The 267,500-nt window shown below is 42.5% G+C and overlaps 3 protein-coding genes and 1 long non-coding RNA gene across 8 annotated transcripts in view; 2 read left to right on the forward strand and 2 right to left on the reverse strand.

Moving 5' to 3' along the window:
• The window catches only part of LOC148130801 (uncharacterized), a 14,291-nt gene extending 13,531 nt beyond the window's left edge, over positions 1 to 760 (forward strand). The window contains exon 3 of the long non-coding RNA XR_015749323.1: positions 440 to 760. This is a non-coding gene — a long non-coding RNA (uncharacterized LOC148130801). The remainder of the gene's footprint in view (positions 1 to 439) is intronic.
• Positions 761 to 10,075: 9,315 nt separating this feature from the next.
• Positions 10,076 to 130,653, reverse strand: DLG5 (discs large MAGUK scaffold protein 5). Of its 4 annotated transcripts, XM_087963903.1 has the most exons (34): positions 130,017 to 130,653; positions 92,750 to 92,818; positions 89,828 to 89,996; positions 88,607 to 88,750; positions 87,445 to 87,628; positions 77,130 to 77,389; positions 74,266 to 74,578; positions 69,791 to 70,021; positions 68,348 to 68,532; positions 67,192 to 67,317; positions 64,819 to 64,951; positions 64,532 to 64,659; positions 63,329 to 63,504; positions 61,677 to 61,780; positions 59,844 to 59,936; positions 57,994 to 59,019; positions 54,131 to 54,269; positions 52,757 to 52,901; positions 50,820 to 50,941; positions 49,589 to 49,681; positions 48,645 to 48,813; positions 42,240 to 42,317; positions 40,709 to 40,871; positions 38,253 to 38,386; positions 35,587 to 35,751; positions 34,340 to 34,523; positions 32,068 to 32,216; positions 28,069 to 28,239; positions 26,939 to 27,135; positions 23,778 to 23,921; positions 20,870 to 20,997; positions 19,782 to 19,891; positions 17,387 to 17,496; positions 10,076 to 11,852 (listed from the first exon to the last, which is right to left on the reverse strand). In XM_087963903.1, the coding sequence occupies exons 1-34, from the start codon at positions 130,390 to 130,392 to the stop codon at positions 11,749 to 11,751; spliced, it is 6,222 nt and encodes a 2,073-aa protein (XP_087820029.1). In that variant the 5' UTR covers positions 130,393 to 130,653; the 3' UTR covers positions 10,076 to 11,748. The 4 variants fall into 4 exon arrangements, with proteins under 4 accessions (XP_087820029.1, XP_087820032.1, XP_087820031.1 ...); XM_087963906.1 differs by lacking the exon at positions 42,240 to 42,317 and having other exon boundaries at positions 49,589 to 49,678; XM_087963905.1 differs by lacking the exon at positions 42,240 to 42,317.
• A 12,458-nt stretch (positions 130,654 to 143,111) lies between these two features.
• POLR3A (RNA polymerase III subunit A) lies at positions 143,112 to 191,440 on the reverse strand. Of its 2 annotated transcripts, XM_087963907.1 has the most exons (33): positions 191,228 to 191,366; positions 188,957 to 189,089; positions 186,953 to 187,090; positions 185,560 to 185,731; positions 183,763 to 183,917; positions 182,695 to 182,934; positions 180,203 to 180,365; positions 179,858 to 179,994; positions 178,301 to 178,404; positions 176,464 to 176,605; positions 174,781 to 174,921; positions 172,813 to 172,882; positions 171,992 to 172,119; positions 171,349 to 171,487; positions 169,076 to 169,240; positions 168,196 to 168,368; positions 166,112 to 166,223; positions 164,610 to 164,728; positions 162,462 to 162,599; positions 159,215 to 159,385; positions 158,548 to 158,661; positions 157,844 to 157,879; positions 156,764 to 156,850; positions 154,580 to 154,662; positions 152,579 to 152,749; positions 150,330 to 150,423; positions 149,763 to 149,855; positions 148,940 to 149,104; positions 147,019 to 147,183; positions 145,779 to 145,910; positions 144,013 to 144,145; positions 143,505 to 143,748; positions 143,112 to 143,384 (listed from the first exon to the last, which is right to left on the reverse strand). In XM_087963907.1, the coding sequence occupies exons 1-32, from the start codon at positions 191,269 to 191,271 to the stop codon at positions 143,600 to 143,602; spliced, it is 4,206 nt and encodes a 1,401-aa protein (XP_087820033.1). In that variant the 5' UTR covers positions 191,272 to 191,366; the 3' UTR covers positions 143,112 to 143,384; positions 143,505 to 143,599. The 2 variants fall into 2 exon arrangements, with proteins under 2 accessions (XP_087820033.1, XP_087820035.1); XM_087963909.1 differs by lacking the exon at positions 157,844 to 157,879 and having other exon boundaries at positions 191,228 to 191,440.
• A 1,994-nt stretch (positions 191,441 to 193,434) lies between these two features.
• On the forward strand, positions 193,435 to 202,742 carry RPS24 (ribosomal protein S24). Its single transcript, XM_026678376.2, has 6 exons — positions 193,435 to 193,546; positions 194,727 to 194,792; positions 197,587 to 197,796; positions 199,311 to 199,421; positions 202,044 to 202,067; positions 202,667 to 202,742. Exons 1-5 carry the CDS (start codon positions 193,544 to 193,546, stop codon positions 202,044 to 202,046), a joined length of 393 nt encoding a protein of 130 aa, XP_026534161.1. The 5' UTR covers positions 193,435 to 193,543; the 3' UTR covers positions 202,047 to 202,067; positions 202,667 to 202,742.
• The last annotated feature ends 64,758 nt before the right edge of the window (positions 202,743 to 267,500 follow it).

A 267,500-nucleotide genomic window follows, 5' to 3' on the forward strand; every position in this document is an offset into this window, starting at 1 on the left:
AAAGTTGGATGTTTTTATGTTTTGTTTGTTTTTATTTGTCTTTAAAAAATCAATAAAACTTGTTTTAAAAAATAAATAAATAAAGGATAAAGAGGACACAGACTATTATTTAACGTGGAATAGGTTTTATGAGTGGTTAGAGATAAGAGGTGGAATTTAAGTGAATAAAGATTACTGCTATGTATGAATTAAATATAATTATAGGCTAACATAATCACAAATAAGCTAATACAAAGAGAAACCTAGTCAAAACTATTCTGTTATACTAATAGTATTGTTATCAATATATTAATATTTCTCTATGTCTTTTCTTTGTTTTTCTGTAAATGATATGCCCTGACAATACACTATTCAAAATATTTATGAATAAAAATAAATAAATAAAAAACAAATATTTGAAAGCCGACTTAAGGCCACAATTTTGTGTTTCCTACTCTAGGTAATCTGGCTCTAGCTCCATGTTTTGTGGCCTTCCCTGGGTTACAAGCAATTTCAGTGTGACAACGTAATGTAGGTTAGCTCGCTCCTTCGTGTTCCTTGGTTGTGAAAGTTGGACCTTAAGAAAGCGAGACAGGAGAAAATCTACTTGTTTGAGCTGTGGGGCTGGAGAAGTCTCCTACGTAGCCCTTGGACAACATAGGTGAGTAACAAGCAAGTAGTGGAATGCATAACATGAAGCTGCATCTCAAAACTGGCCATGTTGCGTGGAGGAATTCACTGGAGAAAGAAATTATTTTGGGAAGAGTTGGCGGTAAAAGGAAACCAGGCTGTCAAAACCATGGGGGCTGGACACACTCAAAGATAACACCATAATAACAGAATAACAGAGTTGGAAGGGACCTTGAAGGTCTTCTAGTCCAACCCCCTGCTCAAGCAGGAGACCCTATACCATTTCAGACAAATGGTTGTCCAGTCTCTTCTTAAAAACCTCAAGTAACGGAGCACCCACAACTTTTGAAGGCAACTTCCATTCCACTGGTTAATTGTCCTCACTGTTACAAAATTTCTCCTTAATTCCAGGTTGCTTCTCTCCTTGGTTAATTTCCACCCATTTTGCTTCTTGTCTTGCCTTTCTGGTGCTTTGGAGAATAGTTTGACTCTTCTTTGTGGCAGCCTCTTAGAAACTGATAGATTGCAATCATGTCCTCCTTTTTGTTAAACCAGACATGCCCAGTTCCTGCAACTGTTCTTCATATGTTTTAGCCTCCAGCCTCCTAATCTGCTTTGTTGCTCTTCTCTGCACTCTTTCTAGAGTCTCAACCTCTTTTTTTTTTAAATAAATATTTTGGCAACCCAAACTGGATGCAATTCTAATTGTGATCTTACCAAGGCATTATAAAGTGGTATTAATGCTTCACATGATCTCAGTTCGATCCCACACCAGCCAGAGCATAGAGAAACTCAAAGAAGCAGTGTGAGATTGGAAGATGTGGAGAGATCTGGCCCATAGAATCGCCAAGGGTGGACAGGACTGAGTGAATAACATCATCATGATAGCAGTCTTCCCATATCTCAGGGGTTGCCACAAAGAAGGAGGGAGTCATGCTATTCTCCAAAGTACCAAGAAGGCAGGACAAGAAGCAATGGATGGAGACTAATCAGGGAGAGAAGCAACTTAGAACTAAGGAGGAATTTCCTCACAGTGAGAACAATTAATCAGGGAAACAACTTGCCCCCAGAAGCTATAAATGCTGCAACACTGGAAGTTTTTAAAAAGATGTTGGATAACCATTTATCTGAAGTGGTGTAGGGTTTCCTGCCTAGGCGGGGGGTTGGACTAGAAGACCTCCAAGGTCCCTTCCAACTCTAAGCATTCTATTCTATTCTATTCTATTCTATTCTATTCTATTCTATTCTATTCTATTCTATTCTATTCTAATTCTTATTCTTATTCTATGTTCTGTTCTATTCCTTATTCTTCTATTCTATTTCCACTCCATATTCTATTCTATTCTATTCTATTCTATTCTATTCTATTCTATTCTATTCTATTCTATTCTATTCTATTCCATTCCATTCCATTCCTATTCCTATTCCTATTCCTATTCTTATTCTTATTCCAGGTTCTGTTCTGTTTCCACTCCATATTCTATTGTATTCTATTCTACCATCATCCTCCTCTCAAGCCTTCAAATCCCAATTCTTGCATTTTTGCTCAAGTTTTTAACATCAGCCTCAGGACAAGGATACTCATAGCATTAATGTGCTCACTCAAGGCTATGAAATCACCAATGGGTGTAATTTTTTCTGGCTACCACTTGAGCTATTCATGCTGGGCCTTAGAAAGCACCTCTACATTTCTTATCCACCTTGCCCAGGCTTCTAATTAAAGATGTAAGCATGGCCCAAAACTCAGTCGAAGCTGCTCCTCTCTTTATATTTCATCTCAGTTCTTCCCCACTCCCTCTCCCTCATTAATTTTCTGCCCAAATGTGATGGCTGCACTTCCTGCACACGTTTAGGGATGCTTTACAGCCTTGGAACCTAATTGCTATCATTAAGAAAAGCTTTCCGCAACGCAATGTAGTTTGGTCACTGCAATTTCCTTTCGGTTCCAGGCTGCTAGCTAAATCCTGGGATTTCCCCTTCCTTTCCTTTCCTTGGCACTTTCTTGTTTCTCAAAACTTCCTGGGTATCCAATCGCAATTAAGCCATTTGGTGCATTAAAAGGCCAAGGGAGGGTCTCTTTCCATTCACAAGAAAATGAGATAAGGCTTAGGTCAGGGGTCGCCAACCTTTTGGACCTCAGGGACCACCAAATTCATACTTTTAAATCCCGCGGACCACTAATATGAATTTTGACTGACGGCTGCAGGAAAATTCCCCATCCCGTTTTCCTACCGATCGATCATTCTTTATTTGGGATCGCAGGATACTGTCTCCAGCTCTGTTCTCAGGGGGGAGAGAGAGAGAGAGACTTTTGGCTTCATGCAAGGAAAGCAGCAGAAGTCTTTCTTTCTCTGCCCCAAATTCCACCAGAAATGAGTCTTCGCCGGTGCAGCCTCTTGGAGCAGGAGGCCTTGCAGGGTCCCAAAGACTAATTTCTGGTGGAGTTTGGGGGAGAGAAAGAAAGCAGAAGAAGAAAGAAGTGGAAAGAAGCAGCCCAGTGGCCAGGTAAGGTGCATGGGGCAAGTTCCTCCTCTCCACCCTTTCCCCCCTCCCCTCACTACGTGTTGTTTGCAATGCAAGCGATGCAAGCCTTGTGTTCCCGCGGCACTTGTGGGCAGCACAGCCTTGCGTTCCCGCACAGCCTGGATTAACTGCTTTGTGGGGGTGCTTTGGGGGGGTGGCATTTCTCTGTTGACCACCAAAATTTTCTCATGGACCACCAGTGGTCCCCGGCCCACTGGTTGGTGGACAGTGGCTTAAGTGAGCTTCCCTTGTGCTCCCCCCCAAGCAAATTTCTCTGTCCAATTCTCATTGGCATTCATGCTGGGAAAACCCATTCCATTCAAATGCCCTTCTCTGTAGAATCTTCATGGTACGATCATTGTCTTTGTCGTTGTTGTTGGCCATGGCATGCATTCCTTCTGCTGAGGCATCATGTTGTCAATTTGCCCATTGGGTGCAATTTCTTTTGTTTGGGCTTGAGTTGATGAAGTTTGCTTGGTCCTCTCCCTCCCTGATGCTGTCTGCACAATCATACCCAATCTTTGTATTTTTAAGCAGGTATTGGAGTCCAGTCTAAAGTGAACCTTCTAAGAGGATGAGAAATGATGGATAGAAAGGATTTAAAACAAAAAACAAAAAAACCAAGATTGACTGTACTAATAATTAGAATAGATTACAAAATTAGGAATGGGGGGACATTGTTATACTTATTTTTGCATAACACTTTTAAAGTGAATGGTAGATGCTAAGATCAGATTTTCAAAAAGGGTGTTATCAGGTATGCTCAAGAATATTATTAATAGAAGGATGTAGCAAATATTGAATAATTGAAGAATGAAGGTCTATGTGCTAACATAAATATGTATAATAACATTAGAACCATGTAAGTTTGATTAATGTAGTAATTTTCATCTGTATTAATATTATTTTGTATCAAAATGAATGATATTCAGATGCCACACTGTCCATGCAATGATGTTGATGTATATTTAAAAATAAAAAAAAACTTTATGCAAAAAAAAAGGAAATTTGGGATTCTTGGAATTTGGGAAAGTGAACTAAGCAAGCCTTTTGGGGAATGATGGCCCTTTTATGACTTGTGGACTTCAATTCCAAGAATTCCTAAGCCAGCCATTCTCAACCCTAACTCTAACCCTAACCTTAACCCATGCTAGCTCAGGAATTCTGGGACGTAGGTGTCCACAAGTCATAAAGGGGCCATAATTCCCTATCCCTGCTTCAGACATTCCAGATTTGAAGCTAGGTATCCAAATAATGGATCTACCACATTAACATGTAATCTTGAGGGATGCATATATGCATTCAGACCTGTGCACATCCTCACAGCCCAGACATACAAGAAATCCCCAGTTTTCTCCCTTTTTCTCATGATTGCTGCTGCAAACTTTAAGGGACCTACAATCAAAAATTATATTAAAAGATTTGCACCGGTTTATTTATTTTATGACCTTGGTTAATGTTGAAAAGCTATCAAGGTTGGATTTGATCGAGATGAGTTGTGCTTATCTTGAAAGAGACTTTCTCTTGGTCTCTGGTCCTCATTCTGTGGATGTCCAGTCTCTACTTAAAAACCTCCAGTGGAGCATCCACGACTTCTGGAGGCCAGCTGTTCCACTGGTTAATCATCCTCATTGTTAGGAAGTTTCTCCTTAATTCCAGGTTGCTTCTCTCCTTGATTAGCTTCCATCTGTTGTTTCTTGACGAATGTATCTTTTCTTTTGTGTACACTGAGAGCATTTGCACCAAGACAAATTCCTTGTGTGTCTAATCACACTTTGCCAATAAAGAATTCATCCATTCATTCATTCTTGTATTGCTTTCTGGTGCTTTGGAGAATAATTTGACCCCCTCTTCTTTGTGGCTGCTCCTCAAATTCTGGAAGACTGCTATCACGTCATCCCTAGTCTTTCTTCTCAGTAGACTGGCCATACCCCAATCCTTTCCTTTATAGAATAGAATAGAATATTCTTTATTGGCCAAGTGTGATTGGACACACAAGGAATTTGTCTTGGTGCAAATGCTCTCAGTGTACATAAGAGAAAAGATACATTGGTCAAGAGTCAAAAATCATAAGGTACATCACGTAATAATAGTCAGGGGGTACAATAACAATTAATAGAATAGAATAGAATAGAATAGAATAGAATAGAATAGAATAGAATAGAATAGAATAGAATAGAATAGAATAGAATAGAATAGAATATTCTTTATTGGCCAAGTGTGATTGGACACACAAGGAATTTGTCTTGGTGCAAATGCTTTTAGTGTACATAAAAGAAAAGATACATTCGTCAAGAATTATCAGGTCCAACACTTAATAATAGTCATAGGGTACAATAACCTCTTTATCCATCTAATTTTGTTTTCCCATTCTGTCTTTCTTTTTCCATCCCTCCCTTCCCCTCCCTCTGAGCCCTATCTCCCATTTCATGTTTATTTTTTTGGCTCTCCCCCTCCCCCAGAAAGATGACAATGGATATAAATGTGTGTACTTGTGTGTTAAAACCTCCTGGGCCTTGTGTTCTGTGCTGTCTAATGAGATTTGCAAATACAATAAACGTCTACAAGCAACGTGACACCAGCTTGTACACTCCGCGTAGCATATTTGTGCTCTTTCATGAAGCTGAGACTCTGGCATTCACAGGAGGGTGCCAAAGCACAAGAACTATTAACAACTGCTTCAAGATTAGTAATTAGGGATGGAGTCATGCCTGAAACGAGTATGGCTTCCGAGAAAAAAAATTGTCAGCGCTGAATCACAAAAGCGAAGTCAAAATAGGTCCATCCCTTAATGGTGACCTTCTCTTGAACCATCTGATGAAATTGGAGGCATGGCAAGCCTAGTCTAACCAGGATCTGAGGAGAACATCTTAGGCAACCTGTCTACAACTTTTTTTTTTAAAGATGAAAGACACAACTGAACACATTCTGTTGGGTCCATGAAGGCCAACAAACAGCAGAAGTCCCAGAATTTCCTTTGTTTTTGGTATCTGGGGTGTACAAAAAAGTTGCAGATGGCCCTTTTTCTGAAGGAAGGAACTTGAACAGGAGGCGGAAGGATTTTCCATAAAGAAGTCCAAGTTTATTGAACATCGCCTACTCTAACCAAGATCTCAGGAGAACATCTCTGGCCATTTTTTTAAAGATGAAAGACATGACTGAACCCACCATGCTTGGTCCATGAAAAGAAACAACAGCACAAGACCCAGAATTGCCTTTAACTTTATTTTTGGGGTCTGTGGCGCATAGCAGAGTTGCACATGGACTTTTTCCTGGAAGAGACTTGAAGGTGACACAGAAAGATTTCTGCCAAGTTTTCCCATAAAGAAGTCGAAGTTTATTCAACATCACCTATTTTAACGAGGATCTGAGGAGAACATCTTTGGCCATTTTTTAAAAAAATGAACGACATGACTGAAGCCATTTTGTTGGGTCCATGAAGGCCAACAAACAACAGAAGTCCCAGAATTTCCTTTGTTTTTGGTATCTGTGGCACACAACAAAGTTGCAGATGGACCTTTTTCTGGAGGAAGGAACTTGAAGTGGAGGCAGAAGGATTTCTGCTGATTTTTCTCCCTAGGAAGTCCCCTGAGGCAAGATTAGGAGCTCTTCAGCCTCAGGGTAATCTGAGAGGACAAACTGTTACTGTTGTACAACTGCTGTTTCAGGTAGTCCTCAACTTATGACCACGATCGAGCCCAATATTTCTGTTGTTGAGTGAGACAGTGGTTAAGCCAATTCTGCCCCGTTTCACGGCCTTTCTTGCCACCATTGTTAAGTGAATTGCCCCAGTTGTTAAACGTTAGTAGCCCAATTGTTGAGCAAATCTGGCTTCCCCGTTGACTCTGCTTATCGGACGGTCACAAAAGGGGAATCGCGTGATGCCCCGGACATTGCAACCATCGTAAATATGAGTCAGTTGCCGAGTGGTTGAATTTTGATCACATGACCATGGGAATACTGCAACAGTCGTGTGAAAAACGGTTGTCTCTTTTTTTCTGTGCCACTGTAATTTTGAACGGTGAACTGTTCAAAATAAAGTTCACTAAATGAACTGTTGTAAGTTGAGGACTACCTGTAATCAGGTTGCTTTGCTTTTTTAAACAAACGTTGATGTAAAAAAACAGTCAAATCTTGCCTTTCCACATTCTAGTTTTCTATGTTTTGAAGAAGTGCAGCTCCTATGGCCATAATGATTCCTTTTTCTTGGATAATCTTTTTATTTAATCCCCCTCTTCTTCCAGCCACATTAATTTTCTTTATCTGTAAAGCTCCTCCAGTGCCTTCTCTCCCTTCAGTCCAATCCAATCGGGATTCTTATGTGCTGTGACTTTGGACTTCCTCCAATTGAATGGTCAAGCTGCCCTTCTTCATTTATTCCCTAATCACCATTGTAAGAAGCCATCATTTTTTTCCTCATCATTTTTTTTTCCTTCTCCAGCAGAGTGAAAAAGGAGAGAGTGGGTGTACTTGAGAGTTTGCCATGCTAATTAAAACTATTATACTGAATTAATGGTAATCCCATAAAACCTTCTGTCCCTTAAGTCTTAACCCAAATTTTCAACTCATTTCTGCTTGAAGATCTTTCCCAAGAAAACTCAACCATCAACTTCAGTGAACACTTCCGACAGCTCACAATTGAGTTCATTCAAAAACTGCTGTGTGTGTGTGTATCTCTCTCTCTCTCTGTGTGTGTGTGTGTGTGTTTGCATGCTACCAGTAGATGGCCATAAAGTTTTCTCTATCCATTCACTGCCATCTACTGGTAATCTAGATTTTTCTAACCCAAATATGCTGGGCCTAAACATATTAGGATTTTTATTGTGTTTGTATATTGTCTTGGATCACTAGATGGAAAACAGTTAGAGACAGACGGACAGACAGACAGACAGACAGATATAGATGACAGAGATTAGATAGATGATAGATTAAATATATAGATTAGATGAGAGATGATTAGATAGATGATATAGATGATGGATTAGATATAGATGAGATATAGATGAGATAGATAAATATATAGATTGGATAGATATAGATCAAGGGTCCCCAAACTTGGCAACCTTAAGACTTGTGGACTTCAATTCCCAGAATTCTGGCTGGAGAATTCTGGAAGTTGAAGTCCACAAGTCTTAAAGTTGCCAAGTTTGGAGACCCCTCATATAGATAGATAGAGATAAATGTGTGTGTTATATGTATATGTGTATGCAAATATTGTCTTGACAAAGGGAAAGATTAACAAGTTGGAAGCAAACCTTGATTTTGTGCATTAACTTTTTGTTCAAGAGTCCATTGTGTGCAACAATATGCTTCTACAGATATTGAAAATTTTGCCATCTAATGGGTCAAAGCAATGAGGCTCTCACTGGGATTGCAAGTTTCTAGAAATGAAGAGCAGCAGCTCTATTGTTTTGTTAGTTTGTGCAGACTCTCACAGAAATGTGCCTAGAGGCAAAATCTTCCAAAATGATTTGGATGATGGATGGATAGTGTGTGTGTGTGTGTGTGTGTGTGTGTGTGTGTGTGTGTGTGTGTGTGTATTCCTCTAAGGTCTTCCTAAGGAGCACAATCACTTGCAAGTGTCGTGCCTTGTTTTCCAGTCCTGCCCAGGATGCCTCATTAAACAAAAAACCAGAAACGGTACCAAACTTTAGGATTCTCCAGCACAGATCAAACAACACTCCTAAAGAACTATTACAGGCAAGCAGTTCTGCTAGATTTGCAAGTTCTCAGCAGTAGCACACAGGATCGGATTAAAAAAAAAAAGTAGACTGACAACCAAGTCAACTTGCATCAAATTTCTTGCTGTTGTTAGTTGTGAAGTAGTGTCCGACCCATCACGACCCCATGGACAACATTCCTGCAGGCCTTCCTGTCCTCTACCATCCCCCGGAGTCCATTTAAGCTCATGCCAACTGCCTCAGTGACTTCCTCCAGTCTTCTCCTTCTCTGCTGTCCCCTTCTTCTTTTGCCCTCAATTGTTCCTAGCATTCAGGTCTTCTCCAGGGAGTCCTTCCTTCTCATTAGGTGGGCAAAGTATTTTGGGTTTCATCTTCAGGATCTGGCCTTCTAAAGAGCAGTCAGGGTTGATCTCTTCTAGGACAGACCGGTTGGATCGCCTTGCAGTCCAAGGGACTCGCAGGAGTCTTCTCCAGCACCAGAGTTCAAGGGCCTCCATTCTTCAGCGCTCAGCCTTCCTTATGGTCCAACTTTCACAACCGTACATGGCAACCAGGCATCAAACTTACCCATTTGTATTAAAGAGAAAAGGAATTGCAGCCCAAATGTAGGACAAGGAAAAGCAGAACCTGGGGGTGGAGTCAAGGGAGCAATCAGCCTGGAATTATTGAGTTCCCACAAGTGATCCAACTTCTCTTGAATTCTGTTGACTCTCATCTAGGGTCAAATTGGAGCTGATTATTAGTTGAGTAAAGTCTTGTGTATAAACAAGAGTAATAAATCAGCTTACCTGGAGCTTAAGCTGTATGGTCCCGATTCTTCTCTCCCGACATCAACTTATCTGGTCCTTTTTTTCAACTCTGTTTTGTTGTTCTAAGATGCCTTAAAATTTAGGAAAATATTTCCCCTACCTGAGCCAAGTTAAGTATGAAGAAAAATACACCTGCACCAACTTTGTTTTCTAATGGTACCTCCTAACCTAAAACAGATTCCATAACTTAATATATTTTGTTTCCTATAAAACAAATGGGTTTTCTGCTTATTGCTGATATTGTGTTTTGTTTGTCATCTGTACTGTGTCACTTTATTCGCAGATATGTGACTACATAAATCATAAGCTAAATCATAAATTGTTTAAATAAGCCTCCCAGAGTCGCTGGGATAGCAAGATGTGAGAGGCATATAAATTTAATAAATAAATCGAAATAGAATTTAAAAAATACACTCAACTGTAAGCGAGCAACAAATATTCGTACCCTTCGAATTATAGAAATTGACCTTTATTTAACACAATATTTAACACAAGTTTCTTTTATTTTTGTTTTGATATAAAGTGACATTTTTAGTACAGAAAAATTACTGTTTGAACAGTATTGGTTTCTTTCAGTCGTACCATAGTCCATCTCAAGCCTCTCTCCTTTTAAAAAGAAAATGGAACTGCTGTTCCTCAACTTATAAACAATATTTCCACTCTGCGTGTATTATATAACCTTTCTACATTTTTTATTTCCTTTCTCTCTGGTATTCAGAACTAGAAACAGTATCTGTAAAACAGAAGGTATAATTTCCAACCAAGTGCTGCTTTTGAGTCATTGTGCAAGAAAAATCCCTTTTTTTAATTAATGCAAATAAAAAAAGGAAAAAAAAACCCTCAAAACTGGAAGGCAAGCCCACAGAACAAACAGAACAAAAAAAAAAATCTACCTAATGAAATGTTAGGAACGGTAGCCGCAAATGCGGCTCTAAACAAAACTTTAGCAATCAAGGTACGGTACCTACAAAAACACGACATGCAATTTATTTCATGAAGGAAAAATATAATAAAACGATGGTTTGGGGGGAGGAAGTCCTAATTTAAAAAAAAAGAAAAAGAAGAGGAAAAGGCAGTAGAGATCGATACAGGCAGGAAATACGAATTCTAATCAATTAAAAAAACAAAAGCATACACATGTTGTTGTTGATATTGTTGTTTTTCTCAACAGTGGTAAAACTAAACAGTTATAGACCAAACTAGAAGCTGTCAGGTCCCCTAAAACTCAACTGTGCTTCTAATTAAATTTAAATCCCTATGGCTATTTTACTTCAAGGACCAACTTTCTACCAACGTCAGCCTCCCTCCCGTTGTGTAAACTATCTCTACACGTAGTAACATAAAACAGTCTAGGGCCTAAATTATAACCCCTTTTTTTATGTATGATTTGAACGCAAGGTCCGAACTCAATTCTTAAAAAGAGACAAGGAGCACACTGGGTACATCATGATATTTAAATACCAAAAATCCATGCATAAAATAAAACGGTAACTTTGGACAAAGAACACTGGACCCACACACACACACACAGAGAGAGAGACAGACAGACACAGTGGCCTGACCCATGGAGGAAATTTTTTCGCCTCCCACCCCACCCCGTCAAGTACCTGTAGGGAAGAGCCCACTCCACAAAATCCATGCATGTCATCCTGACAGAAAATGGCTGCCCTTGAAGAACCCCCCACTTCTCACGCCGTTGTCGTGGGGGTGCCTGGGAGGGAGGGAGGGCCATGGAGGAGAACCTCAAAAAACAGTTGTTGTTTTTTTAAACAAAAATTCAAGTAAACACAAACCCAAAAATCTTGGGGAGCAGGGCAAAAGGGTTTTGTAAACGTTAACCTAAAGGATTTCTTTCTGTTTTTTTCTCGCTTAGCGTCACAAAGTCTTCGTTATTTTTTCTCCCTGGGGGGGAAAAAAAGGACTCTTGGATTTGATCATCCATGCCAAGACAAAAAAATGAGAAGAATTCTGCATCGCTGCTTTCCAAACGCACTTCGCAGATGACGTGACCTGTGATGCTTTTGAACCTACTGCATAGGTAAACTATAACAAATTGGACACACACACCCGTCAGCTGCTTAGCTACAATCTGTTGCAAGTGAGCAGTATTTTTCACCGCATCGATCTTAGGGGCCCCCGGCAGGAATCCACAGGACTTTGTTCTGCTCCTGATCCACCGTGGTCATGATCTGAGTGCAAATGGTGGAAAGGGGTCCTCCTTGGACAACACCTGAGGAAACAAGAAGACAAGCCATCCATCTTTATTGGCCAACCAGGAGAAGCGCACAAATGAAGCATAGATAGGCCTTGACTCATGGTGGAGCCCAAAATGTCTGTTCTGTAGCAAAGGAGTTCCTACGGAGCTATCTCCAAGCATTTTGCACTGGATTTCCAATAAAAGCACCTCTTTCTCTCTCTCTCTCTCTCTCTCATCTCTCTCATTCTCTCTCTTTGTGTATCTTTTTTCTCTCTCTCATCTCTCATTCTCTCTCTTTTTCTCTGTCATTTCTCTCTCATCTCTTTCATTCTCTCTGTGTGTGTATCTCTTTCTCTCTCTCTCATCTCTCTCACTCCCTCAATCTCTCATTCTCTCTGTGTATCTTTCTCTCTCTTTCATTTCTCTCTCTCATCTTTCATTCTCTCTATATATCTCTTTCTTTCTCTCTTTCATTTCTCTCTCTCATCTCTCTCATCTTTCATTCTCTCTCTCTCTGTATCTCTTTTCTCTCCTTCCCTCCCTCTCTCATTTCTCTCTCTCTCTTGTCTCTCTCATCTCTTTCATTTTCTCTGTGTGTAAATATTTCTCTCTCTCATTTCTCTCTCTCTCATCTCTTTCATTCTCTCTCTTTGTGTGTATCCTTTTTCTCTCTCTCATCTCTCTCTCTCCCTCCCTCTCTCTCAACCTCTCTCTCCAACTCTTGCTTGTTTTCTTGCAGACATTTCATGACCCCAACTAGGTAACATCATCAGGGCTTGTCAGTAACACTGATAATGTTACCTACTTTGGGTCAGGAAATGTCTGCAGGAAAACAAGCAAGCTCACCAAGGAGCCTTTGTGTCAACTCTGAACTACAAATATTCTCCGTTGTTAGGAACTAGGTATGTTCAGCCTAATAAAGAGGAGGCTTGAAGAGGTGATAGCATCTTCCAACACTTGATGGGCTATTACAGAAAAGTGGACCCTGATCTATTGTCTATAAAACTTGAGGTCAAGACAAGAAGCAATGAGTGGAAGATCACAAAAGAGAGACCCAGCCTTTAAAAGATTAATAGAGTTGAAAGGTACCTTGTAGGTCATCTAGTCCAACCCTCTGCCCAAGCGGGAGACCCTACACCATTTCTGACAGATGGCAGTCCAATCTCTTCTTGAAAGCCTCCAGGGATGAAGCTCCCACAACTTCTGAAGGCAACTTCTGTTCCATGGGTTGATTGTTCTCACTATCAGAAAATTTTTCCCTATTTCTAGATTGAATCTATCCTTGTTCAGTTTCCATCCATTATTCCTTGACTGGCCTTCAGGTGCCTTGGAGAATAGCTTGACCCCTTCCTCCTCTCTGTGGCAGCCCCTCAAATATTGGAAGACCACTATCATGTCTCCCCTGGTCCTTCTCTTCTGTAGATCAGCCATGCCCAGTTCCTGCAACCGTTCGTTGTATGTTTTAGCCTCCAGTCCCCTCATCATCCTGGTTGCTCTTCTCTGCACTCTTTCTAGAGTGTCAACTTCTTTTTTATAGTGTGAACAAAATCTGGAAATAAGAAGGAATTTTCCTGACAATGTGAACAATCAAGCTTGCCTCCCAGAGTTGTGGCTGCTCCGTCACAGGAGGTCTTCCAAGAAAAAAATGGACAATCATTTGTGTGGGAGTGTATGAAGAATCCTACCTTGTGCCACGGGGTTGCACTAAAAGGCCTCCAAGGTCCTTTTTCAGCCCAGTTATTCTATGTATTTTATCACTGTATTTTCTTTTTTATCTGTCTAACCTTGGACTTATATCTCCTATTTTATTTTTCTTTTATAGTTTTCCTATGATCGGTGAATATCCACACCTAAGTGGCATTCAAAGTGCAGATTTGCTGTCCACTCCCTGAAAAGAATGAATCAGCTAAAATTGGATCGAGAAAGAACGTCTTATGCAACATTTTAATCCCGTGTAACTGAGAGTTTAGCATCATATTCTGAGCACCTCATCAGCACCTTCCTACATCAGCCACTCTGACTCCTGGGTTTTTAATAGAACATTTCCTGAGCAACCCTCTGTGACCTTATTTTTAAAGTTATTCCAATGGCTTAATTAACTCTCCCAGAGATCAAAATGCAGCATGAGAAAAAAGAAAGAAAGAAAAAAAGGAAGGAAGGAAGGAAGGAAGGAAGGAAGGAAGGAAGGAAGGAAGGAAGGAAGGAAGGAAGGCAGATAAAAAGGAAATAAAAGATAAATGATGGTCAGCTATGCACCCGGCCAAATTTAAATAAATAAAAAGCACAAGGAAAAAAATAATAACAATTATTTCCACAATGAAGACTCCCTAAGACACCCCCCCACCCACCCACTGAGCTTCATGGAAGCTATGTTTAGCAACAGCAAGTGATAAAATTTGCACATTAAATTTAAATAGGGTTTGAAAGGATGCAGTTACAGGACAGCAAACTCTCAATTTAGCAAGGGAGGAAAAGGTTCAATAAACAAGAGAGGAAGGTTGTAAGCAACAAAACACCATTAACTGACATACATAAAAATATATAGATAAGGTAAAATTATATATAATAAAATACATAAAAGGTTTCAAGAGTTTCTTTAATGAAGTATGTTCTATCTGATGGCATTTTCAACAGACATGTATTGCACAAGGAGGAAAAGTTCAAGAAATCTTTTAGATATGCTATTTCCAAAGGCCCATTTAAAAAAATATGTCCACATACGGTTTCCACAAAAATACGACCTACCCTGAAAGTAAGTCCTAACTTGATTTTTACATGTGCGTTCAATATAACCCCTACCTCCCAAAATAAGCCCTAATTAAGATCCCACCTACTCCGGAGTGCACAGGTAAAAATTAAGCTAAGGTGGGGATGGGGTGTGTGTGGAGCTGCTCTCCTACTTATCTTTGGACAGTTATAGCCAGGACTCACACACCCTGACACCTGCCTTGCCGGCCCATTTCTTCTGCAGCTGGCAAGGCTGGCAAGGCTTTCCTGAAGGCGTCTATAACTGATAACAAAGCTCAGGATCGATCCAGAGCTCTGTTAATGGCTGCAGAGGCCTTCAGAAAAGACTTGCTGTCCGCAGAAGAAACAGAAGTTCCTGAAGGCCTCCGACAGTGAAACGGAGGCCAGGGGTGACACACACAAGTGAAGTTAGTCAGTGGATGACATCCCCCGAAAATAAGACCTGGTGCCTTTTTTGGTGGCCAAAATAAATATAAGACAGGCTCTTATTTTCGGGGAAACACGGTAGTTGATACACTATGCAGGGTGTGGCTGAAAGCTAATATTGGGTCATCCTCGACTTAGACCACAACTGAGTCCAAAATTTATGTTGCTAAGTGCTTCACATTCGTTCAGTGAGTTCTGTTCCATATTGTGAACTTTTCCCGCCAAATTTGCTAAGCGAATCATTGCAGTTTTTACATTAATCACACGGTTTTTAAGTGAATCTGATTTCCCCCTTGATTTTGCTCATTGGAAGTTTGGCCAAAGTGACACCCCTCCCGGGGGGGCACCGCAAATGTCATAAATGTGAGTCAGTTGTCAAGCATTCTGAATGAGGATGCTGTCACAGTCGTAAGCGTGAAAAAAAAATGAAAGTCACTTTTTTCAGTGCCGTCGTAACTTTGAACAGTCATTAGGTAAACTGTTGTAAGTCGAGGGCTACCTGTGCTTTTCTTGCATTTGCGTTCTGCTCTGCTGTTATGACTTGCAATGTTCTGGGTGAACTTTAGGAGGAAAAAAAAAAAGATATTTTGGCAGATTGCTCTTCGGAAGAAGTGAGAGACCTGCAAATTCCAGGTATAAAACCTGGAAGGAGCAATACGTTAACTTGCAGCAATGAAATGAGACTGCAAACTAGAAATAGTGCTTTACCCTTCAGTCTTAGGTTAAATGTCTTTGTGAATGGTGAGTGATGATATATTTTGGTTCTGACAACACAGTAAAATGCTATTTAACTTGTAGGCTTTCCCACAGTCCAGAATGTTCTTAATAAATATTTTTTTGCTGTCTCGTATCGGCATTTTTCTACAAGCAATAAAACAATACGTTAACTTATTGTTATATAAGTAAGTTATACTTTTGGCCTGGATATGATTGACTTATTTGCATGACTTCTTTACATGACTTCTGCTGATATGACGCTGTTCACCTGAGGTCCAGCATCTCCTCCACTCAAAAGCTCTGTCTGACCATTTCCTTGGAGGTTATGACCTTCGTTTCAAACTAGAAAACATTAACTGAAATGTCTGCTATAAAAACATTCCTGAATATATATCATTCCCTTATACAACAAGTTTCCCCTCATGAACCCTGAATTCTTCTTCATTCATAGAGAGACATATTGTTGAACAAACTCTGTCAGGGGGTGAAGATGGTACAATGGCCATTGAATATCCAAAGTCTCAAAGGTGCTTTGAAAAAAAGGCAACTGATTTTGAGGAAGAGGAAGAAGGAGGGGAGGGGAGGGAGAAGAAGAAAGAGTATGAGGAGGGGAAGGGGAAAAGGAGGAGGAGGAGGAGGAGGAGGAGGAGGAGGAGGAGAGAAGAAGAGAAGAGAAGGAAGAAGAGAAGAGGAGGAGAAGAAAGAAGAAGAAGAAGAAGAAGAAGAAGAAGAAGAAGAAGAAGAAGAGGAGGAAGAAGAAGAAGGAAGAAGGAAGAAGAAGAAGAAGAAGAAGAAGAAGAAGAAGAAGAAGAAGAAGAAGGAGGAAGGGAAAGGAGGAGGAGGGAGGAGGAGGAGGAGGAGGAGGAGAAGGAGAAGGAGGAGGAGGAGGAGAGAGAAAGAAGGAGGAGGAGGAGATGGAAGAAGATGAAGAAGAAGAAGAGGAGGAGGAGAGAAGAAGAAGAAGAGAAGAAGAAGAAGAAGAAGAAGAAGAAGAAGGAAGGAGGAGGAGGAGGAGGAGGAGGAGGAGGAGGAGGAGGAGGAAAGAATGAAGAAGAGGAGGAGGAGAAGAAGAAAGATGAAGGGAAGGGAAAAGGAGGAGGAGGGAGGAGGAGGAGGAGGAGGAAGAAGAGGGAGGAGAAGAGAAGAAAAGGAGGAGGAGGAGGAGAAGGAGGAGGAGGAGGAGATGGAGATGGAGAAGAAGAGAAGAAGAAGAAGAAGAAGAAGAAGAAGAAGAAGAAGAAGAAGAAGAAGAAGAAGAAGAAGAAGAAGAAGAAGAAGAAGAAGAAGAGGAGAAGAGAAGAGGAAGAGGAGGAGGAGGAGGAGGAGGAGGAGGAGGAGGAGGAGGAGGAGGAGGAGGAGGAGGAGGAGGAGGAGGGAGGGGAGTAGTAGTAGTAGTAGTAGTAGTAGTAGATGTTGTTGTTTCACTTCATCTTTGAGACAACTATGACCTGGGTGACTGAGAATCTCCGTAGACCTGAGCACCCAAAGCCACTCTGTGGGAACAGAAGTGGTTGGTCTCTCCTGCCGATTTCATTGTAATTTTTCAAAGGGAACCCACGAAGTGAAGGGCAGCTCCCTGAAAAGCCCCTAGTTCCTACCCTAACTTTTTGGCCGAGGGAGCAACGGAAAATTAATTCTGCTTTGATCCTCCGCGTCTCTTTTCTTAAAATACCAACCTGTGAAATACTTGCTATATTCCTGTTCTATCTTCTGAGCCGTCTCAAACTGCTCTTTGGAATGTTTCTGGGTCACCTTGTCCTTTAAGAAGACGGGATCCTTTTGCTCTCTGGAAAACACAAATACGTACACATACCCGTCTCTATCTTGTTAAATGAGATAATTAAATCCGGCAAAGACCATAGGGATGTGAGGACAACGCCCTCTAGTGCCCACAGAAGGAACAGCAAGGACTTTCCAACCCGTCACGATGTCTTGTCCCAAGCAACCTGCCCTCATGGGCAGCCATGGGTAGTCCTTCGACTTATGACTGCAACGGAGCCCCAAAATTTCTGTTTCTATGCAAGACGGTTGTTAAGTGAGTTCGGCCCCATTTTACAAACTTTCTTGCCCCGGTCGTTGCGGAAATTGCTACAGTCGTTGAGATAGGAAGCCGATTGTTAAGTGAATCTGGCATCCCCATTGACTTTGTTCATGGAAGGTCACAAAATGCGATCATGTGACCACAGGGGCATTGCAATCATCATATGTACATCCCAGTAGCCAAGCGTCTGAATTTTGATCAGGTGACTGTGGGGATGCTGCAATGGTCAACAAGCCCATCCGGCCAGAAGATGAATAGTTGTCTGCCACACCTATTCATCTCAACCCCCTGCCTTTTATCTCCAGAGCTAGGGTGGGGCCTCACTAGCAGTGGTGGCTCTTCCGTCCGAAGGACCGGCCCACGGATTTCCACTGCTCTCCTCTCCTCTGCCTTCTGCGCATCCTGTGTGTCAGGCACTGTGACCCAGCTGTTCCTCCTCTTCCTCATCAGCCACCTCCAGACCTGGGGGCTGTTGACTCTCCATCTGAGGGCTGATGGATGGCCCAGGCTCCACCTCCCTCTCTCTCTCTCTCTGTCTCTTTCTCTCTGTCTCCCTCCCTCCCTCCCTCCCTCCCTCCCTCCTCTCTCTCTTTCTCTCTCTCTCTGTCTCCCCTCCCTCCCTCTCTCTCTCTCTCTCTCTCTGCCAGCTCCATTCCCTCTTCCCCCTTGGAGCCCCCAGGTTGCCTTGATGCTGAGCCTGATTCCCACGCCTCCTCCTCCGATTCGGCTGCTGGAGGGGCTGGCGGTCAACGGGCCACAACACCTGTATCCACCCCTAGTTCATGAACAATATATGATGTCTACCATTCTTACCCTCTATTTTTTTTTAACAAGTGTCATTAGAAAACATACACTTTATTTTGCAAGCTTCTGGGCCTTAGCAATATGGCAAAGCATGGAAAAGGCCAGTCTGCTAGAACTTAATTCATCCTGGTTTGCCGTTCCTGGGCTGAAGCCAGTTTCTCCCCTTGGATGTATACACAACATGAATCAATACACGGGCACCAGAGACAAAGCACTGATGGGGAGTGATCTTTGTATTCCCCTGATGGACCCCTGGAATTGACCAACTTATGACCTTCTAAGCATTTTGAGGTTGATGGGAAAGAGGATGGCCATGGATCAGCTTGGAGGTTTTTCTGAAGGACTAAGAAGTGGAAATAGTTGCCATTGGAAACACAGAATAACAAAGTTGGAAGGGACTTTAAAGATCTTCTAATCCAACCCCCAGCTTAGACAGGAAACCCTACACCACTTCAGACAAATGGTTGTCCAATCTCTTCTTAAAAACTTCCAGTGTTGGAGCATTCACAACTTCTGGAGGCAAGTTGTTCCACTGATTAATTGTTCTGACTGTCAGGAAATTCCTCCTTAGTTCTAGGTTGCTTCTCTTCTTGATTAGTTTCCACCATTCCATTTTCCATTCCAAAAATGTTCACTTTTACTACCATGTGATATGGCCATATTTTTTTTCGTCTACCTCTTATAAATGCTAAAACAATGGAGCCTTTGGCTTGATTTCTCCTTTCTCCTTCTGAAACTCTTCTCTTGGGTCCTTGGATGGGAGATGACCAAGAATTCCCATGACTGTAATCTTGATTGGGAATTTGCAAAAATATATCCCCAAAGACAATAGCAATGTGCCCAAAACTCTAACATGGATATACCCATACAGTTGGACAAAGTCAAAATCAACACTAGAAAAACCCTCACTCTTCTTGATGACCAATATTTTATATCTCAACTAGGTTCATGTCAATAACTACCTGTCCTCATGAGCACCTGAATTGCCTCTCATTCTGGCAAAGGTTTGTGACTGATTAGGCATGTTTCTTATTATGTGTTATATACCATGAACATGAATGCCCAGTTTAATTCAGTTGGCTTCAAGTCCAGCTTGCCAGAAGGAATTGTTAGGAGCAATCCTACACACTGCACAGGAATGCAAATGAGAATCGTTGTTTTGAAAACTGAGGATTGGTGAGGAGAAGGAGAAAGATAAACTCTACAATGCCGCACTTCACACTTACTTGATCTGCTTGGCATTTTTGTAGCGAACAAAGATGACTATTGGGTAGATATGAATGCTGTGCAGCCTCTCAATGGCGTGAGGTGCGATGTCCAAGAGACAGTGACAATCCTAAGAAAGGAACAAGAGAGGCCTTCTGGTTGGTTATTCAAGACCCTACGATGAGGTTCATTCAGCAGTCTTAACAAAGGATTCTACAAGGCTAATCAATATTATTAGTCCCATATTGTAGGGGAGAGTTGGACTCAACGGGAGCTTGTCTATTGCTCTCCACTAAATCCAAAACCAACCTACCTATCTCTCCTCTCTTCCCTCCTCTCTCCCCTCGCCTCTGTTCCTTTCTCCCCTCTCCTTCCCTCCCCTCCCTCTCCTCTCTCCTCTTCTCCCTTCCCTCTCCTTTCCCCTCCCCTCCATTCCTCCCTCCCCTCCCTCTCCCCTTCTCTCCCTCTCCCTTCCCCTCCACTCTGTTCCTCTCTCCCCTATTCTCCCCCTCCCCTTCTCTCCCTCTGCCTTCCCTCTCCTTTCCCCTCCATTCCCCCCCCCTTCTTCTTTGGTTAGGGCTGTTTCTAGTTGAACATGTAGTGCAAGCAAAGTCATTGACCAAATCAATGGTTTGTTTTCACAATCCAAAGCCACAATTCTCCTGTGGTTCACACAATTAGAGAAGGAAAATGTGGTTTCCTGCCTCGTCTGTGCTGTGCCTTTCCCAAGCCTGTAACTATTTTTTTTTATAGATGGAGTCAACAAGTTCTAAAATAAGGAAGGAGAACAAGCCAAGAAGGGGTCAAATAGAATTGTTCCTTGGCTCAACCTGCAAGATGGGTTGATTCTGGCTTGTTCAAGAAACCATGATGAAAACCAGCCCATTGTGTCTGTACCATTTTTAAACACCAGCGTTTTGAGATAGCTGAGAATGAATTGCTTTTGTTGGGTTTCCAGATGGCTCCGATCCTATCCTATTTCAAAATGTTTGGGGCAATTTCCCAGTTTCTTATTCAGGAAGCCTACAGAGTTAAACTTGAATTTTTACAATTGTGTTCTTTTTTTTTTCTATCAAGAGGATGAGACTTGAGACGAAAGAAAAAGCACCTTCTCGGTTATCTCCTTTATGGAAGCAACAGTTGTCACGTCAAAATGCCCGCTCCTACGTTTATAATCTATGAATAGGCAGTCTTTCACACCCCGTTCGATAGCTTGCTGAGAAGCTTTCATCACCTCTGTTTGGAAAACAAAAACAAACCACGGTTTATTAGGTTTTAGCCAAAATACACTGATTTAACAGAAACATTTTTTTTCCTGATCCAGGTTTCACTGGTGCAATTATCGGTGGCATGGATCTGGGAGAAAGGCTGTTTGGGATCATTAAGGAATACATCCGCCATCTGCAAAATTTTTATAGCAAAAACAGGTTTTTTTTCCCTCCTTTAAATGGCTCTTTAATTCCCTTGTATCAGAGTGGAGTTGGGAAGACTGAATGGAGCTGAGCGTTTGCTGGCTGGATGCCCTTCCTAACGCCTATGTGGAGTTCACAGCAGATATTTTCTCTTTGTGCCCAAAGAGAGAGAAATATCTGCTGCTACTTAGGGTTGAACTCTGCAACCTCCTGATTGTGAAGCGAGAGCACCATCTCTAGGCTACCACGTGCCTCTCTTTCATAGCAAAACAGTTATCAGCGCGAAATATATAACGTGGCAAAGAAAGGAGAATACTGTGTGTGGTGTATATAAAAAACGAGAACAGAAAGAGACCTGTTATTATCTTAATCTTTTCAATGCTGGATCTGTTGATTGTGGGTGGCAAACAGACCACTGTATGAAGTTAACCAGACAACTACAAAGAATGGCAAAGCACATGACATACTAGAAACATTTTAAAAATACATCTTGTTGAAACACTTCAGGGCTGGCACTAAACCTTTGGAAAAGCAACCTGTCACAAGCAATTAAGCTGAGAATTAATTGTAACTGCTTTTTTTTCTTCTTTAAAGCATACAAAGAAACTGTAATATGCATTGATAATACACAGCATCTGTTTTAGGAAATTAGATCAAAGGTTAGAATCTGAAGAAAGCAAGAAGGTTTTCCATGATATGTGCGTGTGTGTGTGTGTGTGTGTGTGTGTGTGTTGCACAATCAGGTTGATATATGCAGCAAAATTAAATAGGAATATGTTATTTATTTGCATCCCACCTTTATTGTTTTTACAAAAAAATGCAAGATTGGCAAACATATCCAATACATCTTCCTCCTCCTAATTTCTTCCCAACAATAACCATGTGAGCAGAGTTGGGTTGAGAGGGAGAGAGTCAATGGCCTAAAGTCACCCAGCTGGCTTTCATAGCGAAGGCTGGACTAGAACTCACAATCATCTAGTTCCTAGTCTGGTGCCTTAACCACTAGGCCAAACTGTCTCTCTCCTCTCTCTCTCTCTCTCTTTGTCCCACCATGAATATGGTGGCAGGTCACTGAGTCATGAAGGTGGGAAGAGTCCCCCTTTTAAAATATTCTCTAACCATGATGAACTGCCGGCTGCCTGCAATTTGGCATGTCAAATCTCACCAGGCTCAAGGTTGACTCAGCCTTCCATCCTTCCGAGGTGGGTAAAATAAGGACCCAGATTGTTGGGGGCAATGTGCTGACTCTGTAAACTGCTTAGAGAGGGCTATAAAGCACTGTAAAGCAGTATATAAATCTAAGTACTATTGCTATAAGTCTCTGCAAATATAAATTAAGAATAGGCTCTTGCTGTATGGACAGACTAAGTTTCCAATACCTGAATACAGGAGGAGGCTGGATTCTCACCTAGTTTCCTTTGTGCCCTGTCCAAATTGGTAACTATTTTGATAGATGAAGTCAACAACTTCAGATGGATAAAAATTTAAGAGTTGCCTAAGGCAACAAAAGGCACAATGAAAAAGTGAATGGAGAAAACATTTCATGCTGAAGAATCTTTTTTTAAAAAAATAATAATCCAAGAAGTCTCTTGGATGATCAAGTCAACCTTTGAAGAAGGACTACTTGGTAAGATGGTTTGTCTACTCGTTTTTTACTTCCTAGTCTGAAGGTTCAGAGAATGGGATGTCCAACACACCATAAATAAAAAGCAGCTGGCATCCAAGTCACATAAATAGACATTAATTGCATTAACGAAAATACTTTTCGAATATTTTCAGGAAGCTCCTTCTATAAACAGATGTTATGTGTAGGTAAAAAGGAAACCTGGATCATATGTTACGTTACAGAAGAGAGAGAGACACACACAAAGAAAGAAACAAAGAAAGAAACAAAGAAAGAAACAAAGAAAGAACAAAGAATTGGCCAAGTGTGATTGGACACACAAGGAATTTGTTTCGGTGCATATGCTGTCAGTGTACATAAAAGAAAAGATATATTCATTGAGAGTCAAGAATCATCAGGTACAACACTTAATAATAGTCATAAGGTACAATAAGCAATCAAATCATACTAGGAAACAGTCAATAAACATCGTTAGGATACAAGTTACAGTCATAAGTGGGAGGAGATGGGTGAAACGGATGATGGGAGGATTAATAATAATGGTAATGCAGACTTAGTAAATAGTTCGACAGTGTTGAGGGAATTATTTGTTTAGCAGAGTGATGGCATTCGGGGGAAAACTGTCCTTGTGTTTAGTTGTTCTGGTCATGGTGCTCTATAATGCCTGTCTGTCTGTCTGTCTGTCTGTCTGTCTGTCTGTCTGTCTGTCTGTCTGTCTGTCTGTCTATCTATCTATCTATCTATCTATCTATCTATCTATCTATCTATCTATCTATCTATCTATTCAAGCCTATGCACAAGAATCCAATCAACTAAAAGTGCAGCATTAAATTGCCACCAGATAAGGGTCAATGGAATTCAATAGGAGCTGAATTTGAATTGTTTGTGGCAATGTAAGGATTCTAAGCTAATGACACGTTTCTGCCTGCTCTTCTCCTACATTGTCTTTCTTAGGAAACCCTTCCATACAATGGACTTACCAAGAGGACACCTGCAAAATTTCCCTGGTGATTCTTTGACCAACATATCTTTCACTGCATCCGGTAACGGTCCAAGGATAAGCACTGGTCTAGGAGATGTGCAATCTACCTTTTGGACTCGTTGATATGCCAGGCTTACTGCATCTGCAATGAAAGAAGACACAGATTGCATTCTGCCCTATGTTCCTCCTGCTCGTGTTGCACTCAACTGCGCTTACTAGAAAGTACGGTTGAAAACCTGGCCTGATGGGAAAAGTGCCAAGCTACATTTCCATAACAACCCAAAATCAATCAATAGGAGCTGCCCCACCTCCACCCAAACTCAATAGCTGAACTGAAACCCCCCCAAATAGGAAGCGTGAAAACAAACTTGAAGTGCACCAGGTCTTATTTTCAGGGGATGTCATCCACTGACTAACCTCACTTGCGCGCGTCCCCCCTGGCCTCCTTTTTGCTCTCAGAGGCCTTCAGGAACTTCTGTGGTTGGCAAGGCTTTCCTGAGGGCTTCTGCAGCCGATAACAGAGTTCTGGATCGATCTGGAGCTTCGTTCTCAGCTCCAGAGGCCTTCAAGAAAGCCTTGCCAGCCTTGCTGGCTGCAGAAGAAATGGACCGGCAAGGCAGGTGTTGGGGTGTGCGAGGCCTGGCTACAACTGTCCAAAGGTAAGTAGTAGGGCAGCTCCACCCCCACATCCCCACCTTGCACTCTGGAGTGGGTGGGAATCTTAATTAGGGCTTATTTTGGGGGGTAGGACTTATATTGGGCTCACGTGTAAAAATCAAGGTAGGATTTACTTTCAGGGTAGGTCATATTTTTGGGGAAACAGGGTAGTACATGAAGGCAATTATAATATCGTTGCCATTACCAAAACAGGGTGGGAAGAAGGATCTTCTCTCTTGAAGTATGTGCTTTACACCCTTCTGATATGCCAGGTGCACAAGGGAAGCAGACCAGAGGTTGTGTTTTTATGTGTTTACTGATCTGAAGAACATTTTGGAACCACCAAGAGTGAAGACTTAACATTCGTCTTACTGGCAGCATTGCTATAAATACAGGGATTAGAAAGTCCGAACATCAATCACTTGGTTGCAAAACATTAAGAAGATTTAAGACCGGCATGGAGACTCAAGCTATTGCCCTATTTTGAATCAACAACAAGCGCTTGGTGTCATCTTTCTACTACAGCTCTACTTGGTTGGGAAGGAGAGCAAAGCATCCCTTTCAAACCATTTCACCAGTTTCGTGCAGCCTCAGTACAAAACAAAGCAGCCGTATCGCCTGACTTCCTCTGATTTCCCCTCTCCATTCTCCTTCTGCCTATGCCATACCAGGTAGTCCTCAACGTATGGTCACAATTGAGCCCAAGATATTTGTGGCTAAGCAAGACATTGGCTAAGTGGGTTTGGCCCTGTGGTTTGGCCCCATTTTGCAAGCTTTTTTGCCACTGTTGTTAAGTGAATCACTGCAGTTGTTAAGTGAATCTGATCTCCCCCACTGACTTGGCTTGTCAGAATGTTGCAGAAGGGGATCGTGTGACTCGGGGATGCTGCAAACCATCATAAATGTGAGTCGGTTGTCAAGCATCCGAATTTAAATCACATGACCATGGGGATGCTACGATGGTCGTAAAATGTGAAAATGGTCATCAGTCCCTTTTTTTTAGTGCCGCTGTAACTTCAAACGGTCATTAAGTGAACCGTTGTAAGTCGAGGACTATCTCCACACAGAATTTGAGCAAGAAATGTCTCTTTCGGCCTTTGCAAGTGCCAGGGATTCAAAGCAACCCATCAGGCAAAGGCCAAATGCTTTGGGGGAAGTGAAACGAATCCTGTTATTTCTAAGACACCAAATTTGGTAAGGCAAATTGAACCTGTTTCTTAGAGACCAGGGCATATAGAAGGAACTGAAGGGTTATGAAAGGGCCAGCTGCGAAAAGAAAGATTGCTTGTCGGAAAGTCGCTAGAATAAAGGGCTTATGGCCAACACAAATCTCTTATTTAAAAGCTGACGAAAGGAAGGCCGGCGTCCGTCATCAAGCCATTAACTCAGAGGTCTCCAAACTTAACAACATAGCTCTCTGGAGAATTCTGGGAGTTGAAGTTCACAAGTCTTAAAGTTCCCAAGTTTGGGGACCCCTGCATTAACTTCTTGCAGCTTTTACTACCGTGTTTCCTGAAAATAAGACCCTGTTCTTATTTTATTTTATTGCCACCAAAAAGGCACCAGGTCTTATTTTCAGGGGATGTCATCCACTGACTCGCCTCACTTGGGCATGTTGCCCCTGGCCTCCTTTTCGCTGTCAGGGCCTTCGGGAACTTCTTCTTCTGCAGCCAGCAAGGCTTTCTGAAAGCCTCTGCAGCCAATAACAGAGCTCTGGATCGATCCAGAGCTGTTATCAGCTCCAGAGGCCTTCAGGAAAGCCTTGCCAGCCTTGTTGGCTGAAGAAGAAATGGGCTGGCAAGGCAAGTGTCAGGATGTGCCAGGCCTGGCTACAACTGTCCAAAGGTAAGATTTAATTAGGGTGAAGATTTGTTTCTGACTCCTTGAAGATTTGTTTCTGACTCCTCTGCTCCAGCATTGCACTTGGAAGCTATCGGCCTGGCAGCTCTCCAAGCTTGATAAGGTCTGTGGTTGCAATTCACCCTTGAAAGACTGTTTGACGGATGTGAATGAGAGGAAATCACATTAGACTAATAAAAAGGGGTTTTGTCAAGATGAGGAGTCTGCCTCGTGATTTTGGGAAGCCTAGATCAGAACAAGAGGAGTGATGTCACCAGACCAGCAGACGCTACCTTGATTGGGCCATGTGGCTGATTGTTTGGGATTGAGGGGAAAAACTTTTAATTAGGTGAAAACTGAGGGGCTCTTCAGTGTCGGTTTTCACCAGATCTGTGCCAATATGATGTTCCCAATAAAGCGATTCTTTGAGGAATTCACCTGCCTCAGAGTTCTTGCTTGCAATGGATCTATTAGCTGGAACCCTGACAACATGTTAAAAAGACACACACACACACCCCACAAACACACATATCCCCCCAGAACTGTAGCTCTGCCTTATCCATTCCGCAGCCTCCTCCTGCATTTGCAATGCACAAAGCTTGCGGAGGAAAATTCCCCCAGTTGGTTCTGCCCGGTTGTTAAGAGAATGCGATCGGCACTTGCCGTCCAAGAAAGGAATGGAGTCCGTGCTAATGGTGTCCAGGGCCAGCAAATCTTTCCCATCTTTGGACCCGCTTCGCTTGTGTTTGTGTTTCCTTCGGAAGAAGGATCGGCGGGCCGCAGCCGAGGTTGCCTTCGAGGAGCTGTTCTCATCTTTGGCTTCGGACATGCTGTGTCTCCTGTAGAATTCCTGCTCCATTCTAGAAAGGAAAGGTTGGGAGAGTCAGGCAGGAAGAGGTGAAAGGATTGGGACAGAAAAAAAAATCCTAGAAAAAAAACAACAGAGCCAGTTGTAAGAGGCATGTCCCAAAGGTGTTTTTTTTCAAGAGGCAACTGAATTTTCTGGTTTTTCTTTGAAGACGTTTAGCTTCTCATCCAAAAAGCTTCCTCAGCTCTGACAGGTTGGTGGGGAATGGAAAGATTTATACTCCTTGCAGACAGCTGGTCATTTGCATCCTTTTAAAGGGCCATTGAAAGCACTTGGACATTTATTTGTGTCTTTAGGGTCGTAGACTTTTAGCCATGCACTTTGGGATGAACACCCTTCGAATGGTGTGGTAGTAGAAATGGATTTCCTCCTTGCAGATGATAAGAACCAGGAGCAACTACTCAGGTGACCCTGGGGAGACAGACAAACCTCCAAGAGGCCTCAATGACCCTCTAAAAGGATGCAAATGACCAGCTGTCTGCAGGGAAGAGAAACCCTTCCATTCCCCATCATCCAGTCAGAGCTGAAGAAGTTTCTTGGATGAAAAGTGAAATGTCTTCAAAGAAAAATCCAAGAAAGTCCAGTTGCCTCATGAAAAAACAAGCACCTTTGGGACAACCATGACCTGGATGAGTGAGAATCTCCACAGAATTTGTAAGAGACATCCTTCTGAATACGGGTCGCCCTTGACGAATGAGCACAATTGAGCCCAACATTTTATTTTCCCAAGTGAGACAGCTGTTAAGTGAATTTTGTCCCATTTTAGCACTTTCCTTGCCTCTTTCGTTTTCACCTCTTTCTCTAGAGTTGGCTTCTTCCAACCCAGTCATGAAGGGTAGAAGGCTTGCATTTATGTTTACTTCTTTCAAGTAGCTTTATTCGAGAAATTCCCCAAATCCCATTGAAATCTCTAGGGTGGAATTACATGTATTTGCTGGGGATCTGTCCTCTTTCCAGCTTCTGAGCGTTCTCATCCAGCTGCCAGGCCATCCAACAGCCAAAGTTCCCCTGGGGCAGAGTGTCATCGACATACAAAATATCATCTTTTTTAAAACTCAAGTCCTGCTCGACTTCTGCTAGCCGGTCATAGAGTGCCCTGCAAGGAGAAAGAGAGAGAGAGAGACAGATGACTATCTATCATTTTCAGACTGTTCCAGATGTTACAGGACAAAAACTAAGGACCTCCTGTACTGCAGATATCCCAACAGCCATCACTACCAACATGGAGAAAAAAAAGTGACCTTCGACATACAAAAATGCGTGATTTAGACAAAGATTTACTTTGGGCCACTTGAGGGGTAAGGTGAGGAAGTATCATAGTTAAATTTGGTATGTTATGACACAAGACTTTATTGATTTGTATTTGTAAATCCTACAATATTTTAACCTGCCCATTTTCAATTACTTTTTCAATTCAGTATTTCTACCAATGTTTCATAACTGGCACATAATAATGTTTACAGATGGAATAGAATTTGAGTAGGGTAGGGTAGAGTAGAATAGAACAGAACAGAACATGGAATAAGAATAGACTAGAGTATGGTAGGGTAGGATAGAGTAGAACAGAACAAAACAGAATATGGAATAATAATAGAATATGGAATAATAATAGAATAGGGAATGGAATGGAATAAGAGTAGAATAGAATAGAATAGAATAGAATAGAATAGAATAGAATAGAATAGAATAGAATAGAATAGAATAGAATAGAATAGAATAGAATAGAATAGAATAGAATAGAATAGATATTGGAATGAAGAATAGCATAGAGTAGAGTAGAGTAGAGTAGAGTAGAATAGAATAGAATAGAATAGAATAGAATAGAATAGAATAGAATAGAATAGAATAGAATAGATATTGGAATGAAGAATAGAACAGAGCAGAGTAGAGTAGAATAGAATAGAATATAGAAGTGGAGTGGAGTGGGGTAGGGTAGGGTAGGGTAGAGTAGAGTAGAGTAGAGTAGAGTAGAGTAGAGTAGAGTAGAGTAGAGTAGAGTAGAGTAGTTAGAAAGGACTTCGGTGGTCTTCTAGTCCAGGAAACCCTCTACCATTTCAGACAAACGGTTGTCCAATCTCTTCTTAAAAACTTCCAGTGCTGGGAGCATTCACAACTTCTGGAGGCAAGTTGTTCCACATATGGTCCAGTGAATCATTTTGGTGACCACTATGATGTTGCTTTTAATCCATTTGTGTCATCTCTACTTGTGTGAGCTGAATATTATTGTTATTGTGGTTGGTTGCACACTCAGCCAGATTGTGTTTTTTTTTAAAAAAAAAAAACTGGCAGTTTCTGTGTCTTGAAAAGTTCCCAAGCTCCTTTCTAGGGAGGTTCTTAATCATACAGGTTATCCCAAAGGTGCTTTTATTGTTATTTTTTTTCAAGAGGCAACCGGACTTTCTGATTTTTCTTTTTGCTTCTCATCCAAGATGCTACCGAAGAAGCTTTCTGGATGTGAAACAAAGGAAGAAAAATCAGAAAGTCCAGCTGTCTTTAAAACAAAAGCACCCTTGGGATTTCCAAGCTCCTGTTTTAAGCAAAATTTTGGATCCCACTCTCTTCCCCATCAGTTTTTGGGGACTGGATCCCTTAATCTTTTCTTTTTTTTTTTTAAAACAAGTTTTATTAAAAGTTTCAACAACAAACAAATCATTACATATTAAATCTTTCCCTGTCTTTCTACAATAATTTCCCCAATATTCTCATAAAACACAAACAAAGACAAACAAACATAAAAAATCTTTTAGTAAAGTACCTTGGCCCCAGTTACCTCTCTTTGCATGGGCTAAAATAATAGCGCATATCACTCTTCACAATTCTATCTTATTTAATCCATCTTAATAAATCATTAAATTTGTATCTTTTGCCCATTCATTATCCCTCTATCTCTTCTTATAGTAAAAAGAATTTCTCCTGAAATCACTAATCAGAGTATGATGCCTTTCTATCCTCCCCTAAGTTAGTAAAATTAACATTCAACATAACAAATACCCAATTTGGTTCTGCTTGGTACATTCTATCCACCAAAATATTTAAATACATTGTATCCTCCTTTCCTTCGATATTTTATTACATTTTAAAAATCAATCATTATTAAAAACTTCAACATTTTAATTTCTTATTAAATCTTAAACCATTCTAATTTACTATTTCAAATATAAATGTTACAATACCATCTTCTGTACCTTAGCAGAATCTTTCTTACAAAAATTTATATTTCATCCTTTGTCTCTAAAAATCCCTCTTCTCCCATCCAATTTTAAAGCTTTGAGGCTTTTCTCCGCCTTTCCCCTTTCTTTCTTCCCCACCAAATCTTCCTACCCCTTCTTCTTCTAACCTCTGCCTTGCTGGGATCCCTTCTCTGTTGTGTTCCCTTTTTCTCTTGTTTGCTATCATTATATTTGCTTTGCATCATATTTTTCTCTTTCTCAAATGTTTTTTTTGATCTTAAGTCCTTCATTTTCCTTGCTCTCTTCCTTCCTTCTTCCTTAGATAAGTTTTGGGATTCAATGAAGATGGCGTCTTCGTCTCTTCCTTGTTGTTCTTCTTCCGTTTCCATCTGTTCCATTGTCTGTTGGTAATTGACCAGCGCCATTTCTAGAAATAGAAAAGCTTTTTCCATGCCATCTTTGCAGGCTGCTTTTATTTGCTCATATTCATCCTCAGGTCTTCAAAAAGGAAAGCCATTATAAATAAATCTTTTCTTTCTTTATTCCTCTTTCTTCTTACACCAACCAAATATTCCGAGAGAAAGGCAAGACAATCCCAAAATCCACAATCCTCAATAAATCCAAGCAAGCCAAAATTCCCCCTTCCTCTTCCAGGGGTGGTATCAAACAAATAAAAAAAAAAGTCCAAATCTATATTTTAAAGCCTTATTAAAATTATATTTCTGTCCTCAAATCTTCAAGGCATCTCCTCCAACAAAATCCAAGTTTATATATTTTCTTTATCTTCTCCCTTCCGGCTTAATTCCGTCGGGAGGGAGAGTAAACTTTCCTTTCAGCACCTCAAAATAGCCGCTTTTTTTCTCTTGTGGAAAAAATCATCAAAAAAACATCTTTTCCAGGAATTAAATTAGATAAATCTCAAAGCCCTGGGTCGACCAAGAAGAACTTTCACTTTCAATAACTTTCTCTTCTTCCTCCTGCGCATACTTGCCCGGCTGTCGACTTCTTTGTGGCGGCCATTGCGGACCGCCGCTGCACCGCTCCTGGTAAAAGGGGGTTCTGCCGGCCAGGGAGGGGTCTGCAACACCCCAGACCCTTCCTCCGGATCCCCTTACCTTCAGCTACCCCTGCAGGGCAGCCTTGCTCCGCACCCGTCCGGGTCGGAGCTCCCAAACGGCTAGCGCGGCAGGATCGCGCAGCCGCGAATCCCTACCGCCGCGGCCGACAAACCGGAAACTCTGGATCCCTTAATCTTTTCAATTCCAGGCTGGCGGGGGCATTCCCCCCCCTCTGAAATAAGTGGGAGACTAAACAATGACTCAGAACTGCTGGAAGAAAAAAAGAAGGGAGAACTTGAAAAAGGAAGCGAAACAAAATCTTGAAAAAATTCTAGAAGGCTGGGATTCCTAAGGACATTGTAAAAAAATACCCATTTCAAAAAATCTTTATTCCTAGGTTCTGCACTTTGCAAGTAACTCAGAAAACAGACATAAGAATGGACAATGAAATATGAAAGTGCAGTTTGATTTAATCATCTCAAATATTTAATATTATTTAAGTTGGTCATTGAGCTGTGGTTTAAGTGGCATCACCTCCCTATTCTAGCACCAAGTTCTTTACATATGCAAATATTCCAATGAAGTTGTAGCAATTTGGCTAAGTTTTCTGCACTAAACCAGGAAGAAAAGTTTGTGTCCATAAGCAGCCCATGACAGTTGATGAAAAAAAGGGTTGAGATTTTTTTTTTTAAGTACCTGACATAGAAACCATCTCCAGGTAAATCTTTGATCCTGTTGAATTCTTCGAATCTGTACTGAGCTTTTATTCTAATCGTGTCACCTGGTTTGAGCATTTCAAGGTAAGCTTCCTCCGCTGTTTTATTTCGCATGTCAACAGACCCATACTGTAAATAATAATAATAACAATAACAATAATAATAACAACAACAATTACAATAATAATAATAATAATAATAATAATAATAACAACAACAATAACAGCAACAAAATACAAAGACCTACAAATAGAAATAGAATGACTATGGCAAAGGCAAGCAAGGGTAGTACCAATAGTAATAGGCGCCTTGGGAGCAGTCCCAAAACAACTCGTTTCCCCCCTCCTCCCAGGGTGTGTCATAAATCACATTTCCCAATGAGCACTTTCACTGGCTGGTACAATCTGGAGAAAGGTATGCATGGAATGTGCTTCTGGTCATAGTAACTGAGCTGCTCCATCTGTTCTCCTCCTCCTGCCTATGGCAACTCGAGAGTAGGCCCGGAATGCTTTATGAGTTGACTGCTGGCATGTTTCCTCTTCCCACTGGGTAGAGCGGGCTGAAGCCATGCTGGCCGGCCCCTTACATTTTCCAGGATGGCCCCATGGGCTGGATTCAAGCACATTGTGGACCTGATGCGCCCTGCGGGCCTTGTGTTTGACACCCCTGGGTTAGCTCAAGCTGTGTAATCCAACACCATACAACCTGAAATTAATCTTCCTCACCGTAGGATGAAATAAGCAAATGGCTCGAAACTTGTATGAAATCCCAGATAGAAGTGTACATTTCCACACAGATAATGAGACCCACCATCATGGATTTTGCAATGGTCTAAAAATGACCTATTCTTTTATTTTATTTCATATCAGAGTACGGGCTGTATGGAGATGACGGGCTACGAGTGATATTGCACAAGTGGTAATGTCATCAGGCAACAGTTCTGTCAGGACTGAGGGAAGATAGGCAATTTGGGGTTATCTGCGGGATGACACCTTGTGGCTTCTGAGATAGGACATCATCACTTGTGCTCTAAAGTAGTCCCTCAAATCCTTCAAAACCCAGAAAACAAGCTCAGAAACAGTAAATGGAGATTCAATTCTGTGAAGAAGGCACAGAAGAGGATAAATCTATCTCAGCATCTACGTCTGTCCTACTAATGCAGCACCATTGAGAGTGTCCTGACATACGGAATCCTTGCACGGTATGGGAGCAGCTCTGTAGCAGACAAAAAAGCTCTACAGAGAATCATTAAAACTGCCCAGAATATCATCGGGCTCCAGCTACCAGCCCTGAATGACTTCTTCGCATTTCGCTGTTTGAGAAAGTTGCACAACAAGACTCTTCCTGTTGTGAACTAAAGAAATGTAATTAATAAAGATTCATTTGCATAGCAGGATCGTAATCCTGCACTTCCTATTGGCCCATATAGTGGCAAGTTATGATTGGTTCATTCCGAGCAATCTGATTGGCTGTTGGCGGGCCGTGCCAAGATTCAAACGCTATAACACTATCCATTGGTTATCCGGATAGCATAAAAGAGTGACTGCTAGCCGGGCTTTTTTGTCTCTGTTCTGCTTGTTGAATAAAGAGCTGAAGTTCACGGTTTACAGTCTGGTCTCCATTCATTAAACCCATGCCTCAAACTTAACACTTCCCATCCTGCTTACAATCTTTATGAACTGTTGCCTTCTGGCAGAAGATAGAGAACAATTAAAACTCGGACCACACGTTCTTCTGTGAGCTGTTGGACAGTATTACTTGGTCTGTTGTGTGGATGCTTAGAGGGTGGGGAATTTTGGTGGCTGGGGTGTGTTTGAGGATTGTCATGTGTATGTGTGTGTTGGGTCTGGTCTCTGGGTGTTATGTGAGTTTTGTTGTATGTATACTGTGTATATATGTACAATGACAATAAAGAATTCAAATTCAATCACCCAGGCAAAAAATATCTCAAAAGGTGAAATGGCAACTGAGCCAACATTGACTCTCTGCCTACCCAAAATTTCATTCAGACTGAAGAAGTTACCTGGATGAGTAACAAAACGCCTCAGTTTTAATAAACTTTGGTCCAGCTGCCACGATTTCACCTTTTAAAATACCCCAGAAAATGTCCAAAGCTCTGGTTAAAAACACAACAGCCCCAAAATTTGTTTTATGTGACTGTTTTATGTCACACCATCACTCTCCTTTTCTGGCATCTAGAACTCTTTTGTCTCTCTTGGTTCCTTCTTTCTTTTACTTATCAACAGCATTACCTCCAGTATTAGATCTCCTGGCATTAGACCTTCAGATCCTTTGGCTGGGCTCTCCTCTTCTAGGTCAGAGACAAATATTCCATGCATGTTCCCACCACCAATTTGGATTCCGAGCTCCGCTTGAAATTTCCTGATGTTAACCGTTCTAGGTTCAGGTGTCCTCTTAATCGTGTCAACAGAACTCCTATGAACAAGGACAAAGAAGAGAGAAGACCATCAGTCAAACTAATCCTCCATGGCTCCCCTTAATCCTTCTGGGGGGGACGGGGAGAAGGATAAAGATAAAAGGATGTTCCAGCAGGTGGTTGGGTTTGAGAGTCTCAGGACAGCAATGAACTGTTCTCCACTCAACATTTGGATGTCAGAATAGAATAGAATAGAATAGAATAGAATAGAATAGAATAGAATAGAATAGAATAGAATAGAATAGAACATGGAATGGAATGGAATTGAAGAGAACAGAACAGAATTCTTTATTGGCCAAGTGTGATTGGACACACAACAAATTTGTATCCATGTGAAAACTCAACTCATTTTCGTGCTCTTGTTCCTTGCGCAGAGTATTTATAAGAATGTGTTGTTTTTATTTAAAAAAAATTCAACACCTATTTCTATCACATCATCCTTTAAAAGAGAGAGAAAGAGAGAAAGAGAGAGAGACAGTGACAGAGAGGAGAGAGAGAGAGAGAGAGAGATAGACAGACAGACAGACAGACAGACAGACAGACAGACACTGCAGATATGAAACAAAGTGGGGGAGGAAGGGACAGAGAAAGAGTGACAGAGACAGAGAAGAGAGATAGATACCATAGATAGATAGATAGATAGATAGATAGATAGATAGATAGATAGATAGATAGATAGATAGATAGATAGATAGATAGATAGATAGATAGATAGATAGATAGATAGATAGATAGATAGATAGATAGATAGATAGATAGAGACAGACAAACACCATAGATATGACGGGGGGATGGAGGGAGGGAGGGAGAGATCAGGCTCTGGAATATGGGACCAACTTTCCCACCAACGTCAGCAAACCACCGTCAGTCAAAATTCATATTAGTAGTCCCCGGGATTTAAAATTATGCGTTTGGTGGTCCCTGAGGTCCAAAAGGTTGGCAACCCCTGATCTAGTGCAACCCCTTGCCCAAGCACTCTTACACCATTTCTGACCGATGGCAGTCCAACTCTTCTTGAAAGCTTGATGATGGTACCTAGTTTAGGTAATGAAAGTAGCTTACCTAACTGAATTGCGGGGACTGGTGGTTGGCGTGGTCTCCTTGGACGGAGGAGTCATGGTCCCTTCATCCTGTTCGCTCACAGTGTCAATTATGGAATGGCTGTCAGGAGTTGGAGCTCCACTGCTTTGTGGAGTGGAATGACTACTCACTGGTTCCAGGCGGGAGCTTAAAGGAAAGAAGGGAGCCATAAAAGACGTGAATTGAAAGGCGATTAAAATGTGATAACTTTCAAGAACTTCTGGGGTCTAGAATGATCCTCAAGACCTCAGCGCCAGAAGGTAGAAGAAGCAATGGATGAAAACTAACCAAGGAGAGAAGCAACCTGGAATTAAGGAGAAACTTCCTAACAGTGAGGACAATCAACCAGTGGAACAGAAGTTGCCTTCAGAAGTTGTGGGTGCTCCATCACTGGGGGTTCTTAAGAAGAGACTGGACAACCATTTGTCTGAAATGATATAGGGTCTCCTGCTTTAGCAGTGGGCTGGACTAGAAGACCTCCAAGGCCCCTTCCAGCTCCTATTCTGTTTGACTGATTGGTTGCCTTTGAATTTTACTTGAACCTGTAGTTTAGTCCAGCACGGGTTCCTTGCAAGTAGACTAAGGAAGCTAAATTCTTTCCACTTCAAGCCAGACTTCTTCGAAGAAAAAAACAAACCTCACTCACAAGGTGAGAATTAAGCACACTTTTGCACACTTTTAACTCTGCCTCTGGCTCCCTACAGCTGCAACTGATCAGCAGAAATAAATTTAATGCACCTCATCCTCTCCACCCATTATAACTGGTAAGGAGAAGACATGGCAGAAGCTGTGGGCGGAATTAAAGAGGGATCAGCCTAGAATCCCTACATAGTCACAAACAGTCTAAGTCCAAACCCCCTTGAATTCCCTCGTTATCACTCCAAGCAGTGCTAACCCTTAGCTGAAAAGATTCTGGTGCCTAGGCCTTTTAGCAATAAATCAGTTTAATTTGTCCCTCCTGTGTGGATCTGATCTTTCGGGCTTGACATTACCCATTGTTGTGGTTAGCCGGCAGCAGGTGTGGATGGCTGAATAGAGCGAGGACTCAGATGAGGGGCCAGGACCATCAGGGAGTGGACTGCTGATTTCAGAGATTGTGGGGGTTGGCAGCAGCGATGAGGAGGTTCCTGAGGAGCCTGTGCCAAGTGCGCGTGCGTGCAGCATTGCTCGGAGGAAAGAGCAGCTACAATAGCACGGGCGACTTGGGGGTAAGGCTGCAAGGTAATGGCCCCTCTCCTTCAAGAAGATAAAATCCGGCTGTGAAACTAACCTTCTTTGCAGAAGGCAAAGACGTTTTGAAATGCCAGCCTTGTGGACATTCCAGTATCCTGAGTTTGTATTAGAAGATTCTTGTATTGCAGATTATTTCTTGTCTGTTATCTTTTGGCAAGTCTCGCACAGTTTGGCAAGGCTTGTGCTTATCACAGCTAATTATTTTGTAAAAGCATTACAAGGTTACTGTTCTTTTTGAGTTGTATTTGATTTGTCGGAAAAGGGCCTGGGTCAGAACACCCATTCAAAATGTATGTCAATGAATCCAATCAGTAAGGTTCATTTAATCTGTCACATGGAAGACTGTATTTCTTTGGCTCTCTGCTATCTATTTTGTGAGCCAATAAAAACCAAAAGGACCTTTCACAGAGATCTATCAAGAGGGCTCGTGACTCCATTTCTCTTTCAGGCTTTCTCATCCTGCCTCTGTTACTATAATCAAGGGGTCCTCAACCCCTAGGGGCTGTGGAAGTGGCAGGCAAGCACATATGCATTGCCATTTGTGCGAGCAGCGGGCGAACACCAGTACCTCTTTTGCGAGAGCGGTGTGTGTGTGTGCCCGCCACTCGCGCAAATGGAGCTGCGTGCATGCGTAGACTTGCCTGCCACTCACGCGAAACCACAGCCACACACACACCCCCAGCTGGGCCATAAAGCCAGAAAGGTTGGGGAGCCCTGCTGTTCTCACCCAGCTCCCCAAACACAACAAACCCTCTGGCGTGAACTCAAAAGATTCCTTTATTAGGAACACCGGCAGCCCCAGCAAAAAGTTTATCTCGCAGGCTAACAAGACTGTCTGGCAGGGAGATGAATAGTGGTCTGCCACATCTATTCATCTCTGCCCCCTGCCTTTTATCCCCAGATAAAAGGGTGGGGCCTTGCTAGCAGCGGTGGCTCTTCCATCCCAAGGACTGGCCCACAGATTTCCACTGCTCTCCTCTCCTCTGCCTTCTGTGCATCTGTGTGTTAGGCACTGGACCCAGCTGTTCCTCCTCTTCCTCATCAGCCACCACTAGACCTGGGGGCTGTTTACTGTCCATCTGAGGGCTGATGGATGGCCCAGGCTCTCTCTCTCTCTCTCTCTCTCTCTCTCTCTCTCTCTCTCTGCCAGCTCCATTCGCTCTTCCCCTTCAGAGCTCTCAGATTGCCTTGATGCTGACCCTGACTCCCATGCCTGCCCTCCTCCTACTCTTCCTCCTCTAATTCGGCTGTTGGAGAGACCAGCGGCCAACAGGACACAACACTTGCTATAATCTGTCAATAAACCAACTGGTGCTTCATGGTAAGAGTGTCTTGGTCTCTGCTTCAAACCTACCTCCAGTAAGAAGATCTTCACATGATACAGATTGTCACGGAGAAGGTCTAAAAAAGCTTACCTTGATCGTGAATGATTGCCCAGCTGGAACATGTGGGGGTTGTACTGTGCCAGAATAGTTATGGTGTCGCACTGCTGCCCAATGATCAGCCGAGCTTGTTGTTCCGTAGCATTCCGCAAGTTGATGCCATTAAACTGGGAGAAGATAAGAGAACCAGGCGAGGATTCATTCAGACAGAATTCTGTGTTTAATGTTGCTAATCTTGCTTACTGAAATTGGATTTCCCCAGCTGATCGAATATGTTGCACTGATTTTTCCAACCGATTGCTTCTCTTGCATTAAGACATGAGTGTGTGTGTGTGTGTGTGTGTGTGTGCATTCATGCAAGTTTTGTAGTACTTAATTACCCCTTTGGGAGAAAAAATGCTTTTTGAGTTTCGGGGAAAATGCCATGCCTATGTAGGTAGTTCTCGACTTACAACCACAACCAAGCCCAAAATTGCTGTGGCTAAGCAAGACCGCTGTTAAGGGGGATTCTGCTCCATTTTATGCCCTTCCTTGCCACAATTGTGAAGTGGATCGTAGCAGTTTTTAAGTTAGTCACGTGGTTGTTTAAGTGAATCTGGCTTTCCCCGGGGACCTTGTCTCTCAGAAGCCAGCTGGGAAGGTTACAAAAAGGGGACCACATGATCCTGGGACAGTGAAACCATCATAGATACATGCCAGTTGCCAAGCATCTGAATTTTGACCACGTGACCGTGGAGATGGTGCAACGGTTATAAAGGTGAAAGTCATAAGTCATTTTTTTCAGTGTTGTTGTAACTTCGAAAAAGTCACGAAATGAACTGTTGCAATTTCAGGACTACCTATGCCAACGTAATAGTTGTCAGGATGATGTTGTGGTCAGCAGAGCTGGTGGCAGACTCAGACAGTGAGGAGGTTGGGGAGATCATGGGCCAGTCCTGGTGTCTGAGGAAGGCTCTGATGAGGGCTCTGCGTTGGAGGCAGAGATGGGGCCAGGGCCACCTGACAATTATCAGCTGCCTTCAGAGTAGGAGATCAGTGAGGCAGAAGAACAGCTGGAGCCTGTTCCCAGTGTGCACATGCAAAGAGCTGCCAATGTTAAGGAACAAGGGTCGATTCAGGAGTAAGGGCACAGGTGGACAGTGAATGGCCCCTCCCACAGGGAATAAAGAGGAGCGAAAGGGGAGTGGGGTTTGCAGGAGACAATTAGTTCAATTCATTAGCATGAAGATCTGTTCCTGACTCCTTGCCAAGTAATTGCTGCTCCAGCGTGGCGTTTGGAAGCTATCACCCTGGCAACTCTTCAAGCCTGATCAAGGTCTGTAGATGTGCAATCTCTTGAAAGACTGTTTGCCGGGACTTTTCTGGAGAGGAATTCTCCTTAACCTAAATAAAAGGGGTTTTATCAGAACAAGGAGTCTGCTTCATGATCTTGGGAAACCTGGATCAGAACAGATGAAGGCATTAAACCAGGTGGGGAAACAAAACTCCTGAAGGGACATTGGTAAAAATGGCCAGCGCCACAACTTCTCTGTTATGAGATCCCTCAATTTTCTGTTCAGTACATTTGGACGATAGGCAAATTTCCAAACAAAGCCCTGGAATGTAGCTTTTTGCCATTTTTATTCTCTACAAATGCTTGCTGGGTGGGGTGGGGGATGTCAAAGCATTCTTGGAAATAAAAAGAATCCTGGCGTGTGGTATTTTTTCTTGGGAAAAATATAGGAAGGTGACACTCTGCAAAAACTTGTGCAGGTAAGACACACATACAGGACAAAGGACATGTGTTTGGACCCATCTATGTCTACCAACAGCATGTTAAACAACCCATCCTTAGAGACAAGGGTAAGCAGTAGAAATAGCGTCAATGAAAACTAGTTAAAATGCCAATAAATCTGGATATTTGAAGGTGTTAGCTTTATCTACAGGTAGTCCTCGACTTACAACAATGGAGCCTGTTTGATTTTTTTTTTCCCCCTTTCTTTCTGAAAACAACATTTGGGAACAACATATTTTAACAACTCCAGAGGGAGCCATATTTTTAACAAAAGCTGTCCCAATATTAGTGGGGCCACACCAATGCAGGTAGGCCTTGAATTATGACTGCATCGAGCCCAGAATTTCTGTTGTTAACTGAGGTGTTTATTGCATTTCCCCCCATATTTTACAACCTTTCTGGCCACTGAGGCTGGTAAGTTAGCAACTTGGTTGTTAAGCGAATCCAGCTTCCCCACTGACTTTGCTTGTCAGAAGGTTGTGTTGGACATAAATATGAACCGGTAGGCCAAGCATCTGAATTTCAATCATGTGATCATGGGGAGGCTACAAAGGTTATAAGTTTGGGGGGGAAAACCAGTCCTCGGTCATATTTTTCAGTGATGTCACTTGGAAGGGTCACTAAACAGATTGTTGTAAGTTGAGAACCACCACCACCCCCCGTACCGCACAGCCGACTGGAAAACAGCATCCTCAGGATGGACTCAAAGCTTTACCTCTAACAACTGATCACCATATTCAAGGCCGGCCTGATGGGCAATGCTGCCACCGGTGACTTTCGAGACGAATATGCCGCCATTTTCTCCGCACACAATGGAGATCCCTAGGGGTTCGGCCCCCTTCTGCACTTTGACCTGGCGCGGCTCTTCCATGTAGGGTCTTTGGGAGAAAAAGAGTACAGGGACACCTCTTGAGCACCGGAAGATGGGGGAGGGGGAGAGAGAAACAAAATATCAAACACGGAGGGCATGCACCCATGCCCGCCGTCCCCTCTGGAAGTGGAACAGGGACCCCTTTAAAATGTGGACTTAAAATGGCGGCATTCCTTTCACATGCAAAGGGACGGGAGCTGGATCAGACCATCTTCGACGACGGAATAGCATCAATGCGGTTGCTATCTGACACGAAGGGCGTGGAATGGCAAACTAAAATTATAAATGGAATTACGGTGGAAATTGCCGGAAAGAAAACATATCCTGGCCCATATTATATATGGGTCAATAAGCATATATAATATTCCATTTTGGAATGCATTCTAAGGTGGGTGGGAGAAAAAAGGCTGACATTAATGTATTGACATTTTTGGACCCTTTAGAGCAGTGGTCCCCAAACTTGACGGCTTGGCGGCCCGGCTGGGTGAGGGGCGGGACAGAGGGGAACTGGGCCCGGGAATGGGACAACTCACCACAGCCAAATTGTAGCTGGAGAATTTGTCCTGGCCAGCTTACCGCAAGACAATTCACTGCAGGACAATTTAACAATTCTATTTAATTGCTTAAAATAAATAAAAATGATGTTAATGTTGGCCATTGGCGTTTTATTTTGTCCCTTCCTTTTGCATCCTTTCTTTAAAGATTCTATTCCACCACATATCTTTGATAGTTGTGTAACTCTTGTCTCGTAGCCACTTGTCCTGTGGCAAGATGTCCTGCAGTGAGTTGACCGTGGCGGGTTGGTCGTGGCGAGCTGGCTGTGGTGAATTGTCAAAGACCCACTGGGCCATGAAAGGGGTGAGCTGGCACGCATGTGTTTGCAGACACACTGCTCAGCTGAAAGATGAGACGCGCGCGCATACACCGGCCCAGCGCTTGTACGAGTTGAGCTGTGCATCGTCTCTCCTCTCACACGGCTCAGTTCCGAATCAGCCACGGCCTCGTATTGGGCTGTGGCCCAGGAGTTGGGGACCCCTGCTTTAGAGTGTTATTTCTATAGCAATATAGAAATATCGTTATAGTTCATGGGGACGGGAGGGTGAATCACAAGACGAGGAAGGGAAAACGCGATGCCGAATCGTTTCTATTTCCACACGAGCCAAATGCAGGGTTAGTCGATGGAAATTAAGCAGCTCCAAAAGCAAAACTCAAGTCGTTAATTCATGATGGCGCCTTGCATGGTAGCGATGCAATTACCATGCAGGGTTTTTTTCCCCCCTTTTTGGGTGGGGTGGTGGGGGAGGGGGAAAGGAATCCAAACATTTAAATAGCACACGAATAAACTTCTCAACGACAACCTGTATGTCAAGCCAACCTCAAACTCCTGAGGGAACAGAACCTTGGCGTAGGAGCCACAGGAATTCTCAGAAAAGACCTATTATGGAACAAATATCTGAAAGGTGAAGAGGGATGAAGAAAGGAAGGAAGGAAGGAAGGAAGGAAGGAAGGAAGGAAAGAAGAAAGAAAGAAAGAAAAAATGCCTTAGAGGAAGAGGTAGTAGCCAGAGCCATGCTAGACATTGACGTGTGGAAATAGGTCCTTGGTGTCAGTCTACATCCACTAGAGGCTGTTTACTGATTTATTTTAACAACTCGGCTTACAGCAACAATTGAGCCCCAAAATGTCTGTTCTTAAGTGAGAGCTTTGCCCTGTTTTGCCCCATTTTACAACCTTGCTTGCCACGGTCGTTATGCCAGGGCTCCAACAAATTCACCCCCATTCAAATCATACATCTCTAGCTGCATCTCTCAGAATAAAAAAAAAATGATTTATTAGGAGTGGCCATGTTGGTGTTTGCTGGGTGCAGCCAACACTGAGACACATCATTCATTTCCCCCTTGACCCTGGTCTTCCTCCCACCCCCTGGATGTATATTCTCCAATGGGACACATCCGTAGCCAAGAGTCATCAATCATGCTTTCCAGTAATTTTCTTGCACTCTGACAACTTTGGGCTGCCAGGGTGATTATCTAGGCACTTAAGGAATGCACTGCTTTCCCCCACTCCCTTTCTGCTGGCAGCTAAAAAGACCAAAGGAGTATCTTGTTAGTTGACACATTAATTGAATCGCCACAGTTGTTAAGTTGGTAACATGGTTGTTAAGTGAATCTGGCTTCCCTGATGGCTTTACTCGCTGGAAGGTCGCAAAAGGAGATTGCGTGACCTTGGGACACAGCAACCGTCATAAATACAAGTCATCTGAATTGTGATCATGTGATCACAGGGACGCTACAAAGGCCGTAAGCGTGAAAAATGGTCATAAGTCACACTTAAGTTTCCCAATGCCATTGTAACATTCAGCGGCCACTAAATGAACTGTTGTAAGTTGAGGACTACCTGTATTGTAAAACATGTCAAACACAGGCCTTAGTCACCTTGGGTACAGAGCACTGTGGGGTCCGTGGTGCTCTCTGAGCTGGGTTGTTTCTTGCTGACATTTCATGACCCAGCTCGGTAACATCATCAGTGCTCGAAGGGAGAGGGGTTTGCTCTCTCCATATGGTTTGTACTGTCAGTGCTGGTGGGAGCATTCTTGGTGGCTCCTTAATTAGGCTGTTGACTAGACTGATCATGTCAGAGTGTGCACAGCTTTAATATGTGAGATAACCCAGGAGCAATAACAGCAAACAGAGGTTTGTAATAAACAGTGGTTTTACCTACAAAAGAATATATACTATACATACACGTACTATAGGCAGAGGCCAAGCAAGCAGCAATTATAGCAGGGAAGAACATACAGTGCACGCGAGAGAGATGCTTTAACAGGACCTCTTATTATTATAGGTAAAGTTTCCCCTCACACATACGTGCTAGTTGTTTCCAGCTCTAGGGGGCGGTGCTCATCTCCGTTACAAAGACAAAGAAGAGCCACCGCTGTCCAAAGACGTCTCCGTGGTCCTGTGGCCATAACAACTAAATGCCAAAGGCACACTGAACGCTGTTCCCTTCCCACCAAAGGGGTCCCTATTTTTCTAGTTGCATTTTTTTTACGTGCTTTCAAACTACTAGGTTGGCAGAAGCTGGGAGAAGGAACGGGAGTCGCTCCGTTACGCGGCGCTAGGGATTTGAACGGCCGAACTGCCGACCTTTCTGATCAACAAGCTCAGTGTCTTAGCCACTGAGCCACCGCGTCCCCTTATTATACAGGCTCTTAAAGGGATAACAGCCCAAAACCCTTGCTGACTCATTCCCATCATTACGTCATTGCATCAGCTGGTCAGCTCTTAAATCACTATCCTAACAGACCATGTTAATTAGGCATGACTGATCCATGCTAGTTGTTGGGCATGATTGATTATGCTAATTGTACTGATTACTCTCTTAATCCAGCAATCACCAGGAACACTCCCCACCAAAACTGACAGGGAGAGCCATTTGTATGTAAACTCAGAGCAAACCCCACTCCCTTCTAGGGACTCATGATGTTACCTAGTTGGGTCATGACATGTTTGCAAGGACACAGCCAAGCTCAGAGACCTCACAGCTGCACCCTCAGCTACAAATCTTCTCTTCTATTGGTATAGTGTGATGTAGACTCTTTAAGTAAGCATGGAAAATTTTGGACAGAGCTACCACCTTCCATGCCTTCCATGCCAAGCATCCTTTAGTTCAGCGGTCCCCAGCCTTTATGGCTTGGTAGCCTGGCAGGGGTGTGAGAGGGAAGCCTGGCCCACTGCTCATGCAAGTTGAGCTACATGCATGTTGAGCTACATGCGCAGCCCAGTTCAAACTGGGTAGTAGGCCACAGCCTACCTTAGCATAAGTAAAGGTAAAGGTTCTCCTCGCACATATGTGCTAGTCGTTTCCAGCTCTAGGTGATGGTGCTCCTCTCCGTTACAAAGCTGAAGAGCCAGCGCTCTCCAAAGATGTCTCCATGGTCATGTGGCCAGCATGACTAAACGCCGAAGGCACACGGAATGCTGTGACCTTCCCACCAAAGGGGTCCCTATTTTTCTACTTGCATTTTTTTTTACATGCTTTTGAACTGCTAGGTTGGCAGAAGCTGGGACAAGTAACAGGAGCTCACTCCATTACGCAGCACTGGTGTTTCAAACCGCCAAATTGTCAATGTTTCTGATCGACAAGCTCAGCGTCTTAGCCACTGGGCCACTGCATCCCTTATCATAGTGCTCTGCTATTTATAAGAACCTTTCTTGCTAAGTAACACGCAATAGGTCTCTGTGCTCTCCTTAACAATACATTGCTAAAACGGAAGATGCCAAATTCACAATCATCTACTCATTCCTTGTTTGGTTTTCTGGCCAAATTGCAATAAAAGCCATGAAACCACGATGCTAACCACGATAGCTTTACTTCTGCTGATAAACCAGGGTTGGTTAAGGCACAGGGGATCACATGACACTGATAAAATAAAGCAACTATGGGAATGGCATGAAGTAGAAGGAAGACACAACCAACAGATTGGACAGCTAGAGTCGAGAGTAAACCCAGTACTGTAGGGTTACTATCCCCTGGTCTCACAGGGAGCATGTTTGGGGCCATGGGGTAGCTTCCAGAATCACGAGAGATGTCATGCCCCCAGTGGAGACTGACTCTGAGGGAGACGAGGAACAGCCGACAGGGAGTGGAAGTGTGGCCTCCAAAGGTTGTGGAGAAGGCTGGGAAAGGGCAGAGGCTGGCTGGGCAGTCAGAGGACCCAAGCCCATCTCCTCTCCATCCTAGGGCATGCAGGGAGAAAAGGATAAGGGAGAGATGTGGTCTACTGGGGAGGAGAGGGCCTTGATCCTCTTCATGGGCTGCAGCTGTGACAACAGGACAGACATGAGTACGGGTGAGTGCTGGAAGCAAAGCGTGGAAATATCTCTAGTTTATTGTTCCTCCCTGAGTTTGGCATCCTTCCCAATGGGTGTTCTGATATCTGTGGACGTCTTCAAGCCCTTATCTTGCCTGGTTTGTGTTGTTTTTTACTCTTTATAATTTAAACTGCATTTCCTCCTTCTTGCAACTGCTTGTGGGGGAGTTTTTTGTCTCCAGTCAAGGATATTTGGAGCTTGGAAGCAAAGTGAAGGAATAAAAGGGGCTTCACCTATTTTTTGTGACTGTGTTTATTTTGTATCCCACTCTTGGAGTTGCAGGAATTTTCCAATCTGGTGGATTTTCCTGTTGGGTGGGCACACCGCAAATCACAGCCTTCTGAACTAGCAGGTTACAGGTAGTCCTTGACTTATGAATGCAACTGAGCCCCAAATTTGTGTTGCCAAGTGAGACATGTGTTACGTGAGTTTCCCCCCATGTTACGACCATTCTTGCCACAGCTGTTAAGCGAGACACTTGCGGTTGATAAGTCAGTCACCCGGTTGTTAAGTGATTCTGGCTTCCCCATTGTCAAAAAGTCGCCAAAGGGGATCTACGATTGTAAGTATGAACCAGGTTGCCAAATGTCTGAATTTTGATCACACAATCGCTTGCAAAGTTCATATGTGTGACAAATGGTCATGTGGAGTCCCTTTTTTGCAGTGGCCCCGTGACTTTGAACAGTCACTAAATGAACTGCTGTAAGTCGAGGATTACCTGTATTAAATCTGGAAGGTATTTATTTTTAATGTGCTTCGGAAGTGGGGAGAAAGCTTCAGGACTTCCCATCTTCCCACCCACCTTATCTTACCCACTCAATCCCCACCTTCACCTCCGTGAAGTTGGACGAAAGATCATGTGAGATCAAACGGTAAGATTCTGCCAAAAAATACAGTGGAGCCTCGGATCGCAGCCGTAATCTGCTCCCAGACTGCAGTTGCAACCCTATTTGGTCATGTCTGGAAACACGATCGGCTGCGCAAGCGCGCAGTCAAAAAAAAATTGGTGCCTAAGAAGAAATCGGCACAGAAAGGGAATTTTTCCACACTGATTTTGTTTGCCCCCTGATTTTTGAATCATGACCCGATTTCAAAAATCGGATGGGTTTTTTGTTCGTTGAACGATTTGATCGTGAACAGGAGCATTCGCGACCCGAGGTTCCACTGTACTTAAATAAAATGGGTCCCACACCGAAGTATGGATTCTCTTGTTCAGATTTGGAAAGGAAGGCTTCCGGAAAAGCTCTTGGTGAAGGAAGAGATCACGAACCTTTGGATTCCCCAGGTAATCATAAAGGATTCAATCAATCAATGAGAATAGAGCTAAGGGACCTTGGAGGTCTTCTAGTCCCAAGGGTTGGACTAGAAGAGGGGTCTCCAACCTTGGGAACTTGAAGACGTGTGGACTTCAACTCCCAGAGTTCCTCACCCAGCAAAGCTGAAGTCCACATGTCTTCAAGTTCCCAAGGTTGGAGACCCTGGACTAGAAGACAAACAGCTGTCCTATCTGTTTTTAAAAACCATCAGTGATGGAGCACCCACAACTTCTGGTGGCAAGTTGTTCCACTGATTAATGGTTCTGTTAAGAGGCTTCTCCTTACTTCTACATTGCTTTTCTCCTTGATTAGTTTCCATTCACTGTTTCGTGTCCTGCCTTCTGGTGCCGATTCTTGTCCTAGGAATGGTCTCAAGGCAAAGTAGCAGTTTGGCCGAAAAGCACAGCTTGCCTTTAGTGTTTTTTTTTTAAAAAAAAATTAATATAGTTTTAATTTAATTTTTAATTTTAATTTGATTTTAATTGAGAAATGTGATTACACGAACACATTTGGGGAGCAATATCGGTGTTTCTAAGAATGGTGAACTTGTTAGTTGATAAACTATTTGGGATGTGGGGGGGATATTCTATATTAGTGTTATATTCTGCCCAAATTCTGGCTTTATTTAGGATGCAAAACTGAGAAATGATAAATACACAGTGTTCCATACAATTCCTGCAGATTAAGTTGCTTAATCACTTCTGTTTGGATTTTCTTTGTCTCTAAAGGTGCATAATTAAATTAAGCCCTTTTGCCAATTAGGGGAGTGAGGCTGGGAAAATCTGCTGGCTCGAGTTTGATTTGAGAGTTTGATCCTAGGCAGAGGTTTCCCTATCAGGACGCAAAAAGAAAATATCTGCCGTAAACTCCACCCAGGTGTCAGGAAGGGCATCCGGCCAGTAAATGCTCAGCTCCATTCAATCGCCCTGATTCCACCCTGACAAAAGGGATTACAAGGATCGTAAAAAGAAAACCACACACACAAATACACACATACACTACAAGATATGCGAAGGTGGTTAGAGATAGCTGAACCTGCTGGGTTCTAAAGTTAAACCAGATTGGTAATCGGTTAGTATTGGTTGTATGAGATGCCACCTGGGAATGGATGGGAGAAAACCAGAGGTTCTGACCAGTTCTGGAGAACCAGTAGCGGAAATTTTGAGTAGTTCGGAGAACCGGCAAACACCACCTCTGACTGGCCCCACCCCCATCTATTCTCTGCCTCCCATTGAGTCCCAGCTGATCGGCTGGGTCTTCTTTGGTTGCCCTGCACAGGAGAATGGAGCTGAAAAGCAGGTTAGTGGGGTGTGGAGGGAATGGGTATTTTGCAGTATCCTTCCCCTGCCACGCCCACAGAACTGGTAGTAAAAAAATTTTTGAATCCCACCACTGGTGGGAGGGTGGACAACATAAGACAAGACTGGGAAGCTGAAATAAACATCCCCAAAGAAGGCAATGGAAGAGCATTTCCACACGGTTGTCAAGAAAACTGCATGGATTTGAGGCCACCACGAACGGAGCTCAACCAAGGTGAGGTTCTTTCCCTCGTTGAGATGAAGCATTGGCTTAAACTCGACTGTGACTTACTTGTCTTTTCGACACTGCCCCATCGAGACCGGACTCACTGAAATCCTGGGCAAGGTGGAAAGAGAATTTTGCGATTGGCTACTGGCAAAAGAGGAGGTCTCCAAGTTAAGGGGTGACTGGGGAGGAGTTACCAAGCTGGGACTGCTGCATTCGGACTGAGACAAGGAACCTGCATAAACGACAGGTGGGAGATGCACGTTGAACCAGGTGCAAACTTACATTTCATGAAGGTAGCAAGTAGTTTCCACGTTCCTACGGCATTACCTCTAAACATTTTGGACTGGATTTCCACCAAAAGCATCTCTCTCCCTCCCTCCCTTACTCTCCCCCACTCTCCCTCTTTCCCTCCCTCCCCCTCTCCCTTTCCATCATCCTCTCCCTCCCTCTCCCCTCCCTCTCTCTCCCTCCCCCTCTCCCTTTCCCTTTCCCTTATCCTCTCCCTCCCTCCCTGACTCTCCCTCCCTCCCCTCCCCCCCTCCCCCCTCCCCTCCTCTCCCTCCCTCCCTCCCTCCGTCTCCTCCTGTTTCTCTCCTTCTTTCCCTCCCTCTTTCCCTCCCTCTCCCTCCCCTTCCCCCTTCCTCTCTGTCTCTCTTTCTCTCTCTCAGTGAAATGAGCTTGCAACCATGATATATGATGGGTGAAAGGAAACTGTCCTTCCATAAGATGTAAAGAGGGGACCGTTGCCATCAACATTTTTTGAGATGAGTTTTCATATTATTTAATAGCTGAAAGAAATTAAGACGCACTTATAAAAAAAAGTGTGATGCAATGATTGGGTTTTCTTGGGGATTCCACACAATCCTACTGAAGAGCCGCAATGTGGGATGAAAGGAAAAGAGACTGTAAGATGTAGAAACAAATATCTGCTGTTCTTACAGATGAAGATTCTTCATTAAAAAAAAAAAGAAGAATATGGAAAAGAAGAAAGTATGAAAATTACTCACCTCTGTCAGAACCAATGATGGACCTTAGGTACCTTGGGGTCAAAGGTATTTTTATTCGTTCTGTTCTATACTGTAAATTGCTGGAGGAACCTACTTGGAAATGGAAAATGGGGGGGGGGGAGAAATAAATTCATTTAAGTTCCAAGAAACCAGCTAGGTTGGTAACAAGACTCTTTGAAGCAAGTTTTACTTTGTAAGAATTCTCGTTTGGATTTGGCTGAACTTGAGTTTATGAAGTTTTATGGAGAGTTTATGAAGAGTGACTTCAACCAAATACAGGATGGGAGATCACCTTTTTAAAAGAAAATAAATGGATTTCGGAGTAGAGGGCAACCTCTCCCCATATCTCTGAAGCCCCTCTCTCCAAAAATTGCTGATCTCATCATCCACTTTATGGGATCTTTGTTGCACAGTCAAGAGTGGAAAAAATATTATATTTTGCCCTTACGGATGGACTTCAAGGTAAGATGGAAGTCTCTTATATACAACTCTTCTATCCTTTTTAAAGTTTCTCATCTAGAAATCTCCATGTGTTGCAATTAAAATAGAATCTTTGTTCCAACATGTTGTGTGTGTGCGGCAAAGCTGAAAACCTATGTTTTATGCTTAGCTACACACCCAACAGTTCTGCATGTTAACTACGCATAAAACACACAGGTTAATGAACTGTATACCAGTACATGGATGTCAGTGTATTATCACAATGATATAATGCTAACCAGTCTATAGATTCAATGCAAATCAATCAAAATCAATCAGATATAATGCCAATCAATCGAATCAATACATAACATTTGTGGGTCCTACTGAGGTATGTGTGAGAGGGGCATGGTGGCCTAGAGGTGAAGATGCTCACCTCCCACTCGGAAGGTTGAGAGTTCAATCCTAGGTAGCAGCAAACATTTCTCTCTTACGGTGCAAAGAAAAAGATATCTGCTGTGAACTTCATATAGGCACCAGGAAGGGCATTTGGCCAGTAAACTCTCGGCTCTATCCAGTCACCCCAACTCTACCCCGAATTAAGGGACTACAGGGTCATAAAAAGGAAGTTTTATTGAGGTTTGGGAGAGGATAGAAGGTGGAAGAGTGTGGTGGCCTTGAAAGACCTTCTCTAGGACATTCTCAAGAGCTCTCCTGTCCAACAATGTCCCTCTTCCAAGGGAAGCCCATATCCATGATGCACCAAGACTACAAAAACAAAGCACGCCATTTCTTCTTTCAGACATCTTACCCAGTCTTGCACTAGAAGGCAGTGAATTTGAACCGTGGGATGATCTTGAGCGTGTATTTTCAGGGCACTCACTGGTGTGCTTGTGACTCAGATCCAAACTGAGATGTCCTTGGTGTTGAGTACTGAAATACAGAAAATCGGATTGTTGCTTGCATGAGCTCAGCAACATCAGGGGGAACAAATGGACATAGGACGCCTCCTCCGTTCCATAAATATGATCTGAAATATATTTTACAAATGGTAGAATGGAGGGATTCACCAGTCCATCTCTGAGTAATCAATTTCTGGCTGGGAAAATATATATTAAATAAAAAAGACAATACAATATTAAACCATTGGTGGTGGACTCCAGTCAAAGCCTGCCTAATTTTGCAGACAGTAGAACAAAATTTAGCTACATTCAAAGAAATAACAATTGTACATTAAAAAAAAAAAAAGATTGGTGTTTCCCAGATATTTTATCAGGTGAGGTGTTATGAGATGGATCCGTGAGTCCTTATAGAAAGTACAATATATTAGGACATGAGCTGTCATTTTGATAGCCCCTTGTCCATCATCTTAAATCAATATATATGTGTAGGGCAGCTGTGGAGGGCAACTATATAACTCAAGGAAAGGATCCAGTTGCTTTAAAAAGTTCTTGACCTAAGCTGCATCCTCCCTGATCTTCATTCTGGATCTAAATTTCTATACAGCCCTAATGATTTGGCTTGATTGCAATGACTCCTCCAGACGCTTCCCCAGAAACCTCTCCAGATGTCAGCTCAGAGGTGGATGAACCAGTCCAAGGCACTCCAGGAGAATTGGTCAATGGCTCCAAGTTGCCGTCTGAGATGAATTTGGCTGCAGCAGGACAGCCCTGAGGCTTCAGCTGGGGAAAGCACACAGCTGCAGTGATGAGGAAGAAGAACTGCCTGCTGCATTGATGCAAGAACATGCAGGGCACAGAAAGGGCAGGTGTCAACTCGAAAAGAATTCCTATGCCTGTTTTCAAGTTGCCATAAGCAAGGGGGAAAACAAACCAGAAGTACATTCCACACATATCTTACAAAGATTGTAGCTAGGCTACTGGAACTTCTGCCCGTGAAAATCCTTCATTGGAGAATGTGATTGATGACACCCAGCCTGTGAACGTGCTTCATTGGAGAATCTGATTGATGACACACTCAGGGGGGGAGGGGGAAACAGGGTCACAGGTGACCGTAAATCACGTGTCAGAGTTGGCTTCAACTGGGATAATGCCGACATGTCACTCCTCATAAATCTTTTGGATTCTTTTGAAGCTTGGCTCGAGGGTCATGATTTAATTAGGGCAATCGCCAGAACCCTGACAGCAAGCCAAATCCGCATTTGTACTGGGGCATGCGGGAGAGGGCGTCAGCAGCAAAGGGCAGCCTGATTACTTCTGAGGAGAAAGCCTCGTCCCTCTTGATGGGCTGCACCAGAAGCTGGCTTTTTAGCACAGCAGACAGAGGGAGGCGATGCTGGGAACAATGTGTTCATTTCCTAGCCGTGTGATTCCTGGTCGTTGTGATTCCAGACTTGGATTGACCCTGTGCCATGACTTTGAATCGTGCCTTGGACTTTCCTTGTCTCATGCACCCTCTTGTAGCGTGGACTTAATTTTGCCTAGTGGATTTATCTTGTTTGAGAAACTTCCAAGTGCCTTGTGGATCACTGGCCATTAATCTGTGGACTAGCATTGGCCCGTTTGTGGCTGAACTTAATTGGAACAGTTCTGGGTGAAGGGAATTGCTGAGCAATATTAATACACCCCTAACCCACCATTACACGTGTGTGAGTAAGTGGGACAGCACCCTTGCTTGATGCCTCCTTGAAAGCTTCTCTCAACCTTTCAGCTGACTATAATTGGAAGGAGAATGCTACAACCCAAGAAATGATACTTTGGTTCAAGATTCTCCTTATCTTCCAAGTACCTGGGATGCAAGTGTTGGTGGCAATATTGATTGGCTGCCAATGAGCAATTGGTGGTGGCAATTCTATGACTCCAGGCCGTGTAAACAGGATTTCTCATCACAGCTGTCACAGCAGAGCATGGCGCAATGTTTCTCGGGATGGTACCTGTAGAGCAAAAGAGAAGTTAGAAGAGTTAACCTCTGCAGTATCATAGCTCAGCCGTAATGTACAACTGATTGCTGCAGGAAAAACTTTCCCAAAGATACAAGTATCCCTGGACTCCCAGGTGCACTTCAAGCCCTCATGGCACGGGGCCAGGTTACTTGAGGGACCGCCTTGCCCCACTGGCCCGTACCAGCAGAGGAGGCATGCTGTGGGTCCCGTCCGTCCGATTATCCCAGCTGACGGGGTCCGGAAGGAGGAGTTTCTCTGCTGTGGCCCCTGTCCTCTGGAACATAGGTGAGGTTGGCCCCCAATCCTCCTATCTAAGGGCCTAAAGTTGTGGCTCTGCCCATCGGCTTGGAGTCCCAGTGGGGGATCAGCGCAACAGAGGGGGCTGACTGAGTGATAACAGATGCCATCTCCCTCGCCACTCCGCCCCCGTCCTCTCCATGTGGTCCTTGGGTTTCAACGTTTGATTTTAACTTTTTTACGTTTTAACTTAGATGTAACTGTAAGCTGTCCAGTTATCCTACTGTAAAATGGGCAGCCAATACGTTTTTAAAATAAAATAATAAAATAAATAAAATAAAAACAATGAAATGAATTAAATAAAATATAAATGAAATAATGAAATGAAATAATTAAAATAAAATAATTAAAATACTAAATGAAATAAAATAAAAATAAAATTAATAAAAGAAAATAATTGAAATAAAGTAAAATAAATAATAAATGAAATAAATTAATAAAATAAAATAATAAAAATAAAATTAATAGTAATAAAATAAAGCCCTTAATTTCCATTGCTTAAAAGAGACAGCTGCTAAGTGATTCCCCCCACCCCACCCCCCATTTCACCACTCTTCGTTCCACGGTTAAGTGAATCCCTGCCATTGATAAATTAGTAATTTGGTTGTTAACTGAGTCGGGGTTCCCTATGGAGTTTTGCTCCACAAGGGGAATCCCCTGACACCACCACCCCTGGGGGGGGCTCTGCAACCGTCATAAATACACGCCAGTTGCCAAACGTCCAAATGTTGATCCTGTGACTGTGGGGATACGGCAACGATCATTAATGCTGAAAAATGGTTGTAAGTCACTTCTTTTTTTCAGTGCCCAATGGCCTCTCCGTGAACGGGTTGTAAGCCTGTGTATCTGCGGTTGGGTTGGGGCAGGGAGGTTATGCAACAGAAGGAAGTGTGAAATGAACGTGGGTAATCGTGGGTACTAACCTCCCGACAAGCTTCCGGCGTATAAAGAGGCTGACACAAAACCGTCACTATGCCGACTGGCCCGTTTGGGTGAATATGTCGGCCATTCTTGTACCTCTGGAGACAGGAGCTCTTCACTCGCTGGAATGTATTTCTGTACCTGGGGAGGAAAATCCAAAGCATCTTTCTATATTTATGGGCAATATGCGCCAACTCAGGAAACTCAAACTGCCCAAGGAGCTGCCGATCCAGTTCTACAGAGGAATGATGGAGTCTGTCATCTGCACCTCTATAACTGCCTGGTTTGGTTCAGCAACCCAACAGGACAGACACAGACTTCAGAGAGTAATTAGGACTGCAGAAAAAACAATTACTACCAACCTGCCTTCCACTGAGGACCTGTACACTGCACGAGTCAAAAAGAGGGCTGTGAAAACATCTACAGACTCCTCACATCCCGGACATAAACTGTTTCAACTCCTTCCCTCAGAACGATGCTATAGAGCACTGCACACCAGAACAACTAGACACAAGGACAGTTTTTTCCTGAATGCCATCACTCTGCTAAACAAATAATTCCCTCAACACTGTTCAACTATTTACAAAGTCTGCATTACTATTACTATTAATCTTCTCATCATTCCTTATCACCCATCCCCTCCCACTTGTGACTGTATGACTGTAACTTTGTCGCTTGTATCCTTACAATTTATATTGACTGTTTCTTAGTATGATTTGATTGCTTATTGTACCCTGTAACTATCATTAAGTGTTGGATCTGATGATTCTTGACTCTTGATGAGTGTATCTTTTCTTTTATGTACACTGAGAGCATCTGCACCAAAGACAAATTCCTTGTGCCCAATCACACTTCATCAATAAAGAATTCTATTCTATTCTAATATTTCAACAGAAGCTTTTCCCCATTATAAGAGCGACTGCCACAATCATGGTTTATAAATGGATGTTGCATTTCACTACAAATTAGGTTTTCAACCACAAATTCGCCTTTCCAAACGAAATGATTTCCGGGGATCCCCTATAACCCTCTTGGACCTATTCTGAGAACAAACGATCCTGGTCAGATTTAATACTTAAAATACACACAGGGTACAATTTCTATTTGCCTACAACTCATATGGGTAGTTCTCGACTTATGACCACAACTCAGCCCACAATTTCTGTTGGTAAGCGAGATGTTTGGTTCGGTGGGTTTTGGCTCCACCCACCCGCACCCGCCCTATCCTGTCGTATCTTTCCATCTTTTGGACTCAACTAATTCATGTGGCACAGCTGATTTCTATGTCTCAGCTGTTCTACTTACCGGGGCTGCCCTAGAAAGTGAGCAGTTGAGCTTTAAATCACTGTATTTTGAACTCTGCTGTCATGCCCCTGGTGGAGACTGACTCTGAGGGAAAGGAGGAACAGCTGACAGGGGGTGGAAGTGTGGCTCCAGAGGTTGTGGAGAAGGCTGGGAAAGGGCAGAGGCTGGCTGGGCAGTCAAAGCTGGACCCAGGCCCATCCCCTCTCCATCCTAGGGCATGCAGGGAGGGGAGAGGATAAGGGAGAGATATGGTCTCCTTGGGAAGAGAGGGCCTTGATCCTCTTCATGGGCTGCAGCTGTGACAACTGGATAAGAGGACAGAGTACGGGTGAGTGCTGGAAACAAAGCGTGGAAATATCTCTAGTTTATTGTTCCTCCCTGAATTTGGCATCCTTCCCAGTGGGTGTTCTGATATCTGTGGATGTCTTCAAGCCCTTATCCTTGCCTGGTTTGTGTTGTTTTTTACTCTTTATAATTTAAACAGCATTTCCTCCTTCTTGTAACTGCTTGTGTGGGAGTTTTTTGTCTCCAGACAAGGATATTTGGAGCTTGGAAGCAAAGTGAAGGAATAAAAGGGGCTTCAACTGTTTTTTTGACTGTGTTTATTTTGTATCCCACCCTGGGTCATCACAGCTGCGTGCGCACACTTTTGCAGCCCACCACTGCCTTGCAGCCTCCCCACAGTCCTGTCTTCAAAATTCAGATGCTTGGCAACTGACTCACATTTATGACGGTTGCAGTGTCCCAGGGTCACGTGATCCCCTTTTGTGACCTTTTGACAAGCAAAGCCAATGGGGAAGCCAGATTCACTTAAAAGCCGGGTTACTAATTTAACCACTGCCACGATTCACTTAAAGACTGTGTCAAGAAAGGTCATAAAATAGGGGCAAAACTCATTTATCAACTGTCTCACTTAGAAACAGACATTTTGGGCTCAATTGCGATCGTAAGTCGAGGCCTACCTGTACAGAGAAACACCTGTGAACACTTAACAATCATGTCAAGCTCAACTGTTTTTTTTTTCCTGAGGTAAAGATTCCTTTAATCAATTAATTTTTATTATGGTCACCGACCAGCCAATGGTACAGATTCCTTTGCTCCTATTCAAAAAGCAGAAAGACTTCGTCTAAATGAGCTGAAAAAAGAACTAGTTTTCTGTGGCCAACTCACCATGGCCAACTCACCACACCCAACTTGCTGTAGGAGAACTCCACCGTGGCCAACTCACTATGGGACACGGTGAGACAATTCAACAATTCAACTTATTTACTTAAAATAATTTTAAAAAACATTTTAATTTTTGTCTTTCACACTTCATTTTGCCCTTAACTTTGGCGTCTTTTATCTAATGATTTCGTTCCACCAATTTTTTTATATTGGTGTAACTCTTGTTCCGGGGTGAGTTGGCTGCAGTGTGTGGTCCTAGATCCTGTTCAAAAAACGTTGTGGCACACTTTGAACAAGAAGTTAACTTTTGTGCGATGCAATTACACTTCAATGTCAGAAAAGATCATTTAAACCAGGGCTGTCAAACTCGCAGGCTGGATGCATCATGTGCCCATTTAAAGTGGGGGACAAAGTGTTTTTGTCAACTAAATATCTTAAGTTGAAACTTCCTAGTAGAAAGTTGGACCCTAAATTCTTGGGTCCATTCCCTATATCTAAAATAGTCAATCCAGTGACGGTCCTTGGCTGTTGGGAAAAATACACCCAGTATTCCATAGTAGCTTGTTAAAGCCTGCTGTAGGTTCTAATCTAAGGCCAAAACCAGCAGCTCCCCCCAAACCTCTGGTTGTACAGGGTGAGACACATTATGAAATAAAGAAAATCCTCAATTCTAGATTACACCAAGGATTACAATCTTTGGTGCTATGGAAAGGCTACTCTTTGTCAGACACTACTTGGGTAAAAAGTTGGGAATAAATGCAGATAGATTGGATAAACAATTCCATTAAGAATTCCCTGACAAGCTAAAGGGTCCCCTTGGAGGGGGGAGAAGGGGTTAAGGGCATTGCATTAACTCCTGGTTGTGTTTTGTTTACTGTATTTCCCAGGACGTGATTTTTTTCAAGGGGGACACCTGTCAGCTTTGGAAGCCATATTGAGTTCCAATGCTCCCACACTGACACAATTGAGCCTGGGAAAGTGGGAGGGGGGAAATTCATTGGAGTATATCTAGTTAGACATAACAACATTCTTTTTCTGATTCAAGGTCAGGTCGTGTTGCGCGTAGTGAAAAGGAAGTCTTACTTTGGGATGGATGGTGATTGGGGCGTGTGATGTGGTGATGGGTGTCGGGGATGGATTTGTACTTTTTACTTATTGCAAGGAAGCCCAGAACTTTCAGATTCGGGATTCCACAGTTGTGTCAGTTACTATCCAAATAAAAGGAACTGTTAGAGATCTCTGTCTCAGAGTTATTGGTTGGAATGGAGGTTTGCTGGAATGCTGACACCCGGTTTAGCGCCATGACAACGCAAGTTTGACACCCCTGATTTAAACCCTGAAATCACCGGGGAAAGGAATGGCCAGGATCCTTTGTTCAAGATCCCATATCTACCTGTTGAGATGGATTGGGAATGGGCACGGGGTTTAGTTTATGCCTGAAGGCGGGAGCAGATTTGGGCCTCGGTCTTTTACTTTCAGGCTCTTCCACTCTTTGAAAGCCAAGGTCCTCTTCACAGGATTTTCTCGAGGGCAAATGTCCAGGGTCTATCCCCTCTTCCCTGTAGTAATGTCCTGAGGGTCTACCTCTCCCCTTGATAAGACAAGAGTCTGGCTTCAATTCGAAGGAAAGCGGGGGCTGGACTGCAGCTGGACTAGGAGGGGGTGAGCCCATTGTCACGGTAGACTCCGAGGCAGAACTGGCCTGCTGTTTGTGTTTAAATTTAATGGAATCGCTTCTGGTTGGAGGCGTCGGAGGGGTGGAGATGGCTTCTGGTTTTGAAGTTTGGGCTGACAGTCCCAACATGGGACTGGGAGACAGATAATCCATTTTGGGAGGGGTCAGAGGTCTTTTGAAAGTGTCTGGGTCAAAGATGGATTTTCTTTGTTTGGGCTTTTTGTAGACTGAGAATTTTTCCGTTTCTGCCGGAGCGAGGTTGACTACGACTTTGGGCCATGTGCCACCGCTGTGCTTCCCACCCGCTCCTTTGTCCAACGCACTCCCCAGAACAATGCAGTCTGCCACGGTGGGATCGAAGGAAAGCCGCTGGTTGTCCAGGCTCACTATCCCATAACTTGGGTCTCCATAGCCATCTGGACCAAAGGATTCAAGGCTATGTTCCGAATTGCTGTGGCACTCGTGGACCGAGTTCCGGTGGGAGTCGCTGTGTAAAACGCTACCAGAGAATGGTTTCAAGCTGCAGTACAAACCGTTCTCTTGATCACTCTGATCCTTCTTGACATCCATTATGTCCGGGTTGAAAATATCCGTTTGGGTTGAGCTGTTGTGCTTTAAGTTTCTTTTATTTTGAGCCTGTACTTCAGATGCATGGACTCGGCCATTAGAAATCTTCTCCGAATCCTTAAGGTTTTCAAATATGTTCTGACCACTCCAAGAGGAACTTGAACTTTGAGGATAAACCTAGGTTGAGAAGAAACAACAGGAGTATGTATGTACTGTATGTATACGCATGCCTGCCGGTTCTTTAAGTAACACTAAATAATATTCCACCGATTGTAAAATATGATGGGGCTGGATTTGAAAATATTAGAAGGAATGATATATCAATCCCCACTCACACACAGCAAAGAGAAGCAGAGATGGTTAAACTGATTCTTTTATCCAAATAAGACATTTGGATAACTATAAATCCTTTTGAAGTTTTGGAAATTTGGCTCGAGACTCATGATTTAATTGGGGTAACTGCTGGAATCCTGACAATTACATGTAATTTTGTCTCTAATTTGAAATTGCTTCCAGATTTTGTGTTTGCAGAGGTGGGGAGGGGAAATGAAACTTTGATTCTGTTTTTGTAAAAGCATTCTTCTTCTAAGTCAAGGTCATGTTATTTCTGCACCTGGTTGAGAGTACGTCTCAAGCTGGGATGGATGGTGATTGGGGAATGTGATGCCATGAGGAGTGCAGGGGGTAGATTTGTAAATTTTTACTTATTGCAAGGAAACCCGGAACTTTCAGATTCAGGATTTCCCAGATGTGTCAGTTTACTACTCTAATAGAAGGAACTTTTGAGAACATGTCTGTCTCGGAGTTATTGCTTGGAGTTGTGGTTTTCTGGAACGCTGACAATGTCATTATCGTCTTCCGAGGAAGAAATGGGGATTGTGTATGGTGGAATATAAGAAGAAGACCACTGCAAAGGTGGTTGATACAATGGTTGGAAACCTCTCCTATTAAATAAATATTATTCACCAACAAAAGGCTACACACTCTTTATTCCCACTCACCTTCATCAATGAAAGTGTAAGGGACTCCCTGCAGTTTCGCAGAAGAGCTTCACATTCGGTCAGTGATTTATTATCTAGTGCAATGCCGTTTATCTGCAAGAGAAAGGAGAGTATCAAGCATGCAACGGTCAAGAAAACACTAGGATATTCACTGTGTTCAATATTGGCCCTCCAGGTTCACTTTCCACACCCAGTTCTTCAAAAGAAGATTTTCTTGTCTGTTCCTTTATTAGCGCTTGGATAGGTAATTCTGCTTTGGGTAATAAACGAGAACCATAACATACAACGACCGCAATGGCTTGCACCAAATTTCAGTATTAGAATAATAAGGCAAGCAAGAGTAATTTTCTGAGCCAGAATGTCAGACGTGAAAGACCAGGTCCACACAGGAAGGTACACTTAAAACTGATTTGTTGCTTAACAGATTATGCACAGGGATCTTTTCAACTGTTAGCACCTGCTTGGAGTTAGATAAGAGTCAATGGAATTCACATTGTGGCTACATAGAGATTCTAGGCTGATTCCTCTTTTAACTCCGCCTCCAGGTTCTGTCACTCCTTTCCCCTACACACACATGTTTTGGAAGGAGAGGAACAAAGTGGGCAAGGAGACCTCCAAACAGGTTCTGTCATGCATCCGTCGGAGTCTGAATACGAGGAGGAAGATGAACAGCCGTCAGGGAGTGGGAGAGTGGCTCCACTGGCTGTGGAGGAAACTGGGGAAGGGCAAAGTCAAGCTGGGCAGAGCAGGGAAGAGGTAGAACAAGGAAGAGGGGGTTCAGATGAAGACCAAGACCCATCCCCTCTTCATCCTAGGGCACGCACAGAAGAACGGAGAAGAGAACAACGTGGGTTGCATGGCTTACGAGGAAGGAAAGAGCCCTGATTCCCTTCACAAGGCACACCTGGGGAGGGAGCTTAAAGGAGAGGCAGTTGGGAGGGGCATGTACTGATTTACCGCCTTGTTACTTCATTTCTGGAACTCTGTATCTTGCTCTGCCAGATTTATTACCTTATTTTGCCTTATTGGATTTATAGTTTAAAGTTTTCAGATTTCAATGTTTGGACTGGAATATTTGCAGCCAAAGGCTGGTGCAGGTTCATGGGAGAGTTTTTCTCCAGACCGGAAGGTAACCAGGTCACTGGGGGTAAAGTTGAAGCTAATAAAGGAACTCATTCTTATTCTCTGGCTATGTTCCCTTTGTGCTACGCCCCGGGTCATCACAGGTTCAGAGTAGGCCTTGTAGATGGAAAGAACCAGGATGTTCTTCTCCCACTCCTCCCAATTTTCTGTTAAACCTATTTAGTGCTGTGGTTTCTCTACAGAGAGCCCTTGATTTACAAATGGTCATTTAGTGATCGTTAAAAATGATGGCTGATCTGAAAAATAGGACTTACCACCTGGGTCAGAAGTTCTGATGGTTAGGCCCCTCCTTCCATGGTCATGTGATTCCACTTTGGGTGCCTGGCAACCCGGCCACATTTATAACTGTTTGCAGCATCCCATGACCATGTTTTATGACGGTTTTCCCAAAAGCCAGCAGCTATTTCCAGTTTTTGGCAAAACTGTGCCCACAGCAAGCCATCCGTTCACTTAATGTACTACTGCATTTCTTTACAGCTAGTATGTTTGCTCACCAGCCCACTTATAGTTAGCATGTAACTTTAGAAGACATTATCTCTGTTTCTGGCCAAATAGGCTTCACCACTTATCTGATGTGAATTTCTTTTTTCTTTTTTTAATAATTTTTATTAAACCTTTTCGCATATAAAAACAACACATTTCTACTGTGAATCTCATCTACGGACTAAAGCAGACTGAAAAGGAACTTACAGCAATGATCCTATCTCCCACAGTGAGCGACCCCTCCTTGGCAGCTGGACTGCCACTCATTATGGTGGCGACAAAGATTCCATTTTCTAGACCAATTCCACTGTCTGAAACGGAGAGGACCAAAAGCGAAGGTGAATTTTTAGCAATTCTTTCACACAAAAGCTCACCGGCGTGCACATCCTTCATGTTTGAAGGATGAGGCCATGTGTGTGGTTGTTCCATACCTGCTTCCTGGTAAAGCCAGTCCTGAACTGGTTGAGCTAGCCGCAGTTCACCCAAATCTACTCAGACTTCAGCAAACATTCTCAGAATTCTGAAGTTTAAAATGTTTTCTTTATAGCAATAGCACTTAAGACTTATAAATCGCTTTATGGTGCTTTACAGCCCTCTCTAAGCAGTTTACAGAGTCAGCCTACTGTCCCCCAACAATCTGGGTCCTCATTTTACCCACCTCGGAAGGATGGAGGGCTGAGTCAATGGCAACAGCAATAGCACTTAGACTTATATACCACTTCATGGTGCTTTACAGCCCTCTCTAAGTGGTTTGCAGAGTCAGCATGTTGCCTCCAACAATCTGGGTCCTCATTTTAATGACCTCAGAAGGATGGAAGGCTGAGTCAATCTGGAGCTGGTTAGGATCGAACTCCTGGCTGTGGGCAAAGTCAGCCTGCAATACTATATTCTAACCACTGTGCCACTATGGCTTGCTTGCTTGCTTCTTTCCTTCCTAAGCAATAGCGCTTAGACTTATGTACCGCTTCACAGTGCTTTCCAGCCCTCTAAGCAATTTACGGAGTCAGCCTCTTGCCCCCAACAATCTGGGTCCTCATTTTAATGACCTTGGAAGGATGGAAGGCTGAATCAACCTTGAGCCGGTCAGGATCAAACTCCTGGCAGTGAACAGTGAGTTAGGTCTGCAGTGCTGCATTCTAACCACTGCGCCATCTCGACTCTTTATAGAAACGAACTGGTTATTTCTCTTCTAACTCAACCAGTACAGTCCCTTTGGTAGGCATCTCTCATTTGAGCAGCTGATCTACCTTGTGTCTACCTTACCTGTAGGTGAAATCTTTGGTGTAAGTCTACAGCGGTTACTCCTGAAAACTCACCATTTTGTTTTGAGTTCTCAGCATCTGGCAGCAGCTAGGTGACTTTGGAGACTAAGCAAAGCCTGGTTTGGATTTGGATGGAAAAATTCCAAGAAATGTCAGGGATCAGGCTAAATTGGGAAGTTTTTCTTTTTTACAAAAAAATCATCCAGAATGATACCATATTTATTGCCAAGGAAAATGCTGTATATGGCAAAATCCCGGACACCAACTAAAGAATTGAGGTTAACTGAGATTTTACCTTCTAATTTAGGAAAGAGGGTATCCTAAGAGCTACTCTGCATAGTGATACAACCACAGCTGTTACAAAAAACAAAACCTGATGTTTTAGATCACTAATACCCAGTAGAAAACATCTTCCATAACAGGCATTTCAGTCTCACAGGAACACAAACCAGGAAAGCATACCAAAGTATTTATTCACTTTGGCAGCAAATCCATGAAGAATGCAGTGGAAACATTGACTGGATCTCTGCATGTTTCTTATGCATAGACAGCATGTATAAACAACTGCTGACTCTGAGAGCAGCATGAGGGCCTCACCTTTATGGCCTGAAAGGTTGATGTGCAGCGGTGTTACCACCTTCCCTCCTAAGGACTTCCTTCGGCGAACCACCATGTTGATCACTCCTCCGCCATTAAGGACTGCTTTGATCACTTGCTTTTTGTCTTTGTTGGTGAGGTCCACATCATTTATCTTCAGCAGCCAATCGTTCACCCTGGTTAATTAGAGCCAAACACATGACCTTTGACATGACTGAGTCACCTCATACATACTTCTGTTAAAGGTCACGCAACTCCCGTTCAGAATCCACGATCTTCATTCTTAAAACCTTCTCGTTTTAGAAAATCTGCTTCTTAAGTCCTTCATTTTAACTGCGCCCTGGTGTTTCTCCTAATAACCCCAAATTTCATGTCCCCAGTCACAAATGAGCAGAATCATGGCATGATGTACAGTCATTCTCTTTCAACAAACACTCCTCCCTTGCCGGAGTCAACACAACACCCATTACCTTCTCCCAACATTGGCACCAGTGGTGGTATGCTACTGGTTCGGCCCGGTTCAGCCGAGCCGGTAGCAGTGATGAGTTGTGGAGAATGAACCAATTCTCTCCGCTGTTCTGCTGTTGGTCCCGCCCGCCTGCCCAGGCTCCCATACAAAGCGTAGCTGCTTTGCACGGCAGCTGCTGAAGTGACCAGGAGAGTGCAGGCTTTCAGGAGGTGAGCTAGAATGCCTCTGTGCCTGCACAAATGCCTCTGCACCTGTGCAAAGTGCACATTTGGTACACGCGTGCATGCAAAGTGTATGCATGCGTGCAAAGTGTGCCCACCATGCCATGCCCACCAAACCAGTGGTAAAAATAGTTGAATCCCACCACTGATTGGCACCTCTTAAAATTTCTCCATTTCATTTTGCTATCTTTGGCAATCAAGAGGCAAGCAACGTTTTAGCTATTTGATAAATAATTAGGCTTCATATCGATGTGCTCCTGGCAAATGTAACTGCCAACTACCCTTGTGGTGCTTCATGCATTTATTTACACATGAAGAGATTTACATATGACAAGTGATAATGACAAGCAATGTTTACGATTTATCATTATTCTACTGCTTTGCATGTTGATGAGAACTTCTGCACTGGAGACAAATTATTTGTGCTGTCTAATCACACTTCGCCAAAATAAAAGTATTCCATTCAAATGAAGTATTTGATTAAAGGGTTTGGACGAACTACCCACTGCGTACCTCAGTCGTCCATCCGCAATGCTTCCTTTGTCGACTTTGGTAACAAAAATTCCACAGTCTCCAGGAAGGTAGGGTTCATTCACTCCTTCAGCCACATCAAAGCCAAGCGCCTTCAAATCCATGTCTTCCTAAAAGATACGAACGCAACACACACCACCTGTAGTGATTTTATACTAAAGACATGCGAGCACATGTGAGATCTTGCTTTCCATCCTCTCTCTGTTTGCCTGGAGCTTCCAAGGATCAGAGCTCTGTTGCCAACCTGCCACCGTGGACCTCCAACTTACCCTGTCTTTCTCAAACTCTACTACTTCTGTTTCCCACTCCATTGAATCTGTATCAATAGCTGAGTCGTGGGAGCTGTGAGCCATCAACTGTCGAAACCTTGCTTCTTTTTCCAACTGATTCTCCATCTTCTCTCTGTGGAAAGTTGAGCATGACAATCAAGATGAGAGGACAGCTTATTCTTTCTCACCCTTACATGCTCTGGATGAGAAGGATGAAGGGGTCCCAATTTCAATGCTGGATTCCTTGTGTTCCGATTTAATGTAATCCTGATAGCCGATTAATAGGTAGGTGATCCCCCCCAAAATTAAAAGAAATCTGCTAAGTGGACAAAGAAGGAATCTCTCCTAACCCATTCAGATTGGACTATTGTGGTTTCTTTGTCTTCCAATTAAAAGTTAGTCCTATAGACAGATCTATTCTTTCCTTCTTTTCCACATTTTGTGGGTTTACAGGTTTTAATACATGTTGTTTACCCATAACACATTATATATGCATATACAAAAGTATGTGGGTCTCGGTCTTTCTTTCTCTCTCTCTCTCTCTCCCTCTTTCTCTCTCCCTCTCCTCCTTCTTTCTCCCTCTCTCCCCTCTTTCTCTCTGTTCCTCCTTCTCCCTCCCTCTTTCTCTCTCTTCCCTTTATCTCTCTCCCTCTCTCCCTCTCTCTCTCTTCCCTTTCTCTCTCTCCCTCTTTCTCCCTCTCCTCCCTTTCTTTCTCTCCCCTCTCTCTCTCCTCCCTCTCTCTCCCTCTCCCTCCCTCTCTCTCTCCCTTTCTCTCTCTCCCTCCCTCTTTCTCTCTCTCCGTCTCCCTCCCTCTCTCCTCCCTCTTTCTCTCTCCCACTTTCTCTCCCTCCCCCTCCCTCTCCCTCCCCCTCTCTCTTTCTTTCCATCTATCATGCATAAACTTGCAATGTGTGAAATTCCGGCATTTGAAATTAAACAATACAGATAGTCTTACAACCATTTTTAATGTCTATGGAGAGTCTCAGTCTTCCAGGTCATGGTTGTCCCAAAGGTGCTTTTTTCCCCCAAGAGGTAACTGGACTTTCTGGTTTTTCTTTTGAAGATGTTTCGCTTCTCCTCCAAGGAGCTTCTTCAGCTCTGACTGATTCTCTCACCATCCAATCAGAGCTGAAGAAGCTTCTTGGAGAAGTGAAACATCTTCAAAAGAAAAATGAGAAAGTTCAGTTGCCTCTTGGGAAAAAAAAGTACCTTTGGGACCAACTATTTGTTTAGTGAACAAACTTACAATGTCAGTGAAAAAAGTGACTTGTGACCATTTTTCACACTTACCACTGTTGTAGCATCCCCATGGGCACATGGGCAAAATTTGGGCACTTGGCAACTGGCTCATATTTATAATGATTTCATTGTCCCAGGCTCACTTAACCGTGGTTAGAATGCAGTATGGCAGGCTAACTCACTGCTCACTGCCATCAGTTCAATCCTGACCAGCTGAAGGTTGACTCAGCCTTCCGTCCTTCCGAGGTGGGTAAAATGAAGTGGGTAAAATTGTTGGGGGCAAGAGGCTGACTCTGTAAACTTCTTAGAGAAGGCTGTAAAGCACTGTGAAGTGGTATATAAGTCTATTGCTATCTATCATGTATCAATGATCAATCATCCATTATCTATCCATCCATCCATCCATCCATCCATATCTGTCTGTCTGTCTCTCTCTCTGCCTGCCTGCCTGCCTGCCTGCCTGCCTGCCTGCCTGCCTGCCTGCCTGCCTGCCTGCCTGCCTGCCTATCTATCTATCTATCTATCTATCTATCTATCTATCTATCTATCTATCTATCTATCTATCTATCTATCTATCTATCTATCTATCTATCTATCATCTATCTGTGGTTGCACAGTGGTTAGAAGGCGGTATTGCAAGCTAATTCTGCTGACTGCCAGCAGTTCAATCCTGACTGGCTCAAGGTTGACTCATCCTTCCGTCCTTCTGAGGTCGGTAAAATGAGGACCCAGATTGTTGGAGGCAAAAGGCTGACTCTGTAAACCACTTAGAAAGGGCTGTAAAGCACTGTTGAAGCGGTATATAAGTCTAAGGGCTATTGCTATTTGTAACCTCCCCAGCCAGCTTCTGAGAAGCCAAGTCAATGGGAAAGTGGGATTCATTGAACAACTGTATGACTAACTTAACAATGGCAGTGATTCACTGAACAACTGTGGCAAGAAAGGTTGTAAAATGAGGCAAAGCTCACTTTACGACTCTCTTGTTTGGCGACAAAATGGTTGGGCTCAATTGTGGTGGTAAGTCGAGGGCTACCCGCATCTACATACTATTAAACACCCTATCCCATTCCAAGGGTTGCAGCGGGGAAAAAAGGCCCGACACAGGGGATGCAAACGAGTTTGCTATAACGCACTTCAGTTCCTTCAATTCACGTCCGGCGTCATTCTTCTGCTTCCTCATGTCATCCAGATTACGAAGCGCCTCCGCCAAGTCACTCACAGCTCGGTCTCTTTCCCGCCTCAGGTTATCGCACAAAGTCCTTCCAAGAAATCGAAGTGCAATGTGAGAGGGCTGCAGGGTTACACAAGGGTGCCCCCACCAGCCTCCGTGTTCTCCCCCTTCTGCTAGGACAGGGGTTGGCAACCTGTGGCTCTGGAGCCACATGCGGCTCTTTTGGCCTTTGGCTGCAGCTCCCTGATGTCATATCCCATCCCTGGCTGGCCCCTCCCCGCCCTGCCCTTCCTCGCCTGGCCTGAGAAGGTAAGAGGGATGGTGGGGGATGGGGACTGGCTCCATATTCCAGAGCAGGAGGTGACTGGGTGGGAGTGAGTGACCATCAAGTTGGCCACGCCCACCCAGTCACACCGTTTGTTAAATTATTGGCTCCCGATGTTTTCTTTTCTGTGGGAAACGGGTCCAAATGACTCTTTCAAGTGTTTAAGGTTGCTGACCCCTGCCATGGGATAGAATACAGACTTACTTTAGGGACCATTCAAAGTTACAATGGCGCTGAATAAAAAAAGGGATTTCGGTCCACTTTTCATCATGTGACTTTCGCGGAATTCCCCCAGAGTCAAGTTCAGTCACTTGGCAACTGACTCATGTTTATGACCATCGCAGTGTTCCAGGGTCAAGCGATTCCCTTTTGTGACCTCCTGACAAGCAAAATCCATGGGGAAGACAGATTCACCTAACAATTGTCTGACTAACTTGTCAACCACAGTGGTTCACTGAACAACGGTGGCAGAAAAAGTCATAAAATGAGGCAAAATTCACAGCACCCCAGGGGTCATATGATCCCACTTTTGCGACCTTATGACAAGCGAATTCAAGGAGGAGTGTGTCTAACTTATCAACTGTGGTGATTCCCTTGACAATGGAGGGAAGGTCATAAAAATGGGGCAAAACTCAACGTCTCTCTCAACAATAGAAGTGTAGGGTAATATTGTGATTGTAAGGGTGTAAGTCACAATGTAAGTCACCAAAAACTGTTTCCTCCCACCCATGGTTCCAAAAGTGCAGTACAAGTCCTCCCGCACAGCTACAAACCCAATGTATGGTGGGTGTACCGTATGCTCTCTCGTTCCGAAACGATTTTATCCCGTTCCTGGAACGCCCAGTCTCGCCTGCATTTGGCGACTTCCGCCTCCTGCGTTGCTTCTTTCAACTCCTGCGACATGGCTTCGTATTGCTTCCGGAGCATTTCAATTTCTTTGTTCGCTCTTTCTATATCCAGCGTGGCCGAATCTTGTATCTAAGAAAACAGAACGAGGGATTCCATTCACAGAATCAGAAGCTGCACTAGAAAGTGTGCAGAGAAGAGCAACCAGGATGATGAGGGGACTGGAGGCCAAACACATGATGAACAGTTGCAGGAACTGGGCCTGGCTAGTCTAGGAAAGAGAAGGACCAGGGGAGACTGTCAACTAAAAAAATACTCCTTTGGTTTTTTTAGCTGCCAGAAAAAGGGAATGGGGGAAAAACAAGACATTCTTGAAATTCCTAGATAATCACCCTGGTAGCCCAAAGTTGTGGAGCATAAGAAGGTTATTGGAGAGCATGATGGATGACTCTTGGAGATGGATGTGTCCCATTGGAGAAGTCACATCCAGGGGGTGGGGGGAAGACCAGGGTCAAGGGGGAAATGTATGATGTGATTTAATATTGGCTGCACCTAGCCACGCGCCAACATGGCAACCTCTAATAAACCAATTTTCTTTTCTCTGAGATGTGGCTAGAGACTTTTGATTTGAATGAGGGTGGATTTGTTGGACCCCTGACAGAGACATGATAGCAGTGTTCCAATATTTGAGGGGCTGCCACAGAAAGGAGGAGGAGGGGGTCAAGCTATTCTCCAAAGCACCAGAAGGCAGGACAAAGAACAATGGATGGAAACTGAACAAGGAGAGATTCAACCTAGTAATATGGGGAAATTTTCTGACAGGGAAAACAATCAACCCATGGAACAGCTTTTGCCTTCGGAAGTTGTGGGAGCTTCATCCCCGGAAGCTTTCAAGATTTTAACAGCCGTGGCAAGAAAAGTTGTAAAAACGGGGCAAAACTCACTGAACAAACGTTTCACTTATCAACAATAAATGTTGGGCTTGACTGTAACTCACAGTACTAACTTCACTTAATGACACTGCCAGATTCACTTCACAATCGTGGCAAGAGAGGTAGCAAAATGGGGGACATTGCACTTAACAGCTGTCTTGCTTAGCAGTGGAGGTTTGGAGCTTAATTGTGGGTGTATGTCAAGGACTACCTGTGCCTTTGGGGTGGTTTTTCTGCAACAATCGGTTGTCTAGTATGGTTGAGCAATTCACAAAATTGCAGGTCAGCCATTTTGGGCTCAGTCGTACTCATAAGTCGACGGTTACCTGTTGTTCATAAGCCAGTCACGATTCCGATATAAATTAAATGTGTATTAGATGCTGATGGCTAGAGGAAAAAGGGACCTCCAAGGAAACAGAATCCCACATTGAAATTTAAAAAAAAAAAAATATTGTTACCTGGCGAGCTTGATAATATTCTCTTAACAGATGGTCCCTCTGGATGATGGCTTCCGTCCTCTCCTTCCGGGCTACATCCCTCTCTTCCTTCACGGTCTCAATATCTTTACACGCCTGGTCCAGCTCCTTCTGGGCCTCAGCCTTGTCCTTCACTTCGTGGCAGTATTTTTCTAAGAGCTCATTCCTTTCACAGATGGCTCGGTCTCGTTCCACCAGAGCAGAATTCAGCTCCTGAAATGGAAGCAACTGTTAGGTCGGTTGGCCAAGTGACGAAGGAGACTGGATGCTAAAAGATATGAAGAACGGGATATAGAGGAACTGGGCATGTCTAGTCTAGTGAAGAGAAGGACCAGGGGAGACCGGACAGCAGTCTTCCAATATTTGAGGGGCTGCCAAAGAGACAAGGAAGGGGTTAAGCTGTTTTCCAAAGCACCCGAAGGCCAGACAAGGAATAATGGATGGAAATTGATCCAGGAGAGATTCAACCTGGAAATAAGGAGGAATTTTCTGACAGGGAGAACAATCAACCCTTGGAACAGAAATTGCCTTCAGAAGTTGTGGGAGTGCCATCACTTGAAACTTTCAAGAAGAGACTGGACTGCCATCGGTCAGAAATGGTGTGGGGTCTCCCACTTGTGGGAGGTTGGACTAGATGACCTACAAGGTCCCTCCCAACTCTGATTATCTGTTATCTTATCTGAGACTCTCTCATGTGGATGAACGCACAGCGAACTCTTAAAATCCCATGGAGTTGATCAAATCTCTGGGCATGCAATAGAGGTGGTTGCTGCTTTTTAAATTAATTTTCTATCTATTACATTTCTTGGTGCTTAATAAACATCGTGTTGTCTGGGTATTTACATTACTTAACAATACAGATTCCCTTCTTACTCTCCACCCCTTTTTTTTTTTTTCAACCATTGGTAAAAATAAGTTCCATGTTTGATAATATTCTGTGCCTTCTTTCTGTTTGATTTTCCAAGTAAGTCTACCCATTTCTGCAGAGTCTAATATCTTCTTAATTCTCTCTTCATCTTGCGGTCTTTCTTCATTTTTCCAATATTGCACAAAAATAATACTTGCTGCTGTTAGGTCATGTAATATTAAATACACACATTTCTTATCAATTTTTTTCTGGTATCATCCCTAATAAAAACAATTCAGGTTTGAAATGTACATGTTTCCCTATTATTATCTTTTCTACCCATCTACGTATTTTTGCCCATTTTTTTCTTTTTTTCTTTTTTGCTTTAATACAAATCCACCACACAGGATAAAATGTGCCCCGTTTTTTGTTACATTTCCAACATTTGCTAGAGGTTGTTAATAACTTAAAAGTTAAGTATTTTTTCTTTGGTGAGGGATGAATCAAAAATATTGCCTCAGGACCATTAAAACAGAAGAAGTGGAAGAAGGTGACAGAAGAAGTGGAATGTTCTGGGAGGAACAAGGAAACTATTGAGCCTTCCTCATCTTCTTCTATTCCTTTGGTTATTCTCCCTGCTAAGCACCTGAGATCATAAAAGTTACAGTGAGGAACCTAATGAGAAAATTGAGACCACCGCGACATATCTCCTTTTGGAAGGGTCAATTTCATTTAGTGGGACATAAAGAAGAAAGCTAGTTTGGTGTAGTAGTTAAAGTATCAGGATAGAAACTGGGAGACCAGTCCTGCTTTAGACACAAAGCCAACTGGGTGACCTTGGACCAGTCACTTTCTCTCAGCCCTAAGATAGAGGCAATGGCCAATCGCTTTTGGAAAATCTTGCCAAGAAAAGTGTTTGAGAATTGGAAAAAGAAAGAAAGAAAGAAAGAAAGAAAGAAAGAAAGAAAGAAAGAAAGAAAGAAAGAAAGAAAGAAAGAAAGAAAGAAAGAAAGAAAGAAAGAGGGAGGGAGGAACTGATGGTATAATGGAGGAATGTTTGAACCAAGTCATTCATCCCAAATCAAGTTAGAATTTCTTACCAACCTTTTGTGTAAAATAGATTTACCATTAATCTTTTATATATTCTTGTTAAAATATCTCTTTTTTAATTCCTTGCACTGAATATATTTATCTTGGTACTTAAAGAGGGATGAGGTGGGATAATTAAAAAAAAGAAAATATTGTTTCCAGAGCTTTTTAATATCTGTGTTTTAGGTACGTATTTGTGACAGTAAACATTGACCATAATGTCAATGGGACATGATATTATTTTAAATATCCATTGCATCCATTGGACGTTATTGTAACATCCAACAACTTGCATTAATTCTTTTAACTGAAAAGCACACAAACGTTATTGCCAATTTCTGATGCCAAAACTTACACCATGCTTTTTATGTAAACCTAGGCTTTCTAAATATAAATATAAATATAAATATAAATATAAATATATATAAAATTATATATGAATTAAAACTTATGTATTCGTTATCAATGGGACCTATAGACTGTGAAGTGAAAATAGATAAGTAATTTTGACTGCAGTTGCTCTACGAGTTAAAATGGTTGCTATGACAAGTTCTATTTTAATCTAACACACGAGGATCATAATTATGTTTCTTCAAGTGTTGTCAACCCTCTGAAACGATTACTCTTAAATATCTAAATCTACTTGAATTGATAAGAAATCCGACAGTTTCTTGGAGATATATCTGTGGTTAAGCTAACGGAAAATAACATATCCAACTTAAATTCTTAATCTGCTATTGTAGGGAATCTCTTCATAAGAAACTTATAGTTTCTTTTAAATCTATTTTCAACTCAAGCACATGGTTAGTATAGGAATTTCATTGTCATAGCATTAACCACTGATCTGCAAAACTTTAAAAGGCCCTCTTTACAGACAGCTACAGAGAAGATAAGTATCAAGGTTTATGAATATCCAGTGTTATCCATTCATAGATGGATATCAGACAACATCCTTTTGAATATCAGTAGGTGAAAATAGAATTTCTGTTTGTAGCCTTTACAAAGGCATCTGGCTGGCTAATGTGGAAACAGAATATCTGTTATATCCTGTTCTCTTTTATACTGTATATAACAGGACTGAGCTAAACTTGGGGGCGGGGGACGTTATATTTAAACCCCAGAAGATGGCAGCATCTGGCTGATCTTGATGTCTAAGCTCAAAAGTTAAGCAAGATCACGCCCAATAAGTACTTTGATGTGAGATCCTATATAGACTAAACTAGGCTCTTGTTTTAAAAAATCCTGTGATGACCATTTATTTATTAATTTGTATTTGCCTTTATTAGTTTTACAAATAACTCAAGGTGGTGAATATATCCACACACCTGCACTTTTAACACACAACAAGGAGGGGGAAGGGGAGGGTGAGGGAGGGAGGGAGGGAGGGAGGAAGAGGGAGAGAGAGAGAGAGAGAGAGAGAGAGAGAGAGAGAGAAAGAAAGAAAGAAAGAAAGAAAGAAAGAAAGAAAGAAAGAAAGAAAGAAAGAAAGAAAGAAAGAAAGAAAGAAAGAAAGAAAGAAAGAAAGAAAGAAAGAAAGAAACTGGCCAAGATAACACAGTCAGTTTTCATGGCTAAAGTAGAACTAGAATTCACCTAGTAACTGGCCCAAAGTCATTCAGCTAGCTTTCATGGCTAAAGTGGCCCTAGAATTCCCAGTTTCCCACTTTCTAGGCTGATGCCTAAACCACTAGACCAATCTAGAGAAGGCACACCTCAAAGGTCTTGCTAGGGGTCAGCATTTGGGAGAAGAGACCAGGAGGGTGCCCGACCTATCCGACATGGTAGAATGGGCAAACACACTCATATCCCACAAGTAACCTGGCCCTGTGCCATGCCAGACTTTCATGGTAACCAGCTCCTCAAAATGTCAAGTAGACATCTACATTAGAACCTCATCTATGGCCTGTTTTTATGTATAGATAATTGTTTGGTGGGCCACGGAAGCTTCATGTTCTCCATTGGGTTGAACATACCTCAAAAGAAAGGGACACGGTGGCTCAGTGGCTAAGACTGATCAGAAAGGTCAGCAGTTCGGCGGTTCGAATCCCTAGCGCTGCATAATGGAGTGAGCCCCCATTCCTTGTCCCAGTTTCTGCCAAGCTGGCAGTTCAAAAGCATGTAAAAATGCAAGTAGAAAAATAAGGGAACCCTTTGGTGGGAAGAGAACAGCGCTCCATGCGCCTTCAAAGGCATTTAGTCATGCTGGCCACATGACCACGGAGACATCTTTGGACAGCGCTGGCTCTTCTTCGGCTTTGTAACGGAGATGAGCACTACCCTCTAGAGTCGGAAACAACCAGCATCTATGTGTGAGGGAAACCTTTACCATTACTTAACCCGTGGAACGAGATTGTAAGAGGTCCCTTGCAAGTATTCCTTGCTCAAATTAATTGAGCAATGGGCAGACAATTGAATAGGCTCCTTGCTCAAACCAATCCATGGATAGGATTGCCCCAGACTATAACAAAAGCAGACTGGTTTGACTTCTTTCAACCACAAAATGTCTCTTCCCATGCTATACCTGTCTTAATGCTTCCATTTCCTCGCTGGCCACTTTCTTCTCTGACGACGTGTTTTTCAGTTTCGACTCTGCCAGCTCCAGCTCTGTTTGAAGTTTGTCCACTTCTTTGATCACCTGATCCCTCTCGCTCATGATGAGGCGATACTCGCTGAACACTGAGTCCCGCTCCTCCTTGTACTTCTCCGCATCCTTGGCGGCCTTGAGCTGCACCGTTTTGTACCGCGTGGCTTCTGACTGCAGCCGTTCCATCTCCCTCTGCAGCTCCTTGTTCTGGGCCGTGGCTTTGCTCAGCTCCTGCTGTATGGTCTCAAATCTGAAAGAAGAAAGCCACGGGGGATCGTTTGCAGGAACGGAAAGTGGATTTTAAAGTCCTCACGTCACTTAAGAGCCAAAACACAGGAAGAAGAGGTAGTAGCCTGGGCGAAAAATGTGGGATATAATATAGAATTGGAATACTGGGAAAGAATGTGTGTGGGGGGGGGAATTATAGATTAACGCTATCTACAGCGTATAAAGAAAATATGTGCAAAATGTTTTATAGGTGGCATCTATCCCCCCCACCCCGGCTGATTGGCAAAAATGTTTGCAAATCAAAACCCAGAATGCTGGAAATGCAAGAATAAACAGGGTACATACTTTCATATGTGGTGGACCTGCTCATAAGCAAAAAAATATTGGAGTAAGATTCGAAAGTGGTTAAAAGAAACAACAAAGCAAAAAGTTGAGTTTCGACCAGAACTGTTCCTATTAGGCATAATTAAGGGAGAATATAGCAAGACTGACAGATATATTATTTTACATATAACAACTGCTGCTGGGATTACATACGCACAGCACTGGAAACAGGGAGATATACCACAAGAGGGAGCAGTGATAAGGAAAATTCTAGACTGCGTAGAAATGGACAGGTTGACTCTAGAGTTAAAAGATAGAGAGGAATAGATGTATTATTCAATCTGGGACGCCTTGTATATATGGTTTGAGAATAGAAAGAAAAGTAATACTGTAATTAATTAAAGAATATAAAGCTATATATACTGAATATAGAATTAACAGAAAATATACTATGTAACAAGTGGTATAAGCAAGGAGTGAGGAATAGAGAATTAATAGAAAAGTAATATGTAATAGTTGCAATGTAATAGAAAATTAAGTATAAGAATATGGTTAAGAAATGTAAATGATGTCTTCAACATTGATGCAATTGTTTTTTATGTTTTTAAATTGTTGGAAAACTGAATAAAGTTTATTTAAAAAAACGAAAGAGCCAAAACACAAACTGTTTAAAGCAGTCATAGTAGAAGCAACGTGGCCCACTGCTCTCTGCTTTGCTCAGGGACGAGATTACTAAGCAGAGTTAAACTTTAACGCCAATAAAAAGTGAGCGGATGTGAGGAGTTGAGCTGGGTCTTAGTTTATCTTTTAAAGTGCCTTTTTAAAAATCGACCTCACTTCAATCTCTTCAGAGGAAGACTGAGAATGAATGGAGACACCGTGGATAGAATCAAAATCATGCGAAGTATTAGTACCACTTTACAAAGCCTTAGTAAAACCACACCTGGAATACTGAATCCAGTTTTGGTCATTCACATTACAGAATAAAAATGTTGAGGCTTTGGAAAAAGCGCAGAGAAGAGCAACAAAAATGATTAAAGGAGTGGAGTCTAAACCATATGAAGAATAGTTGCAAGATTTGGGTTTGGCTAGTTGTTAGATCGGGTACGAAAGAGACGCAAGACCAGTGTACTTCAAGCTCTTTATTTCATGTATAGATCTGTGCAAGATCTTGGAGCCGCGGCAGCCCTTCATATAGGGATTGCTCGCGGCTCGCCAGCCAATGACAGGTCCTTGAATCTCCCGCGATTGGCTCGGCCAATCGCAGTTGATTCCTAGCGAACCAATCACTGCCGTTTAGTTGACCAATCATAATGCTGTACGTGTGGACCAATCAGAAGTCAGTATTGGGAGTATGTTAATACAGAACACTAGTCTAGTGAAGGAAGGACTACGGGTGACATGATAGCAGCATTGCAATATTTGAAGGGCTGCCACAAAGAGGAGGGGGTCAACTTATTTTATAAAGCACCAGAAGGTGAGACAAGAAACAATGGATGGAAACTAACCAAGGAGAGAAGCAATCTGGAATTAAGGAGAAACTTCTTAACAGTGAGGACTATTAACCAGTGGAAGCGTTTGCCTTCAGAAGTTGTAGATTCTTCATCACTGGGGGGTTTTTAAAGAAGAGACTGGACAGTCACTTGTCTGGAATGGTATAGGGTGCAGGGTATAGCATGTGCAGGGGGTTGGACTAGAAGATGTCAAAGGTCTCTTCCAAGTCTATTCTGACTCTGGATGTAAGGACAGTCAACCTTTGTGGACTTTTTAACCTCAAAACATGTGTCCATGTACATACACACAGACTCACACTTTAAACAGAGGTGGTATTCAGCTGGTTCTGACCAGTTCTGGAGAACCGGTAGCGGAAATTTTGAGTGGTTTGGAGAACCAGCCAATCTCAACTCTGACTGGCCCTGCCACCCCATCTATCCTCTGCCTCCTGAGTCCCAGCTAATCAGCTGGGTCTTCTTCGGTTGCCCTGCACAGGAGAACGGAGCTGGAAAGCAGGTTAGTGGGGTGGGGATGGGGATTTTGCAGTATCCTCCCCTGCCACGCCCACGCCCACAGAACTGGAAGTAAAAAAAAATATTGAATCCCACCACTGACTTTAAAGGTCAACTGACAAACAGGCAGTAAAACCAACAAGATCGGTTCCATTACGCCTACTTTGCTCCCGAGAGCACCAATCAAGAAAGTTGAAAGAGAGAACTGGGTGAAGATGCGTCTACTGAAAACTGATTTTTCACCTTCTCAGAGAAGTAGAACATTGCTGCTGGAAATGGACCGCTGTGTCCCTCTGCTTCATCAACATGTCCATCTGTTTCTGGAGTCGTTTGTTTTCTTCTTCAGTTTGCTCTAACCGGCTCAGGTCACTATTGTGACTGGCTATTTTTTCATTGTACCGTTTTCTTAGTACATCGTAGTCCTTCTTCACAACTTCTAGCTTATCCATGGCGGTATCGTAGAGCTTGTTCAAGATCTCCGATGACCCATTCTGCTTCATAACCTACGGGAGAGAAAGACCCTTTTAACAATGCTTTATAGGAAAAAGTGAGACCGGTCTCGGTCTCATTCTAAGCCCAGGAAAGCCCAGTGAGTTTTTATTTTTAGATACCGGTATATATTTTTCATTAAGGAATGATGCAGTGCAGAGGTGGTATTCAGCAGGTTCTGACCGGTTCTGGAGAACCGGTAGAGGAAATTTTAAGTAGTTCGGAGAACCGGCAAATCCCATCTCTGACTGGAGTTTACAGTATCTTTCCCCTGCCACGCCCACCAAGCCACGCCCACAGAATTGGTAATAAATTTTTTTGAATCCCACCACTTGTGCAGTGTCCTAGAGGTGCAGCTCTCGCCTCACTATCAGGAGGCTGTGGGTTCGATGCCAGGTAGAGGCATATATTTCTCTCTCTGGGCACAATGAGATTATATCTGCCAAACAAAACTCTGCACTGGTGACAAGAAGGGCATCCGGCCATTAAAACACATGGCTAGGTCCATTCAGTTGCCCAGACTCCACCCCGCAAGGGATTATGGGGCTCCAGCAGGGTGCTTCATCCAACCAACCTCAGATAAGCAAGGAAGGCTCTGCTGAAGACTTGAATGGAGTCTTATCAGAGAACCCCAGGGCTGCAGCTTCCAAAAGTACAGGTAGTCCTTGACTTATGACCACAGTTGAGCCAGGTTTTTTTTTTGTTAAGTGAGACATGTGTTATGTGAGTTTTGCCCCATGTTATGATCTTTCTTGCCACCATTGTTAAGTGAATCACTGCAGTGGATAAGTTAGTAACCCGGTTGTTAAGTGAATCTGGTTTTCCCATGGACTTTGCTTGTCAGGAGGTCATAAAAGGGGATCACAGCAACCATCATAAATACGAACCAGTTGCCAAGCATCTGAATTTCGATAACGTGACCATGGGTGATGCTGCAAAACTCATTAACTGGGGAAAACCAAGTGAATTTTTTTCCCCAAGTGACATTGTAACTTCGAACGGTTGCTAAACAGAACAGTGGTTCCATCATGGGCTACCGGGAATCTGCTCCTGTACCTTGGCCAGCAAAATGAAAATCAGAGGGACAAAAGAAAAGAAAACTCCCTGACAAAGAAGGAGAGAGAGCAAGTAAAAGGCTACTTCCATGGAAACAGGAAGCTTGTAGGCAAGGAAGAAGATGGATAGAAAAATCAATGGGCATCTCTGTTGGAGGAAGGAATTGGAGCCCAAGGATCTGTCCTTCCAAGCTACAAGCCATTGCAGGCCTGTTGGAAGGAGTTTCTGCCAAGCATCCAAGGGTCTAAATTCTAAGGCCTGCCTCCTTGTTCTCCTGAAATGCCACCAAGAAATGTGTCCTACTCTAAGGAAACAAAATTGATAGTAACTAACACTGCAGGGATTACGCCCACTGATTGTTTTATTGCATGACAACAGGTGAACAATACAGGTAGGCCCCGACTTTAACAACCGTTTAACAACTATCGGAGCTGGATCTGACCTAGGCTTCACACCATCATGAAGCTGACTCCTTGTCCCAACCAAACCCCTTTTTATTGGGCTAATGTGAATTCCTCTCATTCACATCCGGCAAAGTCGCGGCAAACAGTCTTTCAAGGGGGAATTGCAACCACAGACCTTATCGGGCTTGGAGAGCTGCCAGGCCAATCGCTTCCAAGCGCAACTCTGTACCAGAAAATACTTGGCAAGGAGTCTCTGAGAATCATGAACAAATCTTCACACTAATTAAACAAACTAATTGTCTCCTGCAAACCCCAATCCCCTTTCACTTCTCTTTATTCCCCGTGGGAGGGGCCATTCACCATCCACCTGTGCCTTTACTCCCAAATTGACCCTTGTTCCTTAATTGTTCCCTTCTCCTGGTAGCTCTTTGCATGCGCACATCGGGAACAGGCTCCAGCTGTTCTTCTGCCCCACTAATCTCCAACTCTGATCTGATGACTGTTGGATGGCCCTGGTCCCATCTCTGCCTCTGATGCAAAGCCCATGTTCCTCCCCAAACTCCTAACTGTCCGAGTCCACCTCCAACTCCGCTGGCTGCTGGCAGGCCACAATAATAGCATCCTCGTGGTCATGTGATCAAAATTCAGATGCTTGCCAGTTGGTTCGTACTTATGACAGTTGCAGCATCCCAGGGCTTATGTGATTCCTTTTGTGACCTTCTTTTTTAATATAAACATTCCATCTTCCATTAAACAGTGTATCATCTGGATATAAATATCTCTGTGCAATAACAATCAAAATTGACCACAGTGTACATTGCATTGGTATTAATCTTCTAATCTTACGATAATAATATTGTGTATAGTAAACCTGTTCATTTCTCCCTCTTAACATGCCTTCTAATAAGAACATCATAATAATATTAAGCACAGCAAACCTAATAGTCATATCAATAACAGTCATCATATTGTATACATCTATCTTAACATACTTTCTATGTTTCACTGATCTTTTTTTATTTCTAACTTCCGTTTTTCTTCTCTAACCATCAATAAAATAATTCCCACATCATATAATATTCAGTTTGTCCTTTCTCCTTAATTGCAAGCGTTAATCTGTTCGTTTCTGCACATTCTGCACATTCTAATATTTTTTCTAATCACATTCTCATCGGTAGGAATCTCTTCACTTTCTTTTGTAATCTGTCAAGCAAAGTTGATGGGGAAGCCAGATTCACTTAACAACTGGGTTACTAACTTATCAACTGCAGTGATTCACTTAACAACGGTGACAAGAAAGGTCGTAAAATGGGGCAAAACTTCCTTAACAACAGAAATTTGGGGCCTAATTATGGTCATAAGTCTACCTGTACATTATAAAATGCAGGTATTCGCTGGGTACAGTGGAGTTAGTGCCATACAAAACCAGAACTTGTTAATCCTATGATGGTTTAGATATTTGCGAAACATTCAAAGACAAGGAGAAAGTAAGTTTGTTTCAACGTTGAAAACAACTTTCTGAAAGGTTAATAAAAAAACATAAGGTTCCTGGAATGGCAGGATTCAAGCTTAGCATCCCACTGGCAGACAAATGGCACAGAGCATTAAATTATTTTGCTAAGACCTCCAGTGTTGTTAATTATTATGGTTAATAAATCATCATGGAAGACTCTTATCTATTTGACCTGATGGTACGTAATTCATTAATTGTTTATAAATGTTTTTTTTTACAAAAATGAAAGGGAAAGGAATGGCAGTGAGGAAGGAAGGAAGGAGAGTGGAAGAAACTGGAAGGGAAGGAAAAGGAAAGGATGGGAGGGAGGGAGGGAGGGAGGGAGGGTGGGAGGGAGGAAGGAAGGAAGGAAGGAAGGAAGGAAGGAAGGAAGGAAGGAAGGAAGGAAGGAAGGAAGGAAAGAAAAAGGAAAGGCAGTGAGGAAGGAGAGTGGAAGAAATGGAAGGGAAGGAAAAGGAAAGGAAAGGGAAAAGGAAAAAGAGGGAGAGGGAAAGGAAAGGAAAGAAAGGATAGAGAAAGAGAGAAAGAAAGAAAAGAAGGAAGAAAGAGAAAGAAAGAGAGAGAGAGAAAGAAAGAAAGAAAAAAAAGAAAGAAAGAAAGAAAGAAAGAAAGAAAGAAAGAAAGAAAGAAAGAAAGAAAGAAAGAAAGAGATTTAATTTCTTACTTCCTTTTTCTTTATACCCCAACTGTTTTGCAGCATTTATAAACATTTATACCCCCTTAGAAATCATACTGTGTTGGTGCTTGCCTTGCTGTGTGATGTTTTGTATGTCTGGAAAGCATTGTTGCTTGAATTTGGTTAAAGAGCAGGTTATTCTGAGACCGAATGGAGCAAAAAATAAAGGAGGGCAGGGCTGGGAGAGACATTCTTGAACTGTGTGTAAGTTTCAGGCAAGCTTTTTTTAAAAAAAAACAAAAAAAAACAGTATCCTTTTTTCCTTGCCTTGCTTGTTTTCCAGATGTTGTGTATATTTCCTGCACTGGCTCAAGCGCCATTCTCTTTGAAGTGGCTATAGAAGCAAATGGTTAACCAGCACAAACTGCCTTGGCTTGTTTGCTTGCTTTATAGGTACATTTATTGATGTCACTCCTGTGTTTCCTCCTCACATAGCTAAGACAGCCCTCCATGCTAAAATGGAGCCACAAAATTCTGCAACAGCTGCAGCTTTTAAAGGGGGTCAGGCGATGAGAAAATACCAATTTATTGCTTCCTGTTTGAAAAATTGCTGAGCTCGTATGCATGTTGAGGCTAGTAAATCTCATTTTGGGAGGGGAATAAGAGGAACTCTATAATCTATAGTCCCTCTCTATAATCTCCCAAGTTATACAGACATCTTTTTCCCCATTAAGAATGGGTTTTGCTTTGGTGTGTTCCCTCTTTCTCCAAACCGGGTTAGAATTCAAACTTTTGTGTGTACATAAAAAAGAAAACTCTTGTTTCTTTTATTCACCTGGAACTGGAAGAAATATATAGTTTGGTAATAATGCCTGAGTCAGAATGACTTGCAGTTATTTTACTGACTGGGTGTATAAACTTATCAACAAATATTCTACATTTGTGTGTGTGTGTGTGTGTGTGTGTGTGTGTGTGTATGCCATACTGCATCCTAACCACTGTGCCACTACGGCTTGGTTTATATTTTTTATAAAAAATGTGTTGCATATTTTTAATAGTTTTATTAAACATAAATCTTTAAATAGGTTTAAAACATTAAAATATAAATCTTTTTTATATTTATATTTTTATATTTATATACAAGAATCTGAATCTATATTCAGAATCTATATATTATATTTATATACAAGAATCTGAGCTACTAACTGTCAAGGCAAATTGCCGGTAGATAAGAGACAATGGAATTCAAGGTGGGCCAGTCTTAGATCTCTTGTGAGAATGAAGGGACTCAAGACCGATGATACATTTGACCCCTCCCTCGGTCACAGCCTGGTCATCTCCTACACGCTGGGCCTCTATTATAGTCCCAGACCTTGTGCTGCAGGTATATTTACTGATTACACCCATCAATGACTTTTAGTGCAACTTACTCAAGGCTGACTCAGCCTTCCATCCTTCCGAGGTGGGCAAATGAAGACCCAGATTGTTGAGGGCAATAGGCTGATTCTGTAAACCGCTTAAAGAGGGCTGTAAAAGAACTGTGAAGTGGTATATAGTCTAAGTGCTATTGCTAACTAGGAAGGAAGGAAGGAAGGAAGGAAGGAAGGAAGGAAGGAAGGAAGGAAGGAAGGAAGGAAGGAAGGAAGGAAGGAAGGAAGGAAGGAAGGAAGGAAGGACCATGGTGGTGTAGTGGTGAAACTGTGGTATCACAGGCCAATTCTGCCAACTGTCAGGAGTTCAATCCTAACCGGCTCAAGGTTGACTCAGCTTTCCATCCTTCTGAGGTGGGTAAAATAAGGACCCAGATTGTCGAGGGCAACAGGCTGACTCTGCAAACTGCTTAGAGAGGGCTGTAAAAGCGCTGTGAAGCAGTATGTAAGTCTAAGTGCTATTGCTATTACATGCAGGGCTGGTAATTTTGGAGAGTAAAGGGACGAGGGATGAGAAAATGTACAGGAGGCAGATAAATGGACGACAGTGAGAAGTTGTAAAAACACAAACAAAGGGAACTGCATGGAAAAACTGGACGACCTAGAAATCTAAAAATAGAAGTGACAGGAAACTGCCAGAATTGAAAAGAGGGACACTGAGATCTTTAGGAATGGCTTGAAAGTTGCAAAAGAATTATGGGATAAACAACAGCTGGATGAGCCCCGCAGAGAAAGAGCTAAATCCATCAGGACAAGCCCCTGAAATTACAGATGTTCTGCCAACGCTTTGACTTCTGGGAGGAAAAAAAACTGTTCTGACGATATGCTCAATTCTCATGATTTACAGTCTGCAAATCTCAACAGGGAAAATTACAAATCCCTTTAACAAAGTGGAGTTGAGTTAAGTTGAGATTTTTCATATCACACTTAAGTTGTTGGTTTCCTTGCAATGCAGGATGGCAAACGAGTGGTTTTCTTCCTTTTTTTTTCTCAACTGTACTGAAAATAAGAAGGATAATTTATTTATTTATTTTTTCAATACATTTTTGTAATTTTTATTCCTTTAAATACATCTTTGTATTTGAACAGTGTGGTTTCGGGTCTTTTAACAGTTTAAAGCCAACATGACTATAATTACATATTACTACTATTAACTTTCTTATCTGATTTAATATTATTACCTATTACCATTTTTTATTAAATGAAAATAAGAGGGAAAGTATGATTTGTGTAATGTAATGAGATTAGGGAGGGATTTTGTATTAAAAATATAATGGTGGCAAAATTAATATTTAAAAGGGGATAAATACTGGATAATATAAATTAAGATGCATTTATGAATGATTAACTGAATGATATAATTTGATAAATTTTGCAAATATGACTACTACAAGAATATGTATTAAAATGATATTAAGAATACAGATATTGATACAAAGTAACATAGGAGAATAAGAAGGATAATTTATTGACAATGATGTGAATGTCCCATGAAGTGCTAAGTTCGTTTCAACTAACTACCTGGGTGCAGCTCCTCACAGATTTACCACTTTATTGGATGTTTTCAAGAATAGACTGGACAACCATTTGATTGGGATGGTGTAGGGTCTCCTGTTTGAGCAGGGGTTGGACTAGAACAGGGATCACCAATCTTTTGGACCTCAGGGACCACCAAACTCATAATTTTAAATCCCGTGGACCACTAATATGAATTTTGACTGACGGTGGCTGCAGAAAAAAAGTCTCCAGGAAAATTCCCCACCCTGTTTTCCTACCGAATGATCATTCTTTATTTGGGATCACAGGATACCGTCTCCAGCTCCGTTCTCAGGGGGAGAGAGAGAGAGACTTTTGGCTTCATGCAAGGAAAGCAGCAGAAGCAGCAGAAGTCTTTCTTTCTCTCCCCCAAACTCTGCCAGAAACGAGTCTTTGCTGGCACAGCCTCTTGGAGCAGGATGCCTTGCAGGGTCCCAAAGACTCATATCTGGTGGAGTTTGGGGGAGAGAAAGAAAGACTTTGGCTGCTTTCCTTGCATGCAGCCAAAAGCAGAAGAAGAAAGAAGTGGAAAGAAGCAGCCTGCTGGCCAGGCCAGGTGTGTGGGGTGAGTGGGGCAAGTCCCCTCCCCTCACCTTTCCCTGCTCCACTCACTACCTCGTGTTGTCCGCAATGCCAGTGACGCAAGCCTTGTGTTCCCACGCAGCCTGGATTAATTGCTTTGGGGGTGACATTTCTCTGTGGACCATCAAAATTTTCCCACGGACCAACAGTTGGCGACCACTGGACTAGAAGACCTCCAAGGTCCCTTTCAAATCTGTTATTCTGTTATAATTAATGTAGAAAAAAAGAGCTCATCAGCTTGAATTACCATTCTATCTAGATAAGGACAACTTTGGATGGGTTTCTCTCATTTAATCATTTGGCAACTTCTTGTTGGTTTGGCCAAGAGGGTTGAAGGGAGCTGGAAATTCATCAGTTATTAGAGATACCTACAGTTGAGAATGTGATTAGAAAAATGTGTGGAAATGAATAGATTAATTCTGGCAATTAAGGAGAAAGAGCAAACTGAATATCATATGGTATGGGAACTATTTTACCAATGGTTAAATAATAAAAAGGGAAGTTAGAAATAGGGAACCAAAATAAAAAAGATATGATAAAAAAGATAGGTAAATATTATGACCATTATGTTGAATATTATTATGTTAATATTTTAGAATTAATATGTGGAACATTATTATGTTAAAGATTGTAGAATTAATATTAATTTAATGAAGTATGTTGTAATTTTTATTATTGTTTAATGAAGCTATTTGTACCCAGACAACCTACTATTCAATTGTAATGCCCCTGTTGGAGTCTGAATCCGAGGAGGAAGATGAACAGCTGACAGGGAGTGGGAGTGTGGCTCAGCTAGCTGTGGAGGAAACTGGGGAAGGCCACAGTCCAGATGGGCAGAGCAAGGAAGAGGTAGAACAAGGGAGAGGGAGTTCAGAGGAAGACCCAGGCCCACCCCCTCTTCATCCTAGGGCACGCAGGGAGGAACGGAGAAGAGAGCAACATGGGTTGCGTGGCTTACGAGGAAGGAAAGGGCCCTGATTCCCTTCATTAGGCACACCTGGGAAGAAAATTTAAAAGAAATACAGGCTGCGTGAGGCAGCTGCTGGAAGCAAACATGAGTTTATCTTGTTTTGACTTTGCTTATTTGTGTTCTCGGAGTCACGTCTGAATTCTTGCTCCTGCCCTGCCAAACTAATTACCACATTTTCCCTTGATTGGACTTATAGTTACAGTTTGTGTTGACCATGTTTTGGACTTGATTCCCTGCAGCCAAAGGCTGTTCCTGGGAGAGTTTTTCTCCAGCCAGAAGGTAACCAGGACATTGGGGGCAAAGTTGGAGCTAATAAAGGGACCCTTATTGATTAACTGTGTTGCCTTTGTGCCACGCCCCGGGTCATCACATCAACTGAAGATGGAATGATTATATTTTAAAAAATTATTTTAAAAAAAGAAAAAGAAATTCATCAGTTTTCCTCTAAGTAAGGCAGTGAGAATCAAGTCCAACAGAAAGAAATCCAGGCTGGGTTTCCAGAAGTGGAATCCTATCAGAAGCGTTCCTTACAGACTGAGAAGATAAGAGATTTGTGCATTGATGTAAGGCAGCATCACAACGACCGAAATTCAATGTAAGAAACAAGCAGATTAAAGACCGAACGGCCTATAGAACATCCTGGTGAGATCTAATTAACATCAGAAAACCACTTTTGGAATAAATTATCTTCGAGCTATTGCAAAGCTGAAAAACCAGAAAGTGTATAAATAGACACACGCAACACTGCTTAGATCTGCCTTAGGAAAAATTTCAACCGCGGTGCCTAAATCCTGCAAAAATCATAGCTGAAAAGCCATCAGGGAAGAAATGCAACCAGTATGCTAATTAGATGAAAAGCACTACTAATGCATGAATGTGTATTTTAATTGTGGGAGAAAAAAAAGAACCTTTCCTATGGAAACGACAGCAGTCCTCGATTTACGACCATGACAGGGCCCAATATTTCTGTTGCTAAGCGAGACAGTGGTTAAGTGAATTTTGTTCCATTTTACGACGTTTCTTGCCACATGCGTTAAATGAATCCCTGCGGTTGTTTAAGTGAGTCACACGGTTGCTAAGTGAATCTGGATTCCCAGCGGACTTTTGCTCATTCAGAAGGTCGCACAAAAGGGGATTGTGTGACCCCAGGACCCTGTAACCGTCGTAAATACGAGTCAGGTTTGCCAAGCATCCAAATTCTGGTCACGCAACCACCACGAGTGTTCTGACCCAGGCTTCGTCAAACGTAATTAATATCAAGCTTGTTTTAAAAGCAAAACCAATTTTATTGCAATGCTGGGAATTCCTTTCATTCCCAGACAGAACTAATCTTAAACAGTTTCCCAAGATAAACACACACCTTTCCGTTCTGTGGAATGCTGCCAAAAACAGAAGTATCCAATTAACTATAAAAGAAACCAACTGAAGTACAAGAAAAAACCAACCAGATTACACAGAGCTTCAAGGAGGACTCAGAATCTATTGAACTACTTTGCTTCCTGCAAAGGTTTCATCATTGAGGTCTGATTTTTGTCCCTTATGGGAGGGGCAATCACCTCCCAGCCTTACTCCTGAGTCTTCCCTTTTGTCTCAGCTGCTCTTGCCTTCTAGCAGCTCTGTGCACACGTGCACTGGGAACAGGCTCCCCTGGGTCCTCTGCCTCACTGCTGCCAGACTCCAAAGGCTATGAAGGCAGCACGCCACTCCCAGATGGTCCTGGCCCCATCTCTGCATCAGACGCAGGACCCTCATCCTAGTCCTCTCCAGACTCCCTGACTGGTCCTCGTTCTTTCCCCTGTCCAACTCCGCTGCCGCCTGCACCGGCAAACCACAACAAAGATGGCCATGTGAAAAATGGCCGTAAGTCGGTCTTTTCAGTGTTGTAACTTCGAATGGTCACTTTAATGAAAGGTTGTAAGTCAGGGAGTAGCTGTACCTTAAAACACCAGGGGGAAGAAATACCTGCTGTTGTTGGCTGCGTAAGTTTGTTATTTCCTTCTGGTCCTCCTCGTGAAGCCTCTTCATTTCCTCGCACAATTGCTGGAGGTGGTTGTGCTCCCGTACAAACTGGCTGTTCTTCCTCTTCAGAGTGTCCATGTCCTCCTTCAGCTGGGACTGGTCGCTCAGCAGGCGGCTGTGTAACGTACTGAGCAGAAGAGAAAAGGCACAGGAGTAAGGCCCAAGGAAAACGCTCCCTTGCGCCTGGAAATTAAAATGTGATTTTAAAAAGGATGTAGAGTTAAGGAAGCAATCCCACTGCTGGCCTTCTCTATTAAAATATAGAGGGAAAATTTAGGGTCATCATGAAGGATTTGGGCGCTAAAAACAGTAAAAATGTTTGATTCAACCTTAAGTTTTTGAGGGTTCGTGGATATACCAATGTAATTTTGAGAAGGAGGAGGAGGAGGAGGAGGAGGAGGAGGATTCTCTGCCTCTTCTAAGTACTAATCAAGTACTAATCAATGCTTAGCTTCAAAACTCAAACAAAGTTTCAAATCAAGCTCAACTTTTTGAGTGTGTATGGACATATCAATGCAAATTTGAGAGGAGGAGGAGGAGAGAAGAAAAAGGAGAAGGGGGGGAGAGAAAGAGGAGGAAGAAGAAGAAGAAGAGGAGGAGGAGGAGGAGGAAGAGAAGGAGAAAGATCAAAAGTCAGGGACTATTGTATCTAACTGTACCAGGGGAACATTTCGACCTGTAGGCTATACCCCAATCTGGATCAAGGAAAAGAAAAATGATTCAGAAACAGAAAACAAATATGTCTTCCAAACATGCAATCAAAAGCGGGTGGGGGGGACTTGTTTTAAGTCTGGAAAAGTCACTTTTAACAGACTTTGCTCCATTTCTTTGCAAGACAAGTTTGCATTCTAGCAGTTTTCAGGAGCTGATTTCCAATCTGCGAGATTAAAAAAAAAAAACACTAATCCTTAATCCGTTTTCCAATGCTCTGTAGATTCTCCCTCCCCCGATGTTAAAATTAGGACATTTTAGAGACAAACAGACTGAAGGATAAGAAAGCTAGCATTAAAAGTCCCTGAATATCCAACTCTTTAAGAGAATCTATTCAATGCAAAAAGGGGGAAAAAAATAAGCAAACACAATAGGGATGTGGCTGTTTACTCACTGATAGAAATCAGCTTCCTTAGCAGCTTCTTCACACCTCTTTAGTGTTTTGGTGTGCTGGTTCTGTAGGGATTGTAGATCCGACATGGCCTTCATACACTGGATCTTCAATCTTTCATAATCATGGTTTGGTTTGGGGTTAGGCCTACCAGAGAGAGATGGACATAGGAGCAAGCTCAAGACTCTTTGGAGTGTTTGGTCAACGGTATGCAAGGGATTTATCAATTTATTATTATTGTTATTGTTATTATCATCTTTTATTCACTAAACAGGAAACTCTTGTCAACTGAATATTTAAACATGTATTATTATTTCTTTTATTCATTAAACATAACTCAGTCAACTGAACTGTTAATTTATTAGTATCTCTTTTATTCACTAAACATGAAACTGTCAACTGAATATTTAAAAAGTTATTATTATTATTACTATTATTATTATCTCTTTTATTCACTAAACATGAAATTCTGTCAACCGAATATTTAAAATTTTTATTATTATCTCTTTTATTCATTAAACATGAAGCTGTCAACTGAATATTAAAACATTATTATTATTATTATTATTATTATTATTATTATTATTATTATTATTATTATTATTATTATTATTATTATTATTATTATTATTATTATTATTTCTATTATTATTATCTATTTTATTCATTAAGCATGAAACTCAGTCAATTGAACATTTAATGTATTATTATTATCTCTTTTATTCACTAAACATGAAAGTGTCAACTGAACATTTAAAATGTATTATTATCATCATCATCATCATCATCATCATCTCTTATTCATTAAACATGAAATTCAAGTCAACTGAACATTTAAATTAATAAAAGATAATAATAATATCACAAATATCATTGGCTGGTGCTGAAGGTTGACACGGGTTCCTGCCAGCATCCTAGGTATCAACTTTATTATTATTATTATTATTATTATTATTATTATTATTATTATTATTATTATTATTATCTTTCATTCATTAAACATGAAACTCAGTCAACTGAACATTTAATGTATTATTATCTCTTTTATTCACTAAACATGAAAATTTCAACTGAACACTTAAAAACATATCACCATCATCATCATCATCAATAATAATAATAAAAAGAGGGAGGAATCTTTGGTTCCCAGGAACGGAAGCTCGGGTAGATTCTATACCCAGTAGAGAAATAAATCTCTACATATTCCACTCTGGATCCTCTTACCTGCAGTCATCGAAGGTTGAGCCGGGAGAGGACAAGGCGAGACGTTTCCGGAGCTCATCTCTTTCACGGGTCACTTGGCGAAGCTGAATCAAAATGGTCTCCACTTTCTCGCTCATCTGCCTCACATCCACCGATGCAGGTGGGGGTGACGACTCTTTGCCTGTAGTGCCTGGGATCAAACAAAAACAGAAGCGGAATTATGGGGGTTAGGACTTAGCAGTTCGAAAGCATGCAAATGCGAGTAGATAAAAAGGTACCACTTTGGTGGGAAGGTGATGTCATACTGATCACATGACCACAGAAATGTCTTTGAGTAGCACTGGCCTGGAAACAGAGATGAGCAGCGCCCCCTAGAGTCAGCAACAACTAGGGAGAGCAAAATCCACAGGGACTCCCTGTAATTATCACAATTCCCTGGTAGTGGGAGTAGATCCCAGATACTCTACGGCAGGGGTCCCCAACCACCGGTCCGCGGACCGGTACCAGTCTGCAGAACAACTCCTACCGGGCTGCTGGCTTGCTGGGCGCCGCCATCTTTTTGATGAAAAAGTGCTTCGGTGAGCTTTTCGGGTGAAAGCTCACGGAAGCACGTTTCATCAAAAAGATGGCGGCGCAGCGCGTGAGCTTTCGGGTAGAAAGCCATTTCTACCGGAAAGCTCACAGCGCTACGCGCCATCTTTTTGATGAAAAAGTGCTTCCAGTGAGGTCACCGGAAGCACTTTTTCATCAAAAAAAGATGGTGGCGCCCAGCTGATGCCGGAACCGGGCCGTGGCGTAAAAAAGGTTGGGGATCACTGCTCTACGGTCTTTAGAGAAATCATTTTCATTATTTATTCTGATGATCTGATCATGCTTATTGTATCTGATTATGTCTAATCAGAATCAGACTGCATTTACTGTTTACTTTCCTGGACAACAGGGACATATTTTTCAGGGAAATGCCAAACAACACCTTTTTTTCTTTTCTTTTTTTTAAAAAAAGAGTAAAAATGCTCCTGACAATTCCATAATTATTATTTACAGTATAGTCTGCAGGAATTTAAGAGAAATGCTTCGCTTTTTGGAAAGGAAGATGGATGGATGGATGGATGGATGGATGGATGGATGGAAGGAAGGAAGGAAGGAAGGAAGGAAGGAAGGAAGGAAGGAAGGAAGGAAAGGGGGAGAGGGAAGGAAGTGGGAAGGGAGGGAGGGAGGGAAGGAAGGAAGGCAGAGGAAGGGAGGAAAGGAAGAAGGGAAGAGAAAAGAGAAGGAAAGGGAGGGAGGGAGGAAGGAAGGCAGAGGGAGAAATGAAGGAAGGGAACAGAAAAGGAAAGGGAAGGGAGGGAGAAAGGGAGGAAAGAAGGAAGGAAGGAAGGAAGGAAGCGTTTTGATTGGCAGAAGGAGAGAAGGATCTTTGAAGAGTGGCTGACAGTTAAACCTCCATGGAGTTCACTTTTAAATAAACAACAGAGATTCTTTTTTTTTTAAAGGCACCATTCATCTTATTAGGAAAAAAAGACCAGCAGAAATGTGATTTAAACCATCTGGGCTGGCAGTGCAAAATCGTGCCAGACACTCATCACAAGCTCAGGCTCAAAGCAATGTTTTTTATTTACTGAAAGCTGATTTCACTGACTGAAACATGTTATCTCTTGCAGACACAACAGCTTTCCCACAAGCCTGACCTGCAACCAAGAAACAGCCTCCCAAAAGTGTCCTGAAACTTTTCATTTTGTTGCAGAAAATCCAAACAGTATCCAGGGACTGCTACGTATTGAAACACAATTTCTATTTCTCATGCAAACAGGGTGTGAATGCTTGTTGTGGTCTCATTCGCCACACTTAAAGGGAAAGTGCTTTCCTTGTGTGTTTGTGTGTTGGAGTGGGTGGGTGGGGAAAACAGTCTCCATGATTCCCTGTTTTGATCAAGGAATAATTTAGCATCAAGGCCCCAAGATTTCAGCTGCGTGAGAATCGCTCCCACAGGCGTATCGGACAGATGTGTTTCCGGACTTTGCTTCAGATGCATACACTTTTCCAAGCCTCCCTAAAATTAAAATCAGATTCCGAAAATAAAACCAAATTGAGCACCCACTTAAATCATGTAAGGGCTAAGTTTTACGCACTGTTTAGAGCGCTGGCGTGGTAGAAAGCTTGCTTGGAAACTCTATAACTAATGAAGTACTAATGTATGAAATGCAACCTAAGCACTCTTGTTAGCAGGAAATGTGTGGTCAAAGCCACCTCCTTTAGACTCAGGGTTTTCAGACACTGGAATTACTGGCTTAAGAGTCGCCAGCCATAACGGAAGATTTGTAGGTTACCATCAGGATTTTAGTCTGGATGAAAATCAAGCAACCAACCCTAAAGTCAGTGTTGCATTTCAAAGAGTACTAAAAAGATCTGTCCACTATAAACTCAAGACAGGGTCAAAATTCTAGAGGAAGAAGAAGTAGAATAGTTATATAAAAAACGTTATAGTCACCTATAACGTTTTTTATATAACTATTCTACTTCTTCTGATTTATGCCTGATTTATGAACGCCTGATTTATGAACAGTTTGCAGCAATGAAGACATAGAATACTAAAAAAAAGTTACAGGTGAACAATTGATCTATGAATAGTTTGCAGCTATGAAAAAGGACACAGAAGTTTGAAAAACAGAGTCTAGATAGCAGTATACACACACACACACTCAAGACGCACACAAAATAAAACTTAGCAACAGAAATTTTGCGCTCATAAATTGAAGACTACTTGATGGAAATCCAGCCTTTTTCAGAAACATCCTTTTCTCAAACATAGAATTGGTCTGGAACTTTCAAGCAGTGACCACAATTCTAAGCGTAGATTTTTGAGTAAGAAAATGCATATATTCAAGACTGACGATCAATTCAAACCAAACAGCCAAAGGGCAAGACATGTAGCTCTTTACTTACCAGTACTGCTCAAAGAACTACTGCTTTCAGAATCCGAAGGCATTATGGAAAGAACGCTATATGTTGATCCTGGGGGAGAAAAAGAAAGGTTGAAGGGCAATTAAATTTGCGGCATTTCTCTTTGATTTGATTCCTGTATCAGCTCCGTGTTTTCCTTACCTATTTACCTGGGAATAGAATAGAATAGAATAGAAGCTGGAAGGGACCTTAGAGGTCTTGTAGTCCAGCCCCCTGCTCAAGCAGGAGACCCTATGCCATTTCAAATAAGTGGCTGTCTAGTCTCTTCTTAAAAAACTCCAGTGATGGAGCACCCACGATTTCTGACAGCAAAGCTGTTCCACTGGTTAATTGTCCTCATTGCTAGGAGTTTCCCCTTAATTCCAGGTTGCTTCCCTCCTTATTAGTTTCCATCCATTGTTTCTTGTCCTGCCCTGTCTGGTGCTTTGGAGAATAATTTGACCCCTTCTTTGAGGCAACCCATGAAATGATGAAAGACTGCTATCATGTCATCCCCTAATTCTTCTTTTCTTTAGACTAGCCAGACCCCAAACCTGCAACCGTTCTTCCTATGTTTTAGTCTCCAGGCCTTTGATCATCTTAATTGCTCTTCTCTGAACTTTTTCCAAAGTCTCAAGATCCTTTTTGTAGTATGGTGACCAAAATTGGTTGCAGTATTCCAGGTGTGATCTTATTAGGGTTTTGTAAAGCTGCACTAATATACTTCACGTGATCTTGATTCTGTGCCTGTTTATACAATCCAGGATTGTATTAGTTTTTTTTGGCAGCGGCTGCACATGGCTGGCTCACATCCACTAAGACTCCAAGGTCCCTCTCACAGTTCCTGTTTTTGAGCCAGATCTTTGTACTAGTAAGTTCCCAATGCAAGCGACTTGCTTCTCCAAAGTAGGGAAGCTGAACAAGAACAAGAATTAAGGTTTCACACTTGCTCCTTTAAGGACAAGAATTAGAATGATTGCCTTCAGGTTTATTGAGATGGTACCTAACCCATCCCATATTATACCATCCGTATCATTTTTTTACAGTAGACCAGCCCAAAGAAAATGATGTCATAAATCCATCTCTCCTTTTTGTGGTCTACTTTAGGGTGCACCCATCTTCTTGGGTGACATAAAGTTGGGTTTGACCATTGGTGACTCCATGGTCACATGCTCACCAAATCAGTGACTCTGGCCAACTTTTATGTATTTCTGCATCTCCTGTCCACTGACTAGCTCTATTCCATGGGCTTCCTCTTTGAGTGGATAAATAGAAAGTTTTCCACTGATATATTCACAAAATAACCAAAGTATTAAGAAAAGAGGTCCCTTTTTTTCCTTAACAACGTCTACTTACCACCACAGAACAACTTAGAAAGTGAGCAGCTGGTGGCAGACAAAGGTGGGAAAATAACATACGAAGATTAACAGGTGGCAGAGAAATTGAGGCTTGGAAATTTAGGAAAGACATTAACATATTCAACCCAAAGTAATTAAGTGAAAGACTGCTGTTTCTTTCATGAACCTCAAACAGTCACCTAGTTTTTTAAAAAAGCCCAAAAGCACCACAGGTTGTTGTAATTATCTGAATAAAAATTGGTTCAGGACAGGACTATTTGAATGTCAATATATGATTAATTTCTTTGACTGTGATGAAACATGTGCAAACCACTATTACAAGCAGCTAAGAACGGCATTTTGCAGCAGTGAAAGACAGAATGGAAGGGAAGGGGAGGGGAGGAGAGGAGAGGAGGAGGAGAGGAGAGGAGAGAAGAGAAGAGGAAGAGGAAGAGAAGAGAGGAAGAGAAGACCTTAGAGTTCATCTAGTCCAACCCATACACCTGTCCAATCTCTTCTTAGAAACCTCCAATGAGTACTTACAACTTCTGGAGACAAGTTGTTCCACGGATGAATTGTTTTGTCAGGACATTTTGTCTTAATTCTAGGTTCTAGGTTCTTAGTTCTCCTTAGTTCTAGGTTTACAACTTTAGAACATCAGGAAATGAGTGTAACTACTCCCCCATAAAAATGGCTTACATCAGAGCTAAAATAAAATCTATTTTAACCTTGAAGAATGCCGAACAGGAGAACATTTTCCCTCCTCAACCAACAAGTTACTCCAATTTGCAAGGCTTCCTTCCCTGTCAGCTCCAGTCAGATTGAACCTGCTGCTTCCCAGGTAAATAGTCTACTGACAGGTCTGACCACAACATCTTGGTAAACAACACTTGACGCTCCTGAGTACAATGTTATGGATTCTCCATTAAGGATTTCCACTCAGTCTGTGTTTCACAAGACCTGAGAGGCATTGTATCAAGGCCAGCAGCCTAAATAATACCTTTTTTCAAATCTTTAATGAAGAAATGACCTTTTGCAGAAATCAAATTCTATGACATTATTGGAATGAACTAAAGATTAAAATTGCTTGAAGTAAAAGAAAGGAGTATAAAGTTGATTGAGTTGATCAAGGTTCAAATAGATAAGTTGTTATTTGGGGCAACTCTTTTGCCAACCCTGGGACTGAAAAGATGATGCTTTATGGGTTTGTTTATAGAGTTGGGGCATGAGATGAAGAGACCAATAGCTGTAAATTAAGAAGAGGTTGTAAATTGTTTATACTTCTTGTGATGAAAGTTGGAAGTCTTTCCTTTCCCTCCCCTTTCTCCTTCTCTTCCTTTCCTTTCCCTCCCTTTCTCCTTCTCTTCCTCCTTTCCTTCCCTCCCTTTCCCTCCCCTTTTTTCTTCCCTTCCTCCTTCCTTCCCCTCCCCTTTCTCCTCCCCTTTCCTTTCTCCTTTCCTTCCTCCTTCTCTTCCCTCTTTCCTCTCCTTTCTCTCCCCTTTCTCTTTATGTTCCCTCCCCTTTCTCCTTCCCTTCGCTTCCCTTTTTAAAATTTATATTAGTTTTTACTTTTGCAATTATAATCATTTAAAAAAAAAAACATATATAAGCCAGCAGCCAATATACTATTAGGTCAGCTTCACATTTCTAACTTTATTTGCAGCAGCATTAATAGGCTCACAAAATTACATTTAACTGTGACCAAGTCCTTGCAAAGACTTAAATATCATTCAGTAAATCTACAGAATATTACAGTTACCATGGAAGCTGTCTGGGTGCAATGCTTTGGCCTCTGAAAAACATCTTAACTTTTTCAACCAGATTTTTGCAATCCTAAGGAAAACTGGTACAGCCTCTGAATCTCCAAGGGAAAGTGAAAAAGGAAACCCAAGGATTAAAGGAAGAATTATCTTGGGTGGCTGGTTCCTTGCTTTCAACCTTTGACAGTCCTAACTATGAAAAATAGCTATTTACAAATTATTGGTGAGCAAGTAAGTCAATTTGCATTTTTGTAAATTTTCTAGATTTATACACATCACCAAGCAGCTAAAAAGAGAGGACAGAGACTACTCCCCCTCTTCTGATGACAAATCTACGGAAGGATCTAAAATTTCTCACCAAATTTTTGTATGGAGATTCTCAAGTCATCCAGGTCATGGTTGTCCCAAAGGTGCTTTTTCAAAAGGCAACTGGACTTTTTGTTTTTCCTTGAAGACATCTCGCTTCTCATCCAAAGAAGCTTCTTCAGTTCTTGAAGAACTGAAGAAGCTTCTTGCATGAGAAGCGAAATGCTTTCAATGGGGGTGAAAAACACCAAGAAAGTCCAGCTGCCTTTTGAAAAAGCATATTTGGGAGGCTCAACAGAGTAGATCATTTGTTGATAATCTGCTTTTTGCTCACAATACTGCACGATCCTTCACCCTAGACACGAAAGGGACAAATGCAACACAACAGTTTTGAATGCTGAGTTGACATTAGAAAGATCGCTATCAAAATCTGGGGAAGAATCTGCAGAACACCTTGTCCCTGGCTTGAAAGTGGCAACCCTTGAGAAGAAAAAAACAATAACAGAGATTAAGTTCCTTGCCAAACAGCTGATCCGGAGTTCACAAGAACATTTAACAACATTTTCTCATGCATTAATTAAGAACCAAATTTCCTTAAGACAGGACATGCCTTAAGATTCTAACATAATCGAGAATAGTTTTGGTCATCATGCTATGAAAAAGATGTTGAGACTCTAGAAAAAGTGCAGAGAAGGGCAACCAGGATGATGAGGGGACTGGAGACTGAAACACACGATAAACTGTTGCAGGAACTGGGCATGGCTAGTCTAGGGAAGAGAAGGACAAGGGGAGGCAGTGTAGCAGTCTTCCAATATTTGAAGGGCTGCCAGAGAGAGAACGGGGTCAAGCTATTTTCCAAGGCACCTGAAGGCCAGACAAGGAATAATGGATGGAAAATGAACAAAGAGAGATTTAACCTAGAAACTTTCTGACAGTGAGAACAATCAACCGATGGAACAGAAGTTGCCTTCAGAAGTTGTGGGAGCTTCATCACTGGAGGCTTTCAAGAAGAGACTGGACTGCCTTCTGTCAGAAATGGTGTAGGGTTTGATTGGGCAGGAGGGTTGGACTACATGACCTACAAGGTCCCCTCCAACTCTGTCAATCTGTATTTTTCTGTATTTTCTGATATCTCAGTCACACCTAATATCTGTTTCAAGTTGGCTCACTTGACTCTCTCTCTTCTCCTGTCAACCTTCTTCTTTAATCTTCTCTCCTCCCACGTCTGTCAAGAGCACTGGTTATCTAAGTACATCACCAGACAAGTATAGGTGGGGTGTGTGTTTTGTGTGCACCTGTATATATATATATGCACATAGCTATCTCTGTTATCTCCTTTCACAGGCTATGCAAGATCGAGAGGGAGGGAGGAAGAGAGAGGGAGAGAGAGAAGAGAAGGAAGTTGTGGGGGTGGTTTCCATCACTGGAGGTTTTCAAGAAGACCCTGGACAGCCATTTGTCTGGAATGATATAAGATTTCCTGCTTGAGCCAGGGGGCTGGACAAGAGGACATCCATTCTACGTCCTTAAATCTATGAAATGAAAATCTGAGATTATATTCCACTGCATTCCCCAGAACAATACCCTAAGACATGTATACAATTGTCTGGGGGGGGGAGGCTTTTCTGTGGACAACTGTGGACAGCTCATAGGTCTGTTTAAACAACCCTTATTTTTTTTCAATCCTTACTGCCCTAAGCACAGCTTTTAGCAAAACTCAAAATAGCTGGCTTTGTTTGTTCTAATTACAAGACAAAACAAATTATGCTTCTCTCCATGGCAGAGAACAGTAATAAATAATTATTGTCGAATTAATTAGGATAGGTTTGGGGGAATATGAAAACCTCTATATCTTTACAGGTCCTTTTAGTTTCACAGTTGTCTAGCTTTTAGCATTCCCCTTTAATGCCTTCTTTAAAATTTTAAACAACATTTACATATTCCTGTAGGAGGAATATCTACTGCCACGGATGGCACATTAATTTACATAACCTACTAACCCACTAAATAATCCTGTTCACATCATCATATTTTAAACTTCTGAAACATATTACTTTCATAACATGTTTACAGTTTTCAGCACTAGCTTTTTCATAATTGACTCTTAAATAAGATGAACACTAAAAGAAAGAAAAAAGAATTTAGTGAAGTAAATATTCTATCAATAGAAGAGAATATTTTTAGGGTTGAATTGTGGGGTCCCTGGTACTCCCTTTTCTTGCAGACGTTTCACTACCAAACTAGTCACATCATCAGTGCTAGAGGGAGTAGGATTTACTCTATTTATATTCTAGTGGCTTGCCTTTCAGCGTTCATGGGAGTGTCGTCACCTCATTTCCTTCTTGCATGGATGAAGTGACCTAGTTTGGTAATGAAATGCCTCCTGCTTGAGCAAGTGGTTAGGCTAGAAGACCTCCAAGGGCCCTTCCAATATATTTGCCCGCCAAGCCTGACACACAAGATTAAAAAGAACCCAATACACAAGCCTGAGGATGGCAGATGAGATTCTGCCAAAACGTCGCTATAATAAAAGCACAAATATTAAGACGTGGGAAAATACCCGAAGAAAACCTAAATACCATACATACAAATAGCCACGAAAACATTATATATATATATATATATATATATATATTATATATATATATATATATATATATATATATATATATATATATATATATTTACATGTATGGTATTTTGTTTGGGTATTTTCCCACGTCATTATAGTGTTCTTTTAAAGTTGTAGCAACGTTTCAGCAGAATCTCATCTGCCATCATCAGGCTTCTGTAAGTGTTCGTCCGTGAGTCAGACTGACTCACGGACGAACACTATACAGAAGCCTGATGATGGCAGATGAGATTCTGCTGAAAGCGTTGCTACAACTTTAAAAGAACAACTACAATGACGTGGGAAAATACCGAACAAAGCCGAATGCCATACATGTAAGTACCCGCAAAACTTAAGAATGTGTGTGTGTGTGTATATATATATATATATATATATATATATATATATATATATATATATATATATATATATATATATATATTCTGAGGTTCTGGGTATTTATATATGGATCTTTGGTTATTCGGGTTTTCTCCCACGTAAGATTGGAAGTCTCTAGGCAACATTTCGATGAAGTCTCATTCATCATCTTCAGGCTTGTGTCTTCGGCTTTGTGCTTCTCGGAGTAGCACAAAGCCGAAGACACAAGCCTGAAGATGATGAATGAGACTTCATCGAAACGTTGCCAAGATACTTCCAATTTTACGCGGGAGAAAACCTGAATAACCAAAGATAGATAGATAGATAGATAGATAGATAGATAGATAGATAGATAGATAGATAGATAAATAGATAGATAGATCACCAAGTGTGCAAAGGAAACCCGAAACCAACTGGCCCACTGTAGAAACAGAAACAAGAGAATCAACACATTTGAATTCAGGTATTGGAAAAGCTACTATTTTTTCCTATATCATCTTTCTTCCCCAATTCCCAGTGTGCTGCAATTTCAAATACCCTGCTAGGGCATTTCCTCACTTTGGCTACCTGTCTCATTAGCTGCCTGAAACAATTAGCACTTTCACTGACATTCTCTTCAAATAAAATAACCATCTAAAGAAATATCTAAGCCATCTTCTTTGTGGAGGGAGGGAAAGGAGTAGGGAAGCAGGAAAGGATGCGATGGTGAGGAGGGGGAATTCTCATTTCCAATGCTCTCCCAGTGCTATTTTTTCTGGCTGGAAGGAGGAATTAAAAGGAGCGGAAGGGAAGCAGAGAGAAAACAGTCTGCAAAATTTCTGCCCCCTCATTATGAGATTGAAAAAGCTTTTGTTGAATCAGTAGATTTGTCAGGAGTTGCTCCAAATAGTTTAATGAGCTAGCTCCGAAGTGTCTCGTTTCAAAACCCAAAGAGAGGAAGGACTGCCAACAAAGAAAGGCTTGGCCTTTAGCAGACCAAGTAAGTAAAGCTATCTCATGCCTGTGAAAAGCCACCCGGGTCATAGTGGAAGAATTAGACACAACAACATTCTTTTCTCAGAGAGTCAAGGACATGTTTCCCTGCACCTGGAGGGGAGTGTCTGGAAAGATGTCTCCAGTTGGGATGAAGATTTGATTGGGCCATGCGATGGACTGATAGGTGCAGGGGAGGGATCTTTGAATTTCTTTTGGGGAAGGGAAAACCTGGAACTCTCAGATCCAGGTTTTCTCAGATGTGCCAATAGGACAACTCTAATAAAATGGAACTCTGAGGAAATGTTTGTCTCAGAGTTCATTGATTTGGAGTTGGTTGGTTGGAATGCTGACACCTTGAGCCATTCGGAAGTGGGCCGCAGAAGTGGCGGGCAAGCACGGGAACATCCCCACTGGTGCCAGCAGCGGGCGAGTGGGGGCACTCCATTTGCACGAGCAGTGGGTGTGCATAAGAGCCACTTGCATAAGAGCCATCCGCTCTCTTCCTCCTCTGCTGGGCTGGAAAGGTTGGGGGAACTCTGCTATAAAGGGAGATAAGGAGATAAGGAGGCCGTATGCAGCAGGGGTGTCCAACCTTGGCAACTTTTAAGACTTGTGGACTTCCAACTCCCAGAATTCCCCAGCTGGCATGGTGAACTGTCTGGAGAATACTGGGAGTTGAAGTCCACAACTCTTAAAAGTTGCCAAGGTTAGACCTCCCCCTGGTATACCCATTAATGCTAAGTTAATATTTGAATCAAAGGGACACAGTGGCTCAGTGGCTAAGATGCTGAGCTTGTCGATCAGAAAGGTCGGCATTTCGGCAGTTCGAATCCCTAGCACCGTGTAACGGAGTGAGCTCCCGTTACTCGTCCCAGCTTCTGCCAATCTAGCAGTTCGAAAGCATGTAAAAAATGCAAGTAGAAAAATAAGGACCTCTTTGGTGGGAAGGTAACAGCGTTCTGTGCACCTTCGGCATTTAGTCATGCCGGCCACATGACCACGGAGACGTCTTCAGACAGCACTGGCTCTTCGGCTTTGTAATGGAGATGAGCACTGCCCCCTAGAGCCAGAAACGACTAGCACATATGTGCAAGGGGAACCTTTACCTTAATATTTGAATCAAAATATTTACCTATTGCACTTCCGTGACTCCTTTTAATCTCACTTGTTCCATGAGGAAAGAGACATATAAATATTTGAATAAACATGGACACTTGAGTTTTTAATCTCAAAGGTGAATTATTCTACTGCTGTAGATGAACAAAACAGCGCAAACAGTATTATCCTAATCATGCACTGAAGCAGATGTAAGGCAGTAAGTAACACTAAGTCTACACTGGAGTTACACACTCATCATTCTTGAGAATTTATACAGCTAGCGAGGGCTGCCGAAACCCGCTATGCAAAAGTATCCTACAGACTTCGAAAAGCAGAAATGTTTTAAATAAAATACACCCATCCCTTCTTCAAAATCGATTCTGAAGCTGGTTTTATTTATTTAATTTTATTTTTTAAATTTGATTTTTATAGAAGGGAACACAGGCTGTGCTGAAAAGGCCAAAACTGCAGCTTTTATAGGGATGAATATATCCCATTGTTCTTGGAAGAACGACCCAAGAGTATACAGAAACAGGCTTGGATGATTCACATCAGCCATAACAATGGAAACAAAAGTAGAGCATAATCCAGAGGAATTCTGTGCAAAGGGAGAAATATTTCTCAGTATTTCTTCTTCGAGTGGAACAAGACCCGAAAAACATGTTGGGATCCCTTCCTTTCAAATGAATATCCCACCGCAAACTGCGAGATTCCAAAACCTAAATCCGAGCGATATCCTGCGTGGGGTTTGGGGAAAAATAAATAATTTTTTTAAAAAAATTGAATACAGCAATCTGCTGACTATGTACTTTGGCCGTCCAAGTACACAACAAAGATCTTTTGTCTCACACAGGCAGCGACACAGCGGTTGAACCAGTTGGCCGCAGAGAGGAAGGCTAAGTTTGAAAAAAAAAAAAAAAAAAGGAAAACTTGCTGTGATTGTAGTAACTAATTAGAAGGTGGGTGTAGAATTACTCATAAGCCATCCCAAATGAGAGTAGAATTGAACCTTGTAGGCATACTGGATATTGAGTCCTCAACTTACAACAGGTACCATTCAAAATTATAAAGGCACTGAACAAAAGTGACTTGTGTCCGTTTTTCACACTTAGCGACCATTGTTACCATTCCCATAACTGTCAAACTATTTAGTTTATTAAGACTTGTATTACTATTATTCTTCTCATCCTTCCTATTACCTCTCTCTTCCCACTTATGACTATAACCGTGTCGCTTGTATCTTTACAATTTATATTGTTTTATTTGTTCCCTGGTATGATTTGATTGCTTATTAGTAACCTATGACTGTCACTGAGTATTGTATCTTATGATTCTTGATGAATGTATTTTTATTTTATTTTTTCTTATGTACACTGAGAGCATATACACCAAAAACAAATTCCTTGTGTGTCCTATCACACTTGGCCAATAAAGAATTCTATTCTATTTCTGTTCCATTCCATTCCATTCCATATTGTCTATTCTATTCTATTCTATTCTATTCTATTCTATTCTATTCTATTCTATTCTATTCTATTCTATTCTATTCTATTCTATTCTATTCTATTCCATTCCATTCCATTCCATTCCATTCCATATTTTCTATTCTATTTCTATTGTATTCTATTCTATTTCTATTCCATTCCATATTTTCTTTTCTATTCTATTCTATTCTATTCTATTCTATTCTATTCTATTCTATTCCAGCATCCCCATGGTCAGGTGATCAAAATTCAGATGCTCGGCAACTGACTCATATTTATGACAGTTGCAGTGTCCCGGGGTCACATGATCCCCTTAATTGTGACCGTCTGATGAGCCAAGTCAATGTAGAAATCCAGATTCACTTAACAACCGGGTTACTAATTTAACAAAGGGAATGATTCACTTAACAACGGTGGCCAGAACGGACGCAAAATGGGGCAAAACTCACTTAACAAATGTCTCATTTAACAACAGAGGTGGTGGGCTCAATTGTGGCCATACTGTAAGCGGAGGCCTACCCATGCCAGGATCGTGCAATGCTTCGGGGTTCAGGTTGCCCATCTAAATCTGTATCGCCGCACACACCAGCCCTGTTAGGCAGGCACTACAACTCTTAGCAAATTAATCGCGAAGCCTTTTATGATAAAACAAACTGGGAGTTTGTTTGTAAGCAATGCTTTTCTCCCATTGGTTTACATGATTTCTAAAACGCCCAGTCTTGGCCCTTGCAACTCTTTTGTGTAGCTGACACAATTACAACCAGGAAACGACAAACAGCCGCAGTAATTAAAGAAGAGATTATAACCACAATTCCCATGGCATTCAACAAGTTCTATCCTGCTTGTCTTTAAAAAAAAAAAAAAAGGTTCCCTTAACAAACAGAGAAAACTGTTATGTTAGAAAGAAGGAACTTCAAGACTGGGTTGTGATATTAGGCGTGGAGACCCCAGGGAACTGGCTAATTAGTGAGTTGCCTATATTATTATTATTATTATTGTTGTTGTTGTTGTTGTTAATATCCCTTTGCCCATTGTTATTATTTTTTGCTATACCTCATAGTTTTAAATGTTTTTAAACTTTTTTATTCGCAATAATAATAGCAATAGCAATAGCCCTTAAACTTATATACTGCTTCACAGTCCTTTACACCCATCTCTAAGCAGTTTACAGAGTCAGATTATGGCCCCCAACAATCTGGGTCCTCGTTTTACTGACCTCGGAAGGACGGAAGGCTGACTCAATCTTGAGCCTGGTGAGATTCCAACTGCCAAATTGCAGGTAGCCGGCTGTCAGCAGAAGTAGCCCACAGTAATGCACTCTAACCACTGCGCCACCACAGCTCTTATTAACAATAATCATTGTTATGATGGCTCCTCCTCCAGTCATGTTAGCTCAGAAATTCTGGGAATTGGAAGTCCACAAGTCTTAAAGTTGCCAAGTTTGAAGGCCAAGTTTGAAGACCCTTGCACTAGAGATGTTTTCATCCTCTCTGCATACTGATTATCTCAACAATTTAAAGTTTTACTTCATTTGTGGATGTAATGGAGAGGCTATAACACTTGAGCTGGAGCTGTTTATCACTGTAGTTATTATTCCTCTTAATGACTAACGCAGCCACTGGTCATGTAAATACATCCTGCAGGATTTGGCAATGGTGGTTTACAACTCACAGCGTAACCACTGTCACCCAAGAAGTAGGAGAGTCACATGTTTATTTATTAGTTTCCTGGGATGTAGATATTTGTCCAGAATTGCTAAATTGTTCCCAGAAAAACGGAGGGTGGAGAGTTGCTTCCCTGAAGAATACATACGTGGCTAGAAAATATGATGAAAACAATATATAGATTTCAAATCAGAATTGTTTTCACTAGGTATCACATCAGAGGGTTATGACAAAGGGACAATATATTTAATATTACATGTTTTGACTGCAGTAAGAATTGTATACGCGCAACAGTGGGAGAATGAAAACACCCCGTTAGAGTATGAGACAACAAGGAAGATACTAGACTGTCCAGAAATGGACAGACTAATGCTAAAAATAAAAGAGAAAGGGAGATACAGAATACTATTTAACATGGAATAGGTTTTATCAATGGTTAGAAATACGAGGTAGAAGTTGGAAGGTGAAAGAATCAGGTGAGGGGGACTTGGAAAGAGACACTACCTAATTTATCGATAGAAGAATGTAACTATTAGAATGATAGAGGAGTTGATATATTATATGAGGGTCAGAAATTTTTGTACAAAAATTTGTACATATAAATTTGCATATATGTTGTTTTGTTTTTTTACTTCTGTTTTATGGCAATTGGAATGCCATGGCCAATTACACTGTATTCAATATATTTATATGTAAACAATAAAAAATATTGTCAGCGTTCCAGCAAACCTCCATTCCAACCAATAATTCCAAGACAGACATCTCTCAGAAGTTCCTTTTATTTGGATAGTAACCGGCACAACTGTGGAATCCAGAATCTGAAAGTTCCAGGCTTCCTTGCAATAAGTAAAAACTACAAATCCATCCCCTGCACCCATTACCACATCACATGGCCCAATCACCATCCATCCCAAAGCAAGACTTCCTTTTCACTATGTGCAACACTACCTGACCTTGAATCAGAAAAAGAATTTTATTATGTCTAACTAGATATACTGCAATGGATTCCCCTCTTCCACTTTCCCACGCTCAGTTGTGGCAGCGTGGATGCATCGGATCTCAATATGGCTTCCAAAGCTGACAAATATATTAAAAAATGAAAATGAACAAGTCTAAGCAACGTTTGATGCCTCAAGTCAGATTTCTATGAAAGAAAAGCCAGTGCCAGTTTAATGGTTTAGTGGGTAAGGCACCTGGATACAAAACAGGAGACCATGGGAGTTCTAGTACCGCCTTAGCCATGAAAGCGGGCTGGGTGATTTTGGGCCAGTCACTCTCTTCTCAGCCCCACCCTCTTCACAAGGTTGTTGTCCTGGGGGAATATAAGAGGAAGAAAGACATGTTGGATACGTTTGGCCCCTCAGCTTATTTGTAAAAATAATAAAGCTCTGGGATATAATTAAGAAAACGACTGCCACAAAGAAGAAGGAGTCAAGCTTTCTCCAAAGCACCTGAAGGCTGGTTGGAAATTAATCAAGGAGAGAAGCAATTTGGAATGAAGGAGAAATTTCCTGACAGTGAGAACAATTTAACACTCTTCTGTACACAATCAAATTCCCTACGCTACTAGGCTCAAAATTCTTGGTTTGGATAACCTGGAACTGCATCGCTTGCGGTAGACTTAGGTCAGACTTTCAATTTCATTGAACACATGCTGTGCATTGACAATAAACGTTTGATTGATTGGTATTGCATACAAAATTGTACGTAGTAATGTTTACCTGTAAGCAACATTTTTCTGTTTTAATCGCAATAATAGGTGTGCGAACTGCCATTTTAAACTCAGTGTAAACCATTCTAAACTTGACTGTTAAAAATTCAATTTTTGAAATAGAAAATGTAATTGATTATATAAAGGATATAAGAAAACAGAGAATACGATAAACCAGAAAGGATTATATTGTAAAGTATTTGTAATGAGATTATTATATAATGATTAAAAAGGAGGGGAATGAAAATGCAATAAAATCTCATAGGTAAACTTTGGCTGTGGAAACAAAGAGAAAATATGAAATGGTTATATGAATATCGCCAGAATAAATATAAGGTTTATTGAAAATTGGGGGATATACCATGTGGATCCTGAACATATTAGTTTTATCTTATTTTTATTCTTTTTTGTTTGTTTATTATATATTGGCTTTGAGAAAGTTAATGAAGATAACAATGTAAAATAAAAAAGGTGGTAAGCTGGAAATGGAAATTAGGGGATAAAGAGTGGAAAATATAGGTGAGGATGAAATGTTTTTGATATTGAATTAATGAATTGAAATATGAAATGAGAATTTATTCAAAGATCAGTGGAATAGATAATGATTTGATATGAAATTAGATAAGAAAGTTGGAAATGTAATTATGACTATGTATGAATGCTGTAATCTGGAACCACATTGCTTACTTGAAGAGATGTGTAAAAAATTAAAAGAAAATAAAAAACTTTTTAAAAAAATGATTTTTGATTTTTTGTTGTTGTTCTTGAAGTCTGGAATGCTCTACCTGATTCAGTTGTCTCAGCTACAAATTTTCACAGTTTTAGTCACAAATTGACTTCTGTGAGCCTCACTTCCTATTTAAGAGGTCCGTAAAGAGCACTAACGTGCCTGTCATCTCTGTCATTTTATTTTTTATATAATTCATGTTTTTGTTTTTGTCTGACACATTATAAATAAATAAATAAAAATAAAATAATCAGTGGAACGGTTTACCACCAGAAATTGTGGGTGCTCCATCACTGGAAGATTTTAAGAAGAGGCTGGACAGCCATTTGTCTGGTAAAGGGTCTCCTGCTTGAGCAGGGGGTTGGACTAGAAGATCTCAAGGGTCCCTTCCAACTCTGCTATTCTGTTAAATAACTAACGGTAAAAGATTCCATATCTCACTTCACTCTTCAGGTCTGCGTCCTGGGCAGCTTCCCTGAACGCACCGATGTAGAGCAGCAGAGCGCTAACAAAAATGCTCTGCAAACATCTGAACAAGGTTGTCAGTCAATCTGTGTGTGTGTGTGTGTGTGTGTGTGTGTGTGTGTGTGCATTTCAAACCTGCCTGAATCTGTTTTTGTCATCCTCTGCTTGAACGAAAACCAGCCGTATTTCCTGAGTTTCAAGTGAAAACAAGGTAAATGGCATTGGGTGTCTGCTGTAGTTGTGATAGGTTGTTTATATATTCACCTATACCGGCCAGCTTTTTTGAAGGCACTAAGAACCAACTATCAGGTTTACAGTTTAAGGGCCTTCTTATATGTGAATCCCAAGCTGTATTTATTTTCTTTATTTTCTCCAAAAGGAATGAATATCCCCCTCCCCCAATTTGTAAGGTTTTAACAGTTTAATTAACTCAAATCCTCTTGATCTCCTCCTCTTCCTCCTCTTCCCTCTTCTTCCTCCTCCTCCTCCTCCTTCCACTTCTTCCTCTTCTTTCTCCTTCTCCTCCTTCCTCCTCTTCTTGCTTTTCCTCCTCCTTCCTCCTTTTCCTCCTCCTTCCTTTTCCTCCTCCTCCTTCCTTTTCCTCCTCCTTCTTCCTCCTCCCCCCTTTCTTTTCCTCCTTCTTCTTTCCTCTTCTTCTTCCTCCTCTTCCTCTTCTTCTTTCTCCTCCTTCTTCCTTCTCTTCTTCCTTTTCCTTCTCCTCCCCTCCCCTCCCCCCTCCTCCTCCTTCTTCTTTTTCTATGTCTAGAACAAACTTTAAACTGCCAGAATGAGGTTCTTGGCTTTGTCATAGCTGACATACCAGTGGATGGGTCGAGCTCTGTGTCTCTCCACATTTACACTGTGTGTTGTTTTCCACTAAGGGCCTTCATTTAAGCATGTTGGTTTTACATTTATTCCAACACTCAACCTATTCAGGGCCCTCCAAGTATTACATGTAGTCCTTGACTTATGACCACCACAAAATTTATGTTGCTAAGCAGGACATTTAGTAAGTGAACTCTGCCCCATTTTTTTACCACCTTTTGCTTGCCACAGCTGGCAAGCAAATCACCACAAGTTGTTAAGTGAGCAACATGGTTGTTAAGTGAATCTGGCTTCCCCGTGGACTTTTTGCTGATCAGAAGGTTGCAAAAAGGGGTTCGCATGACCCGAGACACTGCGACCGTCATAAATATGAGACAGCTGTCAAGCGTTTGAATTTCAATCACGTGGAGGTAAGTCACTTTTTTTCAGTGACGTCATAACTTTGAATGGTCACTAAATAAATGGAGGGCTACCTGCATAAGGGAGGTCAGCTCCTTCAGCCATATCCTCCTTTAATGTTAATCCTTGCTCGATGGTCCTCCATCCTCCATCTTTTAAATCCATTTTGTTCTTGGTGTTACCCTCACGACTGTTTAGAATAGAATACAGTAGAGTAGAGTAGAGTAGAGTAGAGTAGAGTAGAGTAGAGTAGAGTAGAATAGAATAGAATAGAATAGAATAGAATAGAATAGAATAGAATAGAATAGAATAGAATATATATTGGAATGAAGAGTAGAGTAGAGTAGAGTAGAGTAGAGTAGAGTAGAGTAGAGTAGAACAGAACAGAACAGAATTGATTGGACACAAAAGGAATTTGTCTTGGTGCAAATGCTCCCAGTGTACATAAAAGAAAGGATACATTTGTCAAGAGTCAAGAATCATCAGATCCAACACTTAATGATAGTCACAGGGTACAATAAGCAATCAAACCATACTAGGAAACAATCAATATAAATCGAAAGGATACAAGCGACAAAGTCACAGTCATACAGTCACAAGTGGGAGGGGATGGGTGATAAGGAGTGATGAAAAGATTAATAGTAATAGTAGTGCAGACTTAGTAAATAGTTGAACAGTATTGTGAGAATTATTTGTTTAGCAGAGTGATGGCATTGGGGAAAAAACTGTCCTTGTGTCTAGTTGTTCTGGTGTGCAGTGCTCTACAGCCTTGTTTTGAGGGAAGGAGTTGAAACAGTTTATTCCTGCCATAAAGCTGTTTTCCTGGGGGTGTAGGAGGGTTAAGCTGATTTTTTTTTTACATCGGGGTAAATGAAATGAAGTTTTTAATTAGTGAACTCACAGGCCTATCGAGAAGGAGGAACAAGGCTGATGTCTCTTTTCAGACAATAACATTGAGCAACAATAAACAATGATCTTGTTCCAATTGTTTCCGAGTGTCTGGAAAATAGGATAATCAACCTGGCAACTGTTCCAAAACAATTTCCAAGAAAATCTGGTTGTGACATTCTTCATGGGGGATCCCAGTGTACATCTGATGCATTTTATTTTATTTTTAAAAAACATCAACCATCAGTTTTTAAAAACACTACTTTATAAAAAGCAATTGGGGCAATTACTGGCCTATCTAATGTAGGTGAATTAATGAAAGCATTACAGACTACAGAAAGCTCAGAGAGCACCAAGAAGTCCTCAGGTCAACCCTGAGCTACAAATATTCTCCTTTGTTAGTAAATGCACTTAACAACGATCTCATTCAATCCGTGACAAATGGTTTGAGCTCAATTATGATCGTAAGATGAAGACTAACCCATGCAAACAAACGTAGGGCAATCCTGCTAAAGAAGAATCAAGACAGGTTTTTTTTTTGACCGCTTTCAGTCAATTTTCTCTCCAATTATTTTGGGAGCAGCTATAAGTGTGTGGGTAGAGGTGATGGGGTAAACATTGTCAAAATCTTTTCCAAACAAGAACTAAAGGAACTCTTACATCAAGAAGAGTTAGCAATCGTGGGGCAAGACGGTGAGGTCTTTCTTAGCCTGAATAAAACAACAGGAGACAAAGAATGAAGATAAATGGCCAATTCTTTCACTGGGAAGTGATTAAAAGAGGAATGATACCCAAGGATTGAGTCTAATTATTATTACAATCATTAAGGAGAAACCCAATGTAATAGATAAAACCTGATACATAATATTCATATTTAAGTTAGGTTATTTCTTCAGGTAATCATTTAGAGCCATGATGTTTATCTGCATTGTTGAGGGACATATTTTTTGCCACAGAGAAGAGAAGAGAAGAGAAGAGAAGAGAAGAGAAGAGAAGAGAAGAGAAGAGAAGAGAAGAGAAGAGAATTCTTTATTGGCCAAGAGTGATTGGACACACAAGGAATTTGTTTTGGTGCAAAAGCTCTCAGTGTACATAAAAGAAAAGATACATTTGTCAAGAGGTGACTTTAGGATTTTGGCTTACCTACTAATGCCAAAGATTGGTAGCGCTTCCAGAAACAAATGGAGTTAACCATTTTCTTGGGCCCCATCTTGGAGACTAGGAATAATCTGCAATTTAAACCAAGTCATGAAGAAGCGACATTTTATGATGACCCTAAATTGTCTAGGATAGCAGATAACCCAAAAGGATGTTTTCAAAACGGATGAGTGTGTTTCAAAATGGACAAACACAACGTAACATTTCAACGGGCCAAAATTAACTTCAAACATCAGCAGATGGGATACTAGCTAGTAGTGAATTAACAGGAAAACAGTCGTGGGAAGGATCACTTGAATCCAGTTCTGGTTACGACGACACAAAAAAGGATGCTGAAACTCTAGAAAGAATGCAAAGAAGAGCAACAAAGATAATTAAGGGTTTGGAGGCTAAACTGTATGATGAACAGTTAAGGTAGAAGTATCCAAACTTGGCAACTTAAAGACTTGTGGACTTCAACTACCAGAATTCTCCAGCGAGCATAGCAGTTTGGGGACCCCTATACTAAAGCATCCAGTCTGGGGGGAGCTGATAGATACATTTCAAAATCTGAGGAACAATCATGATGCCAAAACAAAATGGCTGTGCTAGAGGCAAACCTTGGATGAGGAATGCTGGGAGTTGAAATCCACAAATCTTACAGTTGCCAGGTTTGGGGACCCCTGAGTTAAGGGAACAACATATATCTAAGGACAAGAAGGATTTGGGGTGACATGATAGCTATCTTCTAATACTTGAAGGGCAATCACAAAGAGGAGGAGGTTGACTTATTCTCCAAAGAACCAGAGGGCAGGACAAGAAGTAATGAGTGGAAGAACATTAAAGAGAGAGCCAACCTAGGATTAAGGAGAAATTTGCTGACAGTGAGAACAATTAATCAGTGGAACAGCTTGCCATCAAAAGTTGTAAGTGCTCCATCGCTCGAGGTCTTCAAGAAAAGATTGGAAGACTTCCAAGGCTCTTCCTGCCCTCTATGATTCTAATGAAAGTACCGGGTGCAAAAAATAAAAAAATAAAATGAAACAGAAAGTTGTAAAAATAAGAAAGGTGAAAAAAATAACAACCAGCGTGCATTCCTATTGTGAAATAGGAAACATCCTATGCCAAGAAACCATGAAAAGAAATCTGAGATTTACAGGAATGTAAAGTGGCAGTCAAATATATGAATACATATATTTACACACACACACATACGCGTATACATATACATACATATACATATACATATATATGGGTAAATAATATGGGTAGACAATGGCTAGAATAATCTATCTATCTATCTACCTACCTACCTACCTACCTATCTATCATTCTAGCCATTGTGTGTGTATTGTCTATATAGACTATATAGCCATTGTCTCTTTCTCTCTCATATTGTTTCCAACCAATACAATCCTGAACTTTCTTTTGCCAATTGGGCCTGCCATACTTGCTGATGCCATCGCTCCATCTTGTTTTATATCTCTTTCGTGGAAGCTTTTGATCGAGTGGGACCCATTCTATGACTGCTTTGGTTCCACCCGCCATCAGTTCTTCTTGCTCTGTGTCCAGCCCGTTTCCATTTCAATTCCTTCACTCTCTTGATGGCATCGTAGACTTTCGTTTGTTCTCTACTGCATCTGCAGGTCTTTCTATCTTGTCTTGTAATGCCAAGCGTGGCTCTTTCCATGGCTCTGAGCCATTGCACCCCCTGGATCAGTGTCTAAGGATGCTGAGTTTGGCAGGTGGAGTCACCGGCAGGTTTGAGACCCGAGCAGCATGCGACAGGGTGAGCTCCCCTTCCTTGCCCCAGCACTTCAAAAAGCACTTCAAAAAGCATGCGAATGCGAGTAGACAAATAGGTACCACTTCAGACAGGGTGTGTGTGTCTGTGTGTATAATCCTTGTTATCATTTCCCAGGGCACAACTGCACTCAATAGACTGCTCAAAAAAAAAAAAAAGTTAAAAAAAAAGTTTCTGAGATTTGGTTCAAGATTTATTTTTTCAATGGAAAAATAAGATACCTGCGTTTCATATAAATTGAAGAAATAGACCTGAGCGTCGCGACATGAGCTGCACATCTAAGAAACACCTGGGGAAGAAGAGCCCTGAGGAACTGGCTTTTAAGACAAGCGGGGAAGAGATGAACGGGGGAGGTTATGCAATTATAGATGAAGCCAGATGCAAGGGGAAATGAAACCTCAGCTCTCTCCTAAGACTGGAGAGCCACAGATCACACACTGAGGCTGAATGAGGAGTATTTATAACAGAGAAAAGGATATCCTCCTGCAATTAAACCCCACAATTCTCCACTATTGTACAAAGGTTCTGTTATCCCAGCCATGGCAAAGGTCAATATATTGCCGGTAATATTGGGACGCCATATAACACCGCCCCACTCCGGATACCAGTCTATAAAGCCTACCATTGTTTTAAAATCCTGCTCCAGAGGTTTCTCTTTTGGTCATTGCCAGAAAACTCTTTGGGATGAGTATTGCTAAAGGAGCATTGCTCAATTTGTATCCTTTGTGGATAGCATGTCGACATTCCAAAATACTGACTTTGGTGTTTGCTCCACACCGAGAATTGTAATGGGATAACACTGTCGATCCAAAGCACCGTGTGGGAAAAAACAAACAGCTAAGCTTCCTGATCCTCTGAATCGTTGTTTAAAACTTGCTTTTTTCCATTCTACTGTCATCAATATGAGCAAGTTGCCAAGTGTCTGAATTTTGATCACATGAGCACAGGGATGCCCATGGTTGTAAGTGTGAAAAATGGCCATAAGTCAGGGGTTTTTTTCAGGGCCGGTGTAACTTTGAACAGTCACTAAATGAAAGTTTGTAAGTCGATGACTACGTGCAATTCTTGATTTGCAACAGAAGATGCTGACTGCCAGTTATAGATTCGCCTTATTTATTTTTTCCGTGGCCAACTTTTAGCAAGAATAGAAGGTTTCACTGCCCGGTGGCTATGACCAAAACAACTGCAACAGCACAAACCAGTTGCCATTCTTACAAGCTCTCTGGCTTGCCCTCCCCAAAAAACCCATGCCAATGCTGGAACCAAGCCCATTTTAAACAGAAAGATAGGTTTGAAGGAGGAACTTCATGAATTTGTTCTTGTTTCTGTTGTTAAAAACCCACCCCTCTCCTACAGAAGTGAAATATTTTAGGATATATTAAAAAGGGAGAATATTTCCCCTAAAAGAGAAGTAGAAATTCAGAGAGGCAGAAACACCACCAACACCACCCGCTTTACTAATGGGTCATTAAGGCCTGGGCCAGTCTATTCTACATAACAAAGATCTACCTCCTTCAGGCAGACCCATAATAGGAATTGCCCAAAGCCCTTTCATTACATCATCATCATCCAGCAAAGGCTCAACCAAGCTTGGACTCAAAAGACAACTTACAGAGTTGCCCCTGCATGGCTCCATGGGAGTCTGACAACCAATCAGAACACAAGCTCAAATTCAGATCTCAACAGAGGGCATAAAACCCAGGGACTCTCAGCATCTCTTTCTTTTTTTTTCTTCACCCAAGGCATGTGGTCCTGTCCATCATTAAACCATCTTTCCAAGCAGTCACCATGTTTCCAGTGTCTTTCTTCCCCGCTTGTAACTGAACCCAGATGGACATTTTCTTCCAACGTTTCTCAAAGTCTACAAGAGAAAAATCTTTATTGAGTAGGTCACACTGCGCTTGGAAGTCAGCTTGGAAGTACATCGTTCCTGATTTACCTTTTGCCAAGTTAATCAATCTGACAACCAACCCCAAGCCCTCCAACTTTCTCCTACCGTTTGCTCATATAAAACGGACCGGAAAGCCTTCCCGTTCTGGTTGTGGCCGACATCTTCAAGGCACAGCCAACTGTTTTGATCATGTGAAACTCCAGCTAGCCCATTCACACCGATCATTGGCTGTCACTGAACAAGCCTGTAATTTAATTGTGTTTGCCCTAAATTCCTTCATTAATTATATTCTAAGTAAGGCAGAGCCGGCTGGGGAAACAGAGAAAGAAAGGGGAGGGGAAACTCAGCCCTAAGAAAAGGCAAATGCAGGATGGGCCGAATACAAGTATTTATCTCCTGGAAGAGAAGGGCTTGCTTTGTATTTAGCATTAAAAAGGCACGTTCAGGAATCGCAGTGAAAGCACGCAGATGGAGCCATCCAGGGGAAATTAAGTTGTCCATGAAGTACAAGGTTCAGACAGGCCTGAACTCAAATCTTAAATATGGTTTTATTGCCAGGAAACCCTAAGGGGCCTCCCGGCCGCCTACGCAGCCCTCACACTGCCGTAATCTAACTACAACTCCTAGAGGGGGGAAAAAAAGCCATGTCAGTTAATTTACTCAAGTTTTCAGAACGCAAAACGAAGTGAATTGTCCTTCCAGCCAGCATAATCATCCCACCTAGAGGCCTAGCTACGCCCGTCCGGTCCAAATTCATCAAACATGGCTGATTTCATGGGCTTGATAGGTTCTTACATTTTTATGGTATGGAGCTTCCTTTAAAAAAAAAAATAGAATAGAATTCTTTATTGGCCAAGTGTGATTGGACACAAATCTCTCAGTATACATAAAAGAAAAGATACATTCATCAAGAGTCATAAGGTAATCACTAAGATAGTCGGGGTACAAAAATGATTAAAAATTGAAAGCAATTCCTATAAGCTGCACACCAACAAGGGTGGTGGGGCAGGAAAACGGAGAGGATAACCGAATGCAGAACCAAACCACCTTCGAAGAAATAAAATCAACATAATCTTGGATGTTCTGCATACCACTAAAAAGCAAAATGGTGGTGTGATGATCTGGGGCGTGGCACAAATAAGCAATAAGAGTCCCTTTATTATCTCCAACTTTGCCCCCAATGTACAGGTTACTTTCGGCTGGAGAAAAAAACTCAACCAGGAACAGCCTTTGACTGCAGAAAATTCAATCCAAAACAAGGTACACACAAACTGTAACTTAAAATCCAAACAAACCAAACTGAAGTAATTAGCTTGACAGGGCAGGAGAAGGAATTTCAGACATGGCAAAGCTCACACAGTTGGGAAGATGCCAAGAACACAGATAAGCCATGATGATACATGATAAATTCACATTTCTCCTGAATGCTTGATGCATTCAGCTTTCCTTTTTTATACACTGTGTTCCCAGCTGCAGCTAATGAAGGGAATCAAGGCCCTTTCCTTCCCCATAAGCCACGCAACTCACGTTGCTTCCTTCTCCGTTCCTCCCTGCGTGCCCTAGGATGAAGAAGGGGTGGGCCTGGGTCTTCCTCTGAATTCCCTCTCTACCTCTCCCCTGCTCTGCCCAGCCTTACTTTGCCCTTCCCCAGTTTCTTCCACAGCCAACGGAGCCACAGTCCCACTCCCTGTCACCTGTTCGGCTTCCTCCTCCGAGTCAGATTCCAACAGGGGCATGACAGGTGGAATGTTTAGCATGATAACTGTAGGAAGTATTTTTTGATGTTTTGTAAACATCAACCATACTGCATTTTCACCCCAGGTAGGGTAGCAGTCTAGGGGCTGAGAGCTACCTTCTACCCAGCTAGCAGAAAATTTAGCTCCAGGGTTGTTTGGGAATATACTTTTTATTTATTTATTACACTGTTTGCCCATCTCCCCGATACAATTCCACTACTAGCTGATGGTTATCCTACTAGTTTATCTTTGATGTTAGCAGTTTTGGCATGTTTCTGATAGTCCTTGACTTACAACCATTCATTTAGTGACTGTTCAATGTTACAGCGACACTGAAAAATGTGACTTGTGACCGTTTTTCACTTGTACGACCATTGCAAGGTCCTCGCAGTCACACGATCAACATTTGGATTCTTAGCATTTATTTAGGATGGTTGCAGTGTCCTGGGATCATGTGATGCCTTTTTTGTGACCTTCTTGCAAGCAAAGCCAATGGAAAAGCCACATTCACTCAGCCAGCGTGTTACTAACTTAACCGCTGCCATGATTCACTTAACAGAATCTGGCCAAGGTAGGTCATAAAATGGGGTGAAGCTCACTTAGCGCTGTCTTGTTTAGCAACAGAAATTTTGAACTCAATTGTGGTCGTATGTCCAGGGCTACCTGTAAATTTAAATAGATCCCTATAGATCAGTAGTGGCTAACCTTTTTGGGCTCCTGTGCCAAAAATTGTGTGTGTGCCAGCACCCATAATGCAATGTGTACTCCCCCTCCCCACGCCCCCTGCACGCGCAATCCACACACCCACCCTCTTACCTGCACTGTGCCTGACAGCTGATTTTTCAGCCTCCCAGAGGCTTGGAAAAACCCTCTGCAAGACTTTTCAGGCCGAATTATAGGCCCGTTTCGTCACTTCCAGTATTATAGGAAATGGCAAAACATGCCTATAATTCATCCCTGAAAAGCCTTGCAGAGGCTTTTTTCCAAGCTTCTGGGAAGCCGAAAAAGGCCTCCAACCAACCGGGGGGGGGGAATCATCTGTGAGGTGCGCGCATGCGCAGTGAGGTAAATTTGCCTGTGGCTTGCGTGCCAGCACAAATGGCTCTGTGTGCCTCTTGTGGCATGCGTGCCATAGGTTCGCCATCACAGCTATAGACAGTGGTCGGTTCAGAGTGAGAGTGCACTTTGCGCACACGCAGCGTTTGCAACTCATCTTCTGCTGCCAGCCCTGTGTGTAAAACAGCTGTGATTGCTGCACGAAGAAGCTGAGGTTGAAAAGCAGGAAATAAAGGCCAGAATAGAGCCAGGGTGGGTGGGAAGGCCCAGCAGCTGATCGTCAGAGAGAACCGATTTGCTTACAGATGATTGTCAGAGCAACTGGTTCAGTCGAACCAGACCGAACCAGTAGAATGCCACCACTGCCTATAGAAAAGCACAGGGAACATCGTCCTATTTTTGCCATGGGGGGGGGGGAGAAGGATTTGGATCAGGGATCCCCAAACTAGGCAACTTTAAGACTTGTGGACTTCAACTCCCCGAATTCTCCAGCCAGCACAGCATAGTTTGAAGACCTCTGATTTAGATTTAAAAAGCTACTATCAACAAGAGGCAGATTATATATAAGTTGCATTAAATAAACTTGTGTGGGGTTTCTCAGCCAGCCAGCTTCAGGACAAAGAACAGTTGATGTTCTGTTCAGTTTGATAAAAGAAAAGATTTGTTCAATTAATATGTCACTTCCATGCAGCTTTCTTAATGTTTTCTTCCCTGTGTTTCTTTTTAGCCATGAACTTCTGGACCAATTTTTCTGCAGGCACTGATCAGTCACAAAGTAACAGATCTGTTTGGTTGTTTTTTTCTTTTCTTTTTTTTGTAACCTGGAAGCCTAACCAAAACAACTGCACTGTTCTCTGCTGATATTGTTGTTTGCAGGTAAGGATGGGTGGAAAGCTGCAAGGTGTGAATTAATTGCATAAACAGCATTTATGTTCCTGCAGCAAGAAATAATGAGCGCATGCACAGAGCCGGCCGACAGGCACCCAAAGTAAAATGTTTGCCCTCCGAAGATTGATCTCTAGAAGAAACAAAACAGCGACACAATGCATAGGCCCACTGAGGCTTAACCTAGCCCAAATGCAACGCTCTTTTAATAACCTTTGCATGCACGCAACCTCCACAGCTCAGCCATCCATGTGCAAAGTTCAGCAGCGCACACGGCAAGCACAGCTTTCCGTGGCCAGGCTGCAAAACCCAGCAGTGCAAATAGCACATTTGATTCAAGAGCCGCTCTCCTTCCTCAATGGGAAAGTGTTTTATTTATTTATTTTTATTTTTCAAAAAGAGGAAAGCAAACACCAGTAACTGCCTAGCTAGACAGTCTGACAGACTGTTCAATTGCAAACAGCCGTCCTCTGTCTAGCCATGTGTTTAAATGCTTGTTTCATCTCAACGTTCACTCCAGTGGTGCGCTTCAAAATAGTTTACCCCCGGTTCGGTGGGCGTGGCTTGGTGGGCGCATGCGCCAGACGCGCGCTTTGCACAGGCACCGAGGCGTTCCGACTCACTTCCTGCAATCCTGCACCCTCCCTGTCGCTTCGGCGCGGAAAGCAGCGGCGCTTCAAAAGCAGGGAATAAAGGTCAGTATGGGAGCCCAGGCGGGTGGGTGGGCCCAACAGCAGCTCTCCGCTGATCTTCGGTGCTACCAGAACTGGGCTCAACTGGTAGAACACCACCACTGGTTTACTCCGACATCACCCCCAGCAGTGGCATGCTGCTGGTTCGCACCGGTTCTAGCAATCCGGTAGCGCCAGTCAGCAGTTGGCTCTGCCCAACTACCTTCCACCCTTTCCTGTCCTATATTTCCTTTGTTTGTAGCTCAGCTGATAGGCGTGGCAGAGCGGATTGCCACACCTCAGCTGTTTCACTCACCAGCGCTGACGGTAAATTTTCAAGCTTAAAATTACTCATTTTAGAACGCTCCGCGTGCACCAACAGAGCTAGTCGTAATAAAGGTTTGCATCCCACCACTGATCACCCCAAACCCCTTTCAACCAATGCCATCGAGGGAACAGCAAGTCCTGGCTGCTGTACTGGATAGGAGGAGGGGGGTGGAAACAAGAGACATACAGGCAATCCTCAAGTTAGTTCATTTAGTGACTGTTGGAAGTTACCACGCCAATGGAAAAAAAATGACTCAGGACTGTTTATAACACAAACTTTCCAGCATCGCCCAGATCACGTGATCAAAATTCAGGCCCTTGGCAACTGTTTCATACTTATGATGGGGTCCGTACCAGCTGAATTCCACCCGTTTATGACTGTTGTTCACACTTTAAGACCGTCATAGCATCCCCATGGGCATGTGAGCAAAATTCTGATGCTCGGCAACTGACTCGTATTTATGACTGTTGCAGCATCCTGGTGGGTCACCTGATCAACATTCAAAGGCTCATCTACTGTCTCATATTTATGATGGTCGCAGTCTCCCGGGGGTCACATTTGGCAGCCTTCCAACATGCCAAGTCAACAGGGAATCCAGGGTTGATGTAACCACTGTGTGATTCACTTAACAACCAGGGCAAGAAAAGTTCGGAAAACGGGGCTGAACAAATGTCTCCCTTTGCAACTGAAATGTGGGGCTGACCCCCATGGTCATAAGTGGAGGACTACCCCTGTAGAGTATCTTGCCCATCCTGTTGATCTGTTCCAACGCTGGAATGTTCTCGAGGGGGTGTACATGCAGCCACATGTACAACACGAGTGACTCAATCTTGGCAGACCTTTGGTGAACACCATGTTGGCTTCCATCTCTGTCTGAATTCCACATTAGCATAGTTTCAGATTGCAGGGAAGGCGTTGCACCTACAACCACAAAGAGGAGCTGGACACCACGTGTCTCCCTCAAAGGGACAATCGATAGCTGAGGGCTGGTCCTTCATGCTTCTCTTGAGCTTGGCGGTTTTCTCGTAGACATTTCATGACCCGTTACATTAGCTACCTGGCACTGATACTTATTTGTGTTATTATGGTTAGTGTTGCTTAAAAAAGACTTGACCCAGTCAATACACTGTCCACAAAATATGTTTATATTGGGAAAAAAAAACTGGTTTAAAAAAAACCATTAGCTACCTGGCACTGATGATGTTACCTAGTTGGGTCATGAAATGTCTGTGAGAAAACCGCCAAGCTTGGAGAGCCCTAAATTCCCCCACACACACACTCCCTGTCTGTCATGAAGCTACACAGTTCATACTATAAGGTAGGAATGGAAGGAAGACCTATTACATTATAATCCATTTCGGAGCCCCTAAATAAAAGTTTGAGAAGCAAGACAAAGAGGAGAAAGCTAAAGTAGAAAAAGGGATCACCCAAGTTATTTTGCTGGATCCTCGCTGGAATAAAAGGAGGGAAAAACAGTCCCTCCACATATTCATCACCTCGAGCTCTTAAGAGGAAAGGTAAAGATTCCTCTCGCACATACATGCTAGTCGTTTCCGGCTCTTGGGGGCGGTGCTCATCTCTATTACAGAGCCAAAGAGCCAGCACTGTCTGAAGACGTCTCTGTGGTCATGTGGCCGACATGACTAAACACCGAAGGCGCACGGAACACCGTTCCCTTCCCACCAAAGGGGTCCCTATTTTTCTACTTGCATTTTTTACGTGCTTTCGAACTGCTAGGTTGGCAGAAGCTGGGACAAGGAACGGGAGCTCACTCTGTTACATGGTGCTAGGGATTCGAACCGCTGAACTGCCGACCTTTCTAATCAACAAGCTCAGCATCTTAGCCACTGAGCCACCACGTCCCTCTTAGGAAAAGCAGGATGGAAATTTAAAAAAAAATATTACAAATATATCACAATATCAGGAGTTTTGAGTCCTAGTGACTGTCTGGAAGAGTCCTGGCAGGGTTTTTGGGGGGACAAAAAGTTTTTGGTGAAGTGGTTTGTCATTGCCTCCTTCCTAGGGCTGAGAGAGAGTGACTGGCCCAAACTCACCCAGCTTTCTCTGTGCCGAAAGCAGGAGTGGAACTCATAGCCTGCCAGATTCTAACCGGATGGCTTAACCACCACACTAAACTGTCTCTCTGCTATGGGATTTAGTTGGGCAAAATCTTCCTATGGTGAGCTAAGTCATAATCCTGAGTAGAGTAGAAGACCCCCTAGTCTTCACAGTAAGAAAAGAAGCAACTTCTGGCCTAGATAGCGGATAACGATAATTGTGATTATACAACACAAGCAGTCTTTCCTTATGACCAAAATACAACAAGAACAGATAATGTAAAACTAAGGAGATATTTTTTTGGGGGGAAATGCTGTTTAAAAGTCCAATTTCAAATTCAGGCATATTTAATGAATTTAATTTTAATTTGGTTGCACTAATATGCAAATTGGGTCAATAACCTGACATAAAGCAATGGATAGATTGACTGAGTTCAGAAATACAGGTAATGACAGTTGAATTGTATTTCACTCCTTTGTTGAAGGAAAAGAAACGTGGTTTTTTAAATAAAAAAAAATCCCTAAGCACAATTAAAAAAAATATTTGGTTGTGATGAAATTCTGGTTTTCTAGGAGGAGGAAAGACTCACCCAAATGTCAGTGATTAAATAAGTGAGATTAGTTTACAGTCTAATGGATTTGACAAGTATAAAATGACCTTGCTTCTTTCTAAAATGAAAAGCAATTTTTTTTTAAAAAAAAAAATCAAAATAATTTCTTTATAAAGTTGGGAGCTAAAAATGAGACTTCCCTTTTGGGGAGAGGAAGGGACTTAGGCACTTTCGTTTAGTAAAAGGACAACCCAACAGAATCTTGATTATAAAGATTCACATTAGGAGTAGCTTGCCTTTCCAGAGGGAATTCTTAAAATAAAATCCATCCTGATCTGCACTTGCCTTCATCTGGACAGACACATAGCCGTAAGCTTCATGGCCCAGGGATGACACAATATTTTTGGTCCAGCCAGAGATGCAAATTGTATTGCCTTAATGAAATACATCATCTTTCTGTTTGCCTGTCACTTGGAAAAGCTAAAAAGGGCTCCTGGGCAGGAATAGGCGAGTTATGAAACAGACCAAAGGAAATTAACATGGTCATTTCTTTTTCACTCTCAGACAAAAGGATTGTGTTGCTTTGCAAAACTACACCAAAGTGATGTTTGGCTTCAGCCTTTCCAAAGCTTCACAAAGCTCTCCTGGTTGGTACCAATTTAACCCTAAAAGAGGGTGTGCGACCAACATTAGAAATATTCTGACCAAACTGGACTACACAAATGAGCATTGTAAGCTACGAGTCAGATGGGCTGCATTTGCATTTAATTAAGAAAGAAATAAAATCTTAACTCTAGAAAGGAAAGGGAGAAGAAGTTCAGATACAACCTTGCAGCAATCTTCCAGAACTGTTGAGGGTTGAGGGTGCTAGGTATGTCTACCCCAGGGATCTCCAAACTTGGCAACTTTAAGATTTGTGGACTTCAACTCCCAGAATTCCTCAGCTATTCCATGCTGGCTGGGCAATTCTAGGAGTTGAAGTCCACAAGTCTTAAAGTTGCCAAGTTTGGAGACCCCTGGTCTACCCTATTGAAGAGAAGGATTAGAAAAGACATGATAGCAGTCTCCCCATACTTGAAAGGCAGAGAGAAGAGATGAAGATACTGAGTCAAAACTGGGCATGCGTAAGCAAAGGAGGTGTGACCAAAGAGTTGACTGACTCAGTCTCCAAGCAGATGAGCAGAGTTAGCCCATTCCTTGGATTCTCTACTCAGCACACTGAAGAAGAAGGTGTTGACTTCTTGTCCAAAGCACCAGAGGGCAGGACAAGGGGATTGTGTGGAAGAACATGAAAGAGAGATCCAACCTGCAACTAAGGAGAAATTTTCTCACAGAACAATTAATCCATGGGATCTTCTGGGTTGTGGGTGTTGCATCATCAAGAATGGACAACCATTTGACTACGATGGTATAAAGCAGGGGTCGGCAATCCGCGGCTCTGGAGCCGCATGTGGCTCTTTCATCCTTCTGCTGAAGCTGTCACCCATCGGCGCCACAATTTTGAGAGGGGAAGCACGGCACACCAGGAGACTCTATGGCAAGGGGTGGGTTTTCTGGTCAACTCCACAATTGATTGGGCTTTCGGTTAGGACAAGTAGAAAAAAAAGGACGTCGTGTTAGGAGGAGACTCTATGGTGGGAGAACTGGACTTTCTGGTCGGCTCCAGAATTGGACGGGGGGCTTCTGGTTAGAACCTCTGTGGCTCTTTGTGTGTTTAAGGTTGCTGACCTCTGGTATAAGGTCACCTGCTCTGAGTAGTGGGTCAGACTAGAAGATCTCTGAGGCCCCTTCCAGCCCTATGAGTCGATGTTCTATAGAAATGGACTGGAAAAAAACCAGTGACTTTCCAAGATGACTAAGAGGCATTTTGATAAAGGTCTTTTCCAGTTATTATTGGGAGTATTAGTGGAAACCCGATCAATGGGTACTCATCCATCGTCTCATCACACTAAACACACCATCAACTCGATCCAAGGTAACCCTTAATCACTCTCTGGTCTCAAGAAGGAACATCTGCAGCGTAGAGAAAGAGCGGCTTGCACAGAGTAATCTCTTAGGATCAAATTTATCCCCTCAAAAGACCAGCTGTCAGAATGAACTGTCATATTCCATCAGGCCATTCTAGCTCAGTCAACTCCAGAACAGAAGCAACTTCAGCTGCACAATTTTGCCCCAAAGGTTTTTTTTTTGAACTGCTTTAACCTAATGCGTCGCAACAGAACTTCAGACAGACTGCAAGGGAGGCATCTGGTCACCCGTATTTTGATGCCATTCTCGTGGAAGGAGATGGGAATGAACTTTGCAGTTGACATAGGTCTTCTCCTCTAGAAATGCAATGCCTATGCAACAACTGTTTAGCATTTGAAATTACTCAGAAAACAGATGCATCACTAGAGAAGGAAAGGAGGTTCAAGGAGAAAACATTGGTTCTTGCTTGGGGTTGAACTGTTCAATCACCGTTGATAAAAAGAGGCAACATTACAAAAAAAAAATTCTACCTACTCTCAGGGAATCTACCACTGAACCATGGTGGGTGCAGTGGTTAGAAGGCAGAATTACAGGCTGACTCTACCCACTGCCAGGAGTTCGATCCTGACCGGCTCAAGACTGACTCAGCCTTCCATCCTTCTGAGGTAAGTAAAATGAGGACACAGATTGTTGGGGGCAAGAGGCTGACTCTGGAAACAACTTGAGTGGGCTGTGAAGTAGAATATAAGTCTAAGTACTGTTGCTATCTTCCTTCCTTCCTTCCTTCCTTCCTTCCTTCCTTCCTTCCTTCCTTCCTTCCTTCCTTCCTTCCTTCCTTCCTTCCTTCCTTCCTCCAAAAGGTTGACTCAGGCTTCTATCCTTCTGAAGTCGATAAAATGAGGACCCAGACTGTTGGAGGAAAGAGGCTGACTCTGTAAACTGCTTAGAGAGGGCTGTAAAGCAGCATATTGGGCTATTGCTAAGTACTATTGCTATTTAATTTTAGGGATACTTCCACATCCGATCTTGACCCACATTAACACCAAACAGCACCAGTTCAACTGGGGCAGAATAAAAATCATTGGCCACGCATGCAAATTCATCAAGGCCTGGTACTCAATCAATGGATCCATCCACAAACCTGTCAATTTGGACACAGCCTACGAACTCATAAGGAGCTGTATCCATCGAGTGAGTAACCAACGATGGCACAAACCCCTTAGTCACTTGGTGAGCTTCACACAAGAGTAAAAATCCACTCATTCTATACAAAATAAAATAATAATTAAAAAAAATACCCCTCTCCCCAGTTGATCAAAGAAGAGGCCATTTTTTCAGTGAGCATTTAGACCAATGAGATTTAAAGCAAAAAGGGGAAAGAAAGGAAATTAAAAATTTGACATTTGAGGAGGCAACTAAAAAGGGGAATATTTTGAGAACCAAACAAAGTAAAAGGAAACAGCAGAAAAGGGATTTGCAGAAGAAAGTTTTTAAAAGGGAGGGGGATAAAAATTGGTGTAAGAAAAGAAGAAAAAAAAACCTAATACAATGTTTCTTGACACACACCCCACTGGACACCCCCCAAAGAACAAAGAAAAAGGAGGAGGGAAAATGTCTATCTCCCATCCCTCATCAATCAAAGACACCTGTAGCTATTGATGGAAACATTTTCTTATGCCACATTTCTTTCTCTCTCTCTCTCCAGAAAAGAAACTTCCACAGTTATGATTTATTATTACCTCCTTGCTGTTACTAGGCAAACCAAAAAGTAATTATCACATAAAAGCAACTCCTCTTCTTAAAAAGAAGAAGAAGAAGAAAAGAAACTGCAGACAAAACATAAGGAACCAAAACCTGCAAGCAGTTTTTAGAGGAATGTCAAGGACAGGTCGAGGCATATTCCAAGCATTTTTCAGAAAGGGACAATATTTAACTGACTGAGCTGAGCTTAAAAAGCTAGGTAGACTATGCCTTAAGTATCTTTAGGATAGTGAGATGGGCTGCATATAGATTTAATAAACAAACAAACGAACGTGGTGAATAACAAATATGATATGTTAAAAACATATGAAGAACAGTTGCAGGAACTGGGTCTGGCTAGTCTAGAGAAAAGGATTAGGAGGGACAGGATAGCAGTCTTCCAGTATTTGAGGGGCTGCCACAAAGAAGAGGGGGTCAAATTATTCTCCAAAGCACCTCTGGGCAGGACAAGAAGTAACAAATGGAAACTTATCAAAGAAAGATATAACCTAGAACTAAGGAGTAATTTTCTAAAAGTGAGAACAATCAACCAGTGGAAGGGCTTGCCTTCAGAAGTTGTAGGTGCTCCATCATGTATACTGTGTATACTGCACAAGTCAAAAAGAGGGCTGTGAAAATATCTACAGACCCCTCACATCCTGGACATAAACTGTTTCAACTCCTACGCTCAAAGCAACGCTATAGAGCACTGCACACCAGAACAACTAGACACAAGAACAGTTTTTTTTTTCCCAAACACCATCACTCTGCTAAACAAATAATTCCCTCAACCCTGTCCAGCTATTTACACTACTGCACTACTGCACTGCTATTACTATTAATTCTCCCATCCTCCCTTTCACCCATCCCCTCCCACTTGTGATTGTATGATTGTAACTTTGTTGCTTGTATCCTTATGATTTATATTGACTTTTTCCTAGGATTGTTTCATTGCCTGTTTGTGCCCTATGACTATCATTAAGTGTTGTACCTGATGATTCTTGACTCTTAACAAATGTATCTTTTCTTTTATGTCCACTGAGAGCATTTGCACCAAGACAAATTCCTTGTGTGTCCAATCACACTTGGCCAATAAAGAATATTCTATTCTATTCTATCACTGGAGGTTTTTAAGAAGAGATTTGGACAGACTTGTGACCAGAATGGGTTGAGTGGACTGGAAGACTTCCAAGGTCCTTTCCAATTCTGTAGTCTGCATCTTTAGATAAGCGACTACCAGGAACTAGAATGGAGAGTCCAATGTTTATCAGAGTTGGCCACTTCAAAACATGCAGGCTTCAACTCCCAGGATGTCCCAGACAAGCGTAGGAGTTGATGTTCACAGAATTTCAAGTGGGAAGGTTGAGAAACATTTCGGTAGTCAAACAAAACAAAACTTGGAAGACTTCTTCCACCTTGTTGTCCTGAAAATTGCACCCTCTACCAAGACAGGTTGAGTTGAAATTGCCTTGAGGGTTTTTTTTGCCAGCAACTATATTGCATAGAGCAGGGGTCTTCCAACTTGACAGCTTTAAGACTTGTGGACTTCAACTCCCAGAATTCCTCCTCCAGTCATGTCAGCTCAGGAATTCTGGGAGCTAGAAGTCCACAAGTCTTAGAAACTTGCCAAGTTTAGAGACCCTTGTCATTGAGTGACAGTGAGATGCACCAACCCTCCTTATCACATGAACTTCCACGGTTGGCAATGTGAGGTGAGCATTTATATGTGGTCCCGTGCCATTTTTCAAGGCAATAACCACCTTTTTTAATTTGGGCCCAGGATGAATCAACATTTAGGACAGGTAAGAAATCCATGGAGTGACAAATTCAGCACATACAATGTTGTGGGAATATTTTAGACTTCAGGGCATTTCTAAAGCACCTGCAAAGGCAAACGATTGTATGTGTTGGTGTCAAAAACAGGTGGCCCTCAAGTTAACAATCACAATTGAACCCAACATTTAGGTTGCTAAGTGGGACATTTGTTAAGTGATGTTTTTTGCCCCATCTTACAACTTTTCTTGCTACGTTTTGTTCAGTGAATCACTGCAGTTGTTAAATTAGTTAAGTGAATCTGTGTGATGACCCAAAGGGGTGTAGCTCAAAGTCAACACAGTCACATGAGTAAGAAGAATCCCTTTACTACCTCTAATTTTGCCCCCAATGTCCAGGTAACCTTTGGCTGGAGAAAAAAACTCTCCCAGGAACAGCCTTTAAGTGGAGGAAATTCAGTCCGAAAACAAAGTACATACAAACTGTAACTAAAGATCCAAACAATCCACCCTGCAGTAAATAACTTGACAGGGTTGTAGGCTTGAAAGCAAACACAGTTGGGAAAATACCAGGAACTCAGATAAGCCTCCACAATACCAGTTAATTCCCTAATGAAGGGAATCAAGGCCCTTTCCTCCCCCATAAGCCACGCAACTCACGTTGCTCCCTTCTCCGTTCCTCCCTGCATGCCCTAGGATGAAGAAGGGGTGGGCCTGGGTCTTCCTCTGAATTCCCTCTCTACCTCTCCCCTGCTCTGCCCAGCCAGACTGTGCCCTTCCCCAGTTTCCTCCACAGCCAAAGGAGTCACACTCCCACTCCCTGTCAGCTGCTCGGCTTCTTCCTCAGAGTCAGATTCTGACAGGGGCATGACAATCTGGCTTCCCCATTGGCTTGTCTTGTCAAGAAGGATTCAAAGGGGATCACATGACCTCAGGACACTGCAACTGTCATAAATGTGAGTCAGTTGTCAAGCATCCAAATGTAAATCATGCGACTGATGGTCATAAGTGTGGAAAATTTGTCCTAAATCACTTTTTTTGCAGTGCCGTGGCAACTTTGCTTACTACCTGCAATCCAATTTCTGGAAGTGCCCAGTGGAATTGCCCAAAATGTATCTCTTTGCAAAAATGTACTTCTGAAACCTACTTGGGTAGTGAGTCTCTTTGATAAATCTAGCCACCCAATCTTGCTTCCGCCATTGGATTCACTGGATGGTCGTAGGCAAGGAGACAGATCCTTAGAAGTCAGGATTATGACTTCATACAAGCTACCCCAAGGCACTTTTGCAACGGTTTACTGAGATAATGGAAGCAACGTGCTTTTTTAAGCCCTGCACATCAGTATTAGGGCTCTGAAAATTGTTGTGGGGGGAAAGTCACAACGAAAGCAAGGCTCGAGGGCAGAAGGAAAGCTTCTGGCAGGGATGTGAGCAGAGACGAATCACACACCCTCGTGGAGCAGGAGAAGCTCTTTACTTTTGGTGAAGCCATTGGCAAGCTCCAAAATCCCTCCGTTTGCAAATTTCTACGTGTTAGGAAGTGCAACCATCATCTTGGTTGTTGTTGTTTTTAAACACTTTTGCCCAAACCCAAAGAGACAAAGTCCTTCCAGCTGAAGCCTTCCAGCTTTCTCCAACCATCAACCAAGGCAACCATGGGGAAATAAAACCATCGCAAAGCCACAACCACAGGTATTTCTCCACCTGTCCAGAGCTGCCACAAATCTGGATGCCAAAAAAGCCAACACAATCCTAAGTTGCATTAACAGAGTTGCATTAACTCAAGATCAAGGGAGGTACTAATACCACTCTATAAAACCTTAGTAAGACCACACCTAGAGTATTGCACCCAGTTTTGGTCACCACACTATAAAAAAGATGATGCGACTCTACAAAAAGTGCAGAGAACAACAACCAGGATGTTGAATGGACTGGAGGCTAAAACATATGATGAACGCCTAGTCTAGTGAAGAAAAGGACCAGGGGAGACATAATAGCAGTCTTCCAATATTTGAGGGGCTGCTATTTTCCAAAGCACCTGAAGGCCAGACAAGGAATAATGGATGGAAAATGAGCAAAGAGAGATTTAACCTAGAAACTTTCTGACAGTGAGAACAATCAACTGATGAAACAGAAGTCGCCTTCACAAGTTGTGGGAGCTTCATCACTGGAGGCTTTCAAGAAGAGACTGGACTGCCCTCTGTCAGAAATGGTGTAGGGTCTCCCGCTTGGGTGGGGGTTGGACTAGATGACCTACAAGGTCCCTTCCAACTCTGTTAATCTAATTAAGTTGGATGCCACAAATACAAATGGTACCCTCTTCTTAGTGTCACCAAAATAAGCTCAACCGTGCAACCTCTGATGCCTCCAACTCTTCAGCTTGTGGAGGCTACCACTGGAATGGAAGTGTCCCATTTTTCTCAACGCACAAAAACATGTTTGCAAATGAGATTTTTCTGCCAAGGCCATGTGCCTTTCCATCCTACTCTTTCTGGATTGGTTCGCCATTTGCACCCCGGCAATGACCGTTTTGGGGGGAAGAACTGCGGCCAGTTTTCCAACTTTTCCCAACAAGCTGTTCCATCCGGAATGCAGTCCTTGACTTACAACGGTGCTGGGGGAAAAAAGTGACCTGTGGCTGCGTCTCGCGGCTTATGACCGTCGCAGCATCCTCCCAGGGCCGTGCGATCAAAATTCAGGCGCTCAGCCACAGAACTCACATTTATGACGGCGAGCAAAACCGATGGAAAAGCCGGATTCCCTTCCCAAGCGTGGGACTGGACGTAAACCCTGCCGCGATTCGCTTAATGATGGTGGCAAGAAAGGTCGTTTTTATGACCGGGCAAAACTCCCTTAATGACTGTCTCGTTCTGCGACTGAAGTGCTGGGCTCCCTTGCGGTCGTAAAGGCGAGGACTACCTGGGTGGGAGTCTCTACCTGCTTGGCCCAACGCTGCTTCTCCCCCAAAGATCCGGATCTCCCCTCTCTCCCTCGCCTTCCCTCCCCCCCCCTCCGCAACCAGGTGACCCCAAACCTGTCCGACTCACCTGCCGACTCTCCCGACTGCACCTCCTGGGTGTTCAGGTAGAGGATGGAGAGCAGGTGAGGCTGGGTCTTCTCCAGCGCCACCCGCAAATCCTGGAAGTGGTCCCGCTCCTTGGCCAGCAGCAGCTGGAGCAACAGCTCGGCCTTAGCCACGCTGGCCGGGATGGGCTCGCTCGAGCCGCCGCCGCCGCCGCCGCCTCCCTCGCCGCCTTCTCCCGCGGCGGCCGGGCCCAGGCCGGCCTCCCGCAGCTGGTGCAAGTCGCGGGGGCCGAGCACGGCGGCCGCCTCCAGCAGCGCGATCACCTGCTCCACCTCGGTCATGGCCTGCGCCAGGCTCCGCTGACACTGGGCCAGCAGCTCTTTGTGCTTGGGCTCCATGGCAGCCGCCGCCGCCGCCGCCGCCGGGGCCCTGCGCCTCCCCTGCCCGGAGCTCCGCGACTCCCCGGCCCGCGATGGCGGCAGCGGTGGCGGCGGCGGCGAGGAGGTGGAAGAGGAGGAGATGCTGGCGGGCCGCTGCTGCTGCTGCTCTGGCGACGGCGGCCCCGCTTCGTTTCGTTCCTTCCTTCCTTCCTCTCCCTTCCTTCCTTCCTTCCTTCCTTCCTTCCTTTCTTTCTTTCTTTCTTTCTTCTTTCTTTTCTTTCTTTCTCTCTCTTTCTCTCTTTCCTCTTTCTTTCCTTCCTTTCTTCTTTCCTCCCTCCTTCTATCCTCTTCCCTTCCTTCTTCCCTCCTTTCTTTCCTTTACTCCTCCCTCCCTCCTCTCATCTTCCCTTCCTTCTCCCCTCCTTTCTTTCCTTTACTCCTCCCTCCCTCCTTCTGTCCTTTCTTTCTTTCCCTCCTTCCTCCTTCCCTTCTTTTTCTCCCCTCCCCTTCCCTCCCTCCCTTTCTCTCAGTCCTTCCTTGCCTTCTTTCTTTTCTCCCTCCCTCTGTCCTTCTTCCTTCCTCTTCTTCTTTTCCTTTCCTCCCTTCCTTTCCTCCGATGGAGGGAGGGAGGGAAGAGGAGGAGGAGGAGGCGGCCCCTCCTACTCGCCCAGGGAGCTCGGCAACTTTTCGCCCTCAGACAATGGGCGCCGCGCGCGGGGCTCCCACGCGGCCCGCGCCCACCCGCGCCCGGCCAGAGCCAGCCAGGCAAGGCAAGGCAAGGCAGTGAGGGGAAGGCCAGCCTTCCTTCCTTCCTTCCTTCCTTCCCAGCCTTCTCTCCTCAGGGCGGATTTCCTCCTCCCTCGACTCGCCACAAAGTTACGCCGGGCGCTTGGCAACTGTTGCTCCCGGGGCCGCCTAGCTGCCGGGCCTCGCGGGGCGGCTCCTCCGCGGGAGAAGGCCGGCGGTGGCTTCCATTCGCCGTCCGAGAAGCCCCTTTCCCTCAGGGGAGGCCTTCGCCTATCCCGGGAGTTGCCGCCGCCGCCGCCACCACCACAGCCGGGGTGGGTTTTTGGTTTTTGTTTTGGTTTTTTTCAACGGCCGGCGGCGGGGCTCCTTGGTGGGCCGAGCGCGGCCGGCTGCATCTCTCTTTCTCTCCGTCTCTCTCTCTCTCTCTCTCTCTCTGGGCGGGCGGTGGGCGCTCCTCCCGGCCGGGCCTGGGGTCAGCAGCTCCGGCGTTGCCTGGCGCACGCAGCCATCTTTGCTGCGCTGGGGCTCGGGCGGGGGCCGCCGCCGCCACCGCCGCCGTTGCTCTCGGGCTGCAGGAACTGCCTCTTTCCCCCGCCTGGGGCTGCCTGGAGCCGCCTTCCCCCACCCCACCCCACCCCGGATTGCGCGGCGGAGGGGAGACCGAGCGGCCCGCCTCGCCCACCCTCCCGCCTGCCTGCCTGCCTCCTCCTCCTCCTCCTCCTCCGGCCCCCGCCTAGCGCTGGAAGAGCAGCCGGGGCGAGACGAGGGCAAGGCGGCTGCAGCTCCCGGCCTTTGGCTCGGCGGCTTGCATGAAACTTTCCGCCCGGGCCGGTCGCTGGTGCTTTGGCAGAATCGGGTCCCTCTTGACCCAAAGCTGGGCTCTCTGAAAGCTAAGCAGGGTCGGGCCTGGTTGGGGACTTGGAAGGGAGACTCATGAGAAGAGCCGAGGAAGCTTTTTGGATGAGAAGCGAAAGGTCTTCAAAGAAAATCCAGAAAGTCCAGTTGCCTCTGGAAAAAAAAGGCACCATTGAGACAACCTGGATGACTGAGAATCTCTTTTATCAGTAGATCATCACACACACACACACACACACACACACACACACACACACACACACACACACACACACACACACTGAAGAAGCTTCTTGGATGAAAAGCAAAACATCTTCAAAGGAAAACCAGAAAGTCCAGTTGCCTCTTGAAAAAAAAAAAAAAAAAAGCACTGTTGGGAACATGGCAACAGAATAACAAAGAGTTGGAAGGGAGTGTGCATAAGCACACCAATCGGACCTACCCCCCCTGTCCTATTGTTTCTTTGTTTCATTTTGCTTATACATATCCATTTCATGTATTCACAACTATGTTTATACTTACACCTGTTATCTTGTAAGCGATTGACAAATCAACTCAAATCAATAAATAAAACCCCTTGCTCAAGCAGTAGACCCTACACCAGGGGTCCCCAACAATACTGGGCTGTGGGTCCATTCAGAAGTGGGCCCCCAATAGAGGCTGGCCGGTTTCCCTCCCTGCTGGACCACTAAAGTGTAAAGGATTTCAAGAAGAGACTGGACAGCCAATTGTCTGGAATGGTCTAGGGCAGGGGGTCTTCAAACTTGACAGCTTTAAGACTTGTGGGCTTCAACTCCCAGAATTCCTCCTCCAGTCATGTTAGCTCAGGAATTCTGGGAGTTGAAGTCCACAAGTCTTAAAACTTGCCAAGTTTGAAGACCCTTGCTCTACTCTTATTTATTCTATCTCTCTCTTTCTATCTCTTCTACCTCTCTTTATCTCTTCTATTTATCTATTCTTTCTCTATCTCTCCCTCTATTCTATCTTTCTCTCTTTCTCTCTATCTATTCTACCTCTCTTTATCTATCTATTCCAGGGGTCTTCGGATTTGACAGCTTTAAGACTTGTGCACTTCAACTAGAATTCCTCCTCCAGTCCATATTAGCTCAGGAATTCTGGGAGTTGAAGTCCACAAGTCTTAAAAGTTGCCAAGTTTGAAGACCCTTGCTGTAGGGTCTTCTGCTTGAGCAGGGGGTCGGACTAGAAGACCTCCAAGGACCCTTCCAACTTTATTTTTCCGTTCTTATCAATCTATCAGAATAGAGCTGGAAGGCACCTTGGAGAAGACTCTATCATTCCAGACAAGTGACTGTCCAGTCTCTTCTTAAAAGCCTCCAGTGATGCAGCACCCAAGACTTCTAAAGGCAACTTCTGTTCCACTGGTTAATTGTCCTCAAGTTTCTCCTGTTTCTCCTCAATTCCAGGTTGCTTCTCTCCTTGGTTAGTTTCCATCTGTTGCTTCTTGCCTTTCTGGGGTGAATCAGCTCCCTGCTGTTGCCAAAGAAAAGGGCCTGGCCTGGATCTGGCTAGAAGAATCGGTCCCCAGATTTGAGCTCTTGGCTAGGCTTCTTGATTGCATCAAACGGCAGGTGAGGCTGACTCAGCCACAATCTTCCCCAGGTTGGTGCAACTCATCAACCCACAGAACAAGCCAGGTGTCTCCTTGTATCAAGGGAGTTGCGGGCTCCATACCTATTCTTTGGACAAGGACTGGGCCAGGTTAAGGACCAGGCTAATGGTTCCCACAGCTCGTGGGTGTGATAGATGGACATCGCAACCACAAGGTCCAATCCCCAGTTTTTGTTTTACACAAACCATGCCCGCTTGTTTGTTTGTTTATTTATTTTGTTTGTCAAGCATGTATGAGAAAACAAGTATATGTATGAAAGTAACATATAAACATATAAGTATAAACAGGTATAAGTATATATATAATAAATGAGTACGAATAAATGATCAATGGGAACAGTAGGACAGGGATGGTAGGCATGGGCATGGCGTGGCTTGGTTTGAGCATGGCTTGGTGGACGTGGCAGGGGAAGGATATACTGCAAAATCCCCATTCTCTCCCCACCCCACTAACCTGCTTTCCAGCTCCGTTCTCCTGTACAGGGCAACCAAAGGAGACCCAGCTGATCAGCTGGGACTCAGGAGGCAGGGAAGAGATGGGGACAGGCCAGTCAGAGGTGGGATTGGACGGTTCTCCAAACTACTCAAAATTTCTGCTACCGGTTCTCCAGAAGTGGTCAGAACCTGCTGAAGACCCACCTCTGGACAAGCAGCAATGGGTGGAAACTAATCAAGGAGAGAAGCAACTTAGAACTAAGGAGGAATTTCCTGACAGTTAGAGCAATTAATAAGTGGAACAACTTGCCTCCAGAAGTTGTGAATGACACTGGAAGTTTTAAAGAAGAGATTGGATAACCATTTGTCTGAAGTGGTGTAGGGTTTCCTGCCTAAGCAGGGGGTTGGGCTAGAAGACCTCCAAGGTCCCTTCCAACTCTGTTATTCTATTCTATTCTATTCTATTCTATTCTATTCTATTCTATTCTATTCTACTCTACTCTACTCTACTCTACTCTGCTCTGCTCTGCTCTGCTCTGCTCTACTCTACTCTACTCTACTCTACTCTACTCTACTCTACTCCATTCCATTCCATTCCATTTCATTCCATTGTTTTATGGAAAATTAGAAACATCAACTTTTCATCACTCAGAGCCAAGGCATTAATTTAATCGACTGGCCAAGTCTTGACAGTTGCATGAAAATACTGGGTCATACTGACCTTTTTAAACTTGTTTATAGGGTATCTGAGTATTCACATTGACCTTGCCACAGTGGGTGGCAAGAGACCTAGGAAGCGAAAAGAGGAGAGTCAAAAATCTAAAATCATGCACAAAGGGGAGATAATTTCCCAATGCTTCTGGAAAACTGTTATCCAAGGGAAAGAAAGAATTAGGACAACAAAGTTTTTAATATTTTCACGAATGGAAGCAAATATATACGTGTTCCAGGATAACATTGCACGATCCAATCTGGGTTGGTCACCACCATGAACCAGACAAAACCACCGTGAACCAGAGGTTTTGTTTGCTGAGCTTTTTGGACACCACAGAATGGTGAGAGAGAAGTTTTCTGAAGCCGGGCTCCAGAACAAGTCCAAAAACTTGGAAGACTTAATCTGTGGTCCTGATGACCAACTGTTCTGACCTCGGCTTCCCAAGATCATGAAGCTGACTCCTCGTCCTGATAAAACCCCTTTTATTTAGGTTAAAGTGAATTCCTCTCCAGCAAAGTCTTGGCAAACAGTCTTCCATCAGATTTCACAACTACAGACTTTTATCAGGCTTGGAGAGTTGCCAGGCCGATAGCTTCCAAACGCCACGCTGTAGCAGACAGTACTTTGCAAGGAGTCAGGAACAGATCTTCACACTAATTAAACGAACTAATTGTCTCCTATAAACCCCACTCCCCTTTCGCTCCTCTTTTATTCCCTACGGGAGGAGCCATTCACTGTCCACCTGTGGCTTTACTCCCGAGTCAACCCTCATTCCTTAACTGTTCCCTTCTCCTGGCAGCTCTGTGCATGCACACTCTGGGAACAGGCTCCAGCTGTTCTTCTGCTCCACTGATGTCTGACTCCGAAGGCAGCTGATAACTGTTGGATGGCCCTTGCCCCATTTCTGCGTCTGATGCAGAGCCCTCATCAGAGCCTTCCCCAGACTCCAGGACTGACCCATGTTTCTTCCCAACCTCCACACTGTCTGAGTCAGCTGCCAGCTCTGCTGGCCAATGGCAGGCCACAACACCCACCCAGATTGGATCCTGCAATATTTTCTTTTAAATCTTACAGAATCAAAAGAAGCGGGGGGAAAACCCCACCCTGTTTATATATCACCGTCCAAAATGATTACAAAGATTTTAAAAATATCCACCATGATTGAGAGCACCGAGACTAATCCTGACATCATCCAGTATCCAAATCGGTGGAAGATGGCTGCCCTGTGATCTCCTCGTGAGGAGCAGTCATCCAGAGCACATGTTGGCAATCTCCCATGTCCTCTCCTTATCTGGAAGGTCCCAAAGAACTGGAGCTGTGGTGGTGCAGTGGTTAGAATGTGGTACTGCAGGCTACTTCTGCTGAGTGTCAGCAGTTTGAGTCTCACCGGCTCCAAGATGACTCAGCCTTCTATCCTTCTGAGGTTGGCAAAATGAGGACCCAGGTTATTGGGGGGCAAGAGGCTGACTCTGTAAACCGCTTAGAGAGGGCTAAAAGTGGTATATAAGTGGTATATAAGACCAAGTGCTAGTGCTAGGAAGGAAGGAAGGAAGGAAGGAAGGAAGGAAGGAAGGAAGGAAGGAAGGAGGGAAGGAAGGAAGAAGAGGAAGGAAGGAAGGAAGGAGAGGAAGGAAGGAAAGGAGGAAGGAAGGAGGGAGGGAGGGAAGGAAGAAGAGAAGTAGGGATGGAAAGTGGGAGGGAGGGAAGGAAGGAAGGGCCATGGTGTTACAATGGTTAGAATGCAGTATTGAGATTGACTCTGCTCACTGTTCGATCCTGACTTGCTCTAGGTTGACTCAGCCTTCCATCCTTCTGAGGTCAATAAAATGAGGACCCAGATTGTTGGGGGCAAGAGGCTGACTCTGTAAACCGCTTAGAGAGGGCTGTGAAGCTGTATATAAGTCTAAGAGCTATTACTACCTTCCTTCCTTCCTTCCTTCCTTCCTTCCTTCCTTCCTTCCTTCCTTCCTTCCTTCCTTCCATCCTTCCATCCTTCCATCCTTCCTTGCTTGCTTGCTTCTTTTCTCCTAAAGGTCGACTCATCCTTCCATCCTTCCAAGGTGGGCAAAACGAGGACCCAGATTGTTGGGGGCAAGAGGCTGACTCTGTAAACCGCTTAGAGAGGGCTGCGAAGTGTTTTGCTATTGCTATTGACCAGTTACTTGGTTTTTGCCATCAACTCTGCTTTCACTGAGTTGCCCACAGTTCGCTATGCATCTCCTGGAAGTCTCGCTTATTTATATTTTTAAAGGATGCGAAAACATAAATAAAAAAAAAAGGAAGATACATGTAGTATGGAAATGGCCTGCCACTACCTACTTCTCAGCTTTCTTAGTCTTCCCATTTCAGCCTGTGTCTCTGGAATGTCTTCTGGTGGGCCCCCATTCAATTATGATCAAGGTCCAGTCCAGCTTAGCTTTTGATGACTATGCAACGTCAGCCAGGAAGACAACGTTAACTAGACGAGGGACTTCGCAACATCCATTTGAACAGTTGAGCTTATCTTTTGGTGATTTAAGGACACGTCCACACCATTTTCTTGGCAACAGTATGCAAATCCCCCCCCCCCCAGGAAATTAACTCCCCATTCTCAGCTCCGAGATTTCCTGGAGATTTCCTAACTGTGTTCGAGCAGATCTAACAATCCTTTGCTTTTTCAAGGTCAGCCAAGGTGGGTTATGTGCTTTAGATATATTCCAGCGTCTCTCTTCTCTTTCTTCTCCCTCTCCCAGAGGCGGTCTTCAGCAGGTTCTGACCAGTTCTGCAGAACCGGTAGCAAAAATTTTGAGTGGTTTGGAGAACTGGCAAATACCACCTCTGATTGGCCCCGCCAACCCCCATCTATTCTTTGCCTCCCAGCTGATCGGCCGGGTCTTCTTTGGTTGCTCTGCACAGGAGAAGGGAGTTGGAAAGCAGGTTAGCGGGTGGGGAGGGAATGGAGATTTTGCAGTATCCTTCCCCTGCCACGCCCACCAAGCCACGCCCACAGAACCGGCAGTAAAAAAAATTTGAATCCCACTACTGCCTTCTTCCCAACATTTTCATGGCTTCTGTGCTTGTGGAAACTTTACAACTTTTGCCCACCTCTAACTGCATTCCTTTGCTAATACAGACAAGGGAAGGAAATGTCTCTTGCAGCTCCATAAGAAGATTTGTTGCATATTAATGAAGAAAAAAGGAGCGATATTTAGATATTCATCCAGAACATGGGAATAAAGCATTAGCCATCTGCTGGAAATGGTGCCATCCCTGCTCATATGGAGAGCAACCTTCTTTTATTATCTAAACTGCTGTTCACACTTTCAACATTTGCTCGTATTTTTGATATCAATAAATCCAATTATTTATGCAGGATTTCACTAACATTGCTGCTACCCAATTAATGCCACTTGCAGTCGTAATTGCTACTTCCTTACATGTTGCTGCACTGAATTACGCCCAACCCAATGAGCTTACTTCTATATCGGGGCATTCAAGTTTGTTAATATGAGGTATGGAACTAATTTTTCTCTACCACAGACTGCTTTAAATTCTCCACACTTAAGAACTGCAATGTCATCCTAAGTTGCATTAACAGAGGGATACAATGAAGATCAAGTGAGGTACTAATACCACTCTATAAAGCCTCAGTAAGACCACACCATACTATAAAAAAAGATGTTGAGATTCTAGAAAGAGTGCAGCGAAGAGCAACCAGGATGATTAAAAGGTTGGAGACTAAAACATAGGAAGAATGGTTGCAGGAACTGGGCATGGCCAATCTAGAGAAAAGAAGGACTAGGGGGAACATGGTAGCAGCGTTCCAGTATTTGAGGGGCTGCCCCAAAGAAGAGGGGGTCAACTTATTCTCCGAAGCGCCTGAAGGCAGGACAAGAAGCAAAGGATGGAAACTTATCAAGGAGAGAAACAACCTGGAATTAAGTAGAAACTTCCTAACAGTGAGGACAATTAACCAGTGGAACTACTTGCCACCAGAAGTTGTGGGTGCTCCATCACTGAAGGCTTTTAGGAAGATACTGGACAGCCACCTACCTGACATGCTATGGGGTCTCCTGCTCCAATAGGGGGTTGGACTAGAAGACCTCCAAGGTCCCTTCCAAATCTATTCTGATTGATCTAGCATGGATTTCCATTTGCAGACAGGCAGGCATCCTTTCTCTTTCCTGATAAATTTGCACCATCTGCCCTAAGCCTTTTCTTGTCTTTCCCTTAGAAAATTAGCAAGGAGAACAACTGAACCAGAGGTTTCCAGAGTCTGAAAACGTTTGAAAACCCTGGTACTACAGCTCTCAATTTTAAGCTGGATAGCTGCCTCGCCCTCCTCCATACGTTACCTTGAAATGATCTAGTATCTCTTACATAAATATCTTATGTAATTCTTATGTAAATGGTCATATAAAAAGAACCAGGTTTTTTTTTCTTGAAATGTTCTAGCGCATCTTTTTTCTATTTCTCTTTTACCTTTTCCCCTTTCTTGCGCTTTTAGTTATTTCTTCTTCTTCTTCACCTTCTCCTTTTCCTCCTCCTCCTCCTCCTCCCTCTCCTCCTCCTTCCTTACTCCATATTTGTTTGTGGTTTTTATTTTGTTTTAAAACCTTCGATAAAATCAACAAAAATGTCCCAGTGTTCTATATGACTAACATATAAATGTGATGCAGGTTTATTATATAACTGATTAAAGAACTCAAAAAGTCCCGTTTTTGTTTTGAAAAATATTATCTGTGTTGTTATACAACTTTGCCAAAAAAAAAAAAAAAAAAAAAGCCACTTCAATTTTAGGAATGACCCTAGTGAGCAAAGATTTGGATTTTGCTGATTTAGTCCAGTATAGTGGCTGTAGATATTAACCAGAACTGAGAAAATTTCTACAGTAGGTCCTTGTTCCTCATCCCAATTTTAAAACTGTAGGAATTGCTTCTGATGGATCATGTCCTATCTCATTCTAGACTTTGCTACCCACTAAAGCTACCAAAAACTGAGCTGCTGGGGAGGGAGAAAAACCCCTCATTTTAGGACAGATTTTGGTATCTGCTCCCAGTAAAAGCCAAGTAGACATTTGTTCTTTTTTGTTCTTTTCTCAGAATTCTCTGGGAAAGTGCCATTTCATTTGCTGATAAATTACTTGCGTTGTTAATAAATAAATAAAAATGCAAAACTTCAGGGCAAACTGCTGTGCAAATAAATATGAGAAGAATTAGAGAAAGGATTAACCGTTGCTCCTCTTCCAGAGATACTTTGGCAGAGCGGTGAGCTGACATCATTTAAGCCTGAACGTCATCTGAGGAGCAAGAAAAAAAATAATTCAAAATTTGCAGACGGTTATTTGTGAAGCCTGTTGGCAAGGCGATGCAGGCAACACCTTGGGGATGAGAGATTAATTTGAACCAAGGCCCGAAAGTCATGATAATATATTCAAAATGATCTACCAGCAGTTGAGCTTATCTTCGCCTTTATGCTTGATCCAGCTTCTGCCCCAGGGATTGCAGTGAGCTGCAACGTGCTCGAAATCAAACGACAATGAAGAAACTAAAGGAAACCCCATATATCAGATCCCAGAAAGTCTTCCTTCCAAGCCAATGTATCAGAATAAAGCTGGAAGGGACTTTAGAGGTCTTCTAGTCCACCCCCCCTGCTCAAGCAGGAGACCCTATAGCATTTCAGACAGGTGGCTGTCTAGTCTCTTCTTAAAAGCCTCCAGTAACGAAGCAGCCACAACTTCTGGTGGCAAGTAGTTCCACTGGTTCTCACTGTCAGGAAGTTTCTCCTTAATTCCAGATTACTTCTCTCCTTGATTAGTTTCCAACATCGTTTCTGGTCTTGTCTTCTGGTGCTTCAGAAAATAAGTTGACCCCCTCTTCTTTGGGGCAGCCCCTCAAATACTGGAAGACTGCTATCATGACACCCCTAATCCTTATTTTCTCCAGACTGGCCATACCCAAATCCTGCAGCCGTTCTTCATATGTTTTAGTCTCCCGGCCTTTAATCACCTTAGTTGCTCTTCTCTGCACTTTTTTTCCAAAATCTCAACATCTTTTTTCGTAATGTGGTGACCAAAATTGGATGCATGAAACATGAAAAACTAAATTGCACCTGAATACTGATACCAAATACTATAAATCATCCTCATCTTGCAACCGTATTATGTTTCCATCCATTGCTGCTTGTCTTGCCTTCTGGTGCTTTGGAAAATAGGTTGAGCCCCTCTTCTTCGCGGTAGCCCCTCAAATACTGGAATAGCACCCCTAGTCTTCCTTTTCTCTAGACTGGCCATCCCCCAAGGCCGCAAAGGGTGGCTTGCAAAGCCACCATTTTGTGGCGGTCCCACCAGCGAATCTCAGGTGGCTTAGCCAATTTGTCTTATTTAAGCCCCCCTCCCCCCTCCCCTTTTTCCACATAAGTCGACCTACAGTATCCCAGAGACCCAGAAATATTGAGAGCAGAGGCCAGTTCTCATTTCCTCACCACAGGAGGCTGTCTCTACCCCAATGTCCAAGGTCATCATGGCAATAGCTGTCATATCCCAACTCAGGATGCAGTGGGTTTTTCCCCGCCCCCTCCTCCATGCTCAGGGACAGATTGTCCTAAAGGGGTTGAATTCAGTGTACGGCTGAATTAAACTCAGTCCCAGTGCACTCTGTTTGATGTTAAGTGCTGTGGGGGATTGTCATCTCTTTGCGTGAGAGCAACCTTGGGAGCCAGGAGGAGGAAAAAGGTCATTTTGAAGAATAAGGACTGGGAAAGAGATGCTAAATAAAACGGGCAGATCGGTGAGCAAAAACATGGATGGAAATATCGGGTCCATCCTGTGTTATGCAAGCAAGAATGATAATGGCTAATTGTGCAGAGGATCAAAAAGGTTTGGGGAGAGAAGGATGAAATGTATGTGGTGACCCAGAGCAGCTGGTTGCTAACAGCAATTTTTGTCCAGCCTTGGTACTGCTAAAGCAAGCGGAGGAACAATTTCCTTCTGCTGATTTACAAGACAAATACTAGCAAATGCTATGTTCAGGAATCAAGGTGGTGCAGAAACTCAGCAAATCTGAGTTTTCAGGATCTTCACACCTTCAAAAAATAATAATAATAATCATACGTCACTTGAATCCACAGGAAAATTAACTTGAATTATTTTTTTCCTCGCATTTCCTTAAGTGCCCATTCAGAAGCAAAATTCTGCAGTGATCAAATCTTCCTGGCTGAAGAATTTTTGAAGTCTTTCACAGATCTACAAAACTGTAGTTTTGTCCCTGAATGGAGCCAGGGTCTGCTTGGGCAGGGGGTTGGACTAGATAACCACCTACAAGGTCCCTTCCAACTCTGTTAACCTGTATCAGCCAACTTCTCTTCAGTACCTTTCATCCAGCAGGTGAGGACAGCGAGTGATATCATTGCTTATTTCAAATTCCAAGGTAAGTAACATAAAAAGAGAGATCTATCCGAGGACGGCAAATTTCCAACTCATACAATTTAAAACATTGTAATCTCTCTGGTTAAATTTTGCACCTAATTGTTCAGGAATAAATATGAATTAGGAAACAAAACCTCTAGAAAAGAGCAATGATTATTTACATACGCATGGAAGTCTTATCACTGAAAATGAACAAAAATGAGACAAAATTCACTTAACAACTGTCTCCCTTAGCAACAGAAATTTGGGGCTCATTTGTGGTCATATGTTGAGAACTACCTGTCTATGTTCTTCTTGAAAGCCAAATAGCTTCCCATCGAATGAGACATTACTGATTTATAGTGAAACATTTTAATAAGTAGATACTGTAACACTTTAGGCCAATAGTGATTTAAAATTTAAGCAATATCTGTACTCACATTTTAGCCATTTTTATGTGTACTTTTATATGCTGATTTAGTCATTTCTTTCTTTTTCTTAAACTGCGTTTTATCTTTTGTATGAAGCTGCACACCACGCTGAACAGCGGCTACAATAAAGGATTTGTTTATAATATTCTTATGCCTATATCCCCAACATTTGTAATCTACCAAGATATTGTGTGTTGTTGCTTTTTTCCCAGGTATAAGAATTGGTTAATAATGTTTATACAATACTGAAAGGAAATGAGTACAGGATTTACAGCAATGAAATCATGGCATATATTTGTAGAAAATGAATGAATTCGAATGCTGACCGAAGCAAGGAAGGAAGCAGCAGAGCAGTGTAGTTGAAATTTGGGATGTTGCTCTGTGTATAATTTCTCCAAATCTTTCTTGGTTTCTATTGATCAGTTATTAATTTTTAGGTTACTTTTACCTTGCCATTGCCGCTGTATGCGTATCTGTGTCGGCGTACAAACTTCTAGTATGTCACTTCATGACAATTAACTTTCGAAAAGAATATTAAACGTTTACCCAGTAAAATGCACCTTTCCCTCCATTTCATTGTGGGGGGAAAACGTCTTTTTATTCACATATACAGCATCAGAATCCATGGTCCATAAAACTTTTTACATTTTTGGGAGGGGAAAAAAGAAAGCATACATATACTTGCTTCTGGATTCAGGCTCACGAAGGTTACCTCCTTACTTTTGACTCTTAAATAGACATTTGCTTATAGCCTATTTACAGCATAAGCCCTACAAGTCCAACTTTCAGTGGCTGATCAGGTTGCATGTTCCATCTATCCATCCATCCACCCATCCATCCATCCATCCATCCACCCACCCATCCATCCATCCATCCATCCATCCACCCATCCATCCATCCATCCATTCATCCACCCATCCATCCATCCATTCACCCACCCACCCACCCACCTAACACCCTGTTTGAAAAGCACACACCAGTTTTTGCACACACATACACACACCATCCAGTTATTCCTTGGTGCTGCTGCTATGATGGAAGGGAGATGTGGAAGTCATGGTTATCAAAAATTAAAGGCCGCCTTGGAGGAACAGCTTCCTTATTAGCTTTGTGCAACAGCTTGAACAGTCCCGTTCCGATGTTCATTGGGATACCCATAATAATGCATTCAGAAACACCTGTAGAGCATCAAGGAAAGGAAAGAAGAAAACGTGTCACATTTTCCCCAGCTTTTCTGCATTACTTGTTTATTTATTGACCCGGCCGCCCAATTCACACAGGGTGACATTAAAAAAAGAAATGGGATGAAACCCAGCTGCTTTTTTTCACTCTACCAGAGGACTTCAATTGATGATAAAGGACATAAAGGACACAAACCGATTTGTAGGAATGTACCTCTAATGGCTGGGAGGCATCCTGACTGAACCGCAAATCATACTTACCGCACACCGAATCCTTCTGCCCAAAGTAGGCGGCGTCAAAGAGGTGGTCTGCCGTCTTTTCGAAGGAAGCAAGCATCAAGACGCTCTCTTTCATTTTTGCAAGCCCAAATCGAGTGATTCCCAGAACTTCACCCTAATCCCATAAGGAGGGAGGGGGAGAGAGAAAGCCATTAACATCACTGGAGAGTTGCCGAAAGGGTAGACCAATGAAAATGGCAAGGCTTGCAATGCTCCACTCCGAAATTTCATATCACAAGTGATACAGAGAGACCGTGTGTGTGTGTGTGTGTGTGTGTGTGTGTGTATCTCTTTCTCTCTCCCTTTATCCATCCATATCTATCTATCATCTATCTATCTATCTATCTATCTCCATCCATCTCTATCCATCCATCCATCCATCTCTATCTACCTATCTCTACATATCTCTACATATCCATCCATCCATATCATATCTATCTACTATCTATATATTGATATTGATATCTATATCCATCCATCCATCCATCTCTATCCATCCATCCATCCATCCATCCATCCATCCATCCATCTCTATCTACCTATCTATCTCTACATATATTCTACATATCCATCCATCCATATCATATCTATCCACCTATCTATATATCCATATTGATATCTATATCCATCCATCCATCTCTATCTATCCATCCATCCATATCCATCCATCCATCTATCTCTATCTATCTATCTCTACATATCTCTATCCATCCATCCATTCATATCATATCTACCTATATATCCATCCATTCATATCATATCTATCTACCTATCTATATATCTATCTATATGCATATCTATCTATCTATCTATCTATCTATCTATCTATCTATCTATCTATCTATCTATCTATCTATCTATCCATCCATCCATCCAACCATCCATCCATCCATCCATCCATCCATCCATCCATAAAAATTGGGATGAAAACCAGGTAGAACCAACAGGGATTATTTGATTTCTCACTGGTTGAAAGAAGGATTATAAATACTATCGCATTCTCTGAAAAAAACTAAAAAAGCACACACACCCCTACCACCAATTACAGGACGTGACTTGCTGTGAAATTAGCTACCAAAGTCTTCAGTAAAGCACATACAGAGTACAACAAAGAACGCAAGAGATGGGAGGATAAATATAAATAGAATAGCACGTAATTCTTTATGGGCCGAGTGCGATTGGAATTTGCCTCTGGTGCATAAGCTCTCAGTGTACGTGCAAGCAACTAAGTGACGGATCATAGATCATAGTTACCATCATTAATCATCAGATAGAACAAGGGACAAACCATAGATACCAATAGGCAAAGGTATTAGGAACAATGAGAAGATGAGAAAGATTATTATCAATGCAGCTTACTACATGGGCAAAAATACCTTTAGGCCCGAGACAATGCTGTGGGAAGCAGAGTGATGGCAGAGCAGAAAACTGTCCTTGTATCCAGTTGTTTTGGTTGCCAATGCCCTATAGTGGCATCCCAGGGGAAGGAGTTGAATTAGTTTATGTGCAGGATGTGAGGGGTCTGTAGATACTTTCTCAGCCCTCTTTCTGGCTCATGCAGTACACAAGTTGTCAATGGAAAGAAAGCCTTCTCCAATCTAAAGGAGAAGGGCCCCTGCCCAAATCTCACGCTGGTATTATTGCCAAGCCTTTCTTAGCATTTTTCTTCCTTTATATATTTTTTCAGGATGAGAGCAGGGAAAGAATGAGTAATTGTATACATAATGGAAAAAAACAACACCCCAAACCTTGTAGGTCATTAGGTCTGACAACAGCATGACATGCCTCCGATCAATACTCATTCCGTGGTTTACCATAGTATATTGGATTTCACTGATAATAGTGGTTCGTGCAGCTTCAATGCCCAAGGTTTTCTCAACCTGGAAGATTAATTTATGTTGCCTTAATGAAATGGAAAAATCCTTATTCAATTTTCTCTGTTCTCCAACCCAATTATATTCACTTCTTTACACATTTCAATGGCATACCTGATAGATTTGCTAGAGAAATATATAAATAATTCTCTCTCTCTCTCTCTCTTTCTCCCCCTCACTATTTATATTCATCTACCTACCTACCTTCATCATTTATTCATTATCTATCTTTATCTATCTATCTATCTATCTATCTATCTATCTATCTATCTATCTATCTATCTATCTATCTATCTATCTATCTATCTATCTATCTATCTATCTATCTATCTATCTATCTATCTATCTATCTATCTATCTATCTATCATCTATCTACCGTGTTTCTCATATAATAAGGCTGGGTCTTATTTTTTTTTTTGAGCCCCGAAAAAATGGCTAGGCCGTCTTTTCGGAGGTGACTTAATTCCCCCCCCTCCTTGCATCTTCGGGCGGGCGGCGACGGCTTGGATGTTGACCTCGGCGTTGGTGGGGCACTTCGTATTGGGGTCAATGCAGGCAGCACCATATGCCCGTGTGCAACAAAAGTACTTCCTAATGGCAAGCCCCCCCCCCCATTCCCTCCCATTTCGCATGTTTTAACATAGGCCTTAATTTGGGGGGGAGGGGCTTAATTTCATTTCATGCCTATAAAACATGCTGGGACTTCCTATTGGGGGAGGCCGTATTGTTGGAGAAACAGGGTATCTATCTATCTATCTATCTATCTATCTATCTATCTATCTATCTATCTATCTATCTATCTATCTATCTACATCCATGCATCCATCCATGCATCCATCCATCCACCTAATAAGAGTGAAGTCTTTTTTCCCCACCACTATGTCCATGATCATTCACAGTATGAACTTACTATCATCCTTACACTGACCCCACAAAACATATATTAGGCCTATATTGTGGACAAGGCCCCAAGCTTAAATAAAGGCCTTACTTTAGTACCTGAGCCAGTTCATGGAAGAAGCAAGATCTAAACCAAGCAATACTGTTGCATGCTTAGGGTCTCTTTCTTAGCTGCTATGTTCCACCAATTTATCCCCTCTTGTTTTGTGTTACCTCATAAGTGTTGTTCGATGTCGTTCTGGTTCCTTTTACCCCATGAGTGGCCATGACAGCTCTCAAGTTGTCACCTTCCACCAATAATTTGTACTTTTCCTTTCCACTCTGTTCGTCAATATGAATGACAGCACGAGACACCTCCGGTATACCTTGCACTACAACCTAAGAGGTGAAAGGGAAACAACCAAAAGCAGAAACATTTGATTTTTTTTCCTCATGTTGTGGCCCGCCAGCAGCCAGCGGAGCTGATGGCAGACTCGGACAGTGAGGAGGTTGAGGAGGAACCTGGGCCAGTCCTTGAGTCTGGGGAAGGCTCTGTCGAGGGCTCTGCATTGGAGGCAGAGATGGGGCCAGGGCTGTCTCACAGTTATCAGCTGACTTCAGAGTTGGACGTCAGTGAGGCAGAAGAACCCCTGGAGCCTGTTCCCAGTGTGCACATGCACAGAGCTGCCAGAAGAAGGGAACAGCTAAGGAACAAGGGTTGACTCGGGAGTAAGGACACAGGTGGATGGTGAATGGCCCCTCCCATAGGGAATAAAGAGGAGTGAAAGGGGAGTGGTGTTTGCAGGAGACAATTCGTTCGTTTAATTAGTGTGAAGATTTGTTTGTGACTCTTGGGAGACTCCTTGCCAAGTACTTTCTGGTACAGCCTTGCGCTTGGAAGCTATCGGCCTGGCAACTCTCCAAGCCTGATAAGGTCTGTGGTTGTAATTCACCCTTGAAAGACTGTTTGCTGGGACTTTGCTGGATGTGAATGAAAGGAATTCAAATCAGTCTAATAAAAAAGGGTTTTGTCAGGACAAGGAGTCTGCTTCGTGATTTGGTGAAGCCTGGGTCAGAACACCTCAGGAAAAACAGGATTAGTAGTATAAAAATATAACTACAAGCTTCCTTCACAGTTTTTACTAAGACTTGGGAGTTAAGATGTTCTCCCAGAAGAAAAATGGGTAAATATGAACAAACAAGAATCTCAGAGAATTCTCAGAGAATTTCTCAACTCTTTGGCGGATTAAGCAGCTAGAAGAAAATCATTTCATTACCATTTATTATTGCTTATGATTATTTAAATATGATAATTCTGGATTCTGTACGTCATCGGCAGCCCCTGGGGTAAGATGCTTCATAAATTTTGCAAATAAATGCTTTCTGCCCGATCAAAATTTGCTTTTTCATCAGGTCAGAGTGTATGAGATCCCACTGAAGCTTGAATAATCCATGATTTGATAAACCCCAGTCTGGATGACTATCAAGTTGGAGATGTCTTGGAGAAAGATCAAGGAGATAGTATCAATAGTCATAGGCACTTTGGGTGCAATTCCCCAAAAACTGGAGCACCACTTGAACAGCACCATTGGAATTGACAAAATCACCTTCAGTCAATTTCAAAAGGCAGCTTTGGTTGGAATAGCTGAAATCCTATGAAGATACCATCAAACATAGAACAATTAACCAGTGGAACAACTTGCCTCCAGAAGTTGTAAATGCTCCAATACGGGAAGTTTTTAAGAAGACATTGGACAGCCATTTGTCTGAAATGGTGTAGGGTTTCCTACCTAAGCAGGGGGTTGGACTAGAAGACCTCCAAGGTCCCTTCCAACTATTCTATTCTGTTCTATTCTATTCATTGCTGTTCTATTTTATTCATTGCTATTCTATTCTATTCTATTCTATTCTATTCTATCCTATCCTATCCTATCCACACCTGCCTCTTCCAGATCTTTTGGGCAGGACTCCATGCAAATCCAACTTAAACATCTGGCTGAACGTCCAAAAAGCCGTAAGAAAAGTTGCAGCAATATTATGAATTATTTTTTTCTGTTTGGAAGACTCCGAAGGCAATCCTTTTCTAGAAAAAAAACCAGAAAACTTGGAACAATTTCACTTGCTCATCAACGACAATAAAATGAAAAATACTCACTTTTGGCAGCTCTTCTTTCAGAGCCTGCAAGACATAATACATGGAGCTCTTGCTATTCTCACGGGGAGTAACGCAGACTACCGCTTCCCCGTGGACCACCACATCCCCGGGCTTCACTCTGAGCTTCGAGACGCAAATGGAATATCTCACAGTCTCCGCATTAACCTGTGCGGGGGGTGGTGGAAAATGTCATTTCATTACCTGCATCGGTTTTTGGCCTCTGGTCTGCTCCCACAAGCATAGAATCACTACCGGACAAGACCTTCAAAAGATTACCGTATTTTTCGCTCCATAAGACGCACTCCCCCCCACCCCCCCAAAAAAAAGTGGGTGAAAATGTCTGTGCGTCTTATAGAGCGGATATTGCCAAATATTGTGTCCCGTTTTCTGCTTCTGCAGGCCCCATTTTCAGCCTCCTTGGCCCCAATTCTGGCCTCTGTGCGCCCCATTTTCTGCCTCTGTGCATCTCGTTTTCAGCCTCCCTGCACCGTTTTCGGCCTCCGCGGGCCCCATTTTTCAGCCTCCCTGTGACCCATTTTCGGCCTCTGTGTGTCCTGATTTCGGCCTCTGTGTGTCCCGATTTTGGCCTCTGTGCGTCCCGTTTTCTACCTCCCTGCACATCCTGTTTTCGGCCTCCCCAAGTCCCGTTTTCGGCCAAAAATGGGAGTGCGTCTTATGGAGCGAAAAATATGGTCCTTTGAACCAAACACTTATGATGGGAACTTATCCTAAGTTCTAAGTTTTAACCTTTACCTCCTTCCTGAAATACAACAACCTCCAAAACTTACACCTGTATTAAGTTACTCCCGTTGTTCGTACTTACTTCCAGCCGCAGCAGCCTAATCCTCTCCAAAGAAAGCTTGACAAGAATGAAACAGTCGTCAGGAAGGAAGACTTCTTCGATGTACTCCGATATCTGCAGGTCCAAAGAAAAACTTCTCAAGAGCCAGATTTGTTTCCAACTACTCGCTGGATTAACAACACAGCAGAGCCCAACATTTGTGTGGTTGAGCGAGACAGGCGTTAAGTGAGTTTGGCCCCGTTTCACAACCTTTCTCGACACCATCGTTAAAGTGAATCACTGCAGTTGTTGAGTTAGTCAGACGGTTGTTAAGTGAATCCGGTTTCCTCACTGACTTTCTTCGTCAGAAGGTCATAAAAGGGGACCCTGGGACATTGCGACCGTCATAAATAGGAGTCAGTTGGCAAGCGTCCCAATTTTGATCACATGACCACAGGGATGGTACAATGGTCGTAGGTGTGAAAAAAGGCCATAAGTCACCTTTTTCAGTGCCGTTGTAACTTCGAACGGTCACTATGCAAGCAGCCATACATCAAGGACTACCCGTACATACAACTAGCTATTTAGTCATTAAGAAGCACACCGTACCTCTCCCAGAAGTGTTTTTTCTATTCTTCCTTTGACCAAACGGGCAAAATCAGGATCATCATCTATGTCGAGATGGGCAGTGATAATTGGCGTGCTACATATAAGCAAGGAAGCATAAATGTGAAAAGGGTTTTAAAATATATGAATGTATGTATGTATGTATGTCTATGTAGGTAGGTGGGTGGGTAAATAGATAGAAAGATAGGTAGATAGAAAGAAAGAAAGGTAGATAGAAAGATAGGTAGGTAGATAGAAAGATAGGTAGATAGATAGGTAGATAGGTAGAAAGATAGGTAGATAGAAAGATAGGTAGATAGATAGAAAGAAAGATAGATAGATAGGTAGATAGGTAGGTAGGTAGGTAGGTAAGTAGACAGACAGACAGACAGATAGATAGATAGATAGATAGATAGATAGATAGATAGATAGATAGATAGATAGAAAGAAAGACAGGTAGATAGATAGAGATGAGTAGATAGGTAGGTAGATAGAAAGATAGGTAGATAGATAGGTAGATACATAGAATAGAATAGAATAGAATAGAATAGAATAGAACAGAACAGAATAGAATAAGTGGATGTTTTATAATTCACACAACAAAAAGTGCAAAACCAGCGCATAGCAATATATGCTCTCCCCATTCTTAATGTTCTATATGTTTTATACTGTACATAAATTACATCAACTTTACTGTAAATAGATGCTTTGCTTTTCTCCTAGCGTGGTACATAGAGCAAGCATCCTCGAAGACTGATCCATCGCTGAATTTTAAAAATTAGTGATTCTTTTCGGCCTCATTGGAAATTGAAAAGAACTAGCATGAAAAAATGGATTAGGGCAGGACTAGAACTCACAGCTCCCTGGTGTTTGACCCAAAGTCACCCAATCGGCTTTTGTGCTGGAATTAGAACTCACAGTCTCCAGGTGATTGGCCCCAAATCATCCAGCTGGCTTTCATGGCTAAGGTGGGACTTGAACTCAAAGTTTCTGCTTTCTAACCCAGTGCCTTAACCACTAGACCAAACTGGCTCCCTAACTTTTTCTTACTAACTTCCCTTGATACAAAAGACCTCTTTAAAAAAATATTTGAAGTTCAGGAGCTTTTTTAAAATATCGAACCGAATTCACAGTTCTTCCACCCCATTTTTATCCAGAAATTTGAAACGTGTGTGTATATCCCTTCTTACTAAAAAAAAACCAAAAAACCAACCAATGATGTTCTACTCCAATAACTGTAAATGTTGCTCTTTTTTTTTTTAAAGAAAAGGCAAAGATTTTTAACCGAGACACCTTATTACAATCCTTCGGACCACTTCTGTACAGCAGTGGGACTCAGCCAGTTTGGAGAAGTTTGGTTGAATCGGATGTTAAATTTGCATCTGGTTCGCCGAATCGGAAGTTGAACCGACCGTCTGGTCCCGCCCGCCCCTCCCCTGAATCTCCATGCAGCCCATTTTGGATGCAGGTAAGTGCAGGGCCCATGCAGAGGCTCTGGGAGGGCGAAAAACAGGCCTTCCGGAAGTCCAGGAACGGGTCTGTTCCTGGTTTCCAGAGCCCAGGGAGGCCGCTTTCACCCTCCCAGAGGCCCGAGGGAAGCCTCCAGACTCTGGGGAAGGCCAAAAATGGCCCTTCCAGAAGTTCCGGTAGGCCACACCCACCACGTCCACGTCCACCCAGCAACTGGGCAAGGAACCGGTTGTTGGGATTCTGGAATTGTTAGGAATATAAGTCACCTAACAGCTATTTGGGTTGGAAATATATAAGCCAGGATAGACATTTTAATACGGTCTCTTTAACAGAATCCTAAAAGTATAATTGGGTGTGGTTTCTCAAACGGCCATAAGATGGAGCCAGAAACCTGGGTTGTTTTAGTCTTAGTCTCAGAAGAGAGTGTGAGTGTATCTCTGTTTCTTTCTGTTGGAGAGTACTGCCGTTCTTCCTAATTGACTGATATTCTTGGATTTGATGTAAGTCTGATACTGAACTGTTTTTGACACTGGACTTTGTTATTGGATTATCCCTGGATGAAAACTGACTGATCTTACCTGTGAATGACTTAGGACTGTGTTTGAACTTTGCTTAAAACTTTTATTGGAAGTAAAAACCAACATTTACTGTACAGTGTATCTGTGTGCTGTGTGTGTATTATTCACACACTTCTCTCAAATACGTATCCCTGTATGCGTTCATTCTCCTAATGAGGAATTACCTCAACAGGAATCCCACCCCTGCTTCTGTAGCCCACGTACCTGATGGCTTTGGAGGCATTGATGATCTCTTTGATCCTGGGCACCCCTAAGGTGATGTTCATGGAGGCCACACCAGCAAAATGGAAAGTCTTGAGGGTCATCTGCGTGCCGGGCTCCCCGATGCTTTGCGCACAGAGCGCTCCCACTGCAGAGCCTGGCTCCATCTGTGCCCTAAGAGACCAGATTCAAAGAGACATGGATTTTTGTTCATTCCATAGCTACCCATTCCCTTGCTGCTTTGTGGCCGTGTTGAAAATACCTATCAACTCAAGGGGGGAGGGGGGGAAACAGGGTCATAGGTGAACAGTAAATTATGTAGAGCAGACCTGACTGCACTTGGGAAAAGGGCTGGCATGTTGCTCCTAATAAATAATTGGATTTCTTTTGAAACTTGGCTCGAGGCTCATGAATTAATTAGGGCATCCGTCGGAACCCTGACAATACCACTTTATAATAGCAATAGCACTTAAGACTTATATACCACTTTATAGTGCTTTAACTGCTCTCTAAGTAGTTTACAAAGTCAGCATATTGCCCCCAACAATTTGGGTCCTCATTTTACCCACCTCAGAAGGATGGAAGGCTGAGTCAACCTTGAGCCTGGTGAGATTGGAACAGCCAAATTGTAGGCAGCTGACTGCAGAAGTAGCTTGCAGTACTGCACTCTAACCACTGCGTCACAGAGGCTCCTCATAATGCCTTAGTAAGGCCACACTTGAAATATTGCATCCAGCTTTGGTCACAACAATGTAAAAAAGGTGTTGAGAGTCTAGAGTAGAAACAGTGCGGAGAAGAGCAACCAAGATGATTCGGGGGCTGGAGGCTAAAACATATAATGAATGGTTGCTGGAATTGGATATGTCTACTTTAATGAAATGAAGGACCAGGGAAGACATGAGAGCAGTCTTCCAATATCTTAGGGGCTGCCACAAAGAAGGAGGAGTCAAGCTATTCTCCAAAGTACCTGAAGGCAGGACAAGAAGCAACGGATGGAAACTAATCAAGGAGAGAAACAACCTAGAACTAAGGAGGAATTTCCTGACAGTCAGAACAATTAACCAGTGGAACAACTTGCCTCCAGAAGTTGTGAATGCTCCAATACTTTTTAAAGAAGAGATTGTCTGAAACAATCTGAACCATTTGTCTGAAATGGTATAGGATGCAGGGGGTTGGACTAGACCTCCAAGGGTCCTTCCAATTCTGTGATTCTCTTCTGTTCAAACGCAGCCAAGTTCTCGAAAGATCAAGAGTTACGTTCTCCATATTTAAAATGGATTTATATTAAACCGGGTGACTCCACCATTCAGTCAGAACTGAAGAAGCTTCTTGGGTGAGAAGCGAAACCTCTTCAAGGGAAAACAAAGTCCAGTTGCCTTTTGAAAAAAAAAAGCACCTATGGGACAAGTAAAATATTTTAAAAAAGGACTGAGAATCTCCAAAGTCATTTTTAAAAATATTTTACTTCCTTGTTTAAATAAGTCAATAGCACACACCCTTGTTTATGTGTATAACAAGGAGAACAGGCTCAAAGCTTCTATCTACCAAGGAGCCTGGGTCGGGTTTAAGGCAAATTTCTCAAACATATACAATACCCATCACCAAGACAGGCTAATTGGCTATTTATTGATTACTTTTAGCAAAATCAGAGAAGCAACTTAGAACTTGGGAGAAATTTCCTGAGTACAATCAACCAGCGCATCGAAAAGAAAGCCAATCCATGGACACTAATCTGAATTGCAGCTGGCAATTGTGCAAATCTCCTTCCGCCTAGACTGGCCATAGATACCCAGTTCCTGCAACGGTTCCTCATGTGTTTTGACCTGGAGACCAAAACATGTCAGAAAGATTGCAGGACCAGGGGAGACATGATAGCATCTTCCAATATTTGAGGGGCTGCCACAGCGAGGAGGAGGAGGAGGGGGTCAAGCTATTTTCTAAAGCACCTGAAGGCCAGACAAGGATGGAAACTGACCAAGAAGAGATTCAACCAGAAGATCCTACCTCATATACTTCTCTCTGCAGATCTCCAGAAACTTTTCCAGCTGGGTTGGAGTGATTCGGTCCAACTGGTATAAAACGTAGGGCTAAAAGGACGAAGACCCAGAATGATTACCAACATATTCAATATGTGTAGTCAATCATATATTCAATATATTGTCATTACAAGTATATTACAAGTACGATTGCAAGTCTATTCAATATATTAGTCACTAGCTCCAAGGGTCACCGAACGTCTTGCACTTCCCCAACTTCTTGAATTCCCTCAAGGTGCTTTGAACAGGGAGCCAACCTATTTTCCAAAACATCTGAAGTCTGGGCAAGAAGTAACAGATCAAAACTAATCAAAGAGGGAACTAACCTCCTCTAAGGAGAAATTTTCTGACAGCTAGAACAATTAACCGGTGGAAGGGCTTGCATTGAGAATTTGTGGGTGCTTCATCACTGGAGGTTTTTAAGAAAAGTCTGGACAGCCATTTGTCTGAAATGGTATAGGGTCTCCTGCTTGAGCAAGGGGTTGGACTAGAAGACCTCCAATGCCCCTTCCAACAATTCTGTATTCTGTAAACATTTATCTCCTTGCTTGGCTTCTACTAATCTTAAATATGATGGTGTCTAACAAGGACTTGGGAAAAACTAAAGTTTCCTGCTATGGGAACGAACTACAGTGAATTTTAATCACAGTCTTTCCCACTCCTGGGATTTTGTATCTGAAGAAACAGCTTTAAACATGAAGGCAAGTAGGTTTTGTTGTAAAATAAGTACAGCCTTTCTCGCCTCTGAAGTTGGATATACTATAGATCCAGACGAGCCTTCCTGAATCCAGATGTGCTGAATAAGGACTATAGCAGGGGTCTTCAAACTTGGCCGGTTTAAGACTTGTGGACTTCAACTCCCAGAACTCCTCCTCCAGTCATGGTAGCTCAGGAATTCTGGGAGTTGAAGACCACAAGTCTTAAACTGGCCAAGAACTTTGAAGATCACTTGGAATAATAGATAGATATAGACAGATTAGATAGATAGATAGATAGATAGATAGATAGATAGATAGATAGATAGACAGATATAGATTTGATAGATAGATAGATATAGATATAGATATAGATATATATATATAGATAGATAGATAGATAGATAGATAGACAGACAGACAGACAGACAGACAGTAGGTGGAGATAAAAGATAGATATTGTAGATCAGGGGTCTTCAACCTTGACAGTTTTAAGACTTGTGTACTTCAACTCCCAGAATTCCTCCTCCAGTCACGTTAGCTCAGGAATTCTGGGAATTGAACTACACAAGTCTTAAAACTTGCCAAGTTTGAAGACCCTTGGACTATAGGAATAGACGTTCCACATAGGTAGAGGTCAGAAAATTGGGGAAGTCTGTTCTGAAAATATTCTGACCAAGTTATCTATCTTTATTAGATAGCATTCTGAGTAACGCATCTGCCCAAAGCAGAACTCTGAGGCAGGCAGATTCCTCAAAGAACATGTTTATTGGGTATACCATATCAGCACAGCCAGTGAAAACCAACTCTAAAAGTTCCCATAGTTTTAGCCTAATTAAAAGAGCAAATATTTCCCACCCCAGATGTCACCAGTCACGTTATTTGGCAGGCTGCTTGGTCACTCCTCTCCCTTTTTCAACTGCCACCTGTTGGGATGACCTTGGTTCCTCCAAAAAAAACTTTTTGTTTTGACTGTTAGCCTGTCTATCTACTTTCCACCATCCCCTTTCAGAGTTTGTGGCAACTATGAGGCAGTAAAAGATGGCTTCAGCCAGGTTCGCTTCAGAGTTGATAGTATTACTATTAACATTATATTTCCCTTAATTTTCAAGACACAATTCCTATTTTATGGCACTCGCAATTCTTGGAAATAAATGATTCGACCTAATTTTCTTCTGCAAAAAAATCACCATTTAGCTTTGACCTTTTAGGAAAGTGTTAGGAATGGCCTCTTGAAAATATCTGAATTCTTATACGTGCACCAGAAGTGTTTCATTTCCTCTAGTTCTCTTCATGTTGAACCAATGATACATACATTGGGCACATTCAGAGAATTTAAAACGAGGAGAGAAATTCAGGATTACAGCACCTGAATTTAGTCAAGCCATAAGATCCTCCTTTCCATCGCCCAAACTATATATCCCAAATCCACAGAAAGCGCCCATTAGGCAGGTTACCTCTGTTGTGCCATTGTCATTAATGCCATACTTGTCCCTGGTTTTCTTGATCTTTTCAGACATGCTTTTGATGAATTTTTTAATTTCCTGCAATAAAGAATAGCGTGTATTTAGCTTTGTGTCTCGTTTCTGCCGATTAATGACAAAAAGTCACCAGGAGCTTCCATATTTAACAGTACTTTATATACTAGGAGAGGGAGGGGAAAAGTGGTTAGTAGGAGAAAAAATAAAAAAGTAAAGTTTCCTTCAAGTCAAACTCAACCCCTGCTGACTTTCTAGGCACTGCAGTTTTCTTGCCAACAATACAGAAGTGGTTTGCTATTGCTTCCGACTCTGTATATAGCATTTCTTTTCTGCTTCCCAATTATGCCTCCATCCTTGTGAGATGGTGGTCTCCCCTCCAAGTACTACCAAGCTTGACCCTGCTTAGCTTCTTAGTCCTGAGTGAAGTCAGTGAAGTGCTGCCATCTACTGAGCCCTACATAAAAAAGAATTAGAAAGTTGACGGGAAGACTGAATTTCCGGCCACAACAGCCATTTTTTTTCATTGGTTTTGGGAAGCCTCTAAAACGTAACAATCAAAAACTACTTCTTTCTGAATCTAGAGCAACACGACAAATGCAGAAGGGAACAAACGGAATACCATTGTCAGCTTCAGTGAATTTTTACAGGATTTTCATTTGAAAAAGCATGCACAGGGTAAGATTCTTCAAAAAAAAAAAAACCACGGCAAAACAATCGGACACATTTTAAAGGTTAACAAAAAGGAAACACACGTTCCAAGCAGTTAAGGCTTGAAATTTTTAGTTGGAAAAACAATATTTAAGAGAGGTATATTGTTGGGAGCATCCAGCTTTTGCAAAACATCAGAGGTGCCCAGCTGCATTTCCATCTCCACTAGCAAGCTAAGCTCCGGAATGAATACACTGGGGAGGTTCCAGGACGACGTTGATTGATTTGATTAGGTTTCTATGCTGCTCCAATAGCCCACTGACTTTAACGCACCTCGGCATAATGTGTGCAGACCCCACCAGACCCCCACACACACCGCACACACACACACACCCATGCGTCAATTACCTTATAATAGGCCACATAGCCGCTTTCAGTTAACACCTTCAAGAATGAATAGGAAAAACAAAGTGTGTTCTGCTGTTGTTAAAGTAACCCTTCTCTGCTTTTACAACAAGCAAACATGTTTTGGGAACTTAGTTTAGCTTTCTTTCTTTCTTTTTCATCTTTCTTTTTTCCTTCCTTCCTTCTTTCTCTTTTTCTTTCTTTCCCTCCCTTTCTTTCCTCTTTCCTTCCTTCCCTCCCTGCCTCATTCTTTCTTTCCTCTTTCCTTCCTTCCCTTTTTTCCTTCCTTCCTTCTCTCTTTTTCCTTTCCTTCCTTCCCTCCCTCTCTGCCTTTCTTTTTCCTTTCTTGCTCTTTCTCACTTTTTTTCCTTCCTTTTCTTTTCTTTCTTTCCTCTTTCCTTCCTTCCTTCCCTTCCTCTCCTTCCTTCCTTCCTTCCTCCCTCCCTCCCTCCCACCCTCCCTCTTTCTTCTTTTTGGAAAGAAACCTCTGGTTTTGGATATCAAGACCGCATCCAGGCAAAGAGCTCTGAAATAAAACCCTCTCGTCTTAAAAAGATAACATGCGGACAAGGAAGAGGCTAACAAAGATTAAATGGAAGTCCGTTTATTGAATGGATCAAGAGAGGAATAGAAGGGCATTCATTCCGAGTTTGAAAGAAGGAAAAATGACCTTGGCATGGAAAAGGGAGGTAGAAACAAAACCATACCTGCAGGAAGCTGTCCTGGCAACAAAGGAATTCGTTTTTCTTCATGATGGATTCGGCGGTTAGCACCAGTTCGTTTTTACTAAGCGCAGGCTCGCTTCGGCTGGGATACACGGCCTAAAGGCACAGAACAGCAGGGAGATCAATTGCAGGGCCATTTTATGCTTGGGCGCCTTGGAAATCCGACAGGCATTTCGGAAGGAAAGGCCGCGCGGCGCTCACATACAAATATAACCCTCCGACCCAGGTCCTTCCAAAACCTTTACTGCACTCTAAGTAGCTTCTCAAAAGATGGAAGAAATCTCGCAGGGCATTTCCGCTGCAGAAACTGAAACTACGATGGGACCAAGCGGTATTTTATTTTACGTCCAAGGCCTTCATGGTTTGGTGGATAGAACCGTAGTGGCACGGTGGTTTAGAATGCAATGCTGCAGGCTACTTCTGTTGACTGCCAGCTGCCAGAAGTTCGAATCTCACCAGGCTCAAGGTTGGCTTAGCCTTCCATCCTTCTGAGGTGGTTAAAATGAGGACCCAGATTGTTGGGAGGTAGTGGCTGACTCTGTACACCACTTAGAGAGGGCTGTGAAGCGGTATATAAGTCTAAGGGCTATTGCTATCTAGAAGGTTCTTCTACTTCTTTTAAAAAAGGATGCCCTGTGCTAATACTTACTCTGACGTTGTTCAGAACGCGCTTGAACTCCAAAGGTTCGTCTTTTCCTTCCATGGCCGCAGGATCTAAGCCATCCCCACCATAAATGAACTGTATAATGTCCCCCGTAGAACTCCTGACGGTCAAGTCATACTGAGAACAAAGATCTTCAAGGGATTTCACCAACCGTCTCTGGAGGAAGATGGAGAAATGTCATTCAAGATGGAGATCATAGCCAGTTCCCACTAACTACCATAAATAGGAATTGAGGTCTTTTTGAATATCCAGAATGTTTATACAGCTGAATAGCAAATATAATTATCAATCCATCCATCCATCCATCCATCCCTCAACCCTTGCCTCTATATCTATCTATCTATCTATCTATCTATCTATCTATCTATCTATCTATCTATCTATCATCTATCTGTCTGTCTATCATCTATCCCTCATCCCTACCTCCATCCTTATATATCAATCCATAAATCTATCTATTTCTCCATCCCTACCTCCATCCTTGTCTGTTTGTCATCTAATTATCCATCCATCCATCCATCCATCCATCCATCCACCCACCACCCACCCACCCACCCATCCATCCATCCATCCATCTATCTATCTATATCTATCTATCTATCTATCTATCTATCTATCTATCTATCATCTATCTATCTATCTATCTATCTATCTATCTATCTATCTATCTATCTATCTAATCTATCCATCCATCTATCTTCTATCTCTCCTTCCCTCATCCCTACATCCATTCATCCATTATGCATTTGTGATTTATAACAAGAGGTCTCTGTAATTCTAACCTTCTATCCAAGTTCCTTAAAGGACCAAAGATATTAAATAACACCCAGGGTTTTGTTAATTGGCTTGGCTATATCCACAATCAACTGTTGTTGTTTTTAAAATCAAGGTCTCAGAAAACTTTAATTAGCACCCCTACATAAAAGCATTTACTGAGCCCTAGGAACTTCCAGGAGAAATTAACTTGAGCGTCCCCATTAAATAAATATAAAAAATTGAAAGCTAACTAAGTACAGGTAGTACTTAGACATAATCATCCCTGAACAAGTTATGGTGGTTGTTTCTTAGATGAAAACCAGGTGAGATGGGATGACACACACAACTTATACAATACTTTCAATCATGTCGCCAGAATCCTTCCACTGACAATATCAAGGAAGGATGAAAGGAGAAACCAAAGCAACTTTACATTTAATTTGGCCCCATTTTACGACCTTTCTTGCCACAGTCATTAAGTGAATCATCAGAGTTGTTAGGTTAATAACCCAGTTGTTAAGTGAATCTGGCTTCCCCATTGACTTTCCTGGTCAGAAGGTCGCAAAAGGGGATCGCGTGACTTTGGGACGCTGCAATTGTCATAAATGTGAGTCGGTTGCCACGTGGGGGATGCTGCAATCGTCGTAAGTGTGGAAAAACTCCCCATTATAAGTCACTTTTTCAGTGCCAGTCACTCAACGAACTTAAGTTGAGAACTACCTGTAATCTCAAGCAATGAGCCGCGGTGGCGCAGTGGTCAGAGTGCAGTACTGCAGGCTACTTCTGCTGACTGCCGGCTACCTGCAATTCAGCAGTTCGACTCTCACCAGGCTCAAAGTTGACTCAGCCTTTTGTCCTTCTGAAGTGGGTAAAAGGAGGACCCAGATTGTTGGGAGGCAAGAGGCTGACTTTGTAAACTGCTTAGAGAGGGCTGCAAAGCACTGTGAAGTAGCATATAAGTCTAAGTGCTATTGCTAACTTGGAAGGAAGGAAGGAAGGACTATAGTAGTGTAGTGGTGAGACTGTGGTATCGAAGGCCAGTTCTGCCTGCTGTCAGGAGTTCGATCCTAACCGGATCAAGGTTGACTCAGCCTTCCGTGTCCTTCTGAGGTGGGTAAAATGAGGACCCAGATTGTTGGGGGCAAGAGGCTGACTCTATAAACCGCTTAGAGAGGGCTGGAAAGCACTGTGAAGTGGTATATAAGGCTAAGTGCTAGTGATATTGCCCTTCGTTCCTTTCTTCTCTCCCTCCCAGTGGTTAAAATGGAATATTGCAGGCTAATTCTGCTGAGTGCCAGCAGTTCGATTCTCACCAGGCTCAACGTTGACTCATCCTTCCATCCTTCCGAGGTGGGTAAAATGAGGAGCCAGATTGTTGGGGGCAAGAGGCTGACTTAGAAAGGGCTGTAAAAGCACTTGTGAAGCGGTATATAAGTCTAAGCTATATATAAGTCTAAGGCTAATTTGTATATTGGATTTTTTTCTCAAGTGGGATTCTCTCTATATGAAACCAAGATCGAAGCCTATGGTCGCTACTTAAACAATCAACTTGGTCTAAATAACTAGACAAGGTGTTTGTTTGTTTTTTAAACTTTTAAAACAGAATTTATTCTCTTCCTGGCTGTCTCCCTATCCATATAAATTTGTGTTTGTGTGTGTAACTTTTATACTGGTCTGTCTGTCTGTCTGTCTGTCTGTCTGTCTGTGTGTCTATCTATTAAATTTATATTGTCGCCTATTCACCCATGGTGACTTGAGGCGGCTTACAGAATGTCAAATTATATTTAAAATAAAAAACAAAAATAAAAATTAACAAAAAGAATCAAATAAATTAATAAAGTACAATAGGACAAAATCTGAAAATAAATAAATAAAAAATCTCCCAACTCCCACTCCTATCTCTGCTCATCCTAGCAGAGTTTTAGTTTAATTTAATTTAGTTTATTGTCACTGCACCTTGTACAACGAAATTAAATGCCATCTTCAGTGTACAATGTAACTATAAAAATAAAAACACAAACACACAACTGAATTGAAAATCGCTGATATTGCATTAATATGGCACTATATAGTAGAATTCAACAGAGTTCCTGCCCTGGGATAGAAGCTGTTTTTCAGCCTATTTGTCCTTGTTTTTACTATTACCCTGTACTGTCTGCCAGATGGTAATAGTTCAAAAAAAAAAGGGGGGGGTGCCCAGGATGAGATGGATCTTCAAGGATGTTTTCAACTTTTTTAAGGCAGCAGGAGCTATAAAGCTCTTCCAAAGAGGGGAGAGGGCAACCCATGATCCTCTGGGCAATGACGTTAACCCTCCTATTTTGGTAGTTCTTTACTTTTCTTTATTCTCAGAACTGAAAACAGATGGAAGAAGAGACTAGCCGGCAGGGAAATCACTCTTGACCTAAAGGAGAATAAATACTTCTAGTTGGCTACACGGATGGTCCACATTTTCTTGTAGAAAATGTGCAATTACCTGCATGTATCCTGTTTCGGCTGTTTTTACAGCTGTATCGACAAGACCTTCCCGACCAGCCATGGTGTGGAAGAAAAATTCGGTGGGTGTCAACCCAGAATAGAAGCTGTTGGCCACAAAACCTTTAGCGGCTGGAAGCTGGAAAAAAAAAGTGTGTGTGTGTGTGGGAAATTCTTTAGAAATAATATCACTTTACTTAATATCATTTACTTCCAACAGTCAGCACAGTTAACACGTTAGAATAGCACCAGCAGGCACAGATTCAAATTGCCACTGGGTAATTAATTAAAGCACATCAATCTAATTGGCTCCCTGGGAGGGTCAATTTGGAAGATATCTGGTCGCGAATTCCTTGGAGGAAGGTAAAATATCATTCAAGGGACAGACAAGCTTGTGATCAGAATTGGTAAGTTAATCTAACATCTTTGTGCATCTTTTATTCCATTCCAGTAGCATCTTCTATTTCCTGGTGGGACCTGCAGGATTCCACTTCCTTGGCGGAACCCAAAATCCCAAAATTCTCTCCGTTTCCCAAATGAAGAGAACTGGAGAAGTTGCCCAACAGAATTGCCTTGTATTTATGGAATTAAGATCCACATTCTGTCCTGTGTCTAAAACATAGCGTTCTGGTTCTTGATCCAAACAGCAGCAATCGGCATTCTGATCATGGCTTTTAACTGTTCAAAATGATTTATGTCCTATTATTCTTGTAGGAACTTCATAGCATCGGTCAGGGCTCTTCAAACTTGGCAGTTTTAAGTCTTGTGGACTTCAACTCCCAGAATTCCTCCTCCAGTCATGTTAGCTCAGGAATTCTGGGAGTTGAAGTCCACAAGCCTTAAACTTGCCAAGTTTGAAGACCCCTTGACATAGGTCAACAGTGCTTAAATAAGCTGAACACTTCCATCCACAGGCAGATCAGAAAGATTTGAATGACTCTTAGCTATCGTTTTGGGAGACCGGACTGGCATAGTGGCCAAAGATGCTTGGCAAGGAACGAGCAGAGCAAAGTTCTAGGTCTCCCTTGGCATGGTTCTATGCATGGAAGGCAACTGGATGGCTTTTGGGTCCACTACTTTCTCTCAGCCTTAGTCTGGGAAGATGAAAGACATCCCAGAAGAAGACACTGGTGAATCATTTCTGACAATCCAGGGACAACCATGACCTGGAGGACTTGAGAATCTCTACAGACTTTTAGCTATGCAATTTAGGATGAACACCCTTGGAATAGTATGGGAGTAGAAATGGATTTCCAGAGGAAAAATTGCAGACTACAGGAACCAGGAGACCCTGAGAGCATAGATAAACTTCCAAGTGGCCTCAACGACACTCTAAAACAGGGGTGTCAAACTTGCCGCGTGACATTTCTCCCCTTCGCAGAGCTGGGTGGGCGTGGCCTGGGCGTGACTCATCTGGCCTGCCAGTTTGACACCCCTGCTCCAGGTAAAGGTAAAGGTTCCCCTCGCACATACGTGCTAGTCATTTCCGGCTCTAAGGGGCGGTGCTCATCTCCATTACAAAGCCAAAGAAGAGCCAGCACTGAGCGAAGACGTCTCCGTGGTCATGTGGCTTGCATGACTAAATGCCGAAGGCGCACGGAACGCTGTTACCTTCCCACCAAAAGGGTCCCTATTTTTTTCTACTTGCATTTTGACGTGCTTTCGAACTGCTAGGTTGGCAGAAGCTGGGACAAGTGACGGGAGCTCACTCCGTTACGCGGCGCTAGGGATTTGAACCGCTGAACTGCCGATCTTTCTGATCGGCAAGCTCAGCGTCTTAGCCACTGAGCCACCCCTGCTCTCAAAGGATGCAAATGTCCAGCTGTCTTCAAGAAGTGCAAATCCTTCCCTTCCTCACTATCCTGTCAGAGCTGAAGAAGCTTCTTGGAGGAGAAGCGAAACGTCTTCAAGAAAAAGAAAAAAAAAACAAGAAAGTCGGGTTGCCTCCTGAAAAAAAAACCTTTGGGACAATTTCTGAAAATGTTGCCAAGAAAAATTGGAAAGGAATTGTGGTCTCCAGGTATGAAGAGAAGGATCATAACAATTATCACCTGGATCGAAAGTTCACCTTCATCTTATCTCATATTTTCATCAGGCTGCTTCGTTTGACAATATTGCCGAGGTCCTATCTAACTTCCAGGCTCCTTACCTTGGAATGCTTCTCAAAATGAGGCAAGGATCGGTTTTCAAAGCCATCAGGAACACGGGACCCACTGATGGCTTGCTGGCCTACACAAGCAATCATCTGGGATATATTAATAAAGGATCCTATTAGGGGGTGAAAATGACAACAACCAAGGTAAGCAACACCTTTGTCTCAGGACTGAAGGCAACATGTTATCATGCTGTTTCCCAACTCCACCCCCATTCTGCTACGATCAGTAAAATATCAAAAGTCAATATATTAAGCTTGTTCCGCTATCCTATAATATTGCATTTATTGTGAATAAGTTCTTCTTGTGATGGTTTTACTCTTTGACTGATTGTGAAGCAATCTCTACCCCAGCAGCTGAGCTTAAACAGAGAGAGAGAGAGAGAGAGGACAACAGAGAGAGAGAGAGCAGAGAAGAGAGACAGAGACACACAGAGAGAGAGAGAGAGAGAGAGAGAGAGAGAAAGGCAGACACACACACACACACACAGAGAGAGAGAGAGAGGAGAGAGAGAGAGAGAGACAGAGAGAGACAGAGAGAAGAGAGGCAGAGACAGAGAGAGAGAGACAGAGACACACAGAGAGAGAGAGAGAGAGAGGCAGAGAGAGAGAGAAAGGCAGAGAGAGAGACAGAGACAGAGACACACAGAGAAAGGCAGACACACACACACACACAGAGAGCAGAGAGCAGAGAGAGACAGAGAGAGAGAGGAGAGGGGAGGAGAGGGCACACACAGAGAGAGAGAGAGGGGGAGGCAGAGAGAGAGAGAGAGAGGCACACACACACACACAGAGGCAGAGAGGCAGAGAGAGAGAGAGAGACAGAGAGCAAGAGAGAGAGAAAAAGAGAAAGAGAGAGAGAGAGAGACAGAGAGACAGAGAGAGACACACACAACAGAGGCAGAGAGGAGACAGAGAAGAGGAGAAGAGAGGAGAAGGAGACACACACACACACAGAGGCAGAGGGAGAGAGACAGGGTGAGAGAGAGAGACAAGAGAGACAGAGAGACAGAGAGAGAGAGAAAGGAGGCAGAGAGAGAGAGACAGAGACACACAGAGAAAGGCAGAGAGAGAGAGAGACAGAGCCACACACACACACACACACAGAGAGAGAGAGAGAGAGAGAGAGAGAGAGAGAGAGAGACAGAGAGACACAGAGAGAGACAGACAGACAGACACACACAGAGGGGGGGGAGGGACACACAGATAGACAGAGAATGACAGACAGAGAGACACACAGACAGAGACGGAGGGAGATTGAACCGTCTGTCAGCCTTCAGATGGAGACTTCTTAGCCTGCGAGATAATTTTTTTGTCGGGGCTGCCTAATAAAGGAATCTTTTGAGTTCACATCAGAGGGTTTGTTGTGTTTGGGAAGCTGGGTCAGAACACTGAGGCACAGGAATAGCATCCATATGATAATGCTCTGATAAAGCTGATATCTTAGCAGAAATCTATGGATCCCAGAGGTAGGTGCTAATTTGGAGGGTCAATCCTACCTTTGGAACCACAAACGGCCATCGTGAGGGGGCTGTTACTTTTGTCTAGTTCTCTAAGGCAGGCACTGCCCGCGTGGTCTCGGATAACAGACAGTTCCTTCAGAATCAGGGCCTAGGAAAAAAGAATCAATTAGCAAGCGATGCTTGCAAGAATTTGCCTGTTTTCATCTCATTATAACCGAGTGTAATTAGAAGTTGACATCATTCTTAAGGTAGCAATCCAACACATATTGTTTGGAATAGAATAAAGTACCCCAAAATAACGAACAAAAGATTAATTGCTCTGAATTTTCCCAGTGGATAAACTACAATTAAAGGTAAAGGTTCCCCTCGGACATAGGTGCTAGTCATTCCCGGCTCTAGGGGGCAGTGCTCATCTCCATTAAAAAGCCGAAGAACTATCAGCCGGAACTATCTGAAGACGTCTCCATGGTCATGTGGCCAGCAGGACTAAACACTGAAGGCGCATGGAACGCTGTTCCCTTCCCACCAAAGGGGTCCCTATTTTTCTACTTGCATTTTTTACATGCTTTCGAACTGCTTGGTTGGCAGAAGCTGGGACAAGTGACAGGAGCTCACTCCGTTATGTGGCACTAGGGATTTGAACCACCGAACTGCTGACCTTTCTGATCGGCAAGCTCAGCATCTTAGCCACTGAGCCACTGTGTCCCTTAGACTACAATTAGTGGTTACTAATTGTAAGAATTTGTCCTGCCGTGTTCCTTTCAGAACTAAAGAGAAAGTAGCTTCTTTGGCAAGAGAAATCAAGAGGAAGTGTCTCCGTCTTCAATTTCAAATCATAATATACCAGGAGTTTGAATTTTAACAGCTATGCCGCACCCACTGCACACTTTACAATACTGTTAAAGATAAAACAGTAAGAGAAATTACAGGGTACGAAACTGAATTTAAGCCAGAAGCCTTTTTACCGGGGATGATTAAAAGAAACCTGAAGAAACATATCAAATACATCGTACAACATATATTAACAGGGGCAAGAATTGCTTATGCCAAAAGCTGGAAAATAGATGATGTACCTTCAGAAAATATGGTAATAAATAAAATACATGATTGTGCCGATGGACAGACTGATGAGAAAACTAAAAGGTAAAGAGGAGTCTGAGTATTATGAGGTTTGGGAAATGTTATATATATGGTTAGATAAGAGAAATATGGTTTGATATGGAAATGAATTGTAAATATTGTACCTAAGTATATAAGTAACGCTTCACACAGAACTGTTAAAATGTAAATTTTATATGTATTTTGAAAATAAATAAAATTTAAAAAAAAGATAAAACAGTCATGTGCTGGATCCAATTTCTGAACTTGACATGCACATAGAACAGAATAACAGAGTTGGAAGGGACCTTGGAGGTCTTCTAGTCCAACCCCGTTTAGGCAGGAAACCCTATCCCATTCTGGACAAATGGCTGACCAATCTCTTTCTTAAAAACTTCCAGTGTTGGAGCATTCACAACTTCTGAAGAGAAGTCACTCCACTGATTAATTGTTCTATCAGGAAAACTGTCATATTATTCATTCGTTTATACATTGCTTCTTCCCTTAGCAGTCTTGGTTTAATTGTAATGTTAACATTCATCGTTTTAATATTTTAATGTTTGGGACTGTTGGTTTTATCTTTGCTGGAAGCCACTTAAGAGTTGCCGTCAAGGCTAAATCACATTTTCGCCTACATTCCACTTTACCTGCAGCTTGACCATGAAAGGGAAGGGGGGTTAGAATGGAATATAAGGGTGGGGGGAATGACATTCAAACATCCATCAGTTCCTGGTACGTTCCCAAAACAATATCAGCAGAAGTGATTGGTGGACGTAATGGACTGTGGGTGGCCCGTAGGGAAAAGGGAAAAATGCTTGCTTTTGCGTGAGAAACCCAGAACTGGTTTTGTTTCTTCTGTTCCAATGTGGTTTTTGTTTTTTTCAGTCAAGTTTTTACTCTTGGTAAAATAATGTCTTTTTCTGGATTCGCCAACTGGACAGCTGACAAGTCACTTGATGGCGAGATAGGCGGCATATAAATTTAGTAAACAAATTAAAACTTGAAAATGGGGTATAACTAACCTCTAGGGTTTCCTCCGCTGTGCAGCCAGGTTGCTGCTGTAGCTTTCCAGTCTTCAAGGCTTCAATATATTCGTCACATTTCTTGTAGCCGGCATTCAGAAGTTCATATTTTGCCTTCAGCAAGCCTTGGCCAGGGGTGACATCGCCAATTCCAATGGAAAAGCCACGGTTAGCTATGCAAGGGCCAAGAAAGACTACATCAGCACACTTGCAGAAAAGGTGTTTTGACCCAGCTCCCCAAATACGACAAACCCTCTGAAGTTAACTCAAAAGATTCCTTTATTAGAAGTGCCAACAGCCCCGGCAAACAGTTTCTCTCACAGGCTAACAAATTTGTCTGGCAGGGAGACAAATAATTGTCTGCCACCTCTATTCATCTCCACCCCCGCCTTTTATCCCCAGAGCTAGGGTGTGGCTTTGCTAGCAGCGGTGGCTCTTTTGTCCCGAGAACCAGCCCATAGATCTCCACTGCTCTCCTCTCCTCTGCCTTCTGCGCATCCATGCGTCAGGCACTGAACCCAGCTGTTCCTCCTCTGCCTCATCAGCTACCTCCAGTCCTTTATATATATACACACACACACACACACTCTCCAAAGCACCGGAGGGCAGGACAAGAAAAAAAATGGTTGGAAACTAATCAAAGAGAGAAGCAACCTAGAATTAAGGAGAAACTTCCTCACAGTGCGGACAATTAACCAGTGGAACAGTTTGCCACCAGACATTGTGGGTGCTCCATCACTGGGGATTTTTAAGAAAAGACTGGACAGTCACTTGTCTGAAATGGTATAGGTTCTCCTGCTTGAGTAGGGGGCTCGACTAGAAGACCTCCAAGGTCCCTTCCAGCTCTATTCTACTCTAATTCATGGTTCAAGATACTTACAGAGGTAGACAGGAGCCAGTCTGGCTAACCTTGACATGGCATCAGCTGCCTCCACTTGGCCCCAATCTCTCAGTAAAATGTAGAATATATTATTCTTCGATCCGGATCCCAACGTCCCCTTGTCCATGCTGCCAGACATCAACTCGCTGTTGTGGATTGCAACATCTGAAACACAAATGCGATGTAGCTGGCCAAGGGAACATTCTGGAGGAGGCAGCTTCGATCCTTCCTTGCTCGGCTGTGCAAAGTGCTTGATGTTAATTCCAAAACACCAACAAAAGACTTAAGAATCTGCAACTCTTTAAATGCAGCTGCATTTTTATGGTATTCTGCGGCAGCTGCTGTGAGCCTGGGAAAAGACACGGCTACTTTAAAAGGTTCCTCATGTTCATATAGCATAGCGTGCCTGAAATTTCTCACCTGACGTGCTCCAAAGTACCTTCGGTTATAGATTCCATAGCTGTTCTGATCTAGGCTTCCCAAAATCACAAAGCAGACTTGTCATCCCGACAAAACCCTTTTTTTTATTAGGTTAATGTGAATTCCTATCATTCATATCCAGCAAAGTCCTGGCAAACAAGAGTGAATTACTACCACAGACTTTATCGGGCTTGGAGAGTTGCCAGGCCAATAGCTTCCAAGCGCAACGCTGTCCAAGGAAATACTTGGCAAGGAGTCTCTGTGAGTCACGAACAAATCTTCACACTAATTAAATGAACTAATTGTCTCCTGCAAACCCCACTCCCCTTTCGCTCTTTATTCCCAATGGGAGGGGCCATTCACCGTCCACCTATGCCTTTACTCCCAAATTGACCCTTGTTCCTTAACTGTTCCCTTCTCCTGGCAGCTCTGTGCATGTGCACACACTGGGAACAAGCTCTAGCTGTTCTTCTGCCCCACTGATCTCCGACTCTAAAGGCAGCTGATAACTGTCGGGCAGTCCTGGCCCCATCTCTGCCTCCGATGCAGAGCACTCATCAGAGCCTTCCCCAGATTCCAGGACTGGCCCATGTTCCTCCCCAACCTCCTCACTGTCCAAGTCTGCTGCCAGCTCCACTGGCCACTGAGGGGCCACAACAGTAGCACACGCACTTGGAATCAAATAAAAAAGGGCTGTTCTTCTTTCATATGCTTATTTTATGCAACGGTGACTTAAGCATGTTAATTTACCTGGACCTCTACTTATCACATGAGGTCTTACAAAATGGGTCACTCTCCCTGAAAATCATCACTTTGGAAAAGAGCTCAGTACAGAACATGAGCAGGTTAATTTTTATGCAAGTTCTTTCCGAAGGGAGGAAGTTCTGAACCACCAATAGTCTGATATGATACATTGTGGATACAGTTCAACACTAAAAACTAGGTGCAAGTAACTACAAGAACATAGTTTTAAGAACTTTGAAAATAATAGCAATAGCACTTAGACTTATATACTGCTTTACAGCACTCACTAAGCAGTTTACAGAGTCAACATATTGCCCCAACCAATTAGAATAGAATAGAATAGAATAGGGAATAGAATAGGAGTAGCGTAGAGTAGAATAGAGTAAGTGTAGCATAGAGTAGAATAGAATAGAGTAGAGTAGGATAGGATAGGTTAGAATAGGAAAGAATATGGAATAGGAATACAATAGAATGGGGAATAGAATAGGAAATAGAGTAGAATAGAATAGAATAGAATAGAATAGAATAGAATAGAATAGAATAGAATAGAATAGAATAGAATAGAATATTGGAATGAAGAATGGAATGGAATAGAATAGAATAGAATAGGGAAGAGAAGAGAAGAGAAGAAAAGAAAAGAGAAGAAAAGAGAACAAGAGTAACATAGAGTAGAATAGAATAAGAGTAGCATAGAGTAGCATAGAGTAGAGTAGAGTAGAGTAGAGCAGAGTAGAGTAGAATTCTTTATTGGCCAACTGTGATTGGAAATACAAGGACTTTGTCTTTGGTGCATATGCTCTTGATGCACATAAAAGAAAAGATACATTCGTCAAGAGTCAAGAATCATAAGGTACAACACTTAATAATAATAGTCGTAGGGTAGAATAAGCAATCAAATCCTACTAGGAAACAGTCAATATAAATTGTAAGGATACAAGCGACAAGGTTACAGTCATACACTCATGAGTGGGAGGAGATGGGGGATAGGAATGATGAGAAGATCAATAGTAATAGTAATGCAGACTTAATAAATTTGGGTCCTCACTTTGAAAATAATATTAAATAAAAGGTAAGCTACCTAGCAAAATTGGAGGAGCTGCACTACTTACAGGAGTCATTACTGCACAAATCTTCTCCTTTGCCGCAGTATTGCTTGCCTTTGGTTCTGAGATTGGCCTTGACGGGACAACTGTCTCCAGGTTTCAGAATGACACTGAAGACCTGCTTTCCTGTCCACAGGGTGACCGGCTAAGAAAAAAAGAGGCCAAGAAGAAAGGATTATAAATACGGATGGGGAAGAATGTTCTCCAGATGGTAGTTCAGAGGAGGATGTGCTGGCAACTGAGGGTTACGAGCCAGGAATGGAGGGGTTGAGCACAGGGGAGCAACCAGACGAGCAGCCTAAACTCAAGAATATTCATTCTCATTCTCTGCCTTGCTCTGTCCCTCCATCTTCCTCTTTTTCCCTCTGTACTTCTTTCTCTCCTTCTTTCTCTCCCTCTCTCACCTTCCCTCCCTCCCTTTCTCCCTCCCTCCATCCCTCTCTCCCCCTCCCTCTTTCCCTTTCTCTCCCCCACCCTCCATCCCTCTTTCTCCCTCCGTCCTTCCCTCTCTCCCCCTCACTCCATCCCTCTCTCTCCTCTCCCTTCCTCTCTCTCCCTCCCCTCTCTCTCTCTCTCTCTCTCTCTCTCCTCTCCCTCCCTCCCTTTCTCCCTCCCCTCCAGTCGCTCTCACACTTTCTCTCTGCCATACCTTAAGAATTGCTGGAGGTGGGAGGCGAACTTTCACTTTTTCATCCTTGCCCACCAGAATAGAGGCGATCAACTGACACGCTTTCGCTCGATCAAAGAAAGTGTCCTTTAGCGTGAGGAGATAAGCACCTAAAATTCAAAAATAAAAATAAAAATCCAGAAAGAAAGAAAAAGCATTCAGGTAGATGCATTTTATCAGCTCTCAGGTTTTTATAGCATGACATCGCGATGCAAAACAACTCCAAAATAATGTATTTATTTAAAGATCATTTACACGGTATGAAGATAAAAGAGCAAAAAAAAAAAAAGTGATTAAAAAGAAGAAAAACATTTTATCTCCTGGCACTTTCCTTCTTGATATAGATAGGCACATTTTCTTTCACCTTTATAAAGCTGTAAATACTATGTCAAAAAACAGAAACTTTTAGGGGAAAACTTTCAGAAAAAGTGGTCCAAGGTTCATACATTTGCAGTTTATACATAACTATTTCAGACATACTTCAAAAGATACCAACAGAAAAAAAATCTGTGACACTGTATTAATTTCTTAATTTAGGAGGAAACATTATTTCAATCAGGAACAAAAGACTCCCAACATTGTTCCAATAATAAGTTCCCTAAAGGCTCAGGTGAAAAAAAGAAAAGAAAAAAGGATATTAGTTTCTATTTTTCCCCTCTGGTCATTTTTTTTTTTTTTTGGTTTTGTTTTGTTTTCCAAAACACTGGGAAAATGAAGCATTTTGAAAGACTAAAATAAAACATCCTTGTTTATGCCCCGTTATTTTACAAAGACGTATCTAGAGACTGATGTCAAATACACACCTGTCAGAAAATCCTGAATTGCAGCGATCAGCGGTTCTCCATTCCTTGGGGTTACCAAGTTGGCTTTGGTCTGAGAAAAGAAAGTATTTTATTTTTTAGTTGCCCTCCGAGAAAAGAAATGGATTAGATCAGACCATGTTGCATATACTTCACACTTGAAGCCAATTACTTCACTTTCCTGATTCAAGTGTAGACTGTAAGGTACATTTGAGATACAGAGATAAGTATAAAATATATGGTTTGCAGAGAAATGGCTAGGTAAGTGTATATTTGGGTTTCAAAGAACAAAACAAAGCAGAAAGGAGGAAAAATAATGACAAAAACCATCACCCTGAAGGAATAACAGACGGGGGGGTGGGGTGGGGGGAAGAAGAGGTGTTTTCTTGGCTCAGAACCTGATTAATAGCAAATAGACACCAATAAATAGTTTTTTTTCCCCCAATGGGCTAGCAAAATAGCTCCATCAAGAACTGGCGTTAGAACTTGGTGAAGTTCAATCGCTTCAAATTTAGTTGGAGTTGATCTGATCTGTTTCAGGGCACGTAATAAAAAGCATTATCAATAAAGGAGAATATTTGTAGCTCAGGGTTGAAATGAGGGCTCCTTCTCACAGAGCTACCCAAAGATATGGCAAACAGTGTCTCTAAGGCAAGGAAAAAACACAATTAAAATCATGGCGTAAAATGAAATAGCAGAGCTGAACTGTAACGTACTCAGGACAGAATTGGGGGATTAGTTCTAGGTTGCTTCTCTCCTTGATGAGTTTTCATCCATTGTTTCTCGCCTGCCCTCAGGTGCTTTGGAAAATAGGTTGACTCCCTCTTCTCTGTGGCAGCCCTTCAAATATTGCAAGTCCTGCCCTCCTAGTCCTTCTCTTCACTAGACTAGACATTCCCAATTCCTGTAACCATTCTTAGAATAGAATATGGAATAAGAATAGAATAGAATAGAATAGAATAGAATAGAATAGGGAATATAGTGGAAAATAAAAATAGAATAGGGAATGGAATGGAATTGAAAATAGAATAAAATAGAATAGCAGAGTTGGAAGGGAACTTAGAGGTCTTCTAGTCCAACCCCCTGCTCAGACAAGAAACCCTACCCCATTTCAGACAAATGGCTGTCCAATCTCTTAAAAACTTCCAGTGTTGGAGAATTCACAACTTCTGGAGGCAAGTTAATTGTTTTAACTGTCAGGAATTTTCTTCTTAGTTCTAAGTTGCTTCTCTCCTTGACTAGTTTCCACCCATTGCTTCTTGTCCTGCTCTCAGGTGCTTTGGAGAATAGCTTGACTCCCTCTTCTTTGGGGCAGCCCCTCAGATATTGGAAAACTTCTATCCTGTCTCCCCTGGTCCTTCTCTTCACTAGACTAGCCATGCCCAGTCCCTGCAACCGTTCATCATACTTTTAGCTTCGAGTCCCCTAATCATCTTTGTTGCTCTTCTCTGCACTCTCTCTAGAACCTCCTCTCAACACCTTTTTTTGTATTGTGTGATCAAACTTGGATGCCATACTCCAAGTGTGGCCTTACCAAGGCCTTATAAAGTACTATTAATACTTCACGTGATCTTGATTTCTATCCCTCTGTTTATGCAGCCTAGGACTGTGTTGGCTTTTTTGGCAGCTGCTGGCTCATATTTAAGTGATTGTCCACTAGGACTCCAAGATCCCTCTCACAGTTACTACTATTGAGCAATAAACTTTGAGCGATCATCATACATTCCAACTTCTAGTCCCCTAATCATCTTGGTTGCTCTTCTCTGCACTTTTCTCCCTCACATAAGGTCTCAACATCTTTTTTTTTTTGGATCACAGTGACCAAAACTGAATCGACTGGCTTCATTTGAACAGGAGGAGGATGCAATGGTGCAGGTCGATTAGCACCAGTGAAAACTCTTTCGACTCCTGAAAGCTGTCACTAACCAGGAGAATTCAACAGCGGCCTCTCTCAACAAGAGGTCTGCTTACCCCCATCAGGACAAGTGCTTCGGCTTTGGCTTCTTCGGTTTGAGGAAGATGAAGGTTCATCTCATCGCCGTCAAAATCGGCGTTGTATGGCGTGCAAACACATTCGTTGAACCGGAAAGTCCGGTGCGGCTTTACCTTAGCCTGAAACACAAGGTCAAACCAAGGTAAGAAAGAGAACAAATGCTCAAGGGATTTTAAATAGGCCCATTGGTAATAATGGGAAGCGCCTGTCCTTTGGCTTTGAATAGGGCGGTTTTTGTTCTGACCCAGGCTTAGCAGAACCAAGAAACAGACTCCTTGTCCAGAAAACCCCCTTCTTTATTTGGCTACTGTGAATTCATGGCATTCACACACAAAAAAGTCCAGGCAATAATCCTTCCAAGGGTTAATTGCAAGAACAGACCTTATCAGTTCCTTGGATAATTGCCAGACCGAGAGCTTCCAGTCACGAACCACAATAAGCAAATCTTCGTAATAATAAGCGAACTATTAGTCTCCTGCAACCACCACTCCCCTTTTGCTTCTATTTATTCCCAAGGGAGGGGCCATTCAGTGTTCCAAATGCCTTTCCTTCCAAATTGGCCCATTTCTTAATTGTTCTCCTCTCCTGACAGCTCTGTGCATACACAGATCTGGAACAGGCCCCAGCTGTTCTTCTTCCCCACTTATCTCCAACTCTGAAGGCAGCTGGGAAATGTCCGACAGCCCTGGCCCCATCTCTGCTTCCAACGCAGAGCCTTCCCCAGACTCCAGGTCTGGCCTAAGTTCCTCCCCAACCTACTCATCGTCTGAGTCTGCTGCCAGCTCTGCTGGCAGCTGGCAGGCCACAACAGTTTTAACAAGAAAAAGAGAATGACATATTTGGTCTTGAATACAGTAACACACGACGGTTCAATCTGGCTTCCCCCTTGACTTTGCTTGTCAGAAGGTCGCAAAAGGAGATCACATGACCCCAGAACCCTGCAACAGTCGTAAGTACATGCCAGTTGCCAAGCAGCCAAATTCTAATCACATGACCAAGTAGACAGAAAACGTCTATGGAGATTCTCCGTCATCCAGGTCATGGTTGTTCCAAAGGTGATTTTTCAAGAGGCAACTGGACTTTCTTGGTTTTTCCTTGAAGACATTTTGCTTCAGTTTTGAGAGCTTCAGAGCTGAAGAGGCTTCTTGGAAGAGAAGCAAAATGTCTTCAAAGAAAAACCAGAAAGTCCAGTTGCCTCTTGAAAAAGCACCTTTGGTTTTTCCTTGGCAACTTAGGTTTGGTTCTACTTTCTACAGAAATGATGGAATGGTTAGCTATTTGTAACAGAATAATGGAGTTGGAAGGAGCCTTGGAGGTCTTCTAGTCCAACCCCTTCCTCAGGCAGAAACCCTTTACCATTTCAGACAATTGGTTGTCCAAACTCTTGTTAAAAAAAACCTCTAGTGTTGGAGCATTCACAACTTCTGGATGCAAGTTGTTCCACTGGTTAATCCCTTTAACTGTCAGGAAATTTCTCTATCTGCAAATTTAGTACAATAAGCAACTTTGTCACTAGATGAATCATGAAGCCAAATGCCCAGATTGCGTTTGAAGTTTGACACAGACAACATCTTCCGCACCAGCCTTCTCCTTCTCTTACTACAACCCTACTCCTAAAGACCATGAAACAATGAGAAACCTAAAATAGATGTTGTGCTTACTATGTGAGCCATGATGCTGAGCTTGTGCAAAGAGGGCTGGCGGTTAAACAAGACTATGTCTCCATCGATCAGGTGCCTCTCTACAATGTCTCCATACTTCAGCTCCTGTGCCATCCTCTCCCGATTTCCATATTTCAAAAACCTAAGCAGGGGCAGGAAGAGAGAAAGAAAATACAGAAATTGATTCAAACTTGCACTTAAATATTTTGAAGTACTGTCTACTTGGCCCAAAGGTGCTTTTTTTTCAAGAGGCAACCGGACTTTCTGGTTTTTCTTTGAAGACGTTTCACTTCTCATCCAAGAAGCTTCTTCAGCTCTGACTGGATGGTGGGGAATGGAAGGATTTATACTCCTTGCAGACAGCTGGTCATTTGCATCCTTTTTAGAGAGTCATTGAGGCCACCTGGAGGTTTGTATGTGTCCTCAGGGTCACTTGAATAGTGCAAATGGGTGTGGAGCCTTCTTGGAACTACTGAAAGGACTGTGTTGTCAGCAGTACCAAAAAGGCTCCACACCTATTTGTACTACTGTCGTGACCCTGAAGACACAGACAAACCTCCAAGTGGCCTCAACAACTCTCTAAAAGAACACAAATGACCAGCTGTCTGCAAGGAGTATAAACCTTCCATTCCCCACCATCCAGTCAGAGCTAGATGAAATCATTTGATGAAATGATTACCTTTTCTAAACCCCACCATCAAAAAAAAAAAACCTGTCCGCTTATACCTTGGAAATGCCTTCTTTAGTAATAAAAATGATTTCCCCTAAAACTTGTTATTCATCTAACAGTCAAAAGTTGCAGCGCATACTATAATAAAATATAGTATAGATTAAACCTTTGTATTGAGGGTTTTGTAAGATGGATAAACTAATTGTATTATTGTTTTGTGACTATTATTGTTTACTATTATGACTTATGTTGATTAACATTGTATTTCTACCTAAAACTAATTACATCCAGACAACACGCTGTTCAGATTGATATGGAATTTTTTATGCGATATAAAAGGAAAATGTATTAATAAAACATATATTTTTTTTAAAAAAAAGTTGCAGTGCAGGCATTACACTCAATTGTTCAGGAAGAGAAAAAGTAACACGCTTTGTCGTCCAAACGTGCTGATCAACAAATACAACCATTTTTAATTGTACAGTTAATGGGATTAAAATTAAAACTGTACGTGCTTCTATCAGCTGGGAATCCAAGCTTCTAAGGTTTTCTTTTTTACAACTAAGGCACATTGCTGCTTCTGTGGAAAAGTATGTTTGTAGGGGTTAATTTCACCCACACTTAAAAACAGAAGGGCCTTAGCAAAAGAAATGAAATATAAACTGACAGGAGGAAACCACAAAGATTGTGTTGAATTACATCCAAGACCTATAGATAAAGGTAAAGGTTCCCCTCGCACAGACGTGCTAGTCCCTTCCGGTTCTAGAGGGTGGTGTTCATCTCTGTTACAAAGCCGAAGACGTCTCCGTGGTCATGTGGCCGGCATGACTAAATTCCTTTCAAGGCGCACGGAACGCTGTTCCCTTCCCACCAAAGGGGTCCCTATTTTTCTACTTGAATTTTTTTTTTAACTTGCTTTCAAACTGCTAGGCTGGCAGAAGCAAGTAACAAGGAGCTCACTCCGTTATGCGGCGCTAGGGATTCGAACCGCCCAACTGCAGACCTTTCTGATCGACAAGCTCAGCAGCTTAGCCACTGAGCCACGCACCCCTAAGCCAAGACCTATAGAGTTATGCATGACTGAAACCAAGAACTGAAACAGAAGGAACAGGGGACAGAGAAGTAGAAAAATGCTACTTATGACTAAAAAAACAAAAAAACCCGCACCGTTTCATTTGTGTATGCCTCTGCTGGATGAAGTTGGCACCGGGATGGACTTCTGGACCATTACGTACAAGTTTCCTCATGAAGGCGATGTTGGCTTTGTTTACCTGCACCAGGTAGAAAGGAAATGCACCTTTAGAGGTCTAGAGCGTAATGGAAAAACAAACCTTTACGATGACCTCAAGGACTGGATATATGGAAGATGTCACAAGAGTTGGTACAATAAGACAAAAGTGTCAATATTATGTCAAATTTAGTAAATATGTCCAGGTTAATATATCAACATTGTCATCACCACTACCACCCACGCACCTAGGACAGGGGCTACCTGTTATTCCAAATAATACAACTCTGACTTACTTTAGTCTTGCAGTTAACAGAATAACAGAGTTGGAAGGGATCTTGGAGGCCTTCTAGTCCAACCCCTTGCTCAAGCAGGAAACCTTAGATCAATTCAGACAAATGGCTATCCAATCTCTTCTTAAAAACCTCCAGTGATGAAGCACCCACAACTTCTGGAGCAAGGGCGTTCAAACTTGGCAAGTTTGTGGACTTCAATTCCCAGAATCCCTGAGCTAACAAGACTGGAAGAGGAATTCTGGGAGTTGACGTCCACAAGTCTTAAAGCTGTCAAGTTTGAAGACCCCTGTTCTGGAGGAAAGCTATTCCACTGATTAATTGTTGTTACTGTCAGGAATTTTTTCTTTGGTTCCAGCTTGGTTCTCTCCTTGATTAGTTTCCATCCTTTGCTCCTTGTCCTGCCTTCTGGTGTTTTGGAAAATAAGTTGACCCCCTCTTCTTTGTAGAAGCACCTTAGATACTGGAACACTGCTATCGTGTCACCCCTAGTCCTTCTTTTCATTAGACTAGACATACCCAATTCCAGCAATTTATATGTTTTAGCCTCCAGTCCCCTAATCGTCATTGTTGCTCTTCTCTGCACTCTTTCTAGAGTTTCAACATCATTTTTATAACATGGCGACCAAAACTGGATGCAGTGTTCCAAATGTGGCCTTACCAAAGCATTATAAAATGGTATTAACACTTAATGTGATCTTAATTCTATCCCTCTGTGAATGCAACCTAAGACTCAATTCAATTCGATTCAAACTACCGTTTCCCTGAAAATACAACCTACCCTGAAAGTAAGTCCTAGCTTGACACATGCACCCAATATAAGACCTACCCCCAAATAAGCCCTAGGCTTTTTCATGAAGGCCTCTGTAGCTGATAACAAAGCTCTGGATCGATCCTGAGTTCTATTATCAGCTGCAGAGGCCTTCAGGAAAGCCTTGCTGGCCGCAGAAGGAGAAGTTCCTGAAGGCCTCAGACAGCAAAAAGGAGGCCGGGGGCAACGTGCACAAGTGAGGTTAGTCAGTGGATGACATCCCCCCGAAAATAAAACCTGGTGCCTTTTTTGGTGGGGGGGGAAAAATGACAAGATCTTATTTTCGGGGAAACGCAGTAAGTGTGAAATCTTTAATCGAGGGCATCTCGTCGAGGGCTTCTATACCAAGGGGCCACACCACAGAGAATCAGAGTGGAATTCGTCTTCGCTACCTTCTCAGGAAAGGTGAGAATCTTGGCCACGTGAACAGGTACAGCCACTTCATCAATTCTCAGGTTCGGGTCAGGAGAGATCACTGTTCTGCCTGAGAAATCGACTCGTTTTCCAGACAAGTTTCCCCTAAAACGACCTAAGCAAAAAAAAGCAAAGCAAAACAGAAAACAAAACAAAAAAAGGAAAGAGGGAAAATGAGGTGAACTTAGTGAAATAAAACCCGATTGATGTTTCGGTGAGAAAAACACACACACACAAGCTTGCAAATCTGTTACTGGTGTATATTGGTGCCTCGCCGTAGGGCCCACAAACTATGGAGGTGACTGAAATAGGGGAACACCAACCTTGCTTCCCTTTGAGCCGTTGCACAAAGCCTCTGGTCCATTTCTTGGGCGCCATGTTGAGGGGAATGCCGGAAAGTTCGCTGTTAATATACAGGGCACATTGTAGCTGCAGGAAATCCCAATCTTCCATTATCATCTGAGTTTTGGCTCCAGATATTCTATGCTGAACAGACAAAAGCCAACCCAAAAGGCCAAAACAAACAAACAAACAAACAAAAAAAGCAGATTAAAAACTATTGGTTGTAACACTGGGAAGTTCACATGGTTTTTTGAAGAACAGGGATCACGGAGAACTTAAGTAAAAGCAATAGCCCCTTAGACTTATATACTGCTTCATGGTGCTTTCCAGTCCTCTCTAAGCGGTTTACAGAGTCATCATCTTGCCCCTAAACAATCTGGGTCCTCATTTGACCCACCTTAAAAGGATGGAAGGCTGAGTCAACCTTGAGCCTGTCAGAATTGAACTGCTGGTACTCAGCAGAATTAGCCTGCAATACCACTGTGCCACCACGAGAATGTATTGTGTTGCTAAACATCATAGTGAAGCTATAGAGCAGCGTGGTGGCCTAATGGTGAAGACTCTCACCTCCCACTTGGAAGGTTGAGAGTTCAATCCTAGCTAGCGGCAGATGTTTCTCTCTCCTAGGGTGCAAAGAAAAAAAAAAGCTGCTGTGAACTTTGCATAGGGCATTCGGCCAGTAAACGCTCAGCTCTATCCAGTTGCCCCCATTCTACTTCGGATTAAGGGATTATAATGCAGTGGCACAGTGTTTAGAGTGCAGTACTGCAGGCTACTTCTGCTGACTGCCGGCTGCCTGCAATTTGGCAGTTCGTATCTCACCAGGCTCACGATTGACTCAGCCTTCCCGTCCTTCCGAGGTGGGTAAAATAAGGACCCAGATTGCTGGGGGCAAGAGGCTGACTCTGTAAACTACTTAGAGAGGGTTGCAAAAGCACTGTGAAGCAGTGTATAAGTCTAAGAGCTATTGCTATTGCTAGGATTAACTGTGGTTTGTTAATCAAAAGTCTGCTCATTTCAAACACTTTGCTTTCAAATATATCTAAAATGTCTCAGGGCTGTATCCAAATTAAGTCATTTTGAAATCAGTGGAAGAAATTATCATTAGGAATATCATGGCTTTCAGTGTGAAGACAATTGAATGACCTTAGCCTATGTGGGGATCAAATAAAAAGCCCATTAGCCATAAAGAGACAGCTCGTGTACAAGGAAACCAAAATAATAATTTACCACATATATCAGGATGGTGTAAATATCATTGTAACCCTGATATAGTGGAAATTTAACAAGGACTAAAATGGGGGGTTGTGTGTTGTGTGTGTGTGTGTGTGTTTAAAGCCAAGAATATCACCAGAGCCAGAAAATAGGTTTAATGAACAGCCAGAAACACGATTAGCATCAGAATTGGGCAAAAACTGTTAATTAAAATAGCTGAAGGGAAAAATAGCTGAAGGAAAAATCAATAAGGTACCAGGCCGAGACATAATAGGTCTCGGCCAGAATTCATGATGATTAAAGAACCACCTTGAGATGTTCAATATTTGAAACAGTAAGTTGAGACAACATTTTACAATGAATAGGAGACAAGATTTTTGCAACCGCCTTTTGACAACAAACTGAGAAAAGTTTCTTTCAGGAAATACTTACACAAGAGAGGGAGAAGAGGAGAGGAGAAGGGAAGGGAAGAAAAAGGGAAGAGAAGAGAAGAGAAGAGAAGAGAAGAGAAGACCAACGTAAGAGAAAATCTTGAGACATCTTCTGCAAATATTATACTGCCTTTCATGCTAATTTGGGGCTCCTTGTCCAAGCTATGTTAAACATGGTTGATTGGGAATATAAGGAATGCTACATGTCAGTCAGTTCATTTTGTTCATGTAGCTCTTTCTATTCTTTATATTTAAAAACAGAAATTGGTAAAACAAAACATATAAAATAAAAATAAACAATAATATATTGGTGGCCTTTTGTTTGGATTGCTCAGTATTTTGCCCCATGTAAATTCAATAATTTAGTTTCACCTGAAACAGTAAAATAGATGAGGTTAAATTGCCTATAACCAGTTTCACTCTACAGTTGCCACATTTATGTACAGCAAGGGGAAGGACCTGATATTCACTGTAAACAGCCTTAAATAAAAGGCTTCCTATTCCAATTTTTACAAATTATATTCTAAAGCGAGAGGGGAGGGTAAGAACATGTATTGTAATATATGACCAATTTTCTTTATCATTAAAAAAAGGAAACAACATGGAGTGATTTCACTTTTTTCAAATTGAAAAGGGGGAAAAAGGTACCATAAATAAAAACAAAAAAATGAAGGGAAAAACATTTCAATTCTTCTCTCTCTCTCTTCCTTCCTCCTTCCTTTTCTTCCTTCCTTCCTTCCCTTCCTTCCTTCCTTTCTTTCTTTTCTCCCTTCTTCCCTTCATTCCTTCCTTCCTCTGTAGCTGCAAGAAACAAAACAAGAAGCTACCTTTTTGATCACATCGTTAAGGAAAATGATTTCTGTCAACTTCATTGTTAGATCATCCTCGTTGGTGCCGGATTTCAAGTCACTGATCACAGAAGGCCGAATGCAGAGTGGTGGAACCAAAAGGCGGGTCAGGATCAAGTCTGAAGGCTTCCCTGATTCTGGGTTCATCAGAAGAAGAGGGATGTCTTCTGCAGGAATTCTCTTCAAGATGTTCAACACCATTAAGGGGTTCAGGTTCTCCTGTAAGAGTCAAAACGACAGAGTCACCTTTTTACCAAATCGCCCTACATGGGGACTACAAAAACTCGCCACGGCCAACTCTCCAGGACTAACTTTGTGCAGCCAACTTGCCACCGGCAATTCACCACAGTCAACTTACCATGGCCAATTCACCATGGCCAACTCACCGCAGCCAACTCGCCATGGCCAACTCGCTGCAGGACAAGAATTACCCTAATATTGAACAAATAGTGGAATGGAATCATTTCCAGGTCAATCGTGGTTGTCACTTGAGGACTACTTATCTTCTGCTAATCTTACGTTTAAGCTAATTTGCTCTCCCTGTGATGCTATAATACAAGTCCAGGCACAGACACACTAACATCCATAGTAGTTCCACTCCAACAGAAACCTGGATTATTGTAAAAAAAAAAAAAACCTAGGCTAACCTATGGTTTAACCTACGGACACAGTGGCTCAGTGGCTAAGACGCTGAGTTTGTCGATCAGAAAGGTCGGCAGTTCGTCGGTTTGAATCCCTAGCGCTACATAACAGAGTGAGCTGCCGTTCCTTGTCCCAGTTTCTGCCAACCTAGCAGTTTGAAAGCACATTAAAAAAATGAGAATAGAAAAATAGGGACCCCTTTGCTAGGAAGGGAAAAGTGTTCTGTGCGCCTTCGAAGGCGTTTAGTCATGCCGGTCACATGACCATAGAGACATCTTCGGACAGTGCTGGCTCTTCAGTTTTGTAATGGAGATGAGCACCGCCCCCTAGAACCGGAAATGAGTAACACGAATATGCAAGGGAACCTTTACCTTTAACCTATGGTTTGATACTTTTTAAACTCACCTGGGCTTTTCCCAGTAAAGATTCGATCTCTTTGTTGTGTTCTATTGCAGTGTCGAAGGACTGAATGAAATCAGACACCAGGGGGTCCACAATCTTTTTGGTGGTCTTATACTTCTCATGGATGATCTTTAGCAAGCCACACTTCTTTACGGTGCCTACAAGGTAACAAGGATCCAAACAAAGGTTACATATTAATCCGCTCTTTAACCGAGTTTGCCACTTAGCATAAAAAGCAATGAAAGAGTCTTCTGCCGTAAGATCACTCTACTAAACAACTAATTCTCATAACACTGTCAAACAATTTACTAAGACTGTATTACTATTCTTCTTCTCATCCTTCCTATTACCTACCTCTTCCCACTTATGACTATAACCGTGTTGCTTGTATCTTTACAATTTATTTTGTTTTATACATTTCCTAGTATGATCTGATTGCTTATTAGTAACCTATGACTATCACTGAGTATTGTATTCTTGATGGATGTATTTTTTCTTTATGTACACTGAGAGTTTATGCACCAAATTTCTTGTGACTAATCACACTTAGCCAATAAAGAATATTCTATTCTATTCTATTCTATTCTATTCTATTCTATTCTATTCTATTCTATTCTATTCTATTCTAAGTCTATTCTATTCTAAGGATACCACCCAAAATGTATAATGATGATGCAAATAATTATGATTTCCAAACTGTGAAGGATGAGTGCATTTAGTTCCAGTTGATTTTTATTAGGGACACTAATATTCAAGATGACTGTGATAGACAGCCTATCTGGTAATGTGGCTAAAGACCCTGGCTAGAAACGGGGGAAGCCAACCAGGTGACTAGGGGGCCAGTCATTTTCTCTCTGCCTTAGGAAGAAGACAATGGCAAACCACTTCTGACAACTTTCCCCAGCAAAAAGTTAAAGAACCATGATGATGCAGTGGTTGGAATGCACTATTGCAGGCTGACTCTGCCGACTGCCAGCAGTTCAATTCTCAGCAGAATTGAAGTTGATTCAGCCTTCTGTTCTTCCGAGGTGGGTAAAATGAGGACTCAGATTGTTGGGGACAATAGGCTGACTCTGTACACCGCTTAGGGCTGTAGCCCTTATATACCGATTCACAGCGCTTTATAGCCCTCTCTAAGTAGTTTACCGAGCCAGTCTGCTGCCCCCAATAATCTGGGTCCTCATTTTACCCACCTTGGAAGGTTGGAAGGCTGAGTCAACCTTGAGCCTGGTGAGATTCAAACTGCCAAATTACTGGTCAGCAGAAGTAGCCTGCAGTACTGCACTATAACCACTGTGCCACCATATATATGTCAAAGTGCTATTGCTATTGTTATTGACTCAGCCTTCCATACTTCTGAGGTCAGTAAAATGAGGACCCAGATGGTTGGGGGCAAGAGACTGACTCCGTAAAACCGCTTGGAGAGGTCAGTAAAGCTATATATATAAGTCTATATACAGCTATTACTATTGAAGTAGAAACAAAGCAATGTCCATTATTTTCCGATTATTTTCCTATTTAGGCACAGCAGTGGTGCAGTAGTTAGAATGCTGGCTAATTCTGCTGTCTGCCAGCAGTTCGATCCTGATTGGCTCAAGGTTGACTCAGCTTTCCATCCTTCCCAGGTGGGTAAAACGAGGACCCAGATTGTTGGGGGCAAGAGGCTGACTCTTTGAACCGCTTGGAGAGGGCTGTAAAGCACCGTGAAGTGTAAGGGGCTATTACTATCTGCTGAACTCCACATGTGAATTCCAACCGACTTGTCAAGATGCAGAAGTGGGTTGAGAACCAAACACTTACCATTGAAAGCACCACAATGGGGGCAAGTGTTCTTCTTCCTACATTTTTCGGAGACCTTTTTCTTCAAGCCTCTTTTCTGGAGATAGGTCAAACCAGGTCTCTTCAGATAATCCAAAAATTGTTTCTGTTCCTCGGTGGTTAGTAAGATACGGCAACACGTCTTGCAAATCATCTAAAGGAGGAGGAGAAAAATCTTCAAATTTGGCTTTCCTACAGCAAAAGAAACAATTAACCTCTTGTCCCACAATAAAAACACACCTAAAACTTTGTTCAAAAGATCCTTTGCCATTCATTTTCTCAGAAAACAGCAAAAGTTCTTTAAAAACCCCACCTTATTTCTAAATACCTACACATATTTGGAGAAGACTCTAGGCTTCCTGAAGATTTAATTAATCTTAGTGAGTATTCACAATTTGCAAAATAATTTTATTTAATGTAAAACTTTCATCGACATGATGCAGTTAGGTGGATGGACGGGCAGGTAGGCAGGCAAGAAACACAGACACACACAGACAGACTGGACAGGCAGACAATAGACAGAGATGGATAGATGGATGGATGGATGGATGGATGGATGGATGGATGGATGGATAGATAGATAGATAGATAGATAGATAGATAGATAGATAGATAGATGAGATAGATGAGATAGATGATAGGTAGATCATAGATATAGATAGGTAGGTAGGTAGATATAGATTGATTAGATACATATAGATATATAGAGACAGAAACTGATAGATATAGGTGATAGATATATGATAAATTAGATATAGATATATACATACAGACAGATAGATAGAGATAGGTAGGTAGGTAGGTAGATATAGATTGATTAGATAGATACATATAGATATATAGAGACAGAGACAGATAGATATACGTGATAGATATATGATAAATTAGATAGATAGATAGATAGATAGATAGATAGATATAGATAGATAAGATAAGATAAGATAAGATAAGATAAGATAGACAGACAGGAAGACAAGAGTGATAGAGATGGATGGATGGACAGAAGGACAGACAGACATCACATTTCTGCATCATTTTTCTGAGCAGGATCATTTCTCCTCTAATTAAAACCATATATTGCAGCTGGATCACAGTTCGGATTATACTCGGCACATACAAGAGTGTAAACGCACCCTAAACACCCCTCATTAAAGTTACTGAATCACTTTTCAGAAGTGTAGAGTTCTAGGAAGTCGTTTCTGCTCTAACTATGCAATTGCGGAATGGGATGCAACTGCTTTAATGAGGCAGATAGACGCCTGCCTTCCTGCACAAGATGATGCACCTTTTTCCCAAACTGAATGCAAGCTCCTGTGCAGCTTGACAGCAGTTCCAACAAAAGCTGCTTCTGCTACAGCTTTTGACTTGATCTTACCTGGAGAATGCCTATCACAGCTTTGAAGTATCCCACGTGAAAACAAGGTAACTCCAGGTCAATGTAGCCATAATGCCCCAAGCATTCTGCCAGATTTTTTCCACAGGTTTTGCAGGGACGATCCTTTTCACTTGTACCCTTGAATAAAAAAATAAAAAGATGAACATTTGTCAAGGTACTATTAGATGAATCAGTCTTTTTCCCTCCAATTAACCACAAAATTTCAGAAACAGAAATAAGATACATGACCGCTCTGCAATCTTTGTATAGCCTGAGGTGGAGATATCTAAAAAAAACAACAACCAGTACTGTGTTTCCCCGAAAATAAGACTGGGTCTTATATTATTTTTTGCTCCAAAAGATGCATTAGGTCTTATTTTCTGGCTAGGTCTTATTTTCAGGGAAATACAGTACTAAATGCACCCATCTGGCTGACAATCTTAGCTGGGGCTTATTTTGGGGGGTAGGGCTTATATTACAAGCATCCTGAAAAATCATGCTAGGATTTATTTTCCAGTTAGGTGATTTTTGGGGGGGAAACACAGTATTTCTAGAATACCTCAAGTTACTCACAGCACAAAGAATTTATTTCCAACAAGTGCTTAAACTATTCTCCTGAAAACCTGGGTCTGAAGGAAAACATTTCGTTTTGCTCCAGAACAGCCCATTTCCAGATTCGCAAATCTTGCACAAATCCAAACTGAAGGATGTTTTAAGGATGGCAATAATCCCAGAAGGCAGTGCAATTGTTATAGGAATAGCAATATAATAGAACAGAATAAGGAATGGAATATGAATATAATAGAACAGAATACAATTCTTTATTAGCCAAGTGTGACTGGACACACAAGGAATTTGTCTCCAGTACAGAAACTCTCACTGCACATATAAGGAACAAGTTATAAATCATAATCATGAAATACAGTCATCATAAATCATGATATACAACACTGAACGATAATCATAGGATACTAAATAAGCAAACAACATAAATCATAACAGGATACCAAATAAAGGCAATCAACATAAATCATAATATACAAACAACCAAGTTATAAGAAACTAAAGAAATAGTTAGCAGGAAAGATGAAAAGGTGATAAGGATATTAGGTAATAGAGCCCTACTACCGTGTTTCCACAAAATAAGACCAGGTCCTATATTAATTTTTGCTCCAAGATACATTAGGGCTTATTTTCAGGGAAATACAGTACTAAATGCGTCCTTCTGGCTGTCAATCTTAACTGAGGCTTATTTTGAGGGTAGGACTTATATTACAAGCATCCTGAACAATCATGCTAGAGCTTCTTTTCTAGTTGGGTCTTATTTTCGGAAAAACACAGTAGGTTGTTTGACATCCCAGGGCATAAGACAATGTTGTGGGAATTAGTTGTTTAGCAGAGTGATGGCATGGGGGGCAAAAACTGTCCATGTGTCTAGTTGTGCCTAGTTGTTTTGGCGTGCAATGCCTTACAGCGTCATCTTGAGAGAAGAAGTTGAAACAATTTATGTCCAGGATGTGAAGGGTCTGTAGATATACATGATGTGAGCTTGCACAGGAACAACCAATAAAGAAACTAAACTTAATATTATATCATTCGTGAAATGAAGCATCAAATACTGATTGGCTCAGCATGGCCAGGAAATACTTTAATCTCTAGAGGAATATATGAGACAAATCATATCCTTTCTGTTAGAGCTGCCACTGGGAGCTATATTGATTTCTCAGTTCCAATCAGCTGAATAATTCCTAGGTTTTAGTTTACCATTGTGTATTCTGAAACTCTTCAGATATTTACTCCTTCAACATCACTGCTGACATGCCTAAATCAGACTGAGCATCTAGAAGGCTTACCTTTGAATATGTTTTTATTGGGTTATAAAGTATTATAAAAAACAAAATACAAAAGCAAGTAAGAGGATAGGGAGAGGGAAGGGGAAAAGGCAAAGAAAAGTGAGGAAGGGTAGGGAAAGAAAAAAGAAGCATTGACACCTAGAAGGCTTACCATGCGATGGTCCAATACGCCATATTGAAGAGGAGAGTGGTTATCTTGGCTGTATAAATTTTTACTAACCACCTGGAGGTGAGCCTGTTGCCTCATTTCTTCAGGAGATTTCATCCCAAAGCAGATGTGGCTTCTAGAACAGAAAGACACCACAGAATATCATAAAGTAGAGATACAGAATAGAGATACAGAGTTAGAAGGGACCTTGGAGGTCTTCTAATCCAAACCTTTGCTCAAGCCGGAGACCCTACATCATTTCAGACAAGTGGCTGTCAAATCTCTTCTTAAAAGCTCCAGTGATGGAGCACCCACAACTTTTGGAGGCAAGTAATTCCATTGTTTTATTATTCTCACTGTCAGAAAATTTCTCCTTGGTTCTAGGTTACTTTTCTCCTTGGTTATTTCGATCTGTTGCTTCTTGTGCTGCCTTCAGTTGCTTTGAAAAATAGCTTGACTCCCTCTTCTTTGTGGCAACCCTTGAGATATTGGAAGACTCCTATCATGTTACCCCTAGTCCTTCCTTTCATTAAACTAGATATAATCAGTTCCTGCAACCGTTCTTCATATGTTTTAGCCTCTAGACTCCTCATCATCTTGGTTGCTCTTCCCCGCATTCTTTCTAGAATCTCAATATCTTTTTTACATTGTGGCGGCCAAAACTGGTCCTTGGTAATTATTTTCAACTCTCAAGCTAGTGTGGAACAAGATGCTTGCTTCCTCCACAGGCCAAAAAAATTCCAAAAACACAATGTGCAAACTTTCTAAGAGCAACTAAGATGATCAAAGACCTGGAGACTAAAACATATGAAGAACGGCTGCAGGATTTGGGTTTGGCTAGTCTAGAAAAAAGAACTAGGCTGGACAGGATAGCAGTCTTCCACTCGTTGAGGGGCTGCCCCAAAGAAGAATGGGACATCCTCCAAAGGACTTGAAGGCAGGACAAGAAGCAATGGATGGAAACTCATCAAGGAGACCTAGAAATAAGCAGAGACTTCCTAACGGTGAGGACAATTAACCAATCTCCTTCAAAGAGGGAGTACCAATCTGAACCAGTAGATTGCTGAATCTGCTCCGTGCATTTTGCACAAAGTACGTTTATGCACCCCTCTAAATCTGACAAATGTCTTTTTTTAAAAAAAAAAAAGACTAAAAATGCTCTAGCAATGCAGCTTGCAGCATTTGAAGAACACTAGAAATCCAGGCGTACACATCTGACACTTCCATTGATTATGTGCCATCAAAGCTGTTTTGGTTCCTAGCAACCCTATTGATAGATGCTATTGATTTATTACACCAATTTATTTTATTTATTATGCATTAAGCAATCCAGCAGGATACACAGGTAGTCCTCGACTTACGATGGCAATGGAGCCCAACATTTCTGCTGCAAAGCGAGACATTTGCTCAGTGTCTTTTGCCCCATTTCACGACCTGTCTTGCCCGTTGTTAAGTGAATCCCTGCAGCCGTTAAGTTAGTAAGGTGGCTAAGTGAATCTGTCTTTAGAAAGTCACTAAAGTCGCATGACTCTGGGACACTGCAATGGTCATAAATACGAGTCAGTTTGCCAAGCACCTGAATTTTTGATCACATGACCCTGCAATGGTCGTAAGTCTGGAATTGACTCATTGGTCAATTTTTTTCAGTGCCGTTTCTAACTTCAGTCACCAAACAACCTGTTGTAAATTGAGGACTGCAGTGCCTGTACAGCTTTGTCTACACCTGGGCATTTGTGAACTTGCATCAGACCTGCCCGGAGCACATCTGTGCACCTGTGGTGATGTTTTTGGGGTGTTCTGGGGTGTGGACTGCAAAAAGGGGAGCTGACTTAGAAACGCAAGGAGAGAAGAAGCAGCTCTTCCAGGGAAGGCCAAATCCTGGAGAGCCTTTGAGTCACTTGGGATTGTGGCGCTCAGCCTGGAAGGGTCAGTCTCCCCCTAATTACACACACCCATACAGACACAAACACACCCGCAAATATATGGACACACCCAGACACAAACACTCACAGTAACAGAAGAGGAACACCAACACACACACCAACACAGGCAAACAAACACACATAAGAAACACCAACACACACACACAAATGCACGGACACACAAATGCACACACCAACGCTCACAGAAACAGAACAGACGCACACACATCAACACACAAATACACACATACAGGACACACACAAGCACATGCACAAACCCCCAACCCACTCAGACACAGCCACATCCACAACTACAGCCACCCTCCCCGCAGCCCTCTCCCGGCCTCCTCACATCTTCTTGGCCACGTCCGTCTCGCGAAACTGCTGCTTCCCCATAGCTCCTCCGGCCTGCCGGCCCGCCACGATCAAGGCGACGGGAGGAAGAAGACAACACCACGCCGGCGGAGCAACCCTCCGCAGTGACGTCACCGGCGGAGCGACGCCGGTCGCCTCCCCCGTGACGCCAAGCGCGCCCCACGCGGGCAGCCCGGGGAAACCCCGGAAATGAGGGAGGGAGGAGGGAAGGAAGGAGTCTTTTGATTGGCAGACAGGGTGGGGGTGAGTAGGGAAAAAGAAATATGAATGGGAGTCTCTTCACTTGATTAATTGAGTGACAGATAATCAGAGAGAGTTAGGAAATGTCTGCATGGATGGGATAGATAGATAGACGATGGATGAGAGAGAGAGAGAGACATAGATACATAGATATGATGATGAAATAAATAGATATGATGAAGCAGGAGAAGATACAGATTTGATAGAGATATTGACAGATAGATAAAATAGACACAGATAGATAAGAGGCAGACAATAGACAGATATATAGATACATAGATATGATGAAGAAATAGATAAATAAATAGATATAAATAGATGATTAGATAGATAGATGATAGATAGGAGATAGATAGATAGATACAGATGGATATATACAGAAAATAGATGGACAATATACATAGATATGATGATGAAGAAATATATAAATATGAAGAAGAGATAGATATGATGAAGATATAGATAGATTTGATAGAGATAGATAGATAGATGATGGATGATAGATAAGATAGATAAGACAGGCAGACAATAGACATAAAAATATAGATATGGTGAAATAGAGAAATAGATATGATGAAGAAGATTAGATAGAGATAGATAGATATAGATATAGTTACATAGATGAAGATCGATAGATATGAAGAGATATATAAATGATTGAGATAGATAGATGGATAGAGGAGTTTCTTGACTAATCGATTAATTTATGGAGTATGGATAGATATAGATAGATAGATGGTGAATAGGTGTATGATAGTTAAAAAGTATTAGATAGAAATGTAATGGATAAAAAAGTCTCTTGACTGATAGAAATCTATAGAGATAGAAAATTTCTTGATAGAATGATGGGTGGATAATCAATAGTTTAATAGATCATCAGATATAGAGAGATGGAGGAGACTCTTGATAGATTATAACTACAAACAGTATAACCACGCAACAATGTGATGACAGGGTAACTGTATAGAATTGGGTAGTGTAAATAAACTATGTGGGGATAGAAGTCTGTGAACCAAATAGCCAGGAAGGTGGTGGCAAACCATTACTCTCAGCAAGTGGGCAGCTCCTAGTCACCTTAAGAAATTAAGTTGGAGGATGGACCTGGTTAGAACTTGGATGGGAAAGCACCTAGCTTTGATTATTGCCACAACTGAGCCCAGAATTTCTTGTTGCTGAACAAGACAGTAGTTGAGTGAATTTTGCCCCATTTTGTGACCTCTCTTGCTGCAGTGACTCACTTAAAAATTGCAGTGATTTCATTAGCAACTGTGGTGAGGGTGGTCACAAAACGGGGCAAAATCCACTCAACTATTGTCTCGCTCAACAACAAGAAATGCTGGGCTCCGTTGTGGCCGTACATCGAAGACTACATGTACTGATAACTTTTAAAAGTAGTGTGGGGGGGTGTTTTGAATTCAAGTTGCAACACAGCTCCACCATTAAGACCACGATCCAGTTGCTATCCAGTTGCTGGTCATTATCCACTGAATTTGCAAACTGCGACCAGCAACCCTGAAAATGTAGAACTTGCTGCACAGATATTTCATGGATTACAGGCAGATTTGGTTGGTTGGGTTATGCCTCGAATTGCATTTGCCCGCCTGGCTGACTGTTGAAATGCATATGCGTCTCATTAATGTCCGATAGGAATTCCTATTTCCGTCTTTTTCCATACAAAATACAAATAGGAATTTAAATCAGAGGTCTCCAAACTTGGCAACTTTAAGATAGTTTAACTTTAAACCTAGCTGGCTGGAGAATTCTGGGAGTTGAAGTCCACAAGTTTTAAAGTTGTCAAGTTTGGGGACTCCTGGTTTAAATAATCCATACGTCTTAACATTCAACCTGATAGAATCAGGAGGACTAATAAGTGGTCTCTCTTTCCCCTTCCACTCGCTGGTTTCCCGGAAGACCTTTTTCCCTCGGGTAGCGGAAATCCCGCCTTTTTCCCGTGACGGCTCTTCCTTTTCCTTCCCGCTGCGGCATATGATTGGCTACCGAACGTCCCTTCCTTCTTTTCAATCTCTCTGAGGCTGCGAGGGAGGCCGCCAAGATGGTGAGCGCTGTCGCTGGGGATTCTCGGGACCGAGGGGCTCCTTCAATCCGTCCTGCCCAGGCGCCATCCTCGGCCCTGCGGACTCCGGGCCGCCCGCTTTCCCTTCCGCGGGGGCTGCGGAGTCTTTTAGGGGCATTATGGGGTGGAGGAAAGGGGGCGAAGATGCCAACGCCGTGGGTCCCCGGTTCTTTGCGTTGGATCAGCCTCTCTCCCTCTCCTCCCGCCTGTTTTATTTATCTCAGCTGCACGAAATGGTGGGAGCTTCAACACTGGAAGCTTTGAAGAAGAGACTGGGCTGGCACCAGTCAGAAGTGGTGTAGGTAGGGGGTTGGGCTAGATGACCTACAAGGTCCCTTCCAACTCTCGTTAATCTGTTAATAAATAGTGCAGGGTCTCCTGCTTGGGTGGGGGTGGACTAGATGGCCTTCAGGGTTCTTTCCAACTCCTGTTAATCTGTTAATAAATGGTGTAGGGTCTCCTGTTTGGGTAGGGGTGGACTAGATGGACTACAAGGTCCTTTCCAACTCCTGTTAATCTGTTAATAAATGGTGTAGGGTCTCCTGCTTGGGCGGGGAGGGGGGTTGGATTAGATGACCTATAAGGTCCCTGCCAACTCTGTTAATGAATGGTATGGTGTCTCCTGCTGGGGGCGGGGGTGTTGGACTAGATGGCCTGCAAGGTCCCTTCCAACTCTTGTTAATTAGTTAATAAATGGTGTAGGGTCTCCTGCGGAGGTGGGGGGGGGGGTTGGACTAGATGACCTACAAGGGCCTTTCCAACTCTGTTATTTTGTTCTGTTATTCAGAAGTTGTGGGAGCTTCATCACTGGAAGCTTTCAAGAAAAGACTGGACTGCCATCTGTCAGGAATGGTGTAGGGTCTCCTGTTTGGGCAGGGAGGGGGATTGGATTAGATGACCTCCAGGGTCCCTTCCAACTCGGTTATTCTATTATTCTGCTCTCCAGCATTGAGGGGCACCAGGTTGGGGGAACATGTTGCTCTAACATGGCTCGCTAAATTGACCCCCCCTTTCCCCCAACTTTGCACACATCCAGAGGTTGGTAACTCTGCACGTTCACCTGGAGGTTTTTTGGGGTGGTATTTGGAAAAGAGGGATTCTTTGGATTAGTTAGGTGAGCACATGAAATGCCTTGTTGAATGTTTGTTTTGCTTTATTATAGAACGATACGGTCACCATCCGAACGAGGAAGTTCATGACGAACCGGCTGCTTCAACGGAAGCAAATGGTGAGACGCCTTTTTTTTTTTTTTTGTGGGCAAAGTTGTGAGTCTCGAGATGGAAAAACTTCACAGGCCTGCAATTATTTCATTTGCATGCCTTTTAATTAATAACCTAACCTCTGTATAATCATAACCTCTGTATGGTTTGCCAATTGCACACGGGCAGATAGGAAAGCGCTCCAGAGGGTGAATGTCAATCCCAGAGGGATCATTACTTGTCCTCTCCCCTCTTGGGAAGATCTTTATAGCTCCCACTGCCTTAAGAAAGTTCAAAACATTCTCAAAGATCCATCTCATCCTGGGAACCCCCCTTTTTTTTTTTTTTTTTTGAACTATTACCATCTGGCAGACAGTACAGAATAATAAAAACAAGGACAAATAGGCTGAAAAACAGCTTCTATCCCAGGGCAGTAGCTCCATTGAATTCTTCTGTATAGTGCAGTGTTGTGGTGCGGTGTTGGGGGTTTTCGGTTCAGTGTGTGGAGGGTGAAGGATGTGTTTGTGTTTATTTTCATGGTCATGATGTGCACTGAAGATGGCATTTGATTTCGTTGTATGAGGTGCAGTGACAATAAACTAAAGTAAACTAATCACGCTGGCCAACAGTAATAGTTAAAAACGCCCGCAGTAAATATAGCTAGTCATATAATCTGGCTTTTGGAATGCTTTGATCGAAAAAGTGACATGCAAGGCTAGAGGTTCAGAAAGATTTACAATGATTTGGATGTAATTGGTTGCAATGATGGATCCTTCCCGCCAACGAATATGTTTTAATAATAAGAGAATTGGCAGACCTGTGTGTGGATTGAAGCAAAAGTTGCCGTATAAATGCACAAAAGAGGAAAGTGTGTTGCTTGCAAATTTGCTTGTTCTCATCCTTACTGGCTGTCAAACTCATCTAAATGTCCAGGGAACTGTCAGTTTACGATGCACGATGGTGGTGGGTAGAATGACTGCAAAATTCCAACTTTTGAAATGGTTATTTGGCAGACAGATTCAATAATATATTTAGTATTAAGACTATTAATATTCTTCTCACCTATATTCTACTGATGACTACAACTTTGTTGCTTATAGCTTTACGATTTGTATTGTTTCATTTAGTTTCGTAGTACGCTTCGTGTTGGTTCGATCATATGATTTATGATGAATGTATTTTTATGACGACTGTGATCATGATTTATCACTTTTATAGCTGTTATGTACACTGAGAGCTTCTGCAACGAAGACAAATTCCTTGTATGTCCAATCACACTGGGCCAAAAAAGAATTCTATTCTATATGGGATGTACAGTATTCCCAAAGTAAAACAACGGATATAGTCCTTAAATAGGGCATTATTATTTTTCTGTATAGGTAGTCCTTGACTTAAGGGTCACAGTTGAGCCCAGTTGTTGAGTGAGACATTTGTTAAGTGATTTTTTACATTCTTTCTTGACTTGGTTGTTAAATGAATCTTCTCCAGTTAAGTTAGTCACTCGGTTGTTAAGTGAATCCGGCATCCCCACTGACGTTACTTGTCAAAAGGTTGCAAAAGGGGATCATGTGACCCTGGGACACTGCAACCGTCAAATAATATGAGTCAGTTGCCAAGCGGCTGGATTTTGATCATGTGCGACAATGGTCGTAAGTGTGAAAAACGGTCATAAGTCACTTTTTTCAGGGCTGTTGCAAGTTCGAACAGTCACTAAATGAACTGTTTGTAAGTCAAGGACTACCTGTATTAAGAGCATTGTGCATGGTGTACCAGACTGTATCTTTTGCACAGACAGGTATACAAGCAAATTACGACACACATTCTGTGTGCTGAAGTCTAGAATCAAAATGCCTAAAATAGATAAGATAGATAGAATTCTTTATTGACCAAGTGTGATTGGACACACAAGGAATTTGTCTTTGTGCAAATGCTCTTGGTGTACATAAAAGAAAAAATACATTCGTCAAGAGTCAAGAATCATAAGGTCCAACACTTAATAATAGTCATAGGGTACAATAAGCAATCAAACCATACTAGGAAACAGTCAGTATAAATCCTAAGGATACAAGTGACAAAGTTACAGTCATACAGTCACAAGTGGGAGGGGAGTGATGAGAAAATTAATAGTAATAGTAGTGCAGACTTTGTAAATAGTTGGCCAGTGTGGAGGGAATTACTTGTTTAGCAGAGTGATGGCATTCAGGAAGAAAATGTCCTTGTGTCTAGTTGTTCTGGTGTGCAGGGCTCTATAGCGTTGCTTTGAGGGTAGGAGTTGAAACAGTTTATGTCTGGGATGTGAGGGGTCTGTAGATATTTTCACAGCCCTCTTTTTGACTCATGCATTTTATACAGGTCCTCCATGGAAGGCAGGTTGGTAGCCATTATTTTTTCTGCAGTCCTAATTACTCTCTGGAGTCTGTGTCTGTCCTGTTGGATTGCAGAACCAAACCAGACAGTTATAGAGATGCAGATGATAAACTCAATAATTCCTTCCAGGCAAGCTTTTTAATCATAGAATTAATTACCTGTTTCATTTTTGGATATTTTTGCCTACGTTTCTGCACAAGCAGCCCCTGTTGCTGCTGTCTTTCTTCACCACCACTCCCCCTACAAAAATCTCATGTTTAAATCTGAAAACACTCTTCTGTATCGGGGCAACCTATAAGCATAAAGATTGAGGTATTGCATATTTCTGGCCTGCCGTTTTCAAGTTCGATGCCAAATTTTTAACCAGCTTGTGAGCCATCTCTGCCACTAAAATACTTCCTTCATAAAGAAGCTTTGAATGTATCTTTATTTTTTCCCCCACTTCTGCACTTCTAGGTAATTGATGTCCTTCATCCTGGAAAAGCCACTGTACCCAAAACAGAAATCCGTGAGAAGTTGGCGAAAATGTATAAGACAACACCAGATGTCATTTTTGTCTTCGGCTTCCGGACCCATTTTGGTGGTGGGAAAACCACCGGCTTTGGCATGATCTACGATTCTCTAGACTACGCAAAGAAAAATGAACCAAAGCATAGACTGGCCAGGGTAGGTTGTTTTTAATCTTTTCTTTTTCTTGGAATATGGACTGTGTTAGGCTGGAAGGCTAAATATCTATTCTGGTTACGTAGCAGTTGATGAAGTTTGGAGTTTCTCTCAGAGTTCCGTTTTCAGTGGTTAATTAAATGTCAATTAAAATGTCAATTTCTGAATGTCTATGGAGATTCTCGGTCATCCAGGTCGTGGTTGTCCCAAAGGTGATTTTTTTAAAAGAAGCAATTGGACTTTCTGGGGTTTTTTTCCCTGCTTAGTTTCTTATCCAGCTCTGACTGGATGGTGAAGAATGGAAGGAAGAAAAGAAAAGAAGAAGAAAAAAGGCATCAGATAAATAGGTCAAAGCCACATGTACTATTTTTATTTATTGAGCCATGGTGGTGCAATGGTTAAAATGCAGTATTGCAGGCTGACACTGCGTACTGCCAGCAGTTCGATCCTGACCGGCTCAAAGTTGATTCGGCCTTCCATCCTTCTGAGGTGGCTAAAATGAGGACCCAGATTGTTAGGGGCAACAGGCTGAATCTGTAAACCACTTAGAGAGGGCCGTAAAGCACTGTGAAGTGGTATATAAGTCTATTGCTATCTATCATGCATCAGTGATCCATTATCCATCCATCCATCTATCTATCTATGGTGGCACCGTGGTTAGAAGGTGATATTGCAAGCTAATTCTGCTGACTGCCAGCAGTTCGATCTTGACCAAGGTTGACCCTTCCGTCCTTCCGAGGTCGGTAAAATGAGGACCCAGATTGTTGGGGGGCAAGAGGCTGACTCTGTAAACCACTTAGAGAGGGCTGTAAAGTATTATGAAGCGCTATATAAGTCTACTAATGCCATTTATAGAATTTATAAGGTAACTCTCAGCTTCTTACAGTTACATCTAAGTTAATACATAAAAAAGTTAAAATCATATGTTAAAACCCAAGGACCCCATGGAGAGGACGGGGGCGGAGTGGGGAGGGAGGTGGCATCTGTTATTACTCAGTCAACTCCTTCCATTGCGCTGATCCCCCACTGGGGCAGAGCCACAACTTTAGACCCTTATGGAAAGATAGGAGGGTTGGGGGCCAACCTCACATATGTTCTAGAGGGCAGGGACCACAGCAGAGAATCTCCCTCCTTCTGGACCTCGTCAGCCGGGATAATCAGACGGACGGGACCCACGCGTGCCTCCTCCGCTGGCATGAATCGGACGGATCAGTGGGGCGAGAAGGTCCCAGGCCATAAAGGGCTTTCAAGGGGATCAGAAACCCCTTGAATTGCACCCTTGAAGCAGACTGGTAACCAGTTTAGCTGGCGGAGCAGTGGTCTCCAATGGGCCAATCTTAGAGCCCCCCGCTCAAAAAACTACCCACGATGCCACACTCTGCAGCAGTCGTAGCTCCCGAAGGCTCTCCAAGGGTAGCCCCAGATAGAACGCATAAGAGTAGCCCGCTCGTGAGGTGACCAGGCACCGAACCTCCTGGAAATGTTGGCGGGAGGTTCATTCTCATTGTCTTCCCCAGCATGGCTTGTACGAAAAGAAAAAGACGTCTAGGAAACAACGGAAAGAGCGTAAGAACAGGATGAAGAAAGTCCGAGGAACGGCGAAAGCCAACGTGGGCGCCGGCAAGAAGGTAAGGGCATCGCCCTGAAAAATTAGACATGCCGATCAGACGCCACAATTGTTGCTGCTTTACTTGTTTCATTGACAAAAGGACTCTCTTTTTTTCCCCTCCCATACCAATTTCCATCTTTCACCAATGGCTCACAGAAGGTAATTCCGAGCTCATTCGCTTTGTTTTTGGTTTTTGTAGCTAACAAAGTGAAATGGTAAAAGGACGCGACATTTAGAATTTCCTTAGAAACCTAGAATTTTTAGAGCATGTCTCTCTCTTTCTCTCTCTTCCCCCTCCCCCATTTTTTCTCGCATCGCATCTAGCGTCCTCTTTAGCTTACCTTGTCAAAATCCTGCTTTGATTTTAGATTATTATTATTATTTTTAGAATTGAGAAATAATTCCTTCTGGCCAGTGGTTGGCAGGTGTCAAACCTGAAATGCTCATTAACTGTCATTTAACAAGATTGGAAATTACAAGTTGGGCTTCCGAAGAGAAAAGAGTTACAGGCTTTTAACAGACTTTAAAACTGGCTCTTAAGGAGAGATACACAAATTGTATATCATTTTATCAACGACGTAATGTTTAGATTCCGGCATGGCCTATTTAGGATTCGAACACCCTGGGCCAGTTATATTTTGTGTGTGGAACTCCTTTCAAAGGCTGTGGTTTTTCAAGCTTTTCATTCAGCCAGGTTGTGATGCTTTAAATGAATCCTTCCCAGTTAATAACTGTTTGCTTTCACTTCTCTTTTCTACTTCCTTGGATTTCTTCTTAATCAGAAATGAGGTGTTTGGTAGGTATAGAGAAATAAGCATGGTTGTGGTTGCATGAGCTGAGTTTTCCTCACATGCCTTTCTGATGCTTTCTTCTTGGTTTTTCGTTTTGAAGCCAAGTTTCTGTTTTTTGTGCATATTTATTAATTTAGTGTACATTTTGTTTATTAATTTAGTATGCTGCCCATCTCACTCTGCAAAGCACCTCTGATACAGAATAGGATAGGGAACAGAATAAGAATAGAATAGAATAGAATAGAATAGAATAGATATTGGAATGAAGAGTAAAGGAGAATAGAATTCTTTATTGGCCAAGTGTGATTTGACACACAAGGAATTTGTCTTGGTTCAAATGCTGTCAGTGTACATAAAAGAAAAGATACATTCATCAAGATTCATCAGGTACAACACTTAATGATAGTCATAGGGTACAATAAGCACTCAAATCATACTAAGAAACAGTCAATAAAAATCGTAAGGATACAAACAACAAAGTTGCAGGCATACAGTCACAAGTGGGAGGGGATGGGTGTTAAGGAGTGATGAGAAGATTAATAGTAATAATAATGCAGACTTTGTAAATAGTTGGAAAGTGTTGAGGAAATTATTTGTTTAGCAGAGTGGAAAAAACTGTTCCCAAATATAGTTCCAGGTACATGTGCTACACATAAGTTGTTCTTATAGCTTGTTCCTATGTTCATATTTATTTCATAGTTAGGTTGAACTATATTACTAAGGTTCTGTAGAAATATCCAGAAGATCCCTTTTGAGCTAGTTATAATTAAAAGGGTTGGGAAAACTCTCTAGATTTCTCTCCTTCTCATAGAATGGAAAGAAAATTCCCACCGTTTTGCTTGTAAGTTACAGGTAAAGATCAATAAAGGTAACTTTGGGGGAGCACATTGTATCAGTTAAAGGGATGTTTGGTGAGCTTCCCGCTTTTATTCTCTCAGTGTTTAATTCCAAGAACAGCAGCTTCTCTTGCTATATAAACTAGAAGACAAGAACACATTGTGGATATATTGTGCTATGTAGGCCTTGTATCTCCCTACCTTAATTTGGCTTACTTGCCTGAAATTGGAGGAGTTTATAGATTGGATTTGTTACGGCCATTCAGTATGCATCAAATTGTGGCTGCCTCTATTAGTCACTTGAAACAAATCTGTTGCAAATTGGCTATCACATGTTCTATGTCTAATTTCTGTTCCTTAACATACCACAAAACCCTTGATTGATTTACTGGACTCCAGTTTAGTGGCCGGGATCCATTCACAGCTTTACACACGCATAATGCTATTTTTGCATGTATAACATTCATTTTCGGTTTAGCAAGTATCCCTCTAGCAGTCAATTAAAACCAAGGTTTTATTCCACTAGAGTGCTAATCCAGGTTTAGCAGAGCTCTCTGACATCTCACCTGTTACAGTTGACTTATACAGTAAAAAAAATACTATATTTCTTTCCCCCTCCCTTGTGTTGTAAAAATAACTTAGCTGCGGGAATTTGTTTTTCAAACATTTAACTCTAAAAGCAATCATTGTCAATGATTAAATTACATGCTTTTTGTTACCTTCAAAATTCCATTGCATCTTTGCTTTTTTCCCTATCTACTTCTATTTTGCCACGTTCCCGTGGTCCTCTGTGCCCCAAACAGAATCTAACATGATCCTTAGAAATTGAACAATGTTTCAGCTGAATCTTTAACCTCCTGAGACAGCTAAGGTCTTTAGCAAAGCTGTTTCCTTTGGAAATGGTTAGTAACCAGTGATAAAACAGCCATACTGGTTGGATTATTTGAAGCAAGTTTTATATCTTGTATGTTTAAAGATGTACTGACAAGTTTTATTTCTTTTCTTTTCTTGCAGTGAGCCAATCAGGGAAGCAAAGAGGTACAGTAGTTTGAATTATGTTATTCAACAACCTGCATACCCACAGCCTGTTTCCTACCTGCGTGGGGAGAGATTTTCTTTTACAGTCTAATACCTTGCATTCTTTTAATTTAAGCTTCTTCTTCTTCCAACATTTCTGGATGTAGTAAATTTTATAGTTAAGGATTAGCTGAGACCAGTCGTTTAATGTGGAATTTAGCTAATCCAGACTTATGAGCAAGGAGCTCCCCCAAACAAAATTAGAAAGTTCTGCAGAATCTCTCTTCACACCTTGGTTACAAATAATTAGGGACTCCTTAACAATAACATTTTGGATGCTTTATAAGCTCTGGGGCTGATATTATTTCGAGGCATTGCAAGCAGAAGAGGTTTGGGAATCTTAGAGATTCTCGCATGCTTTCAGTTAGCTGCTCTTGTTTTAGCACTGTTGCAATTAGAAGCTCACTACTCAAGTTGGTCAGTCAGTACATTTAGATAAATGCAGCCTGAGTCCCAATTCTGGGTTGTAATTGGTGGGAGGAACTGCATGCATCTTACTCAGATTTATAATTTGCTGCCTAATGTTAAAACCTGACTTTATTTTCTTTTTTTACCTATAGGAAAACTAAAATAGCCCATGCCTATGGAGGTTATACTGAAGTCAGTTCTATGAATAAATTTCTATGAAAATCAAAACTGCTTAATGGGTGTTCCTGTCCTGAGGAATTGGGACTGCTCAGATTTGCACACAGTATCAAAAAGAGAAAAAAACAAACTTGATTCACTCAGGTGTGAGAAGATGAAGTATAATCTAAAATAGCACTGTTTAAAATTAAGTGTGTTTGTAAAAGAGAAGCCATGATCAACTCAAATAAGAATGTGAAAATCAATCCTTACATTGGCAAACAAGATCCTGAGGTGTACTGAGCATTAATTCCAGGAGCAGCAATCGGAGGGGAGGGGAGAAGAGCAGAATGCAGAATAGAGAAATGGAGTAGAATAGAATAGAGAAGTAGAATAGAATAGAACAGAATAGGGGAATGGAATGGAATGCAGAATAGAATAGAATGCAGAATAAAATTGAATATTGTCATTTTAAATATACACTAATCAGCATACATTAAAATGACATTTTGTTGCATTCAACTATCAAAAGATAACCATTATGCGCACACACACACACACACACACCAATGGGGATTATAGTTGAACAATTTTGTCAGTGTCTAAATTTCTTCCTCCTTTGTATGTTTCCTTTTGGCCTTGGTGGGACCTCTGATGCAGAGGCAGCAAAGCATAGCTGGTAGAATTCCTCCGCTGGAGTCTAGCTCTTGCTCCCAAGTATTCCTGGATCTCCAAAGAGATATTCCTCCAGTTCTGCATTGTCCTATCGTCCCAAGTCGTGCTGTGCTGTGTGCACTAATATCACATCCTTCATAGTTGCTTTCTGACAGTCCCACCCTTATGCTCTCTTGGCTAGTTTGGACTCTCAAAAGTCTGAAAGCAGCGTTTGCCATGTTGCAGTCTCATCAAAACCCAACTGGAAGGCAGAACCAGGTGTCCAAGGAAATTCTGCAAGAATTAACCTTTCAGTTTCTTCTCAATTTTGTCAGTTTGCAGCACACCTGACCAGCACACAAGTAAATAATTCAGCAGGATTCATTTTACATAAGAAACTTCTTTATGTACAATACCGTACAGCAGCAACCAGCATACAAAATCAGGAGCACAGAAACAGAAGTAATATTCACAGAAGTAAGTCATTTCAGAGGAGAGAGGCATTTCATAGGAGGGAATTTCAAAGGAGGCACACTAACTCTTATATACAGTCCAATAAATCTAAGCCACGCCCAGGCTCCAAACTGTCACGTATGGCCCCATACATCAGATATGTTTCGCTTTCCAAACAGTCCCCATTGGCTGACCTTTTACTACAATCCAAACAGTCCTCATTGGCTGACCTGTTACCATGTGTCAGGGTTCCAATGGATGCCCTAATTCATGAGCCTCGAGCCAAGTTTCAAAAGAAATCCAATTTATTAGGAGCAACATGTCTGCCTGGCTCTGCCCTACGTAATTTACTGCCCATCTATGACCCTGTTTCCTCCCACGATGTGTCATAAATCACATTCTCCAACGAAGCACGACTCTCCGGCTAGCTCTGGTAACCTGGGACACAATCTGGAGAAAAATATGAGTGGAATGTGCTTCTGGTCATAGCAACTGAATTCGATCAGATCTTCCTACCTTATGGCAATTCGAGAGCAAGCCAAGAGTCCTTTACGAGTTGACACCATGTCTAATCCAAACAGTCCCCATTGGCTGACCTGTTACCATGTCTTCCAGATCGTAATTACTTATATACTGACACATTTGTCTCAGGGTTTCCAAGAATTCCCCATGAATGGTGGCTTTCAAGCAATTTGAGAAAGCCTGATATTCCTCAGTGAAGGTAGAGACACCTTGAAGAATTAATCCAGGCACTTCTGAACTTCCTTCCACACGAAGAGTGAACGGTGTCCTGCGTTATGCGAGGTACCAGGAACCATCCGGTGCTAACATGAATTATGGAAAATAGCGTTGCCCTTCCCTCCTCCCCTAATTCTGCAATTTGGTTTCTTGGGGATTCTTGGTGGCTCATTGATTATAGATTTTTGGGTCCTTGGAAAAAAAACAAAATTTCTAAAACTTGGGAGCATGCAAGAATTCTTTTATTCTTGAAATAAAAACATCGATGACTTGAAACTTTCCAGTCGGGTTTTTTTTTTTTTTTCATTAGCTGCCAGAGTCCTCACTTCTAGCAACTTTGAAAATTGCTTTTTGGGTTGATTTCAATTCTGACCCGGTAATGATGCCTCTGGGGCCTAATTAACAGGGAAATCGCTTTGCAATGCGTTGTCTCTGAAACTCTGGGTTAACAAATTAACTTTTTGCATTGGGGTAGCATTCTTGCTGTTGAGAGAAGGATGGAGGGGGAGGGGGAAAAAAAAGCTAAATTGGTACTTTTTAAAAAGAAAAAAACATTTCCTGTTTGCCCTATTGGTCTCTCTGCTTGTATATTAAATTTTGAGAAAGCTGACAAACCATTTTTGGAGGCAGACTGATAGAAAGGGAGGCATTTAGCTCCTGATAAAAACAATAAAATAGATCAAGCTAAGGTTTTGTGTGTGTGTGTGTTTTTAAAAAAGCTTCTTTTGTGTCCTTGTTTCATTATTCTGCTATGACCTAGGCCAAAGTAAGAAAATATCTACCTCCCCCCCCATTCTCTATGGCAGGGGTCCCCAACCTTATGTCTGCAGCCCAGTGCTGCGTCGCAAAACCTGTTTGGAACTAGGTTGCAAATGTGGGTGGCGAGAGCGTGGGTGTGCAAAGGTGCATTTGTGATAGCGGCGCGCATGCGCACACAAAACCATCCCCTGCCACCACTGGTCTGCTGAGCCAGAAAGTTCTAGAGTGATTTTGATCCATCAGACTTTTGTAACAAGTGAGAGGCAGCTTTGTCTAGTGGTTAAGGCTCCCAGCTAGAAACCAGGAGACTTCAGTTCTGGTCTTTAGGTGTGAAACTGTTCTGACCTTGGCTTCCCCCAAAAGCACTAAGCAGACTCTTTGTCCCGCCAAAACCTCTTTTATTAAACGAAGGTGAATTTCTTGCATTCACCTTCAGCCAAAGGCCTGGCAAACGGTCTTTCAGGGGTGTAATGAGGAGCACAGACCTTACCTAGCCTGGAGAGCTGCCAAGTAACTATTCCCAAATGCAGTGCTGACAAGGAAGGGCTCAGCACGGAGTCTCTGAGATGCACAAAACAGACCTTCACACTGCTGTAACCAACAGGCCCTCCCCTTTTGCTCCTCTTTTAATCCCTATGGGAGGGGCCATTCACCGTCCACCTGTGACCTTACTCCCACGTCGACCCTTAGTTTGTAATTGTTCTTTTCTTTTGGCAGCTCTGTGCATGCGCAGGCTGGGAACTGGCTCCAGCTGCTCCCCTGCCTCACTGCTGTCCAACTCTGAAGGCAGCTGATAACTGCCAGCCTGCCCTGGCTCCATCTCTGCCTCCGAGGCAGAACCCTCATCCTAGCCTTCCTTAGCTTCTAGGACTGGCCCAGGTTCCTCCCCAACCTCACTGTCCAACTCTGCCGCCAGTTCCGCTAACCGCCGTTAGGCCACAACAGAAACCCGGCTCTCTGCCCATAACAGGCTCAGACGACAAGCCGCTGGAAGAATTCCTATTGCAACCAACAGATCAAATTTGGTTGATCCAAACAATACACTCAAACGTGTGAACCTTGGGCCTCTAGGAAAAACATAGGAAGAAAAGACTTGTAAAGCATCATAAAGCTTTTGGCTATTTCCAGTAACTAGAACGTTGAATAACAGTTGGAAGGGACCTTGGAGGTCTTCTAGTCCAGCCCTCTGCTTCAACAGGAGACCCTAGGCCATCTCACCACTGAACTGCAGCTTTGTTTATATTAAAACAAAATCAGATACTGGCTCGATAAATGTCCTCAGTTTACAGTTCTTTAGAAATACTGAGGCAATACTCTGTTTTGTTTTGTTTTTTAAAAAAAGCTCTCATAAGCACCAGCCTTTTATAACCTGCTTTTTGTTCTTTTTTAAAAAAATAACACTGTGTTTTGCAAGCTATATGCCATGAGGATATGACGGGGAGGCCCTTTTCCTATGAGAGCTGAAGCAATTGCATTGATGAAGGCTTTTAATGTTATGCTTACAGCATCCTGAAGACACCTTCCCATCTGCTGACCTTGTTCCATCCATCATCAAGACAGGTTGCAAGCGTAATTATGCTTCTTTCTGCTTTCTTTCCAAGGCCTGGCCTCCGGATGACAATATATGGTTGTCCTTTTGTGTTTCACTATTTTTTTTTAAATTCGATTGTCTTTGTTTAAACTATTGCTCTTAGAGGAGGTGTACGAAGAAGAAAAATCCAGGTTCCAAGCCGGGAATAAAATGGAGGTTGATTGGAAAGAAAGATTCTGTTTATTGATGAGCAGAACTAACACACACACACACACACACAGCATGCGGTTCTGGGACAGCTGACAAAATGGAGTTGAGAGTGGGTGGGGTTTTTTTTATCCCTTTTTGATTCTTATGGGGTCATGTAGAGGTCATGGCTGGCTCTATAGGCAAAAGGGGAAATGCAAATCCTAGGTATTTGTCTGAGCTAATCTTGTCAACCTTTGGTTTGCCTAATTGTGTTGCTTATCTGGAGTCTCTGTCTGACCCAGTGTTTCTGAATGGATTACCAAATCTGCATTTCTAAAAGCTGGCCTCCTCAGTTTCTGCTTGGGGCAGGGAAACTGGCGGTAGTTTCTGCCTCCTTTAAATTTTTCCCCCATTTCTTCTTTAGGGGAAATATTCTATCCTGTGTTTTGAATATCCCCCAAAATATTTCATTCTCTAGGAAGGTGGGTGGGTGCTGATTTTCTACAGAGGCGCCCTCGTAAACAAAGGCTGTTGGTATTCCTCTGGTTGATCTGCAGCAAGCTTCGTTGGTGGTTTTTGTATTTTCACACATGGGTTGTTGTTTCTTTCCCCCTGGTCTGCTAGAAATTACACCGCTTTTTCAAACCAGCATGTGGTAGAAGTGTTTGCCGAGATGTTTCAAGGAGGGGAAAAAAAATAAAAGACATCACCAACCTGTGTTCCAGTTCAACTTCTTGTGTGTGTGTGTGTGTGTGTGTGTGTGTTTGATCAACCTGAAACCACGACAAATCTACTGAGCTCGTTCTGATGCCAACAAGCTAACCGTAGAAGAAACAGCATGTCTTTGGGAAGCACAAACGATGGTTCTGTTTTGCTCAGCTGTTCCTGACTTCTTAAAAGCGGCACAGTTCCTAGCTCAGCAGTATTTCTGACACAGATCATGTAAGTGGATCTCAGCTCTGTTTTTCTCCCTTTGCTCGAAAGACAACACGGCCTCCAGTTCTTTTTCCGTTACATTTTCCCAAAAGGAAAAATTCTGGCTTCAGAATGGAAGCCGTGTTGTCTTGGAAATTGGAACCTTGTTACTATACATGTTGAAAGCAGCAAGTGTATTGTATGCACAAAAATGGAAAGACACTGTGATACCTACCATGGCAGAATGGATGCAGAAGTTGATGGAGTTGGCTGAAAGGGCAAAACTATGATTAAAGGAAAAAAGAACATAAGTACTTTTGTTTCCACATGGAAACCACACTTGTGAATTTCGTGCTTGATGTGGAAAAGAATGTAACCTTGACTTTGTCAGGATAGTGATTTAAGAGCTGATCAGCTGATGCAATGATGTAACAACGGGCATGAATCAGCAAGTTTTTTGGCTGTTATTCCTTTAAGAGCTCTTCAAACTGGTAGGAAAATTTTTTGAAACCTACCACTTACTGGAACACTGGGCTGTATCTAACAAAATGAAATTCAACGTAGAGAAAAGTAAAGTCCTACACTTAGGCAAGAAAAACCAAAAGTACACATATAGACTGGGTGAAACCAGGCTCAATAGCAGGAACTGTGAGGGGGATCTTGGAGTCTCAGTGGACAACCGGCTAAATAGGAGCCAGCAGTGTGCAGCAGCAGCCAAAAAAGCCAATGCAATCCTAAGTTGCATTAACAGAGGGATACAATCAAGATCAAGGGAGGTACCACTCTCTAAAGCCTTAGTAAGACCACACCTAGAATACTGCATCCAGTTTTGGTCACCACACTAAAAAAGATGCTGAGACTCTAGAAAAAGTACAGAGAAGAGCAACCAGGATGATTAGGGGACTGGAGGCTCAAATATATGATGGATGGTTGCAGGAACTGGGCATGGCTAGACTAGTGAAGAGAAGGACCAGGGGAGACAGGATAGCATATTCCAATATTTGAGGGGCTGCCACAGAGAGGAGGGGGTCAAGCTATTTTCCAAGGCACTTAAAGGCCAGACAAGGAATAATGGAAGGAAACTGAACAAGGAGAGATTCAACCTGGAAATAAGGAGATTTTTTTTTTTTTTTTGACAGAGAGCAATCAACCGATGGAACAGAAGTTGCCTTCAGAAGTTGTGGAAGCTTCATCACTGGAAGCTTTCAAGAAGAGACTGGACTGCCATCTGTCAAAAATGATATAGGGTCTGCTTGGGCAGGGGGTTGGACTAGATGACCTACAAGATCCCTTCCAAATCTGTTAATATGTATCTGTATCAGGTTGTAAAATGGGAGAAAACCCACTTAACAAATGTTTCATTTAATAACAGAAATCTTGGGCTCCATTGTGGTTGTAAGTCGGCCTGTATACCTTGTGCCCTAATCATTTTAACGAGCATCTCAAGTTTTGATTTCAAAGAGCGTAAACCAAATGTTTCTCCAGCAGAGGACGATGCAATCCCACAAACTGAAGCTCCGAAACTCCCAGCAGGAAGACAAATGTTTATTTGGAACATTTTGCTGGAAGGATATACAAAAGGGTAACAGAATCCACTAATCCAGGATGAAATATTGCTAGTCTTCCCCCCTCCCCCCCAGTTGTCTGTTTTGTTCATGAATGCATGCAACACACACACACACACATCCTGCTGAAGATTGCTGGGAATTTGCTTTGCTTTCTGGTTTACGTTTGGTCAAGAGGACTTTATACACAAAGTACTGTACTTGGAAGCCGTTAAGAGATAAGGGAGTGCTATTGAAAAAAGACGGTGCTACCCTTCAAGGATAACCTCCTTCATTTGTGAATATATCTTCGAAAATCAGTGCTAATACTTGCTATTGGGTTTTTAGGCACAATGAAACAACCATACAGGGGATTCTGCTGGTTCGGACCAATTCAGGCAAACTCCTAGCTCCGAAGATCAGCTGGGAGCGATGTTCATGTGGGCATCTCAGTTGATCACTGTGGAAGAGCAGATTGCTGCTCCTCAGCTGTCTTACTCCCCCGAAGTAACATAGCAGGTAAGGATTTTTGCATTGCTGTTCACACACACGAAGCACACAATTCACTGAACCAGTTATTATACCAGCAGCTTCCCACCCTTGTATACATTGCTTTTTTCAGTTGAGATTTAAATAAATACAGGTTTAAACACAGGGAGTCAGAACAAAACAGAACAGAATAACAGAGTTGGAAAGGACCTTGGAGGTCATCTAGTCCAACCCCTTGCCCAAGCATTATGATTGCAATTGAGGCCAACACGTTGGCTGCTAAGTGAAATGTTTGTTAAGTGAGCTCTTGTCCCATTTATGACTTTTTTTTTTTTTTTGCCACGGTTGCTAAATGAATCTTTGCAGTTGTTGAAGTGAGTGTGATGACCTGGGGTGTGGCACAAAAGCAACAAAGTCACAAAAGTAGGTAAAGTAATTCCTTCAACTTGGCCTCCAATGTCCAGTTATCATCGGCTAATGAAAAAACTCTCCCAAGAACAGTTTTTTAAAGGAAAGAATTTCAGTCCGAACCCAAAGTACATCTAAATTATAAGTAAAAACCAACACAAACCACGCTGCAGCAATTAACAAGACAGGGCAGGATAAGGAAGTGCAGACTTCCAAAAGATAATGAAGCACACACAGTTGGGAGGACGCCAGAACCCAGATAAGACGTGACAAACCAAGATAATGCACGCTTTGCTTCCAGCAAGGTTCTGTGCGCAAACATCCTCTTTATCCTGTTTCCCCAGCTGCAGCTAATGAAGGGAATCAGGGCTTTTTTCTCCCCCGTAACCCATGTTACTCCCTTATCCGTTCCTCCCTGCGTGTCCTAGGATGCAGAGAGGGTGGTCCTGAGTCTTCCTCTGAATGCCCAGCTGGACTGTGCCCTTCCCCAGTTTCCTCCCCAGACACTGGAGCCACACTCCCACTCCCTGTCAGCTGTTCGACCTCCCCCTTGGAATCAGATTCCAACAGGGGCATGATAGAGTAACCTGGTTGTGAAGTGAATCTGGCTTCCCCATTGAAGGTCGCAGAAAGTGATTACGTGGCCACAGGATATACGTCATAAACATGAGTCAGTTTCCAAGCATCTGAATTTGATCGCGTGAAGCAGGGAGATGCTGCGATGGTCCTAATTGTGAGAAACGGACATAAGTCGCTTTCCCCCACAATCCCGTTGTAAATTCGAACCATCAATAAATGAACTCTTGTAAGTCGAGGGACTGCCTGTATTCACATTTATAAATGTTTGCTTCAGACTGGTGGGCTTGTCAAATGCTTTCTTTCTCCTTCTCCCCCCTCACTGTTCTTTGATGTCCCTCTTTGACCTTGTCTTCCAGATGTGTTGATAAAGACATCTGGAAGGCATAGATTCTCTGTGGCTGATAAAGAAAATTAAGCTCTTGGAATCTGGATTTTATTTTATTTTATTTTTTTAAAGAAAGAAAGGCTACTTTCTTATGAAAACTTGAGTTCTTAAAATTCAGTCGACAGAATAAATGCAATTAATGAGAGGTTTGCATGAGCTCACTTTTACCTTTAGTTGGGTTTGATTTGAAAGGAGGACAGAGAAGATTTTTTGACAGAACAGAACAGAACAGAATAGAATAGAATAGAATAGAATAGGGAATAAATATGGAATAAGAATAGAATAGAATAGAATGCATAATGGAATGGAATCAGAGTACAGTAGAGTAGAATAGGAATAGGAATAGAATAGAAATAGGAATAGGAATAGAATAGAATAGAATGGAATGGAATAGAATAGAATAGAATAGAATAGAATAGAATAGAATAGAATAGAATAGAATAGAATAGAATAGAACAGAACAGAATGCATAATAGAATGGAATCAGAGTAGAGTAGAATAGGAATAGGAATAGGATTAGGATTAGGAATAGAAATGGAATAGAACAGAACAGAACAGAACAGAATAGAATGCATAATGGAATGGAATCAGAGTAGAGTAGAGTAGAATAGGAATAGGAATGGAATAGGAATGGGATAGAAATGGAACAGAACAGAATGGAAAGGAATATAATAGAATATAATAGAATAGAATAGAATAGAACAGAATAGAATGGAATCAGAGTAGAATAGAATAGGAATAGGAATAGGAATAGGAATAGAAATGGAACAGAACAGAACAGAACAGAATAGAATAGAATAGAATAGAATAGAATAGAATAGAATAGAATAGAATGCATAATGGAATGGAATCAGAGTAGAGTAGAATAGGAATAGGAATGGAATAGAAATGGAACAGAACAGAACGGAACGGAATGGAACGGAACAGAACAGAACAGAATAGAATAGAATAGAATAGAATAGAATAGGGAATAAATGTGGAATAAATATGGAATAAGAATAGAATAGAATAGAATGCATAATGGAATGGAATCGGAGTACAGTAGATTAGAATAGGAATAGGAATAGAATAGAAATGGAATAGAATTAGAATTAGAATTAGAATTAGAATAGAATAGAATAGAATAGAATAGAATAGAACAGAATGCATAATAGAATGGAATCAGAGTAGAGTAGAATAGGAATAGGAATAGAAATGGAATAGAACAGAACAGAACAGAATAGAATAGAATAGAATAGAATGCATAATGGAATGGAATCAGAGTAGAGTAGAGTAGAATAGGAATAGGAATGGAATAGAAATGGAACAGAACAGAATGGAAAGGAATAGAATAGAATAGAATAGAATAGAATAGAATAGAATAGAATAGAATAGAATAGAATAGAATAGAATGGAATCAGAGTAGTAAATGGAATGGAATAGGACGGACAAGGAAACCAGAGAAATTTTATACCCTGGGTTGGAAACTCCTGAATGGTTCAGGTGGACATCCAAATGTCTTTATAAGGCTTCTATTTTGAAGGCAGATTGATGGATGCCTAGCAGAGGAAGAACTTGGACGCTAAGTGTCTTGTCTTGGGTGAAGCCACCAACTTTGCCAACTTGAATGCATTGTCCATCGTGGGAAGGTTGATCTTGATAATACTGGGATCAGATTTATGGTGGTGACGGGCCCTGGCCAGCAGCTTCATTGGGCTGACTCCCAGGCTGTTCTCACATGAACAGCTGTTTTATAAAGGCAGTGAAAGTTTATGGAGAACAAAGAAGCAAGAAGTTGAATAGCTTGATAATATCCTGTCTGTAGACATTCCCCAGCAGAATAGAATAGCGTCTAACGGCATCTTAATTCGGGTGATGCCAATTGCCCATACTCCTGACTGTGCCCATATATAAAACTGGCAATTATGTTATTACCTGTTTATGCAATTTAAAAACTGCCACCATTCCCTATATTAAGAGATCCAGAGAATTCCATCCATTGAATTGAATTGAATTTTATTGGCCAAGTGTGATTTGATACACAAGGAATTTGTCTCTGGTGCAGAAGCTCTCAGTGTACATGCAAAGCAATGGAATCATAATCATTATCATAATAACAACAGCAATGGCACTTAGACTTATATACCACTTCACAGTGCTTTCCGCCCTCTCTAAGCAGTTTACAGATTCAACATCTTGTCCCCAACCCTCTGGGTCCTCATTTTAACAACTTTGAAGGATGGAAGGCTGAGTCAATCTTCAGCTGGTCAGGATCAAACTGCTGGCGATCGGCAGAGTTTGTCTGCAATACTGTATACTAACCACTGCCAACAAATAATATGAAATAGGAATACATTGATTTGATTGCTTGATCATTTGATTGACCATGTTATTCATTTAATGACTGCCATGTTCACTCAATAACTATGGCATTTGCAAACAAGGACTGTAAAGAAAAAACCCTCCTAAAATCAGATCTGGTCACATGGCTGTCTCGATTTGTGACCATCATGCCTCATGGTGGAAATTCCGGAAGGTGGCTTAGGAAAGGTAAGATCTTTAAGTATGTTGGAGGGAAAATCCATCTGGTTCAATTCCAAGGTTGGGGAAAGATGCTGGAAATAAAATGGAGGCTGGAGGCTGATTGGAAAGAGAGGTCCATTTATTGATGAAGCAGAACCACCAGGGTTTGTGGTTCTGGTGCAGCTGACAAAATGGAGTTGAGAGTGGGTTATTTTTTTATACCTTTTGGATTCCTATGGGGGTCATGTAAGGGTCATAGCTGGCTCTATAGGCAAAAGAGGAAATGCAAATCCTAGGTGTTTGTCTGAGCTAATCTTGTCAACCTTTGGCTTGCCTAATTGTGTTGCTTGTCTGGAGTCTCTGTCTGACCCAGTCTTTCTGAACAGATTACCAAATCTGCATTTCTATAAGCTGGCCTCCTCAGTTTCTGCTTGGGGCAAGGAAACTGGGGATGGTTTCTGCCTCCTTTAAATTTTTTCCCCCCATTTCTCCTTTAGGGGAAATATTCTATCCTGCCTTTTTAATATTCCCCAAAATATTTCATTCTTTTGGAAGGCATTTCCGACAAGTGGTTACCCTGGAGAAAATTTGTTTTAAATTCTGCTCCCCTCCCTCCCAGAACTGGTAAAAGTATGTTGAAAGAAGCAGAGGGGTTTTTCAAAATTGATTTTTCACGTCTTCTATGGATATGACATTCCTCTAATGTCTCTTTCAAAGCTGGAAGGGCCTTTGCTGCAGACCACAAAATACTATCAACAGAAAGGCTGATGGTGCAAATTACATTATTGATTTTCATATCTAATATCAGCAGGTGAGCAAACATAGTCAAGTCGAAGAAAGCAGCAATCAGGAAGAAATCTAATTTATCGGAGTGGCTAATAATTATAAATAATTGGCTTATTCAGGAAGTAAAATGATTGTTTCATAATATTGCTGCAATTTCATTGTACTTAATACTTCATCTGCCGTACCCTCTAAACTGACCAAAAGATCTTGTCTTAAACAATCTTGCTTAGTTCAAAAGGGGAAAAAAAAGATATCCCCTTTTCCTGAAAATGACATTGTTTCATCTATCGTAATAAAATAAATATTTCCTGGGTGGGAATAATGGAGAAACTCTGTGCTTTATTTCACTGCTTCTTTATTTCCCTCATCCACCCCAAATTGTGGCCATGAAAAAGAATATAAAAAGGCCTTGTGATATCCTTGGTGTTCTCTGAGCTTGGTTATTTTTTTGGAGGGGTCTCATTACCCAACTTGATAACGTTATCAGTGCTAGAAGGGAGTGGGATTTATGGAGGAGGAGGAGGAGGAGGAGGAGGACTTTGGGGTCCTTGGTGTCTTCTGAGCTTGGTTGTTTTCTAGCAGACATTTCATTACTAGGTAACATCACCAATGCTAGAAGGGTGTCGGGTTTCCTCTCTATTTACAATCTTAACTATCTCTCATCACCTTTGGTCTCTTTTAAAAATACTTTCAAAAATTGTAAGATGAACTTCTGAGAGGTGAGAAGATTTATTTAGGTGGTAACCACCGGCAACAGTTCTTAGCTAATTTTTGTTGGCGACACTGAGAATTGTCCTTCCTAGACCTTGGCTAGAAAGATAACGGGAGTGTGATGTTGTTGGGCTTCTTATTTCTAAACTGGTCCAGTCCCTTTCCCCAAAAAGTCCCATTTGCCTCCCTCCCTGAAGCGAAGGGCCTTCTGGAGACAAAGAGGCCATTGGTGCCTTTCCCACAATCATGGTCCAAGGATCTTGTGTCTCTGTGCCTGGTGGGACAGAGAGAAGGCTTGAAAACAAGCCTCTGCCCGCCAGAGCGAAAGCAATTGGCCACCCTTCCTGATTTATTACTTCATTCATTAATCCATATATAAAATGCAATTTGGGATCAGGCTCAGAAATCCTTGCTGTGACACCTTCTCTGCGGCGTTGATAAATGATTCCTCTGGCAGAGGTTTGAAGGGCGTCTGCAGTCAGTTCTGCTGAGATCTATTTTTCCAAAAATGTGTTTGTGCTTTCCCATCAAATTAGAGTCCATCCCTCAGATGAGAGAAAGGAAGGGGGATGAGATTTCGGGGTCTCCGCTCTGAAGTCAGGGAGAGCACACGGCCTTCCTGTCATAAAAATGTCCCAATAAAGAGGAACACAGACAGATGACAAACAATCCTTTTTACTTTTAAGATTCAGAGGTATATTTCATGGAACATGAACAGCCATCATAATGCAACTTACAGTAATAACCAGGGGTGGGCTGCTGGGGACTTGCAGGGGTTCGGGAGAGCCTCTAACTAAGATTCTGTGCAGTTTGGAGAACCCCCAAATCCCACTCATGGCTGGCCTCGCCCTGTCCACCCCACCCCTCCCAGGAGTCCCCATGCGACCCATTTTGGATGTGGGGAAGTGCAGGGTGCACATGGAGGCTCAGGGAGGGTGAAAAAAGGGCCTCCCAGAACTTTGGGAAGGTTGGAAACAAGCCCGTTTCTGGCTTCCAGAGAGCCTCCGGAAGCTGGAGAGGCCATTTCTGCCCTCCGGGAGGCTTGAGGAAACTCTCCGGAGCCTGGGGAGGGCAAAAATGCCCCCCCCCCGTGATGCAGGAGGCTGACTAGGCCACGCCCACCATGGCCACGCCCACCCAGCAACCGGGCAGAGAACCCTTTGCTAAAATGTTTGAAGCCCACTCCTGATAATAACCCATTGCCACAAGTGTCAACTCATAAAACATATTGTATACATGTTTTATAGTTGTTAACAGAAAGGAGGGGGGAGTTTCAAAGAGCAGGCGGCAGTGTGGTATTGAAAGTACATTCCATTCATATTTTCTTCAAAGACTGATTAGATGACTGAAGCTTCTGCCCAGAAAAAATCTAATTGGAGAGCACGATTGATGACTCTTGGCTATGGATGTGTTTCGTTGGATGATACACCCAGAGGTGTGGAGGGGAAAAACAGGATCAAGGGTGACTGTGAATTGCATATCTCAGAGTTGTCTACGCCCAGGCAAATGCCGGCATGTTAACTTCTAATAAAAATTTTTTTTGGGGAGTGTGGCTTGAGGCTCATGATTTAATTGGAGTAACTGCTGGAATCCTGACAATGAGGTCCAGAGGCAATAGCTAGGTCCAGCAAGGAATAGCTATGGCCAATGGCCATGATCTGAGACCTATCCCCTTCTTTTATACCTTTCTTCTGACAGTCCTCCAGTAAAATGGAATTTTACCAGAGTTACTTCCTTGTTCCCTCATACTGACCTTTCCTTATTTCTCGTGGTTTCTTCCTTCTACGTCCAAATCTATTTATAAAGCTACATACTTTGCAAAATCATGTCTCACAATTAGCAATGGCTCAGTAGGGTTACAAATAGTTCTGGCACATTTTGAAACCATCCTATCTAAAACTTTGGTTCATGTCTCTTTAGTCTGCTACCATCCAAAGGCCTTATTGAGTCTGATAGATCAGTAGCCTATATTTTTGTTTCTCACATTCCCCATTTTTTTTTTAAAAAAAAACCCAACCAAACCTATTTGCTTTCTTCTCCTATCGAGACAGGCTGGAGGGATTTATTTATTTAGTGTGGGGCAAAAATGCTTAAAAAGCCCATTGCCATTATATTTTCAACAAGCAAATGTGAACTACAGGTAGTTCATCACTGAAAACGGACCACCACTGAGCCCAACAATTTTGTTGCTAAGCGAGACATTTCTTCAGCGAGCTTTGCCTCATTTTATGACCTTTCTTGCTACTGTTGTTAAGTGAATCACCGAAGTTGATAAGTTAGTAACCTGGTTGTTAAGTGAATCTGTCTTCCCTGTTGACTTGGCTTCTCACAAGGTCACAAAAAGGGATCCCCAGAACACTATAACCATCATAAATACGAGTCAGTTGCTGAGCGTCTGAATTTTGATCCAGTGACCATAGGAATGCTGCAATGGTTGTAAGTGTGAAAAATGGTCATAAGTCACTTTTTTAAAGTGCCTCTCCCTTCTGGCATTGATAATGTTACCTAGTTGGGTCATGAAACGAAGAAAACAACCGAGCTCAGAGAGCACCAAGGACCTCACTGTCCTTTTCCTCGTTTCCTTTCCCCTCCCCTTCTCCACAAACCCTACTCCTTTCTACTACTGATGATGTTACCCAGTTGGGTCATGAAATGTCTGCAAGGAAACAACCAAGCTAAGAGAGCACCAAGGACCTCACAGTCCTTTTCCTCCTCTCCTTTTCCCTCCCCTTCTCCTTCTCCACAAATCTCACGCCCTTCTAGTACTGATGATGTTACCTAGTTGGGTCATGAAACGTCTGTGAGAAAACAGTCAAGGTCAGAGAGCACCAAAGACCCCACTGTTTAACTCTGAGCTGCAAATACTCTCTTCTATCGATAAGAAGACTTACTTACAGCACGGCCATCAGTCAATACAGTTTGACTTTCCTTGTATGAATGGGTAGGATGAGAAGGGAACCACAGAGGAACCAGTAATCAAGTCTTACATTGGCCCTAGTCTGAACCAAACACCACCTTGATCCTTTTGCTAAAATCTGGACTGAAATTTCTAAAATCTTTGAGAAAAGCAAAACAAAAGAGATAAGCAGTTCGGGCTGTCATACAGAAATTCCTTTAGCAATTACTCCAGTATATGGAATTTATTAAAACATAAAGGATCCCTTGTCCATGGGCGACGGCTGGAAACAATTATTATACATTTGTAACTGTTGGCATGTTATTTATCCATTTTTGAACGAGGATGTTGCATGGTTTTGTTTTTTCGATGGAAGGGCCATAAGGATGCTTTTCAATTAATCCATTTAAGTCCTCAGGCTCCATTTTTTTAAAATGATAAATTTAAAGCACATTGTTCTCCATTCTGCTGCATCTACTTTTACACAGAGAGGAACATCAATGTTTAGAAAGAATTTGCTCTTTCAAAGGAGAGGAGTTGTTTGGGATAGCAAAACTTATTATTTCTTTGTAAGATCTTTGAAAGAAAGCCGGTGCCATGGCTTAAAATATAAATATAACGGAAATGCCCCAATTTTGCTCCAGGGATTTAGTCATAGAGGGCTTTGTGGAGTTACAATTGAATTAAGCTGCCCTGAGTTTCAGGAAACGTTAATTATAAACTCGGTAAAAGGAAATGAAAACTCCATCCATTTAGAGTTCATTTCTTTAGTCCCAGACAAATAACATTAAGATAATGTTAAGAGTTCAGACTATATCATTTAAAGAGCATCACATGATGGGATGCAGGAGAAATTTCTTCCCTATCATGATGCCAGCTGTCTGGAGTAATATCTTAAAAAAACGTGTAAAACTTGGCTGTTCTTTCAGACTTGGGACAAGAACGGTTGATGATTGAATCTCTCTGGGATGTTCAATTTGTGAGACTCAAGACATCCCAGAGGACTGTTGAGTCAGATATACGTAGAATAGAATAACAGAGTTGGAAGGGACCTTGGAGGTCTTCTAGTCCAACCCCCTGCCTAGGCAGGAAACCCTACACCACTTCAAACAAATTGTTATCCAACATCTTTTTAAAAACTTCCAGTGATGGAGCACCCACAATTTCTGAAGGCAAGCCATTGCCCTGATTAATTGTTCTCACTGTCAGGAAATTTCTCCTTATTTCTAGGTTGAATCTCTCCCTTAATTCATTTCCATCCATTGTTTCTTGTCCTACCCTTGGGTGCTTTGGAGAACAGCTTGATCCCTTTTTCTCTGTGGCAGCCCCTCAAATATTGGAAGACTCCTATCCTGTCTCCCCTGGTCCTTCTCTTCAATAGACTAAACATGCCCAGTTCCTGCAATCGTTCTTTGTATGTTTCAGCCTTCAATCCCCTAATCATCTTTGTTGCTCTTCTCTCACTCTTTCTAGAGTCTCAACATCTTTTTTACATCGTGGTGACCAAAACTGAATATATCTGTGACCAGTTTTGGCCACCACATTTCTAAAAAAAGTGTTGAGACTTTGGAAAAAGTGCAAAGAAAAATAACAAAAATGGTTAAAGGCTTGGAGATGAAAACATACGAAGAATGCTTGTAGGATTTGAGTTTGGCCAGTCTACAGAAAAGAAGGACCAGGGGAGACATGACAGCATATTCGAGGGGTTGCCACAAAGAGGAGGGGGTAAACTTATTTTCCAAAGCACCAGAAGGCAAGACAAGAAACAGTGGATGGAAACTAATCAAGGAGAGAAGCAACCTTCTCTCCAGAACTGTTTTGTATTGTGGTGACCAAAACGGGACACATTATACCAAGCATGGTCTTACCAAAGGAGCAGAAAGTGCTACTATCACTTATGGTTGCCTTGATGCTATCCAATGCAACCTAGGACTGCATTGGTCTTTCTGGCAGCTGCAGCGCACCCCGAGCTCATATTTCATGAAGCTGCCTTTTAAGTGTTGTTATTAATATCTTGGGTAAATCAGTGGTGGGATTCAAATTATTTTTACTACTGGTTTTGTGCACGTGGCTTGGTGGGTGTGGTGTGGCTTGGAGGGCGTGGCAGGGGAAGGATACTGCAAAATCCCATTCCCTCCCCACCCCACTAACCTGCTTTTCAGCTCTGTTCTCCTGTGCGGGGCAACAACAGAAGACCCAGCCAATCAGCTGGGACTCGGGAGGCAGAGAATAGATGGAGGAGGGACCAGTCAGAGGTGGTATTTGCTGGTTCTCCGAACTACTCAAAAGTTCCACTACTGGTTCTCCAGAACTGGTCAGAACTGGCTGAATACCACCTCTGGATTAAATCTATCCTCTATTGATTTGTTTAATTGAAGATGGCAACCTACATCTCACCTGCATAATTGTTGATCCAGGTATATGCCTCAAGACAAACCAAATCGGGGTGCATAACATATTTTTGTGTTTATCTTCCTTTCTCTGAACTCTGGGTTTCGTGTAATACAGTATGTATTATATAATGTTGTAATTCCTATATATTTTGAATTCCCACCTTGACATGTTTGCGAATCAGTCTCCTCCTAGCTTATCCTGGAGGTTCAGATGTTGATAGAATAATTTCTGATCTCCAGCACTCCCAATCAACAAGCCATTCAGGTAAATTCATGTGGTGGTTTAGAGCCAATTAAAATTCATAAGCCACAAGAAGTGAGTGAAATTCTGAGGATTTATTTACTCACCGGAGTATTAATCCATGTAATGCACCAGGTTATCCCTGAGTAATCTGCACTATACAGAGATGGGAAGATACATTTCCTTGAATGTTTTACTGTAAATGTAGTAATTGGTCCCATTGGGCTGGTGGGCTTGAACAGCTACAGCAGGTGCTACTGGCATAGCCTCAGTGTGAATTCTGGGAAAGAGAAAGAAGAAAGAGCAAAGAAAGAAAGAAAGAAAGAAAGGGGGGGGGGAACCAGCAAGAGGAGAGGAAAATAAGTCGAATCAACAACATGAAACAGATCCATGTTTTGGATGGGGTTATTATTCTGCCTCAATTCCCTACTGTGAGTGCAAGATTAGGTGAGAGAAAGCTTAGAAATGCTACAATGATTAGAAAGAATCTGTTCCCTTCTGCTGTTTAGGTTCACCCCACCCCGTTACTCCTCGCTTCCTTTAGGCAAAGAGAAGTGTTAAAACAGAGCTACAGCATGGTTGTAACAATTGGAAATTGTTATTGTTCAGGACTTCCTAATCCACATCCTCCGAGGATGGATTACTATTCCAATTGACAACAAAGCTGGAGGCAAATCCTTAGCTATCAGGCCAGCTAATGAGTTTAGAGAAAAGAAGGACTAGGGGTGACATGATAGCAGTCTTCTAGTATTTGAGGGGCTCCTACAAAGAATTGGGGATCAAGCTATTCTCCAAAGCACCTGAAGCAATGGGTGGAAGCTAATCAAGGAGAGATTCAACCTAGAACTAAGGAGAAACTTCCTGATGTTTTGAACAATTAAGCAGTGGAACAACTTGCCTCCAGAAGCTGTGAATGCTCCAACACTGGAAGTTTTTAAGGAAAGATTGGTCAGCCATTTGTCTGAAATGGAATAGAATTGGGCTGTTGGTTTGAGCTCCGAGTTCAGCAATTTGGTTGCAAACATTTCATCACCATTCGAGGAGACCTTGTCAGTGCATTTTGAATTGGGCTTGTCTGTCAGAACGACGGAAAGATGGAAGGTTGAGCCTGGTGAGATTCGAACTGTCAAATTGCTGGCAGCCAGCAGTCAGCAGAAGTAGCCTGCAGTCCTGCACTCTAACCACTGTGCCACCATGGCTCTCTCTGCTATGAGATCTCTCTTCAGTACTTCTTCAGTATTTTTTTGATAGGTTAAACATACCTAGTCCCTCAACCATTCATCATTCAATTTATCTTCTAGACCTCTTGTCATCTTTGCTACTCTTCTCAGAAATCTTTCTAGGGTCTCCGCATCTCTTTTGTATTGTTGTATCCAAAATTGGATGCAGTATTCCAAGTGTGACCTCACTAGAGCAGCGTAGAACAGAAACATCAAACATCAACCTCACACACATTGGGATGACCCAGGGCATGGCACAAAGGCAATACAGTTAAATAAGCAAGAAGAGTTCCTTTAATTATCTCCAACTTTGCCCCCAATGTCCAGGTTATCATCAGCTGGAGAAAAATTCTTTCAGGAACAGCCTTTAAGTGGAAGAAGTTCAGTCCAAAAAGAAAGTACAGACAAACTAACTAAAAATTCAAACAAACCACGCTGCAGTAATTAACTTGACAGGGCAGGAGAAGGAATTGCAGCCTTGAAAGCACAGCCAAACGCATACAGTTGAGAAGACGCCAGGAACCCAGATAAGGCTTGACAACACCAGATAATTCACAATTTGCTCCCAACAGCTGCAGCTAATGAAGGGAATCAGGGCCCTTTCCTCCCCCATAAGCCATGCAACTCACGTTGCTCCCTTCTCCATTCCTCCCTGTGTGCCCTAGGATGAAGAGGGGGTGGTCCTGGGTCTTCCTCTGAACCCCTTCTCCCTTGTTCTACCTCTCCCCTGCTCTGCCCAGCCAGACTTTGCCCTTCCCCAGTTTCTTCCACAGCCAACGGAGCCACACTCCCACTCCCTGTCAGCTGTTCGGCCTCCACCTCCAAATCAGATTCCGACAGGGGCATGACACACATCCACATGAAACATTCACTGGCTTTTGGGAAAACAACGGTGCTCAGATTACTCTCATTTTCTTGAGCAAACCCTTGGGGGAAAAAAGTATATCTGCCCTGTTCAAATTCTCATTTACTTCTTTAGCTTTCCCTGTCCTTCCTTTAACATCTCCTCTGAAGTCCATAGCTTCATCCTGCTGAAAAAAATAATATTTAGAGTAGTATAGAATAACAGAGTTGGAAGGGACCTGAGAGGTCTTCTAGTCCAACCCCCTGCTTAGGCAGGAAACTCTGTAGCAGGGGTCTCAAACTCACATTGTCACGGCGCCATCATGTGACGTATTGGGACTTCCCCCCCCCCCTTTGCTAAACTGGACATGGGCATGGCCAGTGCATGACACATCCGGCCTGTGGGCTGGGAGTTTGACAGTCCTGCCCTTATAGCATTTCAGACAAATGGTTGTCCAATCTCTTCTTAAAAACTTCCAAAGTTGGAGCATTCACAACTTCTGGAGGCAAGTTGTTCCACTGATCAATTGTTCTCACTGTCAGGAAATTTCTTCTTAGTTCTCGGCTGCTTCTCTCCTTGATTAGTTTCCATCTGTTGCTTCTTGTCCTGCCCTCGGGTGCTTTGGAGAATAGCTTGACTGTCTTCTATGGGGTAGCCTATGAGATATTGGGACATTGCTATCATGTCTCCCCTAGTCCTCCTTTTCATCAGACTAGACATACCCAGTTCCTGCAACCGTTCTTTATATGTTTTAGCCTTCAATCCCCTAATCATCTTGGTTGCTCTTCTCTGCATTCTTTCTAGAGTCTCAACATCTTTTTTACATTGTGGTGACCAAAACTGGATGCAGTATTCCAAATGTGGCCTTACCAAGGCATTATAAAGTGGCATTAACACTTCACGTGGTCTTGATTTCCATCCCTCTGTTAATGCAGCTTAGAACTTTGTTGGCTGTTTTGGCAATTGCAGCACACTGCTGGCTCATTTTGAAGTTATTGTCCACTAGGACTCCAAGATCCCTCTCACAGTTACTACTCTTGAGCCTGGTACCACCTATACTGTACTGAAGCAAATATATTTGAATATATTGAGGCTTTGGACATGTGGAATGAAGTTGGGGACGGTCAACGCAGGTCAAGGAACCAACCAAGTTGAATAATAGAGCAACTTTCCTAGAACACTGCTATAGAAGTTGGGTGCCCTCCATTTTACCATTAAAATAATATTTTGTCATTCACATGAGCGAGAATGTTAATCTGACTTTTGCTTCTTTGTTAAAATCTATTGGGGGTCAAAGGGTTCCTGGGTTATATTCTTGCTTTATTGCTGCTATTTATCATGTCCCTTAAGAGGCCGATGTGTTCTCTAGAGGGCAAAACCTTTTTTTCCCCCGTTATCTTGATGACACAAGCATTAGCCCCATGGTCACCTTTCCTTATAGAGTTGCAGTCAATTCAGAGATAGAGTTTCCCTTTATGGCTTTAATACTATGGCCTAGCATATAAATGCAAATAAGGAAAGCAAGAGGATTGTCCCAACTCTTAATATTTAGCAGGGAATGGCAGATGAATATTCAAAGATGTTACACTTTTGCAAATGCATGGACATCCCACGCAGAAGCCTCACCTGGGAGAAAAGTGGATTTTCTACAGTTGAATCCTACCATTTTGCCTAACAAGTGGGAAGGGACACATGTCACACAGTTAAGGCTTTATTGTTTCACTCTTGCATGTTTTATAGCATCTTTGCAGGAGATGAGCAGGCTGCTCCCGAAGGAGGAGTCAAGCATGCTGTCAGTCTAGAGTCCTTTCCTTCCCACAAGAGATCTCCCTGAATTCCGTTGACTCTTATCTCCCACCTATTTGCTTTGATTGTCAGTAGTTCAGATTCTTGTAGAAAATCTTAGCATGCATTAAAACTATTCATTTGAACCCCCTTGGCTCTTGATTTCTTGCACCTGATGGTTTCACATTTCAGTGTTCCCATAGTTCCATTTTGTCAGTTTATAAGTAATTATGAGCTGGAATCAGTGGTGGTATTCTACCGGTTCTGCCCGGTTCTGCCGAGCAGTAGCGCCCGATGAGCAGCGGAGACCAAACCGGTTCTCTCTACCGCTCTGCTGTTAGGCCCACCCGCCTGCCGGGGCTCCCATGCTCACCTTTATTCCCTGCTTTGGAAGTGCAGCTGCTTTGCGTGGCCCAGCAAAGTGCTGTGCGGCAGCTGTTGAAGTGACCGGGAGAGTGCCGGCTTGCAGGAGGTGAGTTGGAATGCCTCTGTGCCTGCGCAAAGTGCACATTTGGCGCACACGTGCACACTAAGTGTGTCCATGCACAAAAAGCACTCCCACTAAGCCACGCCCACTGAACCATTGGTAGACAATTTTGAAACACGCCATTGGCTGGAATAGACATGGCAACAGGTCAGCCAATGGGGACTGTTTGGAAACTGAAACATAATATTCGTTGTATGAAGCCATAAGTGACAGTTTGGAATCTGGGCATGGCTTAGATTTCCTGGACTGTATATAAGAGTTAGTTTGTGCCTCCTCTAAAATTCCACCTCTGTAACTTCTCTCTCCTATGTAATGACTCTCCTCTGTAATGACTTGCTTCAGTGTATATTGCTTCTGTGTTCCTAATTTTGTATGCTGGCTTCTGCTGTATACTATAAGGAAAGCAAGAGGAATGTCCCAACTCTTAATATTTAGCAGGGAATGGCTTCTGTGGTATTGTATATAAACGAAGTTTCTTATGTAGATGAATCCTGCAGAATTATTTATTGTGTGTGGGTCGGATGTGCTACAAAAACTCTGACACGTTTTTAATCCTATCTATCAGTAGACAAGAAAGGCCTCGTGTTAACAGAGAGCAGAATTAGTAAAAATTGACCAAATATATCATAGGACACGTGTCCAGCATTTTTAACAATAAAGTGGGCTAGACATTTTGTAAAGTGATTGTTTCAGAGTTTCTAAGCTTTGTTAGAAAAAAGGACAGTAGCAGAACAAACAGCTATCGGTGGGTGTCGGCAAAGACATTCAGACAAGGCAAGAATGCAAATGGTTTTCAAGTCAAGAAAATTAAGGGTAATCAGAGAGCTGACAAACTGGCAGACAAACTTCTTCAGCTCTAACTTGCAGCTCATCATGGTTTTATTCCCCAAAGTACTTTAAAACCAAGATGATCAGATAATAAGAGGTTGAGTAGGACGCATAACATCAAACTGATTAAATTTGTTTACTTGTAATTCTTTCAAGGGTTCCAGGAATATGGTGTAATTTTCAGGGTTTATTTCCAACTGATTTTGTGTAATTTATTATTGACAACATCCTTGTGACAATGTCATTCAGGATAATTATTTCACAACAGATTTTACAGAGCTCCCGAGTCCTGTTGGGACTTGCTTTTACATAAATTATGGGGTGGAATATTTAATCAGAGCTGGGTTAGGACCCGGGAATAGATGTCTTTTTAGGAGAGGAAGGGGACAAAAAAAAAAGGGGGGGGTTTGAGCAATTTTAACTCAAATCTATATCACTCTTTTGCTCTGTTTTCTAAAGTACAGGAGACAAAATGCTACCCTCTAGCATCTTTGCTTAACAAAATTAAAAAAATAAGAATCACAGGCATTAATCTTCAAGTGACGTTCTGTTAAATATTCATGTAAACAGATCACAGCATGCAAAAGGATTTTAAAAAGCATTTCCAACCACATTTTTTTTTAAAAAAGACCAGTTCTACAAACATTAGTCTCCTTTCTCTAAAAATAAGAGAATATTGAAACTAGCAATGAAAACTCTTTTAAATACATTTTATTCAGAGAAATGCTGAGAAGCATAATTGCTGGGAGTGCATGGCTCGAGAGATCTCAGGTTGTGTTATAACATTGAACACAGAATGACAGAGTTGGAAGGGACCTTGGTGGTCTTCTAGTCCAACCTATTGCTTGGGCAGGAGACCCTACGCCATTGTCATGCCCCTGGTAGAGACTGACTCTGAGGGAGAGGAGGGACAACTGAGAGGGAGTGGAAATGTAGCTCTGGAGGTTGTGGAGGAGGCTGGGGAAGGGCAAAGGCCAGCTGAGCAGTCAGAGGAGGACCCAGGCCCATCCCCTATCCATCCTAGGGCATGCATGGAGGAGAGGATAAGGGAAAGACATGGTCTCCTTGGGAGGAGAGGGCCTTGATCCTCTTCATGGGCTGCAGGTGTGACAACTGAATAAGAGTTTGGACCTGCATACTGGCAAACGCTGGAAATGAAGCGTGTTTTATTTTGGTCTGAAGTTATCTTGGCTGGCGTCCTTCCCACAGACTGTGCCTTGTTATCTCCTTGAATTTGGTAAATACTTCTCCTGTTCTGTTGTGGAAATTTCATTGTGGTTTGTTTGCTTTTTTTATTTCACCTCTAACTGCTCATTAAATGCGGACTGTATTGCTTTCTTTGGAAGACTAATTTTGAGTACGTTTTATCTCCAACTGAGTATTATTGAACAGTGGGGCCAAACTGGAGGCATTAAAGAACATTTATTTACATTTTGGATTTGGTTACATTTGTGTTACACTCTGGGTCATCACAGCCATTCTGGACACATGTCTGTCCAAATCTCTTCTTAAAAACCTCCTGTGATGGAGCATCCACAAATTCTGGAGGCAAACTGTTCCACTGGTTTATTGTTCTCACCAGAGGCGGTATTCAGCAGGTTCTGACCAGGTCTGGAGAACCGGTAGTGGAAATTTTGAATAGTTCAGAGAACCGGCAAATCCCACCTCTAACTGGAGATTTTACAGTATCCTTCCCCTGCCATGCCCACCAAGGCATACGCGGTGATAACATGACCCTGGGATGTTGAAACAGTCATAAATACCTGCCAGTTGCCAACACCTGAAATTAAATTACGATGTCAGCATTCCAGCTAACCAACTCCAAATCAATAAACTCCAAGACAAGCATTTCCTCAAAGTTCCATTTTATTAGAGTTGGCACATCTGGGAAAACCCGAATCTGAAAGTTCTGGGTTTTCTCTTCCCAAAAGAGAAATCCAGGATCCATTCCCTGCACCCACCAGTCCATCACATGGCCCAACCAGATCTTCGTTCCAGCTGGAGACATGCTCCCAGATACTCCCCTCCTGGTGCAGGGCAACATGTCCTTGACTCTCTGAGAAAGAATGTTGTTGAATCTCATCTTCTACCTCACTATGAAATTCCCCCCTCCCAAATTCCCAGGTACTAAATGTGGCAGTCTCAAAGCCTCCCAATAAAATATGGCTTCCCAAGGCTGACACATGTGACTTTGGGATTCCTGTGAAGGTAGCAAGAGCTAAAAATTGGTTTCAATGCCATTGTAACGTCACTAAAGGAATGGTTGGAAGTCAAGGCGTACCTTTATTGTAAAAATCCCGAGAAAGGGGCTAGTTCGGTAACTGGGTTACCTATGTTCAAGGGTGGGATTCTACCGGTTCTGTCCACTTCTGTAGAAGTGATTGCTATGAAAAGCAGCAAACAGAGAGCATACATAGAACCAGTTCTATGTCTGCTGCTGTTTTGGCCCACCCGCCCACCTGGGCTTACCTGACCTTTATTTCCTGCTTTGTGCGACACAGCTGCAGTTGAAAAAGCAGGAAAAAGTGCTTTTTCAACTGCTGTGCACTTGCACACAGCGCTGCTCAGCTGTCTGGGAAGCTCAGCAGGTCGTAAATTGCACTCGTAGGACTTGGAGGCCTTCTACTCCAACCTCCTACTTAAGCCCAGACCTCACTTTTGGAGAAAATTAGGGAGAAATGGGATAATCTAGGCATGAGGAAGCAAAGAAACTCTTCACATTCCCCCCACCCTTCTAGCCTGTCAAGCTTGCAAATATGTATTAGTGTATAACCCTCTCGATCTTTTGAAATCTGTGTAAGGACTTTCTAGCAAGCAATGGAAATTTACTGTCTCCAGTAAGATGAAGATACACATGTGTTTGACCTTGTTGGGTGATTTCATCGAGGCCTGGGTAAATAAAATACCTTTCCCCTGTCATAACTCTCTATGAAACTGAGCAACGACAGTCTAATCAACCAACCGCAGTTAACGCCGAGGCCTTGAGGTGAACAAATTCTGCAGTAGAAGTCAATGGCAGTTAGGCTGCCTCATTCAGTTCCAGCCAAGATCGACTGCAGATTTGGCTTGCTCAGTTCCCAGGTTTCTACCTCGTCTTTAGCAGAATAATAGACTAACAGAGTTGGAAGGGACCTTGGAGGTCTTCTAGTTTTTTTAGTTTAACCCCCTACATAACTTCAGACAAATGGTTGTCCAATCTCTTCTTCAAAACTTTCAGTGTTGGGAGCACCCACAACTTCTGAACTTGAAGGCAAATGATTCCACTGGTTTATTGTTCTCACTGTCAGGAAATTTCTTAGTTCTAGGTTAAGAGGTGGTATTCAGCAGGTCTGGACTGGTTCTGGAAAACCAGTAGCGGAAATTTTGAGTAGTTCGGAGCACTAGCTAATACCACCTCTGACTGGCCCTGCCAACCCCATCTATTCTCTGCCTCCTGAGTCCCAGCTGATTGGCTGGGTCTTCTTTGGTTGCCCTGTACAGGAGAATGGAGGTAGAAAGCAGGTTAGTGGGGTGGGGAGGGAGTGGGGATTTTACAGTATCCTTCCCCTGCCATGCCCACCAAGCCATGCCACGGCCACCAAGTCATGCCCACAGAACTGGTAATAATTTTTTTTAAATCCCACCACTGTTAAGGTTGCTTCTTTCTTTGATTAGTTTCCACCCATTGCTTCTTGTCCTGCCTTCAGGTGCTTTGGAGAATAGCTTGACTCCCTCTTCTTTGGGGCAGCCCCTGAGATATTGGAACATTGCTATGATGTCCCCCCTAGTCATTCTTCTTCATTAAACTAGACATTCCCAGTTCCCGCAACCATTCTTTGTATGTTTTAGTCTCCAGTCCCCTAATCCTCTTTGTTGCTCTTCTCTGCTCTCTTTCTAGAGTCTCAACTTCTTTTTTTATATCATGGTGACCAAAACTGGATGCAGTATTCCAAGTGTGGTCTTACCAATGGTAAGAAGCTCATCTGGGTCTGTTGTTAGATGGTGCCTGGTGAGAATTGACTTCCAATACCAGAAATGCAATAATTACAATTGCCTCAGATCGGACTTGTGGTGTGCACAAGTTGCAACCATCTTCATGAAGTACAAGTAAATGTATTCTCCATAGACCCCAAATATGATAGTTACGACCAAGAAAAATGACTGCATCTCTCCATGCTTTGATAAGCTCATGACCTTCAGAAGTGATTAGAGAAAAGCTAACGCTCATTCTGCCATGCATAGACAGTAAAATCTGTCTGTCTGTCTGTCTGTCTGTCTGTCTGTTTGTCTGTCTGTCTGTCTGTCTCTCTCTCTCTCTGTGTGTGTGTGTGTGTGTATGTTCCAGCATAACTCTGGAACACCTCAAGCTATTTCAACCAAACATGGTTGAAGATGACTTACTTTCTGGAAACAAATACTGTGGGGTAAGACACCCCTAACACCCCTTGAGGGTGTGTGTGCCTTAAAATGGCTTCTACTGTACAGCACAGTGGACTTGCCATGATAATGGCTTCACAGTACTCCAGTATTCCACAAGGGGGCTCCCTCTCAGCCCTCCAAGGAAACGTCAGGTGATTAACCAAGTGCAATAAAAAAATGAAACACCAGCATAGACAAAAAACTCCCGAGGAGAGGAATAGAAGACTTGTGATGCTGCGCCAGAAACAGTACAACAGCGTGAGTCCCGACTACAGGATTTTCCTGTCTAATACAGGATTGGGATAAATAAATACCTGGGCAACGCCAGGTTATTGGCTAGTATAATATTTTTTTTAATCATTTTTTTCTTTTTCTTTTCCTTTCTGTGTGTTGTGTATGTGTTTGTTTGACATTTTACTTGTATAATCAATAAAGTTTGTTTAAAAAAAAATTTAAGCTTATGTCCTGACACAATGGTTTTTCATGGTAGGTAGGTAGGTAGATAGATAGATAGATAGATAGATAGATAGATAGATAGATAGATAGACAGACAGACAGACAGACAGACTGAGACGGAAGAGAGACAGAAAGCAAGCAATTTTGCTTTGAATAATCCAGAAAGAAAATGTCAGATTTTTTAAAAAAATATAACAGCATTCACATTCACAATCACATGCCTAACATTATTTACTTAGTTCAAAGGCATATTCACATGACGTACACATCATAAACTAATCCCATGAGCAGCATTTACAATATATGCTTAGTTGACCATGGTGTGAGTTTGCGTGAATACATCCAGTAATGAAATCTCCCAGGCCTTTACAAGTACAGAAAAAATGACATCAGGCCAGTTAAGAGAAGCCATTTCTCAGTGGAATTTGAAAGCAAGTAACCTTTAATTAACATAGGGGAATATCTTGTATGTTACATAGAGGTCTTGACTTTGGGAAAAAATGGGCATGAGGGCTAAAAACCTGCTGTATTAGTTTGCCAGATAGAAAAACACACCCATGGATCTTTAAGGGATTAAATCCTTCCATTCCCCACCATCCAGTCAGAGCTGAAGAAGCTTCTTGGACGAGAGGTGAAATGTCTTCAAAGAAAAACCAGAAAGTCCAGTTGCCTCTTGAAGAAAAGCAACTTGGGGGTAAAAAGAGAGAATGAAAAAAAGACAGAGAAAGAAAGAAAGAAAGAAAGAAAGAAAGAAAGAAAGAAAGAAAGAAAGAAAGAAAGAAAGAAAGAAAAAGACGAGCAGAGAGAGAAAAAGAGAGAGAGAGAGAAAGAGAAAGAATCAAAGTCAATCCTGACGGATGGTTCTAGAAAATGAACTTCTTTTAGGCACGAGGAATGCTCCCTCAGGGGTTTTTGGTTCTCTCTCCATACCTCCTTTTTCATTTTTCCTTCCAGACTCGATCCTCCAATCCTCATCAGTTCCTTTCATTTGTTCTGAAGGAGAGCATTCAAAATCCCTCACCCTTCTTTTGCAATGGGTCAGGTATGGTAAAAAAATAAAGGTTCCCCTCGCATATCCGTGCTAGTCATTTCCGCCTCTAGGGGGCGATGCTCATCTCTGTCACAAAGCCGAAGAGCCAGCGCTGTCCGAAGATGTCTCCATGGTCATGTGGCTGGCATGACTAAACACCGAAGGCGCACGGAACCCTGTTACCTTCCGACCAAAAAGGTCCTTATTTTCCTACTTGCATTTTTACATGCTTTCAAACTGCTATGTTGGCAGAAGCTGGAACAAGGAATGGGAGCTCACTCCATTATGCGGCGGTAGGGATTCGAACCGCCAAACTGCCGACCTTTCTGATCAACAAGCTCAGCATCTTAGCCACTGAGCCACCGTATCCTTTAGGCAATGGGTCAAGAGACAGCTAATTCTTTGGTTTTCCAGCAGCTTCTTGCCACGCAGGGTGAATTAAAAAAGAAAGAGGCCAGAGAGGCTTATCTTTCCTTTTTTAATAGCTACCGCCAGGCCAACCTTGCTTGGCTGCTATCAAAAGATTCATGGTGGGAGAGGAAGAGAGACCGGCCTGCATGGAAGATAGGAGGCAAAAATAATTTGTCATGTTGCAGAGAAAAATAACAGATGGTAGTTTGTGTTTGTTTCACTTCAGGCGCTTTTCTAACCACATGAAAGGTCTGAGAAAGTTTAAATAACCATTTTTTATTTTTTTAAAAAGTCAGTATATGCACCCGCACAGTTTAAGAGACTCTACCCATCGCTTTTAAAAATGACTTTATAAAACCAGCGAATGAATTTAACTCTGATCAGTTTTCCTGAGATAGCAATAGCAACAGACGTATATACCGCTTCACAGTGTTTTACAGCCCTCTCTGAACGGTTTAGAGTCAGCCTCTTGCCCCTTCCTTCCTTCCTTCCTTCCTTCCTTCCTTCCTTCCTTCCTTCCTTCCTTCCTTCCTTCCTTCCTTCCTTCCTTCCTTCCTTCCTTCCTTCCTTCCTTCCTTCCTTCTTAAACTTATATACTGCTTCACAATGCTTTACAGCCCTCAATAAGTGATTTACAGAGTATTGTGACCCGGAGCTGGCAGCAGAGTCAGACAGTAGTGAGGAGGTTGGGGAGGAACCTGGGCCAAGTCTGGAGGCTGAGGAAGGAGGGCTCTGCATCAGAGGCAGAGATGGGGCCAGGGCAGGCTGGCAGTCAGCAGCTGCCTTTGGGTTTGGACAGCAGTAGGGGTGGGTTCCTACTGGTTCGGTCTGGTTCTATACAACTGCTAGCTCCCAAGAGCAGCTGACACTAGACCGGTTCGCTAGGACAAGGTTTTGTTCTGCTATTTGGCCCTCCCACCCACCTGGGCTCTAGCTGTTCTTTAGTGGCTGCGTTTTCCTCCTCAGCTGCTTTGCGTGGCACAGTTGAGTGCCTCTCATCAGCTGGAGAAGGTAAATGCTTGCCGGAGCTGCTAGCGTGCACGTGCATGCAGCACACATTTGATGCGCATGCGTGCACTCCATGAACCGGTTGTTATGCTGGTCGGATCCCACCCCTGGACAGCAGTGATGCAGGGGAGCTTATGGAAGCAGTTCCCAGCCTGCGTGTGCACAGGGGTACCAGAAGACAAGAACAATTGAGAAAGCAGGGTTGACTCAGGAGTAAGGCTACACCTCGGAGATGATTGGCCCCTCCCATAGGACATAAAAGAGGAGCGAACGGGATGGGAGCTTTTGCAGGAAGCAATTAGTTCATTTGGTCAGTTCAAGCTTTGAAAAGTTCTGTTTGACTCTGTGTCAAGTTTGGTCTTGCCCTGCGTCTGTCAATTGGTTCTCTGGCCACATTCCAAGTGTGACAAGGTGGGTGTTTATCAATATTCCCCTGGAAGACTGTTTGTGAAGCCTGGCAGGCTGTGAATGAATGTAATTCACAGCCATGGAAATAAAAGAGGTTTGGTCAGAATTAAGATTGTGTTTTAGGCTTTCTAAGGAAGCCTAGGTCAGAACACAGTCAGCCTCTTGCCTCAACAATCTGGGTCCTCATTTGATTGACCTCAGAAGGATGGAAGGCTGAGTCAACCTTGAGATGCTTGGAGAATATGTTTGTTTTCTAAAGCAAGCTTTAATTATTATTTTTCTGCCATTCATCCACCAATTTAATGATCTTTTGTTGCAAAAACAACTCAGCTTGCCACAGGTAATGGAACCCAGACGTGACTTTGAGATATTCTTTCGTGCTGCCAGCTTCTATAAACCTGTTCCTTTATGGAAAAACAAAAATCTACCCAGAATCCAACTTTCATTCGGCTTCTGCAGAACTGCCTGGTGTGAAAAACAAAATCAATTTATCTGCCAGGGTAAAAGGTTAGAAAGGTGTTAGATTGCATAATTTTGAATAATAAGGTGCAATGCTGAGACAAGCAATGTAATAGGAATGCAAAAGATCAAATCTGCATTCTGTATTTTGTAGGTGTTAGCCTCATGAGCATTAAGCCCTCAAGCTAAAATCACAACAATATTATCAGTAGCAAAAAAACAACAGACAGTCTGGAATTCAGAGTGCAGCGGTAGACATACTTGATGATAACATGGGGAAAGTTGTTTAAATTGTATGTCGTAATTAGATAAATTTCTATTCTGTAATTTGTGCTTTATTCATGTCAGATCCTGCATATTCTCCACAGTGATGGAACATGAAATATTTATTTATTTATTTATACAATGCAAAGGGGGAGGAGGAAAAGGAGGAGGAGGAAGAGGAGGAGGAAGAGGAGAAGAAGAAGAGGAGGAGAAGAGGAGGAGGAGGAGGAGGAGGAGGAGGAGGAGGAAGAGGAAGAGGAGGAGGAGAGGGAGCAGAAGAAGGAAGAAGGAGGAGGAGGAGAAGAAGAAAAAGAAGAAGAAAAGGAAGAAGAGGAGGAGAGGGTGAAGAAGAAGAAGAAATAATGAATTTTTCCTTTTAGATTTGCAAGTAACAGAGGTTTTGAATATCAGTTTATGACCACTGATGCCTACATAATCAAGTTCTTAAGAAGTATGGGATATGCACATTGTTTTTTTTTACAAATGTGAGCTCTTTTCAGACACCAGTATAGTGTTCCATCTCTTTGCCATTTCGATGAGCCTAAGACCGTATGTCTTTCACACCATATTTTCTCTAGCAAATAGCATGAAGCTTTTCATAACATGGTCTGTTTTAACCAAGGCAGGAGAGAAAGTCCTGTAGAGTTCACTTTGTATAGGACTCTGAGCTGGTTGATGGTTTTCTGAGAGTTTCTATCCTTTTAATGTACGTGTTTTGGGCATACATTGATTTGATCTTCTAAACTGGTGGAAGTCTTTTTTTAGTGTGGGAAGGAAGGGAGGGAGGGAGGGAGGGAGGGAGGGAGGAAGGAAAAAGGAAGGGAAAAAGGTAGAATAGGATAGGAAAGGGTAGGGTAGGGTAGGGAAAGGAAGAGAAGAGAAGGGAAGGCTAGGGAAGGGAAAGGTAGAGTAGGAAAGGGGAAGGGAAGGGTAGGGAAGAAAAGGGAAGAGTAGGGAAAGTAGGGAAGGGTAGGAAAGGGAAGGTTAGGGAAGGGAAGGTTATGGTAGGGAAGGGAAGAGAAGGGAAGGAAGATTTATAACATTTTTGATGACAGAATAGAATAGAATTCTTTATTGGCCAAGTGTGATTGGACACACAAGGAATTTGTCTTGGTGCAAATGCTCTCAGTGTACACAAAAGAAAAGATACATTGGTCAAGGATCATAAGATATAACACTTAATAATAGTCACAGGGTACAATAAGCAATCAAATCATACTAGGAAACATTAAATAAAAATGACAAGGAGACAAGCGACAAAGTTACAGTCATACAGTCACAAATGGGAGGGGAGGGGTGATAAGGAGTGATGAGAAGATTAATAGTAATAGTAGTGAAGACTTTGTAAATAGTTGGACAGTAGTGAGGGAATTATTTGTTTAGCAGAGTGATGGCGTTCTGGAAAAAACTGCCCTTGTGTCTAGTTGTTCTGGTGTGCAGTGCTCTATAGCATCGCTTTGAGGGTAGGAGTTGAAACAGTTTATGTCCAAGATGTGAGGGGTCTGGAGATACTTTCACAGCCCTCTTTTTGACTCGTGCAGGATACAGGCCCTCCATGGAAGGCATGTTGGTAGCTATTGTTTTTTTTCTGCCATCCTAATTACTCTCTGAAGTCTGTGTCTATCCTGTTGGGTTGCAGAGCCAATCCAGACAGTTATGGGTGTGCAGATGACAGACTCAATCATTCCTCTGTAGAACTGGATCAGCAGCTCCTTGGGCAGTTTGAGCTTTCTGAGTTGGCGCAGGAAGAACACATTCTTTGTTGTGCTTTTTTGATGACATTTTTGATGACATACTTTTTCAGCATTAAATTCCCTGAAGACCTTGGGGATGAATCGTAAGAATATACCTGTCTTTTTCAAGAGTTCTGTAGGTTGAACGTGGAAGACAAAACGGCTTCATCAGGAGGAACACATTTCTTCTGAGCATTGCAGCTGGGTTAAAAGGAGAGACCAAATATATTTCCTTTGATTTTCTTCTGCTTCTACTTCAGGTCATTTCTAAGAAAAAGAAAGATGAGGTTTACACAAATTCAGGAGTGGGAGTGAAATAACGCCTCAACGTAAACAACATTCCTGACGAGGAGAACAGTTCAACGCTTCCAAGCAATGCATTTCCTAAGACAGAAATCAAGAGGTTTGTAGATTCATAAAAAGAGATCAAACAAACGAACAAAAATAAACATGATCTCAGATTCATCATAAGAGAAGAGGAATAATGTTAAAGTGGGATGTGAGCTCCTTCCCCCTCAAATTTGTTTATCTCATTTTCACGGCCACTGGAGACATCTGGGGAAAGATAACCAGATGTTCAAGCATCTTTGTCTTTTCCAAAATTGCATTCAAAGGACCAGTATCTTAGCAACGACCAACCGGACGATGTTTAGAAAATCCTTTGTTAGCTTCAATAAAGGCAGAACATTTATAGGCACAAACAAATTCAAAACCCTCGCAGAAGTGCCTCTGGTTTATGAGTAATGCTGAAGTGTGGTGCACCAAGTGCTCTTTCCTGTTGGTTCAATCTTTTTTTTTTTTTGCAAAAAAGAGTTTTTACTAAAGTGTTTTTCGATGACACAAGGCGGCATCTGAATTATGCAAATGAGAAATCGGTGCCAAACTTAGGAAAGAGCTCCTTTAAATGAGATTTGAGAGTTGCGGGTAAATATCCCCCCCCCCCCCCGTGCTTTGTCAAAACAAGGCAACCACAGTTGTCTCGACGGTTTTTTAAAGCCTCGTAAACCAACTCTCTGAGGATTTTTCTTCCTGGAGAACAGAATCTCTAGCAAAAAAGGAAGAGCAAAAACTACATTTTAGGAAAAAGCCCTGATTTTGCTTAATGAAAATGACAGCGTTCAATGTAAACCCGTTTGCTTCTTGCAGAGGATGGCTTCCTGTTAAAAGGATGACTAAGTAGGATGATTCCTGGTATAGCTCAAGCAAGGGCATATACAACCACAAATCAGAGCTCCCTATGGCAGAACACTCCACGAACACCAACTATCAGTCAGAAGGCATGATGAAAACTCTTTAATTTCACAACGTATAGACAGATGTAACCATAGTTTCAACAGAGAAAATGTGACCATCCTAGACCAGGCCAAGTCCAAAAATGCCAGGGGGATTTCTAGAAGCCAGACACTCTGACAAATCAGCCATTGATGGCCAGCTAGACATTAACAACATGGTATTACTTGCAGTTTTTAAAAATCAAGCTTTTGGTACCTGAAGTCAGAAAAACTGGAGCCTGGGCAGGCAAATTTTTTTTTGATGCCAAATGCTAAAACGGATGCCAGGACGAGATTTGGGGTACAATTCCATACTTAAAAATGGTATTGCTGGCTGTTTTTTAAAATCAAGCTTTTTGGTGCCTGAAGAAGAAAACGCGTGAAGCCGCAGTCAGAAAAACTGGAACCTGGGGTGGCGAATTTTTTTGGATGCCAAATGCTAAAACGGATGCCAGGACGAGATTCGGGGTAGAATTCCATACTTAAAAATGGTATTGCTTTTTTAAAAAAAAAAAATCAAGCTTTTATGTGCCTGAAGTAGAAAACGCGTGATGTTGCGGTCAGAAAAAATGGTGCCTGGGCAGGCAAATTTTTTTTGATGCCAAATGCTAAAACGAATGCCAGGATGAGATTTGGGGTAGAATTCCACACTCCACTCCACTCCACACTCCACTCCACACTCCCACTCCACACTCCACTCCACACTCCACTCCACTCCACACTCCACTCCACACTCCTTTCACATATGAACCCAGGTGCTGTGAGTTCTGTCAATCATGCAGGTTGAGAGAAGAGAATGGAATGGAATAGAATGTAGAATGGAATGGAATGGAATGGAATGGAATGGAATGGAATAGAATAGAATAGAATAGAATAGAATAGAATAGAATAGAATAGAATAGAATAGAATAGAATAGAATAGAATAGAATAGAATAGAATAGAATAGAATAGAATTCTTTTATTGGCCAAGTGTGATCGGACACACAAGGAATTTGTCTTTGGTGTATCTGCTCTCAGTGTACATAAAAGAAAAGATATCAAAAAGCATAAAAAAAAATTTGCCTTCCCAGGCAGCAGTTTCTCTGACCGCGGCATCATTTCTTCAGGCACCAAAACGCGTGATTTTTAAAAACAGCAAGCAATACCATTTTGAAGTATGGAATTCTATCCCGAATCTCGTCCTGGCATCCGTTTTAGCATTTGGCATCAAAAAAAAAAAATTGCCTGCCCAGGCACCAGTTTTTCTGACCGCGGCGGCATCACACATTTTCTTCTTCAGGTACCAAAAAGCTTGATTTTTAAAAACTGCAAGTAATACCATTTTTAAGCATGGAATTCTACCCCGAATCTCGTCCTGGCATCCGTTTTAGCATTAGGCATAAAAAAAAAATTGCCTCCCCAGGCAGCAGTTTTTCTGACCACGGCATCATGCGTTTTCTTCTTCAGGCACCAAAAGGCTTGATTTTTAAAAAGAGCAAGCAATACCATTTTTAAGTATGGAATTCTACCCTTAATCTCATGCTGGCATCCATTTTTGCATTTGGGATCAAAATTTTTTTTCCACCACAGGCACCAGTTTTTCTGACGGGTTTTCTTCTTCAGGCACCAAAAAGCTTGATTTTTAAAAACAGCAAGCAATACCATTTTTAAGTACAGAATTCTATCCTGAATCTCATCCTGGCATCCGATTAGAATTTGGCATAAAAAAAAATTTGCCTGCCCAGGCACCAGTTTTTCTGACCGCGGCATCACGCGTTTTCTTCTTCAGGCACCAAAAAGCTTGATTTTTAAAAACTGCAAGCAATAGCATTTTTAAGTATGGAATTCTACCTCAAATCTTGTCCTGGCATCCATTTTAGCATTTGGCATCAAAAAAAATTTGCCTGCCCAGGCACCAGTTTTTCTGACCGCGGCATCACACGTATTCTTCTTCAGGCACCAAAATGCTTCATTTTTAAAAACAGCAAACAATACCATTTTTAAGTATGGAATTTTACCCCGAATCTCATCCTGGCATCCGTTTTAGCATTTGGCATAAAAAAAAAATTTGCCTGCCCAGGCACCAGTTTTTCTGACCGCGGCACCATGCGTTTTCTTCTTCAGGCACCAAAAAGCTTGATTTTTAAAAACAGCAAACAATACCTTTTTTAAGTATGGAATTCTACCCCAAATCTCGTCCTGTCATCCGTTTTTGCATTTGGGATCAAAAAATTTTTTGCCACCCCAGGCACCAGTTTTTCTGACCGCAGCATCACGCGTTTTCTTCTTCAGGCACCAAAAAGCTTGATTTTTAAAAACAGCAAGCAATACCATTTTTAAGTATGGAATTCTACCCTGAATCTCATCCTGGCATCCGTTTTTGCATTTTATTTTTTGTTTATGTACACTGACAGCAGATGCACCAAAGACAAATTCCTTGTGTGTCCAATCAAACTTGGCCACAAAGAATTCTATTCTATTCTATTCTATTCTATTCTATTCTATTCTATTCTATTCTATTCTATTCTTATTGTACCTATGACTATTATTAATTGTTGTACCTTATGATTCCTGACCAATGTATCTTTTCTTTTATGTACACTGAGAGCAGATGCACCAAATTTGTCTTTGGTGCATCTGCTCTCAGTGTACATAAAAGAAAAGATACATTTGTCAGGAATCATAAGGTATAACAATTTATAATAGTCATAGGGTACAATAAGAATAGAATAGAATAGAATAGAATAGAATAGAATAGAATAGAATAGAATAGAATAGAATAGAACAGAATAGAATTCTTTTATTGGCCAAGTGTGATCGGACACACAAGGAATTTGTCTTTGGTGCATCTGCTGTCAGTGTACATAAACAAAAAATAAAATAAATTCATCAAGAATCATAAGATACAACACTTAGTATGAACCAGTATATCTCCAAAACATATTTTGTGGGTGATTTTTGTCCTTGTAGGGCTGGCAGCTGGCTTTCAGGACCCTGGAGAGCAGCCTGATAGCAAACTTTGAGGATTGCTTTAGATAGATAGAAGATCACTCCTTATCACCCATCCCCTCCCACTTGGGACTGTATGACTGTCACTTTGTCGCTTGTAACCTTACGGTTCCACTCCACTCCACACTCCACTCCACACTCCACTCCACTCCACACTCCACTCCACTCCACACTCCACTCCACTCTCCACTCCACTCCACACTCCACTCCACTCTCCACTCCACTTCACACTCCACTCCACTCCACACTCCACTGTTCATTAAAGATGGCTTCTTCTTTGTCCCAATCTTCTTGTTGTGCAATCTTTTCTTGTAGTTTCTCATAGGTACAGATCGCCATTTCTAAGAATTGAAAAACAGAGCCAAAAGAGCCATTCCCTTCTTGTTCCTCTTCTTTATATTTTTTAAATTCCATTTTCAGTTCATCCACAAGTGATGCCATTGTAGAGTTTTTTTAAACAACCACCCAATTGTTTTTAGTCATTCAGATATAATTTCCAGAAGTCCCAAAGTCACCAAGCAATCCAAATACACACAAGCTGTTTCTTTTAACACTTTCTTCTTTTTTCACTTTCTCTTCCTGGGGTTACTATTTAGTTGCAAATTTCCAGTTAAAATGTATCTTTTAGAAGTCTTATTAAGATTTAACTTTAGATTCTTTTGAATTCCAGGCAGACTCCTCCTTCCAAATCCTGCCCTTATTCTTTTCCTCTCCCTTCCCACTTATAGCAAAAAAAAATTTTTTTTAGTGTTCAGAAATCTTTGTTGTCCCCTTGGCATTTAATTATATTTCCAGTTTAATTACCTATTGGTGCCAAAGCGGATTTTCTGATTTCTCATTCATCTCTCTTCGCTGTCAATGTAGGGAAGGAGAGTGAAGAAAAAAAAAACTTTCCCTTTCCACTTTCATTCACTGCTTCCGAGTCTTCTTTGAGAGAGATGTATCTTTTATAAAATTTAAATTTCAGGATACCTTAGTTGTTGCTTCTTATCCCGGTCAGCCAAAACTTTCACTTCTTAACTTCCTCCTGCACTTTCTTTTCCGGATGAGTGCTTCTTTGAGGTGGCCATTTCTGACCGCCGCTCTTACCGCCTTCGGGAAAGGGAGTTTAGCCAGCTGAGGAGGAAAGATGCGGCTTTCCTTGACCCTGCTGGGATCTCTCCCCTCTTCACCACCTCTACAGGGTGGCTTAGCCCCGAAGCCAGCTGGCTCGGGGCGCTCCAGTGGCGAACCCAGGCAGAAACCGCACACGATCATGGATTCCTGCCTGCCACCGAAGCCCTGCAAACTGGAATTCTCTCATCCCCCCCCCAAATTCTAAGGACAGGGCATGACCTTTAGGATATAATAGGATTAAGCCACCACCACTGAACTAGTAAAAGACACAAAGCTCACTATATTGCACAACCCCCTGGAGCATCTCAAACACCAAATCCCAGAACCAGATAAAAACCCATCCACTCACTCAGTCATATCCCAGAAACATGCTACAGTCACTGAAGTTTCTGGTAGCCAAATAAACAGAGACCTTGTTTCCAACCAGCCACCTTCCATTTTATTTCCAGCGTTTTTCTCCCGGCTTGGAACTGGATCGGATTTTTCTTCCAACACCAAGTCAACTAATGCACTAAATTGCTGCTAGATAAGAGTTAGTGGAATTCAAGAGGGATTGGACCTATGCTGCTAGTGGGAACATAATGATTCTAGGCTGATTGCTCTCTTGACTGTGCTCCAGGCCTACCCTAAGATCTTTCAGAGAACTTTTAAGTATAAAATGGTCTAGATCAGGGGTTGCCAACCTTTTGGACCTCAGGGACCACCAAACTCATAATTTTAGATCCCAGGGACCAGTAACTGGTTCTGTGGGCATGGCCTAATTTGTAGGTGTGGCTTAGTGGTCATGTGACTGGCTAGGCATGGCTTGTATGTAAATATTATAAATATTTATATAAATATTGATTTTTTATTTTTTTAAAAAGAGCAACTTTTAACCAAAATCAGGCAAAACAGACAGGCAGATTGAGTTGCTCACAGAATCACAGATTCATTCAGAAAACTATCTATCTGCCATTGGCTAGCTCAGTCTGTCACATAAAATTTGCTTGCAAGCAAACTCACAAAATTAAGTCACAACACACCATGTATGTAAATATTGAATTTTTTTTTTATAAAAAAGCAATTTTTACCCAAAATCAGGCAAAGCAGGCAGATTGAGTTGCTCACAGAATCATTCAGTGATCTATCTATCTGCCATTGGCTAACTCAGTCTCTCAAATTTGCTTGTCGTGAGTCTGCACTGAATTTGCTTGCAAGCAAACCTTCAGTCCTAAGGGAGGTTCGGCAGAGCCGAAGATCTAAAGTCTAGCTAGAAAGCAAGAAATCCAACCATTTCCTGCTTCCTAGCTAATCTAAATCTCCTGGCAGAGCAGAACAGATGATGGTCGGAAAAAGGAAGAATAGAAATTTTAGCAGGCAAGTTTGCTGGGTAAGGAGTTAGTGGGCAGGGAGCGTTCCTGCGGGCCATGTGGGCTGAGCAGCCTTGTGTTTCTGTGCAGCCTGGATTAATTGCTTTGGGGGGATGCTCTGGGGGTGAGATTTCTCTGTGGCCCACCAAAGTTTTCTCAAGGCCCACCAGTGGGCTGCGCCCCACCGGTTGGCGACTGTTGGTCTAGATCAGGGTCGCCAACCTTTCAAACCTCAAGGACCACCAAACTCATAATTTTAAATCCTGCAGACCAAAGACCCTGGGAAAATCCCCCAAAAGTCTGAAGGAAAATCCCCCATCCCCTTTTCCTACTGATCAATCATTCTTTATTTGGGATAACAGGATACTGTCTCCAGCTCTATTCTCAAGGGGGAGAGAGAAAGAGAGAGAGACTTTTGACTCCGCCAGAAATGAGTCTTTGTGAGACTTGTCGTGCCAGTATAGCCTCTTGGAGCAGGATGCCTTGCCGGGTTCCAAAGACTCATTTCTGGTGGTTTGGGGGAGAGAAAGAAAGACTTTTGCTGCTTTCCTTGCATGCAGCCAAAAGCAGAAGAAAGAAGTGGAAAGAAGCAGCCCTGTGGCCAGGCCAGGCATGTGGGGTGCGTGAGGCAAGTTCCCCCCTCTGTCCTTTCCCCCCTTCCCCTCACTACCTTGTGTTGCTTGCAATGCAAGCGATGCAAGCCTTGTGTTTCCGTGCAGCCTGGATTAATTGCTTTGGGGGTGACATTTTTCTGTGGACTACCAAAATTTTCTTGTGGACCACCAGTGGTCCCCAGCCTACCGGTAGATCAGGGGTGTCAAACTTGCATCATCAAGGCATCATTACATGACGTATCAGGACTTCCCCCCTTCACTAAAGTGGATGTGGGCGTGGCCAGCATGTGACGCATCTGGTGCACAGGCCATGAGTTTGACAGCCCTGGCACTTTTAACTGTTGCTTGCTTTTTTTTTTTTTCAGATGAATTTTTATTATATTCTAATAACTGTGTTTCTACTTCCACCATCTCTCCTCACAGACATCTGCTTTAGGCTTTGCAATAAATAATAGCAACACATTGAAAGAAAGCAATCAAATGCCTCTGTTATTTAAGTGAAGGAGTCATGTTGATGTTTGAGCAGATGGGTCCTGGAGATTCCACATGGCAGTAAAGGAACAATGCTGGAACGATCAGAGTAGCGGAATGCAAATCATGGCTTCAGAAAGAAAATGGATTTTGCAGAAACTCCTGTCCCTGTGTGTGACCCTGCTCTTGTTCATAAGGATTTGACAATTGTGTGAAATTTAATGCCAGGAGCATTAGCTACACATGTCTTGGAGGGTCAAGGAATATCAAGAGGTCTTTCTGATGTCATGCTTCACAGAGCAGCTAAGAAATGCAGCCCACTTGTTTCTGATAAAGTCCTAGCAATCATACTGTCAGTCCACTTGCTTTTGGGGGGCAAAAGGATACTGGGGTTTCAGATAAATTCTTCTGCTATGATCCCTATGGAATCTTAAGTCTGAAACTCACTGTAGGTTCCAGCTGGAATTTATTATCTGCTCTCCCAATGTGACTCTCATTTCACTGCTTCCCCAATTTCAAACAGCATTATTTCCTACTCCGCCTCCTTTCACAAAATCTGGAAGTTGCCATGAATATGTGGAAGATGGGATTGCATTACCTCCGTTCTTTGAAACCCTCATCTCTACATTGTTTTTGTGTAAAAAAGCTTTACATATGAAGCTTTACATATGAAGAAGTGCAGAAAGAAAGAAAGAAAGAAAGAAAGAAAGAAAGAAAGAAAGAAAGAAAGAAAGAAAGAAAGAAAGAAAGAAAGAAAGAAAGAAAGAAAGAAAGAAAGAAAGAAAGAAAGAAAGAAAGAAAGAAAGGAGGAGGAAAGAAAAAGAGGTGGCAGAGAGGAGGAGGAGGAGGAGGAGGAGGAGGAGGAGGAGGAGAAGATGATGATGAAGAAGTAGTAGTAGTAGTAGAAGGGAAAGAAAGGAAGAAAGGAGGATGAGGAAAGAAAGAAGTGGAGGAGGAGAAGGAGAAGGAGAAGGAGAAGGAGAAGGAGAAGGAGAAGGAGAAGGAGAAGGAGAAGGAGAAGGAGAAGGAGAAGAAGAAGAAGAAGAAGAAGAAGAAGAAGAAGAAGAAGAAGAAGAAGAAGAAGAAGAAGAAGAAGAAGAAGAAGAAGAAGAAGAAGAAGAAGAAGGGAAAGAAAGGAGAACTGGTAGTGGAAATTTTGAGTAGTTCGGAGAACTGGCAAATCCCACCTGTGACTGGAGATTTTACAGTATCCTTCCCCCACCATGACCACCAAGCCATGCCCACAGAACTGGTAGTACATTTTTTTTAATCCCACCACTGATAGGGCAGGTGCAGGTGGGTGGAGCCAACTGATCATCATTCATAACCAGTTCGCTAGAACCAGTCCGAACTGGCATCAGCCTACTACTGATCCCCAGGCAACTATAGGTCAATTACCTGTCTACCAACCACTTTCAAATTGCTAACAGGTGTGGTAGCTGATGCTGTCCACCAGCATCTACCTGAAAACAAATAAGCTGCAACAAAACTGACCAAGCACCAGCGGAATGAAAAACAAAACAACATTGGAAAAACTATGTCCTACCAGTCAATGACTATTTCAGCTTCAACCACAACAATACAAGAGCACACAACAGATACAAACTCAATGTAAACTGCTCCGAACTTGATTGCAGAAAGTATGACTTCAGCAACAAAGTGGTGAATGCCTGGAATGCACTACCTGACTCTATTACATCCTCAAAACCCCACTCCTTTAACCTTAAACTATCCACTATTGACCTCACCCCATTCCTAAGAGGTCTGTAAGGGGTGTGCATCGTGTCTGTCCTATTGTCCCCATTTATTCGTACCTCTTTCCTGTATTCTTACTCATGTTTATACTTATTATACCTATTATCTTGTAAGCAATTGACAAATCAAATCAATAAATATACATAAATAAATAAACTGCAAAGGGCTAACTTTGACTACAGTGGACTGAGCTTTAAGAAGAAATGCATAGAAAGCAAAAATTGAGAAAACAGCTACAGACAGCAAAAGAATCTAAAGGAACAGTGGACCAGCAAATTAGTTTATTTATTTGTTTGTTTGTTTGTTGAGCATGTATTAGACAACAAATTTAAGTATAAGCATGATTATTAATACATGAAATGGATTCGAATAAAAGGGAACATTAGGACAGGGACAGTAGGCACACAGGTGCGCTTACGCACACTGCAAGAAGCTCACACACTCTGACTGCAAAAAAGAGCACGACAAACTCACAACAATGGCGCATTGGGATATCGGCAGGGAATGTCATTTGCTGCAAGCAAGAGCTGGTGGGACCACAAAACAGACAAAAGTCCTGAAGAATAACAATGAAGAAGCCAAGGTGTCCTGGGACTTTAGAGTTCAAACAAATAAGCACCTGTCACATAACACTTCAGACTTAGCAGTACTTCAGTAAGAAAGACAAAAAATAAATAAATCTGAACAGTGAATGTAGGAGTATCTAGAGACAGCAGAAGAGAAGAGAAAAAAACTGGAGAAAATCATGAAGTATAAAGACCTGTCAATAGAAGTAGAACAAATGTGCCAAAAGAAAGGAAAGACAGTACCAAGAGTAACAGAATCGCAGAGTTGGAAGGGACCTTGGAGGTCTTCTAGTCCAGTGGTCGCCAACCGGTGGGCCACGGCCCATTGGTAGGTCTTGAGAAAATTTTGGTGGCGGCAGAGAAATCTCACCCCCAGAGCATCCCCCCAAAGCAATTAATCCAGGCTGCGCAGAAACACAAGGCTGCTCGGCCCATATGACCTGCAGGATCCCTCTCCTCCCACTCATTCCTTACCTTGCAAACTTGCCTGCTAAAATTTCTATTTTTCCTTTTTCCGACCATCATCTGTTCTGCTGTGCCAGGAGATTTAGATTAGCTAGGAAGCAGGAAATGGTTGGATTTCTTGCTTTCTAGCTAGACTTTAGATCTTCGGCTCAGCACAGCCGAACCTCCGTTAAGACTGAAGGTTTGCTTGCAAGCAAATTCAGTGCAGACTCACGGCAAGCAAATTTGAGAGACTGAGCTAGCTGATGACAGATAGATAGATCACTGAATGATTCTGTGAGCAACTCAATCTGCCTGCTTTGCCTGATTTTGGGTAAAAGTTGCTCTTTTTTAAAAATAAAAAATCAATATTTATATAAATATTTATAATATTTACATACAAGCCATGCCCAGCCAGTCACATGACCACCAAGCCACACCCACAAATTAGGCCATGCCCACAGAACCAGTTAGTGGTTCCTGGGATCTAAAATTATGAGTTTGGTGGTCCCTGAGGTCCAAAAGGTTGGTGACCCCTGTTCTAGTCCAACCCGCTGTTCAACCAGGAAACAGATGGCTGTCCAATCTCTTCTTAAAAACCTCCAGTGATGGAACACCCACAACTTCTGGAGGTGAGTTGTTCCACTGACCGTGGAGATGCTCCAATGGTCACAAGTGTGAAAAATGGCAGTCATAACTTCAGATGGTCACTAAGCAAACTGTTGTAAGTTGAGGACTACCTGTAAAGAAAAATGCAGACGTGGTAGCCATCTTGAGTCATCTCCCATTGATTGCTGTGATAATGAACTTTGGTCCCCTGTAGTATTTAAAACTTTCCAGCCCGACAGACAGGCAAGACACCAGAATATAATCTAATAGCAAGTCTCACTCCTTACTAGCATTGATGATGTTACCTAGTTGGGTAATGAAATGTCTGCAAGAAAATAAGCAAACAAAGAGAGCATCAAGGACCCCCACAATTCTCCTCCTCCTCCTTCTGCTTCTCCTTTTCCTCCTCCTCCTCTTCCTCCCCCTCCCCCTCCTCCTCCTTTCTACAAACCTCACTCACTTCTGGCACTGATGTTGTTACCTTGTTTGGATCATGAAACGCCCACAAGAAAACAAGCAAGCTCAGAGAGCACCAAGGACCCCCCCCATGTCAACCCTGAGCTGCAAATATTCTCCTTTATTTGTATTTTCCATCCCCTTTAAACATGGCTGCTCATTTTGGAAGCTGACCAGTTTCCCCTTTAGTTCACACGGTTGGTGTATAACCGGCTATTTAAAGAGTTTCTAGTCACTGACAATAATAGGGAGTGACCCCTTTAGCTCTAAAGAAGAAAGCAAAATCCTGGTGTTGAATGACACACACATTCACGACTGAAGTCTTTCCTTTTTTCCCCACATTACCACCATCTTGGCTCTTTCTTCTGTATTATACTGGATGGTGCTTCAGCCAGTCGCTTAAGCGCCCATGGAGATACATTGGCACGGACAGAAAAAAATGACACGTTGCAGTGAAATAGCATCTCTCGGTCAGGCAGCATCTCACATCTGGCCTTCATTCCAGGTTATTTATATCCAAACTCTGGCAGGAATCTCTTCACTGCAGCAGCCAATGGGTTCATGTGACCGGCATTCTTAGCAGATAGATCCTGGGAGAATGGCAGGCTGGATGCGACTAGCATATCAAAACAGCCCGATGCAGCGAGTGCTGTTTCTAAGACAGACACTCATCCTCTTAGAGGAGAAGCTGTTCGATCCTGGGTGTTCTTTAACATCGCAGTACAATCAAACTTGTCAAGGCTTGGTCAGCTGGAAGGCATCTCGGCTGCTTGGCTAGGAAGAGAAAGTGCCGAGCACCAAGGATGACAAAAACAGGGAGCGCTGTGTGAAATCCACACCTTGGGAAAGCTGGAAGGCTTTTCAGTGTTGCGTTTCAGGAACAAATTAGAGCTGAGGTGCAACCAGATGACTTGATCGCACTAAAAGTCACGGTGTGGTGAGATGGACAGCCCATAAATTTGACAGACAGACAGACAGACAGCCTGGCCTTTACATAAACCTGGCCTTGTAGGTGTGCAGAAATCACTCTCTTGTTTGGGCAAGAGGCTGACTCGGTAAACCGCTGAGAGGAGAGTTGTGAAAGCACTGTGAAGCATTATACAGGTCTAAGTCAGTGGTGGGATTCAAAAAGTTTTTCTGCTGGTTCTGTGGGTGTGGCTTTGTGGGCGTGGCTTTGGAGAATAGCTTGACTCCCTCTTCTTTGTGGCAGCCCCCAAGATATCCAAACACTGCTATCATGTAACCCCATAGTCCTTTTTTCATTAAACTAGACATACCTGTCATGCCCCTGGTGGAGACTGACTCTGAGGGAGAGGAGGAACAGCCGACAGAGAGTGGAAGTGTGGCTCCGGAGGTTGTGGAGGAGGCTGGAGAACGGCAGAGGCCAGCTGAGCAGTCAGAGGAGGACCCAGGCCCACCCCCTCTCCATCCTAGGGCATGCAGGGAGGAGATGAGAAGGGAGGAGATGGCCTTGATCCTCTTCATGGGCTGCAGGTGTGACAACTGAATAAGAGTATGGACCTGCGTATGAGAGAACGCTGGAAACAAAGTGTGGCAATATCTCTAGTTTGTAGTTCCTCTCTGAGTTTGGTGTCCTTCCTAGTGTGTGTTATCTGTGGACATCCTCCAGCCCTTATCTTGCCTGGTTTGTGTTGTTTTTTACTCTTTATAATTTAAATTGCATTTCCTCCTTCTTGTAACTGCTTGTGGGGGAGTTTTTTTGTCTCCAGTCAAGGATATTCAGAGCTTGGAAACAAAGTGAAGGAATTAAAGGGGCTTCACCTGTTTTCCGTGACTGTGTTTGTTTTGTATCCCACCCTGGGTCATCACAATAACCAATCCCAGCAACCATTCTTCATATGTTTTAGCCTCCAATCTCTTATTCATCTTTGTTGCTCTTTCCACAAACAAATTCTCAGGATAAAATTCTGAACCCTGAGACAAAAGCCATTGTAAAAACAGAAAGACAATTGAAGCTAATTAATCTTGGTTTGGTGTAGAGGTGGTATTCAGACAATTCTGACCAGTTCTGGAGAATCAGTAGCAGAAATGTTGAGTAGTTCGGAGAACCGGCAAATCCCACCTCTGACTGGCCCCACCAGCCCCCATCTATTCTCTGCCCTCCCATCGAGTCCCAGATGATCGGCTGGGTCTTCTTTGGTTGCCCTACACAGCAGAACGGAGCTGGAAAGCAGGTTAGTGGGGTGGGGAGGGAATGGGGATTTTGCAGTATCCTCCCCCTGCCACGCCTACCAAGTGACGCTCACCAAGCCACACCACGTCCACCAAGCCATGCCCACATAACAGGTAGTAAATTTTTTTGAATCCCACCACTGGTCTGGTGTCCTGATTTGTGCCTTATTTACACATTGTAAAGTTTGGGCTTCTTCCCTTCTTATTGGCTGACACTGACACTGCGTCATTCCTGGATCAATATTTCTCATGTTTACTTTGTCACTATTATTGAAATGCCCATTATGGCCACTTAGATTTCAGATACAAATTGAAAAGTTGTTTTAAAAAAATCATAAAAAGAAAGACACGTGGACAAACTTCAGTGTAATAAACTATTCCAAATTTTCAGTCAATTTCGGAAAAGTATTGGTATTATCAGATAAAAGTAACCCCCCCCCCCATGCAAAGTCAAGGCATGGTGTCAATCAAAGGCAAGAAGGAATCACAACAATCAGGAAACTCACAGCAAGGAAATGAACATGTAGTTTCCAGCAATCACCTCCATCTGTCTGCTGTGCTAAATAGCCAGCTTCTGGTGCAGCTCATCAACAAGGACAACATTGCCTCCTCATGAGTAATCTGGCTGACATTCGCTGCACCTGCCTTTTCTCTGCCCTAGCTGTGAGTTTCCTAGTTGTTGTGATTCCTTTCTTGCCTTTGATTGACACCATGCCTTGACTTTGCATTGTGCCTCATGAACCCTCTTGTGTTGTGGGTTTCATTTTGCCTGGTGGCTTTATCCTGTTTAGGAAACTTTCAAGCACCTTGTGGACTCACTGGCCATTAATGTGTGCACTACCATTGGTCTGCTTTTGCCTGGACTTAATTGGGACAATTTTGGCTTTTTGGTGAAGGGACTTGCTGTGGGGGAATATTAATAAACTTGTGTATGTGTGTGTGTGAGTAGGATGGCACAGTTCATGTGTGGGTATGTGTGTGGTCATTGTTCTTTTAGTTTCTAAACCTTACTTCCTCCAGCTATGCCTTTAATCAATCTGAGCTGAGCTAAGGTCCCCAAATACCATCAGTGTCTTATCCTGTTAAGCTGTGATTCTTTTTCTGGTACCAGGTCAGAAATTAAGATGGCTCACACGCTGCTTGTGAGTCCCTCATCTGCCTATTAAGGGTAGAACTTGAGTTTGTCTGGCTGTAAGGCTTATGTCAGGCTGCCATCATTACTTTAATTTATTGTGGGGCCGATGACGGATATAATGAGAACAACATACCGTGCATGTTACACTGACAATACGGTGCCTATTTATTAAAAACCCACCTGCAGTGTTAAGTGGCAACGTATCTGGAGCACATCATTCCTTGGGGGATTGCTAAAGGATGAACCTGCATTTGTTATCCACTGGTGATCCAAACTTCTCATTTTAATTTTCCAAGCCTGCCTCCTTTCCTTCCCGTTCTTTACGGTATCAGCAATCTTCCACGCTCTCCCCCTTCTTCCCCAATTAAGAGGAGACGAAAGGAATTGAGACAGAGATAATGTGGGGATTTCTTTTCATTAGGAGGACTAAGGGTGACATGATAGCCGGGTTCTGATATTTGAGGGCTACACCACCGAGAACAATAGGTCAAACTATTTTCCCATAGCCCCTGAGGGCAGGACAAGAAGCAACGGATGGGAACTTATCAAGGAGAGAAGCAACTTAGAACTAAGGAGAAATTTCCGGACAATTAACCAGTGGAAATAACTACCAGTTCAGCAAACCAGATGTAAAATTAACATCTGGTTCGCAAACAGGCCTCCTGGAGGCTCCGGAAGGCTGGAAACAGGGGACAGTGGTGGGATTCAAATTTTTTTACTACCAGTTCTCTGGGCGTGGCTTGGTGGGCGTGGCAGGGGAAGGTTACTGCCAAATCCCCCTTTCCTCCCCACCCCACTAACCTGCTTTCCAGCTCCGTTCTCCTGTGCAGGGCAACCAAAGGAAGACCCAGCCGATCAGCTGGGACTCAATGGGAGGCAGAGAAGAGATGGGGTTGGCGGGGCCAGTCAGAGGTGGGATTTGCCGGTTCTCTGAACTACTCAAAATTTCTACTCCCGGCTCTCCAGAACTGGTCAGAACCTGCTGAATACCCACCTCTGCCGGGGGAGGCCAATTTCACCTCCCTGGAGGCTCGAGGAAAGCCTCTGGAGCCCAGAGAGGGTGAAAAACAATCCTTCCAGAAGTTCAAGGAGACAGAACCCATTGCTAAAACTTTTGAACCCCGCCCCTGCTTTTAAGTATATAACACTAGTAAAAGCAGAACTTGTCTATTCTGCACCATTAAACAAACAATTTGATAGATAGGGATGGTTAGAATTATTCTGTTCATTTTTAAAAATTTTATTCCGAAAGTTAAAATACAAACTCCAGGGGAAAAAAAGAACATAGAATAATAGAATTGGAAGGGACCTTGGAGGTCTTCTAGTCCAACCCCTTTCTCAAGCAGGAGACTCTATCCCATTTCAGATGATGGGTTGTCCAGTCTCTCTTTGAAAGCCTCCAGTGATGGAGCACCCAAAACTACTGAAGAAAATTATTCCATGGGTTGATTGTTCTAACCATTAGGAATTTTCTTCTTGGTTCTAGGTTGCTTCTCTCCTTGGTTAGTTTCCATCCGTTGGTTTTTGTTTTTGTTTGTCTTGCCTTTTGGTGTTTTGGAAAAGAGCTTGATCCCTTCATCTTTGTAGGAGCCCTTCAAGTATTGGAAGACTGCTTTCATATCCCCCGTACTCCTTCTTTCCACTCGACTAGACAAACCCAATTCCTGTAACCATTCTTAGTAAGTGTGATATGCATCAACTATTCAGGTATTCATACAATTGAATCAGAGGTGGGATGCTACCAGTTCGGACAGATTCTATGGAATCGGTTGTTATGATTTTGTGCAGTTTGGAGAACCGGCAAATCGTGCCCCTGGCTAGCCCCACCCCTCTCTGCCCGCCCCGCCCCTCCCCACCCACTCAGTCCTTATCGTGCATGCGTGACATCTCTGACTGTGTTTTGTATTTTTCCCCCTCCCGATGATCAGCTGTTCTGATGATCAGCTGTTCTGATGATCAGCTGTTCTGATGATCAGCTGTGCCGGGTTCCCTTCGCTGTCTTACTGCTTCACCCCTTTTTGCCACCTGGGTTTCAGGGAAGCCTCCTGAGGGGGGGGGGGTGTTTTTGCTCCCAGGAAGCTTCCCTGAGGCCCAGGAGACAAAAAAAATGGGGGAGAGGGGTTGCTGCAAAAGAAGAAGAAGAAGCAGTGATGCCCACCCAGTCACATGGCCATGCCCACCTAGCCACGCCTACAGAACAAGTTATTAAAAAGTGCGAATCCCATCCCTGAACTGAATACTGGAGACATGTGAACAATATATAAGAGCTTTATTATGAAGCTTTTGCAAAAGGAAATTCTGCCCGTGGGTAGAAAACATCGTTCCCAGGAGGGCTGGGGTTTATATACAGGTTCAAATATACAGTCTCTGCCCCTTTCCTGGGTTCACAATCTATCCAAGCTATGTATCCCCCTATGCAACACCCCTGTTAATGTAGCATAACATCTGTTTCCTTGTCCTGTTTACCTGTTCCCATTTCCAGTAATCTCCATCATTAACATAACACTGGTCAGTGTAACCTTCCAAATATATAACCTTCATACAAAACATTAGAGACTTTTTCCATAACATTACAGTAAATTATCTTAGGTTAACACAGAGGTTAAAAATGGCATTACCATTGCTTTATATTTTCCCAGGTATAATTCTACATATCACAGTATGTTATAGCCTCCAGCCTCCTAATCATTCTTGCTGTTCTTCTCTGCACTCTTTCCAGAGTCTCAATGTCTTTTAAAAAATTTTTCCAATTTCTTTTAAAACAAAACCCTTTAGACCAAAACATGTAAAGGAAAAGAAATGCATTAAATTAAATTAAATGCATTAAAAAGACAACAAAACCCCCCACATATATGTATATTATCTCTCCTAGCTGAATACTGATAAATATAAATAAAGAACAACATAAAGAACAACAGTTTTGTCCCCTTGAAAATCAGGCCCCACATTATTATTTATGATCGGTCCAGGATCAAATATAATGATTTCATGATTCAGATTACTCAACAGTTAAAAGACCTAGGAACTGAGCTAGGGACTTGAAATAAGGGTACACACTGCTTATTTTCATAAATTGAGCGATCGTTGTCATTTTAAATTAACCGTTCTCCTTCCAGTTTTATGCCACATTGTCAAGAAATGAAATAAGTTCTGGCTGCCTGCGTTTTCCTCCAATTGTATAAATCTTTCTTTAAATCAAATCCGGAACTGAAGGCCCAGCCACTGATTAGGCTGGGCTGAATTGAAGCAGGAGATTTTTCGATGCATAACGTTAGACCCTTGAGGTGAATTGTGTACTGAATGCCCTGTTTTATGAGAGAGTTTCATTCTGCTGAGCAATTTTCAAAGCCCCGTTAAGTTGCACATTCATAATGGGCCAACTCCCACCCACAAACAAGTACATGTGATTTATTCAATCCCACATATTTAGGAAATAAATTTTATGTGGCTGCTTGTAGCAAACAAGGTCATTTCTGGGCTGCCCATTTGGACCACATGATGCTGAAAAACACACGGCGAGGGGGGGTTATAAATCTAAAAAAAAAAAAAAAAAACCCAGAACATAATTAACGTTCCCTTTTATAAAAAGTGATTTTTTGCTTCCCCCTTTTTATTTTCTTAGAGAACATTCAGAGGTCTGGCAAGTCCATTGTGATCCGTAATCCCATTTCGAGAACCAGTTTGGGGTAGTGGTTCATATGGCAACTCAGAGAGAACAAATATATTGTGTAGCTTCCCCTAGTCAATTTTTTTTTATTTTTAAAAAAATGGCTCCAGTTTGTAGTAAGAGCAGAAGTGAAATTGAACATGGATGAGCAGCTTTGGTTTACCTGTTTACTTGATGCTGAGAGCACATTGTCAATAGCCCTGAGAAATAATTAAAGAGCGGCTTTCTCTTTTGGAACATGTGTTTGCCTTCCATTCATCACAGAATAGTTAAGCTCCTAAAAACTGACATTTTGTTTGCAGATTCTTCAGGAAAAGAAACCAAACAATGAAATTAATCAGATCAACAGAGAATTGCAGTCAACCATTTTCCTTTACTCTTTTACATACCAAAGAGACATTGATGCATCTGGCACAGAATGTTACATATTTACACACATTTACACAGTGCGTATCTGATATTAACACAGTTGAGAAAGTCCAGAAATATTTCACAAGAAGAGTTCTCCGCTCCTCTACTCGTTGCAAAGTACCTTATGCCACCAGACTTGAAATTCTAGACCTAGAAAACCTAGAACTACGCTGCCTTCGATCCGATCTAAGTATAGAATATAAAATCATAGATTGCAATGTCCTACCTGTCAATGGATACTTCAGCTTCAACCATAACAACACAAGAGCACACAATAGATACAAACTCAAAGTAAACCGCACCAAACTTGATTGCAGGAAATACGACTTCAGCAACAGAGTGGACAATGTCTGGAATACTCTACCTGACTCTGTGGTTTTTTTTTCCCCAAACCCCAAAAACTTTAACCTTAGACTGTCTACTATTGACCTCACCCCTTTCCTAAGAGGTCTGTAGGGGGCGTGCATAAGCACACCAACATGCCTACCATCCCTGTCCTATTGTTTCTTTTATATTTTTTTTATTTTTCTTATATGTATCCATAACTATGTTTTTACTTATACCTATTATCTTGTAAGCAATTGACAAAAATCAATCAATCAATCAATCAATCAATCAATCAATCAATAAAATGTCTTCAAGGGAGCTGAAGAGGGAGGTACCAGCATTTTCTAGGCTAAAGAGAACTGTTATGTCAACCCAGATCCGTTGCCTCTTGAGGCTATCAAGAGAAGATAAAGTATCTGTTGAACTTGCCAAGACTGGAGCAAATTCCCACTCACTCCAGAAGCCAGGAACCTATCTGAGGGCTTTGATTTCTGTGTATTGCAAAAGACAGCTCTGCCCAAATATGGCTTCATTCTTGTTTTCAGTTTGTTTGTTTTTAAAAAGAGTCTTTGGTAGCCAAGTCATGTCTACCAAAGAAGGCAATTCTGTACAAAGGCGTAAGTTTCTGGAGAACAGAGATCCTATACACACATTTAAAAATACACAGCACATTCACAGATGGCATTTCAGTGGTAACGTGCAAGTGGTAATTGTTATGAGGGGCCACAATGGTTTTGGGGAGCAGGCTCATGCTCCACTTATAGGTCGGGCCACAATCAGATTTTAGAGTTGTTTTCAGTCGTTACAGGGTGATATATTTTTAAATTCTTATTTGAACCCCTAATCCTGCCCCTCTAAATTCATAAAAGCACAAAAGAAAAGAGGTGAATATTTTGTGCCCACAAAGTTGGGCACTCTAGAACAATGGTTGCCAACTGGTGGGCTGGGGACCACTGGTCATCTGGGGACCACTGGTGGTCTGCATGAAAATTTTGGTGGTCCGCAGAGAAATTCTACCCCCAAAGCACCCCCCAAAGTAATTAATCCAGGCTGCGTGGGAACACAAGGCTGTGTTGCCCATATGGCCCACGGGAATACAAGTCTTGTGTCGCTTGCATTGGGAACAATACGAGGTACTGAGAGGAGGGGGGAAGTTGCCCCATGCACCCCACACACCTGGCCTGGCCACCGGGCTGCTTCTTTCCGCTTCTTTCTTCTTCTGCTTTTGGCTGCATGCAAGGAAAGCAACAAAAGTCTTTCTTTCTCTCCCCCAAACTCTGCCAGAAATGAATCTTTGGGACCCTGCAAGGCTTCCTGCTGCAAGAGTCTGTGCCATTCTGGTGGAGTTTGGGGAGAGAAAGAAAGACTTCTGCTGCTTCTGCTGCTTTCCTTGCATGAAGTCAAAAGTCTCTCTCTCTCTCTCTCTCTCTCTCTCGCTCTCTCTCTCTCTCTCTCTGTCTCTGTCTCTCCCCCTGAGAACAGAGCTGTTTCTCGTGGGAACCAAGGACATTTCTGCAGGTGCTCGGAAGGAGGGGACTGGAGTCATTGAGCAACTGGACAGCATCCTGATTGGATCATGTGAATGGTTGTTTTGGGAAAGTGACAAACATAATGTCAACTCATAAAATATTTATCTGGTCACTACCGGAGCCCTGACACATTTACTTTTAATTAGGTGAAAACCACGGGAATATTCAGAGCCAGTTTTCACCAGATCTGTGCCAATATGACACATCCAATAAGCCTATTCTTTGAGGAATCTACCTGTCTCAGAGTCTTGTTCACTATGGGGCTGTTACTTGGAACCCTGACATTGACTTGCTCTTTTGCAAGCAATCTCTTTTTCCCCAAGAGTGGGGTGTCCAGGCCTGTTTGACCTCTGTCAATCTCTTAAAATCATATAAAAGGCAGCCAACCTACTATTATGAATATGATTAAGGCAGGGTGCTTTAAAAAAAAAAGTTCCAAATTTAGAGGAGAGAATGAGCAATGGAAATGTGAACGCCATGCCTAATTTTGGAACCGTTTCCACGTTGCTGCTTGTCTCATTCTTGGAGCAGTGACTACATAAATTTATCTCCCCTCCTATTACCAAGACAAATTCTGCAGCTCGGTTGCTTTGCAACCAACGAACTGGAGGGGGTGGTGGATTTCCCTTAGAGGTTAAATTGTATTATTGTATTATTTACCCATCCAGTCTAGTCAGCATCTCAGTATCTGTTCATTGATCATCTTTCAGTGTGTTCATTTCGCTCTGTGGCTTAATGACGAAGCTTTGCAACGTGCGTCCTAGGATAATGAGTGTTGGCTGCCGAGCTAACATCAGTAAAGAAAGTGATTTCTAAATAGAGAATTATTCCAGTGAAAATGGCACACATAAATGCATTGTTTTTTGTATTGGATTTCAGACTGCATCCCAAGCAAATTAGAGGAAGGAGGAAAAAAGCAATACCTGATATGGTACTTTAGTTTCCGATGGTGTGTGTGTGTGTGTGTGTATTTTTGTATCATTCTCTTAGTATTCTAATCTATTGGTTTACCTACACAAGGTGTCTAGTGATATAAAACAGAAAACAGCCTGGAGCAAACACAGAACATATATTGGAAGCATAGAACAAGCACAGGAAGCGTTCAAAACCCAAAGCCTTATGGGAAATCTTCCAACAGCAAGAGAAACTGCAGACTGTTCATAGCCAAATGCTAAAATATTTGAGTTTCAGGGCTGTTTTCAGAGAATTCCAGTAGGTTGGGTCCACCAGTGGAAAAATGAAATCTTGGAGTTTTAACAGAATAACAGAGTTTGAAGGGGCCTTGGCGGTCTTCTAGTCTAACCTCCTGTTCAAGCAAGAGGCCCTATCCCACTCCAGACAAATGGCTGTCCAGTCTCTTCTTAAAAGCTTCCACTGATGGAGCACCCACAACATTTGAAGGCAAGTAATTCCTCCGGTTAATTGTTCTCTCCTCCTGAGTAGCCTCACAGCCCTTCCCTGGGCTTGCCTACGCTCCACACTCCATGACCCTGGACTGAGTGGAGGAGGCAGATGTTCCTCATCAGGAGATCGGCTGCCTATCAGCGCTACTGCTGGTCAGCTGGTCGACCATCTCCCACAATGCCTGAGGGATTTGTGACAGCATCGTCTTCATCCCCTGTTGGATGGTCTGTGATGACACGGGACGAAAGCAACACAGCCAGAGAACAGGTCTAATTCCTCTTTATTGCTCCAACTTTGTCTCCATAAAACTCTCCAGAAGCTTCTGGCTGCAAGTAGTCCAGTAAGCCAGGTTAGTCCAAACATTAACCAGAGTCAGGAATTCAGTGAAGCAGGCAAACTGGCAAGCTCCACAAGACAGCGTACAGCAATCTCCAGGCATTGGCAAATGCACACGAGGCTCCACAGATCCAATGCTTGTTCCTGACAAATGACCCTCCCACCGGCACCTTCTTACATCTCAGTCCCCAGGTGTGCCATGTGAAAGGGGACGGGGCACTCTTCTCCCTTGTAGCTGGCTCAATCTGCGTTGTTCTCGCCTTCTCTCTTCTCTCCATGTTCTCGGATCAGGAGGGGGTGGTCCTTCCTCTTCTCCTGCTCCTCCCTGTCTGTAGGCCTTACTACTTCAGAAAAGCCTTGCGTGGATGGACTCTGCCCTTCTCCACTTTCCTCCAAGGCCAACGGAGCTTCCCTCTCGATCTCTGTTGGCTCTTGTTCCAGCTCATCTTCCCCCACAGACTCAAACTCCAATAGGGACCCGACATGGTCCTAGTTCCAACTTTTCCTTCGAACTCAGAGGGAGCCATGGCAGAAAGAATGGAGGATATAGAAAAATCCATTACCGATTTCTTCCCCTTCCCCCTGGAAATAGTGATTACTGATAGGCCATAGATGAGTATGAATGTGGCTGTACCATGTTTACAGCCCACAAAACACCTGGCAATCAGAACAGTTGCCTTAGCCAGCTTTCTGAGCTTCAAACTGACAGCAGCTAGGATTATTGTAATGAAGAGGACTCTAAAGGATATTAAGTTGAAGCATGTGGTGAAATATGCTTAAGTATTAGCGATCCATCTTAAGTGTTGCAAATATTCTTTCGGCACAAGGCAAGGTCAATGTATACAGAAAAAAAATGCCAGCGAAAGAGTGATTTGTTTAGACATGCTGAATACTATTTTCCATATGGCTGCAATAAATATTGGAAACATGGACAATATGTGGAAGCATATGAAACATTTTTCCCTCTTGCCAATTACAAATGGCTTTACCTAAGCTGAGTGCCTAAGAAGCCACTCCTATCAGTAATTAGAATATAGAATAACAGAGTTGGAAGGGACCTTGGAGGTCTTCTAGTCCAGCCCCCTTCTCAAGCAGGAAACCCTAAATCATTCCAGACAAATGGCTGTCCGGTCTCTTCTTGAAAGCCTCCTATGATGGAGCACCCAGAACTTCTGGTGGCAAGTTGTTCCACTGGTCAATTGTCCTCACTGTTAGGAAGTTTCTCCTTAATTCCAGGTTGCTTCTTTCCTTGATTAGTTTCCAGGCATTGTTTCTTATCTTGCCTTCTGATGCTTTGGAGAATAGCTTGACTCCCTCTTCTTTATGGCAGCCCCTCAAATATTGGAAAACTGCTATCATGTCACCCCAAGGTCCACAAGGTCTGACTGTTGTGGGAATTAAAAGTGTTTTCAGTCATGTTGCTGGCTGACATATGCTTACCTGAAATATATTTGCAAGATTCCATGTGCTGCTTTCCAGTTATAAACAAGCACACGATCATAAAATCAGATTTATATACAGAGGGTATTTTTCGTCAATAAAAGAAGCAAATTTCCGGAGACCAGTTTGATCGAGCTCTCCGCATTCGTAATGCTTCTTGAAGCTTTCTTTCCTTTTCCTTTTTTCAAAACCACAAACCAGGTTTTAATCAAGGGTTTGTAACAGTCGAAACGCTCCCTCTTACATCTCATTGCACACTTCGCATTAAACGATTCAATTGGAGGGTAGGAAGGTAGCTCTCTACAGACCGTGTGGGAAGCCCTGTAATCATTGACATTTGTAATAGCCACAACAACACAATTTATCACCTGTTCCAAACAACAACAACGAAACAAAACATGTCCCACTCCTTGCTTCAAGAGTTTCCAGAGTTTTCCTATTTTGGAAGAACAACTGTTACAACTGCATTTGCTTTCCGTGCTAAACTGTAAAGCTGATGTAATTTGAACAAAGCTTTGATTCATTCTACAGCTGAGCTGTCAGCTACGGAATTTATTTTCCATCCTCGTGTTCACCTCTAGCATAAAGCTCGAGGGAATCTCGGTTTTGAGTTAAAACGGCAAATTCCAATTTTCAAAGGCAGCGTAAGTTTTTTTTCCTTCTTCTTTTGACTAGCTGGCATGATACAGATAACCTTTCCAATAAACCCACCCCAAAAATAACAAGCTCAAGGCACATTCAGAAATCATAACCAGAGTACCCTTCCCTTGCTTCGTTGCCTTCTTAAAAAATCTTTTTTTTTTAAGCTACAGTAGCTAGCAGGACACATTGCAAAGAAGAGCAGTAACTTCTTTTTCAATTTAAAAAGCAAGCAAAGGAAGGAAGGAAAGAAAGAAGGAAGGAAGGAAGGAGTTGAGTGGATAAGTGGAAGGAAGGAAGAATAAAGGAAGGAAGAACAAAGGAAGAAAGAAAGAAAGGATTTGCGTGGATATGGAAGGAAGGAAGGAAGGAAGGAAAGAAAGAAAGGAGAGGTGAATATGTGGAAGGAAGGAAGGAGTTGGATGGATAAGAGGAAGGAAGGAGGGAAGGAAGGGTGGATAAGTGGAAGGAAGGAAGAAGTTGGGTAGATAAGAGGAAGGAGGAAAGGAAGGAAGGAAGGGAAGGAAAGAAAGAAGGAAGGAAGGAAAAAGGAAGGAAGGAGGTGTGGATAAGTGGAAGGAAGGAGTTGGGTGGATAAGAGGAAGGAAGGAAGGAAGGAAGGAAGGAAGGAAGGAAGGAAGGAAGGAAGGAAGGAAGGAAGGAAGGAAGGAAGGAGGGGTGTATAAGTGGAAGGAAAGAATTAGGTACATAAGAGGAAGGAAGAAAGGAAAGAAAGAAAGAAGGAAGGAAGGAAAAAGGAAGGAAGGAAGGAGTTGGGTGGATAAGAGGAAGGAAGAAAGGAAGGAAAGAAATGAAGAAAGAAGGAAGGAAGGAAGGAAAAAAAAGGAAGGAAGGAAGGAGGGGTGAATAAGTGGAAGGAAGGAGTTGGGTGGATAAGAGGAAGGAAGGAAGGAAGGAAGGAAGGAAGGAAGGAAGGAAGGAAGGAAGGAAGGAAGGAAGGAAGGAGAGGTGTATAAGTGGAAAGAAGGAGTTAGGTAGATAAGAGAAAGGAAGAAAGGAAAGAAAGAAGGAAAGAAGGAAAAAAGGAAGGAAGGAGTTGGGTGGATAAGAGGAAGGAAGAAAGGAAGGAAGGAAGGAAGGAAGGAAGGAAGGAAGGAAGGAAGGAAGGAAGGAAGGAAGGAAGGAAGGAAGGAAGGTTTGCTTGAGACCTTCTAATGTAAGTAAGGAAGAAGAATAAGATTTGCTGAGTTTCTAGGGAAATATTTGGGATCATGGTGTCAGCTTGCCTTGGCCGCACTATCTCATCCCTGCCTGCTGGATAGAAGTGACATCAATTCCAATCAGATTGTCAAGTACCATTTGTCTGCATAAATCTTGTTGCAGCTCCCCTGTATAATTTGGCTGTTTCAACACAAGGAACTGGAGGCTTTGACTCTTCTCTCAAATCTCAGCCTACTTGGGACATCCAGACAGGGCTTTAGGATCTGGGATCGACACTAAAAGGGGATCACATGGCCCTGGGACACTGCAACTTTCATAACTACGAGTCAGTTGCCAAACACCTGAATTTCGATCACGTGACCATGGAGATGTTACAACGGTCGTAAGTGTGAAAAATAGTCACAAATTGCTTTTTTTTCAGTGCCATTGTAACTTTGAACGGTCCTTAAATGAACTGTTGTAAGTTGAGGATGACCCGAAAAGATGGATGGACTTAATAGGATGAATTTTCCCCCTCTAGACATCTTGTAAGCTGCTCTTCCCTGTGGATAGTTTAGAAGAGGGTTTCATAATATCAAAGCCCTTTAGGGTACTTAGCTTTACTTTAATATGCTGACAGTTGGATTTTATTATGTCTGAATATTTGTAAACTTGCACTAAGCCACAAAACAGGAGTGGCAGGATATAAATTTTAAATTAATAAATCCTGTCACTGGCAGACTTTCATCCAAACCAGGAGAATAAATCTAACTGTTGTGGTTCTCTGGCAGTAGGTGCAGATGGCTGAGGTCTCTTGACAGCGACAACTTGGACGAGGGGCCTGCGTGTGATGCAGGGATGGGGCCAGGACTATTGGAGAGTGGGGTGCTGCCTTCAGAGGTCATGGAGTCTGGCAGCAGTGACAAAGAGGACCCCAGGGAGCCTGTGCTCAGTGCGCATGCACTGGGTTGGAAATATATAAACCAGGATAGTTATTTAAGACTGTTGTATCTTTAAGAGAATGCTGTAATTGTGATTGGCTGAGGTTCCTCCAACGTCCATAAGATGGAGCCAGAAACCTGGTTTGTTCTCTTCTTGCATTTTCACTGTTGCCGTTTTGTCTGAATGTCATTCTGCTTGGATTGCTGTGAGTCTTGCAACTGTTCACAAACTCCATTTACTGAACTTTGTTTATGATACTTGACTTCGTTTTTGGATTGTCCCTGGACTGATACTAACTGCTTTAACCGTGTATGATTTGGACTGTTTGTTCGACTTTGTTTACCCATTTACTGGAAGTAAAACCTACATTTTACTATTCAGTGTATCTGTATGCTGGTCGTGTGTTATTCATCATCACTCTCACTACGTGTCCCTGAGTGCACTCATTCTCCTAACGGGGAATATCTCAACACTGCTCGAAGGAAAGAGCAGCTGAAGCAGCATGGGCAACTTGGGAGTAAGGCTGGAAGGTAATGGCCCCTCCCCTAAGGGATAAAAGCCAGCCTTTGGGGTTGGCTTCTTTGCAGGAAGCAAAGAAGTTCTTTATGCTCGAGATCTCTAATCCTCCGGTTTGTTTTTGGAAACTTCTGGCTTGGGGTATTTATCTGCAATTAGTCTTTTGTTCTTGGCAGCCTTTCGCAACCTTGAAAGGGCTTGCTCTTATCTGGAACAATTAGTTTTGAATGACTCTTGGCTGTGAATGCACAGAATTCACAGCGCCGCATTAAAAAGGTTTGCTTTTACACATACTTTGTTTGATTTGAACAAGGCTTAGGTCAGAACACCTCCACTCTGGAGCCTCCATGCTAAGCGATGTGACAGGAAATTTATTGCAGGTGCAATTAATACTTATAATAATGAAGACCAGCATCTGAAGAACATAAGGACCATCAGGTGTCTCCTAAATGCCTATGGAGATTCTCAGTCATCCAGGTCATTGTTGTCCCAAGGGTGCTTTTTCAATTAGCAATTGGACTTTCTGTTCTTTTTTCCCCCTTTGAAGACGTTTCGCTTCTCATCCAAGAAGCTTCTTCAGCTCTGACTGGATGGTGGGGAATGGAAGGATTGGTATATGCAGTACAATGCAGGGAGCTATGTGCAGATCTGTACACTGGGGAAACAAAACAACTACTTCACAAATGCATGGCACAACATAGGAGAACAAACTCACCAGGACTAGATTCAGCAGTCCTTCTGCATTTGAAAGACAAAGGATGCTTTTTTGAAGACAGCAAAGTCCACATTCTGGACAGAGAGGATTTCTGGTTTGAAAGGGGGGTCAAAGAGGCCATCGATGTCAAAATTGCCCTCCCTCAACACGGCATCATCAATCTCCAGTCTTTTCACAGGTCCTTTCAGCAGTTTCAATAAGATCCCATGCCTATTTTCACTATTCAGGTGACCCAGAGGACCCAGAGAAACTTCCAAGTGGCTTCAACAACCCTCGAAAAGGATGCAAATGACCAGCTACCTGCAAGGAGTATAAATCCTTCCATTCCCCCACCATCCAGTCAGAGCTGAAGAAGCTTCTCAGATGAGAAGCTAAACATTTTCAAAGAAAAAATAATAATAAGAAAGTCCAGTTGCCTCCTGAAAAAAGCACTTTTGGGTGGAGGTGGCATTCAGCAAGTTCTGACCAGTTCTGGAGAACCGGTAGTTCGGAGAACCAGCAAATCCCACCTCTGACTAGAGATTTTACAGTATCCTTCCCCTGCCATGCCCACCAAGTCATGCCCAAAGAACTGGTAGTAAAAAAAATTGAATCCCACCACTGCTTTGGGGATATGTTTGAAAGCTTAGTCCTGTGGAGGAGGAATCTTCTATGCCATTCATTTACATCTCAGATAAATGATAGGAACCTCCCCACTTATCTTCAGGTGATGGTAGCTTCCCTGGAGAATGGGTGTGTGATGACCCTGGGTGGGATACAAAATAAACACAGTCACAAAAAACAGTTGAAGCCCCTTTTATTCCTTCACTTTGCTTGCAAGCTCCAAATGTCCTTGACTGGAGACAAAAAAACTCCCCCACAAACAGTTACAAGAAGGAGGAAATGCCGTTTAAATTATAAAGAGTAAAAAACAACACAAACCAGGCAAGATAAGGGCTTGAAGATGTCCACAGATATCAGAACACACACTGGGAAGGATGCCAAACTCAGAGAGGAACAATAAACTAGAGATATTTCCACGCTTTGTTTCCAGCACTCACCTGTACTCATGTCTGTCCTCTTATCCAGTTGTCACAGCTGCAGCCCATGAAGAGGATCAAGGCCCTCTCTTCCCAAGGAGACCATATCTCTCCCTTATTCTCTCCCCTCCCTGCATGCCCTAGAATGGAGAGGGGATGGGCCTGGGTCCTGCTTTGACTGCCCAGCCGGCCTCTGCCCTTTCCCAGCCTTCTCCACAACCTCTGGAGCCACACTTCCACTCCCTGTCAGCTGTTCCTCCTCTCCCTCAGAGTCAGTCTCCACCAGAGGCATGACAGGGTGGGTGAGAAGATGGGACAATAAGTTTGTAGGAGTTTGACTAGGCTGAGCCTGAGGGAGGAGTCAAACACATCATCAGTTATGATGAATCCCTTTGCACCTACAAGAGATGTAAGTCCAGCCCACCTTGAATTTTATTGAATCTTATCTACTGCCAATTTGCTTGGACTGTTAGTAGTTTAGATTGTCAAAATTGCTGTTCTGACCTAGGCTTCACAAAATCATGAAGCAGACTCCTTGTTCTGACAAAACCTCTTTTTGTTAGGCTAATGTGAATTCCTCTCATTCAAATTCAGCAAAGTCCTGGCCAACAGTCTTTCAAGAGATTGCACAACTAAACCTTTATCAGGCTGGGAGAGCTGCCAGGCTGATAGCTTTCAAACGCCACTCTGTAGCAGACAATAATTGGCAAGGAGTCAAAACAGATCTTGACCCTAATGAATTGAATTAATTATCTCCTGCAAACACCCCCCCTTGCTCCTTTTTATTCCCTATGGGAAGAGCCATTCACTATCCACCAGTGGCTTTACTCCCGAGTCGACCCTTGTTCCTTAACTGTTCCCTTCTCCTGGCAGCTCTGCGCATGCGCACACTGGGAACAGGCTTCAGCTGTTCTTCTGCCCCATTAATCTCCAACTCCGAAGGCAGCTGATAACTGTTGGAAGGCCCTGGCCCCATCTCTGCCTCTGATGCAGAGCCTTCCCCAGACTCCAGGACTGGCCCATGTTCCTCCCCAACATCCTCACTGTCTGAGTCTGCTGCCAGTTTTGCTGGTGGGCCATAACACCAGAGAAATCAGAAGAATTGGACAGGTATAGAGATTTATTGCAAGATTAAGCTCTCTACGAGAATCTGAGCTACTAACCATCCCAGCAAATTGATGGTAGACAGGAGATAAGGCAACCCTCCTATACTGAAGCTGTAATTCCAGAAGCTCTTAAGAGTTCATTGTGCATCTACAAGGTTGCTGATGTTCTTATCCTTTAATCAGCCCAAGAAACTTCTTCAGCTGTAAAATAATTTCTCTGTGGGAGAAGATTCAGACAAAAACAAAAGAACAAAAACAAAACCACCCCAGAACCATGTCTTCTCATACAAAGCATTCTCCTTTGGAAACAAACCGATGCCGCTATTTGCAATAATGAGATTATAACACGATAGTAATTTGCAACTCTTAGGGATGAATTTAAACTAGGTATTTGGATACAATATTTGGTGCAGGGGGACAAGCTGTCATTTTTAGGAAGGTTTCCTTTGAGTGGCGTTTGATGGTTTTTTTTTTTTAAAAAAGAACAGTTCTAGCAATTACACACCTGATTTACAACTTAAACTGTTAATTTGCTATGTTTGATTGTGCACACTGGGTGCCAATCACCAGGCTGTAAATTCAATGGATCCTTTTGTATTTCTAGTTTTGGTTTTTTGGGGGGGATTTTTCTGTGATCATGAGCACTGAGAAATTTAAGACTCAGCTCTCAAGAAATCACAGGAAGGCGGAAACCGTGCCAAGGACAGCAAACGGATATTCTTGGATGGCCAGTCCTTAATTCTCTTGGTGGACGAGGCTTTGTCGAAACACAGGCTGATCGTGGAACGGTGTGAGGAAAGCAAACAGTATCATTGTTAAAAGGATTTCATTTTCTCCTACAAAAAAAAAAGGAGAAAAAAAAACGGCATTTAGGCATCTGTTCTATGGAAAAGCACATTTGCTCTTCTACAATGATGAGATGCGTGGCCTATTTTCTCAACATGTATTAGGCAACATTGTGGTTAAATGTAGTAATGCTAACCCTCTGCCAAATGCACATATAAACCAGCAGATTTTCCACTTTCCAGAATTTTGAAACAAAGTGGGTTGAGCTTTCACTGGTGAAAGAATAGCAGACTGGTATGTTCCCATCAATCCAAAATCATTTATAAGACTCAATCAGAATACAGTTGGAGGGGACCTTGC

This window comes from Notechis scutatus, chromosome 4 (assembly GCF_049901735.1).
Source record: "Notechis scutatus isolate UNSWTSFEM ecotype Mainland chromosome 4, rNotScu1.2, whole genome shotgun sequence".
NCBI classification, from domain to species: Eukaryota; Metazoa; Chordata; class Lepidosauria; order Squamata; family Elapidae; genus Notechis; species Notechis scutatus.

Bases quoted from the DNA above. Each gene is read 5' to 3' on its own strand.
- DLG5 (XM_087963903.1), bottom strand. From the start codon at position 130,392: ATGGAGCCCAAGCACAAAGAGCTGCTGGCCCAGTGTCAGCGGAGCCTG. The intron at 64,952-67,191 runs GTGCGTTATAGC...AACTTTCCACAG, and splicing joins CGTGAATTGAAGGAACTGAA to AGAGAAGATGGAGAATCAGT. The intron at 59,937-61,676 runs GTAAGTTCCTTT...TTTCTCTTGCAG, and splicing joins TGGGAGATAGGATCATTGCT to ATAAACGGCATTGCACTAGA.
- POLR3A (XM_087963907.1), bottom strand. From the start codon at position 191,271: ATGGGGAAGCAGCAGTTTCGCGAGACGGACGTGGCCAAGAAGAT. The intron at 156,851-157,843 runs GTAATTGACGCA...TCTTTATTGCAG, and splicing joins GCTATGTGGCCTATTATAAG to GAAATTAAAAAATTCATCAA. The intron at 144,146-145,778 runs GTTTGGGGTGTT...TTATGGGATTAG, and splicing joins CAGACCTAATGACCTACAAG to GGTGAAGTTCTGGGAATCAC.
- RPS24 (XM_026678376.2), top strand. The intron at 194,793-197,586 runs GTGAGACGCCTT...CTGCACTTCTAG, and splicing joins TGCTTCAACGGAAGCAAATG to GTAATTGATGTCCTTCATCC. The intron at 197,797-199,310 runs GTAGGTTGTTTT...TGTCTTCCCCAG, and splicing joins CAAAGCATAGACTGGCCAGG to CATGGCTTGTACGAAAAGAA.